Raw genomic sequence first — 286,835 nt, forward strand, 5'->3', positions numbered from 1 at the left:
ATCTGCTACTGTTTTAATCAGTATTATTGCGCAGTGTCTGTAGGCTGTTTATCTGTGGCTCACTGAGTCTACCCACAGCTTAGCTCAGCGAAGCGCATCCAACATGTTGACCTCACTCCTTCTCGTCTTAAACTAACCCTCAGTGAGCGTTCCCCTGATTAGACACGGCTCTCAACATACGTGTCTTTGCTTCACTAGGTGGGAAGAGGCAAATCAATTGTGTGTGTGTGTGTGTTTGTGTGTGTGCTTGTGTGCATGTGTGTGTGTGTGTGGTTCAGCTGCCATCCTTTTTCCTCAAAATACAGTACGAGCGGGAGAATGCATGAGCCAGCTTTACTTTCGTTTTGTTAGCATTTTTCACAGAGACAAATATTGATAAAAGAATTAAAACACGTTTCCTTCCTCACCCCAGCTCACACGGTATCTTCCACTCTTTTCCCAAAACAGTTCATTAAAAAAAGTACAAAAGAGGAAGCCAGCAATCTCTTCAACCAAACCGAGCGGTTCTGAAATCCTCGCTATTTATTTTAATGCCTGTGCTGTATGCACCGGCTTACTTTTGCTGGACTTCTGCTCTGCTGCGAGATGAATTGATTAGGAATATCTACAATGTATTATTAATGAGACGTATACCGAGGACTGTTCGTATCTGAGGTCACGAAGCTCAAGAAGTGGTTTGACAAATCATCACGCGACAGATTTAAATATGTCAGTTGACTTCTCCTGCAGTATGCAGAGGGGATGTGCTCTAGTGGATACGGGAATAACCACTTCCTGCTGGAGTCAATTTAGTAAGATGCATAAAATGAGACAAAAGAACATCACACAGATGCACATTATACAACATGAGTGTATCATTTTCTGGTCCATATTGCCTTATAACTGGCTCTAACTGGCTGAAGGTCAGAGTTTACACACCATTTTACAGCCCCTGCATCACTTGGAAAAGATAGATGTGTGAATATCAGGGCGCTGTCTGTGAACTGCTGTGGACTTGGCCACAGAGAAGGGACTCGGGACATATTGCTTTGGTTAATGACTGGTGACACTTGCAAGATTTGTGATCTTTGAAGGTCGCGCCCCTGCCGAAGTCACACAAGGAGGGGAATAAGTCGTGGGCTGATCTCTGCTGAAAGCTGCAGGAATGGACATCATCGTGATTCATCTCTGTCTCATCGCCCCTGCTGCTGGGAGCTTCCATGAACGGCCGCTCTCTGTGACACTTTCTTCGCCGGCCAGCTCTCAGCCAGTGACAGGAGCCGTGTGCTAACATGTAGGCAAGTGTTGCTGTAAATTGAGGCACTCAGTCTTTCTCTGCACAGCTCAGACAAATGCTTTGCAGCGAATGGTCAAGCATGAAAGCAATTTCTTGGGCTTATTTTTGTAGTTTCGGGCCATCATTGCTATTAGTAATAAGAAGTGTCCTTAAAAGATAAACCTGATCTTTTATATTTTTCTTCTGGGTCAACAAATCCTACGAAAAAATGAAAACCAATAAACAAGTATTGAATTTATAGCCAACGCCTGATTTATTCTCTGTGCCATAGACCCCCATTACAGTTCAACCTAATGCCCACAAATGCATTACTCCTTGTTGCGTAATCTTTGCTAGTTTTGATGAAGTATACAATACAGTGTATTTGGGACACATTTTTCAAATATATGTTATTTAAATATGTACGGTTTTATAATGAACCATTGGGCTTTGTGAAAGTGAGAAGTATCGTGGAATAAACAAACTCATTGTTGGGTTTGGTCATTTCAGGAGATTTGTCGACTAAAAAAGAAAATACAGAACAAAGCCAACCCTGTAATTGGTTGAATACCAACGATTCAGGTCACTTTAGGTTTTTACCTCCAAATAGTAGTTTAGAAGAGATAAAGGCACTCAACTGTTTCTTTTCTTTCTTTTTACAGCTCCACTTACTGGCTGGCGTTTCATGCACCATCTGGCGTCATGTTCCCGGATCTCATCCGTTACTTTGTTCACGAGTACCGTGTTATTATGACCGATTAAAAGACTACGACAATATTACCAAATATTAACTGGAATCTTTAATCCTGCTGGAAAGACAGCACAGAGTAGAAATCCTGATCGATGAGTTACAGACAGTCCTCTGCCGTTTTCCCCCACAGATAAAAATCTCGATCTTTTACAATACTCGCTTATCCCCTGCACAGTGAATATGCTCATTTCAACATCCAATCTCACGTGTGCTTTGTCTTCATTAACCCAAAGATCAATATGTCATTGGCTCAATTTACAGCAGACATTGATGACATTGAGCCCATCATTCTATTTGTTCCGAGTCACTTCATCTCACCCTTAACCCCGTGGTGGGCCACTCACACACTGGCTCCGGCGTCTGCATCTCCCACTGTCTTGTGTCATGCGCCCTACAAGACCATTTTCACAATAGTGTTTGTGCAGTAAACAGAGCTTGTTATTATTGTGTGCAAAGCTCATGCCCATGCCCCATGGGAAAGGGGTTAGCTCATAGATGTTGAAGTATGGCGAAAGGAATACCATAATATTAGGTAGAGGAATGCTTCTGCTGGCAGCTTGATGTTATGCTAATAAAAAGCCAATGTGTTTTTATGCAAGCAATATATAACGGACACACCCAAGGTCTTTCAGTTCGAAAACTTATTAGTGATAGAACTGTAAGGACTCGATGAAGAGTACCCCTTTAGCAAAGACAGTTACAATAAAGGTCACACTCAAGGCTGCAAAAGATGTATTTCATGACAATGTTGTGTATTCCAAAGTTTTTTTGTGATTGTGTTTCTGTCACTGTCGCGTCCACTTCAGCCCAGTTCCATAAAGAACCATTTCTAAAGAGCTTTACGTTACCCCATTACGTTGTTCAATTTCCCCATACACAAAGCGGGGACAGAAAGGCTCTCTGATGTCGGATCACAAAAGTGCGAAATACTGGCTCTGGCTCTTCTGCACTCGTCCAGTACGTTTCCCGAATCTGCTCTTCATCCGAGGGCCGGCGACACGAGCTCAGGTCAGCCGAGCCGCTCGTTTCCTGGTCAGAGCCGAGAGGAGCAGGTGTCACGAAGCCGTGTTTAATAGGATCTCCACAAGCTTCTTAGACATATTCCATGACTCCAGAGCTGTGTCCCACTTTCTGGATGATATTACTCCTCATATCTTTGGCCTGTTGGGTTTGTTGCCACTGTGTGTGATGAACCAGCTAGTCAGTTGCAGTAAACTGCCATATCTGCTCCTTCCATATTTGCTCTTATTACCTTTGGGTATTGCTTTTAATTGGCATATTGAGGAATACTTGACTGTTATGTTATATGTTCCAAGCAGAGAGGTCAGGTGTCTGCAGCAAAAAAGCAACGAGCTTTTCGAACACTTATTTTCGGTTCTGTTTAACAGGGATTTATTCAGTAACTGCTTTATGTTTTTGATAGATATTTAATTAAAGGTCTCACTTTTCAAGGCAAACACTTCCCACTCGCGCCTGCTGACCTGCTTTTCATTTTGAAAAACAAGAAGGGGAGGGCGAGTGTACCAGACTGACGTTCATAAACAACAACAAATGATGGACGTGCTTTCCCAGGGCTCGACCTGAAGTGACTCTCAAACATACACAAAGACACATATGGCTGCACAGCTCGTAACCTGCACAGATAGCCTGGCACACCGAAACGTCTGTGGATTGTGTGGTCAGCTGCCCATTACAAAGCCTCTTGACAGCTTTTGTCTTTATTTAGTTCTCTCACCTAGCTGGCCGCGGGACAGCTCTGGCTTGCAAAGGGGCTTATTTCCTTACTTAGGCTGGCGCAGCTTACATCCCTGGAGAGACAAAGGCCGCCGTAGACTTTCTGTCTTCATCACTCACCAGGCTGCCCGCCGCGTCTGGGAGCTTTGGATGCTTTGTTTGTGGTGGTGGTGGTGGTGAGACGGAGATCAAGGTTTGGCTGTGGTTAAATTTAGATTTCAAAAGGCTCTGTGCTTTTTTCAAAGCGCTTCACAAGACCAGAGTGGACACTACAAAGCAATTAAATATCTTCAAAATGCACCAGCAGGATTTGTGAGCTGCTCCAGTAGTGGTCATGGCCTGTGCTCAGTCCCTTACAAGAGTCAGTGTGTAACTGCCATGTTTAGTGTCAGCTGTGCTGAAATAAAAGCCATTGTTAACCCATTAGCAAAATAAAATGTGCAACAGGTTACATTTGGGGAAAATACAACTCATACATATATTCATATTGTGTTTTTTCTGGACTTTGACATTGTCAAGCATTAACATGTTTTCAAGTACTCTTACTCTTACATTATTGATGTCAGAGAATATTTAAGTTTCTTCTAATACAAAACCGAGCGGGAATTTTTAGTGTCGGCTGAGTCGACACGATGGCTTGAAAATAATTATAAGAAATACTTAACTTCACTCATATACTACTAACATATGTAGCTATGTTATATATTTAATTAAATTAAATAAATATTCAGCATTAATTAATTTAGATAAGATAACAAAAAACAACTTTAAAAAGAAAACAACCTTTTTTGTATATATATTTGTTTTCCTTTTCTGTGTACTATCATAAACAAATATACCATTAACACACATATGAATTTATGATCTATGTATACAAGGTTTTTCTGTATGTTATAGTTTTTTTAACTTATTCAAATAGACCTTAGGGTTGAGGAGATATTCAGTATTTAGTTGAATGCAAACCATTTGCAATTGTTGCCATTAAATTGGCTGGGCCTATGAAGGTTTTAAGCTAAGCTCTAGCTCCATTAAAGCTCAGACCGGAATCAAACTTTCCTCTCATTTTCCTTCAGAAAGTGAAACATATTGATCAAAAAGTAAAACTTTAATTTAAAACTTTTTCTCGAGATTTACATTTTTATGGATTCCTCAACATTCACATTTATAGGACTGAAGTAATCTCAGCTTCACACTACTCTGCCCTCCTCTCCGGTATGTAAGTATAATGGTATGGTATGCAGTAATTAACTCAGGATGGACATATGGGATACACACACACACACACACACACACACACACACACACACACACACACACATATATATATATCTACAGTAGGGATGTAACATCATTGTTGCACAACCCTGAGTAGCTACATACAGCACTTAGTGTAGAAGTGCGCTGACCTGTGCATTAACCCTTGCTCTGCCACCACTGATGCAAGCAAGATAGATATTTTCAAGGCAAACACAATTAAACCTGTGGGCTGGAATATATCACGAGAGGCGATGTGAGGGAGATGCAAGCATCTGTATCCTGACATGTTGTGTAGCTTCCAGCCTCCTCTCACATAATGCTACACATTTGTCACCCCCGCTCACGCCCACAAGCTCTGCCGCTGACGTGCAGGAGAGTTCCTGCTCTTTGGAGTGGCCGCCTCACATTTATAGCAACAAGGTGGCGCGGGGCAGACACGCTCACCGGTGGACGTATTAATTATTCAATAAACGCTTTACATATTCCCGGTTATGAAAGCACAACTCGGTCTGGGTGTGATTTTACTGCGCACTCCCGGCTATCGGGGGAGGTATACTCGGCATATGAAGATCAATAGAAGGAGGTTTAGAAAATTCTGTCACTTCTTTTAAAAATAAATATAAAGTTTTGGCTGCTTGAAAATTAATGTTAGACTGAAGCACAGACAATTTTAAATTACACTGATGCTGATTTGACAATCTTTGACCCATGTTTTGCACATTAAACCAGGAATACTGAGACCAGAGCATCTTCAAAAGTAATGCATGTTGCATCTTTGACACTATGATTGCCTGTAAAGGAACCTTACTGAAAGTGCTGTAGTGTGAAATAGAGGGCGGGGTAAAGGTAAAGGTTCGGCTTGTAATGTTGAAGGTGAGGGGTCAAGGAATTAATATCCAGCCGTAGACAGGTACACCGTACAGAACATCCTACACAGGGTGTTTGTGTGTATACATGTGCTTTGGTATGTGTTTTGAATGCGTGCGTCTGTGTCTGTTTCTGCAACGATGAGCTATATTGAAAAGATAATCTGTGTTTTTGTGCCATTCCTGCCAAAAACAGTAGACTGATAACCTGATTTGTCGGTAACCTTACACTTGGGGGACTGTGATGACAAATATCTTCCTGTGAGGCCTTGGCAGCTGCAGCCCATATATTACTGAGGGGTCACCTTGGCCCAGTCCCCATCTCATCACAGAATAGCTTTCAGTACCTTCTCACTGCGGACAAGGCCATACTTCATGCTGCCATATATCTTACCTGCCGGAGCATCTCTGGGTGTATCAGTATAAATAGTAGAGAGCTGATAAACTCAGTGTGGATCCTTGTGGTGTTCTGCAAAAACAATAATATTTTCCAGAGCGGTCCAGAGATAAAAACTGCCTGCTCTCTGTTTCACGTGAAGGATTGGACTCGGTCGACTCCGCCCGCAAATGCAGACACACACTTTGTGCATGGAGCCAGGCATTCAAACAGACCTGAAAACGGTTGTGCAGAGTATCATTGAAGACAAGTATAATGAAAGATTAAGTATTGATGTGTCGCAGCATCATAGCCCAAGGTATGAAACTGTATCTGCAGTGCGTTACAGTAACTACAAAAGACAGTATACCAAATGTGGAGCATGCCTTGTAGCAATTGTGGGATGCAGCGTCTTAAGGCGTGCAAAAAAAGTAAAAAGTACAAGAAAAAAATAGTAGAGGGGGTTGATAAATGTCGGTTACCTAGCAACAAGCAGCTTAGAGGGAACTCGAACAATAGCTATAACCCGTGTTCTGCGGGCAAGTGTCATATCATTTGTCACGATTAAGCATCGGGAGGCAAGTCAAATTCAGGGACAAACAATCATGGCGGTGTTAATGGCCCGGCCGCTTCTGCCAAAACATTAGCGGAAGCTAAAACTGGAGCTATTGTTTTGTGGGGCCGTTTTCCAGCGGTGGTAGGTGTGTTTGTGAGTGTTAAAATGTAGCCTCTGGCAATAGATGTCAGTTTCCGAGTGTGGATCTAATGAATAGATATTCTGTCTGATTAGTCTAACACTGATGCATATCGGCTGCTCTGGTGCTGTACATATAGGTGTGTGAGTGTGCTGTTGAGTAGGAAGAAAAGTTTGTGGACTTGAATACCAATCAGAGTGCGAGCATAAACACTTTTTACGAGTAAAGTTTAGTGTGTGTGTGTGTGTGTGTGTGTGTGTGTGTGTGTGTGCGTGTGCGTGTGGGTGTGTGCGTGTAGAATCCGATAGGTGCTCCCTTTCTCCTCAGTGTTTCACCGATCAATGCCCTCCCGCAGGAGTTCTCATGACTTCACTCACAAAGAGATTCTGTTACCTTTTTCCCCCTTTGTCTAGGAAACAAGACCCTCCTCAAACCAAAGAGCTTCTTTTTCAACCATTTTCTTCTTTTGGAGAGCCTCTATGTAATTATCTAGTTGTTTGTAATGGAGGCGTATCTGGTTGAAAGGCCCTTTTAATATGTACATACACACAGAAAAGGCACAAACAGGAAGTAATAAATAATTAATGATGAAAGATGCACTTGTCTCCTACTTATTGATTACCATCCAAACTGTCTGCTGAAGCATTTTGGGGCGAACCTAAATTTTATTCTGAAATATGTGACGTTTAGTCATAACAGTATGTTTACTGTATGCTATACGATACGTAGTGCGTTTGGTTGATCAGGTTTGTCTAGTAGAAGTTAAATTGCCTTCCAGTTTCCTAATTTCAGTAAATGACGTAAATTTGCATTGACATTACCTTTGATCATTAATAAATAACAGCAGCTCTGACACTTCCAAAACCATGTGCATAAAATATGAAAACATGACGCTCTATGTACCCCTTCAGCGCTAGTTGTATACGTGGCAGGGACGGCCTGTGCTACTTGTTAAATGCATCGTGTCTTTTCAAAATGCACTTTTGTCTTAAGGGAAGGTTGGGTTTAGGTCACAAAAGCACTTAGTTAGGTTAGAGAGCGGAGCGCGGTGGAAATGAACTTGACTGACTAACCTCTCGCGTCACTATCGTGTGTCTAGCAAGTGACAAACGAGTCTCACTCTCAATGCGTCAAATACCGACGGTTGGTCAGTGAGAGTTTGAGTAGAGTTTGATATCAACGTATAGAGCATCTCTATAGCGTCCATCAGAGAAATACGGGGCTTTCAATTTACTCCAATGCAAACCTGTCTACATGGATATTAGATGTTCAGAACAACGTAGTAGGTCGTTGGTCGCTAGTTACGTAAGTAGTGACTAATGTGAAAAAATGTCCACTTAACTCTCAGTTACCGTAAAAGTCAGGTTATACAACCCGTTACTACTTTTGGTGGGTGTCACCGCTAGCTCCCCACTGTAGCCAGCTAGCGCTACTTCTAGTTTCCCTCTAGCTGTCCAATAGCTTTTCACTAGCTCCTGCTAGTTACCCTGACCAGCCCCGGCTCAACGCCCAGTTTGGGAAGCGAGGACGCGGTAGCAGCAGCAGCAGCAGCAGCAGCAGCGGGGAGATAGCAGCAGCGCTAGCTTGCTACTGCAGGGATACCCACCGAAGGTAATAGCGACCTTTACGTATGCGCGGGACACAAGCAGCAGTCTATTTGTCACAAGCCCTGTGTTTACTAGTCGGTAGTAAGACTGTGGTAGCGGCTTCTCTCTAGGCGGAGTACCCAGTTACAAAAAGGAAAAACTTTTGGATATGTTTGGAAAGTTTGTTCCCAGGCTCTTTCTAAGATTCCCAGTTTGTGAATGTTAAAGCCGTGACAACAGTGTATGTAACAACTGTGCTGAACAGTATGCAAAAGCGAGAAACTTGGAGTAGTAGAATAGCATAGTTAAAGTAGAGAGATTGTTTTTTTTTTCAGACAGAATAGAGTAGCAGGTTGGAGGCCTTTGTTTTACCCTTTTAGAGACATATTCAAGCTGACTCTGAAAACTATTGTTCAACAAGTTTGTGCTTACGGTGGCATTTTAGGGGACGCCTCAAAGTGGTTGCCGAATCATGCAGAAGGAGCAGGTTGACAGAATGATGATTCTCAGCCTTTCTGTGCTGAGGAAATACAGATGGTATACAGTGTGTGGATGGAGGCTTAAGGATGGAGAGAAAAGAGTGGCGAAGAGATGCAATGAGACGTGTTCATCCAAATTGAGACAGCGAGCAGAGCCGAATGACAACAGTGTGTCGGAATTAAAGGGGAAGATAATGGAAGAGAGAGAGAGATGAAGAGCAGCAATTGAGGTGAGAGCGAGAGAACACAAGGAAGATACAGTAAATGTGCAGAGAGTGGGCCGAGCTGAGAGAAAGAGCTGTTTACCGGAGAGAGGAAGGCAGCGAACGAGAGAGAGAGAGACTGCAACAGAAGACGTATAGATAATCGACGTGGGTGAGAGGGAATGAGAGAGGGGGCGGTCGAGAGTGAAACAGACAGTGACAGAGTGCACAACGGGTAGAGAATGAGATAAAGGTAAGCGGGGGGCGAAGGTTGTGAAGGAGAGATTTCCAACAAATGGGCGACAGTTGTATAAAAAAAAAAAAGAGAAAGGAGAGAAGAGTCCCTTTTGTTCCTCCTGGACCAAGTCCTCCACAGGGCCGCCAGGACGGATGCGACCCTGGCCGGGGCTGTGGAGGGCATCGGGCGGGACGAGCACTTGCAACGGGGACATTAACAAAGCGTGAAATTAAAGCTGCCATGCTGCAGGGACCCTGGGCCCAACACGCCATCATGATCATCGCCCCTCCGAGGCCCACTCGGAGGCTGGAGGGAGGCGGTGGCTGTGGGGCAGTGACAGGGAGCTGGGTAATAGAGCAGGCTCTGTATTACCGTAATGATGTGTGGAGAAAGGACAGAGGAGGGAGATTATAAAAGGAGGCTCTAATCACTCCTGCGTGACAGCACGGCTCTATCTGGTACCACAGGCGGTACCGCTGCCTCACGCAGGAGCTGTGTCGTGTGAATTAAGGACTGCTGACGAGGCTTGAGTGTGTGTGAGTGTGTGTGTGTGTGTGTGTGTGTGTGTTTATGCACGCGTGTTTTCCAATTTGAACAACTGTGCAGCTTGTCACTCGCTGTCGTGCACCTGCATGTTTGTTTTCCCAAGTGGAGTTCAGCTGACATGATGAGGTGACATCCTGGTAAACACACTTTTCAGCGTTTCCATTTATGGCGGACATCACGACGTGAAGTGTTAGTGGACATAACCACAGGTTTCAATAGAGGTGGCAGTTTTTTTTTGTTTACTGCATGGACCTGAACTGACTGAGTCACCCTTATGCAGTCAGAGCTTTTCCTCTAAACTTCATTGTTACTATTTCATCGCTGCAACATCTGTTGAAAAGGAATCAAATTATAGGATAAGTCTATTAACCACTTTGTCAATGAAGAATAATGAGAACATTGCTGAAGCCTTAAAGGACCATATCAGTTATTCTACAATTTATATTTTCTTGAAATCACAGACGCTACGCATTTGTGAACTATATTGCTGTGTTTTAGCAACTGTAATGGATGTTTCCTGCCATTCTTGGCTTCCATTGACTCCCATTAATTCATGTTGTATTATAATCAGTTAGCATTCACACTAGTATTAGCTATTGACTGAACTATTGGCAATCATTTTTGTCAGACTCGCAATTATCACTATGAGATACGTTCATAGCTTTATATATTAGTAAGACTTATTGATTTATTACCTTAAACAGCATATATGATTTACAAAGAAACCTAAACTAAACACAGAGGCTGCTTCTTTAAGTAATTGACGAGACAAGTGCTTCACATTCACAAGCTATTTCACAGGCATTGTTCACAATCTTCTTACATTTTATAGACAAAACAACGTATCAACAAAAGATGAAAGATTGCATTGTTGATGCAAATTTGAATTCTCTTTCCGACTACACTAAAAAGAACATAACGTTTTCCCCTCCACTGATATGTGCACCTAATTAGAGCTTTTTGGATCACTTTAGAAAACGATTGAGCAGTTTAAGGTCCTTTTTTAAAAGAATCGCAGCACATAACATAACAGGTGCAATATTATGCACAGCACCAAATGGCATTGAGTGTAAATGCACTGTTGAATTGAGTCCTTTGTCCTTGTGTCTGTAGTCACTTCAAAAAGTGTAATTGATGAATGTCCTCCGGATTTCCTTTTTTTTTTAACTTCCTTTGAATCTAAAACGCCATCGTTCCTCTCCTCCTTCCTCTGCTCTCGCCCACACACTGCGAGGAGAATGGAAGGACTGGAGGACAGTGTAACATTTTCTCCTCGTACGTGTCACTGTCAGGGGAGCGCTGGTGCTCGGCGGCACTGGCGGCCAGTTAATAACCCTGGTGTGAGGTCTAGTGACGGGGCATCATCAGCCGGCTCCGTGCCGCTGTCAGGAGCCATTTACCCCAAGCAGCTCCTCGCCTAATGGAACATCTGAGTCAATAAAAGCAATCATCACTGCCAATCCTACTGAAAGCCAGGAAATTATTTTAGGTGGTCAAGAGAAAACATGGCGGAGGTGTTTGACGCTATCTGCCCAGGGAGGAGCTTGATGTGCACTTAGCCAGTCAACCTATTAAAGTCTTCTGTCTTTCGTGAATACATTGATGATGGCAGCAGGGCTTTTCTTCAGCGACCGCAGCCTCGCAATGAACCGGCCTTTGTTTAAGCATGCAGATCCCACATTTTGATCTCTCTTGGTGGGCCCGAGTAGCTGCTTGGTGGGAAACAGAAATCTATGTCTGTCTGTGTCCGATCGGGTACACACCTTATGAACAACCATGTTTTTACTCCCACCACGGCTTAATGAACCGCTCTCTGCATCCACTCAATATCCCCTCAGTGAGGACCTCCATTGTGCTTTCGAAAAGGTCAATAGCTGGACAGTGTGTCTTTGAGAGGATTTCTGCCTTAGTCTAAGACTCTTAATGGTGTTCAATGGAGAGACCCACACAACATTCCCAAGGGGCCGTTCCCAGATATCCGCCCGTGATACCTAATCCGGGCCCATTAGCTCTCCTTCCAGCCATGAAAGAGAGCGGCTCCCTTGCATCTCAGGAATTAAAAATTAACCAGCTAATATCCATTTGTCTGATGGGATGCTCTGCGCGGTTGAAACAGCAGATTCCCCGAGCGATGATCGGTGAGGGATGACTTTTGGAACCCAATCTGCTGGAGGGAAAACGCTGACAGAGATGGGAGGAAGAAACAGAGGGATAATGCCTGTCCATCACATCCATCACGACTGACTCACGTCTGAACAGCTGGCTACCGCGAGATGACCCTCTCCATAAAACTAGAGTCGACTCCTGCGCTGTCACAGAGCACACATTAATCTACGCCCGTGCGACGCCACATCGTGGCTTTGCGGTTATTGTCCTTACTTGTGCAATATTACGAGTGTCCTGCGGTATATATCTAACATTTCATGAATAATTAGTGCGTCATCACACAAGATGCCATGTTTGTTGTGCTCGGAAGTGCTGCACTGCAAAAGGGAAATACAGCTTCTTTTTTTTCTTCTTTCCTGCAAAAGTAGCTCAGCAAAACCCTCCGCATTGCATAATAAAAAAACTATTTGTGCTTTGTCGCCTCCTATTCCTTTTTAGATCCTTGTGCTCAAGGGCATAGCCGACCTGCTGGCTACCATGCATCTCTCCTCTATTGCTGAGTGGCTAACTACTCTAACCGCAGTCGGGGGAAAAAGAAAAAGAAAAAAACAAACAAAGAAGAGTAGCACAGGCTTGTTTCTCTGCCCCCATCCCTCTGCAGGATTTCTCTGCCTTTGATTTCTTCTTTTTTCAATAACCAAGGGCTCTTTTCACTGTTGCCAACTCAACGAGAGCTTATGCGTCCTTCATCCAATTCCAACCCACCACTCTCTTACACTCTCTTACTCTCTCTCTTCCTCTTGCATCGCTGCTGTCTCTTCCTCTTCGTTTCTCTGCTTTCAAATATAGCCTCTGTGAAAAATGCTGCTATGTGTTTCTTGTGGCTCCAGTCTTTGAAGAAGCAGAGTATTTCAGATAATTCATGTCTCTCTCTCTCTCTCTCTCTCTCTCTCTCTCTCTCTCTCTCTCTCTCTCTCTCTCGTGGTTTAAGAGGTTGCGTGTGATGCAGTAAAATGCTGTTTAGTTGATCACGTTCTTTTATCTACAATTAGACTGAAAGGGAATTTTTCTTGAATCTTTGCATGATAAATTGCTACTATAGATATCCGACATGAATAGCTTGTGAAGTCAGAGAGAAGACAAACTCTAATCTCCCTTGTCGAAAAGAGACAAAACCTAATGCCCTCCACTGATAATGAAACATTTGAAAGATTTTTTTACTCAGTGATTGTCATAGCGTTCATATTCAAAAAGCCTCATCATTGATATTGTTATCTATATTATTGGCAGCTGCGCTAAAGAATACAAATGTCCCCAACAGCACCATGTCACTGTCTCTGTGGTTTACTGGCAATAAAGGGGATCCAGGGTTTCATCCATTTCCAATAGTTATCTGTGACTTGCTGTGAAAGAAATGATTGAAGGAACTGAGTGAAAGCATACAGTCGGCACAATTGTAACATTTCATCTGCTGAGCAACGTCACCCTTTTTAAATTGCAGACTATTCCCGAAAGATATATGTTCATCTCACTCAGTACATAATGCTTATTAATGTGTCATCGCTCCTGCAGCAACTCACACAGGCGTTATATTAATAAAATTGAGACTAGACCCCAAGTTATCATGACCTGTCATTATCACAGTGCCGAGTGTAACTTCATTCTGACCCATTTCCTCTCGAGAAATGCAGCAAGGTGCTTCAGTGCTGCTTCAAATTGGGTCTTCCTTTTGTCCAGCCGCTGCGATGGAAACCGCAATCATTACCATGTTTGACTGCGTGTTGGTTAATGATACAAAGAGCTCTGTGTGTTCTCGTCATTAACTTCCATTAACTGTTTTCCTGCCTCATTGAATCCTGCGTTAATTGCGCAACAGTTATACGATGAAAGCATCCTGCTCTGGAGTCCGTGTGAGGTCCCCTGATCATTATGTATCAACTCTATTTGATGTATATGCCGTTAGCCTCTAGGGCAAAACACCTTTCTGTAAGCTTTAATTATCAAGAAATTTAATTTGTTCAGTATGATAAGGTAGTAAAGTGTATTTGAATATCAAAGTGATCCAAGCGATAAACAAGGCAGCACAGAATCACAAGTGTGTGAAAAGTAGATTTTCAAACAAGTGTTGCAGATATCAAAAACAGAATAAATATATGAATTGAAATGAAAGCGGTGCGCCGTGTTTACTGGTATTTTCTACCCGTTGTGCACTCTGTCAATGTGCCTTTGTAATTTCTATGGGAGGGGATGAGAGTTCATGGAGGGGGTGGGGGCTTGTTGATGAGGTCAGTTGCAGATGGGGAGAAATTGTTTTTGTGGCGTGAGGTTTTGTTTCGGTCCTGATGGACCGCATCTCCTGCCAGAGGGGAGTGATTCAAAGAGTTTGTGTGCAGGGCGGGAGGGGTCGACCACAATCTTTCCTGCCCGCCTCAGGGTCCTGGAGGCGTGCAGGTCCTGGAGGGACGGCAGATTGCAGCCAATCGCCCTCTCAGCGGAGCGAATGATACGCTGCAGTCTGCCCTGGTCTTTGGCTTTGGAGGCAGCGTACCAGGTGGTGGCGGAGGAGGGGAGGACGGACTCAATGATGGTCGCGTAAGAGTGTACCATCATCATCATCTTTGGCAGGTTGGACCTCTTTAGTTGCAGCAGGAAGTGCTGGTGATCAGCTCCCACTTAGGGTCCCAGGTGATCCACAATTACACGGGTTGTTCCAAGGTTTTTATTTGTTTTTGTGTGACAGGGCTGCACAAGTAAATTTAGATTGTCGTCCCAATTTGCTACATAGGAAAGAAAACAAACAATCAATTCGGAAAAAAAACCTGTAAAGTCACACAAAGGGATGGGGACGGGTGGCGCTGCACACTCTCTGCAGTTATAATAAGTGCCAGTGTGTTATTGGTAAACCATTTTCTCTGTGAATGAAATCAATTAGTGCTACTTTTTTATCATTACATAATTGTTTTTATTTTGACTGAAAGCAAGCTGACAAAAATAGGGTAAGACTTTTACTGCAAGCTGAGGCTGAGAATGAATTGATTACAATAAAACGGGAACATCTCATGTTTTTTGATGATATGACGGGCTGTAATACGCTAACAGGCTTATCTGTCGTCAGACTGCTCGCCGATGGGTTGCGAGATTGAGGGGAGAATAAATGAGGGGAATTGTACAGCCTCTGTTTTTAACTCTGCAGGGAGAAACAAATGACATATTATAATATCAGTTGGTTTTTAACATGTTTTCCATTTTCGTGAACGTAATATCTCAGGAACACCTCAAGTGAATGTCTTCAAATTTGGCACAAGCGTCCACTCGGAGTCCCGGATGAACTGATTTGATTTTGGTGGTCAGAGTTCACTGTTTCTTTTTTACCATAACTCAATAATAAATACGCGCAACAGGAAAAAATGAGGAAGTGATGACATTTTAAACAGATATAGATGTAATTTGCAGTATGACCGCTTTTAGGAAGCCTGCGATTGTTCTTGCCATTAATACTAGTTTCTAAATGATGGACATGTGAAAACCACTGCTGCATCTCCGTTTGACAGAGAATACGTTGTAGTTCCTCCCTTTATAGAGTAAGACACATTTTCTATGTTGTTATCCATACTGGGACCATAATAGATAGATCGATAGATAGATCGATACATAGATAGATAGATAGATAGATAGATAGATAGATAGATAGATAGATAGATGGATAGATAGATGCTTTATTAATCCCCAAGGGGAAATTACTTGTCATCATAGAAGTGCCCAACACTTTACATTCACCAAATGGAATAAACTAAATAAATTAAACACACTAAATAAAATATAAGAACAGGGATGACAGATATATACAAAATAAAAAAAATAAAAAAAATATATATATAGAATGCTCAAGCAGCATAATGTGCCACAGGCATCGGTACTAAGGGGTTTAGTTAGTATCTCCAACAACACTGTCATGAAGTGGAATAATAAATATATGCTGATGACATTGTTCATGTATGTTTAATCTGTTCTTTTGCGAAAACTGGGAGCATTCAAGCATGCAACTGAGGGTTAACTGTCAATTGCAATTGAAAATAAGCATGCTATATTCAATTGCATCCTTAACATTTGCATTCAAGCATGCAATTATCCCTGAGTACTTCTGGTTGTGTATCTTTTCAATGTTTTTTCTCACAGGGTAGTATATACACTGTTATACTGTTATTAACACACGAGAGGAAATACAGACTAGAAAATTTCGCAAGAAATTTTGAAAGTGTGGCTACTACTGCCGTAAGACGTCGCAATATATAGCTTTTGTTTCTGACGCCCGTCTCTCCTCCAAAGCACTTGAGTTGGTTTGTGTGTTAAACTGATTGGCTGATATGAAGCACCTGTGTGCTGCCGTCGTCATGGTGACCAAGTGAGCGCCAGCAGACTGATTAGAGGCAGACTGGACTGTGGACTTAAGGAAATAAACTACTGAACGTCCTGAACACACACAAACGTATATGAAATATCATATGACCTTATTAATGATCACAGTGTTGACAACTACACAATATAAAACACACGTAAACGTCTTTGTGTGTGTGTGTGTATGTGTGTCTGTGTATGTGTGTCTGTGTGTGTGAGACAAACAGACAGAGAGACAGAAGTCATCTGTGTTGTGTGTGTGTGTGTACGTGTTTGTTTTTTTGTGTGTGTGTATGTGTTTGTTTGTTTGTGTGTGTGTATGTGTGTCTGTGTGTCTGTGTGTGTGAGACAAACAGACAGAGAGACAGAAGTCATCTGTGTTGTGTGTGCGTGTGTAAGTGTCTGTGTGTCTGTTAAACTGCCCTAACGAGAACACCTGTGGGTTGCTAGAGCAAAGGTTGCCATGGTGATGACTTCAAAGGGACTTCCTTACGCTGAGCTTAATAGACCTAAATGCTGTGGAACTCCTTTCAAACTATTTTAAAAAAAATGGTACTTTAAAAGCCACTATTGCTTCGATATCGCATATTGAGCGTTAGGAAGACCTGATGAACAGATACTGTGACTGGCGAGTCTGTACGATAAAACATGTGTCTGTACGGGCGATTTACAAATCAGGTACGAGCTTCAGGGGAGACGTGGCTTTGGAGGGAGATTTAACATGGCGGCGGATGGAAGAGCGAGGTGGACTTGCTCTCACATTCAGTCCGATTTCAAGACGTCTGAGTCCGTTGGATTCCTATCGACCGCAGTTTATGACAGAAGACAAGATTTCCAACGTTTCTATCCAACAATGGTGTATGAAGAGTGAACATTGTGGGAGTAAAGACAAAATACGTTTTATTTTTTTAGCAGTTTCTGTCGCTTCTTCTCACTCTGTTAATTGGTGCGCCACCCTCTACGAACATTTCGTGAAATTTTTTTGACAGTTTTTGACGTTTTTTGCATTTTTCGGGAAAACGGCCGGGCGAATCTCTTAGAAAAGTCATACCTCACGATTCCCGCGCAAACCGCACGTTTCGATGTATTTTTTACGCATGTGCTGGCAACGCTCTGGGAGGAGTAGTGGTTTGACTATAAGAAGAATAATAATAACTAGAAAATTTCGCAAGAAATTTTGAAAGTGTGGCTACTACTGCCGTAAGACCTCGCAATATATAGCTTTTGTTTCTGACGCCCGTCTCTCCTCCAAAGCACTTGAGTTGGTTTGTGTGTTAAACTGATTGGCTGATATGAAGCACCTGTGTGCTGCCGTCGTCATGGTGACCAAGTGAGCGCCAGCAGACTGATTAGAGGCAGACTGGACTGTGGACTTAAGGAAATAAACTACTGAACGTCCTGAACACACACAAACGTATATGAAATATCATATGACCTTATTAATGATCAGTGTTGACAACTACACAATATAAAACACACGTAAACGTCTGTGTGTGTCTGTGTGTGTGTATGTGTCTGTTTGTGTGTGTGTGTTTGTGTGTCTGTTTGTGTGTGTGTGTGTGTTTGTTTGTTTGTTTGTGTATGTGTTTGTTTGTTTGTGTGTGTGTCTGTGTGTCTGTGTGTGTGAGACAAACAGACAGAGAGACAGAAGTCATCTGTGTTGTGTGTGCGTGTGTAAGTGTCTGCGTGTCTGTTAAACTGCCCTAACGAGAACACCTGTGGGTCGTTAGATCAAAGGTTGCCATGGTGATGACTTCAAAGGGACTTCCTTACGCTGAGCTTAATAGACCTAAATACTGTGGAACTCCTTTCAAACTATTTAAAAAAAATGGTACTTTAAAAGCCACTATTGCTTCGATATCGCATATTGAGCGTTAGGAAGACCTGATGAACAGATACTGTGACTGGCGAGTCTGTACGATAAAACATGTGTCTGTACGGGCGATTTACAAATCAGGTACGAGCTTCAGGGGAGACGTGGCTTTGGAGGGAGATTTAACATGGCGGCGGATGGCAGAGCGAGGTGGACTTGCTCTCACATTCAGTCCGATTTCAAGACGTCTGAGTCTGTTGGATTCCTATCGACCGCAGTTTATGACAGAAGACAAGATTTCCAACGTTTCTATCCAACAATGGTGTATGAAGAGTGAACATTGTGGGAGTAAAGACAAAATACGTTTTATTTTTTTAACAGTTTCTGTCGCTTCTTCTCACTCTGTTAATTGGCGCGCCACCCTCTACGAACGTTTCGTGAAATTTTTTTTATGTTTTTTGCATTTTTCGGGAAAACGTACGGGCGAATCTCTTAGAAAAGTCATACCTCACGATTCCCGCGCAAACCGCACGTTTCGATGTAATTTTTGCGCATGTGCTGGCAACGCTCTGGGAGGAGTAGTGGTTTGACTATAAGAATAATAATAATAACTAGAAAATTTCGCAAGAAATTTTGAAAGTGTGGCTACTACTGCCGTAAGACGTCGCAATATATAGCTTTTGTTTCTGACGCCCGTCTCTCTTCCAAAGCACTTGAGTTGGTTTGTGTGTTAAACTGATTGGCTGATATGAAGCACCTGTGTGCTGCCGTCGTCATGGTGACCAAGTTAGCGCCAGCAGACTGATTAGAGGCAGACTGGACTGTGGACTTAAGGAAATAAACTACTGAACGTCCTGAACACACACAAACGTATATGAAATATCATATGACCTTATTAATGATCACAGTGTTGACAACTACACAATATAAAACACACGTAAATGTCTTTGTGTGTGTGTGTTTGTGTGTGTGTGTTTGTGTGTCTGTGTGTGTTTGTGTATGTGTTTGTTTGTTTGTGTGTGTGTATGTGTGTCTGTGTGTCTGTGTGTGTGAGACAAACAGACAGAGAGACAGAAGTCATCTGTGTTGTGTGTGCGTGTGTAAGTGTCTGCGTGTCTGTTAAACTGCCCTAACGAGAACACCTGTGGGTCGCTAGAGCAAAGGTTGCCATGGTGATGACTTCAAAGGGACTTCCTTACGCTGAGCTTAATAGACCTAAATACTGTGGAACTCCTTTCAAACTATTTAAAAAAAATGGTACTTTAAAAGCCACTATTGCTTCGATATCGCATATTGAGCGTTAGGAAGACCTGATGAACAGATACTGTGACTGGCGAGTCTGTACGATAAAACATGTGTCTGTACGGGCGATTTACAAATCAGGTACGAGCTTCAGGGGAGACGTGGTTTTGGAGGGAGATTTAACATGGCGGCGGATGGCAGAGCGAGGTGGACTTTCTCTCACATTCAGTCCGATTTCAAGACGTCTGAGTCTGTTGGATTCCTATCGACCGCAGTTTATGACAGAAGACAATATTTCCAACGTTTCTATCCAACAATGGTGTATGAAGAGTGAACATTGTGGGAGTAAAGACAAAATAAGTTTTATTTTTTTAACAGTTTCTGTCGCTTCTTCTCACTCTGTTAATTGGCGCGCCACCCTCTACGAACGTTTCGTGAAATTTTTTTTATGTTTTTTGCATTTTTCGGGAAAACGTACGGGCGAATCTCTTAGAAAAGTCATAGCTCACGATTCCCGCGCAAACCGCACGTTTCGATGTAATTTTTGCGCATGTGCTGGCAACGCTCTGGGAGGAGTAGTGGTTTGACTATAAGAAGAATAATAATAATAACTAGAAAATTTCGCAAGAAATTTTGAAAGTGTGGCTACTACTGCCGTAAGACGTCGCAATATATAGCTTTTGTTTCTGACGCCCGTCTCTCCTCCAAAGCACTTGAGTTGGTTTGTGTGTTAAACTGATTGGCTGATATGAAGCACCTGTGTGCTGCCGTCGTCATGGTGACCAAGTGAGCGCCAGCAGACTGATTAGAGGCAGACTGGACTGTGGACTTAAGGAAATAAACTACTGAACGTCCTGAACACACACAAACGTATATGAAATATCATATGACCTTATTAATGATCACAGTGTTGACAACTACACAATATAAAACACACGTAAACGTCTTTGTGTGTGTCTGTGTGTGTGTGTGTGTGTGTGTATGTGTCTGTTTGTGTGTGTGTGTTTGTCTGTCTGTTTGTGTGTGTGTGTGTGTGTGTTTGTGTATGTGTTTGTTTGTTTGTGTGTGTGTATGTGTGTCTGTGTGTCTGTGTGTGTGAGACAAACAGACAGAGAGACAGAAGTCATCTGTGTTGTGTGTGCGTGTGTAAGTGTCTGTGTGTCTGTTAAACTGCCCTAACGAGAACACCTGTGGGTCGTTAGAGCAAAGGTTGCCATGGTGATGACTTCAAAGGGACTTCCTTACGCTGAGCTTAATAGACCTAAATACTGTGGAACTCCTTTCAAACTATTTAAAAAAAATGGTACTTTAAAAGCTCCTATTGCTTCGATATCGCATATTGAGCGTTAGGAAGACCTGATGAACAGATACTGTGACTGGCGAGTCTGTACGATAAAACATGTGTCTGTACGGGCGATTTACAAATCAGGTACGAGCTTCAGGGGAGACGTGGCTTTGGAGGGAGATTTAACATGGCGGCGGATGGCAGAGCGAGGTGGACTTGCTCTCACATTCAGTCCGATTTCAAGACGTCTGAATCTGTTGGATTCCTATCGACCGCAGTTTATGACAGAAGACAAGATTTCCAACGTTTCTATCCAACAATGGTGTATGAAGAGTGAACATTGTGGGAGTAAAGACAAAATACGTTTTATTTTTTTAACAGTTTCTGTCGCTTCTTCTCACTCTGTTAATTGGCGCGCCACCCTCTACGAACGTTTCGTGAAATTTTTTTAATGTTTTTTGCATTTTTCGGGAAAACGTACGGGCGAATCTCTTAGAAAAGTCATACCTCACGATTCCCGCGCAAACCGCACGTTTCGACGTATTTTTTGCGCATGTGCTGGCAACGCTCTGGGAGGAGTAGTGGTTTGACTATAAGAAGAATAATAATAATAATAATAAGCCCGCAGGAGAACATGAAGTGTGCTTCCAGCATGGGGTCTATGACCCCATGCGGCTGAAGCCACACTTAATAATAAGCCCGCAGGAGAACATGAAGTGTGCTTCCAGCATGGGGTCTATGACCCCATGCGGCTGAAGCCACACTTAATAATAATAAGCCCGCAGGAGAACATGAAGTGTGCTTCCAGCATGGGGTCTCTGACCCCATGCGGCTGAAGCCACACTTAATAAGCCCGCAGGAGAACATGAAGTGTGCTTGCAGCATGGGGTCTATGACCCCATGCGGCTGAAGCCACACTTAAAAATGGCTAGAATTATTTTCTACAAATCACCATTTCCATTTCGGTCCCACAAAAGTTTATTTTTGGAATATAGAGTTACTGTTTTCTAGTATACTTATGATCTGTATTGTATTATTGTTTTATTATTATAATTCATGCAGTGTGTATGATGCACAGAAAAGTGAATGCACTTGTATTGAATCAGGCTTCACATTATCAAGTGCCAACTGAGGGCACTCCTGATAAAAATTAATCACCACAAGTAATTTTTCCCAATTAATTTCCCCAAAGAGAAAGAAATTAATACGGAGGTGATAGAAGGGACTATGTATGAAGCTTCATTCCAGGAGTGTTATGGTTCAGGCCTGATATGGTAGCTCATCCCCTTTTTGATTTGCAGTAATTCAGCCAACCATTTATTCCAAATTGCAGCAATAATTAAGAGGTTGTTTAGAGTGGGAGTTATGTTCTAATACTGTGATGGATATAAGTTGTTTAATTGACTGGGTTTAAGATCCTAAATGCTGCTACATAATTAATACAACATTAATGTGAAGAAAAGCTGCATATTTTCAACGTTATGTTCTGTTAAAATCTAGTTTTGTGAAACCTGATTGGCTGGCAATAAGTTAATTATGTATGTTTCACCATCAATAGGACCAGGATCACGGCATCAACTTGCTCAGCAAACGTTTGGTGCTCAGGGTACAATAATTGTTATTTGGTGATTGTTTTTATTAAATCTGGCAAGCATGACACCATAGCCCCACAGCTGCAAAAGCCAAACCAAACAACCAGCTCGAGACCTTTTATTTGACCTTCACAGGCAGAGCCTGTTTATAGGTCTGCTCCACTGTCTACACTGAAAAACAGGCCTGGTGTTGGCCACCAGGAATAAAGCATTATTGAGCGCAGGCACCAGCTTCTCTGTCTGGCACCTACATATTGATGGCCGTTCTCAAAACAATTTCCGTCCTCTGCTTGCTACGGCGGTGACTGGTCTTATTAGTCTGACAGGATCCTATACCTTGAACAGCGTGCGCTGTCCAATGTAATCATTTATAACCTAAAAGGAAAAAATATTTCATATACAGGTCAATAAAAGCTCATTTTGGAACATAAAGTCCATGTTATCCCTGTTTGTGTGTGTGTGTGCGTGTGTGCAATTACATGCGCGTGGTGAATGGAGGACCTACCTGATAACCCAGGACATTTATGGCATGGTAAAACTTGTGTAAACGTCATTTGCAGCAGCCATTAGGAAGGTGTGGTGGATAGCCGGGCTGCAGTTCAGCGGGAGTTGCGCCAAGCTAACGATTGATCATGTTAAGGTTAGAAGGCGGAGTAGATGAGATGTCAGTATCCTAAAGATATGCAGGTCCTCATTACTGGGGGTCACAGCATCCATGCCCCGCACGTTCAACCGAGTCGCTTGAGTGCTCATGCACTAACAGCCGGGCTGCACTGTAAGCAGAGTGCTCTCTCTGTGTCCATTACATTGTTTCTCCTATGGTTTCTGCAGTTTGCCAAATCTGTCCTTTTTTTGACAGTTTAATTTGGAAATACCAAATGTTGGTTTTAGGTAATTACAGAGTTTTTATTAACACATTTCTTAATATTCATAGTCGCAAGTTGCAAAACCACCAATTATTCCTATTCCAGACAGATTGTTACCATACCTGTGGTAACAATCTGTCTGAACCATGTGTGTGTGTCTATGTGTGTGTGTGTGTGTGTGTGTGTGTGTGTGTGTGTGTGTGTGAGTGTGTGAGTGTGAGGAGGGGGGGGGGGAGGATATTTTTTCTGAAATCCTCTTCCGAAGGCTGTGTCAAAAAACAATTTCAACTACTGGTGAAGGAGCCAGAAAGTTGGCCAGCACCTATAAATTATGAAATACAGTCTTGTCCTGAGTCTTCACAAGGTGAGAGCAAGGATGAGGAAGGGGAATGAGGTTTGTTTGTGTGCATTGTATTTGCTCTCGGAAATGAGGATATTAGGGCAGTATTTATACATTTTCTATTCTCACGGGGGATTCATGACACATTATGCTGGCTCCCAAAGTGAGGCCTGGGGACCACCTGAACTAGCTGGAGCCCTCTCCCCCCTTCAGGGACACGAGGAACAGTTTAATTCCACTGTTGTAATGAGGCAAATGTATTAAAAAGTCTGAATTTGCCCTGCCTGCTGCCATATCGCTCATTGTGGCAATTACAGGTCCGCAGTGTCCTTTTTTTTTTAGCTGGTGCTTAAAGATAATACAAGGCCAGGTATATGAGACCCCTCGTGTCCTCGTGTCTAGCTGTCGAGTGCATGTGTTCAGAGGCTGCGGGACTGGCAGTAATGAATGGACACAGCAACGAGTGTAGCCGAGTGGATCCGAAGATCCTGCTGACCGACCTGTATGTGTTCTCTCCACAGAGGCAGAAAGAAGCGTGACTGTGCAGTGAGAGACGTAAAAAAAAAAAAAAAAAAAAAAAAAATCCCTACCTTCCACAGCTCATTCTTGGGAGTGGGGTGGGGGGAGAGAAGCTGTGCGCGGACTTGCGCTCGCGAAATAACTTGCAAAAGAAGAGCAAATGTACTTGCAAACAGGGGAAGACATAACATTTCGGTCTCGCCTTCTCGCGCACGCAGGCGGCGACACTCAACACTTGAGCGGAGCTGACGTGAACCCGCGAGCAGCGAGCCGCCACGAATAGATCCAGTCTGCACGAGCCCGGCCGGCCGACCGGGATAGGACCTCGTGCTCCTCTGGCAGCGGACTCGTATCTTTCCCACCTCTTCGTTGCGTTCCCTCTCCGGCTGGTTGGCGCTAACTCGTGTGTTTTTTGCGCATGTTAATAACGTGAAGTGGATTTTTTTTGTGTGTGTGTGTGTGTGTTGTTGCTACGAACTGAAGACGGGACTAAACGGAGTGTGTTCAGAGCAGGAGAGACATGCCAACGGCGGTGACAAAGAGGAGATTCAGTAAGTGCACCGTTATCTTTCTTTCTTCTTCTTCCACGGAACTTGAGACCAACTTGCTGCTGGTGAACTCTTCCGAAACGTCCTTCATGTGTGTGTCTGTTTGTTCGGCGTGTTTTTTGGAGCCTGAACCACTTTGAAAAGGCTTTTTTCTTCTTCTTCTGAAGGTGTAACGTGAACGGTTCAGGCGGCTCGCGCAGGCTCAACCGGTCACCAGCTAACGTCAGACAGCCACACACACAGCGTGTTGCTGTTTAGTATTTATTTACGCGAACTCTGACTGTATTAACTAACAACTACTTTTTAATTTCACGAGCGAAGCAAATGATAATTAGTCCGCGTGAATAAATCTCGGAATTATCCGGTCCTTCTTTCACCTATGCAAAAAAAAAAAAAAAAAACAACATAAAAAAATGAAGCTGAAACGGGAAAGAAGCAGACTACTTTTTGTCTTTATGACTTATAAAGTGATATTCCCTCGACCAAGAAACCTGCGCAGAGTTTGCAAAACAACTGCGTGCAGGAGCTTTTCAGTGAGCAAATGCTCTTTGCAGGGACGACAGCTCCAGTCGAGACCCGCTAATGAAATCATAAACAGGAGCAATGGTGGTTTGTGGCGCGTGAGCCTGTCCCCCTGTTTGTTTTATCTGACTGAAATGTTAGGATTTAAGGATTTGATGCCATAGCTCTCAGCCCCCCCCCCCCCCCCCCCCTCATGTGTTGCGCGTGCATGAGTGCGTGACGAAGTCAGTCAGCAGCGCCTGAGCGCCTCCGGCAGCTGAAATCTTTGCTCCTTTTTTCTTTATCATCGCCAGAGACAGGTATTGGAGTTCTTGTATGGCAATCTGCTCAAAACGCTCTTGTCTTGTATGTGTCATTCATCTGCCCTTTAAAACGACTATTGCTGCAGCAATAGTGGTTGGATGTCAAGAATGTTCTCCTTGCGGCTGAGGCAAGAAAAAAAAGAAGAGCAAAGGATACATTTAAGCAGTCACCCATTATTGTAAAACCATTTTTTGGGGTGTGTGACAGCTTTTGTGTGCGCACTACACAGCTATTAGCCTAAAGCCCTCTTCAGGTCTTGAACAGATCTGAAAGAGAGGGAGTGTTCATCTGGGTGGATAATGAAAGATGCTCAGCATTGCATCCAGCCCGCAGCACTGGTTTATTTCTCTGAAGAAAGGATTGGAAGCAAGAGTGACGTGCTGAAGTATCCTCATGGCCATCCTTTATCAATACGTGAATCCGATTATCGCTGTCACAGACGCAATGAAGAGACAGTGCCATGAGCCAAACTGTAACAGGATGATACAGGGTGGGTTCGTTTCTTGCAATTGCATCAGAGGCTCTCTGCAACTGGATCCGAGGCCCGCTGCATGTTTGGGTGTCTAACCTTCAGCTTCTGTCGACTGAAAAGACAGTGACATGGTGTATTTCTACACTAGATTCGATATAATTGGATAGTTAAGGTTGTAGCCTGCGCGACAGAGGCCTCAGTGGGAAAGCCATGTTAAGATATCATGGCTTTTGTGACACTGAAGAATACACGCGGGGTCTCACTGTAAATTATTTTAGAATATAAGTGACTGTTTCTGGTATTGTTTGGATGTAGCATCCACAGGTAGCTTTTGTTATACAATACATGTTATCATGTAAACCTGTGTTGACAGCGCACTTAGGTGCCATGCTGCTGTAGCATTATTGTTTTCTTCAATCATGTTGACTGGATGTTGAGAAGTTGCAGGGTTTCTTCATTGTGTTTATCCTGATTTTTCCATTCGGTCTTTGTGTAGGCTTTGAAAGCCAGTACACAATCAATTAACTTTTTTTTTTTTTTTACATTTTCTGTACAATATGTATGTTCTGCCGTCGTAGGTGTTTATTTACTGAATACTGACACATTCCCACCATAGCAAGTAGCAGACAAACAGGCCTTTGTACTCCAACCATTTCTCAAAGGATTCATGAGAAGACATATTTATTATTTGACTTAATCTTTGTGACGCCTTAGAGATCACAGGGTGGCCCCCAATGGATCATCACAGTGCTTTCTTCTTTTGTTTCCTGCCAGACGAGAGAACAGTTAATTTGATGTCTGTTGGGATTTTTCTGAATCAGTGTCTCCGAATGAAAATAACCTCGGCCTGTATTTGGTGACGTCATCCGCTCGGCTTACACATCGGCACAAGCTAGGCTCCATAGAAACAATTGGCAAACGTGAGCTAGCAGACATTGCAGCAATCTAAACCGCAATGTTTATGTTGCGGTTTAAATAATGGCTAAAAGAACAGAAACCCAATGGAATTCCAGATTGTATTTGAGTGCAAGTCAAATAACCAATACTGATGTAAATAAACACAACCAGAAAACAATAACGTCTTAGTTCCAGTTGTTTTTTGGTATTAGTCCTTTCATGAATGATCCGTTAATTACACAGGAGGGAAACCAGGGACCAGTGTTGCATTTTGAACATTTGTGGCAGGTTCACCTCTTTTAAAACATGATTTTCTGCACTCAAATGAGTTTCCTCGCGTTATTAATGCTGTCTCTGCTGTGTTTGTTGTTCCCGGGTAAATCTCTGGCCTGTGTGAGCATTTCTATGTTGTTGTGTGGGGTTTCTTCTAGCAGTCCTGGTCTGGGGCTAGTCGCCAGAGCATCTGCCTTTGCTTCCTCATATGCCGGTGCTCCCTGGAAGGGGCTGAGCTGAATGGCACTGTTCAAGAAAAGCAGCTCTTCTGTGGCCACACGCTGGAAAACCACTCGGCACAAACCTCTCCCGACTGACGCTTTCTCATGCTTTTCATATGGGGGAAATCTCAGTAATTTCAGGGCCGTGGAGTTATAATGAGAGGTTTTGCCCATGGTGTGTTGGTCTGTGGTGGGCGGGGTCAGCATTTCTCCAGTTTATAGGGGATTATAACTGCTCTGCGATCCCTCACTGGCCTACTGTCAGGGCGTTGGCACAGAGGAACCGAGAACTCTTTTAAATTTGGCAAACTGGTTCAAACTGGTTGTGATGGCTCTTTTTTGACTTAGTCGTTACAGGATCCGGACTATAACCCAAAGGTAAAGGCTGCAAGACAGGCTAGTAACTGTAGGTTTCAAGATTCAGATTCAGCTCCAGATATGAAGTGTGCGTTTTCAGGATGTTTTTCCTTTCTGGAGTCTAAAGGACACCGCAAGTAACCACCATTGTCCTGCTTAGTATCCCATCCCCACGTAGAGACAGGCTCTTAGCGGCACGCTTGGTGGATTTTGAACAATGCTTGTTCCTTAACGTCAGCAGCATAAAGGCAAAGAGTGATTTACTACTCTGTCTGCAAGGGTAATGTTGGAGCAATTTGACTGCTGATTGAAACCAGGTCTCCCATTTCAGAGTCCACTGGTGGCATTATAAACCATTTACACCGATGTTTTACAGGGCATCCCTGCAAAGGGGAAAGTGGAAACAGACACACAGCCTAAAAATGGCCTGCGCTACCATTAGAGACCTATTTTTATCCATCCCGTGTGTTTTTGTGATGTTTTCTTCAAGGTATGTTAGTGCAGCTGAGTGACGTAGTGAATATGGATGACATTGAAAGGTCAAATGGTAATCAGTCCTGTTTTTCTTTTAATCAGAAAGACCCTCCCAGATATATTGGGTCCGTCTGCTTTGGATTATGCAGTTTTTTCTGTTTGCGGTCCGGCTTTTTTCTCAAGCCATTACGTGTGAATCAGAACTGCAATCCTAAATTTTTGGAAAATTGTCTCGGGCAATTTGCTGTGTCGAGGCCTTATTACTTATCTGCACTTGTTTGGTATTAACATATGTTAGAAGGTAGCCATTACTAAATGAACCAAGCGGGCTTAATTACATTTTCACCACCTAAGCCTTAAAAAAAACACACAACTCATTACAAAGTCAAATTGCCGCTGAAGAGTAAGAGAAGAGAAAGAGCAAACACTAAGGAGAGAAAGATGGTGACATTTGATTTCTGGAGCTGTTGCCTCGGTTAATGACGAAAGCTCAACATTTGCATCAGTTGCTTGACAGTAACAACTTCCTAGCAAAGATAATTGCATCTGGCTTTATTGTGAAGAAGCTCCTGTCTGTGTTCAGGTACAGTCACTACCTTCATTTTATCAGGTTTCAAAAAAGGTAAAAGATCTAAATTTGCATTTGGATATTTTTCCTTTTTTGTTTACAGATCACCTTTGTGAGGATGCCAGCACCGACATAACCAAAGTTGCCATTTAAGCTGCTTGATCATTTCAAATTTGTTTAATTAAATCATATTTTTTTCATGCAAACTCACAATTTAAATGACAGATAAAAAGTAGGTCAAGGCCTCAGTTTATTACCAGCTGGCAGCACAAACATACCACGACTCTTTTTGCTGTTGAGATATTTTTCTGATGTGAGAAATTCAACTTTTACTTTCAAACTGTGCAGTTAGCCGTCTATTGGTGAGCATATCAAAGTCTCCAGTGAGCTATAGGAACTGTTGCTAATCATCTGCTGTCCCTGTGATCTCAGATGGTCACAGATGGCTTTGCATCCTCACCACACATGCCATCTAATTAAAAGGGTTAACCACCACGCACATAAAAGTGGGTGGTGTACAGGTGTTGTAATTGTTCAAGCATGTAAGGACGCTTGCTTATCTGGCCGCTTATTTTGCTGCCCTCCACTGACATTCAAGAGTAATTATGTGAAACATTTCATTTTGTGGAGAAAGCTCACTGCACCTGTAAAAGGCTGAGATGTTGATAAGATACAAAAAGTTAACATTGTTTATTTACACAGTGTGTTTACCAAACTTGTCTTGACGTCATTGGCATCGCCAGTCCGACCACGTGTCCAGTGGTCGTATTTACAGGTGTGTGTGTGTGTGTGAGAGAGTGGGTGTGTGTGTCTGTGTGTGTAAGTTTATCCGTGCCTTTCAAGGATGTGCCTGCTGGTATTGTGTATAAAACATTTCATCAAGGTAGTACAGTAAAGCATGTGTGCCAGTATCTGCAGTGCTGTTTTTGTGATGAGAGGAAAACATTCTAGGTCTGAAGTAATTAGCCCTTCCATTATTAGAATAATTATTAAACAAATATATATATATATATATATATATATATATATATATATATATATATATATATATATATATATATATATATGCTATTAATTTGCCGGTTTTCAGAGTATAAATTAATTTGAAACATTTCTGAGTTTTAGACTGTTGTTTGGACAAAACAATGGCCCTCTGTAAATGGTACCAATGGTCTGCGTCAACTGAGATAAGATGAGATCTTAGGGTATTGCACCATTTAGTGTGCCTGACCTGATACACGGGATGAATCAAAGTTGACAGTGCAGTTTACTCTATATCCATCAAACAACACAGTGGTGTGGTTGTTCAGCTCAAGTGATGTCCCTCGTTTTGACACCACATGTGGTGGTTTTCATTGCATTGTAAAGCGGTGCTTTTGTTTTGTGTCATCCTGCTGAGAAACCACTCGAAATGGGCCAAAACTCACTCTCGTTTTGCGCTCTCAAATATTATACTTTTATACTTTCATAAAGTTGAGTGCCATAGTAAATTGAAATATAAGACTCGTTCTCAGGCAGTCATTATTGTCGCAGCGTTAAAGATATATAAAATGGTGATGCCACTGTAATACATCAAATCCAACTGTGAATTTTATGAATCATTAGAGCCCAAATAGCTTTGTGTCCTACAGTTGCCACTTGTGGGATATTACACCTTCTGTTTGAGACCTTAGCACGGATTCTGTATGGATGCTCATCTTGGGTTATGGCACAGTTGACAGTTTTATCACATCTTGTGTATTGGTAAATGCACAAAGGGGTGACGGATACATGTGACACACGTGTAAGACCATGGTGCCTTGGCCGTGCCGAGTCAGCAGAAGTGCACACTCTTTCATTTCAGACAAAACGCTCGATGCAGACAAATGGAGCAACGGCTCACCGGCGGGCGTCATTCATTTTGCTTGTCATTGTCAAATTGTCACCCTATCCTTTTCAGGTTCTCATCTAATTAGAGCACACACAGACCTCCCTTCCCCCCAACACACACACACACACACACACACACACACACACACACACACACACACACACACACAAACACACTGGCTGAACCAGAATTGATGCTGAACATTACGTGAAGGTCAAACAGTCAGCCGTCTTATCAGGCTGGACTTAAATGGCACATAACTCAGCGCTTCAAAAATGGATGCAGCGTGAAAAATTCACATAGTTTATGTAGATTGAACGTTGAATGCAATGAGCAGTGGGCAAGGGCATAAGTTTGCATATGGACGGTATGGACATACTAATATACCAGTATTTTTGGGAGGACAGAATTGTCCCCATCGAGAATTGAGCAAACCGCTCACGTAACGTTTGCATTATCTTCTTTCGCGCATGTACAGAAAGAGGAGCTGACTGAAGAGCAGAATCGCTCGTTGACCGAGGCGGAGAATGCGCTACAGGCCATAGACTCCTGTGAGGTCACTGAGGTCCGGACCTCGGTTATTATTACGTAAAAAGCCCACCGTCTTTTTTGTACTGATTAAATATTGAGCGGAATAAGATTTAAGATTTGAGGGATAGAGCAATGTCCTTCTGGTCTTGCATTTACTTTATTATTCCGTATTGATACTTAACGTACTGTCACACTGTTGCATAAGTCATGATGTGTCATTTGATAGTAATAAAGCATTTATGTTTTTAGAAAAGCCATCTTGACTTTTCGTCTTTTGGCTTGCACTCTTTTTTTCATTTCAATGGAAGGATGTCAGCACATCATAGCTTTCCCCATTTTTTTCTTCTTCTCTAAAAGCTTCTTCCCTCAAGGGAATGTGTATTCGAGCCATTACCAGTTTTGGTGAGAATACAGTTATACAAGCACATGGACAGTCAGAGATTTTCTGTGCACTTTCAGGTGCAAAAATCATGCTGACTCTTCGAAAAAAAAGGATTAGAAATCAGTACTGGGACATTTTTTTCAGGCCACTCCACCAGGTTGCTTTTTGCTTATGGCGGGGAGTAAAGATAGTTCATGATTGGAAGCTGGAACCATAACACTTTTAGAAGGCTTACTTAATGGCAAGTGTCGCAAGACAAACCAAAAGCATTTTTTATTTGCTTACAGAAACAAAAGAAAATGGTAGCTGACCACGTGTTGATTGTAGACGTTGACACCGGAACCCTTATTGCCACTAGCTGGGCATGCGAAACCACAACAGTGAATGGCGGAAAAGTGCATGCCTTGCATTGCGAGTGCCCCGCTAATATGGCAGATGGATTAGATTTTAAGAAGTGGGGGCGGGACACTTTGGCACTGAGGGACAGAGATGACAGCTCTTTGTCCGTGGAGGGCTACCAATGGCCTTGGCTCTGAGCGCCTAGTGTGTCCTCCTGACAGAGCCTTGATGCCATCGTACACCATTAGTGTTGACAGCGTGTCACCATGTCACACCAGAGCTCATGGTCAAGTAATGCAGAAGTAAAAACAAAAAAATAAAGAAGGCACACTTAAATAATAGGGTTTCACTGATGCCAGTTTGAAGATGTCTTCCCTCTTGTCTACATCACGTTTACATTAAATCTCTACAGAGTTTACACATTAGCTGTACAGATGATGCCTCTTGTGCAATATTTCCCCCGCTGTCCAAACATTGTCTTGGCTTGTGGCTTTTGCTTCAAGCAGAGACTGAGAGCCTTCAAAGTGTTGGAGATGTTTCTCGAAGCTGTGACTTGCTGAAACCCAAATACACGACATTGAAGTGAAGACAAGTGATTCTGATAAAGCCATGTAATGCAATAATTTAGTGGTTTAAGTGAATTAAGTTCTGGGCAAGGCGAATAAGAGTGCTGTTCTCACAACGAGAAACATGTTAAGACTTAAGTAGGAGGCTTGTGACTAAATAATTTACTCTCAGCACTCTAGCTTTTGCTTTTCAAATGCTGAAATATACGTTTTGTATGGTCAGACTGTTAAGAAGCCCATCATATATCTTTAAGGTCTGTGCAGTTAACAAGTGATACATATTTAATTGTCTGCGTATGAGTGTTTGTGATGTACTCTATTATACTTGATAACATACTGTATATGAATGAATAAACATATTGGCGAGCTTTCCAACATTATAAGGGTTTTAATAAAGTGAAATAGTAAAACATTCTACTTAAGGCGATGCACATTTTGAATAGTTAGGTAAGGATTTTTAAATAATGGTGCAATCTTTATCAATATTTTGTCCACTTGGACCATTCATATTTGCATAACCAATTGCATGCAACACTTTATTTATTTTAATTTTTTACAATGTATCTTTTCGTTACGTTACCATACTCCAATGCTTGTTAGATACGCCAACTAGTGTCATAGCACTTCCATTAATTATATACTATTTCAAGATCAGAAGATTGCCAACAAATAAGGCAGAAACACGTAAGACTTCCCATCACAGAAACAGTGTTACTTCTCCACTCTCATATCTATGCACAAGTACATGAAGGGAATGAAGAATCACTGAGACTTTTGAACTTGCTTTTAATGCAATATCCGTGCAGTGACCGGAATGACAAGTAGTGCACTGCATCCTGTTTGTATATAAATATGGACTATGATTATAAATGACCAAATACGGGGTTGCACATTACCAGCATTCATCCGACTCACAATAAGAATGTTTCAAGGTTACACAGTGTCATGCAGTGCTCTCGACTTTCCCTAACTGCAGTCAGAAAGTAATGTAATATCACAGCATGAGGTTACAGACTGGTTGAGGTGGTGGAGGGAGGGGAACTAATTTAGCTCTGTCTGTAATACATGGAATTTATTCATGTTTATGGACACTAGATAAAAGGCTGTTTTCCATTCCAACAAGGTCTACAGGTTATGTTCTACTGCAGCACACCCATGGGCGTGGTAGATCCTTTATATGAATAAATAGGTTTATGTTTATGTTCAAAGGGACAGATATACAAGCAAAACACATTCCCTAAAACCTCCAATACCACATATCAAAGCATTTACAGCCTAAGCTAATTTGCAATGTTTATTGCAGGATGGTGCTGTATTCGTAGAAAAACAGTGCCATACAGAATACATATGCCATTACACAATACACAAACATAAATATTAAACACTAATTAAAAAAACGTGCCATAAAAGTACATAAAACCCTAAGGGAGGACACCTGGTCATCCATAACTACGCGGCTGATTAGATTCAGAGACTTAGATTGAAAGTGGTCCTGGTTTTGATCCATTGCAAGTTGTGTGGGTAAGAGGAAGGTGGAAAGCCTGTACGAAGGAGATTTCAGGAAACAACATTTTACAATTCCCCATACCTCAACCGGGGTTGTGAGCCAGAAATATTTAAATGTGTCTCTGAACACCTTAGAGTTGCTCATGTAAGTTTGCATTTATTTAAATAATGATATTGTTTAAACCTAAAATATATTTAGACCATGGAATTTGCAAGATTTAACCCACTCCCATGGTTATATATCATCTAAGACGTTTTTGGCAAAAAAGTAGTTACCAAAATCAATATTTGAGAGCCATGTATTGGCCATTGTTATTTTTAATAACGTAAAACACAACATGAATATTCCTTCAGATTTGACAATGATTTGTAAAAAGCAGGACATTTTAGTTGAAAACATACCATTGCTCTTTTGTATACAAATTATGAAACTAAACATAATAAATATATCTTTCACATTGTGTTTGTAAAAATTCTTGTTACTGGCCAAAATATACAGTTATATTTCTATAACAACTAATCCGATGACCTGTCTGTGAGATCATTCCATCAACAAAAGAGGGCATCATTTTTGCCGTCTGCAATGTGTGATTAGGTAATGTCAATAATTCATCAATTTATGGGATGTTGTGCTATTGTCATCCCATAACTTGATGAATTTTACTTGCTCAGTAGAGTAACGAGAAATAAAGTACTTATCATTTAGGTATTTGGCAATATTGTACTTTTACCCAGCAGACTACAAATAATTTACTGGAGAGGTGCACTGCCAACTTCATCTTTTTGTCCCGATAATTACGTCGCCGTGCTTCATAACTGGATTTTTAGGACACTTTGGTCACAGTTTAAATGTTTCCCTTTACCCGCCACCCTTTGTTTCTGCCTACCAGGAAGATTTCAGAGAACCCTGTGGACAGAGCAAGGTGAGATCCATGCTGCAGCTCCTATAAAAGGGGCAGTGATTCATGAAGCTGGCTTTCCTGTCCCTAAGGGCTGGGAGGAATAGCTGGCATTATCTTCTGCAAATGGGTTTGAAAATGCTCTTGGCCAGGTTGACCAGGGCACTGATTTATAGATCAAGCTGCGCTGAACGGGTAGGCTCTCTTTTCCAACATAGGTATATAAGCCCCCAGCACCAGCACCACTGCATGCAAGATCACGCACACACACCCGCATGCATACGCACATCTCCTCACTTTTGGTCACAATCTGTGTTCCTTCAGTTTAAGTTGACTCTGGCCATGTATTTAGAAGAGAACTAAATTTATGACACCAAAGTTGTGGAGTGAAAGAAGTAGCCTATTGTTCTCAGCATGTCAAGCTCAAAGATAAGCAGTTTTTCCACCATTATCTTTCTTTGTCAAGGCCTATATACAGATATAAACCTTATCCATGGCATGAAGTAGGAACAACTGTCAGAGAAATAGAAATTGCCTCCTGAAAATTGTTTCTTTTAATCTTGAATCTTGAGATAAAACTGTTCTCTCTGAAAGTATGAAATAGTGCGGTTAAGTCTTTCTGGATAGTTGAGTCTTAAGAAAAGCTGCTGATGGCTTTGTGTGTCTTCCTGCCTAATAAGCTTTACATCCATGTCTGAGCTTTGGAGCCTGCCAACACTTGTGAATTTCTACTTTCAGACAGGTATTGTTGCCCACAATATTTGACATAATTAATTGAAAGTGCAGACAAAAGCTTGAGCCACTTGAAATGGTGCAGATTTATTTCAGGCTTCCAATTGTGAAAAAGCAATTAAAATGGCAAACAACTTCCCTGAGACTCTCAGAAGGGCTATGAATGGTCTAGGCCTTTATAAGCCATCCTGTCTGATTCCCACACCGGTTTCGCTGCATCAGAGGGAGATTGCTTCACGTGCAAGCAAGCATTAGTCTCATTATGAAGCCAAGAAGGATTACTATTTCAGAGTGATAGTCATAGTGATGGTCATAATGGAGTAACGAGTATGTTTTCACATCAGGCGTGTCCTTTTCTTGGATTGTGTCTAGTCTGTTCTCATCAGAATAGCAAGGCCTGGCAGAACCAGAGGGCGGCAAAGTCTGACTGCGAACAAGACTTGCACAAACCGGATTTGACTTACCTTGTGAAGCGTTTGAAATGCGAACTGACAGGGAATGTTTTAGCCAACATCACCTGCTTCTAGTCGCAGTCCGCCCCATTAGAACATTCCCAGTCGTGTCTCACCATTGTTACATAAGAGCCACATAAAGACAGAGAGGGAGCTCACTTCTCTTCCCTTCAAGGAATCACTAGAACTCTCTGGAGGATCAGCAGCAGTTGCTTTGGGATTTAATGAGTGACATCCAAAGTGTGTATGTCTCAGAGGTCTCCACATGGTGTCTGTCCAAGCTGTCATCCATCTTCTAAACCTCCAATCAGAAAATCACCTTCTCCAAGCCGGATGCTAATGTTTCTAAATGGTATCCTTGCAAGTGGATTATTTAAAAGCCTACGTGTCAAACAGATCTTTATCTGGCGGCCTGGCAGCTTGACTCGGACTCACTCGGCTTCCTGTCTCTGCATGTTGATTAGCTTGTTTTTCTCTCCTTTACTTGCTTTGCTGTGTAGTATTCTTTGCCACCTCACCTCTTGTGGGTCAAGTTAGAGTACTGGGAGTACTGGCAGGGTTAATCCTTTTATTGTCCTTTTCTTGTTTCGTATGAAAGTGAACAAGCACAGGGAAGACTAGCCACATGATTTGTGCATTATATTGAGAATACAATGATTATTTCCATTCTGGATATTGTGCTTATCTTCCATTTCATTCAAACAAGGATTTTGATCACTTTTAACCTTTTTACCAGCTTACTGTTGCTTGCCAAAACATTGTCGGCAACTTCACCCCTTGCGTATGGCCCTTTGGAGATAAGGCAAGAAGTTAATATTTAAAAGCATTTATTTAGCTGTAATCAGGTATTAAAATGCAGCAGGGATTTCATACCAAGGTTAGAAACCTCCAAATGAAACATCATGCAACATTTTGGTGTGTTTTTAGTGAACATTTGTAAATCACAGGAAAAAGAGTATTGTTCCATGATTGCTTTTCAGATCGTAACTGTCCGGAGGAAAACCTTGTGAATCCCAAACAAAAACCTGTTAATTAAATAATTGAACAGTTGGATTTGTGTGTTTTTTATCTGATGAGATACGTTTATAGTCATTATAATATGTATATTATACCACAGTCAAGCTTAAGTGAAGTCACAAGGGTTTTTCAACAGTGAATGTCCACGTACATGGTTTGTCTGTCATTGATTAGAACTTCCACATCCAAGACAATAGGTGTTTGGCATTATGTTAGCTAGCTAGTTTTGCTAGTTTCACCAAAGGCTTTCCTATGTGATCCCAATGTGAACATCAGAGCAGCGCTCTTTCTCCCTGCACTGAGTTTATGGCCCCGGAAAGTGGTGAATTGCGGTGATATTGTGATATTGTGCGGTGATTTTGTCCTACTATGTTGAAGGCATAACTCATTGTACTCTATCTCTGATTGGCTTACCTGATATTAGTACCTAAACCAATGTAACTCTTCATGTTTATACTAACCAATCCAGCCAACGAAGGCAACGAGTACTAGCCAATCAGAGGCAGAGTAGGGCAAGTCACGACTTCTCCCTAGCAGAATCGTAATGGTTCGATATGGTGCGGGTCCTGGAAAGTGTCCGTGTGGCAAGAGATGCTGGAGAGCACCACTTCCACCCCGGGGTTTTCTAAGCCAACCTAAAGGGAGAGGTCTCACAATGGGACCCTCCCGCACTAAGTGGCCATCCCTTATCTGACTTGAATCCCTCAGACAGACTGCTGTTGAGAAGTGTCAAACTATTTTTAGTTCATTATGAAACTGTGGCTAAAACAGCCTCATATGATGACAGACAGAATGCTGCAGTATGTCCAAATAAAGTTGTGTTCACATCTACTCGCTCTAAGTCTTATCTATGTTTTTTTCTTTCTGCACAAAGCAGTCGGACACTTTGATCGTACCTGAAAATAATGTGCAGGCACACTTTATCTGGTGCTTTATAAGGAAGCGCCACGACCAAACAAACAAACATCAAAGTGAAGTCTAACGAGGCAGGAAATATGTAAGATAATTTTAATTGACAAATTAATTGGAGTTAAAATGTTCCTGGGTTGAACCTTTGGATGGTATCGCTTAGCAAGGAGCAAACACTGTTTAAAGAGTAAGTGTTATTTTGGGGTTATTTTTGAATAGGACATAAAATAACAACCTCTGAACTGCTTGTCCACAGAGGTCCACAGAAAAGTAGTTATTTAATAGGGTTGGAAGTTTTGATGACAGATGATGGAGGGTTATGCTCAGACTTGCAACTTTCTTTTTTAACAATCCTCTTTGTCCTTTGATGTTGGGTTGAATCTAATCTGACTTATAGAATGTCAGATATTACAGCGCCAGAGTGCACACACAACTTAAAGGTTGTTACGCCACAGATGTTAATAATTAAAAAAATTAAATACAAAATGAATGTATGAAACAAATATATAAATAACATTTGTTTTTCATAATCCGGGTAACAGAAAACTAGCTACTGTTGCTAGCATGAACAAAATAATATTATTATTACTTATATAGCAGAGAAACCCCCTAAACTGCTATTCCTAATGAATATCAATAAGTATCTGTGCATTGGGTGATGGTTGCGATGGAGAGCATGAGCAATGCTGTTTTAATGGCAAGCAATTGGACGTTCTTGACAGCTAGTGTCCTAGCTGTTGGCAAGTGGAGCAAGAAAAGGTTTGGAAATGGATAGTTTGTTTTATAGCAAACATACATTGAGCAAAAAAAAACTGATTGGCCCTGATCCTGGTTCAGGACATTCATCTAAGCATACAGGAAATTCTGAACCTAATTGCGCTACAACTACTATGTTTGTAGCTGTTCACTTGTGATTACATCACCCAGGCAAAATATAGAACAAGGTTATAGACACAGGGACTTTCCATGCCTCTGGGTTAATTGAAGTAAGGTCCTTGGTTTCGGTTGAGAATCAACAATCTTGAGACCTCCGAAAGGCCAACAAACAGAAAATGATTTATGAGATGAGCAAAAATAATTTGTGGTCGTCTGCATATTCATTGCTGACTTGTCCCATTATTCGGAGGCTCATTTACATTTTAAGAAGCATGGTCAAGGACTGTGTGTACTTCCTCGCAGACGCCTCTGGAGCATTCCAATGAGTCTCTTTGAGAGAAGAGATGAAGCTATTGATTAGAGCCCGCCTGACCTGTGGAGGTAGCAGATGAACAGTCACTCAGTTTTAAAGCTTCAAAGGGACACGCAGCAGTGACTGACCTTGCTCAAACAAAAAGAAGACAACACAAAACGTTGGTGTTTATTTTAAACTCATCATTTAATATGCATTGATATATTAATTGGGTTTGTCAAATCAATGGGTTTATTTTACTGTGACATTGGTTTAACATGTGGTGACTTGTTAAAATTCCTGTATCTCAAAAACTTTATGTTTTCAGGGCTACATACAAGCTGATATGTTTGAGATCTGTTGGACATGCGGGCGCTCAACTGATAAATTATCCACAGAGAAATTGGAAAATGTAATTACCAGCCTATTATTTTTCCAATAATGGAATTTCAGCAGGTAATAATTAAAACCAATACTAGATGTTGGACTGTTGAATTGGATATTGTGTTTTTTCTACATATGTTGAGCAATTACCAAGATTGGAGAAACACTTAGTGTTTTTCATTGGGACGTGCAGAAGCGAATATATTGTTTCTGTGAGTGCGCCCTGTTTTATGCTGCTAGGCACCCTAGGCTACAGAATGATGAATTTAATGTTGCTTCATCTTCACTGGTGCATCTTTTATAACAATGTTCAAAGACCACACTGGTGTTTTTTCATGTTTTAGAAATGAAAGTCTGAAATGTGCCGTGCTATGGAGCCGCTCTGTAGCAGCTGGACTTAGTTTCATTCAACAGTGTGTGTGGGGGCTGACTCTGATGGTATGTGGTGCATTGATGTGCTCTCGGGGAACTCCAACACTTGATACTTTGGGAAACTTTTGTTGCTGTCAACCAAATTCACCATCATCTAGCAAAGCATTCAATATGAGTTAGCCTGCTGTACGCCTTCCATGCATTGGATTTATGTTAATAGTACTTTACATTATGAAAATAAGATAAAATAAATGTATTTGTCCAAACAGCAGATTATGTTTTTAGTAATTTTCAGTCTGAACTGAATGTGTTATGGCTGTGGAATGATCCATGCTAAACAGTTGATCTGCATTGCTAGTTTTTAGAAGAGTATACCCAAGCTAAGTTATAGTGTATTTTCTGTGCAAAAAAAAAAATAGTAATGGCTTTAGACAAAGAAAATGTCAGCTGTGCACCGTACTTATTAATGTGTATTTCTACAATTCTAGACTAAGGCTACAGTACCAACAGTAATCTGTTTACCAAATCAGAACTGTGTGGTTGGATTTTTGGCTAGTGCATGCTGCAATTCATCTTAATATATCCAAATATGAACTGAATGTAAATCACGTAAAGCCTGACGAGTACCAGACAAATCACCCATGTCCAAATCAGAGACGAAAAACTGTGAAATTGAACAGTTCCTCTGCTGCGCGATACATTTCAAGGTTATCGCCGTAATTAAACGACGGGAGACACTGACACTTTGAGTTTACACCGGATCTTAAAGACCGGCGTGGCAACCACAGGACCAGAGCTCAGTAGGTGTCTGTCCTGAGGCACTTCTCCCTTCTGGCGCACGGCTCGGATGTGAGCATGTGCTTCTTCACATTAGCAAGAGCAACAGTGCAGCTGCCATTTGACTGAGCTGTTAAACGCGTGTGATGCTGTCACAGGAGGAGCAGCGAGAGCCTGTGCGGAGGACTGGATGTCAATAAACAGCCAGGAAGATGAGGATTATATTGCATGTGTCAATCAAGATAGACAGGAGAGGTAAATGGCAGTTTTTCATGAGATGCAATACAATGCGGTATCTTGGCCACTGTATGTGTAATTCATCTTCATAATAAGGATTAGAACCACTCGCAGGGTTTGGCAATAACAATTGTCCTGTCGCTCGGGGCCAGTTGGTATAAAAGCAGTTTTGGTCTAATATTTGCCCAAAGATAAGTCTGTTATCTTTGCTTCTCTGCTCTGTCCACTCTTTTTTCTTCTTCTTTTCTTAGCAGTGATATTGCACACAAGATTCATTTTAGTGTGCTACCTTAAAAATCTGACGACTGGCTGCAATGAGTTTTTGCATGAGGAAATCGCCTGCTGATGAAAAGCATTTTTGTCTCTCGAGTTCCACAAACATATTGTTTGATATTGCTTACAAAATGCGACAACAATACTTAATGTTCTGCACACATTTTTATTTTTATTTATTTGACAATACATGCTTATTTTGTTACTGAAAAATGTTTATTCCACTTACTTTTGCCATTTGTAACTTTTTGGCGGCCGAAGTCAAAAGAGACAATTGTCATGATCCCCATGAAAATCTTCGCTCCCCATCCTCATCCTTTTCTTCCTTGTGTAAAAAAGAAGTTCAAATAGACTAGTGTAATTTTTGGTGGGAAAGATACATAAGGGCTATAATTTGTTGTGGATGCAGATTTTAGTTGAACCCGATGCCTTTCTTACATATTTGAAAATGAAGTGATCTAGCTAAGAATGATCCCATCTGTCTTTGGTCACTCACTGAAATAATGTTGTATTCCCTTTGGTTTCAATGATACATATTCATTATTAAATACATATTTTTAATTATAGTTCTCTTATCAAAGCACTTTCACACTGACCTACTTTTAAAGTAAAAGAAAAAGAAAAAAGAAAAACCAATTGAAACTTAATTATTCCTTAAGTTTAATAAATAATTACTCTTATGAATGATAGGATATGCAATTCCATATTAAGAGCCATGATGATTGCATAATCAAAAAGGTTTTTAGGCTTAGTGGCTTAGTTATCAATTAAATGATAATATAAGAAGGCACAAACGATGTCTTGATGAAATTAAAGATGTTTTTATTTTGTGGATGAACCCAAGCAAGCTGCTTTGTACTTTGTGCCCTTAATTAAAGCGAGATACAATGAATGTTTAACATGTTTTAAATAGAGTTCATTTATACATCCTGTCTTTCAATGTTCGTTTTCTGGAAGGTTTTGACTTGATAGTCTGGTACATTTTGCCTTTCCTGAAGCAGAATCTAAATATCTTATTACTTGGAGGAACAGGCTGTAAGATTGCAAGAGAACGAATAGGGAGCAGAGTGCACATGAACAAAAACTACATTTCTAATGTATTCTGGGAGTTGGTTTAATTAGTTTGACTTTTTTTCATATTAGACTCAAATATGAATATAAAAATGTAATTTAGCAACTTTGACAAAAAGAAACCATGCTGTTTGTTTCATTGTGTAACCACGAGCAAGGTGGAGAATGATGGACAGCATGCCGTGTGGAGGCGGTTACTGTTTGTGGCAGAAGTATCTAGCTGACTTTTTCAGAAATAATTGCTGCAAACACAGACTAAATGGTCATCCTGCAGCACCCAGTCTGTATGTTGGCATTGCTTCGATCTCACACTCCCACATCAGTTCGTTAATGTCGTGGCAAAACGGATGTAGAGACTAAATCGACTCATGAATAACCATCCTCTGTGATATTTTTTTTTGTGTTGATTACATTTACAGAAAAGCTTCTATCTGTTAGGTAAGAGAGCTTACTCATAAATACTACATCTGCAGCAACGGCCAATTAATATTATGGAGTTGTTAAAAATGATATATTTTAAATTATTCAAAGTCAGTTAAAGGAGCACAACGGGATTTTCCCAAAGATTTTCCCTAAAGGCTCTGACTTACCATGTAAAATAGCAAGTAAAACGCAGCATCATAATTCATGAAAAGAGTAATCTTGTTAGTCAGAAATTATTAACTTGGTTTATTGCCTGTCCAACAAAACACGGAAAAGTGAAGCTTCAATCGAAAGTCATTAGAGCTGTCCATCTTGAAAATGCCACACAAATGCTTTTCCTACTTTTTTGTGCAAGTTTAATGTTGTTGTTTTTTGCTTCTTGTTGTCCTTTGAGGCCTAACTTATTCAGACTCACCTCGTTGGTCAAACAGGTTCTGCCATGAAGCTTTTTCAAGCTCGCAAGTAGCTGAGATAATTTAGCCGAAATTCCTCATCCGAAATGTCAAATGTTGGCCGACTGAAAAATAAATAAAATCATCATCGACATCATATGTGGTCAACTGGACAAAAAAATATAAACAAAAATTCAAAATGTTATCCTTATTTTGTTATTGTTAAAACACACAATTAAAATGATTTCATTTTGGCATTAGTAGTTTTAATTAGAATTTTTGTATTGTAAGCTGCTTGGAGCCAGTGTTAGGAAGATACACAGGTCATAATTCCCTCTCTAATATCTATTCTACATAGCACTGAAAACATTTCCTTCAAATAACGTTATTTCTTCAAGTTTCTTTGCAGACTACTCATTTTTACTGAGTGTGAACACATCATATTGTAACTCAATGCAACCTCTGTATGTGAGCTGTTTGTGGCATTTTTTAGACACCGGCTGCCCACCGGCTGCTCACATCTAATGTAACCAGCTCTCATGCTGCCAATTTCAGCTCAGATTTATTGTTCACAGTATAACTTTATCCGTGATAGGCGACTAGAAAGTGTAAAAGCAGATCTCCAGTTTCCATAAATAAGATAACAGTCGGCGGCATCCCTAATAAAGCATGTATTTTTTACTTTCCCAATCAAACAACTGTACGAGGCATTCCTCCTGCTTGAACGCAGAGTTTACTTTTCCCTATAACGAGAAAAATAGAACAGCGATCTCTCTTTCTTAAGCTTATTTTGTTCCCTGTTGCTCTATTTTGCATTCATCTCAAATTGTTTCTGCATCGTTATTAGAGAATGAGAATGTTTTGCAGCATTAAACACAAGAAAATGAGTCTGATTCGCTGGGGACAAAGTCAACTGAAACTCATGACACAACCTAATGGGCTTCTTATGGTTGAATAGCAAAAATACCATCAGAAATACAATATCCAAACAAATGCACACCGTGCACATAGTAGGGTTAAAGGCATGTTTTTAAGTGCTGTATGACATCAGAGATGGTTTACGGTATGTTCGTCCTGACATGGGACGCCTCGTGAATCGCCACAAGATTTGTCTCATCAATCTGCTATGAGAGAGCGGTCGTCTTCACACGCTATCTGCCATTCTTTTATTCTGGCCCCGTTGGGACTGGTGATTGGATCCCAGTCAACCAGCTATAGATGGATTGGCCCTCGACCAGAATGATTGAGTGGCGCTGTTGTCTGCACGTGTACATAGCTTTGTGTGTCGTGGTGCGTGGTTGCGCTGGCTTACCCCGTTTGCATGCTGCTTTCTCCGAACAACAGCACATCTGCGTCCCTCCATCTCCTCTCTCTCATTCAAATTTGGAGTTCTCTTAATCATCTTCAGCGCTGCTGTCCTCTGTGCCCGGCTCGTGGGCCAGAAAGTGGGGCGGTATTCCTGTGAACAAGTATTCTTGACTTTGAATTATTATCAAGGCACAGCTGAACGTAATCCCAGGAAAAAATGAGCATTCAGTATTGACACTAGAAGAGCATCTGCAGTGTAAGATGAGGATGTGTAAGACGAAGATGCCTACAAGATGGGGAATAGCACGCAAACTCTGTTTCATATTCATCTCAGTAAGAGCTATTTCAATGCAAATGTTAGTATGTTGAAATAATCAGAATGTTATGTAAATTAAATCTATGACATATCGTTGGAACTAAAAATATTAAGAGTTCCACACAGTCGTAACATTTTCATTTCTCAAAGATTCACACAGGCTGATGTCAAGGCACGCCACTCATAATTGTGTGCACCTGGTCGTATTAGTCTATTCCTTTTTCTAATGACTTGGTAATTGCTTTGTTTCAGGTTATTGAGATGACTGCCATGCGCTATTACACCCGTTTAATGGCGTGTAACTATTCCTCTTAACACAACCATCAATCACAGGTGTTTCTATGGTTATAGCATTAGCCATTATGCAGACGTTGTAATTAAATGTATGTCACACCTAGTGAGGTGATACAAGTACCGCATTCTACTTCCAGTACCCGAAGAAGTCAGGCTTTACAAGTTATATCCTCTAAATGTTCTCCTTTTTGTGGATGCTATATATAGTTTAATTGAAAGGAGCCTCAGATTTGTCGCCTGTTTTTTTCTCTCTCCATGCTTGAGCTGTGCTTTATGAAAATTTGCACGGCCTGCGGAACAATAGGCAGAAATTCAATCATCTGTTTTTGTATAGAAGGGCCAAGTCATTACAATCAGAGCTGCTTAAACCCTCAACTGGTTCCCTTTGCTCCATTCAAGTTGTTTGATCGTTTGGCACATTTTTACATCCTAACCTGTGTTGCCTATTTTGGCCTTGAAGGTGCAGCACATGAAAAGCAACATGGCAATGCAGAAGACAAAGTGTATCTGCCTTCTAGGCGCGTAATGATGATTTTTTTCAGTCTCTATGTGACAAACTCGGAACACCTATTTATTTATGCTCAACCTGGACTTAAAGCAATGTGTGGTACTGACCCAAAGGTGTGTTTCTGCTACACGAGAGTTGTTCATGATGTTTTATTTAAGAGTTAAACTTGGTTTCTTACCATGTGAGCAGAAATGTGTGTAAAACAATAGTGTAAAGCAATATTCCTAGCGTTAAATTATGGTTATGATGGTCATAAGGCTTCAGGGGGTCTGAAACGGAACGGCAACATTCAAGGGAAGATTAAAATTTAAACAATCTAAATTCCAAAGATCTCGGGATGGCATCCCTTTAAACTTGCCTTTACCAGGGTTGGAGCCATGTTCCTTCACATTGTATTATTCTGCCTGTCCTGTATAAACGAGTAATCCGGCTCTTGGCGCTCCCCACCATCGAATGGATCTCCGGTTCTACTTAATCGTGTAAAACATGTAAATTACACTGTTGGCTTGAAGTGACATTAACTATAAACCCACTACACACCACTGTTTAATCTAAAAATGATTGGGAAATGCCCATTTATTCCACTAATTTCACGGGCAACCTGCCCCCTATGGAACAAGTGTGTTTGATATGGCTTTGGGACAGTCTTGCCTATGCTCCACGTAGCTCCCAGCCCCGCAATCTTTGACCTCTTCATTACAAAAATAGGGCCGTCTATTCTCTGGCCTTTGCTCGTTATGCACAGCCTCTGGCTGTTTCCGATGCCCACCGTGAGAAATGTTGGGACAAAAGCTACCCCTTCGTTTGCTTTCTCAGAGTTTCCTCCATTTTCTTTCTGCCTTGTTTACCTCTCTCAAAAACTGAGCATTGCAGGATATCATGTGTCTGTGAATGGTCCGCAGATATAACAATGGCTGGGACATAACAGATGCTGATTTTTCCCACTCATCGTGTTGTTTTTCAGGAGGAAGTGAAATTGATCGGTCACACTTTGCACCAGGACTGTGGCAATACATCCCCCTATGGCAACAAGGCAGTACTAGATGCAATTTCCCTTCCACATATCTTCATGCATTCCTGTTTGGATTTAGATTAGATGAGATACATTATTTGGCATGTCAAGTCAATGCACCAAGATTAGCTCCTCAGCTGACGTTCCACACCACATCCTGTACACGTCTTTGCCGTTTGGCCTCTTATGAGTTTTGTTTCAAGTATTACTGAAAGTGCAACTGCTAACTGGGAGGATGACTAATTCTGAGGCTGGAAGAGAGGAACTAAAAGGACAAGCTGTGCGCTGCATCATTCACCATGTTGGGAAGCTTAGTTGTTTCTCTTTTTTTTTGATTGGATGCACTTAAGGTGCAGTGAGTAGCTGTTCGTAATGGTCAAGAGGTTGGTTATAAGTGGTGGCCTTTCATTAGAAGTGGCTCATCATCACACAAAGTCACTGGGATAAACTTTCAAGCACCACGAGGGATTTTCACTAATGACACTTTTACTACATTTCGTCCCATTTTCACATGACAGTCCAGCAGGTGGGGGTAATACAACACTTATGGATGACAACCGCCATACATCTCAACAGAAGAAGAAGACAATGCGACAAGGTCAGATGTACGCGTTCATGGCGGAAGATGTCATGTATTCTTTTCGGGAACACGGCGGGCGAGGAGCTGCTTCTGTGCAGTGCTAATGTTCTTGTCATGTATTTTGTTTTCAACATGTTTGCGAGGCAAGTCAGATCTATCACCAAAGCATTGCCGTTAATCCTGAACTGTCAACAAGTCGCAGATTCACATACGGGTCCTGTAATTGGTTGACTCGCTCCTCGTGAAAACGTCTTTTGTCAGACCGATGTGATTCCTTCAGTGCTTGACCCTGCAGTGTTACTGCTTCCATTCACAACACATCCATACTGGCATTTTCCTCTAAATGTTATTAGGTTTTGAGGTGGCAAATTGGCGGTACACATTTCCCTGAACATCGATCCATGCTCCCATTTACACATGACCCCATGCTGTAAATGTTCCTGAACATTTCAGGGATGGGCTGCTTGTGCAAGAGGGACTTTAGAGAGCACTATCGTAGAAAAAAAGCTTTCCACAGCTTTCAGACTGTCGAGCTGAAGCTTCATTTTCAGTATATTCTGGCCTTTAACAGAAAAGAATGAAAGAAATACACACAGCCATACCTAATTTATTTAGAAAGTTTGAATCTGCAGTAGGAAACATATTCTAAATTGATACTGTTGAGTTGCTGAAATGACACGGAAACCGATAACCTAGGCCTGTCTGTTATGATGTGCCTGAAAGCTAAGCAAAAAAACATTTAATCAGCACTTCTGTCTCCTTAATGTTTGCGCACTTGTACAGGCAGCCAGGCAATCCATCAGCAAGCAAATATAGTATGTGTCACTGAGAAAAGTACTCCAACAGCAGAGTCAGTGCCACACACATCCACATTTGTAAAGTATGTGTGTGATGTCGGGTCTGCTTGGCTTGACATTCAAAACCCTGGGTCTTCTCCCAAGCATAGCATAGCTTTTTACGCTACAAAGCATTTCACTGTTACTTCATGCATTTTTAATAAAAAGGACAAAATAAAAAGGTTTTATGGAAATGTAAACCAAAGCATACCTATTATGATACATGAGGCCATAATTGCTAATTGCTTCCAGGATTCTATTTTCTCTGGAATGTGTCGCATATTTCACAGCAGGATGAGAATATACAGGGGGTGGCATCTAAAAAGGAACTAAAAAAAAACAACCTGAATTGATTTTTTCCCCGTATTCAACCATCTTCACTAAAATGGCACATTACCAAATGAGGCTTATGCATATTGTTAGATTAGAAGTGCTTTCTGAAAGAATGTCTCTGCCCTCCTCCTTTGCAGCTCATTTGGTGCAGAGCAGGCTGACAGTTTTGAAAGAACAGGCCTCAGGGAATGCAGTGCACACGTCTGATGTCGTCGTATCTCCTTGGTCCAGCACTTGTTCTTTTGGAGCTCTGCTGAACCAATCCCGCGCCTCGTACTTACCAGACCCTCAGGCCCCACTTTGATCTCCCTTAACAACCAGGACAGCAGTTCAAGCATCTTGTTATATTTGACTGTTTAATCCATCAAATGTGTTTGTCTCAGCAATAGACTAATGAACATCTCTATTTAGGCCCTGCCGCGGTTGAATAACTTGTGATAACAATTTTACGTAGGATAGACTTGTGTGAAATTTTAAAAGGGTAATTGCTTGTTTCTGCAAATTGCTAGTGTCCTTGTATTGTTCAGTTTGATGCTTATTTTCCACACCTTCCCTAAAATACCATGACTTTGCATGAAGGATAGAAAATTACACTTTTAGAAAATCACATTTAGCATGGAATTCTAATACTGTGCTCTCTGCTTTTGGTTGTTTGGCAATGCCTTACACCATTTTAGTAGAGCACAGGATTTTGACTCCTGAATCAGCCTTTTACATTGTCTAGTTCTACGAGCATGTCCAATACAATCTACTGTATCAGCCCCCCTGTGGCTAAAATGCCAAGCCACTAAGCAAAATGTCTCAACTAATTAGGAGCTTTAGAGCAAAGCTGTAGAACTGCATCATATGACTAACTTGTTCTTTTCCTTTCTTTTATTCAGACCCACTGCATTGGTCTTATATTTACATTGGTGTTTTTTCACATAAAAACCAAGCCAATTAACAGTCAGACTGACTGACAGCTGATCTAAGTTAAGCCTTTAATTCTTTAATTCTTGCATCCTAATTGAACTTCAATCCCTAAAGCTTTTCATGACTTTTATGCTATAGGAAACTACCTTAATTGGAGGATGTTGATCCACATATTGTGTGTGGATCAAACGTGATTTTAAATGAGTGTTGCCTTTGTACCTTTTGTTAAATGATTGACATCTATCTCGAAAAAAAAAGGCTTTTAACTGAAATGCGGCTGGGATTTAGAATGAAAAATGTTGGAATATCCGCAGGAGGTGACACATCTGGAATTATTGTTGGAAAACAGGTAATATATAAGCTAATATTCCACATATTTGCCCAAACATATTCTTTTATTTAATTTTGTATATCTCAAATGATCTGCTATTTTAACTGCACAAATGTATGTTTCCCCTGACACAAACTGTTACTAATAACAAAGACTTTTTAAATGATAAAAACAAAGTTTTTTAAACTCCCATCACATGGATGAATTATTATAATTTTTTTACCTTTGTGGTGAAAAATGTGATCATTGGTACAGTTGCATTTGAAGCGCATCCTTGTTCTTTCCCGCACTTGTGTTATAATATCCCTACGGTAGCCACATTGTTGCAACTGATACAATTTCTACACTCGTTTAGGTCTGTTTCAACTCCTGACAGACATTTTACTGGTTCACGTTCTCAGTGCTGCTGCTCCCAAATGCTCAGTACATCTGATTTGTATTTCATAGCCGTTTACACTGCACACTCACTGTCACTTCATGTTCTTTTTTTTTTCACATTTTGCAAAAAGCCTTCAATTAACTCCAAACTATTTTTATATCTTTGGGGTGGTGCTCCTTTCGTCTCGGCAATGTATTCTGCAGCGGAAAACAAAGCCACCTGGATTCTGTGTAAAATCCATCGGGGGTGGACAGAGTAGACAAGGCTGGATCCTCTTCATGAGTACGTATGGGCGATCACAAGGATTGTCAGTTCCCATTTGTTTATCTCACGGCAAGCTGTAGCGACGCAAACTGACTGGCTCTCCTTGAGAGTATCTTGTTCATGTCAGTCTGTATTATTAATACGGTGAACCATGTAGAAAGGGTAGGCCTCAAGGAAGGCTCATTTGACCCTGTTTTAACCTTTCTGAAACCATTGAAGATTCCCTGGGAATTTTCCCACTTTTACAGCAAATTCCCATATGTAGAAAGTTTTACAAGACATCTCTTGGTTTGGAACTGGGTGGGATCATTCTCTTAACATGAGGCTTTGACTACCAACTCTTAACAACTAAATATCAGTGAAGACGATTGTACACCCTAATTATTTTTGGGCCTGTGCAAATTTCAGGGCAGCAGCTAGCAATTCTTACTGCTGATTATTCTTTCTTTCTGATTGGTCCAAAGTCCAAAGAGTTTCAATCTGCAATGATATAAATAAGCGATATGGGTCACAGTGTTTGGAATGAAAGAAGTTTGAGATAGCAAATTTTGGTATTTGTCCTTGTTAAGTCATTTTAATGTTTACAGTATTGAATAGAGAGTGATCGTGTATGACATCCAGTAGCATCAGGACCTGGAATCACAGTTCTCCACTGCTGACCTGTGATCACTTCAGCCTAAACGAAGAAATTGGCGGGTAAAATCCTTTTTTCCTTTGCCGCAGACTTTCCCAGCTGGCGTTTAAGCCAGGCTTGGCTAATGCCGCCTTTCTAATATACAGCATATATTACCACCGTTAGCAGCTTTCGCTGTGTGTCAAGTGCCTATTAAATTTAGTGCTGACACTAAGCTTGCTGACGCTGGTTTGCATGCATATAATGTTGCTACTTATAATTTTAAAGTGGACGGCTTGTATCTTACGCTTCACACTGTCTTAAAATAATGTTAACATAAGGAAACGAGATCCGAGCAAGGTGAGCTTGCATACTTTGATGCACTGGATTTCCTGCACCTTAAGTGAAGACATCTCTATACCTCCGTAGGCTCCTTGGACGACTCTGGCGGTTTGCATAGAGGTTTGATAAACCTGACACCAGGAGATGGATTTCCCAGCCAACCGAGCTCTAAAGTAATGGGAATCCAGAGCGTAACAAATGGTGGTGCCAGTGCAGAGCTGGCTCTCTGGGTGTACAGGTGGTCCCCTATTCCCCTTGTCAACCCCCCCTCCAACCTCCTCCCTCACTGCTCCTCCAAAGTGGCCATGGAGACTTAGGCAAGATTATTTGGGAGTTCAGGTTACTGACCGGCTCTTTTACTATCCATTCGTCACACTCCAATTTCTGCGATGGGAATTTTTTCCGCTGTCCCCTTGCATTTTGTAAATGTACACACATCCTTTCCCCCCCAGATTTGAAAGGTCACAGCATGTTTCTGTAGTTTCTTGTCTGCTCTGATTATTTTCATCTCAACTGGGGTGCTGTGCCGGTTGAAAGCTGATGTCATTTATGCTTTGTGTTCGGAAATTATAGTGTGGTCTCCTTTTTGCCGTGAATGATGACGCAAAGGTTTGAAGTAGAGTTTCAAGTTAAGGAGTCCTAAAGGATTTCCCCTTAGACTGGATCTCGGTTTTCTTACAAATCCTGGCCCTTGCTGAGACAATAACGTGTATTAATTGGATTTTACTGGCGTGTTTGCACATGCAAATGGAAGTCTGTATGTTTTTATTTATCGAGAAAAGGCTCAGGTTTAGTGTCTGTCAGCATATCAAGAAAGCAGACTGTGAGTTCTTTTAAGTCACTAAGCTATATACGAGTAAAATATATCCAAATAAGACTGAACAATTATTAATACAGTATAATACTGTATGCTATCAAATAGTAGACTGAAGGAGATAAAATAAGCTAACTCTTTAAATAAGTGTGTTGAGCTAATGTGACACCCCAGACACTCTTAATTGTTAAGATTTGATGTGGCTGACCAACTTGCTACTTAGAATTTTAGTCATATTTAGCCCCAGAGACTGTTCTCATTCCCCCACTTGTATTATTTAGCTAATGTTTAGCTACTTGATTTAAATTGCCAATTTAGTTTAGGGCATGGGACATGTAGACTAATTTGCATAGTCACTTAAGGGACACAGGGTTACTTTAATTCAGCAGTGAACATATTTTGCTGCCATGGTGGCTTGTCCGCCCACAAGTATTGGCCATCTGGTGACAACAATCTCTAAACCTCTCCTCAGGAAAATCAGGGTTTCCAGAAGAGTTATTTTCCCCAGGATCACATGGTAAACGCTACATTAATGTACAGAGGTTGGATATAATAACACAACTGTACAGTGTCATGGAATCTAATACTGTAGCCTTACAGTAAATATTGTCTATTTGAAGATTGTAATGTTTCACTTTAGTTGTGGTTCACATGGATGAATGTTTGGTGATTTATTTTACATTTTACACACAAGGATAATTTTATCCTTGTGTGTATTTATGGGGGCTGGATAAAGCAGAGCACAATGCTGGCGCTTTTATTGCAGAGATAAAGTATTTGGTTGCATTATGCCATTATATAGTTAGGAGAGACATTTAGAAACTTTTAAATGTTCAACCCCTACTTTAACATAATAATATTTTACCTTCTGCGCCCTCAAGCAGAAAATCTAGCCTGGAAGTACATACAATTCAATACTTGAAGCATAAATCATGCTGTTTGAAAAATGAGACCAAAATAAGAATACCTATTTATTTACGGTCTTCCTGTTGTGGAAACTTTGTTTGCCGATTGGCCTTTTGTACTGAAATCTTCATCGCTTGGTCTTACAAGAGGGTTTGTTCCAAACAATCAAAATTGCAAAACTGTCAGATGTGGCTTGGCTCGCTCCGAAAAAGCGGACATAATTTGGGCTACAGTTTCAACGTTGCAAGTATTGTATCAAGAGTATCTTGTAAAAAGACTGAGTCCCTCAAATGTGGAACCGTCAGCATTGGTGAGATGTTTTTTGTTTTTTTTCACCTTTGCCACATTCAAACACAAAGGTCACATTGCAAAGACAAGTGCAACCCTGGACACACAGTGACAGAGAGGTGGCATTTGTCCACTCGAGTACTATTCTTAATATTGTCAGAGATAGAACCGAAGTGGCAAAACTCATTTCAGAGATCAGAAGTGATCGGAACATTTTCCCAGCGGGAAGCTTCTCTATGGGCGAACGAACACCAGGCGAAGCGCCATCAGAGACGCTGGAGGAAATTACATCACGGTTCACGTCCCATTCGAGTTTGGGGCCGTCCGATGGGATCAGCTGCATGGTTGCAGAGAGATGGACTTGTGGAATCAGTAGGAGCCATAGCTTTTTTGACAGTCTACCATTAAACCGTGCAGCACCTCTTGAAGTCCGACCTGTGATCATGATGGCATGCTGTGTTTACTGGGTAGAAATACCCACGGCGTGACCTTCCGCATGGCTTTGACCTCGGCCTGAAATATTTGATTACTGCAGGAAGTGGAGATTGTTCCAGAGAGTTGCCCACATGGCAGCCCTGTTAACGCCATGCTGGTGGGTCAGACAGTAGGGAGCCTAATGGAATTTAGTAACTCAAGGAATGTTTATCCCTTCGCCGCACCCACTGCAAACACTTGCTGTTGCGAAACCCATGACAAAAACAAATCTATTAAATGTAATTTTAGAATAAGTATTTTAACTTGAGCCGAATAAAATGGGGTCTTTTGTTTTGCACTTGAATTTACATTTTAGTCCTCAGGAGTTAGCGTTGTAAGAACTCTTGATTCTAAGTGACTGATTCATTCAAATAACTTAGCAACGAATGTTTTTTTTGCCAATACTACAAACTGCATTACACTTTGAGTTAAAAGATGCCTGTGTAACTAACGGCTTGGTTTTTACCTCACACTACCAATGGTGTCTGAGAGCGAGCTGACAGTTGGCCTGACTTGACTGTCAGAGTGCCAGAGGCTTTAAGAATAGACTTTGTGTTCTCGGCAGTAGAAGGCAAAAATACAAGGAAGGCATTCTGAGTAGACATTTTTTCAGATCTTAAATAATTATGAATTGTTCAACAGAATTATAGGAAAGATATCAAATATTATAGAATGATGGGTGGTTGAAATTTGTATTGGTGTCTTAAGTAAGGTTGAGACGTGTGGATAATTCCCCCAAAATAGGTATCTGTTCGTGAGGTACATTTAAAAAAAAAAAAATGTTACCCTCTCAAAGAGCACTGCACTATGGTGGTTCTACATTTGGCGAAACCTCCCCACCAAGACGAAAAAACAAAACAGAGGACTGTGGGCTGTTTGAGAAATTGTACTTTCCCCCGTGAGCACTTAAACTCAGACCTTTGCCATTATTAACTTGCTCCCTTAGCCTCAGATTCCTCTTTTATTACAATAGAGGCCGATGCTCTGGACCCAGTTTGGCCAATCGGCCATGCAGCAGAAATCCCAGAGATATGAAATAGAAGGTGTACATCTTAAAAGACTAAATGAAGGGGAATGAGAGGAAAGAGAAAGGACTGGCTTTCTTCCCCATTAGCACTCAAATTAATGCACTCATTTATTCTCTATAAATTTATGAGGCACTGATGCTATAATAAGAAGTTTTATGTTGAATTTTTAATTTCCTTAATTATTTTTGGGCTAGCTCTCTCGTCAGCGAGCTAGAAGTCCATTTGTTACTCCCGACTGTGAATGGCTAATGAAGGGAACTTCACTGAGATTTCCTGTAAAAATGGTAATAAACTCAGATTAATGTTGGTTTGGTCAGTTATTTAGTTATTGATTAAGTGGAATCAAAAACACAGTGTGTTCTCCTGCTGCACAATTATCACCTCACGCTTGTGATATCTGATGGCTCTTAAACATAGAGGTCAAGAAAATGAAATAGCAATTAAAAGCACTTTTAAAATCACAAATCTTTGTTTGACTCAGTCATTTTTGTAATTTGTATAACCGTGGATACTAAATGCCTATTTCCATAAAACGTCACACCATTTCAGCTTGTTTTTGCTTTTGTGTGTTCACTGATTTGGTCAACAGAGGGCCCTTATCTCTCCCTGTCAGTCAAGCCATTGTTGGAGAGGAGGACCCTGAAAATGCTAAATGGCACAAGTGATGGATTACTCTTTTATTTGGCAGGCTTTTCATCTGTGGAAAATGGTGTGTGTGTGTGTGTGTGTGTGTGTGGGGGTGTGTGTATGTGTGTGTGTGTGTGTGTGTGTGTGTGTGTGTGTGTGTGTGTGTGTTTTAGGGCCTTATTTTATTTGCGCCGTGTTTTTAGTCTTGTTCTACACATTTGGAAGAACAAGACTGAGACTGTTTCTCCGGAAAGTCTAAATTCATCTTAATTTTAAATAAGATGAGTTTCATATTCAAACATAATTTTGAATTTCAACATGCTATTTACATATTTTTTCAAGCTATTAAACTATGTCTTCGCTAAGCTTAAGCCATAGGTACTTAGACTATTATCAGTTCATCATGCAAGAAGCTAACTCCTAATTTGTGGTTTAATTCCTTTTAGCAGTGGAAGCATCCTTCTGCAACAGAGGGAGTCATCCCCTCTCCTCCCTCCTTTTGATACCAGCAAAGTGATGCACTCTGCTGCAGTCTCGGAGATATTTCCTAATGAGAGCTGTTAACGACACTGAAATTGACTTGTTGTTTTTGAATGCATTCCGTTGTGTCCAAGTGGTTTTTCTTGCGTGCTAATGGTAAATTATTGGCCAAATAAAATGTTTAGTAGGACGTCACTGGTTTGTTTCTCTGGATAGCGATGCCAGAGAAACCTGACAGGCCCGACATAGATTCATACGTGGTGCTTTTTTTGTGTGCGGTTGAACATATTGACTTTGAACATTCGTGAAGTGCGGAGTGTATTTGAAAAGCATCTGACACTTTTCACTGTAGCCAGTCAGGCTACTTGTCTTCTTGTGTGCCAGCACCTTCTCCTCTGTGTGAAGTAGACATTTATTATGGGACGGCATGTGGAAGGCTGTCTTGTCAGAGACAAAGTGTAGCCTCCTCAGGTTGGGAGCGACTGCTCTGTGGGGCTTTTATGACGAACCTCTTGCTGAAAGTTCTTTAGATTCATCAAAGTCTCCTTACACAACAGGCCCACTCCATCTGAGGTACTGCAGAATGTGGCCCCTGTTTGGATCGTATCCTCGCCTTTTTCTTTTATACATCGCACGCTTGGGTGCAAGTTTTGTGCTTGTTTGTTGTTGATGCTGGTTACTACGGCAGATCTCCCTTTATTCTCTCAATGGAAACGTCTAGCTCAGACAGAAAATGCGCCCTGAAAAATAATTTCATATTGTTCTATTAACCTCTGAAGCTTACACATTTCACTGGTTGGTAGTGGTTAACCTCATCCTCTTAAGATGACTCGAGAGAATGTACACAAGATACTTCTTTTTACAAACTGCCGGGCGACAATGACGAAGACGAGGTTTGGAAACATTCAGGGAGAAACGCACTATAAAAGAAGCAAAGATGTCAGTGTCTCCCACCGACAATAACATCACAAAACAGGAGGCATTGTAGAAACAGCTTGCATCTTCGCTTGTCTGTTGACGATAGCTTGTGAAATGTAACACTGCTGAACAGCTGGCCGCGGCACACCACAGCATTTCTCTTTCTCCACGCTGACTTTTTCTTGATTAGGGGAACGATTGAGGGAGGCTGATCCCGCTGTCCACCTACATACAAGGTGAGACATCTTACGATGTCCTGGTCCTGTGACCTTTTAATATACTTTTAAGGGACCTGCAGTGCTGATGTGGCTATCTGTTCCAAAAATGCACCTGACTGTAATCTCAGCGGAATGATCATTGATCAAAAAGACAAATAGAGGTCTGAAATTGGATGGGGAAGACATATTCGGGTGAGAAAAGAAGTGAATTGAAGCGTGCAGGCTTTAGAGGAGGATGTGGATGACAGTGAAGGTCACCCGCTAGGATGCATTTGGACAAATGGAGCCGACATCCATGTCATTGATTGCCAACTTACCCTTTGAAGTTGCACAGAGTTGTCTGGCACACTGTTCTTGACCCCTCTATATGCCTTTCTGCCCATTTGGCAAATAAATTACAATAAAAACAAAGCTACATCAGTTGGGCTCGTCCTCGCCTCCCACAAACACACCGTAACACCTCCTGCAGTGCCGTTTTCTCCTCAAAGCGACTTTTTCTGAGCCACCCGCTCCTTTGCTGTCGTTGCCACCCTCGTACCCATCTCTGAGCGCAGCATACCAGAAGTCTGTCTCTGGAGAGGTTGAGCGCAGGCGGGGCCAGAGGGTGGAGAGGGGGCACTGCTGTAAAGTGCCTCAATGACGCTTCATTTCCCCATTTTAATTGGGCTATCTAAATGCACCCCCAGTTTGTCAATACCCGCCAGGGTCCCAGATAAAAATGATTTGTCTCATGCATTCGCCGGCATGCTCTGCTGTTCCCTTTAGAGAGCATCCCCGCCAGTTGTCGGAAGCAGAGTGTAATGGGAGAAGGCTCGTTGTTTTTGAATTCTCCAAGAGGAGCAGGGAAATATGTGCCTTCGTCTTTATTCCGTGCTCTTATTCCGTTGGTAACTAACAGGTCGATGTCGGCATTAAGCCACATGCAGCCACCTCTGTGGACACAGACACAGAGTCACAAGGACACGTGCACCATTTCACATGCTCCCCACACACACACACACACACACACCCACGCCCACACACACACACACGCACACACACAGGGGCTCACTGAAGGTCAGCACCGAGAAGCCAATCTTATCTCTGTTTTCGTGTGCTCCGTTTCCCACTGTCCTTCTTTTCACACCTCCTGACGCCATGTGCCACCACCTTCCCCCTCAGCGCTGGAGCCAGTGTGTTATCTGCAGACAGTCATGAGAAAAACTCAGGGCCAAAAGTGTGCCCTTGGGGCTTGGCCTGTACTGCAGAAGTATATTGCTCACACGATGTTTGACTTTTTCAATCCTTTTAGTTTTCGCTTAGAGATAGATTACGTCGTATCGTAAAGATACACACTTTGCGCTTAACTATCTACTCTGTGCAAATGCTGCTCGTTTATTCTCTTAACTGATGGGAGATAAAGATAGTGTGGCGGCTTGCGTGAAGAACATGACATGGAGTTTGATTAGAGGAATAGCTTTCACGTGCTTCCCGTGTAGCTTGTCTGGTCCTCGATCACAGGCGGAGGAAATCTCCCGTTGATTAACTACCCTTAACCCATCTTTGCAAATTATGATATGATCCATGTATGTGACACACAATCTGGGGGTAAATTAGCGAACGAACGGACAACGACAGGAGCCAAGCCTTGGTAAATTGTAAATTGGACTGGGAATTCGAAGCTAACAGGTGTTGCCCAGCTGTGCTTTCGGTCATAATAACACAGGACCAGTCTTAAGAGCCCATCAGCTGCAGCCTGCTGACTTTCACAGCTCAGTGTTTACAACACAGGTCAGCATTTCTTCACTGGCAAGCGGCCAGAATTGTGTTCGTCAGTGACCCTGCTGAATGGGGATATAAAGCACATTTATTTGGAGGCAATTAAAAAGGATTTTTATTTTGAACAGTTATTACTTTAGATGATAAATGATAATATGCTGAGATACGGTTTAAAAATGCAGTCGATACAGCATAATCTCGTCAAGATTCTTATCATTCATTCGCTCAATGACCAGCCGGAGAAACTTATTTTCTTACCTTGAAGCTGAACCTTGTTAAAATGTTTGGCAGACTTGTTAGATGGTGCAGACAGCGATATTGATAGAGCCCACGGCCGATGTGATTCATCCCCTGCTGCAGCAGCCAGCAGTACAACAGAGGAGCTGAGGTGTCTGGCTTGATCCAGGTGCTCTTCACCTGCAGATAACCCTGGAGCTGCACAACACATTTTGTACATACAATAACTCACAAAATAAAGCCTGAACAGCCCAAAATATTGATCTTACAAAAGCAATTGTTCACTCAAATCCATTAAAGGCCAGTGTTTGCAGACAGGCTTAAATCTGGGAGAGGTCGGCTCTTTCAGATTGAAGAGGTTGTCAATCTTTTTTTCAGTCTAATGAAATTAGAGGGGGATGGGTGGTTGTCACAATAATATAAATTCTCTGACTTGGTAGGGGGTGTTTCCAATTCTATTCAAGCTCTTTGGGGGGGCGGGGGAGTGGGACAAAAGATAAGTCCTAAAACTGCCTAAGCTACAAAAACTCACTTGAGACAATGTTTTTTTTATCTTGCGGAGAGGGTTACTGCTGCTGTCCATCTGTGTTTTCAGTTTTCCTTTGCGCTAAAATTAAATAAGCCCACACCGGAGAATAAAATGGCTCATGTTGTGGAACTGACACACTACACTACATTAGCTCACAATTCATTTTCTCTCCCACTATGCTGTTCAGACCACCAACCAATAATCTTTACATCTACCTTCTACCACTGTGATTTGTTCAGCAATTTGATCTCTGTTGAATGTGACATTTCAGTTGGCGCAGACTCTTTACACCCACAAAAATACTTTTTCTTTTCTCCTCAGGGGGTGTGTGGGTGTAATAATTATTCTCCAGACGGTTCTCTCAAACTCTCATGTGTTTCAAAGGGATAAGAGGCCTCCAACAAATCCAGATTGGTTGTTCTCATTTTTGCAGAAAGTTGTGATTTAAATTTGAGGACGCCTTTTGTAAATGGTGCATGCTTGCAATCCCTTTCCTATTTTTTTTTTTTTCGTGAGATTGAATATATTTATAGTGTATGTAAGGCCGAACAAATTGAATTACTGTGAAATCACATGGCCCACATCCCATTTGTCTTCAACGAGAAGAAAGTTAAAGATAAAACAATTCTTTCTCTCGCTGAAAAGTCAGTTGCATGCAGAGATCTACAGCCTCCAGTAAAATAAGACTGTCTCCCATTGTTAACAACAAAGAGAAATGTGGAACACATTGCGAGTCGCCATTTCCTTCAGCAGAGTTTAAGCATAGAAGACATTCAACATCGCTGCTTTTTGTGGAAACCCTCATAAGTGTGTTTTAGAATCGCACTTTGAATATGCATTGTTATATTTCTTTTAAGGACTGTACTGTATCAGCAGCAGTACTGCCCTGTGTATTTTTATAGGAAATACACGAGCCAACAGTATGGAAGTTCTTCAAGTTCATTTTCCCCTCTTAGAAATTATTAACAAATGATGATGTAGTTGTTATGTATAATTGAATTATTAATGCAACACATTACACAAGACTTCATCTGAGAACATTTGTCCCGGACTAGGTCACAGCTTGCAGCGTCAGCAATGCCACTGATATACAGCGAAACCTATCATCATGTCGAGGGTCGAAACATTGGTGACGCAATGCTGGATGAGTCAAATTACAGTCCACACGGTACTATTGGGATAGATGAGCAAACTTCTCCCCAAGGTCCCGCGGCGCTGTGATCTATTAAGGCGCTGTCGTCTCGGATGGTGCATCTCAGAGAGCGAGGGAATTTTTGGGGAAGAGAACGGTTGTGCTGACATCCTCTCTTAGTGCAATCCCATGTCCTTGTAGGACGGAAGAGAAAAACAGCACCAGAGGCTGACTTGGCTGTTCCTCTGAGCTGTCATAAATCCAACTGAACATTTCTGAACATCTGTTGTGGATGATTAGCTCCACGGCTAGCAGAGTTTGACCGGAGGGAGTGAGAACCAGCGTGTTTGGGGGTTGTGCGTGCGTGTGTGTGTGTGTGTGTGTGTGTGTGTGTGTGTGTTGTGTGTGTGTATGTGCGTGTCTGTGTGTGTGTATGTGCGTGTCTGTGTGTGTGTGTGTGTGTTTGTTTGTGTGTACACAACGCCTTGCTGATTTAAAAATTGGGATTTTACATATTTATTGCCTTCCAAAGACTGAAAGAGAAGGGAAAAAATACATTTTCAAACAAGTCACCGGACATGTTACATTGGCACAGTCCCGTGGGAATGCTTGTATGTTTCAATGTCACACTTTGGATGACCCCTAAGTTTCAGTGATAATTGCATTGCAAAATGATTTTGTTCTCTCCCTGGAAGCTGGTCAATAGATAAGTCGTAATGGAGTCTCTCAGCGGCAAGAATACATAACATCACGTGTATCACGTCCATTTCTTTCTACGTGCAGGTGCACTACAAAATAGTTTCTCATTGGACAAGGTTTAAAAAGGTAAGGCCCCACAGCCTCCTCCCTCTTCACACTGAAATCTGACACCAATGACATCACATGGTGGGTTTGGCTTCTCCCAGGCAGTCCCTGCACACCCGCTCTCAGTGTGTGAACAAGCGCTGCCTCAGAAGGATCTCTCCCCCTCGCCACATTGCTCTGTAGCCACAGCTGGAAACGTATTGCTGTGTAGCCAAAAGACAGTTACTCTGGTTTAATGAAACGCTGTGAATGGAATAACTGAGCAGGAACTGGAGACTACTTTTGCTCACACACTTTTTCACAAGACAGGGATCATCTATCGTGGATACCGCTGGATTTTCTTTTCTAGGATTTGGGTACTCTCGTTCTCTCCGTCTCTCTCGCTCTCTCTCTCTCTGGAATAAGGAATACAATAATTTACTTTTAAGTGGATCTAATTGAGATGTATTGGTAAGTGTGAATGTGAGAACCAAAGTTACAACTTGTTATAGACAGACGAGGCACAGGTGCATTTTTTTAAACTGGCTGGGCTGTCCTAGACTCTGAACTTTGTTTGTCTATTTATCCCTGTTCCACCGTGTGCTTTTTTTTTTTTTTTCCACCTCAGCATTTACCTTTTACAAGTTGCCTCTTCCAATAAAGTAACAAAATAAGTTGATGTGTTACACTTCAATGGTAAGGTATTTCCTTACTATTCTTTTGTCCCCTTTTCTTTTGTCCATGCTCACTCTTGCTTGTTAAGCCAAAACAATAGTTTAACCTCGTCTTGGCTTAGCTCTATTGGCTAGCTCTCTGGCAAATTGCCCTGTCTGGTGCGAGCCCTCCCCTACGTATTCAGTAGACTTTGAATAGAAGGGCCATAGAATGTCCCCTAGCTACCGCTGCTAAGGTGAGGCACCCTGACGTTCTACCGCATTAGGCCTACACTGAGGCCAAACAACCTGTTTTTCCAGTTGTCTTTATCTCCCTTGGCAATCTGGAGGGTAAAGTTTCAGAAACAAGAATCCCATTTAGAAGGAGACACTGAAACGCTTTGAAATTCAAGATAATTGTAGAGGAGAACTTTTGGAGGTTACAAATTGCGCTATTTGGAAAATAGTTGGCCTCACGTTCAACAAATGTAACCTGTAATACATTTAAAGGTTTAAAGTGTGTTCTTCTCTTTCCGAGATGATTAGCTATACTTATTCTTTCATACACATTCTTTGTCCAAAGTTGTTTCTGGGAAAGACATTTCAACTAAGAAATCGAAAGAAACCGCTGTAATAGCCTCACTCATCTGTAATTATGTCTTAGATATTTGGTTTCTTTTTTAAGGACAACATAAAACTTTTATACACTTGTATAAGAAATATTTGGACAGAGTTTATATTTTCTTGGTCACAATAAAAGCAATAAAAGCAGTTGTTGCACAATGAATGTGTTGCTCAATAAGGAGCCTGGTGTCAGTGGGAAATGTATCCTATTTGCTTGTTGCTCTTTTCTATCAATGCTGTCTTGTGCTTCTGAAGAACAGAGTGTAGACAACATGTCTGTCGCATTTTGTTTGGCCTTTGAAACAACGAGACTTCCCCATGGGTCTGTTTCACTGCAGTGGGAACTTGTAAATGGGTTTTCTTTATTAGTTGTGAGTTAGCTTTAAAAAAAAGTTAATGACTAAGGACTAGTTAATGACTTGGGACTGCAATCCAAACTCGTCAACTCAGCCCCGTTCGTCTTGCTTCGAAGTGATAACCCAGACTTGATAAAAGAATTACCTTGAGGCGAAACTGAAGATGGACACTTTGTCGAAAGGTCTCTTCAGCTGCTCCGTAACATAAACAGACAAGACAAAAAAACTGTCAGCCGTGGTGATCTGTTCAAACAAAGCCAATCTCCGTCCACACCGGATGACCTGGAGGTCGTCCTCCTTCACCTCCTCCATGCAGGCCACTGACCCTTCATTCCACTTTTACGACTTTGCTCCAGTCGCTTTGTCACCAGCAATGTTTCAGAGAAACATTATGGGATGACTAGCAAGTGACCCCAGGAAACAACTCAGGCCATTTGTCTACCTCTGTTCCTGATCCCCTGACTAAACATGCAAAATATCCTTCATTTAAATGACCGCCTCAGCTGAAGCTGAAGTCATTCCTTGTGAATAAATGTCTCTATGTGGAACAGTCAATCATTCAACCTCTCTCCCCATCACATTCCTCAAAAGTAATTATGGGCTGAGCATATGGATTTTTCCATAGAACTTGATTTCTAATCATCGTTGAATTGGGAAACCTGTAATGGCCCGTTGACGCATGATGGATCTGCTTAATCACCCTAGTCCCAGTTGGGGCATGAAAGAGGTTGCTTACAATCACAGATCAATGTCTGTGAAGGCGATTGTGTCACTGGAGCCAGACATTTGTCTATGACACACACAAAATGGACAGAAAACCTTTTGTTGGGTTATTAAAGTTCATAGTTTTGATGTTGTACCTAAAGTGTCGACCTATTTATGATCAGGTCTCAGACTTCACAATGCCAGCAGAGAGGACTTTTTTTGATTTGTTTTTGTCAAGAATTGTTGCCTGTTCTTGACAAGGTGGTGAGAAGTTGTTCTATGATGACAAGCCCTAATTGCCAATCTTCTGTTCTGTGCTAAATAACATGTATATGCAGCTACGGGTGAGTGTGCCAGATATGTCTTGCATAGTGTGCAATGTCAATTAGAGGCCACCGGCTGAGTGATGTGTTAGCTGTTCTGATAGCCACTTTTTGTCTCAGTTGTGACACTTACTCCTTTCAGACAGCCGCTCATTGATTGTGACAGGTGTTGAGAAGAAGGTTTAGAAAGAAGGGCTTCTTTACCTCTAAAATCAGCAGTGTTTTGACAAGAACGCTTTTACTAAGTTGCCCCAAGCAGAGAACTCATTTGATTGAAGTTAGGTCTATGTCTATTCTTTGACATCTACATAATGTTAAGGTTTTGACACGAGATCATACCCAAATAGGCAGACAGGTTTATTTTAGAGAAGGCAATGTTATTTTTGTTGCCAATTAGTGACGAATAGAAATTGTCCCGTAAAAACGTAATGCATCTGTGGGAGTTTAGCTTGAGCCCATTGTCTCTTTAAAGTAGATTACAGTGGGTCATAATGCTCAGCTGAGATGATCTTTTCTTACCTTCTGTGCTTTTCTGTTCTCTTTACATGATATATTCTATTCAGCATTGTGAATGTATCCGTCTACATTCATGCCCAGGTTTAGCAAGCCACCAGAGGTCTGTTTTGCGCTCATAGCTTTGAACCTAGCTTTATACATTACAGCCATGGGTTTCTCAATGGGAACACACATTTGCTTTGTCAAAGAGGACATTTCCCTCCCTGCACAAAACTCATTTCAATTCCATCATATAATGTATCCACATTGATTGAAGCAGCCTCCATTTTCAGGGGTCAGCTGCAGTTTTTGTACTCACCAGTATATATGACAAGGCCAAAGCTTATGGTTTAGTATGTGAAATTGCATTGCAAGTTGGAGACATGCAATGGCCATGACAAATTTACAATTGTGCGTTATTGCATGATACTTTGTTGTTATTTAATGGTATTACTGTATGATATGTTGCAAATATTGTATTAGTTTGCTTTTGGACCTGCGTTAAAGATAATTAAAGGTCGCAGCTTTCCCTTGCTCCTGGGTATGAAGGGATAACCGATGCTAAACTGCAGTAAAGCTAATACAATTGAATGCAGGTTTGATTTATTTCGGTGCTTGGTTCTGGTACTGTAGTCATGGGGCTGATTTATCCCTCTGTCTCCACCACCGCTCCTGTTTGCTCAGCCTCCCAATTTCTACAAATGCCTGGCTTGGACTCAACATTCTTCTTGATTACTTTATCAGCCGTCCTGCCACTTCCCCTAAAGTTATGACTTGTCTTTCAACAATCCTCTGCTGCTGATCCCAAATAGCCGCAAGTAGGACCGGCCTTTCTCTATCAACACGTTATCATATAATAGAATCATATGTCTTTTCAGTTTTGCCGACCCATACTCATACTACTAGCAACTGAGAGTTTGGCAGGTGTGTTGCGTGTTTCTCAGTGGGATGTATTCAGACTCAGTGTATTGTTTGGCTTTTGTTCATCTTGTGACTCGTCCTCAAACACAGGCAATGGCTCTTCTTCCTGCACAACGTTGAGGATCCTGGCTTGTTTTGGGAAGATGGATGGAGATTCATTTGGTTTCATTATAATGCCTGACTTATTTATAGCCTGCCTGTGCAGCAGCGCCTGTTGGCCCACTGTGGCCCTGTAAGGATGATGGGGGCTGAGGTGTTGATGAAACATTCCTGTGTCCAGGGGGTATTCTCTGAGGAGAACACTGTTTGTTTAAGGGAGGGCAGCAGGGTGACAATGCAAGAACCATGGGCAAGGCCAGTGAAATCCAATTCCACAAGCCCTGCCTAGCTACAGCATTCCTCTTTGAGAGCATTCCCTTATCAAAAGTCTGTTATGCTATGACACCAAATAGCCATGGAAGAAAGAAACTATACACTGCTATATTAGGTGATCTGGTCCTCTAAAAGTGGTGACCACAAAAACAGGAAAGGGGGAATAGGCACCTGGAAACACACTTTCATATTTCATTTGTGCACCGTTTGGAGTTAGGAGTTCCACAGCACCAATCCCAAACTTTTATCTGGATCTCCCCCTTCAGCCTCTGAGATTACCGCTTCACAACCCTGGAGCAGGGACGCTGTCTGCCTGGTAATTTGATGGCTAATCCCCTGCCTCTTCCCTACAAATCTCTTCCCTGATAAAGGGGTTGCTTCTACATTAGTAAACATGGGAGACTTGGCTGCCGAGGCTGACATGCAGACGAGCGGACTGGTTGAGGAAAGGGGAAGTAGAGGGATAACCAGTTTCCATTATAGTTCATAGGAAAGCCCCTTTGCAATTCATGGCTGGAAACTCACTTTAAGATGAACGGTTAAACCATGGAAATGCCTTTAGCATCACTGGTAAGGCAATCTAATTTTACGTACCAGTTAAATAATAGTACATTTTGCACCATAGTCAATGCATGACAAAAAAAAAATCCCCTTTGGCCAGTATCTGATGAGGATAATGGTTTTAATGGTTTGATGGGGCGATGGAAATGTGTTTTACTCTACCATACAGTCCATTGTTAATGCACATTCATTACCCTTTTGACCCGATTATGTTATCCTAATGATCACCGCGCGCTGCTGCCACGGCTAGACACGATGGCTCACTTAAAAGGAATTCAATTCCTCAGATCTTTCTTCACAGGCTTACACTGGGGCTGTGTGGACTGACTACGTGACCGAGCATCGCTGGATGGCAGGCTGTGATCCTCATAAGAGTTGTATTAGAACAAGTTAGCCTATGCCCCCGACAGGATTTCTGTTTTTCTCCCTGTGTCAACAAAGCACGAAGCCCGGTAATCAAAACTGACGCGTTGAGCCCAAACATGCGCAACAAAGTTAAACAAGACCTGGCAACATAGTCTTTAACCAGTATATGGAATGACTTCAGCTTGATGACGGCAACATTGGCCGTGATGGCTTTTCATTTGCTGACCTGACAGAGGCACTTTAGGTGTCAGGCTGGATCTGGTGCGGTGAGTGACAGGTCCTGTCCCTTCATGTCTTTGTGTTTGTGTAATGGCCCGGTGTTCACTCCAATCGTTGTCTGAGAGTGAGATGACATGTCAGGAAGTATTTGGGGAGATTCCTGTTTTCAGTATATCGCAGACCAGTCAAACATCACAACTAGGCTAATGGATTGCACTGTAAGGGCCCCACGTTTTGTCTTGTTTGTGCTTTTTTTTTTTAAAACTCTGTGATCGTTTGCAAAGGCAAGCAGAGTGCCTTGTAGTCATACTATGTAAGTAAGTATCACCATAGTATGTTTCGGGATACTGTATTGATTCTCAGCAACATTGTTTTTATTAAAATGATCAGTTAGGGTTATTTAGATTGTATTAAATGCAAACACAGATCCCACTGTTCTGATCTCATGAAAAAGTAAAAAGAAATGCCCAAGGTGATGTGCTCTTTACACTTCAACCATTCTCTGAAATTTGATCGAAATATATATACATATTTTATTTAATCAGGCTATTGTTATGCAATCATAATTGTCAGATTCTTGCTAATACACAGCCCGAATATATTATTTAGTTATAGCACAAGCTTTGCTGTTATTTATGGATCTAGATTCGTGTTTTGAACATGTGATAGTTCCTGAAGTGACCTAATTCTCAAGTTTCACTGATTTTGTTTCATAGATGGTGGGTAATTCTCTGAAGATAACATCTCTGGCATCTTCACAAATGATTTCTTCTATTATTTCAAGAACACTTGATCTAAATACTAGTTGGCTGGATTTGATTTATCTTTTGTCTGGAACTTTTTATGAACTGGATTTGATGGCTAATTCCCTGATGTACTATTTGACTATGTGTGTGTGTGTGTGTGTGTGTGTGTGTGTGTGTGTGTGTGCGCACTGTGTGCATGTTTTGTGTGTGTATGCCTTGTTAGCCAAGCTGCAGAACAGTGACTCTACACTGGTGGTAATTGATAGTCTGGAGGCTGCCTCAGCTGCAGGTGAACACTATCTGCAGCTCTACTGTGAGGAAGACGGGAGAGCGTATAAATAAGTCCTGCGAGGACTAAGGATTTCAGAATAACTAGAGAGTATGTTGGCGGGAAAGACGAAGAGAGCAGATAGCGTAGCTGAAAGACAGGGTGATAGTGGGAGAACTGTTTAATATGGCAGAGGTTTTACCCTTAGAGACAGTTTGAAATTTCATTAAGATTGCACAAGCTTAAATGTACATTTATGCTGCATTTTTCTTGAGAACATTGCTCTGAAGAACAGTGTATTACCCCATGTCATCTTTGTTCTGTATCCTCCGCTTGCCTAGCACATGACGCTAAGTGCGGAGGCTTAAGTGGAGCTTTTGCCTCTTTTAAAACGTTTCCATCAGATTGAGTGAAATTCAGGCCCATGCTTTGCTCGGGGAGATGTACTGTAGAAATAACTCAAGGGAGAGCAAAAAGGGAAAGAGAGATTGGTCCCAGTGAGATGTTCATAGGTAGTAATGAGGGCGTTGGTGGACTGCAAGTCGTCGTGTTGTGTCTCCGGCCTGTCAGTATAATGGACCTTGCTAGTCAGCTGGCAATCGATTTTACTGCTCCCGCCCTCTTCTGCCTGTTGTTCCTCACTCTTCCTGTCTGTCAACCTGCCACCCAGAGATGGACGACGAAGGAGAATCTTCTCCCAGACGACAGATACAGTGTCCAGATACTTTCTCATTACCTGAAAGGTGCCGTGGGGTGAGGAGGGAAGTCAGGTCAGACATCGTATTTTAGTCCAATGTAACGCACAGTGAAAGCCTCAGGAGAACTTCTACTATATGTATTCCTGTTGGTTTTGGGCTGATAATCAGCCATTAGTTGGTTTAATAAATTATGATCTTATATCATATTTATAATCTACTAAAATCATAGTTGATTAGTAAAATCTTTGCAGATACATTTTTTGTCCACAAATCTGCAAATGTAATAATTGTTCCAGCTCTCATGAAAAAAAAAAAGTTTGTTTTGTTTGTTGGTGAATGGTGTAGATTAATTTTCGAAATCTGTCAAAACAAGTACATTTGTTGGCGTCTACCTTTGTTACCAATGGATTTTTTTCTCTTTGCTCAGTACAAAATGTTGGATTAAACACTCAGTAGGGACAGACATACCAGCTTTTTGGTGTGTTTAGAACATTTTACTGTACAGCTTTTGCTGTAGAGCAATACAATACAAAGTTGTAGCCTCTGAAGAACATGGGATACACTGAAAGTCCCTACTTCTCTCGCCCTTTATCGACTCGGCCCTGCATATTCCGCACTCATCTCTTTTACATTTTAAATCCCCATGCCTCCGGAGAACGATGGGGATATATGGTTCCATCTGCTCCAACAGACTGGCTCGTGGCTAAGAGAGAGAGAGAGAGAGAGAGAGAGAGAGAGAGAGAGAGAGAGAGAGAGAGAGACTATAGCTGTCTGGAATATAAAGCACGAAAGAAGTTGGATTAGGATTTGGGGATCTTCTTTTCTCCTCATTTGCAATGGCAACTAACCCATGTCAAATCTGTTGGGTCTTAACTGTTTCAGGTAGACCAGGAGTCTTGGGTTTCCTTTTTGTTTCTCAGAATAACATTTGTTATATCTGCCTTTGGATTCCTGCAAACATTTCTTATTTTTTCTTTTTATTCCTCGAAGAACCTTGTGCTTTGCCGCTGACACCAAGGTTTCTGTTCCCTGCAAAAAATGCTTAGTTATATGGGAAGTGCTTTCCCCATCCTTCTTCGAGTTAGTCTAACCCTTCCCTGTGTAAACACTGGGTTTGTTACTCTGTACCTTGGACCACAGAGGCGTGTTTTTTCTGTGTATTTTACATGCTCTGTTGTCGGGTGAAATAATAAAACCATTGTGTCAATATACAGTTTCATCCGTGTTTTTAGATCTGAAGCCAAACAAACCCCAAAGCATGCAGCATGCAGTATGAAATGAAAAGACAGTGTGTGTTATAAAGTGAATGTAGGCAACGGTTGTGTGTCCTCACCTCCGTGCTTAGTGGATGTCGTTGCTGACATAATGGTTCCTCAATTAGATTTGCATAAAAATGATATATAGAGATAAACGGCTGCTCTCATGCACCGTTGGACGAGCACAGAACATCCACCCAGGACCCATGAGCCACTGAATGGACACTTTTTTGACTACTAGCCAATGTAGTGTGTAATTTGAATTTTTCTGGTATGAGTAGGCAAATCTTAATCACTGTGAAACTGTAAGCGTGTGTACAAAGTTGGCACGTGCAATATGGGTAAACTCCTAGATAAAACAACCACTATGAATCTTTGTTTTTGCTAATCTGCTGAATTAAATGTCAGACGAATCAAAGTATTTAACAATTGGTGAAGAAATCCCAAAAATCCAGTATTGCTTTAAAGCTGTCCTGCCCACTGATTTGCACCATATTCTCCGATGACCAGACATACCAAAGAGATGGAAAGGGCACAGCGGATTCTTTGCTAGTGTCACAGTATACATCCTCTCATAGGCCAACCTTAGTACAAAGTATTGTTGCAAACAATTACCAGAGTTGCTGCTCTGTCACTGAGCACTGAGGCCACAGCGTGGTTCTCATGCAGGCCTCTGGAGGGTCCCTGTTGGCCAAAGGGCTTCGCTCCTAGCCCGTTACAGTCACTAATCTGGCCTGACACCAAGCTGATTTACAATACCCCCCTACCCTAAGCACTGACTCACCAGAGGTAATTGATTTAGAACTGTGTAGACACCTGCTGAATAGTATGAACCCCTCAAAAGCCCCCTCCTACCCTCATGTACAAGTTTGGCCCAATATCCTGGCCAAAATGCCACCTGTTGAAAATGAATACACTTATACACAAAGAGAAAGTGATGGTTTGTCGAGTAATACTAGTGAGAAGCCGCGCTTGTACCGTCTGTTTTGTATTCCCTAGCCTCCCATGTCCTACTGTAGTTCTGCAACGCTTCATTTTTATAATATGCCTGCTCCTTTTTTGCGTTGCTAAAGAGCCAACCATGATGGATCCCTGGTTGGAGCTGAGCTTTAACAAGTGCATCTGTTTGGTCATCTATTGATTTACGGAGCTTTGCGTTTGCTCGTCTTTTCTGCTCACTAGGCTTCACTCTGTTTGTCTTTTACTGGCGGAGACGAGGCTTTCTGCCCAGGGGGTGGTGGGGGTGGGGAAGTTGAAGTCGGGGTGTTAAGAAGGGGAGGAGAGGGAGGGGGGGGGGCCTCCGTGCCTTCTGTGCTGCCTGCCTAGTCATTTTATGACACCATCTGTCTGCAAGCAAACCATCAAGTGGTGACGTCTTTCCCATCCTTCTTGCTTGACAGTGTGAATTTTCTTTTGATATATATATATGCACATCTGCCTTTGAGAACGTGCCTCAGTTTCTATTGCTAATTTAATGTTTGGCCATAGCACAGAATCATTCTTAATTGTGCAGTAATTCATTTGTAGAACTCTCTACATTGTAAACACAACAATATTTAAACTTTTTTCAGTCTTTGCACTCGGGCAACTAGGGCTGTGATCATTTTAGAGACCCTGAGTTGAATACAAAGCATTGTCATTTCATCAGTCTCCATTATTGAGTTTTTTAAAACAATGACAACATTTTTAAGACGGAGATAAAAAAAAAAGCAAAATGTATTTCAATAAGTGAAAGGTAAACAGTAATAATTTAGAAACATTATTATAGTTTAATAGCAATTATATTAAATACAATTTTAAAAACAAAGGGGATAAAATGAAGTAACAATTAATACAAGTTTTCCATTCAAAAGTCTGCAGCGTAAAAGCTTTAACAGGATGATGCAGAAAAGCGATTCCACTCTATTGCTCCAGGTATGCAGAGCATTGCTGTTATTTGATGAATGTCTGTTTTACATTGAGCATGCTTTTTGATTTATTGCGGGTCCTTTGCCCAGCACTTTGTAGTGCAAGCCATTTTCTTCTTGCTCTGCCGCTCGACAACGCCAATAATCACTCTCCAATAAATTCAAATGGAAGTGGCACTCTGGTATGTCTCTTCTACTCCGTGTAATACATATCAGTGTAATACATATCACCTTTCATTCCAAGATTGATTTGCAGCTGAAAAGATTGGTAGCCCCCCAGAGGTGATTGTAAATCCCCGCTTCAGTGGCAATTTATGGAGGTGCTTGAGTTTTGTTAAATGTTCACTCAACCAGACTAAATGCCAATCGACATTGTATCAAATGGGTGAAGCCAATGCGCTATGGTCTCTGCATTCTGTTGAGAGGTAAGTTAGTCCATCAGGCGCCCGGTGCATTAAGTCCAGCACTCGTGCGTCACGGATTACGTCATAGTGCGTCACAGAAACGCTGTGTCATGTGTTGTAAATGTCTGCATACATTTCACTTGAATGTAGTATTATCACATGTGAATATTGAGGTGTCTGTAATTAACTACGTGATGGATCACCCTCACAAGCAGACAAGTAACTGTGTGATTTATTACACAAGTGCTTTCATTCTAGGTCAGCATAATAAGTGATCTTTACTTTCTATTGCTCAACTTAAGGAAGTGCATTTCAGTCTTCTTCTCGGCAGTAAGGTGTTAACAATTAACTCGGTGAAATCAGCTTGTAAACAAAAGCGCTGTAAAACTTGATAGGTCACAGGACATTAGTCTTTGTGAGGTGAATTTCAATGCAGGGCCTTGTCCTAGCCCTGTAAAAAAAGACATGCACCATCAAGTCTGTGTATACAGAAAGGCTTTCAGAGTTGGAGGGAATACCTCATTTTGTAACTTTGCACTTTCATTTTACAATACGAGACTCATTGGCTTGCAGTAATTCTCTCGGGGTCTTGTGGTGAGGTAAAAAAAGAAGCACAGACTTGTGTGGGTTTGCGTTCTCGGGCATGGAAAACTAATCAGGGGCCAAAACACTGCTGTCGAAATTCACCTTGTAAGTGTGTTTATGGAGCCGTTGCGGGCTGCGCCAACACAAACCCCTCTGGTCTGGGTTTATCACCTCCAGAGACGGCCGTGATTAGCTCCCCACACGGCTAGCCATATATCTCAGCTGCCCCCACCCCCAGAATAGAGATGAAGAAAAAGAGAGAACATGAGTAGGCGGGATGGAAACGATGGAGAGCAGAGATGCTACCTGTAGTTAGTTTAATAGTAGTGTTTACTCAGCTTCTGCGCTCTCTCTGCGCAGCTGCGCCGAGTTTAGTCTCGTCAATGTCTGCTTGTAGACAACCAGTTCTGTATGGGTGGCCACACCCTTGACACACACAGAAACACACACACACACACACACACACACACACTGGGGGTAATGACTTGAATGACAGGCACCTGATGTGAGTGGCAAGCAAGAGAACAGGATATGAGTTTATTCCCTTCACTCCAAAACTCTTTTGTCCTCCACAGTTTACAGTTTAAGATGCTCATGACCCATTGTTCTCTTGTTAATTACTAAACCTCTTAGTGGTCTGCCTTTATTGGAGGGTGTGTATATATGCGGTATATGTTACGCACTGCATTACTGAGAACTCCTCAGATACTCAACACTCCAGAGCCTCTTCCTAAATGACTTAAACGAGTGGATGCCCTGACGAGTGGCTAATCGGTGAGAGTTATTTCAACTTCTGTGTCAGTAACCTCCTGTTCTCTTTCATGGTTTCTGTGTGTTTAGATGCAAGAGGGCCTCTGTAAAATTGGCTTTCTCTATATAGGATACATGATGTTAACGTCTTGGATCAAAACCCAATGCTGCGTTGTAAATTGTGTTTAGCCCGAATCACAATCTACATTTTAGTGTTTCACAACATCGGTTCCTAAACAGTCGCTCATCATGAGCTGTGGAAGCTTTAAGCTTGGATTTAATAAACACAGCCTTTTTGTGTCTTTAATGGGTTATGAGTGATAATGAGCTGGAGGGAACTAACACGGCTTTGACTTTGTCTTGTCTATTGTTTCCGTCATTGAAGTGAACCAAACTCTGTCCTCCATAAACCCGCCTAATTGTGCGAACTGATTGTTGAGGACAAACTCAAGTCCCATAAAATGACTCACAAGAAGGCAACAAAAGAGTTAAACAAACAAGAGTTTCTGGAGTTTTGACAACCTCAGATTTCTCCCCACCTCTGTTGTGCCTGAAACCGAGGAGGCACTGTCGGACAGGCTACATAGTACATTGTACAGTAATACTTATTTTTTCGCTTAGATTTGCAATCTAACAAATATGTGAAACTTCAGTACATTGTGGCATACTGGTTTATGTAGCATTCATTGTGTTTGTGCACTGCAATTTCAAACTGTATTCATTTTGAAAACCTACTCTAGCCGTCAAACAATTACGCTCCTGAATTCATCCCGACTAATTATTGTGATTATTAATTAGGACGTCAATTTCTGGTGAAATAGTCTGCATTATCATTTTAGCCGCAATTATACAGAACTGACTATTCCTCTGTCATACACACTTTCCTCTCTTACTCATCCTCGAACCAGGCTTCAGAATGAAATCGTGAACAGAAGGATTCACATACAAGCTCACAGCCATCCACCCCTCCATGTTCTTATTGTTTTTCTCTCGCTCTCCCACATAGTTGCAAACAATGTTTCCTGTGTGCTGAGCCACTTGCTCAGATTTCTGATCACACTGCATCATTTCCGCGTCGGTGCCCTGTCCCTCTCGCAGCAGCACTACCGCCACAGCACAAATGCACATTGTGGCAAGTGTTTCCCCATAGTGTTTGCGTGCAGCTGTAAGGCACCAAGCTGCACTGGGATAAATAAGCAGCTATATAAATAAAGAATAAACCTCGCTCTAGGAATTTGTCTCATTGAAGATGAAAAGCATCTGCCTCTCCCTGGCATCTGCTGTAAAAGATATCCCTCCACCGCCAAGGGTTTGGAGCACGGCGAGTAGCCAACTCTATCAGACTCACTCACTCTCTCTCTCCCCACCAACATGAACCAACGCGACACTGGCGTGCATCAAAATTAGTACCAAAACAAATTTCTCAGCCAACAAACTTGATATGAGTTACACTCATTTTGCAAAGTTAACTTGGGGTATTAAGTTAAAATAGAAATGAGGCCTAAATGCCTTTAATCCTGGTTACAGAGTTGGGGTGGGATCCAGCTCTTTGGCACCCGGAGTAATTGTATTTGTATCTTTTTCTTCTCCCAACAGTCACAGCTTAACACACCAACAACGAGCTGCATGCTTTCCATTAGCAGTGAAGGTGAAGACACAAAGGAATCTCTTTTTTTTTATTTCTTGTGGGTATTTTTCGAAAAATCAACTTGCCGGGAGAAGTATGATACAGCTTGATACAATCACAGCTTGAACTTCGACTGACGATAGATGGTGTTGACTGCACGCAGTGTTTGGAAATTCTTTCCATGCAAGGTGTGTTGCATCAGAAATCAGTTGAATAGACGTCAATGCCCAGAGGCACATTCCTGTGAGTGACAAACGGTGAGGGAAAGCTGGCCGTCGATGATACCTGTCTGCAACCGTGCCCAGATGAGGCACCTGCACCGTGACTCACACCTAGCATTCCTTCACATCATTTTACTTCGCCAGGTCTGTCTTTTCCTTCACCAAATGACGTCGAAAGAAGTAAAGAAACCCATTGAAATTCAGCTTTCCTAAGATCTTTGCCACGTAGTGTTTTCTTTGGTTTTGTTTTACAAAGACGGTGGTCAAAGAGTTGCCAGACGTGAGCGTTTTTCCTGTGTTTCCTCACGCATTGAAATAGCCACATGAGTAATGCCCTGCTCAACACCTCTACAGGCTTAAGAACAGACTTTTTTTACCACACAATACCGCAGGCATTGTGTACCTGACACTCAAACTTATTTAGCTGATCTGAATAGAAGAAAAGCTGGCTGGCCACCCGGCAAGCCTCTAGATATTCTACATTGTGAGCGTCTCTCTTTCTCTTTTCGCAAATATCAGCAATCAGTATTGTTCAGTCGCCGCTATAAACTTGACAGTGAGACTGAGCCGACGAGCTGAGGAAGTTTTCAATTCAATTCCAATAGGCCTCTTGTAAAAGCTTTATACAGAATCATTGTCAAGGAGCCCTTGAAGACAAATGTAGGCTTACGAACTTCAAAACTTTTCTCATTTTAGTTAATTTTTCTGAAGTCTTCTGGAGATACTGCTTTAATGCCATCAAAAGAGAGATATCTATCCTTACCATATTGTGGTCTGCTTTACAGCGTTATGATTACTCATCACAGATGGCCATGGGCAAGAGTGTAGGGATAAGAAATTTAGTTAGCTCAATTTATGGGGATCCACAGTTACTTTGTTTATAATAGCATTAGACATTGAAACTGCAGGCTATAACAGACTTAAGGTCATGCATCCAAATCATATCAACTGGCTAAGTCATTTCCTACACAAAATCTAATCCTAAAAAGACAAATAATCAATGCTGTTGCAGTTTAATTTAAGGGACAGCCTTTGTTTTTATGTCTCCACCCACTACTTAAGGCAATTGAGCAATGCTTTCTGTTTTATTGCTTCGTTAATTTTGGTTAATTTGTGGTACACCTGCTGCTGTTTCATTGACCAACCATGTCCCCCTTGGGGTGGGTTGTCTGTGAATGTTTATGCATGTGTATACATGTTGTCATATTATGAGATCATGGCACTTAGTGTGATTTGAACCCATCTGGATGACACAGTTTTCAATTTCTTGATGGCGAACTATTAAGTGGGCGTCAGCCCTTAGGGAGTAGTGTTCAGGAGGTCCTCTGGGTTTTGACTGATCCCCCATTGTGAGAGGATAGCTGAGGAGCTTAATACTGAGCTTTGTCCTCCCCTTTTGTTCCTGCTCTTCCTTCCCATGATTTCTCTCTGTTGCACTGTACCACATTTGTTTCAGAACCCTTCTGCTGATGCAGTTTGCGTGTTACATCTGCTTCACTTGTATTTTCATCTGCCCCGAGCAGGATTTTTGTTGTGGGTATTGGGAGCCTTGTTGATCGCGACCAAAGACAGTGTTGTTGTCTTACAAGCGTAGGGTTAGGGTTTCTTACAAATAGGCAACATTTCCAACTCCTTCGTTCCTGCTCTGTGGCTTGTGTTTGATATCTCCGCTTTACTGTGCTATTATGCTCATTCAAATATATGCAAATATATAGTGGGTTTGAATACTAATGTTTCTGTGCTCCTGTTCTCCTTGTGTTTTCTCTCCCAGGTGTTAGTCTTTGATCCTGTCAGAGTGGGACGTGTCTAGCAGGGGACTGAGGAGGGAGCAGTGCCAAGTTGGAACATGGGGCCTAATCGTCACCTGGCAGTGCCCCTCCTGCCCAGAGAGGCGTTGCCGTTCCTGCTTCTACTCAGCTGCATGGTGTTCTCCTCGCAGGCAGACAGTAAGTAGCCTCACTCACCCGTGAAGACCGGCTTTGCTTCCTGCACAACCTGACTTATATTTTAAGAACATTTAAGGCCCTCATTTAGCCCCACGCAAGGTGAAAAATCCAACACAATGGGAGGGTAAAAAGCACTTTCTTTGAGACTACTTTCCAGTTTATTAGATTACCGAGTGATCAGTTGAACACATGTAGTCCTTTTGTCGACGTACCCCTCTTTAAAGAGACTCACTGTAGTATGTTGAGTTGAATATAACCCAGTACATTGTTGCACATTAATTGAATGGAGGGACACTCATAGAGAACACGATTTCATGCTCTGCAGTTCATTTTAAATAGAATACAGATTCAATTTACATTTGGTGTCTTCGGTGGGTTCCAACCAACAGAAATAGCAGCGCGTCTAATGCATGTCTCGATGTATAGAGAGAGTTGCATTTGCGCTAAAAATAAGCGTGCAATGCACAAAATGATGCTCCATCAGCCACTGTGTCTGTCTGTCAGTCGGAATGGCTGGAAGAAGTTGCTCAGAAAGATGCGTCACTACTCTGCCTTGGGGTCTTGGGAGCAACCAAGAGGCAATGCCCTGCCGAAGACGAGGTCAGGGCACAGATTTAATTCAGCACATGACTTCACCTATAGTGCTGTCACAGGGTCACTGTTATTCAATTATATCCCAACCCCTCCCATTCCCCCAACTGAAGACGCCAACGGCCCTGTGCTCTCATACATAGGTCCAGTAGAATGTATTTTTCTTTACCCTTTGCCTTGTCTCACTCAGCCCTGCGTTGTCATCTTTGTCTCTTGCGGTGTGTCTAGAGTTTTCCACTGTTTCAGTGTGAACCTGACCTTGTAGAAAAGTTTTGCCTCTCCTCTCTTTTTTCCTCTTCTTGTGGTCTGGCAAGTCTTTGCTCAGCCTGAAATGTGATCGGACCAAATCAAGTCAGATTTAATAGATGTGAACCACTGCACAGAATCCATCCCCAGATTTAAACACAATGAAATGTGTTTGAACCCAGTCTACTAGTGCTGTGTTTCCTATGCACCCAAAACAATTGCATTATGTTGCAATATGTCTGGTTCCTCCATTGTATCTTGATATCAAATAAAAAACTTGGAATAACAGCAGCTGCTTAAGAATTAAAATAAAGTCGGATTTGTTGATATTTTTCTCGAGGAAATACATTAAATAACTGTGAGACTATTCTTAGACCGTGGATTATTGCCATAGCACTCATCTTTACAAAGCAAGATTTGCAGTGTCACAAATTTATTTATTGCTTGTTTATCGTCATGATATATTGTGTAACTGTGCTCCTCTTTTCTTACATTTTAATTGCCACCAAGGGGTTGCTGAGAATTGATTTTAATGCATATGCTCTGAAGAGATCATAAAGGAAAAACAAGTAATGCCAGAAGCATCAAAGGTGCCAAGATAATAATTAGATACTGTATAATTTGTCACCTGTTTGTTTAACAAAAAGCAACATTTATAACAATGGCTTGTGGCTTTTCGAGTTTGGATGAGCCGGTGATTATTAAGCTGCAATTGTTATGTTTTTGATGTATATTGTGCTACAAGCCATTATAAATAGTTTAGAACATAATTTGTATTTTTCTACAATATGTTATGCCTAAATTTATATTGGCCATCTTCAGTAGCCAAACAATACAGGCGAATATTACAGAATTGCACACAGCTAGAAACAGCTGGCGTGCTTGCATTTCACTGTTAATTTTTGTGAACGATGGGTTGATTTGGACAATGTTCTACTTTACTTTTGTAAATACAGAGTCTTTTTTGCTCTCCCTCTCCATGAGAGCAAGATTGCACGAGTCTCAAATGAAGGTAATCATATAATTTACTGATACAAAGCCAGAGCCAGGCATTTTAATTAAGAGACAAAGATACTCTCCTGTGACAAGCGGGCACAAGCGTTTTTATCAACAATTCACCCAAACGCACATGCATAAATACTATAACACAAACTCATAGCTTCATAGAGAAAGCCTGGCTCTAGTCCGAGGTTAACCTGTGGTTGTAGTTTAATGTAAGCACACACGGGGAAATGCTGAGACCTGCTATTACCCAGACTGTAAAGCAAACAGACATAGAATTAAAATAAGACAGTTGGGGGGCAAAAATAACACCTACCACTAATGGCAGGGTTGGATGCATCTGATCTAGCCTGTCATTTTTATTCAACTTAATTATGTGAACTTGATAGTTCTGGTTTGGATTTCCTGTATTACAGGGCAGACACCAGACAGATATTATGGGCTTGGCGAGATTCTGATTACATGGGTTCAGTCTGGTGTCCTTGTCTCCTCCTTGACAAAGTTCAGCAGGCAATGCAACCACAGGCAGCAAGCAGTTAGGCCTCGCGTAAAAGCTGTAGGTTATTCCATTCACAGTGCATTGTTTGTTGATGTAGGGTGGCTGCATTTCAAAGGTTGCTGTTGTCTGTATATTGTTTGTTTTATAACACTCAAGATGGTCACAATTCATCATGATTTAGAAGCACAAATAAGTTCAAGAAATCCTCCCACCAGCAATATCAATGCGCGAGCCCTGAAACATCATTCATCTTCTATCGTCATTGAGTAGGCATGCACTACAGGGTGATTACTCTGAGTACTGATCGCAGACGTCTCATCGATCCCTGGGGAGCTCAGCCTAATCAACCACCTCTCTATACGGCCTCCTGGTACACACTATGCCACCGGGCCCCAAGGTCAGCCTCAAAGTCATACATAGCTACCACATAAATGTAATGGTGCTATTTTTGTAGTGCTGTCATCGTGAGTTATTTCATTGGCTTTAATAAGCGTTTGATGTATGTGTCTCTTCCTCGTGGCTCTCGTGTTATAATCTTGGGTGGCTTTTAATGTGACGCACGGCAGGACCACCAAGTCCTTTGTTTTCAAGCCGACTCTTTTCACTCCTAGTGGCAGCAGGATTACGTTGGGACCGTAATTAACTTAATACGTTTAAAGGAGTTTTTACATCAAACCACATGCCACAACCTTTTAGTGTCTTATTTATGTCCACCCACATAGTAGATTCATTGTAGTTTGTTAGTTTTACGGACAATTTTGTTGTTAAGCTATTGTGTTTCTTTATTGTCCAATGGATAAACATAAATATCCAGGTAATACCCTAACATAGATATATTTGATCTTTTATGTTAAAAGCATAACCAGCAAGATAGATTTGACAATGTATAAAGTTCCTACAATGGACTAATGTGATTGAAGTGTCAAAGTGGTTCGGAGAGGAGTGGCCAGATGGGGGGCTGGGCGGCTGGAAATTGGATTGTATTTTTTAGTGTCCATATGGTCACCCAGTTCCAAAACTGACAGGGATAGAAATTGATTCTTTTTTAATTAAAAGTAACCATATCCACCTTGGAGAGCCACTTGGAGAGTAATGTAGTTAGCACACAGCTGTGCTCCACACACATCAGACACATTGAGTGAGGATACAGTGGAGGGAGAACTAAACAACAGAAAATGAACTCCAAGAAAGAAGTGTAGGTGAAAAACACCTGCAAGATAAAGAACACGATCTAGAGGTTGGGAAGATTTGTTGGAAAGTTGTTTTCATAAGCCGGTGCGGCAATGTCAGAAGGAATTTAGGAAAGGGTCATCGGGGGTTAATGATGTGAGATTAATGGTTTAATTAGGCAGCTCAATAGCAGAGCCAGAAGCAGTCACCCAAGCCCTCTGCTGTGTCCTGGATGCGGCAGGACGAGAACCTCCAGTGTCCTTCCGAAAAATGGAAAAAAGACACGTAAACTCCTACCTACTGCTTAGCTACTTCAAGTTGAAATGACCCAATACTACCAGAGCATTTGAAGGGTTGATAAGGATTTGATTGGTGCCCATACAGCTGTTGTGTTACATTCTTGGTTGGACTTGGTTGCCATTGAGAAAATTCAAAATGACAGGCATTAAATAGGCCATACTTTAGTAGTATATGCACGTTGCCATAAACCCAAGTATTGTTTACTGTTGGAACATCCTCTAAGATGTATAAAGACAACTCAACCCAATCAGCCATTGGACATGTTGCGGCATAACGTACGGGCGGATCTCAGTGACAACTATTCCACGGGTAAATGTTCATTGTAGCTTTTCAGAGATGCCAAATCATAAGGGAAGCAACAAAGAGCCTGCTGGAGTACAGCCAGATTGTTTTTGTTGACATAATTTAATTTCTCTCTCAATTTTTTTTGTGGAGAGTTGAATTACTTAAGACCTCAGAGAAGATGAGTACAATGGTCGGGGCTTTTTGTGGTCTCTGAGGGAGGGCTAATCTAGAGGAGGCAAATTAATGAGGTTAGTGGGGTCGCACAGGGTTGCGTGGTGATGGATGATGAGCTAACCCCAAAATGGGAGAAATTCAGATCCATCTCAGCGACGAACCCCCCAACTCGCCCCCTCCTGGGACCAGTTAACACACTTAACATTTTCTCCACACCGGTCTATTAATTTCAGGGTCCGAGCCAAGGTGACCATTGGACTTTACCCAGCTACATTAACAAAGCCCCCCAATTGTTTGCCCTGAATCTACTTTCATATTCCCACAGCAACTTTACAGAGTAGTTTGGATTTCCATTACAAAGATGTCATGCTATATGCTTTATTACATATTCAAGCTGCTTTCAAAATGTCCTTTTCCTTCTTTGTATTGTGTTACCCACCCACACATGCCTCCGAATGCAACAGTCAAGTCAGTCCTTCACAGTTCCCGAATGGAAAGACACTTAGGTTCATAACAGGGCAAATGACAATATTTCATCAAGTGAATGAAATGAACATCGGTGACGATGTAGCCCCAGGGCTATGCAGAGGAGTTGTGCAGTTCAGCCGAGACGTTAGCGGGCTTGTCTTGTACGTTAGGGCCACATACTTCATTAAGATCCTGATCATTGGAGACGAGGAATTTAACATTTTACATTTGCATTGCCACGTCGATGTGAAGAGGTACTGCAAAACATAAAAGTATAGTTTGCCCTTATTGTATAACGATCATATGCAGTAAAATAGCACATTTTTCCTTATGCTATAGTGCAGCAAAATGAGTGTAATCTTACAACGGTAGGATCTATCTAAGGCTCCATCTGATGTCTGTTAAAATCCTATTTCAGTGAAAAATATACAATCTTTGTAAATGTAATCATAAATCATCAGGTCCCCTTGCATAGATAAAGGATGCACGAAAAAAAGCGCCATTTTGTGAGTTTTATTACATAATTCCTGTATTTTTTAAATCACTCTCTATTTTTCACTTCTCTGCCATGAAAAGGAGCAAGACAGTTTTTCTCATATTCACAATCATCCCAATAATGAATATTCACCAGAATCAACTTATTGCGAAGGTTCTTTCTTTTTTGCGAACAGCGATGTAATGCAATATGGTTCCATCTATAACCCCAGGTAATATAACACAAGATTCTCAACAAAAAACACCCAACTGCTCACCATCAAAAAGTACACACTGAAGCATTTATCATCACATGTCTTTCAAACAGCTGTTTTTAAAAACCCACTCCAGGAATTGGTCACCAATGCACTTTTTTTTTGTTCTTTCTTCAAATGTCATATATTGATTGACAGATGAGAAGAGAGAGAGCAGACTTTAGCTCTGCCTCCCTCGTTCATAATCGGCTTGAGAAGATGAAAGCCATTACATTAATGTTGCTCACACTGGGAAGAGGGGAGTGAAGGGTAATTGCACTTAGAGTTCTTGTTCTTCTCTGCCGTCTTGAATAATTCACTGAACGCTGGAAGACCTGATAGAAAGCCTTCGGTCCACGAGGGTATTGAAAGCTTGATGTTTTTCTTTCCCCCCTTCTCTTCTATAGGTTTAGATATTTTGTCTTAAGTACAGTATCTCAGGGATGATGAATGGCGTTGCTCTTGCAATTCCACTGAAGTTCTGATAAAGCTTTAAAAGCTCCATCAATCTTCCGCCACGACGCTATCATCCTCCACGACGTTATCATCCTCCAAAAATAAAAGAATAGATATTTTTTGGTTTCTGTGTTATGATGAGTGAGCAGTGTGAACTGACTGTCAATGAGTGGGAGTGTATAGTGCAACAACACTGGGCTATCCAGTAAAAACCTGTTTAAACATGTAGGGCAAATAGGAAACCACCCATACAGGTCCTAGTTTGAAACCAGGATGTTCACATGTGAGGGGTACGTAAGAATCTTTGTGTCTCTAAAAGTTTATGCTCAATTTAGGCCTTAATTATCTAAGCTAAAAGCATCATCACTCACCTTAATCTGTATGTTTGTCTCGTCCATTGTGAGTGAAACTGTACGGTGTGATTGACACTGCAAGAACAAGTGGAGGAGCTGGTGAACTGCTGAACTGTGCATTGCACAATATCAGCTGCTTTGCTATCTCTGATGTGAACTCAATTTGACAGATTAGAGATAACATTTTAAATTGAGATAATACAAATAAATCAAGCTGACCTTAGATACATAGACCAAGGGGAGGGTGACCCTGCATCACATAATTCAGTCTGACGGACCATCAACATAAATTCCCTCACGTGCTGTGTACAGCGGTCATTTAGGGGTGAAATAACACAATGCTCTATACTAGGTGTTCAACCGTAAAACAGAAGTGCAGATAGCAAATATGATGTTTATTAGTTTAAACAAACAGCCTGAAGTGCAGTTGACTTTATTGGGGTAAATAACCTGCAGGGTAGGCAGCTTCATATGGAATTAATTGCATACAAGTTGCCTGCTAATGGCCCGAAAAGGCCTTAATGGAAGTGTTCCATTAATACAACCAGTACTGATAGCATCAGACAAATTTCCACTAAGTGTTGCCTCGTGAAAATGATAACTTGCTAATCCATTATTAATAAGAATTAATGGTTTTCCCTCTGCTGCGTGTGTATCGATCCCAGATACTCTACACCACTGAGTAATTCTCATTGGGCACTCTGGCAGGCTTGGGAATACGCTAATTGTTAGCCACACAAGTGCCATTTACGCAGGGCTCCCTGGTGTCTCTGCATTTATTACAAGCTTTGCGCTGAGGCTCCTGACAAGGATAAAAGAGAAAATGGTAAACTATGCTCAGGAAATATACCATGGTACTGTGAATCGGTCAAAACAGAAAAAACACCACTTTTATTGTATCCAGTGTCTTATGCTGAAATATGACCCATGTTAGTTTATTCATCCAACACAATGTGTTGTCCTTGAGAAGGTTGTCTGCTGTACACGTACAGGTGTTTCAGAATACCCTTCCCAAAATCTTCAGATCTATCTCGTGAAAATTAAAACACCTGTGGCAATACTTGAGTTTGGGAACCCCCCATACCCTTTTTATCTCTCTAATGACCTCACAAAGAGTGCTGCAGGCATTATGTTTACTGAGAGAAGCTGTTTAATCCCTCTGCACAGAGCAATCAGCACTCAGTACAGTCTCAAGCAGACATCTATGCAGATAGTGTCAATAGCCGGCCCTCATTTTTATATTATAAGTCATTCGAGCACAGATATGCACGGTTATGATTAAAAGTGAGAATACACCTGGTTTGTGTACACACGACAGCACAATTGCTAAACCCTACAGTGTATTGCTAACAACTAGTGCGAGACTAAGCTTGCACTTTGTATGACATTTTTTGAACATTAGGCGTTAAAAGGGTTTGCATTAATTTCCCTAATATGATTTCTTTGATAATAATGTCTGTGTGTGTGTGTGTGTGTGTGTGTGTGTGTGTGTGTGTGTGTGTGTGTGTGTGTGTGTGTGTGTGTGTGAGTGAATGTGTGGTAGCATACAAGAAACACCTTATTAGTGGCATAAAACAAGGTTTTTTCCACTGTGAAATATTTTTTGCTTTGATTAACTTATTCCATTCATTAGTAGTAACATGAAAGCCTTTTTTCTCCACTAACAACCCCCCCCCCCCCCATTACACCAGCCATACTGCTGTTGTGTACAGCAACACTGTTTTGCATGTGGATCACTTTTTGATCTTTTTGATGCATTAATTTGTTAATTATAACTAAAATATTGAATGATTGACAGATATGTTTATCTACTTTGACTTTTCTAACCCAGTTTAGGTGTTTACATGATCGCCTGAGTAATTAGAGCAGTGCATTATTCTTGTTAGCGCAAGAAAACTAAATGTGGTAAATAGGAAGTATTCATGAGTCGATAACCTCAACCCTGAAATTCTGGCACCTTGCAACCAAGAATGACAGTTGTGGCAGCACTTCCTACACATGCCAGCGAGACGAGAGCATGCGTTAAGGCCTTGAGTGTCAAGATAGAAGTTTTGAATGTGATGTATCAAAGCAGAGAAAAAGTGCAGCTCAAAGCTTCTTGTCACTGGCTGAGAGAAGGATTTGCATAGGTAGGTTTATGTGTTTTCCACCTCGTCCCTGCAATTGTTCTCATGCGACAACTGCTTGACAGCCAGGAAAATGGGACCCAGGCGGAGAAAAAAAGGGTCGAGCCTGGATTTTGTTTCTCTAAGAAAAGAACTGACAAACCCAGAAGTTTGATATCCTCACCCGCCAGTAGTGGCAGAGTGATGGAGGAACTGGGCTTAGTCCAAAAATAAATGCTTGTGCCCTTTTGAGAGTGTTAGGACCACTGTTTAACCCTGCCTGTAAGGCCAGGGTATAGGGTCATCATTTGAGATTGCGTGGTGAGATCTGGATTAATGATGGACAGCTTCAAATGTTTCATGGTTCTGCCTTTTAGTGAAAGGTTAACTATCGCAAATCAGGGGAAGCGTTTTTAAGAAGCTTATAACAGGGAAAGCCCAGCGAGGGCCAGTTTTTACCTTTTCTTCCACTTATCCCTAAAACTGCCCTTATGATTTCTCTGATCTAGTGGTTCCTCACTTAAATGTTTTGTGACAATACATGAGCTTATATAGTTTTCTTTTTGGGGCATTGGTCGAAAACTGTATAATGCGTCCTGATCTTCCATCTCGGCAACGGCGTGGAAAACCCTCACAACTCAAATGGGACCGCTATGGACAGAAAGCAGGAACTCTTGAAAGTCAGAATGGTGATAATCAGGCTTCCAATTGACCACGCACGCATGCACAGGTGCACGCTCATGCATACACTCTTAAAAGCTTATCACGTTTGAATCATTAGCACAACTCTCCCGCTGCTGCCTGCGTGTGTCACCGTCACATTCTGACGCTATTGAAAACGGTTTAGTGCTGCGCTGTTGCAGTCTCAGTCTCCAAAATACCATTCAAATGTCAGGTGGGTTTAGCTACTATGAAGGGGTCACAGGTCACATATGGATGTGTGCTTGTGTTGGATTACGGTGTATCGCCAAGCACACACGGCTGCCTCCTCACCCACTACTCTCCCCGCACTACAGCACACTTCAGCCTATCGGTGTTACGTAAAAGGCTGTGGATTGGATTGTGTGTTTTTGTCATCGTTGGCTTATCCTGATGGTTATCTTTAATCTCTTTTGCTAATGTGACAGATATTTGACAGTGATTTGCTCTGGTCATAAAATGTATTATTTCCAGAGTAAATAACATTTAGAGAGATTCCTGCAAATAAGCGCTGATGAAGCGGTTTCTCTCCCATGTGAAGTGGAGAGAGCAGTTTTAAGGTATTGACTTCTGTTTGACTGATATATGAATGTCTACTACTGCACTGCCATTATCTCTAGTAGGCCATCTTAAATCCCTCGTGACACCTAACCTTGTCAGATAGTACAAGCGTTGAGACAGCTGCTCGTACCTCTATCCATTCGCATTTGAATGTGTAAAATCGTATCACATAAACATGTGTGTGTACGCACACTTCTCTCTATATATTTTATTGCATACTGCAGTATGGCTTGAAGAAAGCGCCACCACCTCCCTTTCTCTCTGGCCAAGTCAGGGCCATGGTACTCGATACAACAGGTAGACCTACAGAATATGCTCAGCGAAGGCCATATCCATACCAGAAAGATTCAATGTCATGTTAATGTTACATGTTATGTCCCCCCTCACCTCCCCACCTCCCACCAACTTTATATTAGGACACATAAAACCGATAGGAATGGTGGCAGCCACTGCTTGATGTTCCCCAGCGTGTGCTCAGAGGGAGAAGGCTGCCGTCTCCTCTGTGTATGCAGCATAATGATTCACCCCATTGTGCCCGTCTCCGTGGGGCGGTCTGCTCGTCACCACTGCGGTTTAGGTGTTCCCCACCTCCCTCTTTAATGACTCGGGAGATGAAACACGAGCTGATGGAGCTGGTAATGAGGACGGGCTCGTATTATGCACGTCTGAGGCCGCAAATAAAGCATGAGGCATGGCAGCGATAGCGTGGAGCTACGGTGCACTCTTTGTGGCGTCATGTCAGCTTCGACAGGCCGTCACTGACACACACACTCCATTGTCCTGCGCACAATGACGTTGGGTGCGGTGCTTGCTAAAAAACACCCTGAAGGCAAACGGGGGGAAGTCAATACGTGTTCAGCGAGGTAGTCAACCGTGTTGTTGTAAACACACGTTATCTAGGAAGTCACACTTCAGAATCACAACATAGTAGTAGCCTGGTTTGGACTTTAAGACATGGAGACCAGTTTTTTTTTGTGTACGTGTGGAGGAGTTAATCCGCTTATCTTGTTTTATCCATCGGGTTTCATGCAATCCCTCGTGTTCAAGAGCTAGAACTGCAGCTTCATTGTTTTTGGTCGACAAACTTTCCAGTTTCAAATGGCGTGTCAACGCAGAGGTGAGAAACTGAACACGATAGCGTGACAGGCAGGCAGGCACACAAAGATTGGATGCTTCTCCTGTGACTGAGCTGCAGGTGTTCGTGGCAACAGTGTTGGTTTATGTCATTTTAGCCGAGAAAATTATACCCATAAATAAGCATAAGTTTCACATGGAAATGTGACTGGCACTAACATCTCTCCCCCTCCCTTCTGCTTCTCCCTTGCCTCTCTTCCTCCCTTCCTCTTTTTTTGGTATCACTTTCCGTCTCCCTCTTTGCTCTGGCTTCCTCAGCCTTGCCAAGTTTCGTCAAATCCCCGGAGGACCAGACGGGCATCTCGGGAGGAGTTGCATCGTTTGTGTGCCAGGCCACCGGGGAGCCCAAGCCCAGAATCACCTGGATGAAGAAAGGCAAGAAAGTCAGCTCCCAGCGCTTTGAGGTGAGCACTCATGCGTGACTCTCAGATCCTGGAACACTCACAAACACACCCACATGTGTACACTCACAAATACATCATCAGGCACAAACACAACACACATGACAAAACATTGCAGGCGTGGGCTTTTTGACTGCCTTTTCCAAACCTCTCCTCATTAACACACGCACACACGCACAGCGTTTACACAAAGCACACTCTCGCTCTGCAAACACAATCAATTGCCCTATTATTGAGCATCACACCAACTCTTCTCTTTTCCAAGCGAGACCAGACAGGCCTCCCTTCTCTTTAATCTCCTTCCATCCATGATTTATATAGTCTTCTTCATCTCTTTCAGTCCTTTTACACCCTCATCCTTCCCCTCCTGTTCCTCAGCGCCACCGCTGCTAGCCCTACACCCCCTTGATGTATTACTTGATGTATTTCCCTCCCTTGCTTGAACTTATGTGAACAGGAGGAGGTGTCGTAGGTGGGAACTCACACTGTTTCTGACCAGTTTTTCCTCTGTAGCACAATGGGGTTGTTGGAGCCGGGGGTACTATTGCACCCCTGCTCTATTATACCTTGATATGAAACCTGTTGTGATGCTGCTTTACACCACACTGTATTATCTTTTAATAATACCATTCTCTCTGAACATCATAGTGGATTCTTATTTGTATTTAAGAGGAAAGTTTGGGCTTTTTTCTTCTTCTAAAAAAGTCTCAATTTTGTGCCAGGACATTAACATATGCTTTTTAGAAACTGATAATGCTAAAAAATGGTAAATGTAAAACACACACACGCACGCACGCACATACACATACTGTGTTACAATAAAGTGATATCCTTGGTCCCTAAAAATCAAATCCCTGCCCTTTGGCTCTGCTCCGGCTCTCCAAGGTGATTGAGTTTGATGACGGCTCGGGCTCCGTACTGCGGATCCAGCCACTGCGCACACACAGAGACGAAGCCATTTACGAGTGCACAGCCTCCAACAGCGCTGGCGAGATCAACACCAGCGCCAAGCTTACAGTGCTTGAAGGTAAGATAAGTCTTTTTTTTTCGCTTGGTTTCTTTCTCCATCTTACTTTTTTGCTCTAACTCCCTTCCTCTCACCCCTCCTCCCTTTTCTGCTGCTTCTGCTGCTTTTTTTTTTTAAAGCTTTCATTCCAATACATCCCAAAGCAAATATGAGTGTTTACCTTTAATAATTCATACATAAACGTTTGCAAACGCTGAGGATTCCTGGTATTGGTGTCACGGAGGATCAGATCTATCCTAAAGTAAACTCCACATTGTCAGAAAAAGAAATGCAAGGAATGCGTTTTTAAATAAGATGGCGTACAGTTCAGCAATTCAGCAATTGTGTGACCTTGAATCAAGTTATACCGTAAGAAATATTTGCCATTTATTGGTGACAATACTTGTCACCAATTTCATTTCTCCATAATCAATAAATTTAAAAAAAAAAGCCAAATATAAAGCCTTATGGTGCAAAATAACTGGCTAAAACATCTGACTAAAATAGATGTGTACATGCCACTGTTTCCCTGCTTATCCAAATAACTTTAAGACAATACATGTTCGCTTGTTTACACATAAAGAGATACAGCCTACAGGCTACTTTGACCTCCATGAACCTCTTTCGCCTCCTCGCCCACTCAGAGTTATGTATGTGATGTAAGTGAACAGAGGATCTGCATCTCCCCCTGCGCAGCCTTCCCCATCACTGAGCTGTCAGCGTGAATTTCCACCTTAATTGATTGTAATTTTGTCATGTGGGTGCGAGTCACAGCAGGAGTTGATTTTATTAGTAACTTTCTCAAGAAGAAAAGCTCCAGCAGGAAGATTCAGGCCGTTCATCCCCATTACACTGGCATTAAAGTGTTATTCCAACACAGCCTTTCCATCCCCCTCCTGTTTGAATCCCATCTTCCCTTTTTTTTTCTTTCCCTCGGTCCACGCTGATTTGATGATATCGTCGGCTGTGCTTGCGTAATCTTCCCGAAGGGATTTTTCTCCTCCGCAAAGAAAGTGTTTTCTTTTTACCTCTCCTTTTGCATTCCTTTTGTGAGGAATGCTGCACAAACAAACTGCACTAACATGACGTGAATGAAATGAGATTATGATGACGGGGGGGGGACAGAAAAACGGCAACAGTCTTACTCAACGTTGAGCAACTCTTCTCACCAGCAGACGTGCTTTGCATGAAGTCATCTTCTCTCTGTGATGAGTATTGTAGCTGCCCGCCCCCAGAGTCAAGTGCGATTCAGACACGTAGCTTGTGATGGATGCTTTTATCTATTGGGCTTTACTCGCACCATGGCAGCATCATCACCAGTGTGTGTTTTGGCTTGAATCACACATGAAAGTAGGTTCATCACACAATCTTTAAAGTCAGAGCCGGTTGACGGGTTATACTTTTTGAACGCTTGCTTACTTTTTTGATACACACCAAAATATAGCAGTATTAATCAGTATTATTTTTGATAATATTATATCGATTGACGTCATGAGAAGCGGTGTTAACGATTCCACTAATTATCAACTCCTTAATGTTCGCCTCTACACAGTGAGCCCGCTGTACGCGCATTGTTTTGGTCTGACGAACCAAAACAATGGAGGTTCATGAAAACTGTGGACAGCTGCTCTCGGCCTACAAGCTCGAGCAAGCCGCTTCTACGCTCCGTGTTCAGAGTGAAGTGGCAGACAGCCAAAGTAAACCAATGGCTGGTGAAACTGAAGCTTTCAGAGAACATTCAGCAAGGTGAAGAGAGACATCTATTTATTTCCAAACGAGGAATTTATTGAACGTTGCCAACATTTCGCATCTGCTGGAAGTAGCTGAAGCAATCTAGTCCCAAACTGATAATGATAAACACATGCGCTTATGTATACAAAATATCATCATACAGATTTTTCTGTAAATAATTTGAATTCATGTAATGAGATTCATCGGTTAGACGTATAGTTTACTTTATAGTCTAATTATTGATGTATTAAAATACATTGAATTAGAAATGGAGGAAAATCTTTTGATTGAAGTAAAGAAATATATTCCTTAAATAAGTGGTTCTGCTTTTGTAAAATGAGTTAAAACCACTCAAGTAGTTTCATGTTTTCACAGAGGCTGGTGGAGAACACAACCACACATCATATTGAATCAAAATAACCGCTCCACTCGTCCAGCACCCTGAGGATGTGCTGGCGTCTCTCAGCTAGTTCATACATGCACACAAGCATAGAAACGTACAGCCACACACACAGAATCATGCATATTCACTTACACAAGCACACTCGGTACTAAGACATATACTTACGGAGCAATGTTGTCAGCTCGGCTCTATTTTTAGACTATTGTTTGGAGCCTAGCGATACATCAAGTTCATATCAGCAGCAGTACACAAGGAAACACTGGGGCAGCACCAAACAGACGGAGACTGATGATCCTCCTCCCTAATGGAGCGCTGGTAGCCTGGAGGTTGTAGAAGTTGGTGTCACGTAAGAACGTTTCTGTTTTGAATCAATTGCAAAAAATCTGGAGACGGCGACAAAGAAACCAGCTTTTGTAAACTTTCAATGATTTAATTAAAGTCGTTGCGGTGCCCCTGAGCAAGGCACAGAAGCAGTAAAGCTGCCCACTGACCTATAAGAGAAGAGTGCAGCTGTCCTGGGCAGCTCTCCGAGAAAACTGAAGTTCAACATTGCTTAAAAACATGTCGACCTGCCCGAAGTAAAGGCTGAAAAACTGACTTCACACGCATAAACTTCCTGTTTTTGCCTTCCAAAAGAAAAAGCCTCACACTTTCCACATGACTTAAAGTTCATGTGACTTTGCATCCACATGAAGTTGTCATAATACATTGAGCACCCTCATCCAGAGAGGCAGTGAGAATGGGGAAGTCATTATACCACTAAGTCGATCTGGATTATAGGTTTTAGCAGAGCAAAGGAAGGTCGAGCATTAATTATGATTCTTTCATATACTGGCTCTTTATTTTTTTCTGCCAATCCTGCAAAATATGGATTATGACAGTCATATCGGTGCAGCTTTGCACGTGCTTTCACTTTGCTCAAAGGTAGGCTGTATTATTTAAATACCGCGGGTTCAGAAGTGCATTATAGTGTCTGGATCACTTGTTTGGGATTTTTTTTGGGGGCCAAATACAATATTATGTCAGTACTGTCAACTTCTTACTGAAGGTAACACCAGCAGTCTTCACAAATTCCCTTCGAGGGATTTCTTTTTGCGTAGAAACACATAGAAGTGTGTTCAATTATTTTTCACTCAACATTTTAAGTCGGCTTCACTGGCAGTTAATTCACTCTCTGAGTCAGTGACTGGGTCAAAGGCTGTCAAATGTTGACAAAGATGAATGTTACCAGTTGTATAGAAATGGAAATGCATTCGCTTTTTGGAATTCCGTCCACAGGGGACGTTACAACTCGAGTCCAATGGCCCCTTTTATTGTTTCTTAACCTGAGCTGACGAGGGGAGTCGTGCTGTGGCTGTGGCTGTGGCTGTATAGTTTAACGTGCCACTCACCTGTTGGGAGTTGCAACGGCATGTTTCCACGCCGCAGCCGAGTTAGGCTTTAGCACTTTTGCAGTCATGAGTCCCGAGTCACTCAGTAATTCTGTCACGCTGTAACAGCCCAGCTCTTTGTTCGTGGAGGTTCTCACGCCCCCCCCTGCCCGAGAGGTCACACCACTGAGACTTACATATGGGCCCAAAGTCAGCTCTGCCATCCTTCATTGTGTGTGTGTGTATGAGAGAGAGAGACGCACGCATACATACATACAGCGGGAGAAACTGGGTTGTATTCTTTTATTGTTGTTACAAAATCTGAGGATCCTTGGCTGTAATCACCTTTTTCTCACTGTGGTGATTTGAATAATGGCCGACATGCTCAATTACTTTACCAAAGTACGATCCTGCCGAGACGGTGAGCGCGGAAGAGAGATCAAGTCATGTGCAGGTCTGGCTTGTATGGATAAATAATAACGATGCAGACAATGCTGAGACAAGAGGGAGAGGCTGTGTTCGAGAAATATTATCGCTGTCAGTCTCTCAATCCCAACTCTCGTCCCCGCTCTCATTTTGGTTTCTGCCTTATTGTAATTTATTTGTATCTTTGTTCCATGTCTTTATCCCCCCTCTTTCTCTCAGTATAATATTGTGGACAGTGTGGCTTTGCCGTGGTGGGGCAATTTAAAGAGATGACCAGAGGGAACAATGACTCATTACTTGGGTAACGATGCCGAATATTTTGACCTTGAGCGCCCCTCTTGAATTGAACCGCCTCAGTAAACGTTCAGGTAAATGGTGCTTGTCTCAGTGATGTATGAAATAAACTACTGCCGGCCAGAAAAGACATCTCAGCTCCCAACATCAGTCTTAAATGTAGTGTGCTGCCACTTCTTCATGTCGAGGCAATATTTCATATTTTCCTCGCCGTTAACATTTGATGAGCATGTAAAAAGTAAAATGCAATGAGTCAGATCAGGAAATGACAAAGGTGGTGTCAAAGCCGTGTCATGTCGCTAATGGTGATGATAAAACTGATGAGGCTCTGTGGGGCAATGAATAGAGTGACTGTTTTCAAAATTGAACCCTTTTTTTTCCAAAAGCAGAGCCAAATTCTTGAGCAAAATCCTTAAAGGTACAACATGTTTTAATCAGCTTCTATTAGCTACCAGGGAACTGCAACGTTGGCAAGTCGTAGGAAAGGCTTCCAGCGACCGACTTGTAACTTATACATAATAATGCATATTTTACAAATGAAAACAAATCAGCAAAGGACTTGGTAAGACCGTTCAACACAAACATCCAACAGCAGGTCACATCTCACAGAGGAAAAATACTGTCAAAACACGAACGCTGCCCTTATTTCCGTTCATGGTGTGGGAATGAACTGGCTCTGTTTGCTCTGCATTAGTTCTGTGTTTCCATAACAAGCTTTAAAGCTGGAACTCTTATCTCCAGCCAAAGTGGTTGTATTCATTTGTATTAATCAAATGTCCTATCAAGCCCTGGGAAAGTGGACATTTGAACCCTTATGTGCTCACCCTCAAATTTTAAGTAGTTCCTGCAAAATTCCTGGCTTAAGTAAAAAGTTAAAACCAGCATTAAAATGTCAAGCGGGTATCTGCAGAGCCGCTTGCGAGTCGAGAACACCTTAAGTGTGAGCAGCAATGTAGTGCAGAAGTACATTCTGTGACTTTTCTGCTGCGCTGGAGAACACTCTGGTGTCCTTTGGGAGACAGCGGACCTGTCTCCGGGGGGAAAAAAAGAGCGTTATCTAACGGTACCAGATCAAAAGTCCCATCATTACCGGAAAACTCCGCTGTCAGAGCGAGAATTAGAAAGGTTGTCCTTCAGACCAGCTGCACACCTTTTTTTTGAAGTTTCCCGGCAGAGCGTTTCTTACACAAAATGTCGCGAAAATAAATGTTTTGGAAAGGTCAAATGAGAAATATGCAAGCATTCAAAGCCTCTCCAGTGGAGAAGAAATTGCTGCTTGCGTGGTTATAACATGTCAAACATCTAACTCTGCATGCAGTTCCTTGTAATATTAATAGAGCTCTGCCTACATGTCATGCCTCTCTAATTTTAAGTTTGGGAAAGAGGCCATAATTATACAGCAGTGTTAAAAACCCATCAGCTTCCGCACGCAGTTCAAAACGTCTCAAAATGGAATCCAGTACAGTGTCCCGGCTTTACTGTGTTGAATGTATTTAGCGTCCCTGTGTTTGGTGACAGTAAACAAATTACTGCCTCACTGGTTAGAGAGGCCTTTATTTGCTTGGCATGCATTATAGTCCCCTGTGCAGAGGCAAAAAAAATGACTGCGACACAATGCCAGTAATAAATATCTCAGGAGCCAAGTAAGTGCGGACAACAAACCTGACTGGATGAACAGCATAGAAATCGCATTGCGCCTCTTCCCAGGCTAGATAAATACAGAAGCTATATCGGAATGATTTAATACCGAGCCCCGCTTCTCCGACAACTTAATCCTTTCCTTCTCGCTATTCAAATCATCCACAATGACTGAAATAAGGTCTGTTGTGTAACCGCTATTTCCATTACTTTTTCCCTCTCTCTCTCTGATTCTCTTTTTGAATGCTGGCTGGTTTCTGTAATGTTCAAGCTGCAGTTTTAATAGCCGCTCCCTCGTGTCGTTGAAGAAAGTAAGCGGTCAGTTCGGGTTTCCCGTTTCGTGCAAATGATGCAGGGTGTGAAAGTTTGCGTTTGCTTTTCAAGTGGAACAGGTTCGACTTGTGTCTTTGGGGCAGGGCTGTTATTTGTCATAACATGCTGTTTGAATACAGAAGCACAAACTCGCACGCACTCTAAGCCATTCAGAGACCCACACACACAGGTACACACTAAACTACAGGTGTACCCCCCCCACACCCTTCCCTCCCGCTCCTCTCCCGCCTCCCAACTGTATTTCTGAGCTCCATTGTGTCGGTCTGTGTCACAGATTTAATTTCTCCCACCATCTGCTGGCTGGAGGCCTAGCGCCGTAGATCATATCCAGCCTGACAGATACAAACTGCATCTGTCTATGCATGCTTCTCCCAAGGACTCACACAATATGGCGGAGTGGAATCACCCTCCTGGCCACCCAATCTGCATCCTCACATCCTTACTTTCAAGGACTCGGGCATCTGAAAGGGGACGGATAGCTTCTGGGGCTTCGTCAGGGCTGTAGCCGTGTATTTTGTCCCCGTTTACCACAAGACCAGATACATGAACTTGTTTTCAGCTGTAAAAACCGAATGAATACTATTAAGATTCCTTTCAAAAAGATATTGTGGTTTTACTGCTTGACTTTTACTGTTATCTAATAGCTGACCCGCCCAATGCTGACGCTGATGGATACGATGAACTTTTTAACAAATTGAGCATTTGTTTTATGCAGCGGAGACTTTGCTGAGATTTTGGGGTGAAACGCGGCTTTAATTAGCAGCAGCCATCTTGCCGGAGTGTCCTTGAGCAGGACACTAACTCTATAATCTCTGCCAGCTTGTTGTATATCTGACCTTCAGCTAATCGTTCTGTGTGTGATCAATACATGATCCTAAAAAAAATTAAAAATAAAAACAACCGGGAAGCAGAATTCTAAAAAGATTGTATAAATAGATGAATTGTTTAATATCATTGTTAGACATTATCTTCTGTTTTAACTTGCGTTACTTCATATGAGTGGGGTATGATCTATAGACTAACTAACTGACTTGATCTATCCCGGGAGATTTGTTTGACGACAGACTCAAATTTCTGTTTTACATGTCGCCTAGACATCTGGATGGAGTCGTTCTTGCTTTAAAGGCAAAACATTTCATCATCTGTACATGTCCATCAGTTGCTCCATGCTTGTGACAAGCTGTATCTGTAAAGACCGCAGCGTCTGGTTTGTCTGCGCCGCCAGTGCTGATCATGTCTATTGCCTAAAGGGAGAGAGCGATACAGAGAGAGAGGGAGGGAGAGACAGAGAAGTCATTTAAGAGGTTAAAATATCATTTAAAAAGTGGTTGATAGAACCAAGAGAGCCAGGCCTTTAATTCTATAGAGATAACTTAAAAATGTAAGAGTCTATGTATTTTTGTGTTGTTGTTTTTTTTCCACTGGTGCTGAATTAGAGCGGCTCTTTAAAAGCCACTTGATCATTTGCCTGCTTTGCACCACTTTCTGAATTGTTGAAAGCATGTAATTTGATATTAAAACCTCAAAACACATTTGCAGCCTGTCCTGATGAGTCGCGGAGCGGATTTACATTTCTCTAATTTATCCCCTAACTTCAACCACTTTGGGGAAACTCAACATCCTGAAAGGTGTTCAGGAAATGCTGGGACGTATTTATCCTTTTTGAAGTGGGCCAGCGGCGTTCAAAGAATGTTTTAAAGCGTCGCAGCTTTTCACTCCAGCGCAAAGAACGTAGTTGCTTAATGAATGGATATGAAATTCGTCCCAACTATCATCCGCTGCTTTGATGATGATGTCAACGCCAGTCTTTTGGGGGAAGACATCAAAGCCAGTCAAAGATGAATTAATTGTGTTCAGTTAAAGTTATCTTTGTTGTCTCTCGTGTAAAGTCACACACACATGGTGGGTGGCCATAATAATAGTAACACCTGCTGTTTACCCACAGTGCTTTTGTGTGTGTGCAAAGATCACAGTGGCGAATAAAACCCGCAACAGCTCACTTAGTATTGCATGGTTGTTCCGGTTGATGTGTCCATTTTTTGCTTCTGCTGTCATACATTTATTGAGAGCAGAGCTGCAGCCTGTCACTGTTTTAAAATGGGAAGTTATTGCCTCTGTTGATTGTCAGGACATATTGAACTCCTTATCTGGATTTTGTCTCTGGGCTTCAGAAGATATTGGGGATGTGACAAGACAAGCACATCCTTTGATATCTGCGCATCGTCTCCAACAGACAGGGATATCCGTGAATTGACAACTGCTGTTAGATATCTACCACAAGCGGCTGCAGCAGGCTTTTATTATTCAATTACAGATTGGACTGAACACTTGTTTATGAGAGCATGACCGAAGTGATTATCGATAGTGTATATAACCATGCGTGAATTGCGTACAGAGTGACACACCGCTTCCTCCATTAGAGCGTCGGGGTCAGTTTTGCCTGAGATTGATTCATTTTGTGTTCGTCTCTACTTGCTCTGTGATTATCGGTGGGGTAGCATTTTTTTTTTATCGGTTTCACTGTGAACCAGAAAAGAGGCGAGCGGGGAGAGATCGTCAAGCATCTAACTGTGAAGATCCAATATTATTTCCCCCTAGAAATGTATGCAGCCTCAGTGAATGAACACACAGGGAGATGGAAACTGTCCATCACAAATGTGCTCCTGAATCAAATAGATCGGAGGGTCAAATGCAAGTCAAGCGCTTACAGTTACAGTGTAATTGTGTAGCAAATCAATTTTTTCATTGCTTCACGCTGTTTTTTTGGCTTTGACTAAACGTGTGTTATGCTCAGCCGCGGTTCAACAACTCCCCACCTTTTTTTAGATGTTCTGCATTTTTTGTAATCCAACAGTCGTTAATAGGTCTATCACATTTAATTCCCTCTTCACGGAACAGGAAAACCATAAGTGCCCTGAAATGACTCATTTCAATAAAAAATGTGCAGAACTCAGAAGAAGAAATTACTTTTGTTGAAGACCCAAGAGTAAAATAACTTTTGATTTAATAGATTTCAGATTATTAGCCCTGGCGCATGGTGTATTGCATATTCTTTTGGTTGGTTTCTACAGATAATTCTAATGAATCATGCAAAAAATGTATGATTAGCCAACATTCCAGGAAAAGCAGAAATCCTGGAAGACAATTAATCTAAATAAATTAGAAAAGCCCTGCAAATTGATTTACAACAACGGTCCTTTTAGTCCACATTAGTTGGTGTTGTGTTGAATGAAGCTCATTCATAATTAATATTGTTTAATGTTTTCACCACCACAGTACCAAACATCATCTCAAAAAGGACCACGGCAGCGACACATCGCTGATACAATCGCAGCGAAAAATGTGACATAAAACAATTTCTTGTTGGACCTTTTATTACATTGTGCCTGCCGCATCGTATTGTGCAGACGTTTCTATTTCTAGACACAAATAATAAAGTAAAAACAACACCCGGTGTTGAAAAGAAAAGCACCGCCTGACATTCCTTTATTTGTTAACAATGACGGGCTGGGCCTAAACCCCCAGCAGGTAAAGAGCAAGGTCCACCTAAAGCTCTGCAGGCCAGTGAGTCAACGGCTCCCCGGGCCCTGGCTGGCTGTGGATGGATGGGCCCGCTGCATGTCAGGGGGGTTCTAATACCTACACTCAATGAGCTGGCTAATGGGAGTCCTTTCACCCTGACCCATTTTCCTCATACATTTACACACCAGGCCCTCTTGGCTTACCCACTGGGCCATAGAAGGCTGTGGAGAACAGCTTGTCTCACTATCAGCCTTATAGCTTGGCCTTAAGCTTGACATTTTCCTCATGTTTAAGAGGCATAGTCCCATTTTCTCTAAGCTGCAAAGCTGTGTTTTTACTTCTTTTTTTCCCCCCCAAGGTTGTAGTTGATCGGTTTGCTTACAGCTGTCAAAGGCACTGTTGAATTTGAATGCATTACATCAGCATCAATATTTTTAACCTTTTTTTTTTTTTTGCAAGGGGAGGTTGACTGAGCAGGCATCCTCATATTCAGAAGTGCCCTGCTTAACTCTCACAGTGTCAGGGCATGTTTGAAGCACTTACTTATTCCTGTCATATTTTATGAAACTGTGGTTAGTACTAAGATTGAACCTATAGAAATAAAATGGTCGGTGAACTGGAAGCCTTAGGATTGACTTTAAACCTGTTCATATGTAGATCACCTAAATCAGCCGAAGCTGCAAGCTCATTCCCTATAACTGTAGAATCGTACCAGCCATCAAAGTCCTTGCTCCTGTTGGCCAGCACAGAGGAAATGATTGCCTTTGCCTCTTTTGAGTTGAGCAGTTAATAGGTCATGCCACAGTGTGATATTTCTGAACACCAATCACTTCTGCAAACCACAACAAAGTTGATCTTTGTTATTTATTTGTTGACGTTGACTCTCAGACTCTGTGTATTATTCATCATCTCAGACCGAGAGAATAAGTAAAGGCTGTCACAGGAGGCCAGTCAGTGAGGATTTAATTAACAGAACCTGCCACATTCCACTACATCCACTGCCTCTCTCAGAACTCATAAAAGCCATCCCTATCTGCTGTAATTACACTAAACATGTCACAATAAAGCTCTGCTGATGATTAATTTGAGTTGTGGAGGGGATCAATTAATTCATTTATTTGCAAACCGCCGCTCTGCTTCCTTTCGTGGACCGATTTCATTAACCGTCACGCTTCCCGATTTTTGGTCCTGCCCTTGTTCGTTTTTTTTTCTCCCCGAGACACCTGGAGGAATAGCCTGTCTTATTAACCACATCGTATTACCACGGAAATTTGCCTTGAATTCTTGGGTTTTCCATTTCAGGGGCAGCGTCATTAAAATGCGTAGTAAAGCACACTCCGTGTACTCCCTAATGCTATAATCTCAAGGGTCTTCAATCAAACTCCTGTTGGTGTGACCACAAGGCAAGAAGTAGAGCTGTAATCTCAAAAGGAAGGCTTACAGCTGTGCTACCCGTACAGCGTAGTTAATGGAGGATGTGATTCTGTGCAGCGGTGCTTGTCCCACAAGGTGACTTGGTCAGCATAACCATGTGAATACAGAAGACCACCCTCGGGTTGCAGTAATGGTCGGAGGCCACGGTTGTGTACTAACTGGTGCGCCGCAGCATAAATAACAGGCGTAGGGCATCTGGCAGAGGCTGTAGATCATACTGACAACAGTGGAAGTATGATATCAGATCGGAGAAAAGGGGAGAAGTGGAGATGAATAGGAACGTGGAGAGGGGGAGATGATAAAAGGAGGAGGGAAGGAAGGAAAGAAAGGAGTTGATGCTGGGGGGGGGGTGGAGGAGGGAATTAGATGACTGTTATTGATTATCTGCCTGTAGGCGAGGAAGTAGGGCCAAATGTTCTGCTCTGCCAGACAAAAAAGTGTATTATTTCAAAGGTCGTGGCATGCATTAGAGTCTTTTTACTCCAAGTACACTTGGATAAACCGCAGGATAACAGCGTGGTGATGCAACCGCCAGCATGTAGCACTGAGAGGACTAACAGCGGCATTAACAGGGCTTTTGTTGTGACTGTGTCTCTGTCACGGTCCGTTGCGTGCAGGTGTGTCTGTGCGTGCAGTTCATCTACCCCGAACAGTGTTTGTTTGATGCACTACTATCTCCATAGCAACTGCCATAACACCTGGTATAAGCGATAGCGTGCCAGAGACAAGGCGTGACAAGATGTTCAGACGTATTTCAATGCTCATTTGAGTGAACATTGCACATTTGCCTGCAGTTCCGTAGAGATTTTTTTTTATTATTATTTTCTTTTTTACCATTTTCATACCATTACAACACTATTACATCAATGGCCTCCTTGCCGGGGCTTTGATGTCGGGGTGTGCCGTGTTGTCCCTTCTGAGGAGACCTCTGCAGAGAGCTCTGCCAACTAGTATTCCTCTGAAGAGCAGGAGGGTCCTGCTCCCATGCCTCTCGTGGCAGAACATGTGAGGAAAAACTCCTGGCCCGCCGATGTTTTGCAAGTCAAAAGCGGAGAGGCAGTTACATGAATACCAGTCGAGTCTGTCTGCCTGCCGTATTCCGTGGGCCTTATTAGTCGTTGCCTGAATGTCACAGGATTTTAGAGAGAAACACCTGCAAGTCCCTCTATACTTATCAAACACACACAAGGTGAGAGTTGACTGAACCACAGAGAATGTTAATTAGCAATAGCTGAAACAAAGCATTCTCACGGCAAATGGAAATGCTGCCCTTATCACTGCCTAGAGTATGATACCTCCACCACCACCACCTTTTGTGTTGCTCATAAAGCCATCAATCACCCTTTTTTTTTTTAAGGGTCGCAGGACGCAGTCTCAGCTGACATTGGGGCAAGAGGTGGGGTACAGTCTGAACAGGTTGCCAGTCAATCACAGGGCTGACACATACAGACAGACACAGCTTCCAGACCGTAGGCGTGTCTCGTAATTTGGGAAGGGTGGGGAAGGAGGGGTCGGAGGGGCAAACTAGGAGAAGCCCACACAGGCATGGAGGAACATGCAGACTCCACACAGAAAGCATGTCGACAGGTCTGAACCCAGAAACCTGCGGTGAGACGACAGTGCGCCACTGTGCAGCCGGTCATAAATCCTTTGCACTTGTCACATTTTCCAAATGAACCTCCTGAATGGTTTGAGCCCCATCAGCGATTCAACTGTTCACAGAGCTCTTTCAGTTGAACTCTCGGCTCTCCGTTTTTCACCTCCTGCCGCCGCCGACACGCCTCACACACTTCTGTGTCTCCGGCAAATGCAAATGTCTGTCTCCACGTTGTTCTTGGCTCCAAACAGCCGCGGGCCGTGTGCTTTGTTTCTGCACCAGACTCGTCTGCTTTCCACTGCCATATTGACTCGAGACCAGCTGAGACGCAGACAACACTTATTGTACTATATTTAGTTTTTCCCACAGGTTGGGCTCACAGGAAGGGGGAATAATAAAGGCTTTATTGAATATACACAGAAAACACTGAGACTGTAATCTTAGTAGTTTTCCAACAACTATAATCTCTTTCAAACATGTACAGTTGCTAACAGTGAAGAGCTTAATGCTTCTCCTTCCCACACGCAGGCCATTGAAAGACCCAACCGGCCTACATAGAAGTGCATAAACCCCCTATTTTTCTGCCTATGAAGACAGTGCACTGATGTATGTTTAAAGGGGTAGATTTCAGAGCAGTAATATTTCATGAGACAAGTGGCTGTGTTGCTGTCACTGTGGTCCTTTGGTTCGCGCTATCAAAGGAGACATCACCTTTAATTGTTGTCATCCATCACTTGGCAAAAGGCACACGTGGAGATCATAAGGCCTTTTATTTCTTGCTGGAGTTGAGATCAGCTCAGATGTATCAGCGGAGGAACTTAAGAAAGGCCCACCGTGTCACCTTCAGTTTTGATGGCGCACGTTTGGTGCTGGATTAGATTAACGATTGATACAGAATGAAGCAAGATGGTGTGGGCAGCTTGCAAGTATGCACACACAACTCCTGTTCATGTCGTAGCAATGTTTCCGCATGAATATTCCTCGCCATATGTTTCATGACTGCATGTCCTCTGAAGGGACTTTAGTCTCGTGTAACTCTCACTGGAAACATGCATAGCAGCACATGAGGGTATAAGTGGGAAGGAGACACAAGGACATACTGAAGAGGAAACGAGGCAGGCGCTTTATTTATGCAAAACTGTTGTACCCGGTGCCTCTGTGTCAGGGCTCCCCTGTTAAGGAGGAACTGGGGTGTCTTGAGTGTTTTCCCCCATTGAGATGAGTATGTTTTGGTTGAGGGGAAAACGCGAGCTGATGTTAGTGTGGGATTGAGCTCCAGCAGCTCCCAGTGGGACAGGAGGACAGGGACGGGTCTCTTTCAGCAGGGCTCTGATTAGACCCATCGCCCTAGCTGCCACGCTCCACTCACACTGGTAATTGGAGCTGGCAGGAGGTTGGCATGCACCCCTCCCCCCTGCCCTCTCCACTTCTCTCCTGTCCCTCTCTCCTCTTTACTTTTTTTCCCCTCCCTCCTCTCTCATCTGAAGCTTACCTCACCTGCCAGCAGAGGCACACCTCCTCGACACAGTAGTTCATGATTACTGTATCATGTTTTCTTAATTTAACTAATTACCGTCATTTCCTCTTTACAAATGGTATCGCTAATGGTTCCCAGTGTCTTTTTGTGTATAGTCAAGGCTCCCACTGCTAGCCTTATTGAGTATACGACGGAAAACCACATAACGCCGTCCGCTCCTGCCCTCTTTTCCAGCGTACTGCTACAACCACTGTAAACAAGCTCATCTGCTAAGCTGCTCGTTTTGCAGTGTGACTCTGTGTGAGATAAACAGCTGTGGAAGAAACAATGCTCCTTGTTTTTCACATCGTGACAGAACCAGTTCATGCGTACCTGGAGTTACATCTGACGCACATCAGCCTCTGGCCTTACTCATCTGCAATTCCAGGGCGTTTCTACTACTTTTTGTTCCAACAACTGTTTCACCGAAGCGCTTTACAAACACGTCCTAATTGAAACTGCTGCTCTAAAACAGATTGGATTGCGACATCTGCGACAGTGTATCATATCAGCAGCAGTACAGCGATTTGGATAACAGCGGTTTGGGTGTTTTTCATCAATGTATGGGAAAGACTGCATCATTTTTGACTGTTAAGTTTGCAAACAAGCAGAATGAATAATGGAGCGCCACACATGACAGGACATTGGGATTCGTATGCCTCCCTGAAGGCATTATGTTGCCCGCCGTCCGTCTGTATGTTCGTCCGTCCGTCCTTTCGTCCCGTTCTTGTTAACGCGATGTGTCAAGAACACCTGGAGGGAATTTCTTCATATTTGGCACAAACATCCACTTGAGCTCAAGGATGGACTGATTAGAATGTGGTGGTCAAAGTTCACTGTGACCTCACAACAACTTTTTTTTTTTTGGCCATAACTCAAGAATGCAAATGCTAACGAAGACACAACGTAATTTGACACAAATGTTTATGAGGATAAAAGGATGACATGATGACATTTTGGACAGACATGGATTAACTGCAACATGGCTGGTTGGCAGACTAAGACGCACCAGCATTAATATAAATGTGCATGCAGCTATAAATCAACCTTAATGGATCGCCTGCAGGACATTATCGCATTATCTTTGCCTTGCGTGTGTTTTCTTGCCAGGACCTTTTTTTATTAAAAATGTCCTCTTGACAAACATCAACCTGCATTAATTTATTGGATTCTCTCCATATCCCCCCTCCTTTCAAATTAAAAAGGGCTGAACAAAAGGTATGTCTTTGTCCTCCATGGATGACACGGCAGGCACAGGAATTGAAATAGAAGGAAAAAAACAGCCAGAGTTCAAATCTTTCAAGATACTTCATAAGTATGTGTATCGATAAAACTTTCAATTATTATTGTTTTTTTTTGTATTCCTAAAGACAACTTTAATAAGCTATATTAGAAATACATTATGAAAAAAAAAGTACCTTTTTGTACCGATCACTATGTTAACAACTATAATAAATTAACTGAGTTAACTAAGTCTTCCATGACATTTAAAAATACAATGCTATAATGTATCATCGTATGGTTTATGAATTAATGTGCCTTTTTAAGACTAGAATCAGAAGAATAGGCTCCTGAGGCAGGGTGTTAAAGATCTGAGTGCATGTCAGAGACTCAATCAGCTTCAGTCTGCAGCACATGGAGCAGATAGCTTGAAGTGCAGCAAATGAAGTGAAGCTTTACATCTCTCTCTTTAGTGGCACAACATTTTCTGCTCCTGCTCAATTCTAAATATTACAGACATGTACTATATTTTCTTTTCACATGGTTTAAACAAGCCATGATTGTGTTGTCCTTTGTGTTTACAGTTTAAATTGGCTGGGTATTGTGTGTTTTCTCTGTATTCTATCTGGTTACTCTTCTCCAAGAAGGAGCTGGGATATCTCCTGCTCCCATGACAGTACACACTATGGAAACAACATGGAAGTTAAGCACTGCTCTGCCTCCTACATACTGTACCTGTAGCATGTACTGTACATGCAGCCTGGCCAGCCTCGCTAAACAATTTCCCGTGTTAAAAGTGACACTCCAAGTGAAGCCACTCTGTGTTCTCCATTTCTCTGATGTACTATGAAAGGAATATCTGCCAGTTGTATAACTGATCACCTGCAATACATAGGGGATAGATTCATGTCTAACTTTGCAGCAGCACTCATCCTTTTAAAGTGTTCCCTATTTGTGCTTCCTGATCGGACAATGCCGATCAGCATTTTACAACCCAGTAGCCTTCGCCAATAATCTTAATCATAAATATTCTACAGGAATCTATGCAAGAGCGTTTGGTGGGAAATATCCAATGATGATACTGGTATTCATGTTTCTTCAGTGAAAAGCGTGATTCCAGAAAGCACTATAGTATAAATAGTTTTACTCACTGGTAAGGCAAGACACGTCTTTCTGTGGGAAATTTCACGAATCTTGAAATTTGCTTAAAACCAATCATAGGAACTTTACCTCACAGTATAGTATGACAGACTTCTCACTCCTCCTCAGTACTGTCACTGCTCGGTGTGATTGAAAGGACCAGTGTCATTCCTCAGTGTTTATTGATTGTTTTCCACCATATAGTAACGTTGTACCAGACCTGGAGGGAAGCTTCATAATTTCCTGGCCGAAAGGTGCAGTGATTTGGTGGGGAGGAGGAGGGGCGTGGAGAGAGGGGGGGGGGGGGCTTACCACGTGTTACATGAACAATATGAACACGTGAACACTTGAAATCAGTAGATTGAAGACAGTACATCGTCACGCTTCATTAAAGATCAACCTAAAATCTATTGAGACGATTAATACGTTAGCACACAACTTCTCTAAATAAATACATTTTCAAATCTACCTCAGGATTTTGAATTCAATGTTGTAGCTAACAGGCAACCACTGTACGAAGGACAGTAGCAAAGTAATATTATTTTGTTCATCTTGGGCCACCGAACTGTCCATTTTAAGCTTCAACATTATGGTGTGTACGTATATACAAGTTGCATCCCTCTCTTTCTCTTTGAAGGTTAGAGAGAGCAAACCACAAAGGAACACAGGGTGCTCCTGTTACCGTTATTCATACAATGACAAATTGTTCAGTATTATTTCAGTGGCCTGTAGTTGTCTGTTTTGTAGAGGTCTGAAAACAAATCCTGTATCGTTAGACAGGAAGTAAGCCTCGCCACACAGAGCTGAGGCCATGCAGAGATCTGTCAACTACATCTGAATTTGAGACGATCCAGGCTTCAGGCCAAACACAAGGGTGAAAGAAGGAACAACTGCTCTACTGGGGATCAGAACAAAGTACAACACCCACACACCTATTCATGCTCGGGCAATATAAGTTTACATATAGATTTTTGATTCAGACAAGCCAAGTGAAGTGGAAAGGTCCTATACAGTGCCTCCCTTCAGCTCTATCTTAAGGCGGACAGCCTTCTGGCTGATGTAATCTTCGAGACAATCAAATCAAAACATAGTCCACGTTATGAATGTGCTTAAGATGGTCGACCAATTCCACCAACAACACTTTGAGTGGAGTGAATGGAGTTCAAAGGTGCATTTGGAGAATCACTTCTTGCTGATAGTTTGGGTAGTCCTCCGTAGAGAGATCGTACTGCACATTGTTCTTGTCACAGCTGATGACTGATATGAGACGACCTTGTGTCTCTTGTCACACAGCTCACAGTGGACAGTGTAACAGAAGATATTTGTTTTGTGTCACAGTATAGAGTGAACAACAAAATGCTCATGTCTTAATTAATTAGGGAAGTCTGCAGAGAACGCTCTCTCTCTCTCTCTCTCTCTCTCTCTCTCTCTCTCTCTCTCTCTCTCTCTCTCTCTCTCTCTCTCTCTCTCTCTCCCACAGTGTTGCAATCACAGTCGTACATGGTTGACCAGTCCAGGGCGGTAGTTAGAGATTAAATACCGTGCACCAAGACACCTTGTTTTTGTTCTTTGTTGTTTAGTGGACCATTCAGTTTCACTTCTGGGACACGGTAATCCTGTTCTGGACACTATGTCTTCAACTTCCCTTTAAAGCCAAATCTCTTGACTAGTATTAATTTCCGTCCCCGCAGACCAACTATCGTTTGCTTAGTATTAACCTGCAGTTAGGTTTCTTCTCATGGTGAACCAAAGACAGGAGTAACAATCATTAGCGCTGTGCGAAGGATTCCATTTCAGCACTTTGGCCCCGGGGACACATCTACATATGAGGGAAAAAGATAAAAGAGATTACAAGTTTAAGAGCGAGCTGATAATAAGACCTCTCGAGGGCTATTGTGTTTCCTCTTTATTAACGCTGTCCAGAGGTTAAATTAGGGTTTATTAGGAGGGCAGGTGGGAAGTGGTCTGATTCAGGATATGCAGCACAATTAGGCTATGTCAGTGACAGTGACAATTTAATCAAAGAATGTGAATCTTAAAACCATTACAAAACAGTTCAATAATGTGGGTCATTTCATTTTAATATACTAATGCTGTTACTGTGTATCCACCTACAAATGTCTTAAAAAGTCAACATGGTGGGACATTGCATCGTTTAATCTGCATAACAGAGAAGACATCGAGGTAAACAATCGCCCATATGTTCCTTGGTAGTTTACCTTTGTAACATATGACCAGAGTATACGTTTTGCACAATTGAAACACATGCACATAAATGTTACATTTCAATGGTAGACACTGTATACTGGGATGTACCACTTGTGGATGATAATTGGAATCCGATGTGTCAAGGCTCAGCCCAAAAAAGCCCAGGACTACATATTGTTCTGATTTAGTTAATCTTGTGATGAGATGTCAGTATATATTTGAGAACAGCCTTTCACCTGAGAAGAACACAATTTTGCTTTAAGGATTTTACTTTAGGTGTTGTCATGGATATGCTTTTACATTCATTATGATGAGTTGGATTATTCAAATAGGTTTGTTTAGCTTGCTAAGCCTAAGGCGGATCATTTATGCATGGGTGCCCAGAGACAGATTGCAATCCTTCCTCTGTCTAAACCTAAGACTCCCTGTGCTGGATAAGAAGCCTGCTATGATAATCAATCAGAGCTATTTCTATTCAACCAAATTTGAAATCCAAATCATACCAGATTTTTTAATTAAGCTGTTGTACATTCTGCAATTGCACAAATGTTGTGTGTGTGTGTGTGTTTGTGTGCATGCTTGCTGATTACTGTTTGGCCTGTTACACCTGAATTGTATTTGCACTTTTTCATCCTCTTCTCTGCCCTTTCCAGCTCAACAGCTTTGATGCACTCAATGCCTCTCACAGCAATTGGGGAGCCTAGACTCTGTCAGAAACGGGTTTTTTTGTTCTCCCTCTTGTTGTTTTTTTCACACCTAATTGATTGCTCTGTGTGTGTGTGTGTGTATACTAACAATTTGCATCTGCAAATTTCCAGAGAACCAGGTCCCCCATGGCTTTCCCACCATCGATATGGGTCCCCAGCTGAAGGTGGTTGAAAAGACCAGAACTGCCACCATGCTGTGTGCTGCCAGCGGAAACCCGGACCCCGAGATAACATGGTTCAAGGACATGCTTCCTGTGGACATCAGCAGCAGTAACGGGCGCATTAAACAGCTTCGTTCAGGTACAATTTGATTTTGTCTGATTTCATTTCTTCAAGGTGTTAGTCTCCATGACATACTGATAATGTAAATATATTAACGGCAAGTTGCAAAGTACATCAACTACCAACAACCACGAGACATGCAAGACATGAGGAGGGTGTGAAAACACTAAAAGCCTTTGGTGTCATGTATGACCTCGTGTATTCTCTTTCAGCACAAAGGACATGAACGTTTGACTCCTTGATTGGTTAGTTGAGTTCTAATTGAATGTTATTCCTCACAGCTGTAGCCAATTATAAAGTTACACAGAAGTTGGAATGGAGTTCCTGCAATTTCTGACAGTGATGCATGAGCTTCTAACCATCCAAAGTTCAGAAAGAGAATTTTCACTGTATTAAATAATCCTTAATCCCCCTTTAAACATGCAGCTGGGTGACAACGAGGCCAGCCGAGGATGCATTAGCTTGGATTCAAACTTGCAAAAGAGAAAATATGTTTGCGGTGCTCTTTGTTCACAGTAGCAGTCCACTAGATAAATAAACAGTGCTCGCCTGACCTGGATCAGATGGAAAAGGTGCAAGGTGGAAAGATTAGTGGCTTTCGACCAGATTTGTGGCTCCTTACTAAATCTGCCTGGCCGTACAGTGTCGGGCCAGGCTGCAGGTCTGAGGCTCCAAAGATTAAAGATGAGAGCTACTCCAGGAACAGCCTGGCGCTCGAGCTGCCCAGTGGAGGCCGAATAGAGGTCACTGGAGCGTGTTCACTTGGGCTGTGCATGTTCTTGAAATATTAAAATGCGGCCCTCCAAAAAGCACAACCTAAATTAGATCCAGATTTCTCACAAATTAAATTATAACACAGCTCCTTAACGGTTTGATAATGTTTTTTATAACCGCATAAAAACATGAATTTTTTACATTGATTTATTTATTACTTCTAGCAACAAACTTTTAATTGGTTTTCTTTCTCACAAATAAATATAGTGCCTGGAAATATGGGGATATGTAATGCCCTGAGACCAATGATTCTTTTTATCCACCATCCTTTTCTTGACATCTGCTGCCGTATCAGGATTTACATTTACTGCACATGACCTGAAATGAGGCCAATTTTGCGATGGTGGAAAAAAAAGCACATTCATTTTCTGCCACAGTTTAACAGAAAAGGCAGAGACTCAGTTCCTCCTATTGCATTACACTTGCACAATTCCTAGTGAGCACACAGACACATTTGGTCTATCTATTTCCACCATCCAAATCATTCACTCTAGTCTGTAGAGATACTAACTTATTTTTTATTTAATACCTCTGACCTGAATACGTTTGGCAGTGCATCATTCTATTTTTTATGTATGACTTTCATAACATTTATCTTTCTACTAACTGCTTTCTGCACAAATGCAGTCTTTACAAAGAGTAATGCCATCTTAAATTAGAATGCTTAATACAAGAATATGCTTAAATTGCATAGTATTTCAATGTTACAAAAATGTGGCTGTAGCTGTTGTTTGCAAATACAAAAGTAGCAGAATTATATTTCAGTGGCGGTGGTCATTTACAGACAACAAGTACAGTCCACAATGTATACTTGCTTCAGAGCATTGATTAAGTACATTGAACTTCAGCACATTGCATCTAAGTGGCTTCTACTCTGTATCCTTTTTTTTGTTCGTTTATTATCTGCACCCTGTTAGAAGCCTTTTTTTTTCTGTCCCACTATAATAAGTGGATTACTAACTGATCTCTCAACCCTGTTTGCATCAAAATTACTCCCACCTAGGTGGTACACCAATTAGAGGTAAGGATGATGAAGTGTGTTGGAAAATGTCACGTCCACACCATTCCCTCACATTCACATCAGATCCCTGCATTTCCCCTAAAATGCCACATCACCAGGTTCATCCGTGGTGTTGGAGCCAACCCACCATCTTCCACTTCCCCCCTCGTCTTTTCCCAACATGTCCCCGTCTGCTGTCTGCTGCCGAACAAACAAACGATCACCAACCCACATGTCTGGAGAACGGAAATGCAAAAGCCAGTCCAAGGTGTTATCTTGTAAATTGGCTTTTTTCAAGAGTCCTTCTAGACTGTTAGAAATGAGCCACTTTTATGAACACTCAACACATACACAAACACACACACACACACACTGACACAGAAACATATTTTGGCTTCAGTCTCTCTTCTGGCTTTTTAGCGAGGGGAGCTGACGAGTTGCATTTTAAACTAAAGGCCACTGCGGCCGCAAGAGGATCTACCTGCCTCCTCTATGCGGCCTCAACGTAAACTGAAATTGCCGCATTTGCATACAGCCTATGCAGCATTGCCCCCCAGCATAGGAACAGAAGGCCTGGTTGAGATTGTTAAGGTAGATGCTTCAACCCCTTTTTATGGTAATCACATGCTTTTCCCCGGCGTGAAAACATGATTTCCGTTCAACAACAGTGGGGTAAATGCTGGACGTCTGGGGCAAGCCTATATACATTTGCATTTACCAGCTGCCTGTCTTAATGTCTGTGCGTCCTTGGCTCCTAATACAACCCATATTCAATTAGGCGTTATACTCTTTCGGAATTAAGGCGGCCTCACGCCTGCCGCTGTGGCCCCTTATGTAATTTCTGCACTTGTAAACAGTGAAATGAGCTTGCAGAAGATCCACCAGTGTTTGCGTAGTTGGAAGTAATTGAAGGGGTTTAGTGCTGCAGCTCTGACAACCGCCATAGCAGTAACCTTCTACAATCCTGTAGTAGTCACACTGCTTCCTCCCATGGGAGGATGGGCAGATTGACAGATTGGTGACACCAGCATTAGTATGCAGGTGCATGTCAGTGCTGAATCAGGCGGCGATGAGCTCAGCGTGCACTGCAAAACACCTTGGAGAGATATGTTGTCATGAAATCTGAGGTGATATTATTACATGTTACTGCCCCGCCCTGTTTCACTTCTCTGTTTTTGGCCTCGTCTCGATCCGAGTCCCCTTAGGTTGGTGGTGAACCTGTTTGTTGCTTTCATCTCATACTGCATGATGTGAAAATAAAATGTATCAGCTTATGCTGAGTATTTTTGTCAGTTTCAAACTGCATGGTGGCTGGCTGCCTTTCATGCTAGTACCATGCTGTTTCGGAGACATGATAAATGTTATCACTCACTTGTGACATGCATATGTACTGCTGACAGAAGTAGTTTTGTTTTGAAACATGTCATTTTTGTACTTTGTGGGGAAGCAGGTAAGTTTGTGCTGTTAGAATTACAACTTGTCTCATCTGTCAGCCATTTGCAAGGACATGGGTTGTCAAAATGACCACACAAAGACAGGTGTCCTGGGCTTTCATGCTTTGTTAGATCAACATGTTGGCCTTATTTCTGATGACTACAGCTTCTTGGGATTGTGAATGCTAATCTGAGCCATCTGGCAGAGGAGTGTTTCCCTCGAGGGCTGCGGGGAGACATGGTGAAATAGTTGGTAATGAAAGAACACAATTATGACCTTACAGCTCAATGCGTACTCAACTCAGATTGAAGAAAAGTTACTGGCAGTTGCTTTGCAGCAAATTTGTACGCTATTAAGAAAATAATGGCTTAGTTTACCTTTTACTCACTCATTTCGGTTATATCTGGTTGCATTAAAAAATAATGTCCTCTAAAAGCTTTACATTATTTCTCAAAACTTTAACCAAATCCTTTGGTTAAAATTATATATATATATATATATATATATATATATATATATATATATATATATATATATATATATATATATATATATATATATAGGTTAGCCTAGCCTCAACCTAAAATCTGTAGATATTAAATTAAGTTAAGTCAAATTATTTCCAGAAGCAGAAGGCCTTATCAGACTTGGATGGTTGTGACATGTTATTTAGATGTTTAATTGACCCTCAGCCATGCTTTTTTTTTTTCTACTTAACACGACGAGGCAAATATTCTGTTAGCAGTTTCATTAAAATTGGCAAATCAGCTCAATGCTTATGTTGTTGTAAGCATTTTCCTGACAAAGCTGCACCCATGTCTGAGGCACTTAATTACACATGAACTGGGCTAGACGAGTTGACTACAGGCTCTCCAGCGAGTCACTGTACAGATATCTGCTGTGGGTTCATGCCAAATTACACTGTCAAGGCGGCTAAATTTGTTAATCCTCTACGCAGGCGCTCTGCAAATTGAGAACAGCGAGGAATCGGACCAAGGGAAATATGAATGCGTTGCCATGAACAGTGCCGGGACCCGTTACTCCGCCCCTGCCAATCTCTACGTACGAGGTAAAGTCAAACGTCTCTCTCAATTCTTGAAATTCATGTCTTTTCTGTTGTCTCAAGCATTTGCTTGCTTCACAAACGGCTGTGAACACCTCTAAACACTGTTTGATTGTGAATGTTCACCCACTCGTGACCATGGATCTTTATGTCTTTATATTTCTGTCTGTCCGTTCCCCAACACCATGTATATAATGGTAGAGTCACACAGGGGATTTCAGTTATTGTGCATGATTAGAAATCCTCTCAAGAGAGTGTAGGAGGGTGCAAGTGATGAGCATCTCTTTTCACTCTCCTATCAGCTCGGTTGCACCTGTCACGGTGGTATAAATCACACCTATTCTGAAATTATTATTGATGCATGAAATCATTTTCAGCATACTCTGTCCACCTTTACCCTGAGCAGAGTTCTAATTAGCGGGATAAGTGAAAACACCTGTTGGAAACATCTTTAATTATCGTGTAATTTCCACATTTGATGGCCACATTTGAACCACTATTTCTATATTTGTATTTTCTTCAACCGCTTCTCTCACCATTATCCTTGCCTTGCTATTCCTCCCATAGCAATGAATTAACCTCAACCTCCTGTTTGGCTGCGAATCCGACCAGGTGCAGCTTCTGTGAAAACAGCTGCATTGAAACCATTTCCTCTGGTGGCTTTGAAAGCCACGCCAGACCTCCTTTCTTTTTTATTTTGACTGTATCGAAAGGCTCCATTATTCCCCCCGCACAGCCCAGAGCTCCGAAAGGCATGGACCGGTCTGGAGTTTCAGGGTTTGTTTTTGTTGTGGTGTCTCTGTGAGCAGACTAATGCAGGGCGAGGGCAGCATTGTGTCCATCCTGGAAAGAGCGGGTATAGGAGAGAGAGGCGTCTAGGTCGGCCCCTGCGGATAACACCACCATGTCTGATGTACATGAAACAGAATATCTGCTCCAGTTGTTAGTGTGGGTGGAAGAGGGAGGGAGGGAGGGAAGGAGAGAAAGTGTCAGGGTTAGCAAGAGACACGCTTCTTAATTGTGTTAAAAGCATATACAGTAGTGGATCATACAGGCTGTTCTATGAGTGATTGATTCCATTGTCTCTTCATCCATCAAGGTAAAATAAGTAAGTTATTCTTTCTCTTCTATTAAAGGCAAAGCGAATTACAAAACCACTGCTCGGGAAGGTGTTAAATTGAAATTAGAGTACTATTTTCGAAAGAAGAAATGATCTCATTAAGATGTGAAGATAATGTTGAGAATCAGAAATCCACGAAAAATGTTTTTTTCCCAACAGACAGAATTTCCTCCTGGATTACAGGAATCACTTGTAAAACCATCCTCAAGGAGCACAGCGGCATCAAATGTACGGATTAAATAAGCCCTGTGGGCTTCAGAAGGTTTAGATCTTATAGTAAATCCTGACAGGGGGAGGGTGTCAGCCAAACAGCAAAGGCGAGGAAGAGACCCAAGTCTCGTCTATTAATCAGGGCATGTCTGTCTCGAGTGCAAACGCAGCTTTTTTTCCCCCCACAGAGGTAATTACAGTCGTTGTGTGGCGCCAGCAGGGGCCCGGGGCCCAGCTTGTCTGTAACACCACCCAGGTAGCTGTCAACCCGTTGGCCTCGACACTAACTTTTCCGCCAGCCTCGCGACACCAGTGAGGAGATAGAAATCAAACCAACCGTAACCTTTTAAAAGTGTACTTGTCTGGAATGGAGAACAAAAGCTCTCGCCATGTTTTCACTCCGTCTTTGTTACCGCAGCAGGAATGAGGAGACGCGACCCCGGGCGGTGCTATCACAGGGCTGCTTGATTGGGTTTAGACCTTGAGGGACTCGAGACATGTGGCCTTTGACACGCCTCTCTTCCTTTCCTGTCGTTATATGTTTGTTTCTTTCATTTACAAACACCGGCGGGAGATTGAGGGGCTTACAACACACTTATAAGAACATGTAAACGTAAGAAGCTTTGGGAGCCAAACTGTCATTTGACGATGTGAAGCAGGAGGCTGTAAAAAAGGTGGTTGATTCCAAACTTCCAGCACAAAAACAAAATGATACTTTGAATAAGCTTTTGAGTAAATAATAACAATTGATCAGGTGATTAACTTTAACAGCCTGCTAAGAATTTAAGCCTCTCTTGTTCGAAGAGTCATGTCTCGCCTTGAAATGTCACTAACATAATAACCACTATTTGTAGGTGACAGGAAAAGATTACCAAGGGAGAATGATTTGTGGCGTTATTCTCGATGAACCCCCTCTGACACCCGTCCACATACATACATACGCACACACACACACACACACACACATACACACACACACACACACACACGCCTGTCAGACTCGCATGAAATGGCTTGTCACGGGTTAGTTTTTAGCTTTTTAGTCTTTTGTGTCTGCGAATGTGTTCCTGTTTTTTTTTCTTCCACACACTGTAGCTACCTGATCCAGTTCATGTCTGCAGGTACACAAACATACTGCCAGCACCACCGTCAACTCCCTTGTTTTGACATTTTAGAGCCAAAAGAGAACAGTGTCCTCATATTTCTCCCTGGGGGAGCAGGGTTCAGACTGAAGGTGGAGCAGGGCGGGGGTCTGCTCATGGATGTTTTTTCCTTTCCTGTCTGTGCATCTATTTATGTCTGTCCACTTACCATCAAGTAAGTGGACAGTTCTGGTGTGCACCTTGTTTGCTGTGGGTCCTTTTTTGTGACCCTCCTCTAAAGGTGGACTCCATCAACGTGGGCAGAATCACAAGCGTCCTGTGATTGTGCACGAGCGCTCGTTTGTCAAGTGTTTATCCCACAATGGAGGAGGGATGTCAGCTCCTGTCTGCCGGCACTCCTTCATATATCCATGTGAAACGTCAATATGTCACACAGGATAAAGTGCTGCAGTCTGGCTTTTCTCTAAGCAAAATATCTTCATACTGTTCAATGTGTGTGTGTGTGTGTGTGTGTGTGTGTGTGTGTGTGTGTGTGTGTGTGTGTGTGTGTGTGTGTGCGTGTGTGTGTGTGTGTGTCACGGAGAGTACCTTACAAAACGATCAATTCAGGTCAATTTTCTGAAGAAAAAGAGTGGGGACAGGAGCACTTCCAATGTATTTTACTTCAGCAAAGTACTGTGCTTTCAGTCTATCATTAATATAATACAAAATCAAATAGATTTGACTTCAAAATAATGTAACACTAAAGTGTGCAAAACCAAAGTCATATTTCATTGAAATGTTTTACAGCTAATCTGTTTGAGTTTGATTTACAATAATAGATTTGACAATGTCATTTGATAAATGCTGAAGATACTGAATCCTTTGTAAGAGTTACCCTCCATGTTCCTGTGTGTATGCATTACTTTGCCTCTCTGTACCATGTCACTAACCTCCACTGTGTCTACGGAAACACTGTTCTGTTTCACTGTGTTGTCTTCCTCTCCACTTTGCATCTTTTCATTCCATCGCTCACCTCCATCAAATCACTTCATCCGCAAACAGATCAGCGTGAAGGTTGGTCATTTTCACTTTTAATCCCCTCCCTTCAATTTGATACCGATTTGAGGGGAGGTAAACCATCCTTTCCAGGCCCTCTGATGAAGACACCCATAACCCTTCCCTGAAAACCCCAAATATTAATTATAGCTCTCCGTAATCCGTGCATTGTAAATGTGTCGTTTTGTCTCCTCGACTGCATGAATCCCTGAATAGTTCTTGCATGACTTCCAGTGCCACTCCCCCAAACCGTGTTTTAATTAGCCTTGCCAAGACACACAAGGAGTCCCTGTGAAGTTTGCTTTAGTCATTATTAGATCTCTGTCTTGTAATGTAGCGGCCATTCTTCCCAACTGCACTCGTATTGTTAATGTCAACCCCATCCACTAAAAATTATAGCTCCTTTCACCTTCAGACTTTTCTATCCGCCTCTGTAGGCCCATTAGAGGTGTGTGATGGATTACACCGGTATTCAGGTGGCAACCGGATTTGTCAGGTATTTAGGTAGCAGCACCCCCTCCTCCTCAACTGAGGGACATGGGTATCAGAGCTGACAAATTCATTCTCAGGGGATTATGTCTATTTTACAGCCATGGGCATCCTCTCCCCAGAGACTGAAGGGTGTGATAGGAGGAACACATTCGCCTAATGAGAAGACAGACTTCCAGCTCTTCTTCGTGTGGTATTGTAGAAGGAGGCCCCGCAGCAAACAAGTTATTAATACGTTTATTCTGTTGTCCACACATTTATAGACTGAACCTCTGATTTAGAGTTAATGGATGATGACAGTGGCGTTGTCCAAGAGAGAGGAGGTAATGTTTTGGAAATTATCTCTTCGCTTGTACCATCTGCAATGCATTGCCGCTCAAAGAGCTGACCTATAGAATATGTAAGAATGAGCTGGCAGTGTGCTGACAGGAGGGATGATCAGCCATTATGGAAGCAGCAGAGCCCAGTGCTGCTGCCAGGAAACCCGGGAGCCCGCTGACTCTGTGCCAGTTTGCTCAGATATTGATTGACTGGACAGGTTCTGCTATCCTTGGGCACTTTGTCAAGGCAGTTAAATTTATAGGTATCCAGCAAGCAGGCATGCAGAGTGGAGACAGGGCTTATTTTGTGGTTTTGATAGAGTCCCGGAGCCCGTCTCTCCACGCCGCTCTCAACAGGAGAGAGGCTTCAGGGGAATCGATAACAATTACCTGCCCTCGAGTCATTTTGTTCCACAGCACCTCTCCAAACTCAACCGCACGCCATGAATTATTCACAACATTAAGTGTTCAATATACACAGGCCCCATTGACTGACTGCTCTTAGCACGGTTTAGTCTATGGAATCATGAAAGAATAACAGATACTTTGAGCTTAATGGTCTTACATTAGGACGGCTGCTCTCATGTGTTTTCTTTTTAGACGCATAGCTCAAGAGAATGTTACAGTTGTGTGAGAAGACACAAGTGGTGGCCAACATGAGTGGAATACTCACACTTTTTTCTCTAAATACTATAACTTAGGTCTGTTGTGCATTAGTCATACTGGAAATCAGATGTTCAGTCAAAATATATGAGGAAATTGGACCAAGTCCTTCCTTTATCTTCCTCTCCGAGTGTACTCAGGCTTGTGATCCCGTCCCGTATCTTTCCTCAGCTCCCGCGCATGCTTTGCTTGAGAATGTCGTCCCTGTCCTGTTCCCAGGCCAGAAACACTCCTCAGCCTGTCCCGTGTTTTCTGTTAAAAAATCGTCCACATGCTCATGAACCCTCAGAAAGCAGATGTCACGGCTGATGCAAATCTTTCGTCATATGTGTCCCTTTTTTCCTGCATGAAACCTTCCTTCATAATGTAGAAGCTCACTAAAGCAGTGTCTTCATGTGTATTGAGTCATTGTGTAAACTTCACCTGATTGTTAATATGAAAGGGTCATCATTACTCTGTCCTCGATCATTACTGACCTCTTAACTGTTCCTTGTGTTGAATTGATTTGTTGTTGTTTGCCACACACCTTCTGAAAAGGTTATTTCTTATGAAACAAACTGCAATGTTTTGATGTATCTTGAAATGAAACAAAAACAAACAAGAATTGGGATATTATTATTTTATGGGTAGTAGTTCAAGCCCACATGATTGTGTGTGTGTATATATATATATATATATATATATATATATATATATATATATATATATATATATATATATATATATATATAAAATAAATAAATAAAAATGGCAGCAGGTACGATACTTCAATTATTTTGGGAAAATTCAAATAAGTCAGAACCAGGTTCCCCTTATTATGGTGCAGTCCGAAGAACCAGCCTTCTCCTGACTGGAATCTCAAAAAGTGCTTTTGTGTTTTTTTTTTCCCATTTCACCGTATAATGAGGGGAATAACAAGCATAGCTATAACAAAGTTCTGGTTCAAATTAGATTGGGAGAAGGAGTGGGGGGGGGGGGTGCTGAAGGATTGGGGGAATGGGAAAAAAGGCTCACATTTGAAAATCCATTTTCATGGAGACCGGTGCAAAAGAGCAATTACAGTCAAGGTTCTTTTTTTTTCGCAGTGAGACACAGAGATGTTGTAGTCCATTAGGAGAAACAGGCGGTATAAATTCTGCAGGGACAGTTTCATGCTGTAGTATTTTGAATACATGCGACCAGCAGTCATGGGATAGCAATAATTGGTCCTCACGAGGGAGTTGAGTGTTTGGCTTGGCTTCATTTTCTCCATAATCAAGGTTGAAGAAGTCCCCGCTCCTCCTTCCTACTTTCAGCACTTAGTATGCGACTGTTCAGCATCTCGTAACTTTAACAGGTCTGACACTGATGTATGTTTACAGAACACTGTGAAGTTAAGTTTTCTTTGCCATGTCAAGCGGACAAGTTTGTTACGGTTGCCAAAGTTTACCAGAAAAAGATCTGAAGGGTGTAAATACGGCGAGCATTTCTTGTGTGTCTTTATTTAGACAGAAAACAAGTCATATGTAAATGCTGGCTGCCTGTTTATTCTGGGCCAGCTTTTCAGCTTTGCATGGAGATGCTGCATCGGTGTTTGCCTTGTCCCTGGCGACGTCAACGGGCCCTTCTAGTCTCCATGGGAACCCTTTTTAATGTCAGCCTATCTGCATATCAGAACTGCACAAAGAGAGGGAGAAAGACAGGCTGAGCAGAAGGAGCCAGAGAGAAGGAGCGGGAGGAGAAATCAAACAATGCCATCTCCACGGGGTCTCTCAATGATGCAACTCTCGCTGCCATTTGACACTCTGACAAAAGAGGGCCAGACATCGTCTCGGGGCTATTTTTTGATTATACCCCCTTTTGTAGGCTCGAGGATAAAACACCCCCTCAAAGTTTTATTGTGAATTTTCAGAGCCATTTCGTAACAGGCCTATTATCCCCATTGTGCTTGCTTGCACATGACGACAAAAGCGATCAGCCCATTTGATTAGCTTTCCTGAGTTAGCTTTTAGCCTTGTCATGGGGCAAGACCATTCATTAAATAACAGAAAACTATCATATTCATCTGACATTCTCTTACATATTCACCATTGTCTGCCTCTCTTCGACCCTTTAGTGCGAAGAGTCCCACCCAGATTCTCAATTCCTCCCACCAATCAAGAGGTGATGCCGGGCGGCAGCGTCAACCTGACATGCGTGGCAGTGGGCTCGCCGATGCCCTACGTTAAGTGGACGATGGGTCAGGTGGAGCTGACGAAGGAGGAAGAGATGCCTTTGGGACGCAACGTGCTGGAGGTCACCAACATCCGCGAGTCAGCCAACTACACCTGTGTGGCCATCTCCTCTCTGGGCATGATAGAAGCCACTGCTCAGGTCACTGTCAAAGGTAAGGACCGTTGATCAGACCAGTTCAGACCAGTGGTTCTGTCTGCTGCTGTATCTATGTGGGAGGTTGTTGATGTGACAAACTGTGCTGCTTTTGCTGTTTATTTGAGACACTGATTTGACAATGAAATATTTTGAAATATAAGAAACAACTTTCCAAAGGCCTCCGAAACCTTTGCACGTAGTCATTCCTGCCTTTGTTGATCCTGTGAGGTCCAAATTAAAGTCTGTTGCAGTCTAATGACCGTTAATTTCAGGGCTGACATGTTTCTTTCTTTGTGTTTGTTGAATTCTTTTTTTCTGTATCTAAGTGTTTGCGTAAGTGTGGCTTTACCCACCTGTGTGTATACCTACCTGTTGCAGCCGCTCTTATCATTAGTTCCTCGTATTGATCCCAATTTCCACTCAACTGATCGATACGCAGTCACTTAGAAAGACCACAGCAATACAAACCCCCTTCTTCAAGGAAGACTCTGTTTGTATTTGTCATCCAGTCACAGCAGGAACCACATGCAATTTTCCTGAATTATCAGTCGTGACCGGTTATAAAACACAAAATTGGGATTTCAGTCTTGCTTTTCTATTCATTTGTGGATAATGGCTGCTGACAGCACTATAAGGATTAGCTTACGAAACTATCATTTCAGTGCTATGAGTTACAGAACAGAGAATTACATGACAAGCCATGCTTCTTTTTTTCTTTTAATCAGAGCTGATTTTAGCTGTATTGTGCCTACATTTGAAGACTCATTGTGTCAAATGTGTCAGACATCCAATTTCTCTCAAATTAGCCGCACGTCGTAAAAGTCCATACTTGATATAAAAGCTAACACCCCACTTCTCCTTCCTCAGCCTTGCCAAAGCCCCCCACCTCCCTCATTGTGACTGAGACCACAGCTACCAGTGTGACTCTTACCTGGGACTCTGGAAACCCAGAACCCGTCTCCTACTACATGATCCAGTACAGAGCCAAGTCCTCAGACAATGGCTTCCAGGAAGTGGAAGGAGTGGCCACTACGCGATACAGCATTGGTGGCCTTAGCCCCTACTCTGAGTATGAGTTCCGTGTCATGGCTGTCAACAACATTGGCCGCGGGCCGCACAGCGACCCTGTGGAGACGCGCACCGGTGAACAGGCCCCCTCCTCGCCACCTCTGCACGTCCAAGCGCGCATGCTGAGTGCCAGCACAATGCTGGTACAGTGGGAACCGCCCGAGGAACCCAACGGCCAAATCAGAGGCTACCGGGTCTACTACAGCTCAGACATGACGGCGCCGCTCAGCGCGTGGCAGAAACACAACACCGATGACAGCAGTCTGACTACCATCTCAGGCCTGACTCCTGATATCACCTACAGCCTCAGGGTGCTAGGCTTCACTTCGGTAGGTGACGGGCCACCTTCTGACATCCTGCAAGTCAAAACCCAGCAGGGAGGTGAGCAGTCAACCACTACTCTGTGTTCATTAACGTGTATATGTTCATGTGCATGTGTACAATGGGCCAGTCGTGTTACCACCAACAAGTATGCTAACATGTGATATTAGACAAGGAAGCAGTTTAAGTCTATATATATCTATAGTTAGCTTACGTATTTTATTTGACCAATGTTGACAGAGAAAAATTGTGATTTCTGGCTCAAGACAGACAAGTAGAAACTCAAGAAAGAATACTTGAGGACAAACCGGTCAATTTAGATCCCCATCACACTTTTTATGGCCTCTATCTTCTATCTTACTTCTAATTCTATAAAAAGAAAAGAGTGATACCAAAGAGTTTTATTGATGGGAGTGGTTAGCATTTTGCGCCAGTGACATTGGACCCCTGGGCAGAAGTCTATAAAACCACAAAGACCACGCAGGCTTCCAGCAACTATTGGAAGAAAAGAGACTTTGAAAAGACTCTCTGAATTGACCAAAGTCTGTTAAAAGCTTCCACAACAAAGGGTTGAGGAGAGGATAAGCATCTACCCAAAAAATTTGAATTAATATGAAATTGCTTCACAATTATCCCTGGTGCTTCTTATTAAACTCTGAGATGTTGAACGGTGCAAATAATATATTAATACCTGGTTGCGACGTTGTATTCAGTTTCCCCATTTATTCATTTATTTGTCCTTACTTTTGTGGTTTAGTAGTTCAATACACATGTAATAAAGAACGTGATAATGTGGTTTGTGTGTGTATGAAATATTGCAGTCCACTGGGTAAAGAACTCCAGACCAACCTCCATAATTAAGACTAGATTGAATTAAATTTGCTTTGCCTTTTTTTCCAACATCGTAAAATGTATTAATTACGATTGCAATAACGCTGCATGTCTGCACCTACAGCTCTGCAAACGCCTTCCCAGACACTTGTATTTTTGGTTATTGCTGCTGACACTGTGGAGAAGATTAAGCTTTAGTAATGTGCCTTTTTTTTAAATTTAATTCTTCGACCTCTGTGCTCTCATCCCTGTGTACCCAGTTCCTGCCCAGCCGTCCAGCTTTGAGGCCGAAGCCGAGCTGGACAGCCGCATTATGCTAACGTGGCTGTGGCCCGTACAGGACCCCATCACTAAGTATGAGCTGCAGTACTGGGAGACGGACTCGGAGAACAAGGTTAGAAAAACAACGTGAAGTTATAACTATTGTATGACCTAGTTTTCTCTCTTTATGATGCAATTCTTCTGAATGGGAAGCCTTGGCTGAAGCAATGTTGTTGTAGTAATGCAACTCCTCAGCCATGAGGAAGATCTACTATAGTAACAGACAGCACAGTTGTTCTGCTCTGTCTCTCTGTGTTGCGGCCCTTCATTCACCTCTGCTGGACTACTGCACCAGTTGTAAAGAGGACAATTTGTTTTTGGATCAAGTTGCTCTTAAATTTGGCTGCATTCTTTATTTTGTAGGCATGTAGGAAGGAGAGACAACAGTCTAGGCTCAACACATGAAAAGACTTGTGTAACTGACTTTGACTTTAATTGAGTGGCTTCTTTCTGTTTGATATGTAACCCTCCAGATACATGTGACCTTCAACCCAGCTGGTTCCTATGCTGTTGAAGGTCTAAAGCCTGACACCTTGTACCGCTTCTCGCTGGCGGCCCGTTCTGAGATGGGTTTAGGCGTCTATACTCAGCCCGTCGAGGCTCGCACCGCCCAGTCCAGTAAGTCCATGATTTCTCTCCGTTGTCTGACCTCCTTGTTGTCCACTAACCAACGATTTTGCAAAGCAACGGTCACCAACAGCCGGCTGAAGCAGGTTAGACAGGGGAAAGTTGAGTTTTATAGAGCTAAAATCAGGCTGCATTGGCAACTTGAATGTCAAGTCAATTTCAGCACAACATAAAATGCTGACAGTGCAGCCAACCCGGCCAGCCTCACGCTTCCACAACCTCCCCCCTGTCACCAACACTAACCCTCCTGTCCATCTATCTGAGGACAGGCCCTGAGTTCAGTGTCAAAGGTACGTTAAATGTGTCTTGTTCCCACATTTGTGAGCTGTGCTGTCATTTTTTGCCTCATATCATTATGTGCATTACTAGTGCCAGCACTAAAAATGTCACTCTCTGCCAGCTGATTTTTGCTGTGGTGACACTATACGTGTACCACCTCACACACATATGCAGTGAAATTGTACCTTGCACTGCACAGAACTGCATTTAATTGAAAACAAAAGGTTAACATGGTTGTAATGATGGTTCATTTTTAAGTTGTATCTATGAAATAAATTAAGTTTAACTTTAAATGAAGTGAATCACGAAACTGATATGACCTGATCTACTAGAGAGAAGACGTATCACTCTGTTTGAGTTGTTGGAACTACAGAAACACTGCGGTTGTTCAGAGGTGGAACAGAGTGGAGCTTCTGTCCTCACAAAAGATCTTTTAGGAGTCTATAGTACAGACACTAGCTAGCAGAGAGCACACACATCCTACAACAGACATGTTTAGTTTTAGTCTGTATTCATGTTTCTCATGGAATTAATGTTAATTAGTCACGGCTGATTTCCCACACTCACATATGCTACAAAATGCTGCACTTTAGAGCTTTGCAACACTATCTGGCTGTTGTAGACAAAAACAACTGTGTAGAACAATAAAGGAAGTTCAGATTCTGACTTCATTTGAGCAGCAATAAACTTGAAAAGAAAAGACTTCAACAGACTGCAGAATGTAATGATATGTCCTTGTGAAATCTTCCCATATAAGAACAGAGACAATCATTGAGGAGCTCACACCTCTGACAAGCACAGAGTTATATAACTGTCAATTGAGATCACGAGTGGTGATGAGTCTGTCCTTGGGCCTCTTGACAGCAGGAGTCACAAGGACACATAATTTGGAGAACAGAATTTGGATTTCATGCGGCAGGAGGCTGGTGTGCATGAAATAAGCAGCAGCCTTCAGAGGGTTCTGAGGCAAATGGCAGAGGAAAAGTGTGACATTTTCTAGTGCTGCATTTAAATGGTTAGTATAATTTTTTTTTTAAGATTCAGAGCAATGAACATAACTCAGCTGTTTAAATATATGATGAAACATTTCAACTCAGCTACTCAGCTGAGGACATGTGAAAGTCGCATGATGCTCGCATGTCGCATGAAAATTAAAACGCAATAGTTCAAAGTGCAATACATAATCAGATTTTCAAACAAAAGGTTATCTCCAACGGCAAAAATCAGACACGGGATGAAAACTAAAGACAGCAGTGAAAATATTTGATATTGAGCTTCTTCATTTGGAGGAAGCAGAGGTAGAGTGTTTTTTTGCGTTCATCTATAATTCAATCTCTATTTAGCCCAACTCTTTGTCTTGCTTTGAAGTCATGTAATTCCTTTGGTGTTGTTCTCACCTCATCCAATTTGACTTTAATTTTGCATAATTTTCCTCAGGACCTCAATATCGCAATTTATTCTGCGAAACATTATCATTACTTTGATTCCGTCTGTCACCTTCGTTGTAGTACACGCAGCGTTGTTGGGTCCGTGTGGCTTCCTGTCCACTCCCTCGTTGATCAGGGACCGCCTGAGGAGACTCAGCCCTCTTCTGTTCTGCGTCAATGCTTTAGAAAGTTTTGCCATTAGTTTATTGGATTCATATTGAAGGGAAACTGTTCATTGCTCTGCTTATTAAAAATAAGTAAATGTCATGGGCATGCAACACCTTGGTTTGAATTTCTTTTTCTTGAACAAGTCTGTGATTGAGTTAGATGCACGAAATGTTTGAATGCTATTGTGTTTGGTTTCATTGTTTATTGTCCTTTTTTTCAAATAGTATATTGTTTTTTGTTTTGTTTTTACCTCTGGACTTGTGAGCTTACATATATTCAAGGCTGTGGCTGTTGTAAATAGACGTAGTTATTAATCTTATTATTATAGAACAAATTTTAACTCATTTTTACACATACAGAGACGGGCCTGTGCTATGTTTTATAGTGATTATAAAACAAAGCAGGGTGATGTGGACCAAATACAATTGAATCTGACATTAAATAACACATTGATGTCCTTTTAGACAGTTTTTTTAAAACCAAAATCGTATCGCTACAACAGGGCTACATGGTTTGTTTGCAGTCATTGAAATCCAAAAGGTTAATGACGCAGCAGAAATCATATCAATAGTGATTTCCATTGTAATGGCTACCAACCAGATGTTGACAAGAGCCAAGATGTTCATGAAATGATAGCTTTATGTATGACTTTGTTGACAGCCCAGTGTGTCTCAGCTGCAGCACTGAGCAGTGTCTCACAAACACTTTGAAGCCCAAAGCTTCGGCATCGATGTGTGAACACCAGTCAACACTGTCAAGCACTTGTTCACACACTCGCACATCTCTGGCCAGTTTATTGCTCCCTCTGCATGCTGCGAGAGGCAGCAGAGAGGGCAGTTTGGGACAAATTACGTCTTTACAAAAACATAACCTTGTACAAATTTGGCACATTTTATATTCGGTTCAACCCACCCTGTAGTTTCATGGCCTCTCACGTAAATGCAGTTCCAAACACAGCTTCAGCAGTCGCCTGGTAATGTGTTTTTGCAGCCAATCTCTCAGTCCGGAGGCAGCATCCTGTTTAGTATGGAAGTTTTTTTTGTTTTTTAGTATAATACAAAATAAAAATGTAACATTCAAACTTGTAATAAAAGTACCGCCGACATTTTGAGGGACAATTATTTGTGATTCCACCCGCTCAGAAATAGACTTTCATTACAATGACATATACAAAACATGTAATCAGTTGGCTGGACCCTGTTATCAGGAAACGATATCAGGGTCCACTGTCACTTTTTCATGCAAAATATAGATGGTGAAACTCAAATATAGTACACTTTGAATGTTACATTGTAATTATCTTTTGTACAAAAAGCTTCCATAGTTTTTGCCTTGTGTGTGCTTGTGTTTTTTTTTTTGTTTGCTTGATCCGTGCCCCCGTCCATGTAGTTGTGCTCCCCTCCCCTACAGCCCCATCCGCCCCCCCTCAGGATGTACATCTGGTCAGCCTGAGCTCCACCAGCCTCAAGGTGAGTTGGGTGGCCCCGCCCGCGGCTAGCCGCCACGGCGCCATCGTGCGCTACACAGTCAGCTACCAAGCCCTGGCCGGGGAGGACACGGAGCGGCATGATGTGATGGGCATCGGTGCCGACGCCACCAGCTATTTGCTGGAGGGCCTGGAGAAGTGGACTGAGTATCAGGTGTGGGTGAGGGCACACACTGATGTGGGCCCGGGCCCTGAGAGTGCCCCAGTGAGGATGAGGACCAAAGAGGATGGTAGGTTGTCACCTCCCCTTTAGCAGAGTGCTCTCTTTTGCTTGGGGCTGCCTGTCTCTATTTCCCTTCACTTCTTCTTCAACCTCTTGTGCACATTTCACTCTGCCTTGTTGATCATGTTGCGGTAATGAGACAATAGTGGTACAAGAGTGGGCCACCTTCTCTTTCAAGATGTTTACATCTACGGCAGGTTAAGGCGCATCACCCATGGGCCCAAGCTCTTCCTGTGTTTTCACTGTTTAAATTCCTTCTTGTTTTCTTGTCTTCTGGTGGAGGAATAGAAGTGGAGCAGAACTCCCTCTCTCCATTCAGTAGCTGTTGCCTCTTTTTCTCACTTGTTCCTCGGTTTGTTTGCAGTGTGATATAGAGTGGCTTTTCCTAAGAGAGTCCTCTATAATTAATGTGGTTGAAGTATGTTGCAACACAGCTAATTTCATACCAAAATGAAGGGCATTACAGACACTAGAGCACATGCAGTCCGCCGTCGGGTGTTTTGGGGACATGGTAGTTATCGACGGTCAATTGATTCTTGACCAAATCTAGTATCACTTCCTTCCACGGAGCGCTCAAGTCGATACAAAATCACTCAGAAGTCGTTATTGTGATAGCTTTTGGCTCCACACCACAAAACACAGTCAAGTGCGGAAAATCACCGACTCAGCATATTCTGACTCTTGCCCCGTCCTGTCTCTCTCTCTTTCTGTCTTACTCTTGCAACCCCCACCTCCCACCCCTTCCTCCTGATGTCCAGTGCCTGGAGCCCCACCCAGGAAGCTGGAGGTTGAGGCCATAAACTCCACGGCAATCCGGGTTACCTGGAAGCCGCCCATGCAGGGGAAGCAGCACGGCCAAATCCGAGGCTACCAAGTCATTTTCTCTCGGCTTGAAAACGGCGAACCGAGAGGCCAGCCTAACATCATGGACGTTGCTTTGCCAGAGGCACAGGTACTGGGAGATGTCTTACTCTTGTTCAGTCACTCTCTGTCTCCCTTCCACTGTCGATAGCTGTCTTATGTTCATTTCCCATTATTTTCATTCTCCACCGCTCCCGTTTTTCCCTTCCATTCTCTGAGTTCACACTTCATTTCCCCCACACCGGGTGACACACTTGGAATTTTCTTTCTGTCGACTGCAGTATCCCCCCACCCCTCCTCTCTTTTTCATCTTTTTCCACATGTGACATTTAACTCTAAATTGGTACCCCGCTCCCAGAGCTTTGGATTAGCTGTCGTAACAAGATCCATTCTAATTCTACAGTAATAGCTATTAAATATTTTATATGTGTTACATCAGGATGGGGCTTAGTGGAATCAATGCACCTCTCTTTGCGGGTTTTAGCAGTAATACATATGCACTGCCTTGTTACCATGTTTATAAATTAGAGTTATTTTCCTGACACCGCCCTGAACACATTAATGCTGGCTGCTCCGAATCGCCCAAAGCTATGTGACACCATGAGATGAATGAGAGATTGTAATCCTTAAGAGGGATTCAGAGATTCATGAATATTTTAAAACCAAAACCCCAGTCTTACTTCTTCCCTCTCTTCGGGAGAGGAGAGACCAGCTTAAGAGCCTCCTTCTGATTGTTTGCCGGGAGTAACATTTGCACGAACACGCATTCACTCGCACCCCTGATGGCCTAACACATGAACATCTCATTTGAACAAGTAAGCGCTCCCAGGCAGCAGGAACACCACAAAAAAAAAATCAGGTCTCGGAGTCTCTGAGCAGCATTTGCCAATAAATGCTTTGCAGCCGTACTTAGGGAGACCAACAGGTTGCTGGTTTAGTTCCCAGGCAGAGCACACTGCGATTCCCTTGAGTGGAGTATTAACCCTCATTTGCTTTGGCAAACACTCCGCCGTCTTCAGTCTTATCATTACAGAAGAGGAAGCACTGTCAAAGTCACCTTGAAATGACATGTCAGATGTGCTACATGCCAAGTGAGGCTAAGTAGGAGCTCGTTGATCCCAGTAGTGTAACCGGGCCTTCAGTGATAAATACATAATGTGGTTGTCAAACGACCCCAAGCACATCTGTCATGCAGCTTTATAATATAGAATTTACATTAAGGTCAATTTGGCCAGATAGAGCTGAGAATGAGTGCGCAAGTGAGGCTCTGGCTGAACATTTCTCTACATCTGGCTAAATGGTCCACCTTCTACTCCCAAACACATCCCAACACCTTTGTTTCACAGCAGTACCTTCTTGCAGCTGCTACTGACAGGTCACTTATATGTGACTGTGAACTTGAGTTCTTGACAGCCAGAGACGCATCGTTTGATCTGAAAGAAGACAAAAACACGGTGGCTTCTCGTCTTCCTGGAAGTGTTTTGGACATGGGTAGCGTGACTTTGTTTTGCGTTATGAAAACTGAACTGAACACGACCCTACTTGTTGTGCAAACAATGCTCCCTGCCATGTCTCATTTGTGCCAGGTTCACACAATAAACACTAAGACACGCTGCAATTTGGCGCTCAGGGTAGCTCTCATGTTCCAGTTTGATCTCCAGGACACCTCTTTAAACTCACCTTTCCCTCCCTGGCAGAAACCTGAACGTATCCACCCTCCTCCTATTGTTTCCTTTCTCCCCTCCCTTTCTCTCCGTGGCCTCCTTTTGCACCCTTCCTGCCTGAGAAGCCGGTTGTTAAATTACCAGAGGCTTGCGTGCAGGTTGGTTACCCTTGATTGAGTCATCTCAACGGATTGTTTTCTATGAGACAGCGTCGAGTAGCCAACCTGCAAGGACCTGCCCAGACGTCCTTAAAGACCACACAGTCAGCCGACGCTCCCTTGTCCACGTCCGCTCAACAGGTTTTAGAACAATCCCTCCTTTTTCTCACATATCTTTTCATTCCCATAAACCAACAACAAGTGGGGGAAAAAAACAGATAACATGAGCAGACATGCTCATTGTTAGATCAACCTTGCAGGAGGTGTTCCAGCTGGCTGAGAAGAGTTCATGACTCATCCTAGACTCATGCAAATCCCACAAATGCTCACCTGTAATTGATGATGAATAACAGGAAAAAAACAATTTTCTTCTAGTGTTTCTCTCAAGAATTTACCAAATGTGTTGTGAAATCAGTTCCATATCCTCCCCTTCACCTGCATTGACTGCACAGTAAGCCTGTGAGGAGGGACAAAACAACGTTTTCCAGCGCTCTCACAACATAGCACAACCTCACCTTAGGCTTCAATCACAAATCTAAGCGGATTTCTTTGGATTGCAGATTCTGTCAAAATCGCGGTGACCTCTCATCTTGTCTTTGTCTCTCTGTTTCTGGCTCCTTCTCTCCTCTTCACCCTCTTTCAGGGTTAGCTGAAACGCTGGGAGGAGAACGAGGAGAGCCTGCGTGTGCGTGGGCAGTTAAAGCGCCTCTTTTCTTTTCAAGCCGGAGCCCACACAGCGCCCTCATTTCCCTGCTAAATTTAAACCACAGGTCATGTTAACAGTGTGATGTTATCAACCCCTTTTTAACCATGTTTCTATCGGAAAGGTGGCCTGAACCTGAGTGGGCAACTCCACACCACATAGAGTGCTCCATCATGGTGCACTCACAGCAACCTATAGGCCTATGTCTTTTATATAGCCATTTGTAATATATATATATATATATATATATATATATATATATATATATATATATATATATATATATATATATTGATTGATTGATTGATTTTAAAGCCATTAGCCACTGTCTGTGTTTCTATAATTTGTTTTGCACAAGTTTGCCTTTATTCAGCACTACTTTTCCAGGTCCATTTTGTTTGACCACTCATGCGTTTTTGTGTTGTGTGTGTGCGTCTGTGTGTGGGAGCGAGCGAGGCAATGCCTCACCGCGTCTACGGCCTTCACTGCCTCAGATTGAAGTTGAATGTGAATCTGAAAAAAAAAGAGAAAAGAAGCACCTCAGCCCGTTTCACTCCATCAATCATGACAGCTCCTTCTCTTCCACATCACTCGTTCCCCCCCCCCTCGTTCCCATTTTTATAGCCACACATCTCAGCCCATGTCATCACATTTGCATTCATTCGCCTGCAAATTATACCGCTCCGTTTTCACAAACGACGCTTATCAGCAATGATGTGTTTTCAGCTTGCGTTAGCATTCGAAATAAAAATGGGGGATAATTTATAATTCTCCCATGGATTTAAGCAGAAAGCAAAAGCAGTTGCGATAGAAAGGGATTAAGCCCAAGATGAGATAGGAACTCTTGCGAACCTTAATGTGTTCGCTGCTCTGTTGACATACTGAGTGGAGTCGACGGTAAACAAATTAAGCAATTAGGCACGCCGCAAACCGTTGTTCATGGAGTTAAGTAGCAGCTGTTCTTAAATGGTCCTCTTTAGTGCCCCACTACATCAGGGGAGCATGAGGCAGCATTTTTTGATGTGTCTCGACCAGTCGCAACTGGGACCATACAAAGGTTCTGCTTACGCTTCAGTGAGCAGGTTGTTGATGGAGACCCATATGCAGGGAAGCGGGCGGGGAACTTTGGTCTTTTGTCTTTTCATATGCCAACAGTCAATGGAGGATGATGAACACGTCTCTCCAGTGCACAATGAATCAGTGGTGTGTGAGGCTCACTCCTTTTGTTTTGAGAGAGGCAACAAGGGAAAGATGGGCAGGCAGGAAGGCAAGCAACTCTGCTGACTTTTGCCCTGAAATCTTTATTCTAATGTATAAAAATACAATTACTAAATAGACACTTTCACATTTGTAATGGTGTCTTGATGCCAGCTAAAACATATATATATATATATATATATATATATATATATATATATATATATATATATATATATATATATATATATATATATATATATATATATATATATATATATGGTTTTATTTAAAACATGTCTGCCTCAATAGCTAAACAATATATCTCAATGCAATTTTGCTTGCCAATATTGTGAGTGAGATTTAATTGTCCAGGCCTTTACTGGTGGTCTACAATAAACTAAGGCACATTGGCACAATAACATTTCTCCAAGAAAACATGCAATACATTTGTTGTTAAGGGCGTCCCAGGGTCCCTTTTCTTTTGAAGCATTCAGCTGCAGAACAGACAACTTACCAGTTAATGTAGCGGACAGCTGGTTAGTCTGATCTTTACTGTTTTGATATTTGAATAAGGACTCCTAATGTTGTCTTCCGTTAACTTCATAGACTGAAAGGGTGCATAGCTGTAGATTGCAGTGTGCAAAACCAATGAAAATCCATTCACTTTCATGGTATTGTATCGGGGCAACCTATGAAACTCTCAAACATGGAGCTCTGCACAGATTGATACCAATATATTTTGTAATTTAGGTGAACCAAACCTTTAAATACATATCTCGATGGTTCATTTGACTCCAAACTCCCTCATGTTCCATCACTTTTTGTCAGTCTCCTCCATCTTTCCCAGGGTCCCCAGCGCCTCCAGCAGCTCTTGTTGCAGTTACGCACCAGAATGTTCAGATGTAATTAATTGCTTGCTGCCACCACCCTCACCCACCTCTCTTCCTCATCCCAGCTTCCTCTCCATTTTGTCCCACGCTAGTGTCACCAGTGTCATCCTTCCTTCCCCTTTGTCAGCCAAACCCACCCATTAGTGCACTCCTCTGCAGGAGCTGAACTGTGTTGCGAGTTGCTGGTAAACACCAGCGGTTGCGTTCTGCATCGATGGGGTTTGATGTCACAGGGCTAGCATAGCAGCACTGGTAATAGGATTTCACGCTCGGCACCGAAGAAGCCCCGCGGCACAAAATGGGCTTTCACTTCCCTCGGGAATCACTTGGCCAAGCACAGTGAGCAAGGAGAACATTTTGAAAACATATTGAAATATAATGAATAAAAGGCCCTACCTCCATTTCTGAAAAGAGGAAATGCTTCAGAGACTCTGCATATTTTATGCTTCACATCCACCGTGAGATAGTTATCATACTGAATAGATTTTTCTGTGATTAAGGAAGCGAGCATTTTTTTTATTTTTTATTATTAGATTCAGAGGCAAATGAGAAACAAGGCAGTGCATCATGAACAATAATGAATTTCACAACCATTGCTCAACTTGGCTTCACAATTTGTTTCATGCCACTCAACTTGTCTTCATTTCTTTTTCTTTCACCCCTTCACTTCCATCACAATCGCTCCCTCTGTGTTTTTTCTCCTGCATGTTGACACCAACAAATCATCAGTCTTTGAGCGAAAAAAAGACAAGTGCTTTTTTTCCTGTTGTGTTGTCTCTGACTCATTTCTCTCCCCATCCTGTGTCCCGTGTTTTCTCTCCCATCAGTGGAATATTGAGGAGTCCACGGAGCATGTGAGTAACCCTCATGTGTGCTGCTGGGTTGTCTTGCAGGGCAGGCTCTTCTACCCTCCGCAATTTGGGGGTGCTGTGTGTGCTTGGTGTGTGTTTCGATTATGAGTTCTGTGTGTTTATTTCTGTGCGATGCTTATAATCCACTCTGTGTGAATCCTCCTGGAAAGATCATAACCCCATCATAACCACAGCAAGAGATGCGTGTCCGAATGGTTCCTGGTTTATATATTCATAAAGGGGGATGTTCTCCAACCACACAGCGCGAGGATTATGTCCATTGATTTGAGTGAAGACGTCTTATATTCAACATTTTAGCTGAGGACAAACTCATAGGAACAGCTGGGCATTCACACGGATCCGAAGCACTTACTGCAGTGAGCATGCAGCTCTTTCCTCCCGCCTCTGAGTGTACAGTGCAGTCAAAGGCTGTGTGTCACTATCCCGGTGTGACGCTGACATTAATCAGGCTCGCCTAACCTGCTGTCTCCCCTACTGTTCCAGATGACATGTATATCTGAGTAGAGGAGCTGTGTGTTTTATCAGCGCCACACATCTGCAAGATTGCCACCAGCCTTTCATGTTCTTTTCATTTTCCTGGATGGCAGCTCAGTGTTCCATGGCTGTCACGCAGCCCTTTGTTATGGCTTATTACCACCTGGATGTTGTATCGCACGAGCAGAAATGCAGAACCACTTACTGTTCCAAGTCAGGACTTCAATAAAAACCTACCAGAATAACACATAATGTAGTCAGCATTCAAGCAAGGGCAAGAAGTTTTAAAAAAAAAGTGATTGTTTTTAAACAATTAAGTTGCGGTTCTAGTTCCCTCTCTCACAGAAAACTGGTTAATCAATCCAGTGACCACCTGCAATGCTGACGGATGCTGAGTTGTTTTGGGTCACCTGTTTATGCATAAACACTGGATGTTTTCTTTCTTGACAAAAGCGGGATGCGAGCAGATCATTTTATTTATTTTGTAACAGCCTGTTAAACCAAAATCTCTTTGCACAGCACACATGGCCAGATTCCATCAGCAACACCCACATGGCATGAGTCAGGCTTCCTCCTCCTAATGTGTTGATTAGCACCTGACAGACACAGAGCTAGACGCTGTCAGAGGAAGACATCTGCTCATACATCTTTATTTTTCTTGAGCAGCCATGTTTTGGCGACAGCAGTCTGTGCGCCAGGTAACTAATGTACTGTGACTCGCCACAGACAGATGTCAACAGCAAAAACATTAGCATTTCTTATTGACCCATGGCATGTTCACACAGAGTAGGATTTCAGATATTTATGCACAAAACAAAACAAACAAAAATGTCAGAAGCATATATATTTGCTTAAATAATGCTGCCCAAGTGAAGATAACAGTCCCAGAATCCATTTCTATAACTAGTAGACTTGATAATCTCTGTAATGCCCTTTGGTGCTGCTCTAAGCATTCGCTCTGAAGGAAACTTTAAAGCCTTGCTTTTTCTGTTTCTGCTGAGTTTTAAAAGTGTTACTAGACCTGATTTGACCTTGCCAGAAGAAGGAAAAAGATTTCTTCGGCTGCCACTGCTGAGACTCTTAAAGCCATTTTGTATGATTAAAGTAATGGGACTTCTTCCATAAAGTTAAAATGGTTTTATGATGCAGTAATTTAGCATTCCCCCCCTGTCTCTCTTTAAAGGCGAGTATGGGAGCACCAAATGTCCCTTAAAGAGAGGGGCAGTAAAACGCATTGTCTATGAGAGCTGGCTTATACACACTATTGAAGGTTCTTCTATGGTTAGGAAATTAAAACTTCATTAGTTAGAGAAACAGCATAAGGGCAAAGCCGTATAATAATTCCGAGTATGAGAAGTGTGCAGGAAGGCTTGTAGGCATTGGTGTAATCGTCCTCTCAGTGGCCCCCGTCACAAACAGACATCTCCAGAATGTTTCTTCAAGCCGCAAGCACTAATTTGTTCTTGGTATCGAGTGTGTGCGCGTGTCTCCGTTTACCATTGTTTGGGTGAACATTCATGTTTTTTTTCGTCCGTGCATGCAGACGTCAGTGTGTGTTTTATATACAGTGTGTATGCATCGGTGAGTATGTGAATTCACACACGTCTGTTTCCATACGGGCTTTGTTCAAGCTCAGAGTGTTTAATTCCAGCGTGTGTGGGTGTGTTTTTTTATTCGGACGGATGCAGTCTGGTGAAGTGAGTGCCAGCACTGCAGCAGGTTTACCAATAACAGTGTGTTGCTTGTTGTGTGATTTTTTTATTTTTTATTTACTACTATCCGTTTGTTCCTTGCCGTTGAGTTATTGATTTGTTTGACCACCTTAGTGTGTCTGTGTTCTTGAGACTGTTCAACCCAGAGGACGATAATAACCAAGAATGTAACTTAATGAATAAGAAAATTAAACACGTAACATCTGTCTGATGTCTGGTCATCTTTCAGATTTATTACACGTTTTTACAATATTTCCCACAGTCAGGAGAGTGCAATTTGTGGGTTTTTTAATAGTCTGCAGTGTAGTGACGATCCCAAGCTCCTCTGGGTATAATGTCATGCTTATCAACGCAGCAGACATGAACACTAATACACTGGTGATGTTCACTTGGTTGGTTGGTTGGTTGGTTTTGGGATTCAGAGTGTGCCTTACGATCGGGCCCGGGAGTTTTTCTTGACTAAGAAAAGCTCCTGGTCCTGTTGGTGTGCCTTCAAAACCTTTCTCTGTGAATTGCTCACATTTTGTTCCATGTTATAGGCAAATTGTTCAAGAAACTACAAGTGGCACAGCAGAGGGTTCAATCTCATATTGGTTTATTTTGGTGAGATCTGTGAAGGGATAGGAGCTTGTGTGAGAGGGGTTTTGTTTTGGTTTTAATTTTGTTTTGCCATTGAGGCGGTCCCGCTCAGACTCGCTGATTCCTTTTAAACTCTGACCTTGTAATTTTCCATTTTGCAGGAGGCCATTATTGGTGGACTGCACTCTGAAACCACCTACTCTGTCACTGTAGCCGCCTACACCACCAAGGGAGACGGAGCTCGTAGCAAAGCTAAAGTCATCACCACTACTGGTGCAGGTCAGAGTTGATTTTATCAAGGTTACGATGTAGAAAAAAGGATATGTGTTTACAGAGAATACTCTGCTATTATCGTCAAGGCTCACAACTTATAACCTCTGTACCGTTGTTGTGTAATCAGAAGACGTGACGGGCATTTAGTATGTTAGCTTCAACACACAGACTAGTTATTTACCATAACTAGCTGCTGTTGAAGGGGTATGCACAAGGCTTGTAACCTTCATTTTTAGTTAATTGCTGCTGGTTGCCAGATTTTGTTTTGTTTTAATGGAGCCAAAATAGCTGTTTCCAGTTTCAGTGGCAAACTAAGCTAACCTGCTGCTGGCTCTAGCTTTATATTTAACAGACAGATATGTGAATAATATCCATTTTGTCATCTAACTCTTCGCCATGATGCATTTACGCGGGTTTCCCAAAATGTTGAACTAATCAAATTTAATGTGAGGGTTGTTTAAAATATTTTCTTCTTACTTCAATCTCCTCTTTTAGTGCCAGGCAAGCCCACTATGATGATCAGCACCACCATGGGCAACACAGCGCTGATCCAATGGCAACCCCCTAAGGAAATGGTGGGTGAGCTGATGGGCTACCAGTTGCAGTACAAGCGCACTGACGAGGAAAACTTCACTCCACGCGAGCTAAGAAAGACCGACGACCACTACACTGTCACCGGGCTGCACAAAGGCGCCACCTACATCTTCCGTCTCAGCGCCCGTAACCGCGCAGGCAGCGGCGAGCCCTACGTGAAGGAGATCAGCACCACTGAAGACGTGCCCTCGGGCTTCCCGTTCAACCTTCAAGTCACAGGACTGACCCAGTCCAGCACCCAGCTGACATGGGAGCCCCCGCTGATAGCCGAGAGGAACGGGAAGATCGTTTACTACGTGGTGGTGTACAGGGACATCAACAGTCAGCAGAACAGCACAAACCGCACGGCCGACACGCGCATGACTATCCATGGCCTCAATCCTGACACCACCTATGACATCCGGGTCCAGGCGTTTACCAATAAGGGCGGAGGACCCCTCAGCCCCAGCATTCAGAGCAGGACCATGTCCAATGGTATGACACGTGGCTGAAATAACTACATAAACATGCCAGAGATGTTTGATTTGAAAACAGAATCATGGTTTAATACAGGAGCACATAATCAGGACACTTTGAACACTATAGCTGGCTCCTTTCCTCTCTTTATCAGTGTCCCATCTTTCTCATCTACCACTCAGTACAGTACAGCACTGTGTTTATTGATTTATAGGGTACTAATCTCATTACACGCTACAGCCACATTACCATGTCTCCTCATCCTCTCATCCATTAGACACAAATCTGTTGCATATCCAGCGCGCACCTTCTCATGCATTTTATAATCGGCTAAATGTAAGATTTCTCATTTATAACCTGAGTTGTGAGAGATGTCTAATTTAAGACACATGTTGCAACTCCAACTGCCCTATACTGTCTACTGGTTGGTGATCACAAAGATCTCTGCCGGTTGCGCATGTCTGTTTGTGAACAGGGTGTAATAAAGGAAATAGGCTTAGGGAGATGAAGGCTATTTTTGTGTGATGTATAACTAAGCGTGAATGAGATTGTTGATGTTCTTTCTACCCCCTGTGGCTTGTCAAGTTTGGTCATAAGGTATTGCCGTGAAATATGCTGTACAGTAGTGTGAAATTCTATTAATCACAGAGATTATAATCTGTGGTGTACAGGATGTTTTACTTGAGATTTTAATCAAAGAACTTTCCCACTCTAGATTTTCCCACCCTGAATTTTGGTGTCAAAGCAGTCATGAAAACTTCTGTCCTTCTCACCTGGGATTTGCCATCAAATTACAAATCCCAAGTGCCTTTCAAGGTTAGTACCCAGATTTCAGCAATCCTAATTTCCATCTACTCAAGGACAGGTACAACAGTTCAGCCTTGTTCACAATTTGCGAGGACATAAACTTGACCTTAATGAAGACATTGAAATGATTGCGTTAACTATGACATGTAAAATTGTAAAATTGTTATTTTTCAAACACCAAAATACAAGACAACAATAACAGGATTTTGTTAATTGGAAACATATTACTGTAATTATAACACAAGGTGTAAAATGCACTTCACATATAACTTGTGACATTAATTGATTACATCAACACACTGTTCGCTGCTAAAATTTTCACCAGGGTGTGATCCATTAACTTTGCACTGAATAATCTGAAAAGCCAGATTCATTTTAAAAGGTGTAATAATCTGTCAGAATTATATACTATCAATTCCTACCCCAGGGTAATGGAGCAAAAACAATTTGATGTGTAAAGAACTATTGGGTATGCACTAATGAGCATGAGTGACACCGGCACACATGAGATGAGGTGTCAGATGAGACGGGTGCCTCCCTTTGGACGATACTGCTTTTATCCATGTGTGCGTCTCTGTGTGTTCGAGGGAGTTAGAATAGAGTACTACATTTGTTTGGAGAATAAACTGTTTGTGAATTGAATGTTAACCGTTAACCATAACCCCAAGTTTCCCCTTGTGTGCTTGCAGATCTTGTACAACCAGCAAAGCGTGGAAGTGCAGGGAAACCTAAAGAGGAAGCTGATCGCACAGCTTCAGCCAGACACAGACTACTCGTTTGTGCTGACAAGCAGGGGCAACATTGCTGGGGGTCTGCAGCAGCAGGTGTCCATCCGCACTGCCCCAGACCTGATCAAGTCTAAGCCCAGCCCACATCAGGCTCAGGGTGGCCAGATGACCATCAACCTGCCCAAGGTCCAGACCACTACACGTGTCAGGTCAGAACACTTGGAACTGTGCGCACGGGCTAGCTCCGACTTTGTGAATACATTCACCACTAGAGGATGGCCAGGAGGCTCAGTATTAGCATAAGCGATAGCTTAAGTTTGATTCTTGGCTCATACAAGCAAGCTTTCCATCAGGGATCAGTTAAGGGTCTTGTAAAACCCTTTAAGGGACCCATACATTACTGACAGATAATTGAGCAAATAGTGGTATTAAAATTAGGCAACACTGTTTTGATAGTCATTAGTACAAATATGCTAAACAACAATCATGCAGTAGTTAAATCACTGATTAATGTCATTGTTGATTAAAAAAAGTGTGTTTACAATTGCATTTTCTAAAAAGTTCAAATATATAAACACTACTAAAACAAGACGACTAAAACAAGAATAAATCAAAATCTGAATTTGAATGTGAATAATTCCGGGGCTTGTTTGTGACCATGGGCCGCTAAACGGACACTTTTGGGCGCTAATTCAATTGCAACACTTAACAACCTTACTTGCAGCACAAGTGGCACACTTGTATCTAATCAATACTAAACCTATTTTGAAACTTAAAACTTCAACTTTTAATCCGAGCCAACTTCATGACACGGCGGCTGATGATAATCGAGGCTTTTAACGTCAGGTGGAGCTGTATTATCTTTTGACTCAAATTGTTGAGAGCAGAATTGTGCCTGACCCCAACGAGTATAGTCTTTCCTCCAGACACACACTTACAGACACATGTGAGTAGAGGAGTGCACAGGGTTGATTGGTAAAAAGATTACTGGGCTGTCAGGGCTGGCCAAGCTCCAGCTCGGATTGACAGGCAAAGAGCACACGCGATTGGGGATGGGAGAGTGGAGGTCTGTGTGTGGAGGTGAGAGAGGGCGGTTGAGGAGTCTTGTTATACATGTCTTCTCAAACTCCCAGACTTGACTGGCTGTTGAATCACAGAGTCAAGGCCTGGAGGGAAGGGGAAAGCAGCAGCTGCCTGCTTTTCCTGTCAGCAGCAGCGGATTTTACAAGTGGTTGAATGCCGCAGTGGGGGGAAAACTTTGAGCTGAGAGAAAAGTCACTGGGGGAGAACACGAGAGAGAGAGAGAGAGCCAGCACACAAATAAACACAAACACAGATGCTTGTACATTGTGTACCCTCAAGCACATTCCTTCATTAGTTACCTTACTCCTGAGTTTGACCCTCACCTCCTAAATATCTGACTGATGTCTTTCTCCTCCTTCTATTTTTGGTCTTTTTATGATAGCAGTAAAATAACACACACAAGTTGTCACATAGCTGGTCCTATTAACCTAGACAATCCTAAGGGGATCGCTGTAAGCTGAAGGCTCGTCTCACTGGAATAGTGTTTGTTCCCGTCTACATGGCAGATGTTCTTAGTGATTAGCCATTAATTGGAGAATGCAGTGCCAATCTGCTGGTGTTCGACCTTGGTGGGACCTGCTTGTGTACCACTCAAGTTTTGAATTGAGCCCAGCAAGCCTCACAGTGAAAGTATGTCTACTAAATGTTTTGACTGTGTTATTAATGCGCTTGGCCCGCTTTCATCTCAGCGTGTATGTGCTTCAGTCAGTCTCTCTTTACACAAGCTTTATTTTTCTTGGCAGGTGGTACTACATCGTGGTGGTGCCGGTGTCTCAGTCAACTCCGCGGTGGAAAAATCCAGACGAGATGGACCTGGACGAGGTGAGTGCCAGCCGGTGGCTGATATGCTAATGTGCTAGGTCACGGGGTCACCAATAGCATCTCCCGTTCCAACTGGGTAGGAAGTCACTGGTTGTAGCTAATTAGCGCGACGCTCCTGCTCAGGGAGGGGTGGCCGGGCAGAGAGATTTTTAAACAATGACTCACTCGGGCAGGTGGGGAATATAGTGTTTGGACGCCAGGTCTGTTACTAGCCATCTGCTGAATCCTGAAGTGCACAGAAACAAATAGAATAATCTTAATCTTATTTAATCTTATTCATAATGTAAATGTTAAGCGAGTAGCACATTTTAAAACAGTAATTGTGAATAACGTTTGGTTTGGTTTGGTTACTTCATTGGCACCCGAGGGTAAACTTGGCTTGCAGGAATACAAACAGTAGAAAAACAGTAGAAGAACAACAAGGCATCCATCTTGACGTACATTTACACAGACAACAAGACAAACATGATAAAAGTACTCATAACTGCTCTACATACATTTTTCTCTCTAGTCCTAATAGTCAGGGTTTGGCAACGGCAAACAACGTTTTACACAAGGTATTCAAATGAGGATACAGATTTATGAGTGCTTTATTATTCTATTGAATAAAGGTCTTCCTTGTCCCCAAGAGAATAGAAGCTAAATGACATGCCTAAGTATTAATAGCACCATTTTTAAATAAACTGCAAGGCTCGTTGGTTTGGATTGCTATTGTTCAAGCTCCCTGAAGAAATAGCAGAAAAGACCAAGAGAGGGAGAGAGATGGGACTCCCTGAGTCATTAAACATTAAGCAGGCCATTGTCTCCTCCCTCCGACATAATGATTTAATAAAGCTACATCTGGATTTGCACATGAGACATCACTGACAGAAAACAAAATGCTGCTGAAAACACAATGCCCCAGTCATGTGTGCTCCTGCTCATTTATTCAGCAGGCTGGCAGTCAAGCTGAGATTGTGTGCTGGAGCAAGCGCTAATTGCTCACTTCGTAACTTGGCTGCATTGTTTGCAAAGTTATATCACTGAGCAAAGGGCATTTCCTTGTGGATTCATTATATCTTATTTGGGAGCATACTAAGAACCATACCTGGATATATAGTGTGAATGTCTGGTAGTTTGCTAGTGCGCTAGTGCCTTTACTTATCATTTTTACTCATAAAGGAGATCAGAAGTCGGGGTCCTCCTCACTTTGACTCTTTGTTGCCAAACATGAGCCTAACCTTTGCTCTCTATGTTCTATCAGCTGCTCAAGTTAAGCGAAGGCCCTGCCCTGAGGCGCCGACGTCACCTGGATTCCTCCAAGCCTTACATTGCTGCCAAGCTGGCCTCACTGCCGACCACCTTTACCGTGGGGGATGAGAAGAGGTACACCGGCTTCTACAACAAGCCGCTCACCAGTTTGCAGGAGTACCTCTGCTTTGTCCTGGCTGTGCTCCGATACGAAGGAACAGACAGCACTGCGAATTATGTAAGAGACACACGCATACATGCATTAATATTTCCATTTACTGATTAAGGATTGACATAACTCTTGGTTGAGGTTTTGAAATTGAGTTTTCCTGTTCTGTATATGTGTATATGTGTTAATTACCTTCCTCTGCCCCCAAAATGTTTCCAAAATGGCAGAGGCAAGCCAAACTATTGTTGTTTATACTACCACGCCCTATAATACGGATGAAAACTCATTGCAGCTTGTCTTGACAACTCAGTCGACAATGACATCAGAGATCCAGCTTTGTCATTTCGGCAGCCAGCAGGGCCTCACACAAATTTCTTAACAATGCTTATACAAGACTTTGGGCTCTTTGAGTGGAGGCCCCATGCAGTTGTCAAACAGCACTAACGCGGAGGCCTTGCTCTCCATGGGATGGTCTGGGGCAAACTTCACTGCAGGAAGGATGAGAGTCTGCAATTGCTCTGGGCTCCTCCACTTCCCGGGACATGCATATTCAGTAGCTGGGCCATGGGCAACCGCAGAGGGAGGGAGTGCGAGCGATGTCCGAAACCAAATCCCAGACTTTTCACCTATTTATTTCTCTCTTCTCTCTCAGCTCTTTTTCTTCAGTGCACTCTCTGTGTCTCTCTCCCTCTCCCTATCTTTCTTGACCGTGAAGAGAGCAGAGGAGATTGATTAGTGTGGCTGGAGTTAAGAGGGAGACGAAAGCCCAGTCACATGGCCTAGGGAGTCTCTAAAGCAGGCCTGATTCCCTTGAAATGCTGCTTTAAATGTCCCTAAAGCCCCCCACCCCCCGGTAATCCCCCACTCCGCTCTGGGAAGGGGAGGGGGTGCAAAGGAAGCTACAGTGGGCAGCCATGATACAGTTGACTTCAAAGGAAATGCTTAAACCCCATCGCTGCACAACACTCACTGCACCTGCCAGACACACCAGCTTGGATCAGTGGCGCTCAAGATTTGTCTTTTTCTGTGTACTCCCCCTCCTTAAACTGTGTAGCACCCTCCCACCTTTAAACTAAATCGCTTGGATTAATCAGGCTTCACTCACACGGTGAGTCAATCAGCGCTTACCCTCGCTTCAGTAACCTGGTTATTGAGACCTTTCTGCAATAATCTCATTTTTGAAACTTCATGCAAACCAGACATCTGAATTCCTTCCTTCCCTTACCCGAGGTAAAGGTGCACAGGAAGTTCAGGGCTACGTTGCTTTTGAGAAACCTTTTATTGACCATGTATGAACTCCTACAGGGTCCTAATGTGCACATGAGCATGATGAAGACTTTCTCTCGTCAGAGATGGTGTCAGTCTGAAAGGGATTCAAAAAGAGATAATTACTCACTGCAGTGCATCCTTGTACCCACAATATTTGACTGAAAAAATATGTCTGAATTAGTAGCTGAAGAGTAAAAAAAATCCGACGTGCGCACATAGAAAGGAAAAACTTTCTTCACTCCAAAAAGAAGCCATCCTTGATTAAATACAGTAGGGGATAGGAATGAAATCCAATAACTGACCTGATGCATATAGTAGGCACAAGATTTACAGTAACAAGATCACTGCACTGTGTGGGAACCTCATTTCTCCCTGTAACCTGCTTTCTCGTCTAAATGAAAACGTACTGAATTCTGAGAAAAGGACAAAAAGCAGACTGTCATTGATCGCCGCACAAATCCCCTAACCGCACTGTTTGGGATACTCAGATACCACCTCAGATACCACAGCAGTGTTTGTTTTTGTCACCCCCAATGCGGCACTTGCAAACGTTTATTACCAAACACAAATGGCTACAGAAGGTAAAGCGCGCAGCGAGAGCGAGCAGTTGGCAGAAGCTGCCTCAAGCAGGATCTTCACCAGACCCAGGAGAATAAGACAACAAGTACTGAAGTAAATGACTTGTGTCTTTACTACACTTCCTCGCTGCCACCCAAACTCCCTCAGCGTAGATCAAACAGGACCGCCAGGGCTTAATAAGCCCTCGTATATCAATGGCCACGAGCAGCCAGCAGTGGTTGCAGGGAAGAAGAGAAGGAAGGAAGGCAAAGGGGGGATGAGAGAGAGGAAGAAGAAGAGAGTGTGCCTTCATGTCTCCCCAGCACCCAAGGCAGATAAACAAGCCGGGGGAAGTGTGAAATGGGATGATAGATGCTGGGTGTGTATAAACAGTATCATTTAATTCAAGAAGAGAGTGTGGGGGGGTGGGTAGCATGAAATACTGTGTGATGGAAGACAGGGAGGAGTGGTGGCGTTTGAGAGAGGAAAAGAGGAAAGCATTTTTGTCCTGTGTCCCGTCCAGCCTGGAGAGAGAGATAGGGGGGGGGGGGGGAACTGGAGGAAGAGGAGGAGATTGTGCTAATGTGTGCTTTTCTTTTGATAAGCAAGAGGTGAGCTTATAGCGTGGAAAGAATGGAGTGTTCAAATGTGTTTACCACAGTTTTCTGTTTGCAGTGTTATTCAGGCATTTATATTCTACTCACTCAACAAGAATTGGCTTTGTAGCACTAATTCTGTTGGTGCTCTGGGCTCAAAACACCCTTAACATGGAACACTGGATTCTTTCAAAATGTAAAAAGCTTTTGACGAACAGTATCAAAGAAGAATTACGGAAACAAGATTTTATTTTTATTTTTTCAGCAGAAAGTTCAAGCACATTCAAGCCCAAGTTTTCTCCAAGTGTCGTAGGAATGTAGACAACATTGATGGGATTCTCAGTTCAACTGTGCTCTGTCACTTACGCTCCTCGAGGCGCCTCCCTCGAGCGATCCCTCTTGATATCTGGATGTTTGGAATTCAGCTAGAGAGGGGAAAAGAGCAGTTTCTGGTGCCGAAAGAGGGCATGTGAGGGGAGATGGAGTGGAGGAAAAAAATAGGAGGGGAGAACTACAGTACAAAGGAGGAGAGTCATGGTACAGGGCAGGCTAGGCCCTGCAGCCGCATTCCCACTCCTTCATAGATAAAGGCATACCCACACCTACTCTTTCCCGCTCACTTTTTGCGCCTCCATTTTTTAGTTTTCTTTCTCTTGCCCTCCTTCTGCCCTATCTCGCTGTCATTCCCCGTGTCATGCAACGAGGAGGAGAGTGTGGGCTCCTCGGCCTCCCCGGGGTGTCGGAGAGCGGAGCAAACAAATAATGGCGTCTTTGCATGTTTGTTTGTTTGTTTGTTTGTTTGTCTGGTGCTCGCCCCTGCGGCTTATTTAAGCCACTTTTGGAAAGACATGGAGCTTGCAGGGTCAACGACGAGTTGAAATAGATGTGGCTGTGCCGCGCTCAGGGGATGGCGGAGCAGCGCCTGACTGCGGAAGCTGTGCAGCCCACGGGCCAGATAGCTGACTCAATATACTGCTACAACATAACACCTCTGTCTCAGTCTCTCCCCGTCTCATCTCTCTTGTTCTCTTACTCCGTCTCAGGCAAACACTTACAATCATACATACACTCTCTCTGCGGTTGCTCCCTTGACAAACACGCACTCTCGTGGAAGCTCAGGGGATCTTGGGAAAAAAACACACACACCGCTTTTACACACATTTGTTGACAGTCTTTGCACACAATCAAACACGTTCGCTTTCTCTCCCTGGTAGATGCACACGTGTACCGTCACCAGCAAATACATTCATTCACTCATAACGCTTCCAGTTGTAGACTGTGTGCAGTATTGGCAATACAGTAATGCTCAATCACAGTCATTTTTCTGCTCAGTCGGGAAGGGGTGAAATGAAATGTAAAAATTCAACATCTTATTCACTTTGTGAATTTGATCATGAAATCTATTTAGGTTTGGCTCTCAACATTTGAACGCGGCTTAAGTTATACAGAACTAAAAAGATCCATTGAGATCTGACAGAGCTTGAGTTTTGAGTGGCAGATTACAAATGAGAGGGGCGTTTCTACGTCTACTTATCTTCAGCTGCTATACAGACACCAGCTTAAGCAGAAAAAAGCCAAAACGTGTCCCATTGGCCGTAATGCAAGCGTCTCATGTAATTGGGGTTAAGTAGTTAATTAATTGTCGTCTGAGGTTAAAAATTCAAAGTCTGCCACCTGAATATTATCTACGTTGGTACTTTATCAACATGGAGCAGACCCTACCTCTTACACGCCCGTTCTGTGCACACACATATTCACTGAGTGGAAAGACACACACTCATTCAGTGTCTTTTATGTCTCTCACTGTCTCTGACTCACTCACTCTCAGGCTCACACATTCCTTCACCGCACCATCGCTCTATTGTGATAGCACTCTGCGAGGCATTAGGAGCTGCGTGACTGAGCTTTTATCAGATATTAGGTCCGTTCAAATGGATGATCCCAGTACTTCGCCGTGACCAACAGACAAAAAGCCCTCTCTTTTTGTTCATCCCTCTCCTCTCGCTCTTCCTCCCTTATCCTTCACTGAAAGCACAGCTGCAATCATTTGTTACACTACGGGGGGAAAAAAAGTTTTTTCCCAGGATTCCCTGCAGGGCCACATCCTACCGCCTTTTTTTGAGCCCTCCCAAAGGAACAGGAAGCCGTGTGGCGTTGTCACATCAGCAGTGTCCCAGTGCTGTGTCGTTCCTCTTTGTAGATAATAGGTTCCTCTCAAAGGCACACAGAACCGGAGAGAACCGGGCCCATGTGCCTGTTGTGGGTATCGGTGTGGATGAAGGTGAAGACAAAAACAAATTAACAACATGGACATTGCAATGCATTTATGTGAATCTTCTTTCTTTTCCACTGGAGTTATCTTGAACCCCTGCCTAATATTAGTGCGCGCTGGTTTGCACGCACACGACTGAGACATGCTGTAACACTCGCACACTCCGGCTGTATATTTTTCCGGCAGTTGCCCCAGAGTATGAGAGATAACGGAACTATATGACAGAAAGCAAGACTCTTTGAGCTCAACTCGGCTTATCTTTCCAATTAATATCTGCCTGGGCGCCGAAGAGCAGGCTGCTGTGCTGCTAATGATCCGGATTACTGCTGCCTGCCGCCCCGCCACTCCCTCTGCATGCTGGGAGCCCAATTCCTTTCAAGGGCTGCGATCTGTCACCCATGCCCCCTCCGCACACTCCCCCTCCAAGACCTGCATCTCCCATCGTCATTCAATAGGAGGCACGCTGAGCATTAATGACAGATGTTTGGCTCCTCCCTCTTTCTCATCTGTCACCTTGCTCTTGTGCACTTGGCCCCCCCCCCCTCCTCTTTTGGACACTTTTTTAAACACCGTACTGCGTCACCATGCACCCACTCCTCAGAGGCAGACTCGCACACACAAACACACACACACACACACACCTCCACCCATCTCTTCACCCCTCCCCTCCTTCATTTGAAGACGAAGGGGCATGGAGATGTCTCATTTACAACCAAGGTGGAAACGCACCCTCACCGTCACCTCCTCCTCCCTCTCTTCCGTCACGGTGTGAACACTAATGAAGAAGAGATGAGTCCTCTCCCGTGCCCCCATTTATCTCAGCGGCCAGGGGACATGCACACTCATCCCCGCCTTTCTGTCTCTGCCTCTCTCACTCTCCTGCCTCACACTTGCTCTGTCATCTGTAACGTGATGCAATGCTTTAATGGAAACAACACTTCGTTAGCCAAGATGGTTATTGTTTTTGTGAGTGTTTTTTGAGTTAGGTTGATTGCTTTATGTTTTTTTCTGCTTCATCCTTGAACTGTGAGCTATTACTAGCATCAAATGACGTGGTTCTCAAGGCACCAGAAAGCAAAAGAATCTGCAGTCAAATATTATAATTCGCTTTCCTTATCAAAGTAAACATAGTTATATTTTTATTATGCAATGTTTGATAGCTTCCATTACTGTTAATTAGCTACAGAAAATACTCAATAAGAAGTCTGTTATTTTCATTGTTTAATGATTTCTTTTATTTGTTTCTTAATTTAAGAATATAATAGGCTGCCTGTTAGCTTTGAGTTTGCCACTCAAATGTATGAAAGGGAAATGCTTTTGTAATGTAAGCATCTAAATGAAAAAAAACAAGAATTATTACCTCGAGAGTCTGTGTTGAAGGTTTGTTATGGAAGAATAAACACCCACAGTTCTTCACCTAGCTAGGATACCTTTTGACAGCCAACTCAAAAAAAAATGTTTTAATTCAAAAGCAGTTTGAGACAAACTGCATACATATCATCTGAGACTCTATAATAAAAAACTCTACTATTGAATTTACTTTGACATCACGCTAACATGGTTATTTTAATAAAATGTTCCCGGACTGTTTTGGGCTTTTAAGGAAGTCGTAACCCCCCCACCCCCTTCTCCACCCCATCCCTTGTCTTTAAACCTTGCATGCATCTTGTAGGTCTGAAGTGACTTGACACTCATGCAGCTGCACTTTCTCTTTTTTTTTCTCTTACAGATGACATTTTCAGCCAGTCCCTACTCAGACCCAATCAAGGTCACAACAACTATGCCTCAGTTGATAGAGCAACCTGAAATGTTGTGGGTTATGGGCCCAGTGCTGGCCGTGGTCCTCATCATCATCATCGTCATCGCCATCCTGCTCTTTAAGAAGTAAGAGGCTGTTCTCAGTTATTCTCCACTCTGTTTGTGTCAGGTTATACTGCAGGGACACTTGTGGTTGTAGGTTTCTTTTGGTTGCATCAGGAATGGTAATGAGACATGCTCTCCTCTGCCACTTGCACCATGCTGCTCACACTCCAAACTGTAACATTCAATTTCCTTACCATAATATACAGTGTGACCAGATAGGAACCAATGGTGGATTGATTTGTCTTTCAGAAAATCCTCATTTCTCCCAAAAAGCGTTTTGCCCAGTTGGTCGTTTTTTAACAGCACTATGTGAAGTGTCAGTTGAAATGGCAGCTGACATTGCCTCCCTAATGAAAAGCACAGCTTGGTTGTCAAAAATCCTTAGTTAGGAGTGAGAAATGTGTTTTGGCCAACATGATTGGTCATTTCAAATAAGAAACAGAAGGCAACAGAAGGCTTAACTAAAAGCTCAGTCAATATCTCTTAAAAGCTTTTCACTGTGTGGATACACGCAGGGCAATAAGGTGCCGGGGAGGTACGGGAAAATGAATAATGATAGAACTAGAACCAAAACGATTTGTTTATTCATTTTATTCATCAAATAAAAACATACAGCCAAACTTCTACTACTACTAAACTGGGAGTATTGGCTACTTTTCTGCTTTATGTATCTCTGAATACTTAATAGCTTTGGGTTTTGGACTTTTGCTCAGCTCTTAAAAAAAGTGATGGTTATTTTGTTTTTATTTTATTTTTATATTTATTCAAAAATAATTAGAAAACTATGAAAAATGTCCGTCGCAGTATCATAGAGCTCAAAGGTGATTACATCAAATGTCTTGTGATTATAGAAAAAAGCAAGAGTGTTACGATAATGGAAGGACCAAGAAAAGCAGCAAACTCCTGGAACTTTTAAGAACTAATTGTTACAGCTTTGCAAAAAAGTCATTAGCCACAGCCCTTGTCATGCTTCTCTGGTAGCGACACATACATGTACAGAGAAAATTGCCCAATCATTTTCCAACGTAATGTATCACAGCAATGTTAGCTGCTGCTAGTTTCCAATGCCCGTCCCTAGTCTTTAGATGATTTAGTATTCAACAACTGAGGAGACAATAGGAACAACAATGTGGTTTAGACACTCTAGAAATACCATCAAAATGGGAATTAATTACTTGACTAATTGAGTCCAACCTCCCTATCTTCTCGTGATGGCTCCATTACAGATTCTCCCTTTCACATCATACAGCACCTATTCTCCAACTTGCCATCCGCTGCCTTGCAGACTGCTCTGTGGCCGCCATCTCTGCCAGACTTACAAAGGGACTGGTTAATAATAGGCCTTGAGACAGCTCACTGCTGAGTAGCACATCCTCTGTCTGGAAGCTCTTTCTCCATGTAGACACATATCGACAGGAGGGACTGTGGGGAGGTGGCTGTGTGCCCTTTTCACTGAGGACTGGCAGTAAATGTGCAAAGGAATAATCACACTCGAGCTTAGGTTGTTATTGCTACCTGCATATTTGCCAAGACCAATACGAGCAGTGAACAAGGCTGAGGTTATTCTCAAAAGTCATCCTGCGAGTGTTGGGACAACTCTTTGCGCTGTGCTCTCAAGATGTCTTGTACAGAATACATTTAGATAAAGAAAGGTCCATATTGATGCCAATTACATATTAATATTCCCCTCTCTCTTTTTGCTCTCTGTGAAAGCAGCAAACAGGAAAGGTGGGTACTGTCATGTTACAGCAGACACAACCTCATCATTCACCGCCCAAGTCCCTTTCATTTGTGTTGTGCAATTGGTGGCATTCATCAGCATTTGAGGGTTGCAGGGTCAGCTTCCTCTCAGCTCTGGCGTTGCAACAAAAAAAATCCACTCAATTAGAAATCAAAGGAAACGTATTCAATCTGATTTGTTCCATTTTGCAAGACATGAGGAGCAGCTGACTCTGCAACCCTTCATAACTGGGGTCACAGGAACCCCCAGGTCACCTCTGTGTGCCGGTGCATGCTCCACGTCTAGTGCCAGTGTTCCTCCTTAGATCAGGCTGTCTGCCCTGGTTTGTCTCCGTGCTGCGTTTCATTATCCAGCCAGTGTCCGCGCGCCCCTTCAGGAGTGGCCTCATCTGAATATGCCAAGGCATCACCTGCTGCTGAATGGGCCATTGTGAAGGAAATGCCAGATGGGGAAACTGCTGAAAAAGAAATGTTCCCATCTTTTAAGCTGACATTTTCCACCGAGACCCATTCCTCCACTTTTAGCCCTTTTCCCCCTCTCCCTGCCTCTTCGTGGCAGGAGTCTTGACAAATGGTCCTGTTCTACCCTCATTAAGTGCACCCTGTACTGCACACACACACACACACACACACACACACACACACACACACACACACACACACACACACACACACACACACTGTGTGTGTGTACTTACATTCTCACACGTCTTAACTCTCACTTTTAGTCTAAGATGAATAACCCCATTGAGTTTGCTGCCATGTTTACTTTAGCTCAGAACCCAAGTGTGATGTAGATTGGCATCTGATTTGGTCAGAGGGAGAGATGAGGGATGTGGAGAACAGATTTGCAGATGCCCAACTCTTCCACCCCTCCCCGAGTCCAGCCCAGCACCAGCAGTGGTGTCTGGGAAAACCGGATACGGTCTGGCTCAGCTCCTGGCTGGAGAGGAAAAGATGCTTGTCATAGATTAGCCGTCACGCTGCTAACATTAGCTTAAGCCCCCGCAGCATAAGATAACAGGTGGCGGTGGGGCCCGAGCCCCAGCGGCCGAGGTGGACCGGGTTAAGACTGTGTGTGCACCACCAGCTTTATGTATTCCCTCCACGCCTGGCTTCAACAGAAGGCCCTGCTCCTGCCTAAAACCCACGCTCACCACTTACAAATGGAGTGCAATGAGATGTGAAATTTCCACAGGGCGCCCTGATGCTTCCTTCCGCCCATTTCCATTTGCAGTCAGAAGGGTTGTGACTCTGCAGCTGTATCTCTGTGTGTGGTGTGTGTGTGTGTGTGTGTGTGTGTGTGTGTGTGTGTGTGCGTGTGTGTGTGTGTGTGTAGTTGTGAAAGAGAGGTGGGAAAGCATACATCTGTGCGCCTGTTTGTGTGTGTATGTCAACAGATGCTGGCTGTCTGAACATTAGAATACAGGCAGGCTGCGTTTTCTGTTCCTCTCTCCGCCTGATGGACAAAGCCACGGTCGACTGAGCTGAGCGAGTTTGAGCGGTGCTGTGCTGTTCTGCGCTGTGCTAGACTCCGCTAGACCGGGCCTGGCAGTGCAGGTGCTGCAGAACTGGTCTAATTACCCAGTGTTGTGCCACCCAGCTGATGAGCTAATTACAGCATCCGCCTGTTTTCCTCTCAATCTGGAAAGCCAGTAAACACAATGTGTTGTTAGCACACACACACAGCAGCAAAAATCACACATTCAAATCTTTGCTACACTCAAACACAAGCTCATGTGCATATTCCCACACAGCAGCTGTCACCTATCCAGCAGCAAACAAACCCAACCTAGCCCACTCCAGGAAAATAATGGCATTTCTTCAAACACATTACAATCCAGTTGGCAAACTAATGAGGGTAATGCCCTGGTACCTAGTGTCTCTTGAATTACTGGTCCTCAGAACTAGTTTCGAGAACCATTAACTATGCCATTAACCTCATCAAGGGTGCCACACAGTGACAATAAGTGTTTCCTTCAGTCCTTTGTTTTTAAACATATAGAGGAAACGTTTATGTCATTCTTGATCATCTTGTCATTGTCACTTGCAGTTAGATTTAACGGTTGTTGACTAAAAGTCGCATCTCCTGCCCGAAGCATGTAGGTGGTGTTGGTATGATGTGGTTGACACCATACCGTCTGTTTTTTCCACCTCAGGAAGCGGGCATCGCCCCTACCCAAAGATGACCACTCCGGTGGGGTGAAAGACTCACTGCTGGCCAACTCCTCTGACCCCGTGGAGATGAGAAGACTCAACTACCAGACCCCAGGTAATAAGCGACTGTCTTTGCTCTGCTTTCCCTCAGCAACTGCCCTGAAAAGAACATCTGGGCTCATGTCGACAACTTGTTAGTTGTGAGGAATTTGATACGGTGAAATTACTATCATATCGTATTCATCGTAATTACGACTTGGATCTTGGCGTAAACGCTATTTAATAGTCAGAAACTTTGGAAAATTCGGGAAAAAAACTCTGCACTGTGTAAATGGCTGTAGAGAACTAATCAGGTGTGCAGGTTCAGTCAATGTTGTTCTCACAAAAAGTTAGTAAAAATATGTATTCTGCCTGAAAGGTCTTCATTTCAAAATAAAAAATCCTCCCTGAAATTCCTCAATCTTCTACGCTGAAAGAAAATATCTTAAGGGGACTCAAACCTTTAATAGTGTTTCTTAATAGTGTGTATTTTCATGTTTTTTTTCCTCACATGGTGGATATTGCATTTTGGAATGATTTTTCTTTTTTCAGCTAATACTTCTACTTGTGCAACGAAAGCCTGCCTTCCTGCTCTTTTGATGGATCTCTTGTTTATTGGGGCTTTGTGGCACAAGTTGCCATTTGAAATTCATGTGTCTTGCTTATTTTGTTATTGATCCTGAGGCTTTAAATCAGACGAGTTCTCAAAAAAAAAAAAGACAAAATGGTCAGTAAAAACAAATCATGCTCACCATCATATCCAGCTCTGGACGAGTGAATTCACATTCCATCCACGCCCAGTGGAGTGGGGGTGTATAGAGGGGTGTCAGGGTGCCAGCCTTCTTCCTTTTTCTTACTGATCTCCTCCTTCCTCCCCCGGTCCTCGCTCCTCCTCCCTCCACAAGCTCCTTTCATTCTCCCTAGCTGGTAATGAGTCCTGCTGCCTCTGATGTCAAGGTGAGCCAGGCGGAGGGAACAATGGAGCTGAGAGAAAATGTCAACCCCGGTGCACGCGCATTTGTGCTCGTTTCTGTGTTTTTTTCTGTGTGTGTGTGTGTGTGTGTGTGTGTGTGTGTGTGTGTGTGTGTGTGTGTGTGTATCCCTTCTCACGGGTTATTAAAGATCCCATTTGCCGTACACACAGATACACACACACACAGCCCCTTTGAACCCCTGCAGAGGAATTAAGCAGTGCTGCCGCTCTGAATGAGCCCTGTTCTCCCGTCCTCCCACTCCACCTCTTTTCTCTTTTGTCTTCCATTTCCCCTGTAGAGTAATCCCTCTTTTTCTACCTCTTTCTCCTCTTCGCTCTCTCTCTCTCTCTCTACGTCCAAAATGTCTCTCCTTTCTTTTTTTCCCTTTCCACCTCTCTGTTTTGCTTCAAGAGTGATGATTATCAAAAATCACCACGGCCGCGTCTAGCTCGTGAAAACGTGTGTGACTCCAAGGTTGAGCTGAGCGAATATTGAACAGTCCTTTCCTCTGTCCTCTAGCTCTCTCTTGCTTTGATTCACCCACAGAAGGTGAACATTCCTGCTCTGATTCTGATTGTTGTAAAGTGCTCTAGATTGCAGCTCATGTCTCCAGCATGTTGGTTTGTTAGACTGACTTCGGCGACACCTTTTGGCACTTAAGCAGCAGGCGTGCAGTTCTATTGAAACTGACCCGCTTTACCCTCAGCAGACCTGGTTCAGATAGTATTTGCAACTACCAATTGAGAGCCCTTGTGTTCAACACCTCCGATAAAGCATGTAGTGCCGTTTAAAGAGGAGATTTCACCAACATTTTGCTTGGTGACCTCACTTTTCATGAACCTCCAAATAAAGTGGAGACGGCCATCTTTTCAAGCTTGTTTTCATGCTATCAGTTGTAGCTTCATAGACATGATGGCCAAAACAATGAAAGCACACGCAAGTTCTAATGTAGTGAGGGCCCTGTACAGGGGAGTGCTTCAAAGTCGGGCTTTGTATGCACTTCTGTTTAACAGCCTAAACTACACTACTTTAATTGTCCTGAGAGAGCAAACACCACCCGCTGCACAATCCAACCAGCTTGAAAGGTTATTTGCAGATACTGTTTGGCCCTGGTCTGATCCTGAGCCATCCCCATTGATTGAGTGTTCTTCTTCCTCCCTCCTTCACTCTCCTCTCTCCACAGGTCCCAGCTCTCATCGCTGCCCCAACACTCCAAGTTAGTCTGCTCTCTCACCTACTGTGTATTTCCCACACATGCAGTCTCTCTTCCTCTCTCACTCGCTCCTGATTCCATTCCCCCGTTTCAATCCTGACAGACATCACAAGCCCACAAGCTTGTAGCCTCTGGCGCTCCAAGGATGCAGCGATGTCCTCACTTTGGCTGTGAACCTCCCGCAACACCATTTTGGTGCGGAAACAGAGGACTAGATGGTTTCATGGGTAGTTGAGCAGTGCGGACGGTTACTCTTGCTTTGCATTAGCCTCGTTAACTCTGGCTTCACTCCATTTACCCAACAACATGGCTGTAAAAGACCTGGGTGAACACGCACAAACACATACACACCAATGTTAATGTGATCATGGGTCTCTCAGTGCTACAGTATTAAATTAGTGTAATTGATCAGGTCTCCTCTCATGCAGTAGCCATAGTTACCAGCCATTAGCATTAAAGCAAAAATTAGCATGCAGTGGTCTTTCATTTGAAAGCATGACCCATGACCTTACAGATGCACTCATCCAAAGGTGCCGATGTCAATATGTATACTTTAAGCGTGTGACGAGAAAGTATATATGTACGGTTAATGATGCTCCGTTTATAACTTAAGAGCCTCGTCATGCGTCAGATACAGTTAACTTTTAAACACATGAGGCAAGTTCCCAGCAATCCGTTTAAGCACAGAGCCTTGCCAAGTTCAGAGGCACAGGGGGAATTTGTGTCGGTAGATTAGCAATAAATCATCCAATAACTCTGCAATGAGAAATCTAGAGAGAGGCAGGGGGGTTGGTTGAAATTAATCCAGCTCAAGCGCTCCCGGCTAGGCCGAAAGATAGTCTATTGTAAGGAAAGAGATTTTCAAAGAAATGAGTTTTGGCTGGTGACCAGTCAGTTTTTTTTCTCCCCCTTCTCCGGGAAGCGACAGTGTGACTGATTTGTAGAGACTTGTGGGTTCTTGCTCTGATCCCACCTCTGCCATGCCACCAAATGAGCGTTGTGGAGTCGGAGCGATGTCTGCCTCCTGCTTCCCTCCAGGAGCATGCTCACCCAGTCACTCATGTGCATCACCGTGCCAGCTCCACCTCTGTGCTCCTCACTCAGCATGACGATATCACCAAATGTCACCAGCCCGTTTTAACTTGTGCTCTCTCTCTTTCTCTCTCTCTCTCTCTCTCTCTCTCTCTCTCTCTCTCTCTCTCTCTCTCTCTCTCTCTCTCTCTCTCTCTTTCTCTCTCTCTCTTTCACTCCCGCTCTTCATGCATTGTTGAACAAAGTGCACTCGACTCACGGTTACACAGCCACCTCATGGTCCCACTGGCAGCCTCACTCACCCTGTGGTCCAACCAGTGTTTGTCTGAGTCCATGTGCATGTTTGATGTAGGACCAGCTAGATCTCACTCTTTTCTTTGTTTTTTTTCCCCCTCTTCCTCTTCTTCCTCTCGCAGGGATGAGGGAGCACCCTCCCATTCCAGTCATGGAACTGGCTGACCACATAGAGCGACTGAAGGCCAACGACGGCCTCCGCTTTTCCCAGGAGTACGAGGTAAGAGCCATGCACTTACGCTGTATCAGTGTCTCCCTCTCTTTTGCGCTTGTAAATGCGCTTCTTTGTTATCATGTCTGGGAGGAAGTTTTGTGTTTATGCCTCTTTGATCCTATATGCATGTATTCTAAAAGGATTATGGACTACTTCTTTTACAGACATTCTTCAGTCATTTTTACAACTCTATTACCAATCCCAACAGGAAACCAACACTTACATCGAATGCCGCGAGATGCTTTTTCACAAAACTAGCAGGTGGCGAGTTGCTTAAGCAATCTGTGTGCATCTTGATGTTTTCCCCGAAGAATGTTATTTTGCAGGCGGTCTCCTCAATGCAACTTGGTGAGGGATTATCTCTGTCAGTGTTCTTCCTAAAAAAAAAAAAGGAGCAAATTTGCATTTAAAGTGGCACAGAGTGGGTTTGGGGATGAAGCAAGGCCAGATGAAGAGAGAACGCATCCTTGAATACAGAAAAACAAGAGCCTTCTTTTATTTATTTGTTCTGATTGTTCGATTTGTTTTGTCTAATCAGCTCTATTCCTCACAGTGATGGATCCATTAGGGTTCTCTTTTTTTTTTTTACCTAAAAAGGGATGTGATCTCCTCTGTCATATACCCAAGAAAACTGATTTTGGTGAACTCATGGCCTTTCCCTGATCATCACCACAAGGCCAAACTGCGTTTGTTTGGCAAGGTTTAACTGAGAAATAGCATTTTATATACCTACACTTCCATCTACCCAGTGGCAAACCATATGATGCTTACATTTACACACACTGTGTATTTTGTCCAACATGAGTCAGTTATAACATGAGTTTTTCAAAACTTCATTAAAATCAATGCATTCTCATCGAACAACCATGTAATCAATCCTCCCCATAATAACAATATACACACATAATATGATATAAATGTATTCAAAAATATATATATTATTCACCATGAAATAAACAGCTAACTGGGGAGATAATTAGGCCTTGGTAAGAATCTTTCCTATGTTGCTCAGTGCCTCTCCAGCACATCACCCTCCCGGCCTGTTGAGTTAGTGTAAACGAATCAAGCCAGGGAAGTGGCTTGTATGACTGCAGGCAACCAGCCCGGCCCCAATTCCTCTCCACCCCAGTCATTCCAAGCCAGGGAAGACCCCCTCCATGGCCCGGCAGATGGCCGACCGTCTCTGTGCCAGCCGAGGCGCTGTGGCAGAGATCACGGCGCTTTGTCACAGTCACGTTCGCCGACTGTTCCCGTTGCTCCTTACCCCAAGGCACAGAATTTGTAGAAGCTTCACCACTTTCTCCCCCGGATGTTTTAGGCGGCCTGACACTTTACCACCAACGCCAGTCCACATCACACTGAGCAATGAGCACACTGGGTAATGAGCAGAATTTGACAATCAGGCATGCTGCAGCTCCCCCTGACAGTCTTTTCTTATCGCAGGAGGCATTATTACGCCGCTGCCGTCATGGCATCATTATGTTCATTTGAAAGCATTTCCAGTGTGTCAGCGAGAAAACCTTGGGCGTTTTCCTTCTCACCTCGCTTTACCATCTCTACCTAACCGGTTTGCTAGTTGTCATCAATCTTGTGTGCCTGCTGTGTTCACTGAGCTCTCAAATGGATATGACATGTTTTGACTGCAAATTAAATCTTTCTCTTCGTAATGGTGGGCATGGACAGAGAAATTGGCAGTGCTGAGCTCATCAGCAGCAACAGGCCTCTACCCACATGACTCTTGGTACTGGGCAATTCGGAGCTGTGGTGGAAGACTCCTTGCATTATGAGCACGCCACATTTTTCATACCTTTTGCAGAAGCAAATAACACAATCATGGTTTTCTCTGCGGAAAAAAATGTTTTAATTAATAATAGGTTGTATATCACCTTTATGCCATAGTTCTAACCTACGGAGGTGCCACTTTACGCCATAGGAAAACAAAATGAGAGCGAGAATCTTACTGTGTGGAGAGCATGTTTTACAATTTACAAATTAAATGACGTGTATTTATTGTGACGGTAAGGCAAACCACACCTGTAGCTTAGGACTCTATACACCAGAACATCACTGTGTGGCCCAGGATCCTAATATCCACACTCACCAGGCCTCACCTTGTGCCCTTTGGTTTATCCATTATCCAATAATAATTATTATTAGGTTCGAGATGTCATGTTTTGACACTAGATCACCCCTATTAATAAATTAGCACGACAGCCATGTTAAGTAAGTCCAGGTATCTCGAAGGTGTCGACTCTTGCTGGATTTGCAAGGCGAAAGGTCTGAGGAATTAGTGGACATGGTTTCAGGGGATCGATTCGGCATAACAAGAGCCTCTGTGACATTATCGAGCCAAGGGATGGGAGGCCGTCACATATCTCCACAGATCAATATGTATGCAGTCTGTTGTCGTCTTAGCCCGGGAGACAAATGACGTAAGTAGGGTTGGAAAAAGACAGGATAAAAGAAAGAGGGTGAAACAGAAATGAAAGATAGGAAAGGGCAACAGAAATAGAAGATGAGAAAAGACAGAAAGAGGGAGGATGGGAAGAACCATGGTGACCGTAAGAAGTCATGCATGTGACTTCTCAGAATTAGGTAATTTAATAGGACCATCCTAAAGGGAGAGGATGAGTGTTTGTGGTTGTAGTTGCCAGCAAGCTTCAATTTAACTATTACTGATTCGCCAGCTAAAAATTACCATTTTCATCGTGTTGGGTTCAGAAATAGGAGGAATATGCTTGCTCTGTTGGCTCCATCCATGGACGATGGGTTTGTTTGTTGTTGTGGTTGTTGATTTAAATCACCAAAACGCTTGCCTTTTTATTTCTGCTTCATTAGCATTTAAGGCGTTACATGTCATGCACATTGTCATATTAATGCAGCATCAGCAGATGCAGTGGAGCCAGCCACATGGTACTTTGTCAACTGATAGCTTGGATCGGCACAATCTCCTTCACAGTATAAAAGCACTCGCCTGTAGCACTCCACTATGGCTTTTGTAGGGACATGGCGTGTCTTCTCCATTTTATCCATTCAAAACTCATTTTGTGCTTCTATTTTCTTTTCTGTCCTTCTCCTTGTGTATCTCTGTCCACTCTCTTTCTCCCTCTGTCTTCTGTTTCTTTTCTTTCCTGCCCTCACTCACAGTCCATTGATCCAGGCCAGCAGTTTACCTGGGAGAACTCCAACATGGAGGTCAACAAGCCAAAGAATCGCTACGCAAACGTCATTGCCTATGACCACTCCAGAGTGGTGCTCACCTCTGTTGATGGTAAGAGCTCATGTTTCCACTCAACCCCTCAGACAGCCATTGACAGAGGCTGCCATCGATCGAGACCTCTTTCACAAGTACCCGGGACATTGTGTATGCCTGCAGCTGCTGCTTTAGAAATGCCCTGTTTAACCACAAAACACATGTACCCGTTTTGCTTTAATATAGACTGTCAGTCATAATAATACATTGGAAAATACCATGCACCTTAAGTGATTTGTCACGTGTTTTGATGAAAAGGATTCTGATGATAAGCTTAGCTCTGTTTCCGAGCAAGCTTATTAGATAAAAGATAAACCCCACCGTGTAATGTGTCGGTTACACCCCTACTTCTTGTCGTTCTTAAAGCCGTTCCAGGCAGTGACTACATCAACACCAACTACATTGACGGCTATAGGAAGCAGAATGCCTACATTGCCACACAGGGGCCATTGCCGGAGACACTGAGCGACTTCTGGAGGATGGTGTGGGAGCAACGATCCAACACCATCGTCATGATGACCAGACTGGAGGAAAAGTCACGGGTAAGCAGAGACGATGTCTGTTACTATATAACGCTGACAATTCGCTATGATATATTCATTTACTGACTTCAATATTTAATCACATTCATTGTATAAGCTTTGATCATGAACAACATATGGTCTCAATCACTACAAATGATTTAATTATAAATAATAAGTCATAAATAATGAGTACCTCACACAAATATGAGCGATACATTCGTAAATAAAGAAGCCAGAAATACATTTTATTAGCAGGGAGCAGATTATGAATTAATGTCACTTTTTCATGGGTCCAACATGTGGCCTCCATGAATGGGTTGTTACACTTGGCCCTCACTTGAGCCATCGCAGTCAACAGTATCAGACGTATCCGACAGTCAGTGTTTGAAAATTGAACTTTGGCCAGAAATGGAGTTTCCTGACATATATATGTATATATTTATGTAGCTCAACTCTGGGGACGTAACGTTACACCCAACAAAGCCTGAAGGCATATAGACACCCGGTCTTACTCTCAAGCAGGATTTGTCAGTCTGATCAAAGTCACAAGCACTTCAAAGGATATTTTGGTTGTCTTTGGCCTGGATCGCTTCGTGTTGCTTCTCTTCAGTAAGCTCCAAAAACTTCTCCGTCTAGTCCATCTAAATCTGTTTGTGAAGTAAAATTGCACAGATTTAACTTTTCCTCGCTGTCTGTTTGCCACTTATGATGACGTTACCCTGGCAACTTTGCATATGTTATCAACATGTGCTTACCCTCACTGAAATATGAACATGTATGTGTAGTTATATTTAGATTTTCACAATCATGCAAATACTTGTTATTTTGAAACCGCTCAGAGAGTGCAATACTTGATTGCTACATATTTATTTTTGCATCACCACGCCGCGGTTTCATAGACATCGAGTGCCTCATTTGTGTTTGCACTTTCTGAGTCTGGCTCTTAGAAGCCTCAGCTGTAATGAAAACTCTGAAGTTGAAGTTAAGAGGATTGTCACCCAACAACACCTGTGTATTCCTATAAATATTCAAGCTAATAAAATCAAAAAGAAGGAGTACATATGCAACTTGAGATTCAATTGGGATGGGTTTATTTAATTACGGTCACAAAATCATGCTCATGAATTCCATGGGGGAGTTAAATCAGTGTGGAGCCCTGCCCGGTCTGTGGTCGCTTTATAAGTGTGTGCACTCGGTGCCTTAATGAAAGAGAGTCCCCAGACTGAGAAGTGGAAGTAACAGGGATTGTAAATGAAAGAGTTCATTTCCAAAATCCTTAACTTACATTTTTTTGAGTGGTGGCTGGAAAATCATTACAGGAAGTTATGTTCAATATTATAGTTAGTCTATTAAAAAAAGCTACAGTTTTGTCAAGTAAAGACTTTAATTACTTAACATTCTTCAAAACATACCATCATCTGTTTTCATTTTGAGCTATCGATGCAATCAATCATTTAGGCAAATTGTGGGCTGACTATGTCTTTTTGGAGCAAAGCTCATTTATTTGTACCTTGGAGAATATCTGCTGATATGGTGTGCTTGATAAGATGATTTTTATTACACTTTCAGTATATACAAATGTCTTTCCATATGTTTAGTGCATCTGAGTGGCAATTTCCGAGCTCTGTGATGATGGAGGAACACGCTCATGCTGCTTTGATCTTAAGCTCACTGCCACACATGCACAAAATCATCACACCGCAACATACAGAGCTGAGAGAGAAATGAAAGCCTGTCCCAGTCTCACACGTCTGAAAATCAATTGACTTGCCAACACTATGGAAAGCAATGTAGAGAATCAAACCTGCCTTTCCCCAATACGCGTGGAAACGTGTTTGGTCAGGATGGCTTTGAATCTTTGGAATAACTTCATCAAACGGGTCCAAGCAGGAATTCACAAACCAGAAGAGGGTGTTTAATTTCACTTTTACCAGCTACAAAGAGCATATAGATGTGTTATCTGCATTGCTGACATTAATAATATTACCATTTACAGGATAATATGAATATGTTAAGAGCGCAAAAAACATGTTTCTGTTTAATTACTCAATCAAAATTACAACCTCTGATTAATTTTGTTAGTGACATTTTAAGTTAAATTAGAATTAGCAGCATGTCTGTGACACCAACGTCTGTCACAATTTGACTTTAACTTTTTACAATATGAGACGTCTAACTGTGAATTGAATTAATGCAAGTGTTTCTGCGTCCTTGCTGAAAATTACATTTCTTTAATACATGGATCTGTCCTGATAAATCAAATGAGACTGCAGAGCGCGTCCGACAAACAGTAGCAAGTTGATAATGACTTTTAATAACACCCTGAAAGAACATTAGACACATGCTATGCTACGTTTTTGGAAACGTCTGTTACATCGTTTACATAAATTCACATCCTCTATTTGTCTATTTTTCCCTCACATACGTACACGGAGATGATGAGTGAGTAACCTCCACCGCCCAGCCAGACGTCTCATGCCAAACAGAGCTGGAGCTTGACATAAATGATGAGATACGGCAGCAGGAACATTTCAGCTTCCTTTAGCACTATCATTACCAGTTAGTAAAACCCTAAAAGGTCAGGATTTGAAGTGAGACCAGAGGAATTACTCACCGTGTGTGTGTGTGTGTGTGTGTGTGTGTGTGTGTGTGTGTGTGTGTGTGTGTGTGTGTGTGTGTGTGTGTGTGTGTGTGTGTGTGTGTGTGTGTGTCTGTGTCGAGATAAGAGGTTTGTATCCTTGCAAAAGGCCAGGCGACGACATATGAGAAGCGAGGTTCAAAGCGGAAGCAGATGATAGTGAAACCTGCGGTGTGTGTGTGTGTGTGTGTGTTTGTGCGTGAGGGAAAATATGCCATCCAGCCTCGAACAGCACAGAGATATTCATTATGCGGTGACTGCTAATCCATATGTTTGTACTGCAAGCGGTTCCCCATCACTCAATTGAGTTTCTCCTGCAAGGTCTACCACTGCCTCTGAATGGAAGATGTCACCAGGGGAGGTGAATTGTGAGGGGGTGAATTTGAACGCATTTTGTTTGTCGATTTGTACCAGCTCGCTGAGACAGCCAAGGTGCTTCCAAATGTCAACTCGGTACTGTGGTATCAATATGATTAGCTTAGCTGCACCAAATCTCTTCCTCTAATGTTACCCGAATCAATAGCAGCGCGTCATTGTCCCTGCAATTCTGACAGTTCGCTCCGTTTCTATATTTAAAGAAGGAGTTTGTGATTCCGTGAAATGACTAACTTTGCCCACACACTTTAGTCCATGCTATTGTTCAGAAGGCCTGTGACTGATTGAAGATGGCTTCAGCTTATCATTTAGGAAGCGTAGTAGGTGGAGCACATTGTTATGGACGTTTTTTCCAAACAACGCTTTTGTCTTGAAAACGTCCACGGAGAATCAGCTGAGCCCAGGAGCTAGAAGCAAGACCAATCAGTGGGCAGAGTGTTTTGATAATGATGTGACTCATCGGCTCCAGACATATTACAATAATTCAGAAGTAGTTAAGGACATACTTTCCAAACATTTAATGAACAGACGCCTTATTGTTGTTGTTTCAAAACCAGAGCTAAGTGCCCGTGACAGCCAGTAGTCATTAGCAATCTCACAAGGAAGAGTTCATATAAAAGTTGAATGAAGAAGAGGTCAACAATTGTAAGTCCTTTTTTAGTCCAGTCTAATGGGCAATTGATCCTGGCCAAAGAGAGGTAGAAAGGTTCAAATTGTGTGTCATTTCCAAGCCGCTCAGTGCCATTGTTTAAAGGATCTTAAGCCTCATTCAAGTAGCAGCCTCATTCACAGAACTAACTTCAGTGGTTAAGTTAGTTCTGTGCACATATGCATCATATCCAGTTGAACAGACCTGCTGTCTTTCCACTACAAGCAAGAACAGGCTTTTAGGAGCGTGTCCCTCCACAATGCAGTGCCCAATCATCCCGAATGCGGCAAAAGCATACATGAAAAGGGTTGCAAGCCACCCGACAATAAGCTAATTGAAAATGATCACAGGCTGATAAAAGACAAAGTGGGCTTTTTAATGCTCTTTTAAAGCCTGCTTCAAATGCTGACACACATGGATGCGCATGCACGCGCCCAATTCACTTGACTTTTTAGCAGATACAGGAGCTGACTGTGAGTATTCGGTTTTTAATTAGACAGTGGACAAAGCCTTTGATCTGACCTCTCTAATGTTCCCTCCGTGTTAATCAGTGTGATCCTACAAGCCTCTCACGAGCCTTGTGGAGGATGTTAGCGGCAGTTCAGTCCTGACAGTGTGCCCTCTCTCCCGCTCTGCCAGGTGAAGTGTGACCAGTACTGGCCGTCGCGAGGCACAGAGACCTATGGAATGATCCAGGTCACCATGCTGGACACTGTGGAGTTGGCCACTTACAGCGTCCGTACTTTCGCCCTCTACAAGGTACAGTTCTGCCTTGTCATTTGCACTCAACCACGTACCGTACAAAAAGACAGCTGATGGTGTCTATCAGATTGTTACTTTAAATAATGAGGTGATTGATATGAATGTCTTTGTGTTTTCCAAGAAGACAATCTGTCCTTAACAGCATGGCGAGAAACTCTAATGCTGATTTTCTTTTGAAGAAAGGAAAACATTATTATAATATTTGTATGGTTATATGCATTTGTATCTTTATATTCATGTAGTGTGCACATCTTTCTTTATATGCATATCTAAGAAAGTCAATAAAAATGTTATAAGAAAGAAAGGATAACATTTATCAGAAGTGTTTTATAAGCAGTTGATTATGAATTTATGTATATATATATATATATATATATATATATATATATATATATATATATATATATATATATATATATATATATATATATATGTATTATATATGCATGCAAGTTCATTTAGTTAGATTTTAAAATGTGTACAATGATTAAATCACTTTTGTTTTCCAGTTTTTTGTTTATCAAGTGTTTTTGATTATTATTATTATTATCCCAAGCATGACAAGTTTCTCTTTAAAAAGCAGCCAATAACATGCAAGTCAGGATGTCGTCACAAACTTCCACCTTTCTATGTTACTGACTGCTCTGACTCCTCCAGAATGGCTCCAGTGAGAAGAGGGAGGTGAGACAGTTCCAGTTCATGGCGTGGCCAGACCACGGGGTGCCAGAGTACCCCACCCCCATCCTGGCCTTCCTACGGAGGGTAAAAGCCTGCAATCCTCCAGATGCAGGGCCCATGGTTGTCCACTGCAGGTAAGTGTAGACCGGAAAACAAAACTGTGTGCCTCCAGTAAATGAACTGCTAATGAAAACGATTGTCCAAGACAGGGTTGTGTTGTTCAATCAAAGATGAGTGTCAACACGCTGCGAAGGACACAACGTGTAACAGAGATGCTGAAATATGTTTTTTGGGGTCAACACCTTTCCCCTGGAATTTGACTCAATAATTCTGGGTTGGATATGTTGCGTGCAGTCAAAAAGTCTCTCGTCAGTGCTTCTACAATCACAAACGTGCACAAACTGCGGCAACATTGTCATTATGGTCCCACGCATGAATCATCAAAATGTCTAGAGAGAACGTACATGACACATTTTCAATGCGTCTCGACTCATCTCGATATATAATATTTGGATCTCCAAACCCTTTTCAACCACATTGACATGAACATTTGTCACGCATAGAAGCTCGTATGATGTGACGTAGTACTTTGATACACAGGCATTTAGTAAGGTATAGACAGCAGAAGAGTTCACAATCTCATAATAAAGAGCTCATTTATATCATGTACATGAACATTCTTGGGGGACATATTAACTCCGCATGGTTGTGCTTTGGACTTCCAGCTCAACACTAATAACCTTGAACTTTAGTTGCTGTTTTGTCTCTTTTTTTAAATTATCTGTGAAATAAAGTGTTTCATCCGTCCTCACTCCATCAGTGCGGGCGTGGGCAGGACTGGCTGCTTCATCGTGATCGATGCCATGCTGGAGCGCATGAAGCACGAGAAGTCTGTAGACATCTACGGACATGTGACTTGCATGCGTGCCCAGAGGAACTACATGGTCCAGACCGAGGACCAGTACATCTTTATCCACGAAGCACTGCTGGAGGCCGCCACCTGCGGCAACACTGAGGTTCCAGCACGCAACCTGTACGCCCACATCCAGAAACTCACCCAGCCACCGCCCGGCGAGACGGTTACTGCCATGGAGTTGGAGTTCAAGGTGATTGATAAGCACACCCCTCAGACAAGTATTACTTAAGGCACTATTTGATGACTTTTTTAGTGTGCAAAGAAATACTCCTGCAGGATGTAATGAAGCATTTCACTTAAGAAAAGGCATTTCAAAACAGCTTTTTATGATTTATAGGGCACTGGATAGTTTGCAGGGGTGACATTGTAACACTGTACAGGAAGTGAGTTTTTGTTAATTATTAACAGAAATTAGAGACATTTTCAATCCACTCTCATCTAGAAGCACCAGACAGCTCTCGCACTTTTATTGTATAACGACTTGAAAAGGACATCCTGCTGCATTTGTGAGTTCTGACCTTCTGGGTGTCGCTATTGTACCGCTGTGATCACATGAATTCATTAATTCAACAAATTAGCCAATGCTCAGGAATGTCTCTCTGTGACATGCTGGGACATCTCAACAGTTACAGTAGCATCAGTACATACGAACACACATGTTTCGGGGACAACTGGACAAGAACAAACACACAAACACCACCGCACACCTCCACATGGAGAATTACGAAATGGACTGACCCTCGCCCAAACACACACAGCTGGTGTTCAAGGTGACTCGCAGTCACACGCACACGCACACCTTCTGTCAATAGCCATCGACTGTGATGTTATTACACACTTTCCTCCCAGCGCGGCTCTGCCATTAGCCCTCTTATGACCATGATCCATTCTGTTTGAAGTGATAATAGCATCTCCACTCCTGCCAACAACGGAGAATGAAAGAGTGAGAGAATGATTGCGGCGTATGTGGGGGCCACAGCCTCCATGCCCGCGCAGTCTGGCCACAACGTACACACACAAATTCTCCTCGAGTACCGTGACTGTCCATACACACTCCTGTGCTGTCCATCTGTGCTCTGTCGATTGCCAGCACTGAGCTTGTCACGCCCACAGTCCTCCAAGCTCTCGGACGCTATGGGAGACAAGTCCACTGCACTTAGTTATACCTAGCAGCAGCATTCCTTTTTTATCTTGACAGGAAACTTGAAGTCTAAGTCTAAATAGAGACTTGACAGGGAAGCGTTTCAGACTTCCATGTTTGTTTGCTGCAGGTCATAGGTCACGATTGTTTTTCCTCCATCTCTCTCCCTGTCTAATATCTTCCCACCTTCTATCAAACAGAGACTGGCCAACTCCAAAGCGCACACGTCACGCTTCATCAGCGCCAACTTACCTTGCAACAAGTTCAAGAACCGCCTGGTCAACATCATGCCTTTTGAGTCCACCCGCGTCTGCCTGCAGCCCATCCGTGGGGTCGAGGGCTCTGACTACATCAACGCCAGCTGCATCGACGGCTACAGGTCAGCAAAGAACTTCGGTCTCAACATTTGAACCGAATACAATGACAATGAGTCAGCTTAAAATGCTGACTTTGACCTTTAAAGGACAGGACTGCATTGTTCTATATCTATCTAATTAACAAACGCCATAAAAAAAATTAAAGCCAGCAATGCATTAGTCCTCTCTCTCTCTCTCTCTCGCTCTCTCTCTCTCTCTCTCTCACTCTCTCTCTTTATTTCTCTCTGTATTCTCTCTCTTTGTTGTGATTCAAACACATGTCGTTTTAAATGCAACAGGATGGTATGAGGCTTTGCCATGTCCACCAGTGATCCAGTGAAACAGTGATCGGTGTATGCAAAGCAATCAACAATCTTTTTTATGGCCCCATGGTAAAATAGTCACCTGTCAATCAAAGATAGGCCTAAAAATAGGCCTGGTTTAGCATTCAGGGTGGGGAAACAATTGTCTGCTGATGTAATGAGTCATTAACGTCAAGGCGGACATGTAAGCATTACTTACAAACAAATATTACGGTCTATGTTCCTTTTACAATAACTTCCTGTCATCTGGGATAGGGCTACAATCAAATATGGTTCCTCTGATGTGGATCTAAACATCTTGACATTTAATGTGAGAGTCGACACTGTCACCTTACAGTCATCGTGTCATTTCAAATCCAATGTACCGGAGTACAGAGCCAGCACAACAAAAATTGCCTCACGAACACAGCAGATATTCACAGTGGACTAGATGAAAATGCATGGGAGGGGACTGAAGATGAGTCCGCAGTGTGCAGTATCCAGTTGCAAGTATTACTCGCGGCTCTGTCAATGTGGCTCTCGTCTGCTGAGCCACTACCACTTTCATATTGAAGCTACTGCATGTTCTTGTCTGCTCCAAGTCCAAATTGCTTCCTAGAGGGAGGAAGATGAAAAGGCAGCTCTCTGTTTTATATCTATATAAGTACCACCGAAGAGACAAAAAACTGACTCTTCTGTCGTTGAAGTGTACAGCGAGGGGATGGATTTAGTGAGCCTGAAATGCCATTCAGTCAATATGGGGTTGTGCTTCGTACCGGGCCATGAAGGAGACAACACGCCTCACCCCAACCCCCTCCTCTTTTTCCAGTTCTGCTGTTAATGAGACGGCGCTCCGCAGAGGCCGACCCTCTATTGTTGCTGTGTAAATAGCATAATTGCAGCAGGAGAGTAGTGTAATGAAGTGTGTTTCCAAACCCCTGCCTCCCCTTTCTTTTTTTCTTATCCATGTTCTCTGCTTTTTTCTCTTTTTCCTTTCCTTCCCTTTTCTTATTTTTACCCGTCTCTCACTATTCTCTGCCTTAATCTGTCTCCTCCACACCTCTTTTTCGCACTCTGTCTCCTCCCACCCTCTTCTCTCTCTCTCTCACCATCTTAATTTTCCATCCAAACATCATGGCAGACACAGACGTATCCGGGTGGGGACCTGTTGTGTGCACCGGCGGCACTGTGTGATTAAGCCACTTTTAAAGCCCGGCCATAAATAAAAACTAAACAGGGGCCTCCAATGCCCTTCGCCCCAGCGTCTTCAAGAAAAGCCAATAATATGCTAAGCTAATGAGAGGCGAACCATTGATTCCAGCTATGAGCCTTGGATATGCTCCGATGCAGGCTGGAGTTTTAGCATTGTAATGAGGTTGAAATGAAACGCTATGTCCTCAAGCGCTGCAGTCATGTGGGATGATGCAGAGAGTGCTTTGTGCTGTTTGGCAGCGCGCTCATCAGGACACTGTGTGCAGAGAAGTCACTTTTGTGTGCTGCGGTTAGAATTGTTTTTGTTTTGGCTAGGGGCTGTATTATGGGGAGGTTAGAGGGGTCCACCCTATCAATTTGAAATTTAGCATTCATCCCCTGCTTAGCTTTGCTTTCCTTCTCTGCCCTTCCCTTTCTTCCGCCTCTGCTCAGAACCCCTTCCTACATTCTAATCTCCTCTCTTCTCTTTTTCTCTCCTCTCATCTCCTCTCCTCTCTTTTTCTCTCCTCTCCTCCTCAGCAGTCAGTTTTTGCACTCCTTTGACCAGCTGGAGAGGGCAGTGCTCACTCTTTCCGTCTCCTCTCTACATCCTCTCCCTCTACTTTGTACACCTCCTCTCTTTATTTTGCATTCCTCTTTCCTTCGTTTTCATCTTTTTAATTTGATTCCTCACTCTATTGCCTTTCCCTCCTCGTGTGCCATCTCCTCTCCTCTCCACCAATCTGTTGTTTCTTTATATGTGCGGGTGAGGCCCTGGGCATATTCTAATCTCCCGGTTCCACATTAGTGCCTCGCCTGCAGCCCCTTCATTAGTTGTTCAGCCGTGGCTGAGCCGTGGTTGCGTGTCTGAATATACATGCGGAACTGCTGCACGCGTATAAACGTACACCTGAATACAAACTTACATGTGCTGCAAACGTGTGTGTGTGTGTGTGTCTGTGTGCGTGTGCGTGCGATCATGCGTGTGTTTGGTGTTGGAGCTTCCTCTCATGATCGGTGCGCTGCTGCCACCTGCTGTTTGACAGAGAAACTACTCAGCTGAAGCAAAGTCACGTAGGACACCAGCATCGCTTTGGCTCAGTGGATGAGCTCATCTCTAGTTTTGTGAGCATCTCTCTCTCTCTCTCTCTCTCTCTCTCTCTCTCTCTCTCTCTCTCTCTCTCTCTCTCTCTCTCTCATTCTGTGGTGCTTTACAGAGGAGAAAGAAGGGAAGATGTAGAGGATCTATACAGGCTTAAATAGCTCAATGATGGTTATAGTTGCCAGGGATTATTTGCTATGTTCATTAAAAGTGGAGGAATTTATCTTGTTGGCGTTAGGGTAGAGGACATTTTTACAAGCAGTGCAAGGACAACAGTACATTACATTTGCTGCTAAATGCTTTTAAGCAGCAGGGCCTTGTGGGCTTTGATTCCCTTTCCTACAACTGGTACATAAATGTCCACTAAATGGTGTGTCTGGCATTCACAGAAGAAAAAAAGCCAGCCTTTGAATTTTCTTTGAATACATTTGAGTCTGAATGTTTTTTGAGCAGCTTATTTGACACCAGTTTTGTTGCATTTAAATCTTGTCTGTTATTAAATCTTTGAGGTGGTTTAACTGTCTCTGTAACAACAGCACACGTTATCACTAAATCCATTTACTGGTTTTTGCTTTGCGATGTGCTTTATATAATACCAGCTGTAATGCATTTCTTCATTAATATGTGTTGTTTGTTATCTCCGTCCACAGACAGCAGAAGGCCTACCTGGCAACACAGGGCCCTCTGGCAGAGACCACCGAGGACTTCTGGAGGATGCTGTGGGAGCACAACTCCACCATCGTCGTCATGCTCACCAAGCTACGAGAGATGGGACGGGTAATACACAAACACAAACTCTACATGAATGTGTCCAGCACTTTTAAGGTCATCGGACCATTTCAGGGAATGAGTATAATGTTTTGGAGTTCAGTCGCTTCAGCTAAGCTATCGCTCGAAGATGAATTAATTCATACCCTGAGCAATAACTTTGGTTTAAAGTTAACTTTCTTACCACCGTGACTGAAGTGCATCTGCTACGGGGTCAGATTTGTCAATATTTGGATGCATTCCAAGCATAATGATACTTTCCCTACCGCTTGACTGCATCACACTTGAAAAAATGGAATCTGTTTTTTGGCACACAAAAAATGCTGAATAGTATTTTTTTTTAAGCAGACCATCTAAAGACACACACTTCTAGGTTTGAGCTAACACCCCTACTACATAAGATCTCGAGGTAGAAAAGGAACTCAGGAAACTTTAGTGTTAATTTTCAAAATAGGGACTTTAAAGAAAATGTGGGGATCTGGGGAGGGGTCATAAGACAGGGAATCTTAAATATCCACATTTCTGGAAACGCATGTATTTGTTTCCTTGCTAATAGTTAGATGATAAATCAACAGCACTCTCACATCTGATCTTCATGTTCAAGGAACAGATAAGGGTCGTATCAATCATCTCACCTAATTCTCAGCAAAAAAAAACAACCAACTTATCTCTTAAAACTTCAAACTAATTCTTTAAAGAATATAATCATCGCCTTCATTTTTTGTGATTATGCATGCCATTCCAACAGCACTCAACTCTATTTCATAGCTTTTATCACCCTCTCATCCATAATCACAGTTTATGAACAAAGGCGCTCATGCACATCATCGCTGTAGTTGAGAACATAAACAAATGATGTAAATATTTCATCGCCGTGAATGAATCAGGCAATATTTCAAAACCACAGATTAATCTCTCCTTTTCTGAGCTGAGACCTTTTCATCACTTAAAATACTAATAACTGACAGAAGATGAAAAAATGGTATACTGATGATATGCACTGTACACCAGGAAGTCGATATGTTTGTATATTTCCCGTGTGTATGGAAACACAGAGCTTTAAAACGTCGCCTCCGCTTTCTTTTGTAGGAGAAGTGCCATCAGTACTGGCCGGCAGAGCGATCAGCCAGGTACCAGTACTTTGTGGTGGATCCGATGGCTGAGTACAACATGCCCCAGTACATCCTCCGAGAGTTCAAAGTCACAGATGCCAGGGTATGTTGGTCCCACTCCGTGTGTGTGTGTGTGTGTGTGTGTGTGCATGTGTGTGTGGACTGATTGTCATTTTCTACAAATATAACCATCCAACTCAAATCACTCTTAATTTGAGTTTTTCTTATAAACTGCTGACAGTCTCGCTAAATGTTAAGAATTATGCTCGATGTGATTTCAAGGTAGAGATGATCAGAACGCACCCCGTGTTATTTCTCCTGACAAGCTGACAGCTGACATCAAGTGAATGCACCATCAAACATGTTTATCCGGATTTAGTAACAGTGTACTTTGTGTGTGCGTGTGTGTGTGTGTGTGTGTGTGTGTGTGTGTCCGTGTGTCAAGATCACTGTGAAAATACATGAAAAGCATAGCCTTCAATCCCCAATTGCCAGTACTGCAACTCCCTGTGATGCAGTATTTTCAATGGGCTATAAATATACTTTACTGTCATGAGAAGGCCTGCAGCGCTGCACTGCACTCTAATCCCACACCCACTCCTTCTTCCACATATACATCTATATATACAGTATGTGCACAGAAAGGCAGATAGATTCAGAAATACATCCCTTATATGCACGAAAAACATTTCATTTACACATGCTGACATCACAGTGCCGTTAAACACAGGACTCCGGCTCGCAGTAGGTGTCTGTCAGTTCATGTCCTGAAGTGCCAAAGTCCTGCTGGTTTTCTCTCCAGCCAGGTCGTCCGCTTTATTCATATTGCATCCCGAGTGTAAATTAGATGATTTTATGACTGCGGCTGAAACTCGCATGGTTACGGTAGTCAACTGAGAAGCTGAGCTGTGGGTTTTTTTGCGGTTATCGAGTGCATGTTAGAGCCAAGGCTGCGGAGAAGGAAGTGTGGATGAGAAACCGCAAAGGACAGAAGACTGTCATTTGCTCGTAGCGACAAATTAAATCAAGGACGAAAGCCTAGCTGAATTATGCACACAATATACGTCACCTACATTGTGGTTTGTCTCATAAATGTACGTATTTGCCGCCCCGCAGGACGGCCAGTCCAGAACGATCCGCCAATTCCAGTTCACTGACTGGCCCGAGCAAGGAGTGCCAAAAACTGGAGAAGGCTTCATTGATTTCATTGGACAAGTGCACAAAACCAAGGAACAGTTTGGACAGGACGGACCAATCACTGTACACTGCAGGTGAAGAAGATCATGCATTCATTTAAGAACTTTAGAATCAGAAAATGAAGAGAAATCCGTCGACATGTAGTGTAGCTGCTACTTCAGAGCCCTCTGGAGGCGTGAATAATGACGCGGCAGCAGAGTTCCTCAATTATATCACCTTTGTTCCACATGCACAAAGTGCATGCAGCTGCGATATTGACAGAAATGCATAGCACATTTCTGAATTTTGGTGATTGTCTGCACTTTAATCCTTAAAAACTTGAAACCTCACCCTGTTTACATTCATCACATTTAAATGGTGTTTCACATTTTTGAACGATTTTCAAAAACTGTCCTTCAGTTTCCAGTGTATTAGGTGCACTTGGCTAAAAGTAATGCGTTGAATGTTTGAGGTGTGCAGTAAGTCTGACCTTCATGAAGCATATGTTTCTCTCTTTATCTGTTGACTGTATTATGTTATACTGAGAGGGGTTTTAGTATTTAGTCGTTATTGACAAAGCACTTCTACTTTTGTCCAAATGCTGATTGAGGCAGTAAGTGAAATAAGATGTAACGCACACACACAGGGCATTGCAGTTCAGGTGTGCATGCTTACAGTTCAGGCTCTCCTAACAGAACACATTCTTTATAAAATCACCTTCCAAGTTGGCTTTGTTATTCAGAAAAACTTAAAAAGCTATAAAGAGTTGTGGCGCCTCGGGCAGGAAATGTTTTAAAGGCTCCTGTGTGTCCTTCAGTGCCGGAGTTGGCAGGACCGGAGTCTTCATCACCCTCAGCATCGTGCTGGAGAGGATGAGGTACGAAGGAGTGGTCGACCTCTTCCAGACAGTGAAGACACTTCGCACCCAGCGGCCCGCCATGGTGCAGACCGAGGTAAGAGCAGAGGCTCAGACTCCGTATCTCACAGTGACAGGAAGGGATTGCTAAGTCACTATTGAATATTTTTACCGTGTAAACTTGATGTTATCTAGTGAGTGTCCTTTCTTGACTTACTGACTATTTTTTTCTTTAATAGAGGTTTTAGAGGTGCTTCAGAAGTCCTCAGGCGCTATCGCATAGAGCCAGTGGCACATTTCTCCCAAATTAAGCGTCGATAAATACGTTCTATCACAAACAGACGAGCATCTTAAGAAGCAAATTAAAGAGGACGGTCATGGAGTTCATACACGTTTGATGGTAAAGAGATGAGGTTTGATTTGATCAAATATGGTTGACTCAGTTATTAGTTATCATGATGAAGTACTTTCTCTACAGTGAAAGAGAAGAGTCACTTTATTACTCCTGTTTTTTCGGGGGGAGTTTTTCCTGAACTGATGGGAGGGTCCCGGGTCAGAGGATGTGTAGAGGTTGTAAAGCCCTCTGAGGCAAATGTTGGCCAAAACTAAATCAATAATTTACCATTACATAATGTTTGTTAATCTCACCACACATTAGTCCATTATTTATTTAACAAGCAAAATCCATCAGTGAGCTTCAGTTTGTCTTCGGTGACAGAAGAGCGTGACCAGCTCTTTGCTGTGCGTTGCCGTGTCACCTGAACACTTTGAAGCTCAATATGAAAATGTGCACATTGTATTGGTTATCTATCCAACATGTAGCCACAAGCACAAGAAGTCTAATCAAGTTGATTATATTTACAAAGCCCAATATCACAAGTTACAAATGTGCCTTACAATCTGTAACAATCCTCCACCTCTATTCTTAGAGAGATGAGGTAACTCCTCCTCAAAAGCCTTCAAAAGGGTTAAAGTAGAGACTATCTTGCCGCGACGGGGCTTACAAGCTGCTTCCGACTTCCACAGCCGTCTTCTAACTTAATTTCTGACCTCAACTACGCACCTGTAAAGTTTTGTGACTGCATTGCAGCTCGTAAGAAAAGAATGGAGGAAACTTCAGGAAGAGCATAGAGGAGGAAGCCCTGTCCCAGGACAGACAGACACACAATAGATGCTTTGTGTAGACCAGAATATTACAATTACAGGCGATATTACAGACATTGGAGATTTTTTTTTCACGGCGTTGTCATCCTTTTAATCCTCTTCCTCCTCCTCTTCCTCCTCCTCTCCAGGACCAGTACCAGTTGTGCTACCGGGCGGCATTGGAGTACCTGGGGAGCTTTGACCACTATGCAACATAACCACTCCCATCGAGCAGCCTCCCTGGTCAAACCTCTCAGGAGTGTGCCAAGTGACCCATCTCAGCCACCATCCACTCACTTGAACCTCCCAAAAAAAACCCGACCCCTCGCAGCTACCAGAGGGGAGGAGAAAAGGGACACGCTCGCAGACCCGGCGACGGGGTTCAACCAATCACAGAGATCCACGCCGACTTAACCAACCACATGAGATTTTGCTTTAAAAATAATAACAGAAACATTACAATGACTATGACAAATATGACAACTCTTGTACAGATGCGACAGCGCAGACCGGCAGCTCGCCTCTCTGCTCTGTCGAAGCCAAACCTCCCTGATTGTCAAAGGCTACTGGTAGCACTAAGAGAGCACTCTCTCTGTTTTGTTTTGTTAAATTTATTGTCAATATTATGATTCATTTTGTCAAATGTTATTGTTTAGTATATTTGTTGTTTTAATAATCATTTTAACATCAGACATGTCTTCTGTCTTAAACTGCCCAACCTAGGGCGTGCATTATTTTCATAGTCGGTACTTTTTTTTTGTTTTTATTCTTATTTTAGGGTACTTTAGCACAAGGGACATGTATTTTTAACACGTTCCTAGATACTAATACAGGAGGACCACTGTTCTCTGAGCTGCTGTCAGATTTCTTTTGTCACCTGACATTATTGTTTTATTCATTGTATGCGTCATAAATATTGTGTTTGGTCTTACTCAGTTCAATAACTCAAAAAATTGCCTTTTCACTTGCCGTTTTGGATATAGAGACAAAAAAAAAATCAACTTTGAGAAAATTGATTTCAGAGCACACACTTGTGAAAGTTTGGCCTGTAAACGTGGTAGCTACTTATAAAACAAGGCGTGAATTACCTAACGAGAGACTAAATCAGAGGTGTACAGAAATGGAAAGCACATGATTTCTACGTGTTTTTGTTGTTTTGTTTTTCATCAGAAGCCTATGGCATTGAGGCCTTCATACTCCACAGCGGAGAACCTACCTGAGGAAAACAAACTTTTGTACCCAGAGGGTAATTGACAGAAAATAATCTCCCCGATTTCTGAATAAAGTTGCTCTTCAAGTCCCTCCCATCTCCTCGCTGCCCATTAGTCTGGCCGGTCTGCTGAAGTCGAGCCACACAGACCGAAAGGAGCGGAAGTGGTTCACATGGGCTGCGGAGTGGAGCCAACTGCGCTGGCACCTGTACAGAATCAACCATTCCTACCAGAGGGAGAGAGACTCGGCCCTTTGGACTGACACCTGATATTATTTTATACAGAAATAGAACTATAAATAAAAAATATATATATATATATATAATTATGATTGATTATATATATGTACAATTACACATAGATATATACACATCTTCACAGGTATATTGTTAAAAAGGATTAATTCCGCTGATCTACCGACCCTGGAGACACTGCAGAGAGCCTGCTGTCCTCGAGTGTGTATTAAAGGAAAAACTGTTGTATCTATTGTACTACCATAGTAATCTTCGACAGCTGGTTGTCCGTCTGAGTGAGGAGAAACAGCACAACCCCACCCCCTCCCCACCCCGCCCATTAAAATGGACTACTCCTCACCCAATCGCACCACTCAAGCACACATCTTCTCCCACTCGAGCCGCAGGAGGGAGCATCTAATCGCCAGAGGCCTAAACGTTGTGGTGGTGGTGGTGGTGGTGGTGGTGGTGGTGGTGGAGGGAGGGAGGGGGACTTGAAAATGCTGGCGATAAAAACTAAAATGTCCATTTTTACCTTGTGAATGCTTAGTGCTGTAGGGGTTCGATCTGTTGTACACACAGTCTGTTTTCTATTTGTTGATAAAGAACTGGAATTTAAAAAGAAACTGTTGATGAAAATGAAAAAACATTGATGTTAATAAAGTTAAATAATTGGGTTTTTGTACAAATCTTGGTTTGTGACGCATCTGTCCTGTTAACAAAAATGTTGTTATTGTCTTATTGTTCTTAACCGATAAAGCCTTCGTAGTTTGCTCTTTTGCCCTCAAGGAAATAAGGGAACTGTCTGCTTTGCCTCTGTTTCCAGGAGTGTTGACCTTTATTCTGCCCAAAAGGTTGTCCTGATGTATGACCACAGTATCCTTTGTGATGTGACCTTACAGCCGGGACGGTTCTCCAGAATCCAATATCCCAGAAACACCTGGAGCAAAAGTTATTCCATGTGGCACAAACATCCACTTGTGCTCGAGGGATGAGCTGATTTGAGGTCCACGGTCAAAGACCACCGCAACCTCACAAAACATATTTAGGGCCGCGAATTCATATGCTAATTATGGCAAGATCACACACATCTGATAGGATCAAAATAATTAAGGGATGACATTTTGGACGACATAGATGTGAACTGCAACTGAAACTCTAGAGAGCAATTTGTGCTCACGGGGGTGAATTCCCTAAATGTATACGTTTGCAGTTGTTACACGCAGCCTCCATTTACTCCATTTTTTCTAAGTATCTTTATTCTTCATACGTTGTGGAATTATGGCAGAAAAGACACGTTTTCTACAAGAATTTAAGGTAACACAGAGTGATATATAAATGGTCATTTTTGAGGGTTATGTATTTTTTTTTAAAGTCATGTGTTTGTATCCGTAATCAGATCAAACGACACACTCAGTCCTGATGGAGCAGATGTGTTGTTTTGTTTAATTCTGAAGCTGATCATATCTACATATGATGTATCTGTATATCCATGCAGGTGTTTGTCTCAAAGGCTTCAGTCTCAACAACAACTGGCTCAGTTTTCTTCTCACCAGCGGCGCTCCCGGCCTGTCAAAGGCACTTAACGATAAGGGAAAAGAAAAGTAGGAATTACTCATTCTGTGGAAAAGCATGCAACGGTTTGGGTTTGTATATTTATCCAAAGTGTAATGATTGTAACGTATGCAAAAGATGTTATTTACGCCATGGAAACCAACGGCTAACAGATGGATGTGTTGCAGTAAGACGCTGAAGAAGACGACCAAAGCACACACATTCAGGGATAATAACTGAAGATGATTCTACTTTCCTGCTTCTGTATGTTGTGTATTTGGGAAACCAGCAATATCATTTTATTTTGATTTAATTCAACTGAACCAAGTTGAAGAAACTCACGCCTTTAATGACGTTCTTTGCTCTTTTGTGTTGTGATAATAATACTAATACATTGCTGATACTATTCATATATTAAAAGGTAATAGTTTGAGACAGTGTTTCCCTTTTTAACATGTTTGGAATTTGTTTTGAGTTATTATTAGTGACAGTATGAGGATAGCCGTGTGAATGTGGAATTTAGCTTGTAGCATTTTACAAAATGTTGTTTTGAATCCCACAGAACCAACTGACGTGTTGTTGCCATATGAACTCTGTCCAGGTGCAATCGCTCCACATTTGCTGGTAACTGTGTCGCGCCTGCTGCGTCTCGTCTTTGCTGCACAGCTCAGTGACCTGCTATCACTATCCTTTGGAGATACCATGACTAATCCAATTGCGTAAGGAAACAAGAAAACATATGGTTGGTTAATCTACAATGCAGTACATCATGATGCTCAGTTGTGTGTTGTCTTGTAGAGACGAAGAAGAACGTGAAGGTGAGTCGCTCTGCGTGAAGATCAGAGCCCAGTTGGAGGATTTGCTGTCCGACAGCCACCTGGCAGAGGACGGCTTCCTGCTGAAGCATGTGCAGAAGACCAAGCACGGCTACGTCAGCCTCAAGCTCCTCACTTGTTTGAAAAAGGTAAAAAAAAAAAAAAAAAAAATCACATTCTGGCTCCAACCATAGCAAGATTGTGTGTGTTTGTGTGTTTACTGTGGTGGTGTTTACACTCCATCAGTTTGAGTAAAAATAATCCAGTAAAATGCAAAGAACGCTGAGGTTGCTGCTGTTTGTCACAGATAAAGGTCCTGACCACCGACTGGCAGGTGACGCTGGCAGCAGCACAGTCCTCAGAACTCCTGGAGGTGAACGACGAATCCACCAAAGTGAGGCGGAGAGAGCCGCTTCCTCAGTGGCTCCTGTGTTCCCCCACCAGCAAGCTCCTCCTCGCCTCCAACATTGTCATGAAGAAAACCACTGAAGAAGACGCAGCGCCTCGAGGCCCGGAGGAACCTTCCCTCTCAGGGAGTATCCTCCGGAAGTTTAGCCCTCATGGCAGCGTCACTTCGGTCTGTATCCTGTATCCTCATAAGGAGCTCCCCAACGAACTGAAGTGCTACGCCAAGCATCACAAAGAGCTCAGACAACAGTTGTGTGCAGTCGTGAAGTTCGATCATTTGTACGAAGTCCGTAAGGCTTACGACGCCCTGAAAGCAGAGGAGACCGAGTCAAACAGCGAGGGCATGCGTGTTGTACCTTTAGGATTCCACTCAAAGCATCCCACCACCAAGGAGGAACCATCAGAGGAAAACCATGAGGACCAACCTGAGGACGCACCTACCCAGGAAAATCCACTTGAAACCTCAGTGGATTCAGTCCAGGAGGAAGCCTTTAAAGTTTCTGACACGTGTCGGCAGCAAAGGTGGTTGGATAATTCCAGGCAAAAGACCTTCAAGCAGCTCTCCACCGGCTTTAATCGCCGGTCCTTCTCTGGTTTGAGGAGCTGGTGCTCTGGAGATGGTGATAAAAATGATTCTCAGAGCCCCTGGGTGCTGAGCCGCAAATTTGCAGCCAGTGCATTAAACCCCAAGGTGGCTCAGCACAGGAATACTACGCCTTACTTGATGCAAAAAGTGCTGCGTCAGCCCTACGGCCCCGACGGCACCAAGGGCTTTCACAGCAGAGGGAAGCCGCTTGCACCATGAAGGGCTCCAGCTCTCCGTTGGAAGCGGTAACACCACCTGGGCTGAACACCAGGGGCAACAAGATCTTATAATATGAAGAAGGGAAATAAAATGTTTTTTTTTGCATCACACAAAAAAAAAAAAAATAATATTACGTGTTTGCTGTTGGTGTTAGATTGTTTATTCTGTGGGGACATGTAGTTGTAAACATCTGACAGATGGGGGCAGCATTTAGCTGTATCCACAGCTGTGTTATTTTAAACACTCACGTTGTCAAGCTGGAGTTGCGTAGGAGGTAAATACACTGCAAAGCATGTAAATAGAGTACAACACATATTAACTTAAGGTACAAATTGTTACACAAACTGAGGCGTTTAAGTGCTGAAGTAAGCGTGGCTCCGGATCCACACGGGCCCTTTTATTTCAGAGCCGCCAGTGGCCTCTGCACTCCTGGCTAAGCTCTTCTGGTCACAACTGCAAATTGCAATGTATATTTGTTCTCGGGCCAGGATGGATTTACCTTGTTACCACTTTCTCTGAGAAAGAGGTGTTTCCTTTCAACATGAAACGTTGAGGGGAAAAAAAGCCTTCATTGTCTCACTGCATCTTTTTCACAAATGCCTGTTTAGATTTTGGTTCTCTAAAAAGTAGTTTTCCATTCTCTGGGATGACATTTGGCTCAAGGCTACTCGTCCAATCATCAAACCACATCTTGTGCAAGACTAGCGTAGTAGCCACATTTGTGCCTTATTTCCAGCCTTTCTAATGACACCTCGACTGGAATGGTGTGTTTATAGTGTAACTGATTGAGGGCTTCCTTAAAATCTTGCCCAAACCTAAACAAAATGTGTTTCTTCAGTCATCCACACCCAGTGGAAAAGATTCAATCCGATGTGTAAAGGATCCTATCGTATTGAAATTGGAAACATACTCAGCTGTTTTCTTTTCTCTTGTATATTCTAAATGTCAGACGGTCTTCGTGACTAATGCAATCCTCGCTGTCGAGTGAGACTTTGCGTGGTACACGGATGGGATAACGTGTTTCACACTTATTGCCTCTGACTTGGTTTAGCAATTAACAGCTGTTGGACTTTTATTGGCGTGGAGGCTGGTCTATGAACACTTAACACATCTGTGAACAATATGTATAGAGTAGAAGTGTTCCTGCCCCATGTCAGGGAATGTTTCTGTGCCGATAGTCTCTTTTCAAGGCTAGAAAAGCACGATATCCCTCGCGAACTGGAGGTCATTATGCTTTCATACCGTCTCCTATAGCCACTAATTGAGGAGTATGTCAAACAAGTTAATTGCAATAATTCTCATGTTTTCTTCGTTTTTTTTTTAGGACGGGATGTGGATGGATTTGCACCTGCTGACCGCACTGGTCCCAATGTGAAGAGGAGAATAAAGGTTCCTGTTAGGTGTGGCAGTGCTACCCTTCAACGATGAAGGGTTTAGGTGAAGAGGGGCGGTGGCGTTGGCTTCCCTTCAAACTTTACATGAAATCTACACTTTAAGTCACTAAAATAACAACCATAGAATCTCCATCAATACACATTTTTTTGTTATGAGACAAAGCTTGGGTAAAGTTTCCTTTGGACTTTCCCTTTTTCTCTCGATCAACAATGGGGGAGATTTAAGTCCTAGAAAGTTAGTGCTTGGCCACATCTCCGCCTCGCTAGTGGAACTTTGCAAAGCGTTTGTGTATAATTTGGCCCGAGGACATCAGAGTGACTCATGGCATTAGAATGGAACGTTTGTTAGAAAATTATTTGCTTCCTGTTGTGATGCTGACTTCCTGCTTTATTTCAACATCTTTTGGCTGCGGACACAATTCTGAAAGCATCAATTTCTGTTTAAATCAACATTGTAACCTGTAGATTTATTGCGCTGGCGGGCGCTCCCAGGAAGCACACGCATCTCCCTCGTTCTCCCTCCCTCGTACAGCGCTTCACGTTTCTCTCTCTGGCTGGCCTTTGTTTATACATGTCTGACCCCACACACCTGACGCATTTCCCCCACGGATGGGGTATTTATTTAGATTGCAGTCTGAAGGGCCTGATACCTTCCAGAAGTACAGCCATCTGCTCCTCATTTGCCGCTCAAGGCTCAACGGCTAAAATGCTAGTTTATATTGGAGGCGACGTGAACGTGAGAATCTCAACAACAACATCCCTGGTTTTATCTCAATCCGGCTGTACTATACAACTCTGCTGTGATAATTCTATTATACTGGATTTAGTGTTGTCTTAGCACCATTTAAACCAATTGTGAACTTTCTTAATTCCTGCTAAAAGATTGGAAAACACTTGCTTCAGCAGACCCTTCTGATCTTCCCAATTGAGGCTATTACCAATCGCCCACTTAAGATGGCAGACTCTCCTGCGGCAGAAGGTAAATGTAAGCCATTGCTCAGGCCAAAGCATCCTTTAGTGCTCCTGGAGCCAGAGCCAGGGAGATTATCATGTCAGGAGTAATCCGACTCGGCCCGCGAGCACAACTATGGAGGAGGAGGAGCAACAGTTGAGGAGGGGAGGCAGGAGGCAGAGGCATCAGAGAAGCTCTCTGCTCCACTTACCATAACCACGCTCTCCCTCCTCACCCTCACCCATCTTCTCAACCCACAGAGTTTCCCTCCCTGGAGCGCAAGAGGAGACCTGCTGCTGGAAATGGGGTAAGGAGATGTGCATTATCTTTCCAACAGTTCTGTGGTATGGACATAAAACGATCTCAAGTGGAAGGAGTTTCACAGCAGATGGATTAAGAGTTAAGGCTCCAGTGAAATCTGAACATCACACTGTTCTGTGTGCTGATCTGGTCTGTTTCAGGTTGAGCTCTGTGCAAAAAGGGCGACAAGAAGTTTTGTATGGAGAAGAATGATGACAGGGGTTTTCTGAAGTGAAGCCGATGCCGAGTGCGGGACTTCTCTAAACACTCTCCTCTTTCTGAATGGATCAACCTGAGTGCCATGAAGCTCATGCCTACATCCAGAGGAATGTTGATCTCGATCTTTGCAACCTGAAAGCGTTCTGTAGAAATGCAAAGATGACAAAAGAATAGTACAGTCTGGACCGGATTCAAGCCAGGACACCTCCCCTACTTGCAGGCACAGGGAGTTGTGATGGGTTTCTTGGGAACAAGCAGGAGTCCTGCCCTCGCTTCTCGCCTGTGATGATGATGATGATGATGGACTTACCCAGCTAGCACTTTGCCTGTGGAGGTCAGCTGAAGACGACTCCACGCAGCTAAGTCTGGATTAGTCGGCCGAACGGTAAGGACACCACATCTTCTTTTGTTAGTTTAAGCCTGCGGCTTATAGGCAAGGCGACAGGGATGCCTCACCAAGTGCTTGAGTGGCAGAAAACACACGTTGGATAATCTGTGTCAACAAGCGGCCCTCGCTGGAGCCGCATGTCAATAGTGGCACTGTCACAAGATGTTTGTAGAGCGGTTACATTTGATCTGCAGGTTCATGACACGACGGTGGAAAAGCAACATGAAGAAATTATTATTGTAATTTAGCAATTACAAATGAGTTTGGTCAAGGAGGAATATTTTCTTATCCTGCCACTTATCCCACATGGGGGCTTACCTCATCCATGCGTTATTGCTCCTCTAATACGCTCTGACTTTTTTCTTCCCCCATGAAGTTGGAGCACTACTTTGACGGATTGTGAAATCGTGATTTCCAAATAATCATTATTCTCTGCGTGGATCATTTTAGAGATCAACTCTTCTTGCAGAGCTGCGCCTTTAATCGTTTAAATAATTAAGAGGAGCCGTATCAAATTGCTGGACTTGTGATCTGAAAATATAATACTCTGAGTACTCGCTATGGGCATTTTGCTGAAGTGATGATCCCCTTCTCACTAAGCCCATATCATACTTAGAGATTATACTGTATCCAGCGGAGCCCCGAGAGGCCGGTTAGGGGTTAAGCCTGAAGTCAATTGAGCCGTTCAACTGTCATAACCTGCCAAAGGTGATCATAACTCCAGGAAAGTGGACGGGAAGCTGAACTCCTGCACCACTCCTTGTAGTCTCATCAGCAATTTCTTTGTCAGATCTTTGCCAAAATATGCATCGTGCATGCAAATAATTAGTATGTTCATAGTTTGAGGAGAGCACAGGCTTATAAACACGTAAAATGTCCTCATATTTCAGATGTTTGTACTTGCTTGTGCACGCTCGCGTGGGTCATATTTAAACGTGGTATTCAGCATTTGCCAGTTGGCAGTCAACCTTTTGTAACAGTAACATCGACGTGTTGAACATGGGTTTAGAGGCGACGCTGTTGTGTTAATAGAGGCTCTGGCATGGACAGATTAGCAGCCAGAATAGCGGCTTATGGACTCTTCTTTAGAAAGTAGCCAAGACAACAATCATCAATCTAAAATGATGAGGCAAGTTGACGTCTTCCTGCCAAGCCTTGCGTAACCTCTTTGTCTGTTAGAAGAGGCTATTTAAACGCATGTCAGAACTATACCTTGACTCAACTCTTCCCGGAATAGCAAAGGGCAGACAAATTGGGACCGGTGTCAAGTGTGCATCAGTAAGTGCATCTTCCCCTCACACCTCATTAACGCCACTCCAGAAAGCAACAGGCTCCAGTTGTGAGATTTCGTGCTCGGCTGTTGGGTCACTGGATTAATCCATATAAAAGCGTGGAATGTGATAGTAATTGAATCTTTTCACCACTCATCCGGTAGATTAAAAGGACGCAGGCATCTTGTTGAGAATTTATAGATTGTGTGTAAAAATGATCACAGTTTTTCTGGCATTACCCACAGATTTTCCTCTTTCTTTCTTCTCAATAATGAACAGCAGCTTTCTCACTAACAAGCAACAGGCTTGTTTTAATTATCCTCCGGTTACTGAGTGACAGAACCAAGCCTTTTTCAGTTGCATTAGAACCCAGGCTGGATTTAGAACAGCCAATCCTGGCTCAGAACATCCACTTTATTTTACAGCCTGTTTGGCCCACCCTGGTGCCAACACAACAGTTCTAACTAACCGAACCCGTCACTTTTCCACCTCATCATTCTGATTGAAAGCAGGACAGATTTCCAAGGTGGATTTTTTTCGAAGTAAAAGAAGGAGAAGCGCCTGCTGGTCCTGGGCCCTGCATGCTGGCCTAATCCCTGAGTTAGAGGTGTCTGATGGATTAACACGGACGCACATACACATATAGCAAGGCCCGTGCTCCGCCACCAACACTGCAGCCAGGTGTTAACCCACGTGACTGCAGATAAAGCCGGCAGGCATTAGTGCTAATCCCGCCCTGATCTTTGGAATATGTCCCTATTACCTCCCCAAGCACTCTCTAGCTGTCCCCATGCCTCCTGATGCTCACTTAAGAGGGAAAAGACAAGACAAGGCCTCTCTAGGACTCCCTAATGCATATTGTTTTCTTGGAACAACACAGTAGGTGCCTTTCCCGCTGTTTGTTGTGATTTTTTTTTTCAGTACAGGTATTTATGGGGTGTGTTCAGAGTAGCGCAGAGACAGCCGGTCACATGGGTGGAGCTGAGCTAAAACACAGCGTGGTGATAATGTTCTGCAGCTAGAGGCGTCGGGTTGTGCAGAGGCAAATACACACTGGTTAGACGTGTGGACATTTCTAGATGTCAAAAAGCAGTGTCGTTATGAAAACTGGATTGTCTAGTGTTATATGATGCTGCTGCTGCTGGGAGTGTGTTTGTGCGTGTGTGTGTGTGTGTGTGTGTGTGTGTGTGTGTGTGTGTGTGTGTGTGTGTGTGTGTGTGTGTGTGTGTGTGTGTGTGTCCTGGAGGTGAAGTGGTGGTCTGGACCACAATGGAAGGTTAGACTTTGTATCGATTTCTACACAGGCCCGTGGCATGTGATTTGGGAAAAGTGAAACCACGGAAGTGCTGCTGGTGTGTGTTTATGGTATGTGTGAGTCACAGCGAGGGAGAGTGGGAGGGACAGAACAGGCTGTATTGAGGGAATGTATAGTCACAAATTCTACAGACTGGTGAGACATAAAGTTCTGCTTTTTCTTTTTCCAGCACAAAGACGCTTTTCATTCATTCCTTTTCTCTGTGATCTCCTCTCGCTGCCATCATGTCCCGCTGGTCCAGATCCAAGCGAGCGGACAAGAAGGCCCCCCCTGTCCGTGGACTTCATTCAAAAGTGTTAACCGCAGACGCCCCTTACCCCCCACTCATCGTTCTCAGGCTGTGGCATTCTGTTGAGCGTCTCCTTCTGGCATGGGAGGGATGGGAGGACACAAGTGCCATGCTGCTGTAATTACATTACAACCAGCTTAGCAATGCCATCGCCACTGACCCAATTATTCCTTCGGAAACATCAATTTTATTGTGTCATTTGAAATAATGCGATCTTTGAGTCACAACAAGAGCTTGCTTGAGGATCGAGTTGCAACCGTACGATGCATGCGCTGGAGAATACATAATGTCTCAGGAATGGCTTTGAGGAATTCTTGGCTAAGCAGTTCCCCTTTCATGGTTTGCCTCAAACATCTTAATGATCCTCTGGGACTCTTTTCACTCTGCTGGAGCTTCCTCAGGTGACATAAGGCCGATAGTAAACATCAGGTGTAGGCCGACTGCCTCTTAAATACCTCCCACTCTCACTAAAAACACACAATGTGAATGAAAACGTCCATGCCTGCGAGCTTTGTTTGTCTTTTCTCGTTCTTCTTTTCCGTTTCTTTTGGGCCTCACGCCTTGGCGCGGCCTTATCTCGCCACACACAGGAGTGAGCATGGGCACATCGACGCTGATGCTTGAGAAGGCCAGACATGTTTGGCCTGTGTAGGAGCAGTTTTAGTTGTCCTTGCGACTCATCTGCACTTTTATGTCTCAGTTTGAGGATGGGTTTTCCTTCTGCCGGAGAGTCCTCTGGGGGTCCATTATATCCTCGGCGTTGTTGCTCTGTTTGCTGGAATACAGCAGCATTTGTCCTTTCAGGAAGTGGACTACTCATTCATGTCTTTCCGTTGCTCTCCTAAGAAAACACTCGTGCCCCTTCCCCCCAGCAATATCAGTATATTTATGTCCATGACAGTGGAGGGCCAGTGGTAGATATTAAATGTCTCTACTGATTAATCATCCTCGACCATCTGCGCGAGCTACACAATGCTCCTTGTCACTTTTATTGCCGGCAATCGACTGCAGATGGGACTAATGTGTTTCTGAGTGGAGTAATTATGACAATCAAAGAGTCTTCGGGACATGAGATGGATGTTTGATGAGCAGGCTTTGTCCAGTGTTTGAGGGACTGACACATCGGAGGACTTATCTCTTCTTTACGAGCTAATTGTCTTCTCAAGATGAGCAACAGCGCTAACAGGCCACAGACGTTGATTTATCACCCCCGTGTGAAACTATTACCTCCATGGATGAGTAATTGTCCCAAACTGACCCATTCTAATTACATAAGAAAACAATGATCTCTTTCTCGGCCATCTATCACAACAAACTGGCTCATTTTCAATTGAAACGTTGTGAAATGAAGAGCAGGAGCAGCAAGTTTTCCGGTGTTAAGAGTTGGTGTTGAACCAACAGAAACAAAATGAGACTTTCCGTAGAGGCGTCTATCTATCATGTCGGCCGATTACATACAACAGTGAGAAAGGAGCATCAGGCGTATTGTATAGCCGGGCACCGGGTGACCGCCGCGGCTCCACATTGACTGCTTCAAATGAGGTTGTGAGCTGAAATGTTTGACTTTCAAACGAATAACATTCTACCCCTTCATTGTGCGCAGGCCGCTTACCACGTCAAACCCATATGGCGTTATGAGTGATAGGACTGGTTATACCTGTTTATACGCTGTTTATTCCACTGCAACTCATCCGTGGAACGTCTTTGAATTTTCCCCTCTGCGGTATCCAAAACACTCAGACACTCTCGATTTGCATATAGTTCTTCGTTTTTGTTTTACTTACTTGACTGCAAAAGGTTAAGTTTAAAGCAGAAAAAAACAACATTTGCATTAACGTTTGTTATTTCTTTGTTTCTACGCTGAACTCCACTAAGATATGTGACATTGTGTCCCATTGTAAACACAGCCTGTATATGTACACTACAGATCCCGGTCTGGCAAAACACTTTGCGAGGTCTGGATTTGCTGTTAGTCGCTGCCAGTATACCGTTTCCGGCTCTGGGGAAATGTTTTTGCTCACCGGTGACATGATATGAAAAATACAAAGAAGTGAGGTTGTAAAAGTTCTGAAAAACCTGAGAGAGAAAACATAAGATAGAAGTCCTGCATGTTGAGTTTTTGTGGCTGCTGTGGCGCCGTGTCTTGAAATTGATGTCCAAACACATGTTCACTCTCATCATACACAGCATTGTAAATAGGTGTGGTTCCTGTAAAGGAAGGCGTGGATTTCCCTTCTCTAAAGGGATGATTCAGGAACATTTACCTCTACAAGAAAAAGAGATTTTCTTCAGAAATGCCGAGAAGACGTTTATATTCACATTAGGTATTTTTGAAAGGATACACAAACCTTTAAAAGGTTTCACGGGCCAAGGGGTTGCAAAACTAATCCATCCAGCCTTCGGTTCGAATAAGAAGTTGCATTTGTGTTTTTTCCTCTTCAGGCGGCCCTGATTAAACACACACTGCATTCTCATATGTCAGCGAGAGATGTCAAGCTTGCGGATCATGAACCCACTTAGAGTGAAAATGAGCTGACAGCAGAATCAGAAAAAGTAAACTGATGGTAAAATAAAAAAGCCCTGGTGAGAGAAGCGGATCCACGGGAAGGTCAAAGGAAGGCGACGGCACGAAAGATAACGCGCTTCGCTTTGTCCTCTCTGCTTTAATGTGACAAGTTGAGAAGATTGTTTGCATGATTCAAGGTGTGACTGTTTCAACGTGTCTGACATTTGTCTGTTTCGCCTCCCCCCCGCAGAGTTTCAATGCTCCTCCACGTTCTAAGATGAAGTTATGGAAAGGTGCTACTTTTGCCTTCATGCTCTGTGGCGCCGCCCTGTCCATCCTCCTCGTTAAAAACGCGGCCACTCTCGGACAGTTCAAACCCAGGACAAAATACACCTACGCATCTTCATCCTCATCGAGACCGACGTCATCCTCGCGCTCATCGCCCAAGACCTCGACGCCGTCGGCCGAATTGACGACGTTGTCCCGGCAGATGGGTGGTCCTCATCGGAGAGCTCGCTCGGCAGACGAGATGAACTCTCTCCTCTCGGAGTGTAAGATAAACTGTTATTGTCTCCCCTCCTTGTCTGGTCTGAGATAAGGTGCCGTGTGAAAGGCCGCCCGGGGTTAAGACACGCTACTTAGTACCTGACAGAGCAGGTTGCAATGTCTCACAATAACCTTCAGTCAGTTAGCACCTCATCGTTTACCGGCTCTGAACCATTCTGACCTCAAGCAGAGGATGATGGGAACGTCTAACGTTCCCTTTGGTTTCACCTCATTGAGTAGCAGGGAATTCTACTCCTGATTGCTGCTGATAGTGACCAGACGAGTCTGTGACTGTCATGATGTTCGAAATACTGAACGGCTGTTTTCAACCACGCAAACTATCACGAATGATTAATGTCAGAACGTCAGATAATCCCTGTCTCACCTCTCTGTTTGCCTCCTCTCTGCCAGTTTCCTCGATGTTCCAGAGCTTCACGGAGGGCGAGCTTCAGCATGTGGTCGAAACCTTGCTCGACAGGAAGAGAAGGAAGCGCCTGGGGGACAACCAGGCCCGAAGGACTAAAAGAGCCCGGAGGCCTAAGCCCTGCTCGCTGAGGGAGCTGGAGCTGACCGTGAGTGAACTGGGTCTCGGCTACGAGAGCGACGAGACGGTGCTGCTGCGCTACTGCAGCGGCAAATGCACGGCCCACCGGCACAACTACGACATCACCATGGAGCACATGATGCGGACTGGCTTCAAGAAGAAGGGTCGCAAGGACAAGGTAAGCAACAAACCCTGCTGCCGACCCGTCGCTTTCGAAAAGGACTTTTCCTTCCTGGACAACAGGAGCCGCTACCACACGATACAAAACGTCTCGGCGAAGAACTGCGGCTGCGTATGACCCAGAGGAATGGACTTGTTCAGGCCGCTCTCTGCTGGAAGAGTTGAACATGAGTGCTGGTGAAAGACAAACTCTGGAATATATACTTAAGAGAGAGAGAGAGAGAGAAGAGGATGGGAATATGTTTCTGGCGGCTCCACAGCGGCCTTTTTGTGACCGGCAGACTTGACTCATTTCAGCCGCCTGTCAACGCAAATTGGAGCCGAATCCCATGTGAGCGCTGTGTGTGTGAAGAGACACAGAACACGACTGTTCATATGAAACACCTTTTTGTTATCTTTTCTATCTGTCTAGTAACACTGTAAACTGTGGTGCAACAACAATGTAGCAACGTTATGTGTGTGATATTACATTTGAGTCGTGGTAGGCTACATGCGATAGATGAGCCATGAGGGACTAGACTATTGCTGTTACTACACTTTGTATCCATGCAATTTCACTTCAGGAAGTCCAATTCCCGGAGATTACATGATGAGAATGGTGACAGTATATCACCTTCCAAGCAAAAATATGTGTTTAAAAAGACAATTCAAAGCCATAAATAAACCTAAATGCATATAATTCATCTATGTTTACTTTAGGTTCTGTCAGACGATTGGACCGTTGACCCTAAAGTGATATCTGGTGATCGGCTGTCTCCAGAGAGTGTGTTGACTTAAAGGTGTGTTGTTATCAGGGGTCATGACCCTGTGACCTGTCTCCGGGCTTGTATTGCGGTTACTGATTGCAGTGTTATTACACAGGTAAAAGAGTAAGTGTCATTGATAAGACTTTGACGAGGAAAGAAAATCCTTTTCTATAGCTCCAGGTTTGACACCTACTTTTAATTATTGTGTATATTGGTGTTGAGTTGATTAATGATGAGGTTTGAAAACACATAAATACTTTGTCACTTAAGTAATAGAACATGAAAATGGATCCCGTCTGCTCTGCAAAGAATAACTTATCACACGCAAGGAAATTGTCATTAAGAGTCTTTTTTTTACTTTCCCCCAAATAACCCATTATTGTAATTACCCATAATCCTCTGGAATTATGTTCCTTAAAGATATGCCAAAACACACGGAGTCAATTCAACACACATGACCACATCTCAAACTTTTCATATACATCTAATGTCTCAAGTTCCAGGTGATATAACCGCTTTAAAACTGTCTCTGGGTGTAATTTATGAACGTTTACACTTTTAGCTAATTTGAGGCTCCAGTGTGAAAGAGAAAAATGGTTTTAGTGATCTGTAGTGGCATGTTTTTTTCTCGCTGACAATGACGTAGAGTCTAGATCTGGAAATGTGTTTGCGCCCATCCATGAAACCTACAATCAAAAGCCCACAGTACATACAGCCTTCTATTGGCCCGTCGAATGCCTCCTCGTTGTTTTGCCTGCTAGAGTTTTAGGGGAAAATAAGCTGTTTGAGTGAATTATGAAGCATCGTTTTCACCTTTGACCATCTTTATGTGGTTGAACCCATTGAAACTGTTTGCCTGAAGTACAATAAAGTATGTTTTTGTTTTGTTTTTCCTGAGGAGGTGCCGTGTGGGGCGTGGATGCGGTGCATCTTTATTGTAGTATATATTGTATTTATTTGGGAAGTAAATTATGGTCTTGCATATTTATTTAGATTACCACACAGAAACGGGACAGCTTATTATCATTAAGCAACTGTGCCAAATAATGTTGTATCTAACATTCTATATTGACTGCTGAATAAACATAATTTCAGAGGTATGGATGTTCATCTTTTCTCCTAACTATCAATCTTTGAGTGTCAAATTGTCTGTACTTCCAATAAATGAATTCATAAATACAATTGTAAAACTCCTAAAACGCGAGATGCCGTTAATAAGGAAATACACGACTTTAATAAGGGGATCCCTGTGAGGAAAGTTCACGATCAAATTACAAATGTGTCAGATAATCAATAACACAACACCTTTGTGAGGCTAATATCTAAAACTGTCTTAACGCCGGTGCCCGAGGTGAGGTCCTGACATCATGTATTATAAAGCAGCTCAGCGGCTCGTGTGCTGAACAGCAGTGATGACGTAATCTTATACAACCCGGCGGTTTGATCCCTCTGGCAGGCCGCAGACATCAGCAGGGATGTGACCGATGTGACAGCTCTTGTCTCAAGCGTGTGGTAATCTGCAGCTGACACTAGTCCCCAACAAATTGACTATTTTTGTGTTTTTATATGGTGCTTTCAAGGAAATTCAGATTAACAATAATATTTCCTCACCTCACCCTGTATATAGCCATACAGACATTTTTGGATTTGTCTGATTTTTTCATATCTGCCACCTTAATTTCTGCCCATCGTACCAAAACTACGGAGGTGATTTTGATGTTTGTGCCTGTTGGCATTGGAAGTTACAGTTAAATGAATCACCAGGAAATTGTCTTTTTTTTTTAGAAACAATGTCCCCAAAACATGTCAAGTGTTATCATGGGAACAATTTTAGTTTAAATGTCACTACTTAAGGATCAAACTGAGTTGATTTTTCACTTTTGCTTCATTCTTCAGTGTAATTATTCAGGCTGTTTTCACAAGAATGTACTCTCAACTGTTCCATTCTTCCTGCCAAGTTCATTTTCACTCATTATGTTCAATGTGACCGTGATAGATGATCCTTTTCTGTCACCTTTATTCAAGCTGTGGCACAGGAGGGAGGTGTCCTCAATTGTCCCACCTTCTCACCTGTGATTGGCTTGGTAGGTTTTCCAACCGGGGAAACGTCTTTCAGCCTCGCCTCTGAGCACGAGAGCAGAGTGAGTTGAACCTCTGAAAGAATCGGATCAGAGGGCTGAATGTTCCTGGTCTGAAAGACTTGGATCAGAGGTGGAAAAGATGAATCGAGACTCGTAAACAAAATAGTTTAGTATTGACATTCAAACGTCATGCCGATGAATTGTACTCCACTAATGGACAAATTAGTGGAGCAGGAGCTAACACAGCCGCAATAAATCTTGCATCTGTCAGAAGGGAATAACGTTTGACTTGATTCCAAGGATGAACTCGTTTGGCATGTCATAGCAGGTAAAGCACTTCAGTAGTTGATATCATTAATTGCCGCTGCATTCCTCTCTCGTATCTGATCCAGGGCCCATTCATACTGACTCAATGGCATGGCTTACTTAGATACCTAAAAGGAATAAAGGCAACATGTACCTTATTATTATATTCAGTTAAACCTGTGATTTTCCTCTCAAAACTCAAAATGTCTGCCGTGAAACAGCTCTGTTGTTGCTGTTACTATTGAAATGCACTCATGGATATCTAACTGGCAGGAGGAGAAGGCGGGTTTAGGGCATGTGGTTCATGCAGACACGCTAACAGCAACAATTCATGACAACTCTTCGATACATTCTTAATAATTCACAACAGGGTTTGAGTATCTGAGCAGGAACTTTGCAAGTCAGAACTTTACGTACAGCAAAAGGGGAGTCAGCAAGTTCTCACGTGATGGCAGCAATACATACAGTATTGTATTTGGGAAAAAAGCTCTTCATGTAGAGGTAATGCAAGAACAATAATTGTTTGAGGTGCATGCTGGTCCTACAGATGCTTGGATCTGAAGTCAATTCTAGTGAAAAGGAACGGTTTGGTGGAGGGTTTGCTCTCTGGCCCACCCACTGGATTCAACTTGAGATGTATGTTATCTTAAGTTGAATATGTTATTATCATATTTCATCTCCTGAGTAGCAGTTATATTAGGCAGGCATAATTAAAGCGCTTGTGTTTGCATGAAGACTAAGTGCTTGTTAACAAAAATTTCAAGAGAAGGCCAGACGACACGACTTACGCAACTTCCTACACAGTTGCAATGAGTCAACAGCACCTCTTGAGTTTACACTGTGGCTGCAGGCTTGAAGAGGCAACACAGAAGTCAGCGCGACTTATCCTAGTTTAGAGTCCATCGGAGGCAGGTCACACAGAAGTATGTGGCTGACGGATGGTCCGGGGGGACTGTTGTATTTTTGTGAGTGAAAAAAATAATCTTTTTCCCTTTTGGGTTTTAAATTGCCAAGTGGAGCACATGTTTTAGTTTGACTGTGACTTACTGTATTTACTACAGCTGTGGAGAGACATTACTTCAACAGTTTGTATTTCGAGCAATTCCTATTCTGAAGCCAACTGCAGGAACACCAGAGGTACATGACCCTCACATCATAAGGCCCTCAAGCCTTTACGATCCAATCTATGGAAGAATTTCCTCAATAGTGACAATTACAAGAGCAAAGAGAAAGATTTGGAGAGCGTTTCCAAACACATTGTATTTATATCGTCATTTCTCTGTTTTTTTTTTTTTTTTATACCCAGAGAGCACAAAATATGCCAAAAATGTTTACAACAGCAATAAAAGTGGAACCACTTTACATCTAATCTAAACAGATATTTCCGCTACTTGCCACTGCAGTAAATGGCCTCCAACCATAACGTCTACACCCCCTCAGCAAAGAACTGTGGGACCTAAGGGAAGGAAAAACGGTTAATGAAAGCAACACCAGCGAGAATAAAACAGCATAATAACACATGGCATCCATTTTGATCACAAAATGTGATTCATCTACAGGAATGTGTACCACTCGTGGACTGTGGTTTGACATTTTCAAAGAAAAAATCGTTACAGCTATTTGTTTTTGATGACATATTTTTCACGGGGTAATAATGACAGGTTCGGCCTTAAGCCAGCAGGAGGGATGAATGTCTTTGCCAGCTCGGGGCTTAAACTGAACAGAGCTGCTGTTTAACAAGAATAAAGTAACTCGCTTCACCTATTATCCCCTCCTTATCCTATCTGCTCTAATTTACAATCATATGTGTTTGCAGACTTAAAGGAAACCCCTCAACATTCATGTCAACATTGAAGCATGTTGGAGGATAATAGTGTTGTTGTATACAAGACATCTGTTATTGAGAACAGCACTGACAAGATCTACAATAAACATGCCAAAGTATTAACAACCTCCTCCCATGTCCAGCTGCAGCATGCTGGTGGGTTCATCTTTAGATAGCAGGACGGAGGATGCAGCGGTGACTCTGGAGGACCCGAACAGCCTGAACAACTGCTGCGAGCAGGTGTTTCTGCTCCTCCTGAGCAACTCTGGACTCTCGAAAGAGTAATTAACGCCATCCATTTGGGCTCTATATTATTTATTTTTGAAACAATGAGATGATCACTTTAAGACATTTGGGCGTTACCTTTTTTAATTGCGTCTCAAGATGTATTCGAGATTGCTTTGAGGGACAAAATGTGAGCTCACGGATGGATCATTTTATAATACAGCTGGACTATTGACTCCTTGTATTCATTCATAATTCATGTGCATTTCGCATTCATGAATATTTAAAACCTTTAAACCTAAATAAGCATTAATAATTCACTGATCAACTATAACTGCTGATTGAAAAAGAGGAAATTGCATGAATACAGGTTGTGTTACAGAAAGTGACTATTCATTGGCCGGTTTTGACAAATGCTCGATGTAAACTGTGTTCAAACATAGTCTGGTGGTCCAGAGGGGCTGCTGCTGCTGCGCTGCTGTAGCTTTCTGATTGGCTGGTTGGAGCTTGAGGGGGCGGGACCGGAGGAGCAAAGGCTGCTCACTTTGGCAGCGTTGTCTTCAAATAGATCTTGAGTGGCACCGTCTCTGCAGTTGAGGATGAGGATGGCCATTCTGTGAGCAAGAGGGCGTGCGTTTGGCGAAACAGAGCCTTGTGTGTTCGATGCCCTGACGGCCCGGCTCTTTGCAAACAGTCTCACTTGGCTCCTCTTGAGGTCAATGTGTGTGTCGAGATGCTGCTGATAGCTGCCACTGTGGAGAGCTGCTTGGGCATTTTGCAGATTTAATTAACAACAATAATGTTATTGATGGGACGCAGCGATGGGTCAGGCCTTTGTAGTAAAGTCAACACATTCATCTTGGCCTTGAGATGTCCCTTTCTTTCTGTGTGCTACTCATTGTCTCGCTTTTGTTAAATGTGTTTTGCCATTATGTCATTGGTTCCCAAGTGAATCATTTTAGGCTCCACACCTTGGAACTTTTGACCTACTCCCTTCTCTTTGCCTTTCTTTATATTAGGGCTCCACAGTTTAAACACAGAAGGGTGCGATTTTAAGTCAAATGCTTTTGATTTGAGTCAGATATAAAAAATGTCTGTGCATGTCCGGATGTTTATTTTTCAGTGTTGGTGGGTGTGTGAGTGTTTTTAGTATCCATGAGTGTTTTACAGGGGTTTTGGGGTGGGGTAATGATTGGGAGTGGCAGGATTTGATGGAACGGGGGGATTAGAGGGTGGGGAGGGAGAAGTGGGGCAAGGTGTATAGAGCTGGAAGCAATGATTCTCAGAAAAATGAACTCGCTCCAACATGAAACTTCTGCCCCCTATTCCACCAGATGCACTTAATTATTGAATGCTTATGTTGAATCTGAGTGTACACATCCTTCCTGTCGCCATAATCTAGTGTCATCGACACGGATCCCCATTTTGTTTGCATGCCGTGTCACAAATAACCCTGATGAGCTCGCTGATTTAGCTTTTAATTATAATTTTAAAACAAAAATACTGGTTTATTTAAATGTGGTTTATGTAATAGCCGAGTAGTGATTTACGTGTGCTGTGTGAATGGAATCAGAGAGGAGAGTCGAAGGAGTGACGGGGCTGATGATTTATTTGTCCCCTCCTCTCTTATTTGTCTTGTCTGCTGGTCGACAGTAAAGTGTGTGTATTAGGACACTGAGGGTTGAGATGTGGCGGAAATCCTTTTAGTCCTCATACAATGAAAGATTTATGGCACAAATGATCCCCTGGAGCTGCATAGCGTCGTAATGAACGAGAGTTCACTAACTGCCGTGCTGTTTAGCTGCAGGTACTCTGGAATTTATAGATTGATCGGCATGTTTTCTCGGTATTTAAAGATTTATTTTTTCACATGACAGCTCCCCCTTGTGGAATAACAGCAGAATGACAACAACACAACATTTCAACCTATTTGGGGTTACTGTAGGCCATATTCAAATGTAATGGATGAATATGTACAACGTACAGAAATAAAATGAGAACTAATGAGACAATAAACCAATCAATTGCATTTGTTATGTTTGTATTACATCTCAGACCATTTTATATACTGACTGTGAGTCATGAAAGAATCATATCCAGATCCTTCACTTGAATGAAACTAGCTAGATCACAATATAATATCAAAATATTTTTTAAAAATGCATTTGACATATTGCTCAAGAAAAAGTACAGAAATACAGACAGCAAATTAAACTTGCTCAGCATGGCAGAATTGCTGTGTGTTTGTTGTAGTATATTATTATTATTACTGATGTATTAATGATGTCTAAATTCAAATAAGCATAATTTTCTTGTTGCAGCTGATCGAGGTTGTGTGGTTCTGTGTGTCATATTTTAAAAGCGAGACAAGTGAAACATCTCCTCCCACTCTCCTCCGCCTGCCTCCAGAACTGTATCTGTGTATGTCATATGGAAGTTTAAATTAATTAATGGCAGCTTTAGTAGTTTAATATTGGTTTACTGCACTAATTAAATGTCAGTAGTTATAAAGTTATGATATCTTCTAATGTTCACACAGTAATCATGTTTATGAAATTGCCTTTGTTGGATTATTAGTTTTTGACATCAGGAATTATTATAGATTAATATCCATTGTTATCCTTTTGTTTTTGTTAGAATACTCACAACCACTACTATGAATAAAGACTTGTCTTAAACTTCTGCCTTTGCTTCTCTGTCCTCGCGCACACGCCTTGGAGTTGATAACAATCCTGGAACCACACTCATCTTAAACTATATTCCTTCAAATAATATATTCAATACAGTTTGTAAATTGATGTATTTATTTGATCTTCAAAGTAAATGGTAAGTATAGCTTTCAAATACATGTATTTGAGGAAAATTAACAATATGTGCTATTCATATGTAGCGGAAGTGGCGCTAAGGATCATTTTAGTTGACGACTGCAGAAGACTTGCCCTAAAATATCAAACCAGCGGACCGACAATGAATATGTGCACTTCGGGTCCCATGGAAGTCGAGCATCCTCTTGCTTTGACGAATTGGAAAGAGTAATATCTGAGTTTAGGAATGCACTGTAGTCACAGCACAATCTGAAATCAAACAAAAATTGGAAAGAAAAGACGAGAAGTCTTATTCCAAACTTCACATAAAGCTTTCTACAACAGTGAAAGCAGTAATAATGCAGCAGATACAACATTACATAGTAATTTAATATACATGACATCTGATTTTTGTCTTTCTGTGCATTTTACTTTGACCCATTGTCTTCAGTCAAAACTGTCCGGGCCATAAGTGTAGATAAGAAAATGATTCGTTCTTGTCTCCATCTGTTCAGCGTTCCTAGACTGCGGCGACGGTGTGGTACCATATCTGTTCGTTGAGTCATTTATTTATAAGATGAGGCTTCTAAATTCCACATCATGCGAACCCATTCCTGTTAGTAATCTTTACTTTATTTACACAACATTCCCTTCCTGGAAAAGGATTCATGTGAATGGCTCATAGCAGAAATGCTGCAGTGATTCTGATTTCCCCGGCTCTCTTTTCAACATCTTCACACCTTGTAAAGAGATGGATGGCACAAATAAAGAATCCTACTCATGGGAGATCATATAGATGTTACTGTCGTTTTGATGCTTTTCTTTATGTGGCACCTGGGTATCCAAGCCAATCAGAGTGGAGAACATAATATGGCATTGATGGTTATTTACCTCTGTTGCTGAGAGCTGCATGACTACTATACAGATCTGCCTTTTGTAAGCGTGCTTCAGCTCCCTGGTGATAACAGTTTTTCAAATTGCGACATCTGAGGCGGCAATTTGACTTTTGCTCTCTTTTAAACCTCAAAGTTAACACCACAGCTGACTGTGTGAAGAAAAGGAATGTGGCTAGTGTGAACAGGTGTTATTTGTTCTTCGTGAGGAATTCTTAAAAGGAGCTGTTTGAGTAAAGACAAGGTTAATACCTGGGCTTTGACATGTTTAACAAAGCATATTAGGTGCTTTTTATTCTGACATCATGACATGTATAGGCTTGACAGTTGTCCAAGTCTACTGAAACGCTGTAACTGAAGCGTATCGCTTTACAACGGCTTCCTCCTGCTCTGAAGTTCAAGTTCGTTGAATACAAAACCAATGCAAATGAATTCTGTGCCGATGAAGAGGAATTCATTTGGGTAACTGCAAGATTTTTTTTTTGTCATTCCCTAGTTAACAAGAAAGATCGCCTGTGGAGTTTTAGACCACAAGCGGGGCTATACAGCAATATTTTATAGCTATAAATGTTAAATAAGAAATCAAATGCAATAAAGACGTAGTGTTGTTTAGTAAATTTTGAATACTTCCAGATCATAGTTTCTAAAAGTGCGGCCTGCGGACCAACAAAAACTTGGCTGCGTCAAATTGCACTCGCCCCCCTAGCGAGTGTCTATCAGGTTAAATATGAGAACTTGTCATGAAAGGTATGTTAAAGTATTGTATATTATGTCATGGAAATGTCAAAAAAAAAAGTGTTAAATGTAAAGCCATTGTATAGTATGTCAAAAAATAATGTCACAAAGTACAGTATTTTGAAACAAGTCTTGCAAAAGTAATTTTATTTTGTCAAAAGAAAGTCGCCGCACAATATGTCAAAAAGATATAATCATAAAACAAGTATAGCTTGTAAAAACAGTCATGAAATATAATCAGAATCAGAATCACCTTTAATTTGACTCTACTAAAGCAGCTTCACACATGTTTCACGTAGCTCTCGTCGTACATATATAATATCATATACCATAAACAAGATGAATTAAAAAAAAGACAACAGAGTTAAAGACAACAGAGTAGTGCAGATGGAGTCTGATTAATTGTTCATCAGAGTGACGGCCAGTAGGAAGACGCTGTTCCTGTGTCTGGTGGTTTTGGCGTGCAGTGCTCGATAGCGCCTACCAGAGGGGAGGAGTTGGAACAGCTTGTGTCCTGCAGGGTGTAAGGGGTCGCAGTGGTCTTTCCAGCCCGCTTCCTGACTCTGAAGGTGTACAAGTCCAGGACGGAGGGCAGGCTGGAACCAGTAGTTCTCTCCGCAGACCTGACTATGCACTGTAGTCTGTCTCTTTCATGTTTGGTGGCCGATTGAAACCACACAGTGATGGAAGGCCCAGTAGAGGTTGTGTTTCCTGAGTCGGCGCAGGAAGTACAGCCTCTGCTGGGTCTTTTTGCAGATGCTCTTGATGTTGGAGGCCCACTTCAGGTCCCGGGAGATTGTGCATCCCAGAGACCTAAAGGTCTCCACCGCAGACACAGCTGTTGTGTAAGGTGGTGGGGAGGGGGGGGGGGGGTTGTGTCGGGCGGCTCTTCCTGAAGTCCACTGTCACCTCCACAGTTTTGGGCTTGTTGTTCTGACCACACCAGAGGACCAGCCGTTCAACCTCCCGCCTGCATGCAGACTGGTCACCGTTCCTGACGAGGCCGATGACCGTTGTGTCGTCTGCGATTTTCAGGAGTTTAACAGTCGGGTCCCCTGAGGTGCGGCCGTTGGTGTGTAGAGGGAGAAGAGCAGTGGGGAGAGCACACATCCCAGTGCTTATGGTCGGGGTGAGTCTTGCGATGAACCAGGTATATTGGTGTCGTATGTGCAGAAGGTTTTAATTGGCACACACAAAAACTGATGTATGATGTCACAGTGTCGGTGAGCTCATCCAGCTCTGGAGCAGCAGCCTCAAAAACACTCCAATCACTGGAGGCAAAGCAGGACTGGAGCTCCAGCTTGGCCTCATTAGTCCATCTCTTCAATCTTCACCACAAGCTTTGCAGATACTAATTTCTGCCTGTAGGATGGGATAAGATGTGGGGAAAAGTCATAGTATAGTATTTCTAAGAAAGTTATTTATAAAAGACAGTATATCTAAGAAAGTCATAGTATAGTATGTTGGAAAAAATCGTTGTAAAGCATATCGAAGTCATAAATAATTCACAGTATAGTATGTTTAAAAAGAATTCATAGCATATTATGTTGAAATAAATTATAAAGACTCATTGTATAGTATGTTGAGAAAAAGTCACAATAATGTCTGAAGAAGGCGTGAAAGATATATATATATATATATATATATATATATATATATATATATATATATATATATATATATATATATATATATATATATTATGATAGTATATATCATAAGTATAGATGATATATACTGTATTCTATCTAAGTCTATCTATCAAGACTATTGCAAATACTCTATATACTATGATACCTTCACACCTTCTTTAGACACTATTGTGACTTTTTAACAAATGCATTAACAAATGCATGGACTCATTTTTCTGCAGCGTTTCGATATAGGGTGTGCATGATGTTTGCAATGTTAACATTTGTTTTAGAGTTTAAGGAAACATAAAAGATAACCAAGTTTCTGCATGGCGGTGCAGGAGGCCGGGCATTGCTGTCTAGAGGAACAATATTACTAGATCATATTTTTGTAGGTGTTCAGGGCAAAGTAAAATAACTTTTGTCTGAGTTTATGATCAGGAAGTTGAAGGTCATCCAGGTTTCTATAACATAAACAAAGTAGTTTTGCAAAATTAATTAAAAAGTTATACTATATAATGTAATAGAAAAATTAATACATCATAAAAATGCCATAGTGTAGTATGTCATATAAAAGGTCATAGTATGACGTAACAACTATTATTGAAGTTTTAACGTCAAAGAAAGTTATGCTATGCTTTGTTATGAAAATGATAGTATACATCATTATGAATGTCATGAAAAAAGTAATTAGACAAGTCATAGTATGCATGTGTAATATAAAAAAAAAATAGATAAGGATTGCAAAATAGTCATGAAAAACATGGTATTGTATGCCATGAAAAAAGTAAAATAAGAAATTTAAATATAACTTAAAAAGCAATAGTATCTTACTTTTGAAAAGACATTGCATAGTATATAACAAAATAATATAGTATGCGATAAATGAATGTCATAACAAGTCAAAGTATAGTACCATATAATACCATAAAAACTTTGAGCATTTAAGAAAAGATGAATTGTCATAGTATAGTATGCCATTAAAAGTTACAATATAGCATTTCATTAAAATGACAAGAATGCAAATTAAGTCAACAATTCTGTAAGTATGTGAAATCACACAGTGGTGTGAAAATGAATTCTAAGGGTTGAAGAGAAAATATGACGTAAACGTCAACATTTAAGGTCAGAAATGTTTTTGTGACTTTCTTGCCACCGTCCTTCATGGGGCCTATCAATAACACGAGTGACCACAGAAACAAAGATAAGGAGTTTGGGGGTAGCAGCGGTTCTGTTCCTAGTTTGGATGTATATGATTAAGTTGAATTTTGCCGTTATAAACACATGGATCAAATAATCATGACCATCACGAGCCAGTGTTGATGGTATTCCTGCCTCGTAGACCAGATCAAACACAGAAATACAACAGATGAACCACCCTTCATTCCTTCTGTTTTTCTTAAATACATCTGAGTTTACATGTTAAGTTTACCATTCTACTGATGTTGTGCGCTGAAATTTTGATTTAAGTTTGGATCTTTCAAAGTTCCATGTTTGAGAAGGAAAAACCCCAAATGTCAGTCCAAAATGGTTTATTTTGTAAAGGGGGTAGTTGGAGATGAGAAAACATGGTGCGCTACTAAATGATATATTAAAATGTACATGACATTCAAAGGGTATTAGAGTTATCACTCAGATTTTCCACACATGAACTTAAGTCTTCATTCCAAATGACAGTGGATAAAAAGTTTGTATATCTTCAAAATAAAAAAACACAGTAAACCCTTGGGATGCTGAAAAAAAAAAATCTAAAATAAATAACAGTTACATGCAAAATGTAGACTGAAGCCAATTGTCTTAATTTTGAAAAAAAAAAAACATTTTAAAAAACCACAAGGTGAATGCCTAACATTAATTTAGAGATAGTGAGGTGATCTTCAGCTGTTTTGCCCTTACATCATTAACTCACAATAGCAGAAACTGCACTGTTTCAGACTTTTATTCTGTATAATATAGGTCAATAGGAAATATAAGAAACTGCTTTTAATGACAACTTGAGTGGTCTTAGCTAGCCATTACAAACAGCACATATGTGTTGAGATGTCTGATGAAAATGACAATCCAAAATAAATTACATTTGCCAAAACCTAACGCACAGACTGGTAGGGATGGGATGGGCGGGAAACAGGAGGATGGCTGGACTTGATGTAGGAACAACTGACTGATGACTAGTCAAATACACTGTGAATGAAGCTCCTCTGGATGTGTGCCGTCCAGAGGTACGGCTGTAGAGTGAGTAAAAAGGTCCCAAAGTAGAAACTGCAGTCTTAACATGTGCCATACCTTAAAATGTAGAGGAAAACACCCTTACACTCATCAATATGATGAGCAGAAAAGTCCCAAACCAAAGCTTTGAAGTCTTTATTTTTGCTATCGGGAAGAGGAAAAAAATACTCGAAAACAAAAATAAAACACAAAACAGGAGAGGGAGGGAAGAAACGACTCCAGATATTACGCTGAATGCAGAGAAGATGAACTGCACGAGTTGGGTGAGACACTCCGGCACAAGGGGTTATTTCCTGGAGCTAGACTTCTAATATCCAAAAGTACTGGTCTGGAGGACCCATGTTGGTCAAAGGGTGTCCAAAGAGATGCCTACAGCAAAATGCCTCAATGGCAGCATGTTTGCAGGCTGTCCAAGAGTGACGCTATGTGCTTCCTGCTGCCTGGCTCTCTCCTCCCTCTGAATTACCTGCAGAAAAGGAAGGGAGAGCAGGTTGACAAAATATTGTCACCAAATAAACTGCTTCTATGGTACAGATGAACAAAAGGCAGCAATCAAACCCATTCCAAATCATGACATTGAATTGGTTCCAGAGCAAGTAAACCGTGGAGTGTTGAAACATGCACACTAACAATAATAAAAATCACTGACTTGTAGCAGGAGTGGAGGCTGAAGCTGAGGCCGAGGCATTGTCTTCCTCGTCGCTGTCATCCTCGTTGGACTGTGGTACCTCGGCATCGGGGATGGTTGTTGTGGGGGTCTCAGGCTCCTGGTCCGCCCGGCTCTTTAGGGCTAAGATACGATGATGTAACGCTGCAGCCAGCTGACCTACGTCCTTAGAGCTACCCTACAGAGTAGAGACACACAGGGAGAGGCTACTCAGCACAACTGAGAGAAAGAAGCACAACATCCATACTCAGACTTGTTTGAGATTAGCCATTCCTGCGCAATTGGTCACTGGCAAACGCCACACAATGGATGCCGGTTTGATTTGTGTTTGACTTGATCCGACATCATGCACACATGGGCAACACCACAAGATCTGAGGGCCTGAATTTAATTATATTCTTTAACACTAGATTGTTGGCTGTTAGTCCCTTATTGTGTAATGAAGGTTTAATGTCAAAACAAATCCTGTGTGCTGGTAATAATAAAGCTTATTGATGTACCACATATCAAAATGAAAAGTTGAGTGTATTATAATGCAGACATAAGATCAAAGAATAGAATACAATGCCGGATACACACATTTCCACAAAAATATACAAATAAAAATAAATAAGTCTGAACTTGAGCTGCAAACTACGAGTAGCCCACAGATGGGCTCTAACAGGATGAAACTACAACTGTGACTTCCTGTCTATTCTTTAAAGGAAGTTGGAAACTGTCTGACTTGATCTAAGCCTATATAACGCCCTCCTTGCTGCTGTTGCTGGATCTCGTCTTCTTTCCAGGAGATCTCATCTCAAACGAGCCTGTTACACTACAGCTAGGACCTGAGGCTATTCCACTACCAAGCCTACTCCTGGCTAATGTCGGTCACAGGAAAATAAGATGGATATATGTACAGGAGGTGGGACTCTTGCATTTCTATCAGTGATAGCAAATTTGTAATGTTAAGATCCCAGTCATTAGCTGCTTGTGCAATGGTTTCTATTGCTGCTATGGAAAAACATTCCTCATGCAAATAATTCTTGTCAAGCATTCTCTTGTGTAGCATACATGGACTAGGCTACAACTACATTTTTTGAGCGGCGTTGTGTTGCAGAATTACAATAAATTAACCTTGAAAGAGGGAAATATGTATCTGTGGGTCTGTCTTTAAATCAAGCTATAACAACGAAAGGGTTACTTCCACTCAAAAGGGCATGACAACTATCTAGGTAAACCTCTTGAGTCACAACAGTCCAATAAAATGCCAGTGATGCAATCTCTGTTTTTTACAACCAATGTTGCTACGGTGCGCTACACAGAAGGCCAAAAGTGTCTGTGGTCCAGCCCTCTCCGAGAGGGGGTTGGACAAACGGTGGCGAAAGTGTTGATGTCAAATGTGATGTAAATGATAATCCAAGCTCATTCGGGTAAGGAGCATTAACCACGTTTTCATATTAAATATGATTGCCCCTGCTCTTCGCTCAGCTTTCACATTCTAGTTAGTCTATTTGGAGGAAAAAAAAGAAAAAAAATATTGCTTAACTCTAGTATACATACCGATATTAGGAAGACCTTGACCCCCTGGTCCTCTGTGTCCATGGCAGTGATTCGTACACTCTTCTCACTAGCTTTGTCCACCTGCATCTGGGCCCAAAGTTTAGTGTTGAGGATCAACCGGAGGCTGCCCTGGGTCCTCATCACTACAAGAATGTGAAAAACGAACAAACAAAACACACAAAAGCATTGAAGAACAGATTCAAGTGTGTTTTTGTCTCCACCTGACTATGTAGTGCTGTGAGTTCTTGTTATGAAAGAAACGTTTTCCTTTCAAAAGTAACTTGAGAATGTTGTAATAGTGTCTTGTTAATCTGCATAAACAGGATCAGAAAAATACCATGAATTCAGAAATGTTGAACCTATCGTCTAAAAGTGTTTTTTTCTATCTATTCTTAATTCTTATTTTTTCTGTTAAAGCATTTTCCAAATTGTGACATTTTAAAAAATAAAACAAAAATGCTTCTGGTGTGTCGGCATGAAAATGTCTTTTGTCTCCCATTATATATGTATTTCATTGATGAGAAAACAATCTTACTCCTTATTCCACCATCACACATTGTGAGTGCAGCCCTCATCCATGCACATGTACATCACAGGAAGGGGCTCCCCCTTGTGTTCAATGTGAGGTATTGTAATACTTATCAAGATGAAAACCACAACTAAGAACCATTTGTATTTTACTGAGTGTGTTATCTCCAGGTCATATGCATCTGCCACAAATAATCAACTCACGATCAAAACATTAACATTCAATATTACAATTAAACCGCAGCCTGATCATTGAACCAGAAACAACTGGAGCTGTGCACATTCTTAACAGTTAGACGTTTATTTACTCTTTGAACTCTGAAGACGCTTCCGAAGGCGCTTACCTAGACGAGACTGTAGCGTGCCGTCCTCTGTTGATGCCATGTCGTTGAGCCTCAGCAAACCTCGACCTCTCTCTATCCACGACTGAGCAGTTTTCTCAAAAACATATAACTTGCACTGCATCTGAAGTAAGAGAGTAACAAAAACAGGAATTATATTGCTTCCTGACACATTTATTCACTGCATGTGTTGAATCAATCTTCTACCTGTAAAACGTTGCTTTCTGATTCCTCTCCAGTTTTGACGTCGACTTTCTCTAAGACGCACTTCTTGGCTGTGGCTTTGGTGTAAGCTGCTGCAGACTCCTCCAAAGACTCTGACACGCTATTCACGGCTGAGATGAAATACAACAGTGAGAAATCTTTTGGAGCTCTTGTTTGCTTTCCAAGATATTTTATTAAAAAAAGATGCGTTGCAACTCCTATATCATCTTGCGGTGACACAAGGACAACATTCTGCAAAGTTTTGGACCATCTAGTGCTGACGAGTGATAATGAAAGGCGGCCTGGCACTCTGTCACGTAACACTGCAGCTGAACCGCTCACTTAAGATCACATGCAAAGAGTAATTTCAGCTCTCAGCTCATACTAATGATATGCGAGCTATAACATGCTGAATGTCTTCTGAATGTCTTCTCTGACAAAAAGAATAGTCACTGCAACATACTCTCAAACCAACAAAATGTATCTGCAGTATTATGTCACTAGGTAATAACTGACTACTGTCAATTTGTGTAACTGCATTGACCTTGGTTGTAAAGTAAAAGTCCACGATTGAAACCAAACAACAAAAATACTACTCTAAAAAAATAAAATAAAGCAGTGTATAGCTATAGCCTCCATTGTCATCAAACCAAGTCATGCAATATTCAATCTTGAAGTAGAGTGCCAATCAAAACACTAGCCTCAAAATACATTTGATAAAAATTCAACTTTACATAAAACATGTTAATTAAATAGACATGATTTCTATGAAGATTTATAGTATTGATTTCTTTTTGAATGTCACATTTCTGTTGAACTGCATATTTGATAGCCTCAGGTCTTACTTCTGTTGTTATCACTTTAGTGCAGCCAAGCGTCTTTCTTAAATATATTAGTAACAAGTTAAACAAACATTTTCCTGATAATGAGTGAGGTTTGTTTTTACCCTTCTCTGGGGTCGTTTCCTGTGATGAGGGCTCTGAAGCAGGGGGCGCTGAAACTTCTTTATTTTCCTCATTTGAGGACTCGCCCTTCGGGGGACTCTGAAAGCACAACAAAGCTGATCATTGGAATTTGTTCAAAACTCAAAAATCACCACAGGTTTTTCAATATGACCGACGTACTATACAACAGCTTGCACCAACTCACCAGAACTCGTTCAGACATGTTCTGTCCAAAAACAAATTTTGCCCCACTGTCTGTACTGTTTGTGGCATTTTTTGAACTGAAAGGACAGAAAAGAAGAAGAAGAAAAAAGAGAGTTGATGGAAGTTAAATATAGATGACGAGAAGTTGCTAAAAATACTCAAAGGAGGACACATTTTTATTACCTTGGGGTAGAGCTGTACTGTAAGAAATAATTAGTGGCCTCTGAGTCCAGTGGCACGCCATCCTTTGACTTGCCTTCTTTACTGTTCTCTTCCAACTAGAGAAAAAAAAAGTTACATTTAGAGTTATGCTTAAAGAAATGACGCAGTCTGTGACAAAGACCAAAGATTTACACAAATCCACATAAATACAATTTTTGACTAACTTGCATCCTGGCAAGCAAATTACCATTTCTAAAATCTTGTCAAAATATTCCTGCCGCAACAGCTCCAGACAGACCACAAAATGATAACGGGCATTGTTTAAAGCACCACAGGAAATGCACCCATTATCAGCAGAGGAACTGACACCCTTGACGTGAAGTATAGAAATGCTTGAAGGACCTGTCTGAAGGACTTACGGGCAAAAATAAACAAATGTGCTTTCATTTGTGTATTATCACGTTGCTCGTTGCTATGGCGTCCACCATGGCTGACATGTTTGAATGGTCCTCCAGACAATAACCTATGTTTTTTTTGTTTTTAAACATTTTAAATATAGTTATCTTAAATATAGATATGCATCTATTATGTATAGATATTGATATTTGTTTATCCTAAATATAGCATGTTGCGCACGTAAAACTGCGATATGGCAGTTAAATGCACTTCTCGAGATCGAAAAAGCTCATCTTGAGCTCACTTATAGCTCAACAGACTTTGGTTTTTGGATACGCTGAGACCCTGACAAACACAGCTGGGAAGGACCAACATAGTTTGTGCAATACTGTTGTATCTTTTTTTTATTACCTTAAGTTTATTGTAATTCTGTGTTAGGACCGAGCAATATAAGGTTTTCGTTGTATAGAATATAGAATAGTCTGTCATCTGTGCATACGACAGTAAAAACATCTTGAATTAACCAAGAAACTATGCTTTTTGAGCACAAAAAAAATACAAGCAAGATTTTAAATTGCATAAGAGCGAAACTCCAACTATGTATTGCACAGATTGCCACAAGTTTGAGAGTGAGTCTGATAAAATGGTGTCGTTTTGCTGAAGCATGTCAAGTTCCAGAAAAACATCGCAAGAGTGCCATAACGAACGTCAACAACGTGTATAAGCTCAAGTCAGAATGTACTTTAGGAAAGTCAATGTCTGAGCCACAAGTAAAAACAAAAACATTAAGATTAAACATACACTGGTCCTTTAGAAGTCACAAATATAAACATAAAATGTTGACTACAACAAGGCAACTCATTATTTGAAGTTTTTACCCTCCTGTGTCTGCCACATTTGAATTTACAAATCTGTTTTTGTTCATCACAGTTTCATCTCCGTTTGCACGCTCACTGTATGTTAAACAGATGTAAGAAAAGTGGGAAAAACAACCCACCTTTGCTCTGTCTTTGATATTCTGACCAAACACAAAAGATATTGCTACATCCGTCTCCTTCTTCTCTCTTTCGTCTTTGTTACCACTTGCCCCATCTTCCTCATTTTCATGTTTCTGAAATGGAAACAAATAAAGAAAAAATACCAGTCAATATCATATTTGTCTGTATTTCTTTTTATACAATGCCAATCCTAAAACAATGCAACATTGTTCCGAGTAGAAGAAAATATTTTTTTACTGACACATTTAGCATCTTTTAATAGCTAATATTTGCATAACTTAAATGAAGAGTAATTAAGAAACCAACAGTGTAATGGTTTTCCCCCCCTTTCTTTTCAGTGCCTTTAACAAACTTGTACATAACTACATAACTATTTATCAATAACCTCTTGATTATGAAAGGGAGCTTTAGCCCCTTCTCACCTGTGACCTGCCCAGGGAGGCTGAGTGCTCTGTGTTGTTCAAGAAGAGTGACTGTGCCCCAGTTTCCCCATCTGACGACTTTTTCACACCGTTAGTTCCACAACTGGAATCTAAACAAACAGACAGAAAGGACAAAGATAATTCACTTTTCTTTTCTTATTACTTTCCAAAAAGGATATTTGGCCTGTAAGGCACATGCCAAAAACACAGTATGCACTTGCACTATGCAAGTTATCAATATTCAAAGTTTAATGAATCAAAGAAGATTTTAATGATATTTGAGAATGGTTTATCAACTAATGAGTGCAGGTGACTCCAAGCTGCACTCACTGGACTCTATATGTGATTTAGAGGGCGGTGCCTGAAGAACTGCAGGGCGGAGGACACTGCGTTGCTGCTCCTTGGGTTTCTGACTTGGGACGCCTGCAACAGAGCCAACTTGTCTCATACTTTTTGAACACAATGAGAACTTCTGGGTCTACATGTTCAAGTCTAGATCTACCATTTCCATTTCTAAGAGGGGTCATATAAAAGGGTGCAAGTATGGGTTCAAGTTCTTTTCCATTTCCAATAAGTCAGTGTGAGAAATGCTAAATGATGAAGACTCAAAACCTCAAACACCAACCTGAACTTGGTGCCTGTCCATGTATGAGAGTTGGTGGCTTTAAACGAAATCCCACAGGCTTCTCCTCTGAATAGACGGAGTACAGGAGAAGGAAGACATTTAAAAAATCTTATACAATTTATTAACTCTATAGTTTTTCTGTTTGTGCAACTTTCTAACCTCAGGGTCTGTTACCACAAAGGTCCTTGTAAAACCTTGAGTTGTGTTGCAATCAATTCCTGTGCGGTAACATGGCGGGCTCTCGGATTTCTGATCTAATTCTATGCATCTCCGTGGCTTTATTTGTTTGACATAACTTGGCTCTTATCGCTGTTAAAGCAGAAAGCATTTGCAAAAACAACATCCTCTTTTTCCCCAACATTTACGAGTTCAGTGAACATCAACTTTATTTTACTTTTTTACAATCCGGGCCTTGTTATACATTTACTAACCAAGATCATTTTTAGAACATGGAGGTGCACCAGAGACAGCGATGCAATGGACTATGGCAACATAAAAAAGTCCAATTTATTAAAATTTGCAAAGCAACTTGTACAGTACGGTGGACCTGCCGTACTTTGTGTAAACTACTTACATAGAGAACTACACAATCAGTCAGTGTTTCCTTTGTATTAATCTTTTCTTTCAGATAGTTTCAGTTAGTAGTTGCAATATTCTAAAAACGCGTATTACGGATACACCGTCCCCTCTGTAAAGCTGAGTTATCTGGTGACATCGTCCCTGCCAACTAAACACTTGGTAGCCGGTGATTAGAATCAAACAAAGCAAAATTGTGTAAGACATTACTATTAACAGAAAATGTACCCCTACTAAATAATGCACATCACCACTGCTGTCATAATTACAGAAATAGTCTGACTTAGACATTTCATGTTGTTGTGTTGCTCCTGCTGACACGTAATTGAGGAGATCGATCGACAGTCTGAACAAACCCAGGTATTTTATGTATTTCTGGTATGTGTGCTCAAACTTGGCTAATGAAGCTGAACCTGCTCAAGAGTGTGATATTAGCTTCGTATTACTCCCTCCAATGAAAAGCACATTGTGAACTATAACAACCATTATGTCAGAGATGTAAATAGCACGCTACCAACAGCAATCTGATAAAGACTGCATGTTTGCACTTCCGCAAATGTTCTGCAAAAGCATGGACCTGAGACCTGAACATGTATATTTACCTTAAGCTGCCTTTGATATGTCTTTTAAAGACAAGAAAGCCTTTCTCTCAAATACAAATAATTAATCTGAGGAAAGCCATTATATATGTAAGATCGATACAGAATAAGGCGCATTAGCACCTAACACACATGTCTTGTATTTCCTTGTAAGACATTCCACCGACAAGTTCAGTGGCACAACACAAACCGAAGCCAATTTCCAGCTCATGACACTATGACTATAATAATAAACCCTGTGTCGTTAGCAATATCAAGCTCAACTTTTTTTCTGATATTGGGGGTCCTCATTTGTGCTTAAGCTGACAAATGCTTTAAAGCTTTCGCCAATGGCCCCTCATACTGTCACAAGAGAAAGCTGTACATCTGACTGATATCTGTTTCTCTTACAGACTGAGTAAATAGTTCTGAGGAGAAGGGAGGAGGGGTTTCTCTCCTTCCCTTTCTTTTCAGGATAGCCCTAGTACCAGCATGGTGATAGGTCTTTAGAGGACATAATGGTCCCACAATACACAAGCGTCTGCTGAATTGCAGGGGATTGGGAGAAGCCTCTTTATAGTAGCAAGTTCTATTCCAGGTCATACTGCTAAGAAGTTTACTAGAAAAATTCAACAAATAGGCTTCACCTCCCCTTGCTGGACATTGCATGTTATTTTTGGAACACATGAGACCAACTGACACAAACCTTGTGTGCAGCTATAGACAAAAAGGATGGAGGACCAAATTATTGCAAAAATAACAAAACTTCAACCAGATGCTAAAGGCAACGGCTTGAACTGCTATAAAGGTGTCTAACATGACTACACTGATCTGGCACATTAAGTTTCATCTATTTTAGTAATTCTATAAAGATAAATACTACATGTAAGAGGCCATTGAGAGCAAATGTCTAGTTCTACGTTCACTTATTTAAAATCATTCCTGAAAAGACAGACGTATTCCTGTGGAATGTGGCTGCCTATGGAAGTCGGGCTTTGCATTCTTCAACTGGATGTTTTCCTCAATCCATGAATAAGATCAGACCTACACAGCAGCTATTTGAAGGGATCACTCTAAAATTGCCGCAAGATAACTGGAGTTGTTCAGTGTGAATGGAGTGTATTTGCAGGCAGGGAATACACACAACTTCATTGACATCTAATTTACAACTGTTGATGTCACAATGTTAGAAAATATAAACACATCGTCAAATAGTATTTCTGGCATAGCAGCAGTTATTGTTTAGCAATGAATGTATTGTGTTTTTAGCCCCAAACTGTTAAACAAAAATACATGCCTAACTTCCGAAACTAAGATTTCTACTGCAAGGGGGCTTTAAGCTGTGAAGAGAAACTAATGGTGGTCCAGATGCCTCACCTGGCTCAGAGTCAGAGTTCCCAGTTGGAGACTGGCAGAAACTTGAGGGCATGAATACATTGTTCTTGGGAACTGCAAAGTAGCGAACAAGCATTGCACTCAGCATACAAATCAATGTGTACACCACAAGCAAAAAACAAGAAAAAACGAATGCTCTGCTTCGTCACCACGTGCTCTTACCAGAATGTGGGGGTGGGAACGATGACGTCCTTTCCCTTTTCACAGGGGGGCAATAGCTTCCCTGGTCTTTATCTGAATCTGAAAATAACAAAATATTAATATTATTGCAATTTTTTGTAAAGAATACGAGAAAGATAATATTAACAAAGATAGAGGCCAGTTTGGACATTAGATTTACCTTCCCCATCCTCTGCACTTGAGCCCTCTGCAGATCGCTGTAAGAGAAATGAAAGATTTACACTCAACAACTCTGCATTGTCTGTTTTACAACAATGCCATGCATCCGAATGTTGGTATTTAAATTAGGTCCACACTTATATTAAATATGGCTTCAACTTCAATAGATACTTGAACAACATAGAGACACTTACCTTCTGTGCTTTATCTTTTTGGAAAACAAACACAGGTGGCGCTATGGCAGGCTTGTCTGTTAAGAGAAGATATAGGCTAGTCATCCAAGCACTAATGTAAACAACCCTGTCTGTTTGATTCTTCTTCATGGTATAACACAATAGATAATGCTATGGCCTACTTCTTCTCTGCCTTGATTTTCCTCTTAGAAGCAGTGACAACAAGAGTGTTGATGAAGCTAGAAGGTTGTGTGCATTGGTACTAATCAGCATAATCATCTAGGACTAAATCAAACACCAAAATTCAATGCACAGCAATACATACCAAATTGATGCACATATACAATACCAAAAGCTGGAGAGGTGCAGTTATACATCCTATTTAATTCACAGACTAAAAGTTATGGTTCACAAACTTACAGTGCCTGCCTTATACTTCTGGTGAAGAGTGGTAAAACACAACTGTTCACAGTTTATTTGTGTCAGATTTCACCGGATCATAAAAAAATGTTTTAAGAGGACGTGACTAAGGTGGCTGGAAAAAAACCAATTCTATAATGCTGAACAATGTCAAATTTCAGTCAATGTCAGCTTGTCAAAAGAAAGTAACTGGCATTAAATCACACTATACAGTTAGTCATACAATCCTGTAAAGGTTAGGTCTACCAGTAAGAATAAATCACATTACATCGACATAAACTAATCAATTATTAAATACCAAACAATATCAACCAATAACATAAATACCAATGTATTACAAAGTCATCAGTCATTTCACAAGGCCAAACAGCAACTGTAGCTACTTTTTTAAAAAAGGAGATTTCATTCAGCTCACTGCCAACGACTTTGTTGCTGCTATAAGCCATCATCATATCTAACCAAGAATAGCAATGGAATAATCTGATGCCACCTCAGGCCACTTAATAAGTCTACCTTCACACTGTAACCTTTGTAAGATGTCTAATCCTATAACGTTAGCAGACAAAGGTTTTCCTCTGTCTGTCTGGGTTGGGCCTATAACACTGATCAGGTGTAGCATCGTTTTGAGCCTTGTCGGGGTATAAATGCATGCGGTAATAGCCATATAACCCACAGCACATTGCCAGGATTGTCTACCGGTCCAGCATTCACCATCACAAACACAACCAATCATGGCTAATACTATCCGTTTACATATGAAACACGTTTAATCGCAAACAACCAAAAAAATGACACCTCCATCAAAATCCAGCTTTGTATCCGGCTGCGGATTCCAGTCAGCTAACGTTATCTTTGTTTATGAATGCAATAATTCAGTCATGCATCACTGATATTCCAAGTAGAATCGTAAGAAGCCGGGCTTGTGTTAACCAGCTAGCGTTTACACTGTCCGACTCGTCCCAGCAAATAGTCGGCGCCACCGGTTGTTTCCTAAAGCCCCGAGCGCAGCATAGCTTACTGGCTATTAGTTATTAGCTTGCTTATGCGCTCCATCCCGCATGAGTCATCTCGTCTGACAACCAAAGTCACCAAGAAGATCACTGAATTAGCCCAACAGACCGACACAATGAAGAGCAGATCTAAACAGAATAAATGAGAATATAAAAGGAAGCACAACGATCGCGCCAAAGCATCTTAGCTCACGTTTTTCTATCTCCGCGCCTAAATGAACGCAAAGCAGTCCTACAATTGTGCGCTAACTGCGTTAAACAAGGAGAATGTCGCAACGCTGAGCGTCAGTATCAAGAGAAAAATCACTGTTTAGCTTTAGCCTATCACGCTTTGATTCATTTCCACATTGGATGTTTTAAGCTCACCACAAATGGCAAACACACTGCCTATAAATAGCCGGGTGCTAGCGTGAGGAGGTGAGCCAGCTCGTTGCAGGCATCATTCGAGGGCGTTTCGAGGCATTCCAGGTATTACCCGAAGCCCGGCCGTTAGCATTGTTAGCCTGCATGCTAACGTTGTAGTCTTGTAAACGTCGCTAAGCTATAATTCACCAGAACTCACGAATAACACGCGGCCGAGCAGCGTCATTTCAGTTATCAAATATGCAAACAATGTATGGGCATCGTTTGTGGCGGCACGGTAGCTGTATTGTTTTTCTCATACTGCCACTTACTCACCTTCGTTTGCCAAGTCCGCCATTTTACTTCGACGCTCACACACCCACAACCCACCGCGCAGATAATACAAGTTGAAGCAGAAATGTTTTCACTCGAAAAGAGCACGTTGAGCGCGACCCCCTGCCTCTGCTCCTCTGCCTCTGCTCCCCTGCCCTCTCCTGTGCCCGTCCGTAAAATAAACTCACTGTCCATAACTGTCACTATGTTTATGTGAATGGAGCACATTTAAATCAACCATTAAAAACCACTTAACGTTTGCTTAAATAGTTTAATCTAACAGGAACTCCTCAGACCCCTAAAAGAATAGTTTAGTTTACCATGTTGTGATAACACAAATGAAAAAGGTGTTTCCCATGAACCCTAAATCAAAAACCTAGTAAAGAGCATGGCTAGTTTGACAGAAAAAAAATAACACAAACATAGGGGCCACATTTTATGATCTTCACCAGTGGATGGAGTTAATTGAGTTGTCATTAAGGGGCATCAACATTTTTGTCACAATGATTGAAAAAAGATAGAGCGCCAAGGCCTTGACTGATAACAAAGGGGGAGGAATTGCTGGACAGCTCGGACACTTTTGCACTCAGTGCACAACAAGAAGCCACTTCATAATAGGATGAAAGATGTTCGGAGTCAACTAGCCAAAAACTTAAAGCTTCTGCAGATACAAACCTTTGGTCAGATGTGGGAGGGTGAGTCAGAAGGTGAGTCTTAACGACTGTGGAGGAATGGTTTCCTTTTAAACCTTTCCCACATTGAGTTTTTTTTCTTAACACATTTACCTTTTCAGTTTCAGTGAAAGCTTGTCTACAGCCTTTATCGGAAGTGTTGTACAGATGTACAAGTGTGGTCGTATCTACGATGACAGCCAATAATATGAAGGTAAACAAACAAGCCATAGTTCACATTTCATGGACTCAGATTATGTCTCATCATGTTGACATATATTCCCACGGTGCTCCATCACATTGAGAAAGTGAATGGGTTTGTATCAATCAGAGAGCATTCCTTTCTTTTACATTGTCCGACAATGATAAAAACAACAACAGACTTGATGATTATATTTATTATGAAAATAAAGGAAAGGAATTGAAATCAAAACTAAAATCATAAATGTCTTGGATAGGCGTTGGAAAATTTTAAGAATGAGAAGAAGAAAAAACATTAATTACAATTTTGACCCCTCTCAGTTCATCTTTATTCAATATTATTGCAGGACATTTTTCTCTTAATGAATATTTACAGGTTGTTGTTGTGTACAGATTACCTGTGATGTTGCTTTGCATGTGACTTTTTTCATTTTCTAGCCAAGGCAGTTCACCTCATCTGCCTCCAGAGGGCAACAGCACTTTATACACAGAGTTAACACTCTGATCACCCCAGTGAAACTACACAACGTTCACCCTCATCGAACCCAATGCTTTTAAAGTGGTCCTATTACATGAAATGGAAATATTCTAAATATGTTGCGAATCATTTTATACATATTTTCCCCACCGAGCAGAACAGAACAGACAATTGCATGGGCTTGCTATTCTTGAGCAGGTTTTAATAAATCATTAAAACAGAATATTTTACTTTATCCAACAAGTGTCATTACATCAATGGCAATGAAAGTGCAATCGTAGATAAACATGTTTTTCCCTTCAGTAATCTAAGATTGATTCGCAAAGTTTTTTCAGGACGTCACTATGTTCCTAACTTGGGAGTATATCGCATGACATTTGTAAATCAAGACATATAGTCTCTTTCACTCAAACAAAAGTTGCTCTCTGTTAAAGAAAAGCTCCCTCTCCTTCATACTGGACTTCACAGCAGTTTGTTTGCTGCATTAAAAGAGCCGAAGCGACAGCTCCGATACAAACACATGAAATGTTTAAGTGATAAAGAAGCGACAAGTTCACTGGTCAAATACAGCACAGACAAAAACCCCTGTTAGCATTGTTAGTGTAATTATGGCTAAGGAACATTGAATACAGCTCATTTCATAAGAGCGTTTATTGCACAATACCAACCAAAAGTTTTCAGCAACAATCATACTTCATATTTCCCTTCAGGCACAACTCAAACAAGCCACTGCATGTGTTTATGCTGTGTGCCACAAAAGCCCTCATCTGTCAGGGGAGCTTGGCTTGTGCTTCGAGCCATAACAGTTTCGTTTCTTCTCTTATCCATCAGCGTGAAGCCGTTGTCCAATGTCCACTGCAAGTCAGCCAGTCAACATTTTTATTGGTTGCAGGCCAGGGAGCTTAACTCCCACTAAACTCTAATTATACTCTAAATGTTTGTGCTTGTTTGTGGTGGCTGACAAAATTGTCTACGTTCTCATCCAGTTTTCATAACAGGCTACATTGTTATAATAGTAAAAGTGGCTCCATCAGAGACTGGAAAAGCTGATATCCAGTCCTTCTGATGAGTATTATGTGTGTACAAAGTCCAGTAAGACAGACACACTGCTACATTACAGACATATTTCCTTCCCCAGATGATTGTTACTAACACCTGAAGAGAAAACTCGGGGGAATTTCACTGGGGAATAAAACAAGGGAAATTATGACACAAACATTCTTTTACAAAACCCAAAACCATCTCAATTTTTGAGTGGTGTAATATTTGATTTTATCTTCTCGGCAGTGTCATCTGAAGAGCATCGCTTCGGGTATAGAGCCAAGCAATGAATTCAATAGAATATAACAAGAACGCTTGGAAACTGCACTCGCAACTGTGCAGCGGAGCAGCACAATTTTGTCAACCTGTAGGACTTTTCACGAGAAACAAAACAGAAAGAATGTTCAAATGAGTTGCTTGTTCAAAATCCCAGATTGTGTTTGTTAACGTCCAGCGCTAGCGTTTTTAAAATAACGTCTATCTGCAATATCTGCGCATGGCAACTATGGTTGAGGTTGAAAGGTTCTTTGATATTAATCATATGTTAAATTGACATTGGTGGTGTTCCTCAATGACATATCACAAATAGACAAATCTATACCAAAGTACGTTTTTGGAATTGCTTTGAAAAGTATCTTTTTAAGATAATAAGCTCGCTATTCTATTAAATGTCTAATGAAATGGAGAATACACCTTATCTTTAATGGTGACCTTGTGCCATACATACTGGGTGTAACCAAAAATGTCCTAAACTTAACATCCTGTCACAAAAGGCCAAACATCCTATTGCAGATGTATTTACATCATCTCATGGCCCTTTGCCGATGCTGGGATGGCCTTTGCTGGTTGTTTCTTTCTCTGTTGTTTTGTTGGTGGTATCTGAAAACTAAAGGCAAAATTGTGATAAATTGTTGGTGCTTATCTTCACCTAAAACAATTATCCTTTGGACATTAACATAAATATTTGCAAGTTTGTGCTACCCGCATGAGAAAAACTACTCCTTTTTCATTTTCTTGCACATGCAGTTTACAAATGGATGGTTGCAAAAGAAGTAAATGTTCAATCAGTGTCATTATTCTGTGTACAGCATGTGAGACCACTTTGTCTTCAGTTCTAATGTAGTTTGTTTGTACAGCGAGCCAAAGTTAAGCTTCTCAGGCAATGATAAATGTCTTCTCGGCGATGAATTATTTCATGTGCATGCAAACAGACGGCAATGGTGGAAGGAATATAACAACATCTCACATTGTCTGACAATGCTGGAGACAACACACTGTATTATGACACGGGCTGAGTCCAAATGCCTCGGGCAGTGGACCATCAACTCCTGACAAATATCCAATTCCATTAATCTATCAGGATATCTTAAATACGCAATTGCAAGGGTGGAATAGAGAGCCAACTCTTTAGTGTATTTTTTTTCTCTCTCATTGAAGTTGCAAACGAACATTCAGATCTTTTTCATTTTTGTACTGGCATCGAACTTACATGCCCAGCAGGGAGCAAGACCAGAATCGCACAAAAAGACCGAGGCAATTTGTGAATACATCACAGCAAAACAAATTTATATTGCTTTGATGATCGGGTGGCAACCGGCGTGGAAATAAAGAATTCTAAGATGTTTTCTGAGTGACACATTGCACAATGCCGTGTGTTGTGGAGCAGAAATGTAGTAAACAACTAAAGTGAGCACTAGTATCCTGCAGGCCAAGGAAAAGAAAAGGGCAGTTTCATGAAACATCTCATTGGGCTTTAGCAGTGTGTTTGGATGTGAGTGAGTATAAACAGTGAACAGAGCTATCCGATGTCCACTCAGGCATTTAAAGCTCATTAATATCTGTCACAAAGCGTTCGAGAAAAAAAAAAATCTGTATATCAAACACTAGAGTGTGTGTTCAGGACTTAACAGGAAAGGCTTTGGGTGGATATGCGATATGGCAATGCTGACATGTGTTTTTAATGCAATGCTTTTTACCTGTCAGATCACAATATGACTAAAGGAAGAAGATTGCTCCATATCTGATTCCGGACAACTGATGTTTCATACATCAGAGTCAAGTCTTTTTGAGAATACTGATAAGCATGACTGAGCGAGTCAACAGGTTTGTATTTAGTTTAATCCCACATTTTGTGTGGTTTAAGTACGGACAGCACACATGTATAATGGATTCATTGTCAAACGGTAATCGAGTCAATATAATTGTGTATAGTTTTGAAATTGTCATGCAATAGTGACATTATACTAATAAATGTGAGGCATATCGGCAATTCATTTTAGGTGTTGCCAAAATTAATTACTTTAAGATTAAGTGACTAATAACTTGTTACTTCCTCTTTCCGGTCAGCTGCAACAGGCATGTCTTTCTTAATTTTTAACCGTCATTTAAGGTGAACTTTATTGATTCTGCGATGCAACCTTTATGGTCTGATAAGATGCACTGCATGGGAACTTCCACTCACAATAAATTAGCTGCAGCAACACTTTCACCTTTACACTCTCCATCAAATACTGTTCTGCAAATGATATGCAGTGTATATGTTTTGAACTTTAAAAAGCTAACAAGAGACCATATCTCAGCATGAACAGTAATACATGAGAGATACATAATAACTAATAAATAGCAGTATGACCTCTATGTGTACGTGGCAGTCATATCATCAAAATTATGCTTCGAAATGATTTCACAGGACATTTACATGCTGAACGTGTGATGCCATCAGAGATGCATTTATAGTTGTTTTTTTGGACAACAAATATTGTATTGTAGAATGTCTATAACAACAACATTAAATAGGATTGCCCTGAAAAAGCTAGAAAATCAAAGTGGGTTTTTTATCTTCAATTTAAAAGTGTTATGTTTTTAACATCACATGTAAACTAGTATTGTTTGACAGATATATTCCATTCAGGGAGTCATGGTCTGAGATTCCTAATATGGGAATCACATGGTAACTGTACCTTATTTAAAAATAGTGAAAACAGTGGTTGAACTACATTAAAATGGCTTTCCCCAGCTTGACCTGTGAGAAAAAGAGGACTACCATGTGCAAAGACGTCTTCATGCAAAAGTCTTTGAAGTAATATCAAATGTTGCACCTAATACTCTAAAACCAGCTGTGGAGGCATGCGTTTGGTTGTTCTGTTATTTGTTTGTGGCTGAGACTAGATGTCTGAAGACGGACCAGGCGTTTGTTTGTGCATTTAGGTGTATGAATGGAATTAATTGAAATGTTTGTGCATGTGCATATTTTACATGGCAAATATTCATATTCATATACGTAGTGCATATGTTGTATTGTTTTACTTGTTATTTTACTATGAACATAGATTTAGTGTTTCTTCCTTAATATCTATCTAGTTTGAGCAAAACATATCAGTGTAAACATCACAACTGATATATGTGTAAGCTTGTATTCAAAAGGAAACATGTCATTACAAGATGAAGATTAAAATATCTGATCTATTACCACACTTGAAACTATACAAGGCCAAGGATTTGGGCAGGATTGGCTTTCACAGTGGCATCTTAGCACAACAAAATGATGTTATTCCGTTCTTTGTGTTAAACGCTGTTCTTAAGTGCAAGGATTTACTCTGCAGACTTTATTGGCTAAGGCTTGAGATGAAGTTATGTAAAAATCATGTCACTTAACGCCTTCATTCAACAGCCTTTGATAAAGGCTGAGCAGTTCTTAAAATGTTTGCATCAGTTATAATCCTTAAGAGTTTAAAAAGACAGACTCCAATTAGCAACATCCACATGCAATATAGGAGTGAAGTCTATGCTAAGATACGTTTCCTATTTCTAAATCTTAAACTATGACTAAAAAAAATGTCATTCATAAGAACAACAACCTTGCACCGCAACATACATACAGGCTGAGAATTTCCAACTTCCCGAGATGTCGTGAAATTGTGAAAACGTAACTTTCTGGTTGTGAATGCACTTGTTTGACTTAATCCTTAAGTATCACAGTTATCTTTCTACCAAAACACTATGTTAGGTAAAGTGCACATGGTAAGATTAGCATTTGGATTTAGCATCATAAACATCACAAACTCATTGCGGGGAAAAGCTTAATAAAAAAAAGCCTTTCAATATTGGTTCGGAAAAAAAAGAAGAGAAAAAAAAAGAAAGCTGAGACGAAGTGCAAAGGTGAGGTGTGTTTATGGAAATATGATACCTGGCAGTCCTTTATAAGAGTGCCTCTCCTTGCCTGCACAGACACAAGAAGGCAGCAACAAAATACATCTGGAGCTTTAAGGTGAGTAGTCATCTTTATATAGAAAAAGACTCAGCTCTGTTTTATTTTGGAGTTTCCTTTAGATTTCGTAATGAATGAATATTCTATCAAATACAATTCAGTAAGATTTATAGATTTTTTTTAAATTTTATTTGGGTTATTCTTACTTTGAGAAGTAAAAGCACATCTCAAAACAATGTAAATATGTCAGATTCATCAGCATATTAAAACCAATAACATTACATTTTGTGCCTTCTCAAAAGATGAGCCATTCAACCATAAAAAAGCCAAAAATAAATAAATAGATCAAATATTTGCGGCCATCAAAAACAAATGGGTTAGTGTTATAGAGTAACTTTATTCAATGGGTGTCAACATTTCCTGTAATGTGTTGAGCAACGAAGACTTGTAAAGATTAAAAAGAAGTCAAATTAATACGTCCACATGTACACAAAGGGAGCCGATATGAATTTGTTAAAGGTCCAAAGTTTCAAATGTGAACAGAAAAGGCGTGGGAGGAGCTCAGGTGCAATAATCACACTGTGATAAGGCTGATTGCAGTTCAACATTGCAATTCTTGACATCCTTCTGGTTTCTTCCAGTGCTGCAACGACAGACCACACCATGCGGTTCAACACGATGTTCTTCCTGATGGTCCTATCTTGTCTCTGTGTTGCGCTGGCACAAAGTAAGAGACCGTAAAAGAGCAGCTGGTTTCTGACATTCGTGTCATATATAATGACATTTAATACACCGCAAAGATAAAAAAAAAGGCCAATGAGACAGGTTTATTGCCACAGTAACAGTGTTGGCAGATGTGACCTCACTGTTTTCTTATTGCTGCGTTCAGGACCTTTAGTATTACCTGTCGATTGATTTATGTGCCTATGTTGTACAAATAGTATGATACTGTGGTGACACTGTCTTTCTGACTTCTGAACTGAATTTCTTCTACTTCAGCAACCTATGAAGACTGCTGTTTTAAGTATGTGAATGAAATGAAACCGCGCACTCAAAGACACGCAGTGGAGTACAGAGTGCAGATGTTGGATGGAGGCTGCAACATCCCTGCGATAATGTAAGTACACATGCACAGAGGATGAGAACATCACACGTAAAACAGCCTAAACTGTAATTGTCTCTTTTTAACAGAGGTTTTCTCTCAAAATCAACATCTTATCAACTCTTTATTTATATTTAATTTATATTTACACATGTCTTTCACTCGTTGTGTACATGACAGTCCTGTCTATTATTTAACTTTACCTGTGTGTCGAGAGAGATGCGGAGAAACCAGAGTCGAATTCCTTGAAAGTAAGCCAGCATATTCTGATTATTAACTATCCTCTAGCTTCACCATGAGGAAGGGGCGTGAGCTGTGCACAGACCCCAGAGAGAGATGGGTAAGAACCCTAATGAAGAAGATTGACAAAAGGCAAGCCTCTCTCAAGAAAGACACGAAGGTGGGTGATTACTGAAGTGTTTGCTCTGTAAAACTGTCCATGAAATCCAGTCATGTAAATCCATATTTAATCCTTTACAACATATCCTGAAAAGCACAGCCAGTACTTTATGTATATTACCAGTTTCCTATAGATACCATCATTTTTAATTTGTTGTAATAATATTCAAATGGAGGTCTTTGTTCTTCACAGCAACGACGGCTGTAGAGAAGCTGAGGGAGATCCGCCTGCTCCAAAGGCCCCGGCCATCTTTCATCCATCTGCTAAATCTTATTATTGAGCAATGCACAGTTTTATAGAGGTTTTATGGTGTCTTACTGGAAGGCAGTCGAGGTGGTTGACCAAGAAAATCTTGTAGCATTACTTTTGCTTTCACTCTTCATTAAGGTATAAAGGTTAAAGCTCGAGTAGAAATACAGCGGTACTCTGTTGTACAGGAATAAACTGCTGATGTCAACTTGCCACCACATAAATACTTAAATGCCTTCCAAAGGCTTCTTCAATTACAATATTTGTGACTGTTTTTCTTGCCTTTTAAAACACACGGTAATAAATAAGCTGTTTAATTAACAATGATAGAATGTAAACGATAATATTAGATATATATATATTCAGAGTTATATCTTGCATGATGCTCTAAATGTTCATCAAATATTGTTTATTTTCAGGCACAAATTGTTCAATATAAAGGTATTCTGATATGTGTGTCATAGAAAGAGAGAATTCTTATCTTAATTTGTTCTAAACATTTTAAATGTCTGTCTTTTCATACATTTTTGGTATAGGTTTTATTATGTGTTCCCATAAATGCATTATAACAATAAACTTTCTTATTGCTTTCCACTATTTTTCTCTTGGACCACTTTTGCATTTTTACACTAAATCTACTTAAACAAGGGAACATTGTGTCAAAAAAGAGGAAAAGGGGAGGCCCCATTCCTGTTCTTGCTCAAACAAGTTTGAATAATATGAGGAAAAAACTCCTGAAAATGAAATGGTGGAGGCAAAGTTCAAGAATATGTACAGTATGTTGTACGAACACGAGGCACACAGCTTAAAATAATCTAATAGTGTACCTTCAGGCACAAGCTCCCTAAATTTAAACATATATTATTTGAAGTTTATTTATGAGGCTAAAGTATAATTCTCCTCATCTCGTAATGTAGTCATTATAAATGTACTTTATGCTGACATTGCAACGCAACTGACAACACAATTTTAATATGACGCAGTAACTACATATATATATATACTATGTACAATTCTGAAGTCACTCTTGACGTGTAGGCAGCCAAAGTGACTTATTCATCATTATACATGTAGTAATGTTCCACTCGCTGTATATAAATTGCTTCATCAACCGATAATCTGAATGTGAGATGTTTATAAAATGTCGTTGAGCTGCAACAATAATTTCCCACACTGATCACCTTAAAGATGCATACAATGTTATATACTTTGATGCTCCTCATTTTCATGTTTTTCTTTTCTATCTAAGTTACATTTCACAGCTTCACAGCTCAACTGCAGGACTTTGCCTGCAGTTGATTTGCTCTGCATAAGATGCACAGGCAATAAGGTCAAACAATTAACAAACTAAGATGGTAAAATTCTCAGATTTAAGTATTCTGATTGCAACTGCAGTGCAAACATATCTGCGGAACAAAATCCGACACACATGGAGCCTCAATGAGGGTAAGTATAAATGTGATGTGCTGATTTACGACCTGCAGTTTCTGATCTGACATGGTGCTGGATTCCCTCATTGATCTTCGTGTGTTATTTTCTCATCATCCATAAGAATTGTTGGGACATGCAGCTGATAAAATTTCAGTATGAGCAGTGTGTTTGACTGATTTATGACTTCCACATAGTTCACCTTTCTCGCAGTGGCTTCATCTTACGAACTGCATTATCAGACAGGACAGGCCTGTGCACTACAGTGTATTCATTATCTGATGTTTGTTAATTAAAAGGAAGGTGTGAACAAATCATCTCAACTAATGAACACATGATAGAGAGGTGAGAGGGATAACAAGTTTTTAAGTCGTGCAATCTACAAAAACCATAAAATCCTCCACACGTTGAGGCTTTCTGTTTGAATAGGCTGCCAACATTGCCTCAAGGTCACAGTGATAGGTAACCTGACAAATATATAATAATTATCACAACATTAATAGGGTATCAAATATTGATGGGCATTTACTATTGCATGATGATGCATCTCTTCCAGAGGGCAAAGAATTGGGTTTCAGCATGTAAAGGATTTTGGTGCTGAGGCTTTCGTTTCTTCTTGTTTATATTTCAACAATGCTGACAGTGGTGCTGCATGCTGAGGCAGAAAGAATTGGCTGGTTGTCACCGTGCTCAGAAATGTTGGCTTTCTTTTCGTCAAGGGGAAATGATAAGACAAGGAAACAATATGTGGATGAATTACTTTAACAAATGGATTACAGGAAATAGGATGATGAAGAACAGATGGGCCAGAAAGCAGAAATAAATTCAGATTTTGTTTCCAAATGTTGTGTGAAGATAAGACATCTCCGTCCTCTCCTCATCAGCGGGTGAGTTGTCCTGATCAGAAGACAGCTCCTCTTCATTCTCCTCAATGTCTGAAGCTACTGATGGTAGACAGGGAACAGAGTCAGGTTGGGTTGCCCCGTGGGTGCAGAGCCCTTGGAGGGCTGGTCAGGGTGGCAGCGGTGAAATTCCCTGATGAGAGGGGCATCCAGAATGTGTTGAGCGGGAACCCAGGATCTTTCCTCTGAATCGTAGCCCTCCCAGTCGACCAGGTAGACCTCTACCTCGGCGGCGGGAACCAAGCAGGTGGCGAACCGTGTAGGTAAGACCTCCATTGATGAAACGCGGTGGCGGCGGGGGCTGTACTGTGGAACCAGTAGCCACTCCTGAATCATCTTCACCTTGAACACGGGGAATGACCCCGTGACCACCCGCATGGTCCAGGGCAGCTTGAGCCTCACCTCTGCAGGATTGATGACCTTCAGGATATCAAATGGTCCAATGAAGATGCCAACTTCTTAGATTGTACCCGCAAGGGTATAGGTCCTGGGTCATTAGCCACACCTTCTGGCCAACCTGGTAGATGGGGGCTTTGGAGCGGCGCCGGTTGGCCACTGCAGAGTAACGGTTGGCTGAACGGAAGAGCGCCACTCTGGCTTCGGCCCAGGCCCAGCGACAGATGAAAGCCAGGGCCAAAGGGTCGGAACCCTCCTTCTCCAGGGCCGAAACCAGTGGAGCTTGAAACCCGTATAGGCACACTGGAACGGGAACATTCCAGTGGCAGAGCTGGTCAGGGTGTTGTGGGCATACTCCAGCCACAGGAGCCGCTGGGACCAGAACGATGGATTCTTGGAGACCAAACACCGCAGAGCCGTCTACAGCTCCTGGTTCTTGCGCTCAGTCTGGACGTTCGACAGTGGGTGGAATCCAGATGACAGGCTAGCTTTGCAGAGCTCCCTTCAGAACACTGACGTAAACTGAGATCCTCACCGGAGACCACGTCTGTGGGGAGACCATGAAGTCGGAAGAGATGCAGCAGAACCAGCTTAGCAGTCTCCTTGGCTGAGTGGATCATGGGCAAGGGCACAAAGGGGGCCATCTTTCTGAACCAATTTACCTGTCAGGAACTTATTATTAACAGTGTATTAATATTTATATTGCACAGGTTGAAGTCTTTGAAGTGTTTTTTGTGGTCTACTTCAAGCTCAGCTGGCTGTGCAGCCTGACAGCAGCAGGAAGGAAGAACTTGCACTACCTCACTTTCACACACTGTGAGGATGAATCAGCTGCCAGAGTGTCCTGCATAGGGTGGAAGGTGTTGTTCATCAGGGATGAGAGCTGTTGATAAATGTAAAGAGGACCTGACCTGCTTAGAACCCAGCCTCTGGAGGACCTTCATAGACAGAATCCTAGGGGACTTTTCACCAACTCTGTTGTCACCCTCGACTCTGCAGAGCTTTTTTCCGCTCAATGTTTCCCCTTCTGCAATTTTTCGGTTTTGGCTCACTCTCACACTTGTGCATCATGTGAACTTTTTTTTTTTTTTTTTATCTCTAAAGCTCTGATGGACCCTCTGCACAATGTGCTGTGAAACCCTAAACAGCAGGAGCTGGTATGGAGACCAAACACACAGTGTTAAGAAAAACAAGACCAAAAGGGCCCAATTCCACCTTCCTTTATGTAAAAATAAAAACATAATCCTTCATCATTACTTACCCCTCCACTATACATTATATACTGCTTTATCTGTGGTACTTTACAGAAGGTGCTCTCTGGTCAAACAAGAACAGCAGGAGCGTAACAGTCACATGGTGGTTTACCAAAGGAGACGGCGCCATCTTGCGGCCTCCTGCTGCTACTGCACGGAGAGGGTGGAGCTCCAAAACCAGGACTCGGTCTGAACTTGTCCCCGCTGGTGGTTTGTTCATCTCGGGAAGTGGAGGCCGACATGGTCCGCGAGGAGCTGGTTGTCCGCCTCAACGACCGGGAGTATAAGAACTGGCTAAAAGCCGGACGGTGTCTGCTCATCCTGAAGGATGGCCTGCACCCCTTCATCACCCAGCACGCGCGCGCGTTCCACGGAGACCTGCTCAACCAAAACTCTCTGCTGCGGAAACCGTGTGAGACGGCTTTGTGCAAACCGAGAGGGAATCAGGTCAGTCCGTAAACTCTTCTGTGTTAGTCTGTTTTAGTTTGCTCACTTCATCATGTTTCTGCCACTGTGTGTGTGTGCGTGTGTGTACGCGCGCGCGCGTGTGGCCACAAATTCAGGCTATTCCGAGGCAGATTGGGATATCTTAGTTTAGTAATATTAGTCATTTAGACAAAGATGACATGTCTGTATTGTTTAAAGAGTGCAGTTTGTGATGCTGCAAAGGATTATAAGGTTGTGTATCAAAGACAGAGCGTGTGTGTGTGTGTGTGTGTGAGTATGTGCGTGTGTGTCTTTGTGTGTGTTAATAAGTCAGACTCACTTTTCCCTTTCACAGACTTTATTAAAGATCATTTTTGAGATTGTATAATTCTCAAGTGTGTGTGTGTGTGTGTGTGTGTGTGTGTGTGTGTGTGTGTTAATAAGTCAGACTCACTTTTCCCTTTCACAGACTTTATTAAAGTTCATTTTTGACATGGTGTGTGTGTGTGTGTGCGTGCGTGTGTAGCTTTCCTCAGCATGCAGGGCGTGTGCACAGTGGCAGGCGGTGATCCTGAGACACCGCAGGCAGCCAGAGGCCACACTGAACTGGGACAACTGTTCCCCTCCCAACTGGAGAACAGACCACTGGGAGCTGGCCAAGGTACTCATCCCGCCGGTCAACACCTTTGAACTGAATCTGCAGTGACTGGCATTTAATATCATTATCCTTTATGCCCTTTTTAATGTTTGATACTGGGGAGTAGTTTTTCCATTAACAACGGAACACTTTCTTTCTTGATGTTGCGCCTGGAAGCAGATGGGTTTTTGGGAAACGTAGTCCTAATTTTGCCAAACAGTATTATCGCTGGCCAATAGTTTCCTATATTGGCCAATAGTTTCCTATATTAAATGTAGTGGAGTGTATTTAGTTAGAGCTGCAACTTTATTTCCTTTTTTCTCAATTGTTTTGTCTATAAAAATGTCAGAATCTAGAAGGGGAAAGCCTGTTCATATATCCCACAGCACGAGGGGAGCTATATTAAGGTTGCCTGTTTTATCGGACTGGCAGTCCAGAACGGGAAAATATATAGTTTACTTTCGGATGGATGTCAAAGGAGTGTATTCAATCCTGACAACCTGACTCAGTTGAAAGTGCGTTGAAAGTCAACATATAGCTCAAATTCACAGATTAATGGTCTGCCGCTGCTGGAGATTGTTAAAAGTGTTAAACACCATCCAGTTTATTGCTGGTGGAGCTCATCCTCCAGAACTGTGGGCTTACAAAAGATAAAGCAAAAGGTTGGAACCACAGGTTTAGAGTAACTAAACCATCTTTTAATATGACATTTCATACTCTAAACAATTGATCAAGTAGTAGAGGTAATAATCAGCAGACTATTCATTAATGAATGTCTTTCTCTCTTTTATGTTGTTTTTTTTTATCTATGTCTGTCTGTCTGTCTGTCTATAGGCCTTCATGCCCCGTGGTCAGGGGAAAGTGAAGGGGGCAGAGCAATGTGATGCCTCTGCTCTGCTCAACCTGATCATCCACTGTGATTGTTTCCACTTTGTGGACCCAAAATTTGTGAGAGAGGTAAACGGTCACATTGTTTACAGTGGAAAGGCTGTTCGATCAGTCATAGTCACGTTGTTAGCTCAAGCCTCAGACACCAGGGGGCAGATGCATCAAATTTTGTGGGTTCAAGATTAAAATTCTGTGGACACAGGTTGAAAGTTGTGCATGCTCTTTTTTAGAAGTATAAAGCATGGTTCTGTATCTCCCCAACAAAATACTCACACGGTGAACATGATATGTCTGTCTGCCCTATTGTTGCATTGTTTTTACCTCTCGTCCTTTTCAAATAAACGGGACGGGATTGCTCTTTTTTCTTGTGCTTCCAGGTGATCCGTTTCAGGAACGAGTTGATGCATTCCTGTGAGTTGCGTGTGGAGGATGAATGGATGAGACACTACCAGACCAGTGTAAGAAAGCTTGTGCGGCAGCTCGGCCACATACCACACATGGCAACAGCTGGAAAGCAGATCGAGGAGGTGAGCGCGTGCACGTTCTGGGGTCTCCGGCCTGCTCTAAGAAAATCGAGCCGAATCGATGGTTCCAGGTATAATAAAAATGATTCATATAAAAAGTATAGCAAACACAATTCCAGATTTAAAGTACAACAAAGAATATTCCGCGTCCAAATTACCGTTGTCTAGAGTCTGTTCGATAGTCCGCTAGAAAAGCTGTCGGTCCTCAGGATGTCTCAAGTTTGATAGACAGGTTAGAAGCCCTCCTCTTCCTGCTCCTCTTCAGACGGTCCTCACATGTCCAGTTTCATTCTGAATCCCGCTCTTTATTGCACCTCACATTCCTGAGTTTATCCTCTACGTTCTACCTCACTTTCAGTCATTCCTTCAAATAATCTATCTGCTAAGATCGCCGGGGAGCGAGTGTGTAAAACCGGAAACTAAGATGACTATGCGTCGGGCCTATCAACACCCTTGAACTGCACATTATTGATGATACAGTACTGCCTCGAGTACCTTATTGCTTAAATATACTTGCATAATACGTCCAGTGTTACTTCTTTTATATAGTTGCATACATTCAGTGTTATTTCATTAATATACATACATAATACATTCAGTTTATTCTCTGGCTTGACCTTTAACCTGTAAACTCAGTGTAATACGTAATAGCTACCACTAGGAGTGCTATTTAAACCTAGTTTTCTTTCAGCGCGTTGCATCATGTTGTTTTGCATCACAGTTTTTCTTGCGCATGTGCGTTCCGTTTGTCCAGATGCTGAGCGTTGATCTGTCGATATGTGTCTCTGGCTTGGACCGAATGGATTCCGCTGCCCTGGAGGAAGTAGAGAGTGATTCTGTCAGCCAATGGGAGACCAGCGCCGACTTGATCAGCCAATGGGAGGCTGAGTTGCTGCAAGAGAGGCTGCAGGAGTTACTGCAAGCTGCTGACGATGACGCAAAGACGCAGGTGCGAAGAACCGATATGTCCCTGGGCACTTGTTCACTTAGACATGATGCATATAAAGAACGATGTCACATGACCTTGACCGGCTTCCTCTTCTTTTTCCTTTAGGACACACAGCAGCTGAAGAGGCTGGGCGGTTTCCTGCAGGCCAACAGAGATCTGGGCGAGAGGTTTTCTTTAGAGCTCAAAGCCATCAACCAATTGGAGGCCAGAGGATAAAATGGAGGAAGGGGAGAAAGAGAGAATGAGGAGAATGCTGTGCACTATGTTTTTATGTTTACGCCTTGAAATATGGTGAGGTCAAACTTCAAGCAGTTGAAGGGATTTGTGACAGATTGTATGTGCGTGTAAAGGATGTTATTGAAAAGGTGAATAAAAAAGTTGACAAAACCCATTGACTTGTTCCGGATTGACCGGATGATCGATCTTTCACTTAAAATAATGATCCAAATCAAATTTAACCAGGTGCTAACACGGCTACAATGTAAAGAATCCCCCAAAGGAAAGATTAGTAATCAGGGAAAAAGGTGGAGGCTGACATCCTCCCTTCTCTCGAATCAAAAGGATTTAACTTTTCAAACAAACTCTAGTCTAGACAATAAGTAAATGTTAATTATACATAAACCCATTCCTGAGTCAGTAGGGGAGGCTTGTGAGGCTTTCATAAAATCATGTAAATAAGCCGTGTCGGTGTCAGACTATACTTATCGTGGGCTCATAGACTGTATATAAGAAGCAGGGGCGACTGCTGGGTGCATTCATGTGAAGGCAGCGTTCAACAGTAACCAATGAAGCTACTTTTACCTGCTTTGTATTTTGTGTCGCTTTGTCTACAAAGCACCACATTTAATGAGCTGATTACATTTATGTATTATTTATTTTACATCAAATATTCATCTGCAGAGTAACTATTACATACGCATATAAAGGAAATACTCTACTTAAGCACCTGCAAATTGTAAACAAGTACAGTATTTGGGTAAATGTACAACAAGCACACAGCAAGTGATTTATTTTTATTTTGTAAAGAATATAAAGCTTACAAGCAGCTTGTTGTTGGTGCATTACATGTATTGTTTTGAGGATACAAGCTCAGCAGTTGCCCAAAAGGGAAAATATAGTGGTTTGTGGATCATTTGGTCCACATAGTGAATCCGTTTCGACGGAGAGCAGAGTTCTACAACAATCTGTGAATCCGCAGAAGACCTCCATGATAATAGACATAACTTTTACATAATGCGTTATGGCCTGCCTTCACTTCCTGGTTGGCTGAGGCTCATGGCGGCAGTCTTACTTATCTTCCTCACACAGGACTTTACTCCAGCGCCAGTGCGCATGAAAAGCTTTCTGGAGTTCGACAAAGAACCAACACAGAATTGCCCCGCCTTCAGCAGCCGCTAAGCTTTTCATCGATGAAGAAATCGGGATTTCCTACCAAAAACTGCGCGTTGAATGCGGCGCCAACCTGTGAGAGAAGAATTTCAATTTTAATGACGGGAAACCACCAGACCGCCGTGCGTAACTGATGGCTTATAACCTGAGATAAGACTGTTTCTTACTATATAGTACAACATCGTGACATGTGTGACGGGGCTCGAGTTCAAAGCCCAGTAAGAAAAGAGCAGATACATTAAAAGTAGAAAAAGGTACCTATGTACGGTGTGGACGGAATCATCCAATTATGCAACGAAAACGCAACCTGAAGTGAAACGAAAAGCCAAATAACCATCGACTATAGTTGTAACACCATGAAAAGGTATCATGTTTGAAATGTCATGAATGAAATGCGCTAATAGTTGTCATTTTGTTGTATTCTCAATTCTTGCACTTGTCTTTGAAGTGGAAACGGCATGGTGTGGTTTGGATCACCGCATGAGTCCGTCGTTGAGACGCGTACATTACATTACTATTGTGATTTTGAGTTATTTCACTTCTTCATCAGCACTAAATGCAGCTCATGGATGTATAATTAGTATAGCCAGGTCAAAAACAAAACTGTAATGAATTAGAAAACTGTAATAAAAAAAAAATGTCTTAACACATTTTCACAGTAATCCATCTAATAGTTTTCACTGAAAAAACTAAGCAAAAGTTCCCCACTACGGGTTTATCAAACATTTAGTTGTTTCTGGTGTTATTGGTGGGTCGACCTACACCAGCAAGTAAAGACATAGATTTTCCTTTCAAACTTTTGAATTACAGATCGTCTGCTCTGCTTTGTTCCTCTCTTTCCAGATGATCGACTGAAGGTGGATATTTTTGGTAAGACACACAAAACACACCTCTGCTGGGCTGTCTAATTCCAATATGCTTTCTTTTCAAACGTGCTCACTCTGTTGACACAATATATGTTAATATTGTATGTTAAAATATTGTTTTTAACGATGGCTCCTTATCAGCCATGGTTCTCTGTGTGTGTGTGTAATGTTTATTGCACACAGGGATCGAGCAGGAAACGTAGTCACGGGTAATGCTAACGGTGTGCACTGCTAGATATGTCACACCAAAGCCAGATCTCTTATTTAATTTTAACTTTTAAAGAGTAATTTACTCTGTCCGTGTCATCATTGCTTGGGATACACAAAGCTCATATTGTCTTTCAAGTGACTGTCAGTAAATGTGTACGTCATGATTAATATTCTTTCATTACAGGATTTTAAAATGTAAGAATTGTGATATCATAAAACAATACATTTTGCATCTTGACAGAGCGAGCGGATGGCGACACTTATTGAAGTCTTCCTCGGAACTCTGGAGGATTTAGGAGACAAGGAATTTAAAAGATTCAAGTGGTGGCTGCAGCATGAGGATGTCCTAGAAGGCTTCCCAGCAATCCGAGTGAGTGAGCTGGAGAATGCAGACCGGGAGGACACTGTGGATCGGATGGTCAAGAGCTACAGCAAAAACACTATAAAAGTGATCCGGATAGTTTTAAAGAAGATAAATAGGAACGATTTAGTGGATAAATTACCAAAAAACATCTCAGAACCTGAAGGTAAGTCATGGTGTAAAGTTCAATGTGGCATATTACAAAGACTTCAACAGACATCAGCAAAACACAAAATGTCTCAATTTGATCACACAGACAATCCTGTTTTTGTTGCCACTTTAGGGTTTTCAAGCTTTTATAACAGAATTCCCTTTATTTGACGCTCCTTTTTTAAAAACCTCAGTCACATTTAGCTGTGTGTCATCTCATTGTGTATATCCCCTGAACGTCCCTCGTTCAGTCGGTGTCATGCTTGAGAACTGAACAGCCTTTTATTGAGAAGTGCTCGTGAAATAAAAACCAACCTCCTGCTCTTCCACCTAGTGTCTTCATTCAAGACCTTGGAAAAAAAGATGCACTTGTTTACTCAGACATGATGCATATAAAGATGAACACATTAACTTACACTTTTTTTTAAAAATCATTTTTCAACTCTGGCTCCTTATCAGCCTTGGTTCTGTGTATGTGTATAATGTTTATTGCACACAGGGATCAGGCAGAAAACATAAATACAGTTAATACTGCAGGTGTGCACTGCCAGATGTGTCACACCAAACCAGATCTTTTATTTCACAGTTTAACTTTTAAAGAGTAAATTACTCTGTCAGTGTTGTTGTTGCTCGGGACACACAAAGCTTGAATGAACCAAACTTCCTGATCTTAACACAGTTGTGGATGGACACTCTTAATCAAGCAGCTTAAAGCGCATTTGTGTCTGTGTGTGTGAATGCATTGTGCTCTTTGACCGTAGGCTGTTCAAAGGAGGAAGCTGAACATCATCTCACCAGGATGAAGCTGGAGGAGTTGGAGAGACAACTTGCTCAACGGGCACAAGATAACTCTTCTTTGATGAGATTTAAAGGACAGGTCCATTGTTTTTTCTACTTTGTTTAAGACAATACTCACATGCCCATCACGTACTTTTAATGAATTTAGAGGGTTATTTTGAAAATGTATGAATTGATCGAGTCCTCCTCTCTTCTTGATCTCGTAACCATTTACTCAAACACAAATGTCCTCCATTCATTTAGTAAAACATTCATGTTTGTATTTTGTCTCTGTGGCTGCTTGTTCCCCTTAGGAAGACTACTATGATCTATATCATCAACCACGTGGTTTGTGTGTGGTCATCAATAACGAGGACTTCCAGGGAATAATGCTTCGCAACCGAAGAGGGACTCAGGAGGATGAGAGTACGTCTCCCTGTTATTGATCAAACATGTGATCTGATGTGTTTGTGTAGCGTTTAAATATGAGTTACCGAGTAGCCGTCAAGGTTGAGGTCCTTATAGTTGATGCTTATCACAGTTGACACGATGATATGTAAACAGTCCAGTGGTATGTTTCAATCTGTCTCTTTTATGTGACACAGAGACTCTGCGCACAGTGTTCACCCGCCTTGGCTTCACTGTGTTGGTGCACAACAACTTGACTGCAGAAGCCATACGACAAGTGCTACAGGAACTGGGCTCACGGAACTTTTCGGACGAAGATGCGTTGGTGAGCAGTGTCGCACATCTTCAGCGCTGTAATACCAGTGACTACTGGATGAACTTTATCTCTATTTATTTTGTTTGCTGGTCGTCCGTCCGTCTGGTCCATCCTCATGATTACGATATCCCAGGAATGCTTGGAGGAAATGTCTTGGCGCAAACATCCACACTCAAGGATGAACTGATTGTAAAACGTAGCTGTGATGTCATAATGAGTTTTGGTCATCTACAGATTTAATCTTCAAGAATTCTCATTTAAACAACTGCTCAGAGTTTTAGTCAGCATCACTGTCACTACTGAAAGCTAAACTAGCGAGGAAGCTTATCTTCCCATAATCAGCGAGAAAAGATTTTAGCACGACAGAAAATAACTTAAATTGATGAATCATTTTCAATCAGTTGACCCGTTAATGAACTGGTCAGGTTGTTTTTTTACAGCTGTGAAGTACTGAAACACTTTGCCGATGTAGGGCTATATTGTCCTTTCAAGGTTTTCCCTGCTGCTTTGGTTGATACGATCGGAAAACCAGCATTTCATGAATATTAAAAAGTCTCAAATTTAACTTTGAGAAGCCTGCTATAGCTTCATATTTCCAGAACAGTTGCGAGAGTGGTATCGTTGCATTCCGCTAACTTTCAGCAAGAAAGTTAATTGTGATTACTTGCATACAAAAACATCTCATGTTTAGCTCTTGATCTTTGCTTTTGCTTTTGTTTCTGATCTTAGGTGGTGTGTGTGCTTTCCCACGGAGAAATGGGATGCGTCTTTGGGACCGATGAGCAGAATGTACACATACAAGAACTGACACGGCCCTTTATCAGCAGGAGAGCACCCACCTTGACCGGCAAGCCCAAACTGTTCTTCATCCAAGCATGTCAAGTAGGCGACTACCAGAGACGATACCTGCCGTGTCCCACGATGCCACGACAGCAGGAGGTGGTCAGAAAGAGCCCATTGGAGGATGATGCTAGAGGTGGGAGCTTTGAAATGGAGTATTGGGATGCCGACTTCCTGCTGGGCATGGCCACCGTGCCACATTCCAGGACATTTCGCAACGTTCGAACGGGCTCCATCTATATCCAGGAGCTATGCAAGCAGCTGACGAGGTCAGCAGAAAGGTGAGTGAAAAAGCTTCCTTTTTCCCCGGAAAAAAATAAACAAAATATTCTTTTTTTCCCAGATTAGGAACCATACTTCTGCTGGTGTGCTTTTAGTGTTTTCAGATAAATCTGCTGTGCTGCTGCTGCTGCTGCTGCTGCTGCGAGATGTCTTGATAATTTTGTGTTAAAAATATACCCACAATTTATACAGTTAATTATTTGTGACACGTTTCCTCTGTTCTCTCTGCAGCTCGAAGGAGGATGATATACTCACTGTGCTGACACGCGTGAACAGGGAGGTCAGCAAAGGAGAATATTTATGTCACAAACAAATACCAGAGCCCAAATACACACTCACCAAGAAGCTCGTCCTTAAATATGTGTGTGCTGACCCAGACCAAGCGCAAAGCTGAAAATGTGCCAAATTCCCAGAAACCTAAATGTTTTACTGTGTGTATGATTGTGGTCATGTAATACAAATAAAGTGAACATAATAGTTCTCGACATTGAGTTCCCTTGAAGTAGGAATCACTTTAGTTGGTATTGGTGGATGCATGGATTCAGAAGGGATTGAAAAACAAAATACGTCAAAGTAGCAATAGCTAAACGTAAAAGTCCTTTGATCACATTCATCTATGCAATATCTTCACCCTCTTATCCTTTGCAGTATTATGGTCTACTCAATATTTAATTTAAACAAAGCTACATATTGAATAAATTGTACGAAGATGTAAAATTGACATGCATAGCTTTTATGTTGTAGCTCGTCCAGGTAATGAACTACTTTATCATCGTGTTGGGCTCATCTTTGTATGGAAGCCCAAAGGGACATTTATTGAAATGATCATGTAAACTTGAAAATGTAAATGTAGTTTACAATAAAAAAAAAAAAAAGCATCAATTTAAGACCAAATTAAATGTATTTTCACATATGTGTTTGGTTGTTTGGGGATCATGTACAGTGAAAAAGTCTAGCTTTCCATTTATGCAAGTATTATTTAAGTCACAATTTAAATGTAAATGAAATTTTCTAACCATATGAAAATGAAAGCAGCATTTGAAGTTTCATTTTCAAAGACCTAAAGGGATAGTAGAATGTTTTGAAGGAGGATTGAATGAGGTAGACCTCCTTAGTCATTGCATCAAAGCCTGTTCCTACTTTTACGTTGAATCTAAACACTCTTTTCTTTTCGCCATTGTGATCGCACGTGAAACAGTAAGCAGGGTAATCTCTATGAACAGATTCAGACCGATAGCGGTGGGTTCCTAGATTGTCAGATGGATACAGCTGTAAGAGGAGGGATTAAGTGTCCCATCAGCACGGTACCGTTCATGGTCGTCTGCTTCACCGTTAGTGGGTAGACAGGATGTCATGGTCCATAAGGACTCCCAAAGAGACCTCATCTGAGCGCTGACTGGTGTTTGCATGACCCTGCGGGTCGGACTGCGGTTTTGGAGATTGCATTGAAATAAAGATAGTACAGCTCCAACCTGTGCACTGTTTGTTGTGTGACTTGTTACATCTATTCTTATTTTGTTCACCCTGTAAACTATGTTTCCTTTTATTATAGGAGGCTTATAGTCTTTAATAGGTTGAATTGTGATCTGTCACATAATAGATGGTCACAGTAAAAAACTATATATATATCTATATCTATATATCTATATATATATATATATATATATATGTATATATATATATATATATATATATATATATATATATATATATACATGTATATATATATATATATATATATATATATATATATATATATATATATATATATATATATATATATATATATATATATAGACGTCGGGGTATGTAAGAATTATAATATCATAAAACAATATATTTTGTATCTTGACAGAGCAAGCGGATGGCGACACCTATCGCGTCGCCGGATGGCGGACACGATAGCGGATGGCGAAGAAGAGTCTTCCTCCTAACTCTGGAGGATTTAGGAGCTGAGGAGTTTGACATATTCAAGTGGTTCCTGGCGCAGAATGCCCCTAAAGGCTTCTCAGCAATCCCCAAGCATTGACTGGAGAATGCAGATCGCATGGAAATTGTGGATTGGATGGTCAAGAGCTACAGCATAAACACTTTAAAAGTGATCCGGATAGTTTTAAAGAAGATGAATAGGATTGATTTAGTGGATAAATTACCAAAAAACATCTCAGAACCTGAAGGTAGGTCGTGGTATAAAGTGGAAAGTGGCATATTACAAAGACTACAACAAACATCAGCAAAGCACAAATTGTCTCAATTTGATCAGACAGACAATCCTGTTTTTAATGCCATTTTAGGGTTTTCAAGCTTTTGTAACAGATTTCCCTTTATTTGATGCTCATTTTTCAAAACCTGAGCCACATTTAGCTGTGTGACTTCTCATTGTGTATATCCCCTGAAGTTTGATGATCACTGGTGGCTTCATGTTTTAATAAAGGTTGGGTTTCCCTTTCGCCGGTATTGTCCTGTCTGCTCCCATAATAAGAGTGAAAGGCTCTTATTGGACCACCTTGTATAAATGAAGGTTGACTAAATGAATTCATTTGAAATGAGCAGTCCATATTTTTTTGTGTCACTGAACTTTATTTCACACCCCAAGAAGCACGATAGATCTACGTTTAACTACCAGCCAACCAGCAAGTTTTGGCAAAACGTGTGTATTTCTTCAAAACTCAGCCATGAACATGTCCCCTTTGTTTAAATTAAAAACAAAACAACCAAAAAATCACAAGCTGTTCACCCCAAGCAGAGCAAAAACGATGCTTTTTCATAACATCTTTTCAGGCTTTTGCTACGTGTCCTCCACCTCTGTGATCTCCTCCACAGGCTCAGCTGACGCAGCAGGATGGAAGCGCTGGAGACAATGCCCGACACACACACAAAAAACATTGGCACCATTTGAACACATGTGTTTTTGGTTGGGTGAGTGGTAAACTGTGTGACGTCAGCGGGTGTGACCAGTATGGGTGTGTACTTACATTGAATGTGTCACTTTTCTCCAGGAAAGCTTTGTACTTTAATGGGGGACGAGGAATCGAAGGAAACAGAACCTCAGCCACCCTGAAAAACACACAAAATGAGCCGTAAGCACAAATATTTCAAACTCATTCCGCTGCCATTTGCGTTGGCTAAAATAACAATTATTTTAGTTTTCTTTGGGCTTTTTTATAAGTGTTTGTGGGTATTTCTCTCTGAACCTTACAGAAGTTTAGGATGGATGATTTGCATGAGCTTTTCAGAGAAAAGGACTCTACCGCTTCCCCTCTTACTTCTCCTTTCATTTATTTATGGGTCTTCTCACTTAACTCCACCCACTCCTGTTGACATCTGAGTCACTTTTGTCGTTTCGTCTGACACAATTGCACATTCAAAAGAGAGAGGAGCTGTGGTGCATGTGTGAATCGGAGACAGAAACATGTACCTCTGATGGCGCAACAGCAGCAGCACAGCCAGGAGGATCATGGGTATTCCAAGCGACATTGAGATGATTACCAGAGGGCTGAGTTTGTAAACTGATTGTTCCACCACTACAGACAGACAGACACATAAAGAAATATATATATAGTTGTATGTATTCAGACTTCCAGACATCAATCAATCAACATCAAAAGTCACCATCGACGTGACTTAAACACACAGTACTCACTGACGACGGGGCTCCAGTCGCTCCATTGGGAAGATCCCAGACACATATTCGTCCTAATCCTCATCCTCATCCTCACGCTGTAGGTGCGGTGGGGGTCTACGTTGGGCTCCATGTAAGACAGCTGGTCGATCAGGTTTTTGGGTCCGCTCTGTTTTTGTGAAATGACAAATATTCGCCGGGAAAAAACACTGAGTGGGTTCACCTCGTCTCGAATGTTCTTGTTTATGTGCACCGGAAGATAAATTATCAAAGAGTACCGTATGTATCGTTTATGGAATAATCAACATCCATATCCATACGCACATGGCATACCTGGTCATCCATGTCCAGCTGGTATTCCAAGCACACAGGGTTCTTTTCTTCTCGACTCTGGGGCAGATCCCACGTCACCAACAGGCCTCCATCTCTGACTGATGCAGAGATGTTTTGGGGTGGAGGCAGAACCTCTGTGGCACAAAATAAATCACACAGATTCAGTCTGATACCTACAGTCTAAACCCAACCTAAACATTCAGTTTACCAAATTTATGCATGCACTGATTTTGGCATGCTCTGGTCTGTTAATGGTTAGTATGTAGGCTCTATGTTACTGTGCTATCTTTACTTCAGTCAGTGTGTCGCTCCATAGATTTTGGCATTGTATTGTTTACTTATGTTTTCCTGAACTGCCAGCAAGAGATAAAGAATGGTAAGACATTTCGAACCTTTCTTCCTCATTTAAACAAAATAATCAATATTACTATGTTGCCATTTATCTTCCATTGTGTTAGTTAGTTGTTATTGTTTTTTTAAGCAATGGTTAGACCACCCGGGGTTCACTTCCATGACCGCCTAGGTGACTTAAAATGTGTCAATAGTTAGGTCACTGGGTTCGTGCTTTATTTATCATGCCACTAACCTGAATAAAGACTAGGCTTGAGGCTCATGTTGGGTCGGCGGTTAGTCATGGGGATGGCGCTCATCTAAAGAAACCCGGCACACTGTCGTTGAGGTGTGAACGGGCTAGAATTGTTGGAATTTGCGCAACAAAATAACGTTTCTCCCTCTGTAGTTACCAGGGTTAAGAGCAGACACTTGCCATTAAGAAGCTCAATGCCTTCTACGGGCGATGTCTTCTCTGCTGTGTCTCTTTGTCATTTCTGGCTTCTTTCTCTCTTAAATTGCTTCCTAGGTATCAAGGTTGCTGACAGGGTGTCCTCGAAGGTCAAGATGTGAGACTGCCTGCAGGTTGTACAGACATGCACAGATTCACAATAATACACCTGTGTGTATTTGATTGTGACCCTCAGTTGCATTGATTGTTTTGGGTATTGGGGTGGTACCTGCGAGCTTTGGTTGCATATTTGGGGATCCTGGTGAGGACCCCGTCTCAAAGGGACGGGGTGTTTCTAATGACCCTCTATGGATGCCATGGTATACCATCTGTAGTAGGACAATTTGCAGATACTCAATGACGGCATTTGTCTTGGAGCATTACCGAGCATGTCCATGTCATAGGTTGAGTTGTAGACTGTCCACGCGTCGTGCAGGGTTACGTTAAAGTAGAGGATTACATACAGCTCCGTGTGCTCGTGCAGAGTCAAAGACCTTGATCCAACTTTCTCCTCAGACGAAATGTTGGGATAGTGAACCGCTCTGTCGTCATCACAGATACTGGGTTAATAGACAGAGAAAGGAATACACACGCAAAACTATTGATACATGCCTGTTTTGTGAAATATACATTCATATTCAAACAGAGTCATCAAAGCTATGCCATATGGGTCAGGATTAATTTAAAACAATAATAAATACCTGATATGGACAAAGAGATGAGCATCCTTCTGTAAATTGTGGAAGGACCAGGAGCAGTTGAGTATATCCGTTGGGTAAAAGAGGCAGCGAAAGTTATCATCCACCTTATCCTCCTCGACATTATGTTTCTGCCCCAAAGCGCTCTGTGGAGACAGCTGGAACAGTTCCGCAGACTTAAAGGACAGAATATAGAAATGAAACACGAATGCATCTGTATTTAAAGCAGCACGTTATTTATTGTGCTTCAGTGGAGGTGAAAAGGACATTTTGATTCTCACGCTGCCCGGAGTCTTTTCATCCTTACAGACATCTGGAGTGTTGGACTCCGTCTCTGTTAAAAGAGGACACATATTATCGAGTTAACGAAAACTCAATAAAAAGCCTCGGATCGTCCTTGAATATGCGCAGTACAGTGTGCATACTCAAAATTTAAATTAAAATACATTCTCTCTTCTGCAGTACACCTTGCACTCTTTAACATTTTGAAGCGTTTGTCTTAAATCCGGGTGGTGAAGGATTTCCTTGGCGACTGAGCAGAAGTAAATCAGAAATTGCAACACCACCCTGATAAAAGCAAGGTAGCCAAAATGTTTGCTGAATCAAACATGGTGTACTAATGAAGAGCTTTGGGAAATGTTTTAACATAAATATCCATGGAGTACCCACCAGATACGGTGGCACACAAAACCAGCAGACTGGACCAAAGTATCGGATGGACAGGAAGCAGCTTCATAGCCAACCTAAGGGTTTTACACCCACACAAAGACACAGAAACCGACATAAATCCAGACCACTGAGGATAGAGAAGCTGTTGTATCGCTTACAGCCAAGTCATTTCCTGGCAGTTCATACTTCCCCTTTTTAAATGCTTAAATTTAGTGACTGACATCTTTAAGGACATCTCACTAGAAAACGATCAAAAACAAACAGTTTTCTGCGTATAATCTTGATTCTCCTCATGATAAATTTCAATTGTGAGTTTTTCCAACGTACAGATTTCTACCGCCTACAAAAGAAAAATTTGCTATTTTTGTTTACACGCTTCGCTATACCACTTTAAAAAATGAGAAATGTATAAACCCATGATTAGGTATAAGCTTTCTTTTGAATACAATCTGACACAAAATCCTCTAACAGTATATATTACAGTACCATTATTGTAAAAAGCATTACCAAGAAGCCGTTACCTCCTACTGTCCTTCCTCTCTGTCGTTGCCTGTCAGTGCTCTCAGGGACTGAAGACAGAAACACATTTCTGAAGAAAGATGAACCACAATGTCATGTAATGTACAACGCATCCGGAAACAATGTGTTTCTTCCTGTTTCTTTATTCATATTTTCTCATTCACACACCTCATGATCAAAAGATTTCATACACCATAGACTTCTGGTTGCATTGAAAGCAAATGTCTTGATGGTAAATACATTAAAAAAATTACATTTTTTCAAAATAGGTCCTATAGGTCTCTATGTTTGCCCTGTGATGAACTGGCGACCTGTCCAGGGTGAACCCTGCCTTCGCCCTTTGACAGCTGGGATCGGCTCCAGCGCCCCGCGACCCTAATGAGGATAAGCGGTTAAGATAATGGATGGATGGAAAATAGGTCCTTGAATTTTTTGTCAAATTCAACATTTTAAACATTGCATATATATTCTTCCTGTTAATAAAATGGGTAACTTTTTTTTAAACATTATTATAGTGAACATTTTCTAAAAGTGGGAGAATCCTTAACAGTTTGTTAATAATAATGTTACAAACAATAAAAATAAATTAAGAATGTTATTTTTATTATCTTTTAAAGGCTTCGAAAAAGCATTTTATTGTCCGTTTTAGGAAATATAATTTACTGAAAAAAACACATTTTAAACCCACACAGTGAAACAACTTTTGGAGACTTTCTATTTGGTATGTGGTCCAAATTATTTGTGTGATGGCGTGAAGGTATTTCTAAAATCTTTATAACATTACATCTGTTGAACTAGACATTATGACTTTCATTCAGCCAAACCTGTAGCACAACCTAAACTTAAAAGGTATATTATTTGTTTATTTCTCTATTTTTCGTATGACATCTGATCTTGACTAGGCATAAACACCACTAGCGCACAAGTTGTTACCACAAGTTGTTACCACAAGTTGTTACCACAAGTTGTTACCACAAGTTGTTACCACAAGTTGTTACCTTATAGTAACAAATTACAACAAAATGGAATACAATTCCACAAATACTTTCCCTAAAAAGTGACCAACTAAACATGTTTGATTGGTGTGAACGCGATGTTACAATTGGCTTATTTTCTAAACATAGCTTTATAACAATATAATATTTAATCAAGCGTCACGGGACAAAACGCAGTTCCCTGACCGGGAATCGAACCCGGGCCGCGGCGGTGAGAGCGCCGAATCCTAACCACTAGACCACCAGGGAGACTTGTAAATCGCGCCGTACAGTTTTGAAAATGTCGTCACCACAACGTTCACTAATTGAAGCTGTATGACAAATTTTTCATTCACTTGCCAAGCTTCAAGTCCAACCTTTAAGTCCTAAAATCTATTTTAAGCGTAAACTTCACCTTTGCGTCGCTGTTCTGGGCACGTCAACCAGCTATTACGGAAGGCTCATTGTTGCACCCTGTGGCCAATGGTAGAAAGAAAAGACACCACTGGCGGGACTGTTTTCCCTTATCTGCACAAAGGCATCGATGAGCCCCAATAAAATACTTTCTCCTACTCGTTCCTCCTCGACAGTCAAAGTTCTACTTCTACACGAAGCGGTACGCGATCCCCGACTGCACCCTCCATTGTTGCTACTTACTTACTGTTGCTTGCACATGGTACATGCAACCGGAGCGTTTGAAATGCATAATTGAATAGCCTGTTTTATATTCAACAGAGGGGCTACCGAGCGTTGAAAGCGAAAGCAGCTGGGCACGAGGACAGTTCAGGAGGAAGTGGAGGAAATAACTCCGTGACGGTAAGTGAACAAAGCTCAAAGTATTTAACGATGTATTGTTGGAACTGCGTTATTGTTTCGAAGTACTTTCGAAGCAATCTTGGACGTAGGTTCAGTTCAGCCATGTTCAACTCTGATTTCCAACTGTAACTCGTTGAACTCACTAATTACAGAGTGAACGCTCGCTGTTTATATTGTCAGAAATGCCACACTCGAGTACACGATGATTAATTGTAATGTATAGCATATATGTGCCGTACATGTGTTACAAACATAGCCCCTCCCGAGTATTGACTGGTGTACTTAAATGTACTTTAATGCTTTTTTCTTCTCTCTTTCTCAGACATGGAAGCCACAGACACGCTGAGACGCAACAAGACCGCTATTCATGGGATTTTGTGCGGCGACTACACGTTCATCCTCAACAAAGTCCACGAGCGGAACCTGATAACTCAGCGTGATTACAACAACCTGAAGAGCATCAACAAAGAGGACGTCGAGGGCCACGTCGTCAGGCTCGTGGACAAGCTCATGGACAAGGGAGAGGACCACTGCAAAGACTTCGTGGACCTCCTGCAAAGTGATGATGTTCAACAGACTTACCCTGCGTTGAAGAGGATACAGTTGAGTGACACCTGCTTCTTGCGTCAGCCTGTCCAAGCTTGTTCAGCTAACAGTGGTACGTATAATATATGATGGTAATAGTTGTGGTATTGAAATGACTCATATGCAGCCCACATATCCGCCAGCTGCTGTGTTTTGGAGGAGTAATTCTGTTCCCCTCTGATTCCCTCAGGTGTCCCGCCTCCAGAGAGCAAGAGGCAAGAGGCGGTGAGGTTTTAACCTGATTTTGAAACAGTATATAGTACTTGCGCCAAACAAAAAGTCATTCTTTGTTAGAAAGATACATGACATGCTTATTATCCAGTTTTAACACAAAACTTGCTTTGGTGAAAGTATCAAATATTGAAAAGAGGATTTCTTTATACTGCGTTTGTGTCACACGTCGTGTCCGGTTCCATTGTTTTCAGGACTTGCAGTATGAGTTGAACAGCCAGCCCACCGGCCTCTGCGTGATCATAAACAACAAGAAATTTGCAGACGGCTCTGAGAGACGTGGAACCGACAAAGATGCTGGTATGATACACAGTGGACCGATTTACACAACTGTCCTGTTTGATGGTGGTTGAAGCTTCATTCAGTTTTTTTCTTTTTTTGAATGAAATGTCCTGCGCAGAAAGTTTGGCAAAGGTGTTCAGCTGGCTGGGCTTCAGAGCGCTGATGTGTAGAGACCAAACCAAGGACCAGATGGAGCGAGCGCTGAAATGCTTCTCTTCTCCGAGCGACCTCGCTCAGCTGCGGGAGTTCAACGTAGAGGAGTGGTCTGGCAACGCGTTCACCGCTCTCCAAAAGGCTCCTCGGCACGGAGATGCCTTCATCTGCTGCATTCTCAGTCACGGAGACAAGGGTGTCGTTTCGGGCGTTGACTACCAGCCCCTTTCTCTCAAAAAAATAACTAGAACATTCAAGCTGACCGGTCACTCGGCCCTCGACGGCAAGCCCAAAGTGTTCCTGATCCAGGCCTGTCAGGGACCAAAGATCCAGCGTGGAGTGTTATCAGATGATCTGCAGGCAGATGACTCATGCTCGCCATCCGACCCTGAGGATGCTGATGTTCTGCTTGCCATTGCCACTGTTGAAGATCATAAAGCATTGAGAGATCCCACAAAGGGGAGCTGGTTCATCCAAACCGTGTGTGAGCAGTTAAAGGAGGGATGTCAGAGGTAAGACAAACCCTAGAAATGCATAAATAGTTAGTGAAGTATCCACATAATGTTGTAGATCTGATGATATAATTGATTAAATCAAGTGTGTACTGTACACTTGGCTTAATCATAATGTACCTTAGGGATAATAATGTTTGTGTATTTTTTCCCATATTGTTTTAGGAGTGAAGATGTTTCCAAAATCCTCTACCGCGTGAACAATGAAGTGGGCCAGAAAGAGGGCAGCAGTCGACCTGGGGCAGTAAAGCAGATGCCTGAATTTAGGGTTACCCTTAGGAAGAGACTTGTGTTGTCTCCATGTTGCGATTGAAACTTCAACGCCAAAAATCATGCTCAACTCAATATACTTGATGTCTACCGATCTATAATCAACTCACGGGAAAGGGCATTTTTTTTAAATGTACTCAATCTTTTGTATCGTTCAAAATCTTATATTTTTGACCACATTGAACATACTTTTATATCAACACAGCTTTGTGTCATGTTGTATTTTGGCTCAAAGTGTGATGACCACTGTTGGGTTCATGTTTTAATAAAATGTACTCAATCTTTTGTATCATTCAAAATCTTTGATTTTTGACCACATTGAACATATGATCACAGGTTTGTGTCTTTTTTTTAATTTTTGCACAAAGTTGCAAAAATTGGTGGGTTCATGCTTTTTTAATGAGGTTGGATTAACATATTGCTTCATGGAGGTTTTTTTTTTTCTTCAAACAAAAGTGCTGAATGCAGAATACTGGCGGCCTGTGCATCTAATGTACAGCATTTAGATTGACTCTGAACACAAAAGATCTAAACGTGTCAAACACAACCAGAACAGCTTTAGTACATTTTTATCATAATGTAAACTGTTGACAGGTAGGCTTATACCTTCTGCCTACCTGCACAGCGGAATCTTAATTCTTAGGGATGAACGGACGTTCAGGCGTTTGTCTCTTCAGCCATCAATGCACGGCATTGTTTATTTTAGGACAAGCTGCTCTTCCGTGAGAGTCAGGTAAGACCGAGAGAAGAAGAGAGCGAACATCTCCCTTATAAGGTAGTGGTGTCACGTGACTTCATGCCATATGAGGCGCAACAGCGCCTCCCCTTGAACAATTGTAATTACATGCATCCATACATTTATCAACTCTTAACACTCCCACTTATGAATGACATGTATAATGTACAACTTTTACATCATAAACAAAACAAACAAAAAAGCATATTCAGAAGTCAACATTTTTACACACCAAACATAAATCCTGCAAAGTTCTTCAGCTTAAGTCTGGATGCGGGCTTTGTCATAACATCAGCGACCATGTCGTCTGTGGGACAGTAGGCAAGTGACATCTTATCTTCCCTTATGGTAGACCTAATGAAGTGATATTTAATGTCCACATGCTTACATCTTTGTCTACATACAGGGTTTCTGGCAAGCGCAATTGTCCCCTGGTTGTCCTCATAAACGACCGTTTTCTTGTACACATAGGTATCTATACCTCCCAGTAATTGCTCCAAATAAATACACTCCTGTATTGTTAGAGCTAGGGCCATGTACTCGGCTTCGCATGTGGATAATGCTACCGTGGGTTGCTTCTTGGTTTTCCAAGAGACTAAGGAGCTGTCTTTACCCATACACACACAATACCCTGTGGTACTGCGTCTGTCGCTAGCGTCCGCAGCCCAGTCTGCGTCACTATAAGCCTGTAAACCTAGACCCTCTCTGCTCTTTCTGAAACAAAGCTGTTTGTCTGCAGTACCCTTGAGATAACGCAAAACATGTTTCACCGTAACCCAATGTTCATCTGTAGGGTCGGCAAAATGCTGTGATAACTTGCTCACCACAAAACATATGTCAGGACGTGTACAGGTTGTTAAGTAAATGAGACTGCCAACAGCCTCTCTGTACTTCTTCACATCAGACATTTTAGACGCGTCTTCAGAGTAGTCTAACTTTGGGTCGCATGGTGTTTCTCTAGTTCTGCAGTCCTGCATGTCGAAACGTTTCAGTATCTTTTCAACATATCTTTGTTGCGACATTTTTACACAGCCATCGGACTGGCTGAAGTCAATGCCCAGAAAATACTTCAACCTACCCAGGTCCTTCATTTTAAATCTGGTAGACAACATGTTCTTCACTTTCTCAAGACTCTCTGTATTGCTGGCTGCAATGATAAGATCATCCACCCATATAACTACCATTACCTTTCCTGCCTCTGTAGACTCTTTTGTGTAGACGCACTGGTCAGTCAGATTCTGAGTGAAGTCGTCATCTACAAGACATGTGTGGAGCATCTCATTCCAATTACGCCCCGACTGCTTCAGGCCGTAAATTGATTTCTCTAGTTTACACACTAGCTTCTCTCCCTCTTTTTCGTAACCTTCAGGTTGTTCCATGTAGATATCTCGATCAATGGGTGCGTGCAGATAGGCTGTTTTCACGTCCATTTGATGCAGGATCAAATCGTCTTGAGCTGCCTTCTGCATCACTACCCGTATACTTGTAAGATTTGCTGTTGGTGAGAATGTCTCGCCATAATCTATTCCCGCTCTCTGACTGTACCCTTTCGCTACAAACCTAGCTTTGTACTGGTCGTGTCCGTCAATGTCCTCCTTAATCGAGTATACCCACCTTCCTCCCACTGTCTTCCTGCCCTCTGGTAACTTAGTCAGGGTAAAGGTCTGGTTGTCCTCTAGGGACTTCATCTCCTCGTCCATCGCTTCCTTCCACTTTCCCGACTCAGTTGATGTCATGGCCTCTTTAAAGGTCAGAGGTACACCACAAACGGCTCGGTAGCAATAATCTACACTAATGAGTGTACTGTCGTCATCAGTACCATCCGTAGTGTAATCTCTCAGATACCCCGGGGCTTTACGCTCTCTGACGGGATATCTCCCACTGTCTGAGGCATGTGGCGTCATCCTAGGTTGCTTTTCGCCATCATCCTCTGACGTTGACTGTGGACTATCAGCCCGTACCTCTGTGCTCAGTACACTAGGCTGTGAAACATCTATGCTCTTGTCACAACCTGCTTTGGGGTTCAGTTCTAGCTCCTCTGTCTGAGTCTCGTTTTCACATGTTGTCTTGGTGACAAACTTTACCAGTCTGTGCTTCTGCACTTTTCCTTTATCGGGGTAGTAAACTAGATAGGCAGGACTGCTCTTGTCATGGCCGACAAAGAGTCCTTTCTCACATCTAGAATCTAGCTTCCCTCTGTCTTGCTGGTAGGCATAGCACACTGAACCAAACTTATGTACCTCGGCTAGATTGCATCTTTTACCTGTCATTGCTGTATATGGAGTAGTGCCAGTGTGTTTGTTAAAGCACCGGTTCCTAGTATAGGCTGCTTCCTGGATGGCGTAATGCCAGAGACTCTTCGGTAGATCACTGTCAATAAGCTTACATCTGGCCATCTCGAAAAGAGTGCGCCCTTCCCTTTCCGCTGTCCCGTTCTGGTGCGGGGAGTAAGGACAGGAAGTCTCGTGTCTGATTTTGTGCTTTCTCAGTAGCGTCTGAAACCCTCTGTTAGTGAACTCCGTCCCGTTATCTGATCTAATGCATTTCACAGTGCCATAAGGCGCTACATCTGCCAGGTATTTCTCAGTGGCCTGAATTGTATCACTTTTTGCTTTCAGGAAGTAAACAAGCACTGCCCCCGTAAACACATCTGTAAAAGACTGCATGTACTTAAAACCATCTATGGACTCATTGTTTACTGGACCAGTTAGGTCTGTGTTCACCAGCTCAAGTGGTGTCTTTACCTTGTCAGTCGGATATCTGTTTCTCGTTTGAGTAAATTTTCCCTCTATGCACACTGCACATTCTTTAACAGGCCTACGCTTTTCACCTCTGATGTGCATGCCTTCTGTGACATCCTGCAGTTTCAAAATATCTTCGTAATTGCAGTGACCCATTATTTCATGCCATGTCTGCATATCATAGCTGACATGACATACATCGTCTACATCACACTCGGTTTGCAAGTAGTACATTCTTTGATATACATGAATATTATACCTTGTGCCACCCGGCATCACTATGACATCATTACCTTCTTCGAAGAGTACTTTGGCACCGTGAGAGGTAGCAGACTTCACTGAGAAGAGTTCTTGAGGATACGAGGGAATGTAGAGCGCGTTCTTTAAAGTCACTGTACATCGGCGGCCATCGCTGTCTATGAGGCATACCTGTGCGTCTCCCCTGCCTTGCGCCACCCCGGCGGTACGCTTCCCGTCTGCCAGTTCCATGCTGTGCCTCTCTGGCTTGAAGGTGCTGTCGAAGCTCTTGAACTTGCTCCTGTCGTTGATGATGTGGGACGACGCACCCGTGTCCACGATCAGCCCCTTTCTCTGGGTCCGCAGCTGTTGGCCTGAGAGGCTAACATCTTCGGTGTGTGCCCTGAAGGTGCGGTCTCCTCCCGCAGCTCCCCGGGCGCCATCTTGTTCACGACCCGCTCTACAGCCACCGCCGTCGCCGCCATCTTGGACACACGCACACCTGGTGCTCTGTTCACGCTCCTTCTTTGAGCATGCCTTGTCTGTGTGTCCCTTGCTTTTGCAAAAGCTACACCAAACTTTCTCTGTGCAGTCGTTCCTTCTGTGGCCCTTTTCTCCGCATCGCCAACACACTATCTCCACTGGCACGGTCTTTTTCCTTGGCGCAGCTTGGGCCCTCAGCACCCTTTCTCCCGCCTCTTCCGTGACAGGGTCTAAGTCTTCTGAAGCCTCGAAATTTCTCAACTTTGCCTTGAACTCTCCCAGCGTCATGTCTGCTGAACCATGTGTCACCATCAGTGTGAATGGCTTGTACTTCTCCGGTAACCCCCTCATGACCATCGCCATCATCAGTCCCTCACTCGGTGCTTCACCTGCACCCCTGAGTGCCGTAATGATCTGCTCAGCTCGGATAATATATTCAGTTACAGTCTCGTTGTCAGCTTTCTTCAGAGCAGTCATTGTTATATACAGGGAGACAATCCGGGGTCTACCTTTTCCGATGTAATGTTCTTTTAACACTTTGAGACTCTCTCTGCCCTTGTCCTTCGTGTCTCTGAATATTAGTCCCAAGCTCGTATTGTCAAGTAGCGGCGCCAATGCACAATAGGCGTCAGCATTCAGTTTATCATCCTCAGCCTGTTCTTCAACCGTCAGTGGTCCTTGGGGCTCTGTGAGGATCGTGCGTTTCAGCCCCGCTCCATGCATGCAGCATAGCATCCTTTCTTCCCAGAGCTCATACTCCTCTGCTCTCCCGTCAAACGTGGGCCACTTGCTCTTGCCTCTGTTTGTCATGACTTTTTCTGTTTGTAGCTCAGTTTAGCTCCTTTTCAGCCTAGCTTTAGCTTCCCGGCACTCCCGGCGCTAAACTAGCTCTTTGCTTCTGTCTGCTAGCGTAGTCTTGCTAGCAATCCGCGCACGTGTCCGTCAAAATTTTAGAATCATTCTCCGTTAGCTGGGCCCATAACCTGTTGACAGGTAGGCTTATACCTTCTGCCTACCTGCACAGCGGAATCTTAATTCTTAGGGATGAACGGACGTTCAGGCGTTTGTCTCTTCAGCCATCAATGCACGGCATTGTTTATTTTAGGACAAGCTGCTCTTCCGTGAGAGTCAGGTAAGACCGAGAGAAGAAGAGAGCGAACATCTCCCTTATAAGGTAGTGGTGTCACGTGACTTCATGCCATATGAGGCGCAACAGCGCCTCCCCTTGAACAATTGTAATTACATGCATCCATACATTTATCAACTCTTAACATAAACAATGATTGCACTTGTTTTTAAAATTGTGTGTTTCATCCTTAACAATAGCTGAACCACTTGGACTCAACCAACACGCATTATGAAAGCACAGGAGTTTGTCTGAGTGCTCTTGCTTTGGTGGGAATTCGGTTGCGCAGATACATCCACCTTTACGGCATTATATGGCGTCGTTGCCACGACAACTCACACTTGTTCGTCCTCACTTCCGTATTGTACAGAAGCCCGCAAATAGATGTAACATCCAAAGCGCTCACCAACAATCCGTCGCAACACACAAAAAGAGTGTCGTGTCGTAAAGCTGATTAGTACCGGGAGAATCGCGACAATCAAGCCAAAGCAGCGCGACTGATGGAGGACGAGAGCCCTGCCGCAGCCGTGGCCGGGATCCAGGGACTCGACCCCGCAGTGGAGTGCGAAGCGTCCGACGAGGCGCTTGCGTTCATGTGCGGCATTGGTGAGTTGTTAGCAGGAGACAAAAAGCGACGTGGCGTGCGCACCATCTGGTTGTGGCACTTCTCCGGTGGCCTTAGTGGCTACTGCTATTGACAATTAGGCTATTTCGTTGCAGCGGTGTGCCCAAAAAGAGAAAAGAAAATAAACTCTTGGGAAAGTTTGTTTGGCTCATGGCGCAAACTTTAAAACTAATAATAATACATGCTATCATAGCACTGTAATCAAACTATGAACCAGTTCCCATGTGTCAATACAATCTGCATGAGCTGCATACATTAAGTGGACCTGTGATGAAAGTGACTGAAAACACTAAACTGGACATGTTTGTTTGGTACAATCTTGGCATGGCCAACTGGTTTTGAATTTTTCAATTACGAAGCTTTGTTGATTTAAAAATAAAACACAATTTTTCTTATATAGCAGGTACATTTAATAGTTAACATTTCCAGGACAATTTCCAAGTAGTGTTATTAATAATTCTTAGTGAGCAAACCACTGTTAACAAACAAAAACAGATCACTTGGTCGCTGATTGTTTGGAGAGAGTTAAAACAATTTAACTATTAACTAAATATCTGACTTTTTACTCAGAGGAAAGTGAACTAAGTGAATAGGTAAAAACAGAAGGAATAGCAATAGACATAATAGAGATTACAGCACTCACCCTCCATCTCCCTCAGAGCCTGCAGAGCTGCTGAAGTGCGTGTTTCCAGACTCTCTGGTGACTCTGTCAGAGAGCGGCCGAGACCTGGGGAAGTTTACCGTGACGGTGGAGATTGCTCGTCGAGTCCAGCAGCCCTGCATGCTCCTGCACGCTCAGAGCCAGGGAGTCATCGATGACTCTCCCTGTGGAACCACAGTCACAGGTAAGGGAAGGAAGGAGTTGTAAAGACAGGGCCACCCCTCCAACAGCCCCTAGTGCTGTTTATTCCCAGATGTGTGTCACCTACACCTTTTCTTCCTGTCCTTTATCCGTGTCCATTTAAGCCTACCTGACCACGGACCTGGAGGTGCTGGAGGAAGATTACCACGAGTACGTCAAGGTAAGTCTTATTTTGACACGCAAGGAAGTGAAAAATGTCGTATACCTCATGCCGGCCTAGCCTTACATTCTTCCAGCCACATCTGTCTCTATTTTAGTTGTGTGGTCACCTTTTCAGCTCGAGGGCCACAGTTTGGACAGGAGGTGTCATATGGTGCAGCATGACGGGCAGATGCTGATTGATAAAGTTACCACTGTGGGAGAGGTGAGAGAAGAGACTACAAAGTGGGCTGCATGTGCATCAACTGTCTCACCTTGATACAACAACATTCAGCCCCATGCAGGCCCTCTCAACATTTTGATGTGACAGATGCTATAATATGATGCTTGTTGCCATGGTTAAAAACCTGACATGGAGTGTGTGTGTGTGTGTGTTTGTACAGGAGACGACAATGGAGAGCGTTTCTCATCCGATGTCTGTCCTAAACGGGCTTGTTACCGAGGGGTCCAGCTTGCTGCTGATGCGTCTGGTCGCTCTTAGGAAGAAGGTGCCGGAACACATGACCTTTAGCTCATTGGACCAGGGATTGCGCATCATCCGCACCACTTTTGTAAGTAGGCCGGTGAGACCTCTCGGCCATTCTGTGTCCTGTTTGAATGGTGAACTCTGATCCCCTCTCTCCCCTTCATTTTCTCTGTGGTAAGAGCGAGCTGGGGCCAAAGCAGCTGGAGGTTGGGGATGAGACTGTGGAGGTATTTGGAGTGGAGAGGATTGTTCACTCCGTGGAGGAGAGCCCCACTACCTGGCAGTGCTACTTCCTGGCTGATGGGTAAGCTCGACGACTATACATTTTCGGGTTGGACGGTCTCCCTGCCCAACGATGTGGATCACTGTGTTTCAAGCTCCTTAAGAGAACATACCTGTATCATTTCTGCGCTTCTGTTTTTGTTGTTTGTTTGTCTTTTGCGTGTGCACGTGTGCATACTGTTTAGCCACCCGTAAAATACACCTGCATACTGTTAATTTGAGTTACAGTTTTTAAGCAGTTATTGTTCTCTGATCAGGCGCATGGCCAGCAGGGTGCAGGTTGGATCACCGGTCACCATGAGGCTTCTGGAGCTGCAATCACAGCAAGAAGAAGGTAACCAGTGTCACACACACACACGCACGCACGCACACATTTCAATGAAACATAGTCAATCATGTTATCCGTGCGTTAGGTTTTGAGAAGATCCCTCTGGTTTGGGAAAAAGACATGCAGATGCGCTCCAAATTTTTGGACAGAAAGGTGACTAACAATGTTCTCTTATTGAAGTGATTAATTCAGACTGTTTAAAGAATAAGGTTTCCTTCTTATCCGATATGCATCCCATCGTCATCTTACTGTGTGTCTGTGTGTGTGCGTGTGTCTCGTTGGGGCAGGAGGAGCTGAAGGCGGACAATGTCTTGTACCTGAGACAGCATCCAGAGATCCGTGCACTCATATCTGACTTTCTGCAGTTTTTGCTGTTGAGAAAACCAAACGATGTCTTCCAGTTTGCCAGAGAGTACTTCCTCCCTTTTGCCTCCCGCCGTCCAACAGAACTAAGCCTGAAAACAACCTCACCCTAAAGGCTCACCCCATGTTGAAAACAGCCTTTTTATAGCTTTCTGTTTATTTGTCCTTTCAACTTGAGATTTCATTTTTAAATGTGCATTTGGTTATGTTATATTGTGTCTCTTTTTCCTGTGTGACAGTTGACTAGTGGGCTTGTAAAAGGAAACGTCAGGGAGACACAAACTCAAGACTTCCCCTTAGCAGTGGGATCTTGCTCAAAAAAACTTCAGTGATGTGAAATTAATAAAGTGGTTTGTTTCAAACGTTGTTTGTAGTTTCAGAAGCTGGTCTGCTCAACGTATTCAAGGCATGTCTGGGCAATGGGTTTAAGAAACGTCAAAACCGGTAAAAGCTTTAAAGTCTTCAAAATAAAAGTGGAAAGTTCAAAAGAAAGAACGTAGTTAAATAATAAAAAGGGTGATACAACCTTCTCCAAATAGATTAAATTCGAGCTGCAGCTCAGTTTTGTAGACTGGCATTGGACCATTTCACGGAGGCTAATCAAAAGTGGAGAACAATAAAACAGTTGCATCTTAAGTCACCGTAAACAAACCTTTATTTTGAAAGTTCCGTCGGAAGCGGCTATTATAAAACAATTCCAGCTGGCACCTTGTTCCTCTGAAAGTGAAACCACCAAAGTGCGGCGTACGATTACAAGTACTGTGTCTACCAAGTTTAGGTAGTAGTATTTGTGAATCTTTCAGCGGCGAAAAGTTTTTTTTCTCTCTCAGTGAATTACAGAAGACGCGCCTCTTCGCTTCTTGGACGTAAACTGGGTAAGTTTGAACGTGTCAATGTTCTCACCTGGTGGACTTGAAGCTCACGCTTCCAGCCTGGACCCCGAGCCTGAAAGTTTCAGCCCATCGAGGAACCTGAAGGGCTCAAACTGTCATTACTGTTGTGTCACTCGGCCTGGAGTTGAGACTCTTTCAACTTCAAAATGTTCATTTCGTGAAGTAAGACAAACATCAGGACTGATGGTGGGGTTTTTTTGTTTTTTTTAACCCTTGAAGTCCACCCGGTAAAAACCTAAATGACCATCCTGTCTGAAAGATTACTATAGTAATACTAGTACATGATATTTAAACAGTACGAGATGACAAAGTAATTACACAAAGGCAAATGTAATCAAAACAGGAACAAGGAAGTAATCAGTAGAGATTCAAATCAAGAACTACAAAAGGAAAAGAGGATTCATTAATAAACTACCGCACAAATACACACACGAATATGGTAACCACCTGAAATACATTTTCGTATTATACATAGCCACAGTATTTACACTTTTAGAGTAAAGTGCTTTAAAAGTATAGATTCCTCTTACAATATGTCAACAGTGATCTTTCTGATATGTTTATCAATAATGGCACAAATTCCTATTTTTAAAGTATTCAGCCACAACAAGTGTCGAGGTGGTATTTGGCCAGTCATTCAAACATGTGTTGGGTTTCACTTTTCTTGCATTAGCTTCCCCAACACATGCCCACTCTTCCTTTTGAACCCGCTGCTTGTCTCCAATGTCTCTCTGATAGCATCGGCCTGTGGAGCGCAGGGAGCTAAGGACCAGGCCTTTGTTGGTGGGAGAGGGTCTGTGATGGACCGGCTGACGCTGTCTCGCATAGACGAGGAGCTGGAGTCCTCTGAGGTGGCGTCTCTCTGCTTCTTGTGTCGAGATGTTGTCAACAGGAAACGTCTGGAGGGGGTGAGTATTTCTACAATATTCTGTTATCTTTGCACTTGTCTGAGGGAAGAAAATGACTCATGACTATGGACAGTGTTTGTTGAGTTATTATTACCTAGCAAATAACCTATATATCTCATACTGGTGTTGTATGATAAATATGTAAGTAAATAAGTTTTTAACCCAAAATGCAGTTATTGCAACGTCACGTTCACATTCCAAGTAAATGCGGCATAAATTATAACATCACTGATTACCGGCCACTAATAATGCTTGTTCACTGAGAAAAAAATCCTTTTTTTATTTTACTGAATTCTGCTCGCTAAATTTGCCGTCATGTTTCACTGATATTTGAATTAATAAATCGGTCATGAGATTGTGTAAACGGCCTTGTTAAGTTAGACTAGCATTATCATCATCATCAACACGTCATGTTCGCTGACTGAGTTGGCGTCTGTTTATGAGACGTAAGAAATCATAAATGATCTTTCAGAGGGGAGTGGATGTTTGCTGGTAATCTTGGCTCTGTTAAATTTAACAGTATGTTAAAAGAGGTTTTCATCCGACAGTAGGAAACAGTTTCGGGTGTCGGGTCCAATATTGTGTTCATATTCTCATACTCGTATAACTACTGGTGTCAACCTCTCTTCAGTTGAGCCTCATAAGATGCCCGTAGCTTCGATATTAATGCCTACTGCCACGAGCTATATGCTCCGTTTGTTTCAAGGAAGCACAATGTTAAATGTTAAAATGTTAGCCCAAAAGAAGTAATATATATTTTATGGGTTAGGGTTATAGGTTTATGGGTCTCCTAACACTTTATGACATCATTATGATCTCGGGAGAAAGATTGGATGAGGGGTAAAAAGATCGTAATTGAACACTAAGCCCTGTAATGTGAATGTAGCCTCATAGACCACATTTCTCTTCCGTCACTCATATTCTCAGCTGGTGCATCTTGCTCCAGTTTGTCTTCTCAAAATTTTATGTGTTTCCTGGTTGTTCCCGTACAGATCAGGAATGCGAAAATGCTGTTCTTGAGACTGGAAGAAAAAGGTCTGCTGGAGAACGACTTGTTCCTCTCTCAGCTCCTCAGAACTATCCGTCGAACCGATCTCCTCAACCTCCTGGAGACGGACAGCCGGCCGCCAGAGGAGGTCGACGCAAACCCCATTTTGTCAGAATACAGGTATAGGCAGAGGCAGAAGCAATTTACTGTACGCATGGTTTACAATACAACGTTATTCCCAGGTGTCGTCAGGTGTCTGTGGTTTTTCTCCTCTTTCTCTTTTTTCATGCTTCTGCTCTTTCTTTCAGGGTGATGCTGTATGAAGTGTATGAGGACATGACTCAGGAAAATCTTGAAAAGATGAAGTTTCTTTTGAGCAACATGTTGGGCAGAAGACAAATGGAGACCTGCAATGTGAGAACACACCCACAGTAATATATAAATTATAGCATGTAGAGTTCACTTTCTTCTGAGTAAAAAGTCAGATATACAGTTAATAATAAAAACATGTAACTCTCTCCAAATAATCAGCAGACCAAGTTATCTTTTTTTTTTCTTAACAGGGGTATGCTAACTAAAATTTATTAATAACACTACTTGGAAATTGTCCCGGAAACGTTAACTGTTTAATTTACCTGCAACTTCAGTTAAATTGTGTTTTATTTTTAAATCAACAAAGCTTCATAATTGGAAAATTCAAAACGAGATGGCCGTGCCAAGATGGTACTAATAAACATGTCTCGTTTAGTGTTTTCAGTTACTTTCATCACAGGTTGATTGCAATGACGCTAATGGAGATTGTATTAACAAATGGGAACTGGGTTATAGTTTGATTACATAAGTAATAAGTTAGAGTACAAGTCACTGATCTGAGTTAGATGCCCTTCGGTGCTCATTTTGACATTCCAAGTAACCCATCAGCTATTGTTGACTGATTAAGGGCCTTTATTTCTGGGGTTCCGGGGTGGCTAGCAGATCTTTTTCTATGCACCGCTCATTGTTTACAGTCCAATAAGCAACTTAAGATGCTGAAACAGGTGCTGAAGTTGGAAGAAGACGTGTGCTATTGCTATATTTAGACTTAATATTATATAAAACACAGAAACAACCAGATGGGCACACAGCAACACCGCTATTCCTGCATCAGAAGGGATTTCTGGTTGTGAGCCTCCACACAGACACAAATAAGACACTTCTCCTCTGTTAATTACAGACGGCACTGGATGTGTTTGCTGAAATGGAAAAGAATGGTTCGCTGTCGAACACGAATCTTGATGAGTTGCATACAGTGTCGCTGGAATTGGATCAACAACTGGCATCGAAAATACAGCACCACATGGAAGGTATGATATGCACTCACACACAAGCACACACATTCATATGTTGTAGAACTATCAAACTCATGAAATGATTTTCTTGTTAGGGTTAACCCGGCGGCCTCAAACCAGAGAAGCTCATGTCAGCATGGATTATCAGGTGTGTGTGTGTGTGTGTGTATGAATGTATTTGTCTGCAGTTAACACTATAATGAGCCAGTTTAATAAAAACTGTAACTGTTGTATTCCTGTAGATGGGCAACAACACCCTTCAGTCACCTGAAGCTAATTTTGTGTCCATATCTGAAACTCAGTCCAGCTGTAAGTCCCTCTTTTTTTCTGACTTAATTTGGGCCCATTAATTTGGGCCCACCAACAGTAAATCATTTCCATTAGTGATTAGCCTCACTGCTCTGGTTTGTAATGATGCATAGACCTCTGCTTTTGTTCTTCAGCTGGAGGAACAAGCATTTGCTCCGATGCAGAACAAATGACGGAGTCCCGCCCTCTTTCTGATCACGTAACCATTCACTCCAACACAAATACCGCTCGTTCATTTATTAAAACAAAAATGTTTATATTGTGTCTCTGTGGCTGCTTGTGCCCCTTAGGAAGACTACTACGCTCTGACTCATAAACCACGTGGTTTGTGTGTGGTCATCAATAACGAGGACTTCCGGGGAACAGCCCTTGGCAACCGAAGAGGGACTCAGGAGGATGAGAGTATGTCTCCCTGTTATTAATCAAACATGTGATCAGATTTGTTTATGTAGCGTTTAAATACGAGTTACCGAGCAGCAGTCGAGGTTGAGGTCCTTATCACACATGATTTGATTAAATAAAAACAATCTGTCTCTTTTATGTGACACAGAGGCTCTGCGCACAGTGTTCACCAGCCTTGGCTTCACTGTGTTGGTGCACAACAACTTGACTGCAGGAGCCATACGACAAGAGCTACAGGAACTGGGCTTACGGAACTTTTTGGATGAAGATGCGTTGGTGAGCAGTGTCGCACACCTTCAGGGCTGTATCATCAGTGACTACTGGATAAACTTCATCTCTATTCATTTTGTTTGCTGGTCGTCCGTCCGTCTGGTCCAGATATCAGTGACAACACTTTAATCGCTCTTTAAAGTAATCCGGGGGTTAAATGAAAAAGATCAATACTACTCTCATGTCTGAACGGAAAACATGAGGCCACAGCCGGCGGCAAGAAATAGTCCGGCACATGAAATCAGAACTTGTCATTTTTACACTTGGATTCTTGGAGATTAAAAAAAAAAAACGAGATATAACATTAATTAGTGAGTTTAAGAAGTCCTTTGGCTAGCACTAGGTTAGAGGTTTTCCCGTTCCCATTATTTATGCTAACAATACAGTAATACAATATATTGAAATAACAAAAGTTGCAGGCTGTCGGAAGATATTAAACACCTATAAACTAAAACAGGGATGGTGATCACAGAATTAGTTTTTGTGTGTTTTTTGAGGTCATGTCAATTGAATATAATATATCGATAATAATGACATATACTATTGGAATGTACTGAAAAAAATGTGCCATATAATAATGTATAAATAATGCTGGGCTATATTGTTCTCCGGAAATGTAGCACAATTTAACAGGAAACATGTCTGATCTTAGGTGGTGTGCTTGCTTTCCCACGGAGAAATGGGATGCGTCTTTGGGACCGATGAGAAGAAGGTAGACATACAAGAACTGAAACAGCCCTTCACCAGCAAGAGAGCACCCACCTTGGCCAGGAAGCCCAAACTGTTCTTCATCCAAGCGTGTCAGGGAAGCGATTACCAAGGAGGATCCCTGCCGTGTCCCCCGAGGCCACCGCAGGAGCAGGGGGATAAACAGAGTCGCCTGGAGGCAGACGCCGGTCCTGTGAAGGGCGAGACTGTTCCCTGGGAGGCCGACTTCCTGCTGGGCATGCCCACCGTGCAAAAGTGCAAGTCGTTTCGAAACACCTCCACGGGCTCCATCTACATCCAGGAGCTGTGCACGCAGCTGATTAAATCTGCAGAAAGGTGAGCTCAAAAGTAGGATTTACATACAGGGTCACTGATAGATTGTCGAGCGTCAAACGTGTTTAGTAGACCCAACTGTCTGACGTATCCATAACCTTTTAGGAACACAATTATAACATTTGCTCTTCCTAGAAAAAAACTGAATATGCATCTTTTCTCAGATTAGGGACTATAATTCGTTCATTTGTCGTTGTTTGTGTGCTCAGACAAACCTGCTGTCCCGCTGATGTGATACGTCTTCATGATGTTGTATGAAAATATAGCCACAATTTTGAGCAAGGTTTCTGATTTGTGACGTGTTTTCTGTTCTCTCTGCAGCTCACAAAAGGATGATATACTCACTGTGCTGACACGTGTGAACAACAAAGTCAGCAAAGGAGAATATTTATGTCACAAACAAATGCCAGAAATCATGTCCACCCTCACCAAGAAGCTCGTCCTTACATATGTGTGAGCTGACCCGGACTAAGTGCAAAGCTGAATATGTGCCAAATTTGACTTGACTGGTTTACTGTGTGTATGAATGTGGTGTTATGTGTGTTTAAGGTTTTTTTTTTTTTTTATCTCACTGTTCAACTGAAACAGCTGGTTTGATGAATTTGAATGTTAGCATCTGTGTAGTTATCTTGAGAATCGTATATCTCTTAATCAAAAAATATGGCATATTTCAAGAGACTCAGAAACATGTCCGTTTTTGCGTTGTTGAATGTTTATGATTCTTCCTAAAATGATTTACGACAGGAACATTGTGGGGTTTTGAGAAAAGTGTCATTTTAAGTGGAAATTTGTATGAATTCAGAAATATATTTAAAAAATAAAGTAGTAAACTGCTGAAATACTGTTACAGGTACAAGTAGTCTTTACAGCCACCAATCCATTATCCATTTAACGTTTATTGCAACAAGTGAATGTCAAAATGAATGCAGGATAATTGAAAACTACATTTCTACAATGTATGATTCAACTGAATGGAAAGGATCAACTACAATCAAGTATTTAAGTTAGTGTACGTAGTATTTAGTTGTACTTAATTCAGTAACATGAGAAGTGCCTGCTAATATAGTATGAGTCAGCTAAACCTTTCAGGCCTTGTTGCATACACAAGCCTTTTTGCGCGTGCACGCACACACGCCCGAACACGCGCGCGCCTGTATGACGGACTCCTCCCGGTTACAGGAAGACATGTTCCTTGTTGCCGCTTCACATCTGCTGCTGCTGCTGCTCAACCCTACGGCGGGAGGAGGACGGACCTCACAGCAGACGGACAACTTCACGGTAACACGTTCACGGGATCTTCTTCAGCGCTCCAGAGTCAACAGAGGGCGTGGCCCACACCGGAAACACCAGAAAACCTTTCAGTTTTCCTCGGTTTCGCCGTTGGGAACGTAACGCTACGACCAGACCGTTTTCTCTTCCTGTCGTCTTGTATTCGGTAAGTAAGAGCTACACGCGTGTGTTCATGTTTGTCCTGTTTCCACGACGGCTCAATGAGCCCGAAACCCACCCTGTTTAGAGTTTAGTCTGTTGCTCGTGCGTGTTACGTGAACCGTGTATGTGTGTGTGTGTGTGTGTAACACAAGGAGCGTCACACAGGCTGTAACCTCGTCACCTGAAAGGGCTCCTTGTGCGCGAGGTGGGGTCCAGTGGGTGTTGTCCGGGTGACATGTCACCCTCCGCTCAGTCAAGGAAACTTCCACTTTTAAAGTGTAATTTAGCCTCAGGATGAACTGAGGAATACTACAGACTGCTGCTGTCTGTCTGTCGACTTGGGTCGAGATATGAAATGTGGGAAACTGATAGTTCATATTTTCTGTTTGCCTTTACCAATGGAAACTACACACATCTCGTTTACGTGTCCACAAATGATTGTTTGTTTACGGCATCGCCTCCAGCTGCAGCACCAGATAAAGTTACAGATACAGCATTCATACTCTCAGGGCCCAGTTACACTAATACATAGAACTGGCTTCAACCACATAATGCAACGTTTCGACTTATATTTAGTTCAAGCAAGATTAGCTCTTATGGAAATAAAAATAAATTCAAGAGAAATCATCCTAATTGTATTAAGTAAATCAAGCCACATTTCTATTTTACAATAATTTGAGGCATATTTCTAAAAGTTTTGCTTAAGAATACTATTGATTTACAACACAACTTGAGTTTCTGTTGTTGTTTTTAAGGTGTATGGCTCCAGTGCTAACTCCTTAAGTGGTCCAGCAGACTCGATTGGGTCCTGTTAAATGGGTCTTTCTTGAGATGGTTGGGCCTTTAGTGGAACTGGAAAGAACCAAGGCAGATGGTCCAGAGCCACCATCACACTCCTCCGTCTCCCTCTTCGCAGTTATACTCGGACAGAGAAAACATACCTACGGTTGACTTGGGATTACCTAAATACATCTTGTTCGGGGAAAAAATCGCTACATTTATTGCCTTCTGAACAAATGCAGATTAATTTAAAGATTTATACTGTGTGTATAGTGTACCAACACTGATTTCGGTAAACAAATGTCTTCCATCTATTTCCCCTCTGTAATCACATTATCCCGTGCAGTGATGGGCGGGTTCCTCTGGGTTCATTCATTCACCCCATCTACACAAACTGATGTCAAAGACGTCTTTGTCATGTCACTATTCATGTCCCTGTCTAAGAAACAAATAATTATTTGTTGTTATCAATTATTTCTCCATTCTGAAAGAGACCAATACAGTTTGATTGATTGCATTAAAATAATCACTAGTAGACCTTTTTATTAATATGAAATCTGTTAAATTGAAACCTGAGAAAACAATTGAGAGTTTTGTCAAACCAGTTTCTGCTCTTATTGTCTCTAAGGTATTTTAAGGATGTTGCGTTGTCCCAAATGACTGGCGTGTCATGACACGAGTCGCACAAGGCCTCACTGCCCATGATGTCACTGATGTGCAAAGAGATATTTGAGGACCAAACAACATTGAGACTTTGTTGTCAAATGGTACACCAGTGACTCAGAAACATGACAAGGATCACTTGGTGTTCCTGGTGAGGATGAAGTACGACAATATAACGTGGGAACTAAATGTCAACCATCAGCTTGAACTCGCTCCACCGCTCACTCATCCAGGAGAGCTACACCCTTCCATTTGAACACCTTCGGCTCCACAGTGTCTCACTGACCGAGCGAGCGATCAGCTCTGTGTTTTCCTCTGTGACTGTCAGAGTGCAGATAGTCTGAAGCACTTTTTTCCGTTCAGTGTTTTGTGGCCTGTTGCTTGGCGCTGTGGGTGTGATGTAATGGCATGTGGTGTAAGCCAGCTCTTGAATTCCTTCACTATGCGTGTTCCCCTAAAAAGGCCCAGTGAGCAAACAAGTGAGCAAAAAGGGAACTCCTTAGAAACACAGGCTCGCTTTTTCAAATATAGAGGCTTAGTTATTGTGATGTTGTACCAGAACTTCTTACAATATTCAATGTAGGAACATGGAATAGTGTGTGTGGTTTATTATTAGAGATTTCCCCCAGAGACGCATGTGGTGGTTCTTGAGCCTGTTGCGTTTTTTGGGGACTACATTGCGAAGCAGAACCACTTGTTCTCTTGAACCTGATACAACCTGGTGGTGGATGAAGAAGTACTTTATCGGATTTAGTGGTCAGAGATCAAGGTCACCTTACAAAACCATAACTCAGGTATTTAAATGCTAATTTTAACAATTACGCACAACTGTCTAAGGAAAAAATGATGACCTGATGACATTACAAATACATACAAATAAAATGTATTTTTATTAAACTGCAAAGCAGTAGCTCTAGTATTTGGCAGACTACTATGTTATACCGTAACTTTCTTAAGACGTATAATAACTTATGACTTTCTTGTAATGTTCTATGGCAGCTATACGATTTATATATTTTGACATACTTCACCATGACTTTTGGCTCCGGAAAATAATTTTAATTTCAACTTTATTATAAAATACTAAACTCTGACACTTTTTTAGACCTACTATACTATAAGCTTTTATAGCCTTTTTGTCAACTAGTTATGACAACAATTTAAACCACAATTTGACTGGATGCATACAGCTGTAAGGCGGTAATTCTAGATTCATCAATTAAAAGTATCTGTATCTGTGATAAGATGAAATGGCGATATGTTTGTCCTTGTTGTTTGTTCCTTACTATTCACTCACCCAGTTGTCTGCCGTTGTACAAAGTAAAATGGGCATTAACAGTATTTTCTTCATATTTTCTCCTTCCAGGCGCAATGTCCAGGTCAGACTACCCGCCAGTGTACGATGAGTCCCGGGGCCCGCTGTACCCACCCCAAGGTGGGAATTACCCACCACCCCCTGCGTACGGCTTCCCTGGCTTTGGGGGTCCCCAGCCTGGCCAGCCCTCTGCTCCGTACTCCACTGGTCCAAATGCCCCTCTGTATCCCGGCCAGCCGAGCGGCTATCCCTCCGCCCCGTACCCAGGACAGCCCCATTATGGTGGGCATCCAGGAGCCGTCTACCCCAATCCCCCTCCCATGCCACCTGTCATGCCGCCTACCATTCCATCGGATATCCTAAGCTCTGGTAAGACGACTGCTTGAGCATTTTAGTTTGTGTCTTCTAATGGGTTTAGACTTTTATTACAAACAAATGTCACATAAGAAATACAGTTTAATACAGTTTGTTGTACCAATTATTAGAAGAAGAAAAAAGCCAACTACATCCAACCAGCAGAATGTAGAAACCGATTAGTTTAAAAAACATTTCCCTTAAATGCATCACAGCCGACCACCAATTACACTCACTAATAAAGCTTCATTTGGTCAAAGAAAGAGCTAAACATTTTGGGAAAGCATGCTTCCTCACTTCATCGTCCAGAGTTAGATGAGAAGGTAGCTATTGCTCACGTCCGTGAGTGTGGTACCAATCTTTTCATCGAGGTCTCTGCGAGAAAATGGAAACAAGAGTGTTTCCTAATTGTGATGTCGCGACGCCTTTGTCTCTTGACACCTAATTGGTGAACGATGGCACGTTACTTGTCGCTCTTTGTGTATTTTTCCTCATATTTCCGTTCTGCCCACCACACAGGGGATGAGTTTGCGGCTAGCGGCAGCGGCTGGGACACCATGAGCATTCGGCATGCCTTCATAAGAAAGGTAAAACACACCTGTTGTCCATACCATAATGCATTGGCCCCCAGTTAGTGTCTGTCATGTACATTAGAAAAGGGGCGGGGTGTAACATCGCTCTTTCACATGTGTCTTCAGGTGTACTTGATTTTGGCGACTCAGCTCCTCGTCACTACAGCCATCGTGGCCGTGTTCACATTTGTGTAAGTATACAGTGTGCCTGTTTCTATTTGCGTGTTTGTGTGTGTGTCATGCTGTTAACTCTGCCTGTGTTGCTTACAGCCAACCTGTCCGGCTTTTCGTACGGAGAAACCAGGCCATCTACTGGGCGTCATAGTAAGTCTCACTTTAAGGGGATGTCAGCGCCTTTTTTAAGTTGTGTTGTCAAGGAATTGGAAACAAAAGCTTGTGAAGGATAATTTATTTTTCCCTGCATTTTGCTGTTTTAGTGCTGTGTACTTTGTCACCCACCTTGTGCTGGTCTGCTGTAAGGGCCCCCGGTGAGTTCCCAGTTTTAGAAAGAATATTAATAGACAAAATATTCATACTGCTTTCCAAATACTAACCTCGCTCTCTTTTTAGGAGGAAGTTCCCATGGAATGTCCTTCTGCTGTCAATCTTTGTAAGTCAGATGACATGAAGCGAACTTGTGAATCAGGAAGGAGAGAGACATAATTACTGTTAGTTTCCTGGACTTGTATGAAGTTTATTCTTGGGCTAAAACACTGTATCGGCCCATGCTCCTATTATCTCAGTGCTGGAAGTTTGATTGTTGATACTAAATCCGTCACCACACTGTGGTGCGTTTTCATAAAGCCTTTGATGTGATGTTTCTGTGTTTTATCAGCTCTGTGCACAAAATGGCTCCATGTATCCCTTCATGGAGCAGAGACTGTTGTTTTTCAGCAAAGTGTTCATAGCACAAGAAAACATGTTAATATTGCAGTAATATATATCGTGTGTCATTATTTATGTAATTAGGCCATCCCTTCTCTTTTGTTGGCTTATAATCAGAGACGTTGTTAGTGATGTAAGCCGGTTCCAAGATTTTGATTATTTTTCAATGGAAAATAACTTTTTTTCTTCTTTTTTTTTTAACAGACCCTGGCTCTGTCCTACATGACTGGATCCATTTCCAGGTAAAACACACCTGAATAGTCTTAAATACACACACACACACACACACACACACACACACACACACACACACACACACACACACACACACACACACACAAACACACAGTTCCCATCTGAACTAACTGTGTGCTTCTCTTTGCTTTTAGCTACTATGACACAAAAGCAGTGTTTCTCGCTCTAGGGATCACTGCCGTCGTCTGCATCGCCGTCACCGTCTTTTGCTTCCAGACGAAGGTGGGAGTGCTTATCAGCTTCAAATGGCCGCAGTGCATGAGTGCGGTCACGCCTATATTGACTTGGCTGTGTGTGGTTCCTCTTTCTAGGTGGACTTCACCAAGTGCCAGGGCCTGTTCTGTGTTCTCGGGATCGTAATGTTTGTGACTGGCATCATCACAACGATTGTGCTGTCATTCAAATATGTGAGTTAAGGCTGACGTGAACAACAAAACGCACTCATAATGCACGTTTTTCAAGTTTCCATCATTGTAATGAATGAATGAATGTTTGTTGTCGCAGATTCCGTGGCTTCACATGCTTTATGCAGCGATGGGGGCCATCGCTTTCACCTTGGTGAGCGTTACGCATTTTCACTTTGGATGGCGGTTTTGTACTGCGTCGTTTATTTTTCGCTTGTTATTCTGAATGGCTCTTGTCTGTCTTGTAGTTCCTGGCGTACCACACACAGTTGCTGATAGGGAACAGGAAGCACTCCATCAGTCCAGAGGAGTATGTGTTCGCAGCGCTCTCCCTCTACGTCGACATCGTCCAGATCTTCCTCTTCCTGCTGCAGATTATCGGTTTCTCGACCAAATGATTGGAAGCAAGGGTACGCGACCATTTTAGAGTCAACCAGCGGCTGCAAAAACCATTCCGTGCTTTTTTCTTATCTATAAACCTTTTGCTTTGTTTTCAGTCAAATCAGAAAACATTGTGATGCACTCCGGTGATTGTTTAAGGGCTGAATTTGAGATGTTGTCATAGGTTCCTCCCAATGCACAACACAAATGTACTACAGCATTACGCAACTTTTCAGTGGTTTGAAAAGAATATTAATACCGCATAAATGCTGCAAATACCTATGCCAGAAATGCCAGCTGCAATATTTATTCACTCTTGCTGGATTTAAGTTAAGGCAAACCGTGTATCAACGTTTTTCTCTGCATGTAGATGTATACGCTATTTATACAAGAACTGGAGCCCGACTGTATGAATGTTGAAGAAATGGGCAAACAGACTCAAATCAAACACAGCGAGGCACCTCCCCACCCCTCCCGATTTAGTTTGTCTGAAGGTAGGAAGTCTGCCTACCGGCACCTCTAAAGCTCTCTTAGACCGTGTTATATATGTTATATGAGTATATATATAAGTATACAAACGTCAGGTTTGCATAATTTTTAGGGTCCAAATCCCAAGGCACAGAGATTATTATTATTATTATTATTTTTCTGCTCCACAATGAAACTTTTTGATGAGCTTGGGATGCACAGAGCAAACACACGCCATGGTTGGGATAAGGGCCTGTTTGTTGCCGCTCAGGTTTTGGTACATGTAGTGTGTATAAAGCATTAATTATGGAGCTTTACAGGTGCAGGTTGCCTTTTGTTACCTTTGGACAGAACCGGACCAATAGCTTTCCCTCTGTTCTAGTCCACTGCCAGCTGGCTGCAGCTTCACAAAGAGCAGTCATTGATCGCCTCGTCTAACTCTTGGAGTGAAAGGGAATCTGAATATTTCTCAAACTGTTGAACTGTTACTTTTAAATCGTATGCATGTTAGAAGGCAAAACAGACTTTAATGGTAAATACCTATTGAAGTACACTCTGCACATGGCAGCATCAAAAATCTGCACCAAGAAAAGTGTTTGTGCTGAAAACGTGATGTTACCCGATGTGACGTTTGGTATTAAGCCTCAAACCACCAGTATGGACACTCAAGCCTACACTTGGTATTAGCAGTACTGAAACATTGGTGATTATGTGGCCACCCCCGAAAAATACAGCTCCGCACACCTAATGACTCCGTTCTGCTGCCAGGCTTTATGTTAACAGACCTGTGCTGCTGGTTTAACGCATGTTGCTCATGAAGTTCTACATCACTACCGTGCCTTCAAAATGACTTTTTTGGGGGGGAATTTCATTTTTCACTTTCAGAACTAAAAGGTTGTACCCACTGGATTTTTATAGCATTGTTATATATTGGGTCAGTTTCTATATTTCCATTATAGTCAAATCTCGGGTCAGATACCGAGTGCCAGCAGTGCAGTTTTTCCACACAGGATAACAACACAGTCATGGTGTTAAAATATTAGTTTCAGCTAAGGTGGCTTTTTCCAAAAGCTCCGAAAGGATCAACGGCATTCATATTCATACGTAGCAGAAACACGTTACATATAGCCCTTGACTAAAAATAACTACATGCGCAGCACAGGTGGGCTGTCTTTGTAAATATACATATCAACGATGAGTTTTTTTGCCTCTTCATTAACAAAAAAAAATTGTTTTCATGTGGTTTTATATGCATTTGTACCAAAAATGATTCTTCATTCTAAATCTACATTTTATTTATATTTATAGATAGCTTAAGAAACATGTGATTGTTCTCAAGATGTATTAGTCAACTTTCGATTTTTCGTCTTTGTTCATGAGCAAGAAAACAAACCGTTCTGATTAAAGGCTTGGCCTCCACCACACTGCTTCTTAGAGTTATTGCATCTGTCTCAGGAAGAAATGGCGCTAAGAGGTTTTGGATGGTTGCAACTGAAGCTCAAAATATTAAAATCCTCTGCATAGTCTCTCTTTTGACTGACTCATCCTCTTTCAACCCTTCTGTCCACTGCTCTCTTTACCAGGATGAAGACATTATTACATATTCATTATTTTACTTTGTGGTCAACACATTAAGTGTCCATTATTGATGTGTGTAGATAATGAATATCGTACAGTACAGAGGGAGCAAATTGGATGGGAAGTATTTCAGCTCTATTCTCTCCGTTTACATCATTGTTGGGCATTAAATTACTGTTTTAGGATTCTGATCATATTTGGCTCTAAGATACATTTTTCTGTGCCTTATGTTTGGATACTACAGGGTATGTTTGTAAACCAAAGTTACAGTACATACTAAGACTCAACAAAACTAAGGCTGACATTTCGACGGTCTTTGTAAACATACATATCATTGATGAGGACATTTTGTTTGCCTTTTAATATAAAAACAAACCATTGCACTTGTGACTTTATGTAGTTTGTATGCATGTGTACCAGTGATGATTCTCGTTCATGTATTCACAAATTTTTAAATATACATTTATTTACTTAATTCTAGCATCACGGCTGATAAACGTGATCGTTCTCCATGAATGTAAAGTTCAACTTTAACAGGACATTCCATCTTTGTTTATGAGCAAGAACAAAACAATTCTGATTAAAGGTTCGGTCTCCAGCACGCTCCTTCATAGAATTCCTGCATCTGTCCTCTAGAAGAAATGACCCCGAAGAGGTTTTGGATGTTTTAAACTCAAGCTATAGGGTTAACATCTCTTCTGTAATCAGTCTTTGGGCCTTTAGTCCAGTGCAGTCACTGTCTCAGTGGAAACATTCACGTCTTATCACTGGTCCAGCTTGACTTCCTCTGTGCCATGGTGGTAGCGACTCCCTACATACTCTCCCTCGTTTGATCGACTCATCCTCTGTCGAACCTTCAGCTGCTTCAGCCGGTTCTTGTCCACTTCTCTCTTGGCCAGGATGAAGCCAATGATACCTGCGGGGAGGCCTATCATCCTGGGGGAGGAGATTGATTGTTATATTGATCAGTTTACTTCATGGGCAACACAGAGTGTATGGGCAGCTAATTCTGACAGATTCCTGTCTCCCCTTAATGATGAGGCTTTCCCTCTACAGGAGTACACCATGTTACTAAACATATACTTTACAGTTAATTAGGCCCAGTGCAGACTGGTGTTACTTGCTGCCACATTTAAACATGTCAAAGCAGAGCGACTCCTAACAAATGTTGTTTTGGTTATTTTTGTGAGACACTAGCTGATGCACAGGATTGAAGAGAAGCGACTCACCAGGCATAGCCGATCACCATCATAGGGTTCTTTGCCTGTTTTTTGGGAATGTACTCAGGACCGTCGTCCTCCTCTTCCCTCCTGTCGTCTGTGCCGGGCGGCTGGCTGCTCCTCTGCGGTTCAATCCTAGAGCTGCACAGGGCGGCTGCGGGAGAGACGTGCAGCCGCACACGCTGACACACTGCCGGGGCTCGGCTCCTCTGCGTCAGGAGCCACCGGTCGGAAACACGGCGTACACCTACAATAAAATGAGGAGCCAGTGTTTTAACTTTTGTCACCTCTACGACGAGGTTTATGTGGGAGGGTTCAGTGTGGTTACACAGTTTAAACAGGGACTTGCACCCGTGTTGTCCAAAAAGCGTTCACAATAACGCCACATGACGTCATTTACAAGAAGGTAAGCGGAGCTGTTTATTTTGATAATAGCATACTGAGTCTTACTTTTTACAGGACGTTAATCGGTTTGTTTTTACCTTTAAGTGCTGTCCTGACTGCCGTCACGTAGGACGCCGCCATGTTTGTTGAATAATGCTTGTTGAGCATGCGCAGTCGCATTTTAATTGGGTTCCGACTTCTGCCACCTGGTGGACAACAATGGAGCTCTTCTCCGAAGAGCAGCAGGAAAACTCCAAGCGGTTTTGTGTTCATTGTCAACATTTTATTTATCAAACCATTAACATTTCATTTTACAAAAAGACATACAGATGACTTGAAACTATGGGAGGTGCGTAAAGCTCAATGTAAGCCTTGAATATACAGTTGCAAACGGTTCCAAAAAAAGTCAGCAAACAACTAGAGGAGAGAGCAGCATATTTACAAAAGTCAGGTTGAGTAACAGATTTTACTTTTTTTTATTTTGTTTTTTTTAATCTCAAATCTTCTGTACAGTACAAGACAAGACAACATCTCAAATGTTACCAATATGTACGCATTACATACAAGCATTCAAAAACAACTTCAACGTCATTGTCGAGGTTTTAATAAATCATCAGGCGTGGAAGCACGAGGAGTTTAGTCCTCCAGCGAGTAGTTGGGGTTGACGACCAGAACAACTTCTTCTTCCTCTGTTGTCGCGGGTTCCGAGCCCTTCAGCCCCGCCGGAGACAACTCGATGAGGATGTGATCCTGGGAGGGAGCGCGCACACACACACACAAACACACACACGGGTTAAGCCACGCCGGCGTAAAATGACCGCCAGTGTCATATCAGTGGTTGCGTTTGTGGAGTGGACTCACATAGTGCACCAGTCGGTGGAGGACCTTCTCTATCAGACCCTTCTTGTTGACGAGCTCCTCCTCGGAGTCAATCTCTGACTCGATCTCCTTCAGGTACCAGTTGACCACCGCGCTTTTCTTCAGCTCCTCCTCCTCCTCAGCTGCAAAACAAAGACAGCGAGGGGGGGAAGGAGTGTTAGGACCGATTACAGAAAGAGAAAAGAAAATACAAGTATAGGGAAATACAAAAATGCTTTTCAGTGACTCGCACCTTCCTCGGCGCGCCGCAGATGCAGGACCAGCAGGTTGGAGATGCGGCGGTACTCGGGGAAAGACAGACGCAGGGCCGGTTTGGCCTGACTGACAGACTCGGAATGCCCGTTCACGCCATCGACGTGGCCGTTGGTTCCATTATTGGTGTGCCCGTTAACGCCATCCACTTGGCCGTTCACTCCATTAGGGACGGCGCTTCCTGTGACGAAAACACGGATTTCAGTGACTGTACAAACTACAGGCCCAGTTTAGATATGCATGTCACGTCTCTGCATGTGCATACCATCCTCATCCTGCTGCTGCTCGTCCTCCTCCAGGTCGTCATCCTGCTCCAGGTTGATGTCGGGCGTCTCCACTCTGATGATGGATTTGTTCAGAAGACGGAAGGCTTCCTTCACATGTTTGGGCTGCACCTGAAGACACAAAGAGGAAAAGCAGCAGTCAATATCCTGTATGTGTGTGGGAGAACTTACAATACATTATTTCAGTAAATTAAACATTTCCCTATGGCCCAAAGTGTTTGGGGGTTATTAAATAATCCTATTGCGAGTATATTACATCTTGTGGTTCGATCACGTTTTGGAAAAAAAAAAGTACACAGCCATTTTCTGGCTCTAAGTTTTGGAACCTGAGCTGCGGCTCTTCGGTTTGAAATCTATACTTGCAGCTTGTTTTCTGCAAAATGGCTGAACAGCAAATGAACAAACTGCTGGACGGTGCCCACCTCATCACAGCAGTGCATGCGCGCCATGCCCTCCGAGAGGCGGATCATGCTCTCTAGCTGCCGCACCGTTATCCTCCAAGCGGACTTGGTCACGCCTCCGGAGCCATCTCGCTGGCGGAGGCGCTTGTACTGCTCGACCATGAACTCTTCCGATTCGCTGGAGATCTACAGGTGGATATGCAACGGTTAAGTACACGCCGTCAACCTGATGTGAACACACACACACACACACACACACACACACACACACAGTGCAGGCTGACCTTGGGTTTGAACTGCCTTGCGAAGAGCAGGTATCTGCGGATCTCGTCCAGCGAGTACAGTCTGTCCACGGACTCGTCTCCGCGGCAGTGCAGGTCCACGATGCGCCTGGCGATGGCGTAGTCCGTCACCTAAGACACACAAGTATCAGCTTAAAACCTCACTCAAACTGTTAATAACACCTGTGGGGAAACTGGAACGTTACCGCATCAGAGCGGAGGGTGCTAAGTAAAAAGTAACAGAATCGACAAATGCTCGGACTGCACTGCACCTCATTACAGTCGTCCACCAGGATGAAGAAAAGGTCGAAGCGGCTCATGATGGGGGCGGTCATGTTGACGTTCTGCTTCAGACTCTTGCTGCGGTCGTAGCGCCCGCCGACCGGGTTGGCGGCAGCCAGGATGGAGGTGCGAGCATTCAGGGTGGCCTGGAGGGAGAGACGGGTTAAAGGCCGGTTATTCTGCGGCAGGGACGGATTAAGAATCAAGCTGGAACCCGTTTTAATTGTATTAATCAAGCAATGAAATGCTGATGCGTCGCCTTTTGCATGCATCGACACGGTTTCCTTTGACCAATTTGTGGTGTAAAATTGACGATAAAAACGCACCAAATGTTTCTTTTTTTTTGGTTCTCCTTTCTAGCTTGACAGACCAGACAGAGTAACAACCTTTAGGAGACACAACCGTGACGGCGTTGTGTAAACACTGGGTTAGCTTCGCCTGCGCTACCTTGACTCCGGCCTTGGTGATGCTGATGGTCTGCTGCTCCATGGCTTCGTGGATGGCCACCTGGTCCTTGACGTCCATCTTGTCGAACTCGTCGATGCAGCACACGCCCTGGAGGGGAAAAACACCGTCATTGTAAGAAACACCGAACACCCCACGCCCCTTCTTCTCTCTCCCGTCCGCAACACTCACGTTGTCAGCCAGCATCAGAGCTCCGGCCTCGATGACAAACTCGCCGGACTCCTCGTCTCTGACCACCGCTGCCGTCAGACCCGCAGCGGTGCTGGCCTTGCCGCTGGTGTACACGGCTCTGGGACTGAACTCCTCCACGTGCCTGCACATACGCACACAAACACGCATTTAAAATGCCACCCAGCCTGAAAGGTCGGTCCTGCCTTTGATGGATCACAATGTCTCAGCAGTTCCTGATGATTTGACCGTAAGCTTCCTCACGTACTTGAGGAACTGGCTCTTGGCAGTACTGGGGTCTCCGACGACACAGACGTTGACATCTCCTCTCAGCGCGATTCCCTCCATGGTCGTCTTGGGAACGCCTCCAAACAGCATCAGCAGGACGCCGCGCTTCACCTCGTCATTGCCTGCAAAGCACGGTGGCCCCACGTCCCCATTTAACTGCAGAGATAACTACAGATTGATAGCGAAGACTTTGACTGGAAATGGAAAACGTCAAACGGCGGGTGCAGCGCTGACCGTGGATGGTGGGGAAGAGGCTGGTGCACAGGTTGTGGTACAAGTTCTTGTCCTGGCTCATCTCGAACACTTTCTCCCACTCCTTCTCGGTCATCTGGCTCTTGATGCTTTCCGCCGTCTGCTCCTCGTCCCGCAGCTCCTTTCCGCCAAACTGCAACAAAAAAAGAACATACTTTTCAATGCCGGCCATGTCTGGAGCGCCATTTGCTTCTCTGACTGAGTGCTATGGAAATGCATTCATTGCTATCGGGTGTGTGTGTGTGTGTCTGTGTGTGTGTCTCTTACTCGTGGGTTGGTCGGGGCCACGTTGCAGGCCAGGAAGGCCAGTCTGTAGGACAGCTCTCGGACTCCCAGAGCTTTCAGTCCTCTCAAACCGTCAGCCTCAAAGCCCTGGGGACCTCCAGCTACGCGGGTGCTCGTCTCTGCTCGCACACCTGGAGACGGGACGGCCATAACGAGAGTCGTTCGGTGGCAAATAAAAAAAATTCCCTATCTGTGACTTGAAGACTAAAAATGTGTTCAATAATCCTACCGGGAGTGCTGAGCTGAGAGACGTCCGGCACCACAATGAGGGTCCCGGTGAAGTCGCAGCGGTCTCCGGCCTGAGCCATTTCCACGGCCTCGGCCCTCAGGACGATCTCCAGGGAGCGTGGGATCGAACCCCGGGGCAGCTCCGCCTGAGTCTCCTGGATACGCACCTAAAAATGTTTTAATAAAAATAAAAAAACAGATGCACACAGACTTAGACTCAGGTTGTAATCAACACACAGAGACGCGCGCACGCACACACACACACAGCCTCGCTTGTAGTTTACCTTCTGGAAGTCGGTGAACTTGGACTTGTGCGTGTCGAGGTGGAAGCGGGAGCGGTTGTTGCAGACGGGGTTCCTGCAGATGGTCGGTGGCGAGTATTTGAACTGCTGAGGGACATCTTTGATCAAGGCCTGGCAGTCCATGCACAGGAAGGTGCCGCTCACCTGGGGAGGCCATCGGAAAAGAACAATTCTATAATAATAATTGAGTTGTACGGAGGGGCACCTCTGGGTGCTACCAAAGGTCCACTCATTATTTGAGTGCATGCATTGACTGAGGGGCATCTCACCAGCTCAGGGTGGACAGGGTGCGTCCTCACCACCTGACCGCTGATCCTCACCAGGGTGCCGATACGCATGGATGACAGCTCGCGGATCCTACAATAAAAACACAGGATTAGGGCTGATGCCGTTCTCTAACGATGTGAAGAAGAAGAAGAAGAAGAACAGCAGCAACTGGTTGGTTTGTGTCCTACTTGTGTCTGGTGGGCAGCTCCTCGAGGGCGACGTAGAACTCTTTGTTGAGGGGAACGTTCCCATGGTCCCGCGCGAAGTTGCGCACTGCCCGACAGAGGAAGGGGTAAACTCTGAAAAGAAGGAAACCCAGAGTCCTTCACGTTAATCCACAGATCTGAGACTAACGTGTTGATGAGGCAATGACCAGGATAAGGAATGGCCATACGGGTCTTAATAGCTCAGTCTAGATTATTAAAAAAACAAGAGACATATTAAAAAATTGTCTAAAAGAGATGGGAGAGTGAAGTATAATGAATGTTATCACAGTGATAAATGCTGGGAAAGTCTTCTGGAAAATGTTGGGCCAACAAGGTTTTTGATTTTAAGTGAAGAAGAAGAACTACTAAGTTCACCTGTAGTACTCCTCTTGGATGGTGGTGGCCAGCTCTTGGTTGAAGCCCTCCAGGTCCGTGAAGCTCACCAGCAGGGTGTTCCTCTCGGGCCGGATCAGCTCCTCGGCCTCCCGGACATACTTCACCTCCCCGTCTCCGGTCTGGTACCTGCACACGGAGCCAGGCAGCGGCGATACATGAGTAAACACACAAACCACTACCAACACGTCATGTGTGACCCTCCATAGATGCCGATGAGGACTATTTTTTAAAACGGGTCTCGGCCGACGAAGACACAATGCGGTCGAAGCCCGCTGCAGCCCGACTTACTCCTCCAAGAAAGCCTGGAACAACTTCTGACATTTCTCAGCCAACTCGTCCTTCACCATCTCCCCGGCATTTTCCGCGGTGGCTGTGGCGACGTCCATGCTGAAACACGCGTCAAGCTGGAGTACAAAGATTCAAAAGAGACGTGCCGTTCCACTCCGGACAGATACACACAGCACGCTACGGTCCCGACAACAGAGCTGCAGTTTCGCGCGAAAAGAGAGACACGTGATCTTTGGCGCGCCGCTTTCGACCAATCGGTGAGGCGCTGCAAACGTTTTGCGCCGAGGAGCCAATCAGGAGGGAAGATGTCTACCGCCGCGCTTCCGGTTTCAAGGCAATAAAGTTCAGACAGGGGGCGGGGCTTAAAATTAGGGAAGGAGACAAGTTTAAAAACGTAAAACGCAAGAGAAGAAGAAGTTTAAAAACGTCTGTCTTCGGCTGTGTGCTTGTCTTCGTCCATTTCAATGTTTCTTTTCTAGTTTGTGCAAAATGCTGCTCACATTTCAATAACAACTGTCATATATGGTCAGATATAGGAGTTTAGACAGCCGCTGCCGGGGCTGCAGCTTCATTCTAGTTTGCCGGGTGAAATGAGAATGAGTTCAGTTCTCTCGTATTTTCGTTTTTGGATTCCGACAAAAAAAACACAACGAAAAACCAGTTGTGGGTCCGTACACGGACCCTTCAGCTGCAGCAGACTCATATCTTTAACTTGTTGAATTTATTACCAACAGATTAAGGCCTTCATGATTAATGTACCATATATGTGTTTTGTGTGGATGATAAATGGTAGTTTCCTTCCCTGTCAGTAGATGGTGGTCTTGTGATATGCAGCGGGGCCCGCAGTTGCTGTCTGTATTTATTTCATAAACAAAGACTTCCAAAGGTTATTTTACTGACAGAAAACAGTAAGAGAAGTTCTGACCTAATTAATGTCATGTCAGTATGTTAATTTAATACTTCTTATCTTTAAAACAACAGATCAGCTGTTTGTTCGGCACATTATTTTCTGAGATTTCTCTTGTTTGTCTGTCAAATGTAATTCAGTTGTCTGAAGCACATTACATTAATTTACTGAAATATTTATTTGTATCCCCTTATTGTTGTCATTACATGTGCAAAGAAGCATGACATAACTCTAACTCTAATACACAATTAGTTCACATGTACCTTACCTTTTGCTGTAATCCTGTTTTACAGTAACAGCTTGACTTTAATGTTGTTACATTATAAGCGCTTTAATGTAGTTGTGCTTCAGTGTTTGATGCTGTAATTGTGTTGACCTTTACAGACAATAAGCTGGTAATAAAGCCAATGCAGTCTCAAAAACATTCAATAACTGACAATTGTACAGTGATCACATTTTTGCAAAATACAAATATTAAATGCACCAAACAAAATTGCATTCACAGCAAATGCATCCAACACATTCAGTAGCAAAAGATTTTCAGTAATTACATTCTTGTCCAAAACAACCAGACCAGAGTCAGTCACTTTTTATGAAACACAATTGATATCATTGTGAAATATGAGCTATTTGTTTATCATAAAAGGATATGCATGCACTATTTTATTCATGAAGAAAGTATTTGCCTTTTTTTTCAGTGGAAACTGAGCAAATACAATCCTCTGAAGAAAGCTATGAGATACCATCAAAAGCTCTTCAAGAAAGTGGATCTTGAATTAAGTTTACTTTTTTTTTTTGTCAAACTGCTATTTCCGAGATCAAGAATAAACTATCAAGCTCAACATGGCTTTGTGCAATTTAAACACATTTAAAATCACATTTAAACCTGCCTGAGGTGTTCATGTCTTCATGTGTGTAGTGTGTATACACAGCTAACAGATGTCTTGTAATAACACACTGTACGGATTTGTTTGTGTGTATTTGTTTGCATTTCATTCACTATGATTATAGTTGCTTTACACGGCGTATCAGTCATTCTTTATCTGCTAACGGATGTTTTATAAGAGGAGTTATAATTGTTTACAAGCACACAGATGAACACTTAAAAATGTATGTGCATGATTTATTAAGTGCTTAGCAGTGATGCAAATTCACACACAAAAGTGTGCAGTCGGTGTTTGCAGGGCTCACGTCTCAGAAGCATTTGTCATTAAAGTCATTAATGTCTATTTCTGCTCCCACTTCATTCTCACGCCTCCACCTGCTGGGATCAACACAAACCTCCTAGCAGGCTATTGGTTTCACCTGTCACATTGTACTAATCCACCAGGAACAAGGCAGGAAGTTGTTGCAGGCCATTTGGATGCAACCCAGTCTTTCTCTGCCTCTTTATTTCTCCTTTTGTCTTGACCTGTGCTTTTCCCACGATTGTTCAACAGCAGGAAACTCAGCTTGTCTGAATATGAGGGAACCTGACCATCTGCACATACATACACACACACACACACACACACACACACACACACAAACGCACACACTAAACCCCTAACAATCTCAGGCATGTGTCACAAGAGCATCAGTGCCATCACGGTTGGCGAGGAGGGCGTTTTATATAATATTTCCTTTTGAAATGTATTGAAGTAGATCTATCTAAGTTGTATGTAAAGTACCTCAATAATGTATTTTAAGGTCAAGTGTATTGCTGACAAGTTTAGTGTAAAAAACTGACAGTATACCAGTACTGCTGCTACTAGTAATGAACACATCCAGAGACACACACACACATGTAACCGGTAAGTATAGCTCAAAACTAGTAGTAATTTTCTGGTGAAATCATGCCGCAGTCCCCAGACAGGAACACAATAGTGGTGTCAGGTTTGTGGCAACAGCAGGTGGAAAACAAAACGATGGGAACAAACAGTTTCAAGAGCAGCAGGATATGAGAGAGAAGAGGGCAGATATGGTTTTAAAGGAGTCATTTCCTGGCGAAAATGTGTTCACATGGTGACACGTGTTCATCCCATTGGTGGCGTACCCCCGGACACTGGACTTTAAATGAAACATAGATTTGGCGTCGAGTTCATGTGCTCATGTATCCACACTGGGAGAAGAGAGCGGGGATTGTCACCCCTTTTGTACACAGACTCCCATCTTTAGAATCATACAGAAGGTTATGCTAACAAACACACACACACACACACACACACACAAACTAATCGTAATATTCCTGACGAGCAAAGTCAGTAAGTGAAGCTATGCATGTGTTTGATGTGTGAATGAGAGCCTGGCTCAGCATCACTAGTGAGGATACATGTGTACTCATGAACTGTCTTTGGTACAGTGCACAAACATGCTCCCGGCTAATGTAAATGAAGCTGTAACATCTGGATTTTCTTCTCCTTTTGTTTTTCTTGAAAAAAAATCATATTTATTAAGACAGCTGCATCTTTAACTAACTTGGATGATGAGTGGTCGGCACCTCTCTGAATGCAGGGCTGATAAAGGTGTGCAAGCAGCTCTGTATTGTTTTCTATTAGTGAGGACACGAGTGTGTCCATATATACACCAGAGTCCATATATTTAGATCATGCACATCACCATGGTCATTCATGAAGTCCTTCCAGCGTCGGCCCTGACGCATGTTGTGAAACTCATTCATTCTGGAGCAGCTCTGTGCTGCTGAGTGCGGAGAGCTGCTCGGCTGTTTGATTGTTTAAGCTGCTTGTTTTTCCTAAAATGAGCTGCAGGAAGTCTTTCCTGTTTTGAACACACTATGAATAGAAGAGAATTGTGTGCATGTGTGTGTGTGTTTGTGTGTGTCTGTGTGTGTGTGTGTGTGTGTGTGTGAATTAGGCAAAATATATGAAAAACTAATAGGTATACTTCTTTCTGCATTGACTGGGAAGGGAAATATTCCAAACGTATTCTGTATGTATATATAAAGCCACATGGATACGGGATGAGATGCACATGATAGGACACAGTTGCAGTGATGCCACACAGTCAAAGCTTCATTGTGGTGCTGTATTCTTCCTTTTCGTCTTTCTCACAACTCTTTTCTTCATCCTCCACCACTCCGCTTCAGGAAACAGGACACGGTAAACTTCCAGCTTCTGTTTCTTTCACTTCCAAGTGGAAGTATGTGTGTGTGTGTGTGTGTGTGTGTGTGTGTGTGTGTGTGTGTGTGTGTGTGTGTGTGTGTGTGTGTGTGTGTGTGTGCGTGTGTGCATTCATGTTCTGGAAAAATGGACCTCCTGACCCCCTCATGCTCCTTTCTTTCTCACGTTGAAGAAGCAAACTGTTTATATCATCAACACAAATGGGCAGCCTCAAAAACAGTGACACAAACACATCCGCATGCGGCCCCACACTAAGACACACATGCGTAACTCAGATACACCTGGGTATCACGCCTAATAATAAAAATAAAAAGCATAGTTTCTTTTTTTTTTCCAAAGAACTACACCGTGTCCGTGCTCCGGATCAGTGGGTTCAGATGGCAGGCGGCTGAGTGTTTATGATTCAATACAAAAGGAGATTAAGATAATAAAGATAAAGACGCGCCAGTCTGCCAACTCAATTTGTCACTTTTTTCAAAGAATCTTTATCTGCATGCAGCCCTGGACACTGCCGGCTGACATGTATGAGATCAATTAGCATTTTTTTCCTGTCCTCTTTTTCAACGTGTTTTCTGTGATGAAGCTGAGATGCCTTCATTGTTTGTGCACTTTGGGCCGTCATGATATTAAATCTCACCCACTCAGAAGGAGACTTGGTGCGGGCGGCATTCGCTGGGGTTGAGTGGTTCCAGTACAAGCCAGACATTCGCAGTTTCACCCAGGAAGCAAGAAAGATATTTCACAAGAGGAGACATTTTCACAAATGTGGGTATTTTGCTTAGTTTATTTCAAACATCTTCAACAGCACACAACAAGCACAGCAACACTGAAAACCAATCTAACTACAGTATTTACAGGAGAAACCGTCGCAGTGAGGGAGAAGACACGTCGTGGGCCAGCAGACGGCTCCTTATATTCTCAGACGCTTTCTGAAATTGTCCTTTAAACACACGTCTATACACACAGTGAACACAAATATGTACAATATAAGCAAACACTAGCTGGAATGCAAACTGGAGGACTCCGACTCCGTGGTCGTGGACGCCCCCGGACGTCTTCGTGGTAAAATCTTTAAACTGGAGGCTCGGCTCAGAGTGAGCGCTCTGCGGGCCGAACTCTTAAACCCGGCCCCCAGGAAGGCGTACAGCAGTGGGTTCAGGCAGCAGTGTGCAAAGGCCATGGGCTCGGCCACCGCCAGCCACACGCCCAGGAAGGCCTCAAGCCTGCAGCCGCGGGGCAGGACCTCCAGGCGCAGCAGAGTGTCCACAGAGATGCCCACTCCGTAGGGCAGCCAGCACACGAAGAAGCAGAGGACCAGCGCGATGGTAGTCCTGACCGCTCGCCGCTTCTGCCGCTGGCCCCCGAGCGGCCCTCGGGTCAGCCTGGTAACAATGACGCAGTAGCACACCAGGAGGACCAGGCCCGGGATCACCAGACCCACCAGGACCAGCTGCAAGTTGAAGACCGCGACCCAAAGAGGAGCGTTGTATTCTGGGTAGAACCGCTGGCACAGAGTGGCCCCGTCGCCTCCTTCCTGAGTGCGGGCAAATATCAAGTCAGGCACCGCCAGGAGGCCAGCAGGCAGCCAGGCGCCTGCAAAGAGAGGGGAAGACAAACAGAAGTAAGGGACCAGGGAAGAAGAGAGAAGAAGAGGAGCGTTTCCAAAGGAAAAAATAAGCATCAACCCGAAAGCAAACCAGTCTTTGACCACTCACCGACATAAACCAGTCTGTGCGCCAGCAGCTGCCTCAGGCCCCCGGTGTTGGTGTCAGTGGCTCGGACCACCGCCAGGTAGCGGTCCAGGCTGATGAATGCCAGGATGAGCACGCTGCCGTACAAGTTGACCGTGTAGATAACGTGCACGCCGACGCAGGCGGCCGCTCCGAAGCGCCAGTCGGACATGGCCGAGTCCACGGCCCAGAAGGGCAGCGCCAGGACGAAGAGGAGATCAGCCGCCGAGAGATGGAGTCGGTAGCGGTCTGTGAGGCTGCACTTTGACCTGTAGACGAAACGCAGGGGGAGGTTAACTACGAAGGCCGTTCCTTGCCGGTACTTGTCGAGGGGGTTCGCCGGATCAACAACCAACCACTTCACCAAGCCCCTGACCTGCGTTGGCAGCCCAGCACTATGACGACGAGGCCGTTTCCGGTGATGCCCAGAGTGAAGATGAGGGCGTAGACCACCGGCAAGAAGACCTGCTGAAGGTTATCGGTCATCACATGCTCCACGTCACATGGCTCCTGCAGATCCGCCGCCAGGTCACCGGAACCAGAACCTGAGCCTGTGTCATTGAGGTCGTAGTCGAAGACGATATGCTGGAGAGATGAGGAGGAGGATTAGAGGCAAGAAGAAAAGGTGAAAATGCAACAAGTGATCACAAACACAGACTTGCGATTCAACACAAAAGCTCCCACATTGGACAACCCTTACCTCGTAGTAAGACATGACGGAGGCAGTCCCTCTCCTTACTCAATGGACTGAAGCTCCTGTCCACGGGGGATTTATAGCCCTGTTCAAGCTCCTCCTCTCGACACTCCAACACATCTGTGTTCCTGCTGAAACGTGTTTCCTGTTTTCCAGGCGTCAGGTGCCGATAGTGGTTCTATCACAGGATGCGGTGTTGTGTGCGCGCACTGCTTGAATTGTTTTGGCCCCAAGACCTCTGGTTCGTGATAATCAAGACCTATTGGCAGTCAGGGAGGCTGCTGATGGGAATCAGAGAATGTGTGTGTGTCTCAAAGCTCCATGCTCTGTTTAAATCAGGACAAGCAGCAGGAGTTTGAGCTCTCACCAGAGTGTGGAAACGTCTTTCATGGATCATCGTGGTGGAGAGGGAGCCACCCAGAGAAGGATTGTGGCATTCTGCAAGTGAATGCGAGATGATTATCGGCTGTGTTCTAGTAACGCTCGCAAGACTTCCTCTGATCTTTCAGCACAAGTGGACCATGAGTGTGTGTTGGTGATACTAGAATGTCGCCGTTCCAAGAACAAAACAACGGTATTTCAACACTAATGCGTTTCTTCCTATGCTTAAGTGTTAACCTGGATTTTTAGTGTTGACTGGAATACTTGATAAATAATAAAAACAGTGATTTTTAAATGCTGTAGAAAAGTCAAATAACAAATGAATAGAAAAAGGAATTTAAAGGAAGATTTATATTTCCTCATTTTAAATTTATTTATGAAAACTTTCACATTTTGCTTAATTTAATTTACTCATGAAGTCTGTCTATCAAATTAAATCTCACACTTTCATTTCCTGTCTATTTCAGAATTTACAGTTTCCAATTCCGGTTGTTTCAAGTTCAAAGGTGTAAACACAGCACAGAGCAGAACAGCTGGGGATCGGGCCAGTGGAGCGTGTTCAGGCGTCTTGGGAACTTTTAGGTGGTGGCACGCAGCACTGCACCTATGAAGTCAACTTATAGTCAATATGGAAACAGTAAAAGGTTAAAGCAAGAAACTAATTAATTGTGAGATGGAATATATTACATTTGAAATGATGAGGTTCCATTTAGAAACTCAATTATTAATCAATTCATTTCATTATAATTGTATTAATTGATGTGGATAAAACTACAATTCACATTAGTCAGC

At 42.4% G+C, this 286,835-nt stretch overlaps 15 protein-coding genes and 1 non-coding gene across 39 annotated transcripts in view; 9 read left to right on the forward strand and 7 right to left on the reverse strand.

Annotated features, from left to right (window-relative positions):
• Positions 1-24,135: 24,135 nt before the first annotated feature.
• On the forward strand, positions 24,136-177,942 carry LOC137781520 (receptor-type tyrosine-protein phosphatase F). 19 transcript variants are annotated; one of them, XM_068570327.1, is made up of 36 exons: positions 24,136-24,695; positions 77,128-77,302; positions 88,332-88,477; positions 89,360-89,501; positions 109,132-109,320; positions 111,080-111,097; positions 113,469-113,579; positions 120,612-120,881; positions 121,733-122,314; positions 123,346-123,479; positions 123,880-124,024; positions 127,318-127,623; positions 128,375-128,568; positions 133,920-133,946; positions 136,891-137,008; positions 137,498-138,070; positions 138,768-138,868; positions 139,549-139,796; positions 141,414-141,492; positions 142,736-142,960; positions 149,316-149,470; positions 151,163-151,177; positions 153,349-153,461; positions 155,543-155,575; positions 157,021-157,118; positions 160,260-160,383; positions 160,732-160,907; positions 165,191-165,310; positions 165,971-166,125; positions 166,812-167,097; positions 168,249-168,427; positions 171,650-171,776; positions 172,857-172,982; positions 173,996-174,150; positions 174,873-175,008; positions 176,204-177,942. In XM_068570327.1, exons 2-36 carry the CDS (start codon positions 77,203-77,205, stop codon positions 176,270-176,272), a joined length of 5,775 nt encoding a protein of 1,924 aa, XP_068426428.1. In that variant the 5' UTR covers positions 24,136-24,695; positions 77,128-77,202; the 3' UTR covers positions 176,273-177,942. The 19 variants fall into 19 exon arrangements, with proteins under 19 accessions (XP_068426428.1, XP_068426479.1, XP_068426444.1 ...); XM_068570335.1 differs by lacking the exon at positions 24,136-24,695 and adding an exon at positions 61,467-61,770; XM_068570378.1 differs by lacking the exon at positions 155,543-155,575.
• A 1,676-nt stretch (positions 177,943-179,618) lies between these two features.
• On the forward strand, positions 179,619-181,210 carry larp6b (La ribonucleoprotein 6, translational regulator b). Its single transcript, XM_068570490.1, has 3 exons — positions 179,619-179,771; positions 179,851-180,016; positions 180,175-181,210. Exons 1-3 carry the CDS (start codon positions 179,755-179,757, stop codon positions 181,078-181,080), a joined length of 1,089 nt encoding a protein of 362 aa, XP_068426591.1. The 5' UTR covers positions 179,619-179,754; the 3' UTR covers positions 181,081-181,210.
• Positions 181,211-189,991: 8,781 nt separating this feature from the next.
• On the forward strand, positions 189,992-191,158 carry LOC137782357 (neurturin-like). Its single transcript, XM_068571614.1, has 2 exons — positions 189,992-190,265; positions 190,672-191,158. The coding sequence occupies exons 1-2, from the start codon at positions 189,992-189,994 to the stop codon at positions 191,100-191,102; spliced, it is 705 nt and encodes a 234-aa protein (XP_068427715.1). The 3' UTR covers positions 191,103-191,158.
• A 13,419-nt stretch (positions 191,159-204,577) lies between these two features.
• Positions 204,578-216,716, reverse strand: LOC137781619 (ran-binding protein 3-like). 2 transcript variants are annotated; one of them, XM_068570511.1, is made up of 17 exons: positions 216,659-216,716; positions 214,572-214,627; positions 214,379-214,415; positions 214,201-214,278; positions 214,021-214,092; positions 211,490-211,555; positions 211,195-211,287; positions 210,865-210,974; positions 210,442-210,555; positions 209,070-209,164; positions 208,888-208,963; positions 208,685-208,781; positions 207,742-207,869; positions 207,538-207,658; positions 206,666-206,808; positions 205,106-205,301; positions 204,578-204,922 (listed from the first exon to the last, which is right to left on the reverse strand). In XM_068570511.1, the coding sequence occupies exons 1-17, from the start codon at positions 216,678-216,680 to the stop codon at positions 204,879-204,881; spliced, it is 1,548 nt and encodes a 515-aa protein (XP_068426612.1). In that variant the 5' UTR covers positions 216,681-216,716; the 3' UTR covers positions 204,578-204,878. The 2 variants fall into 2 exon arrangements, with proteins under 2 accessions (XP_068426612.1, XP_068426603.1); XM_068570502.1 differs by lacking the exon at positions 216,659-216,716 and adding an exon at positions 214,733-214,835.
• A 12,501-nt stretch (positions 216,717-229,217) lies between these two features.
• zgc:153935 (uncharacterized protein LOC777611 homolog) lies at positions 229,218-232,782 on the forward strand. Of its 2 annotated transcripts, XM_068571427.1 has the most exons (6): positions 229,218-229,430; positions 229,936-230,070; positions 230,881-231,003; positions 231,312-231,461; positions 232,213-232,407; positions 232,513-232,782. In XM_068571427.1, exons 1-6 carry the CDS (start codon positions 229,224-229,226, stop codon positions 232,621-232,623), a joined length of 921 nt encoding a protein of 306 aa, XP_068427528.1. In that variant the 5' UTR covers positions 229,218-229,223; the 3' UTR covers positions 232,624-232,782. The 2 variants fall into 2 exon arrangements, with proteins under 2 accessions (XP_068427528.1, XP_068427529.1); XM_068571428.1 differs by lacking the exon at positions 230,881-231,003.
• Positions 232,783-233,684: 902 nt separating this feature from the next.
• On the forward strand, positions 233,685-238,868 carry LOC137782022 (caspase-8-like). Of its 2 annotated transcripts, none has more exons than XM_068571087.1 (8): positions 233,685-234,160; positions 234,640-234,666; positions 235,114-235,399; positions 236,145-236,260; positions 236,475-236,586; positions 236,766-236,893; positions 237,614-238,005; positions 238,238-238,868. In XM_068571087.1, the coding sequence occupies exons 3-8, from the start codon at positions 235,123-235,125 to the stop codon at positions 238,398-238,400; spliced, it is 1,188 nt and encodes a 395-aa protein (XP_068427188.1). In that variant the 5' UTR covers positions 233,685-234,160; positions 234,640-234,666; positions 235,114-235,122; the 3' UTR covers positions 238,401-238,868. The 2 variants fall into 2 exon arrangements, with proteins under 2 accessions (XP_068427188.1, XP_068427189.1); XM_068571088.1 differs by having other exon boundaries at positions 233,685-233,918.
• A 1,735-nt stretch (positions 238,869-240,603) lies between these two features.
• On the reverse strand, positions 240,604-244,655 carry LOC137782273 (interleukin-5 receptor subunit alpha-like). Its single transcript, XM_068571487.1, has 10 exons — positions 244,631-244,655; positions 244,110-244,183; positions 243,722-243,774; positions 243,444-243,598; positions 243,127-243,302; positions 241,962-242,095; positions 241,650-241,797; positions 241,425-241,530; positions 240,982-241,063; positions 240,604-240,857 (listed from the first exon to the last, which is right to left on the reverse strand). The coding sequence occupies exons 2-10, from the start codon at positions 244,174-244,176 to the stop codon at positions 240,795-240,797; spliced, it is 984 nt and encodes a 327-aa protein (XP_068427588.1). The 5' UTR covers positions 244,177-244,183; positions 244,631-244,655; the 3' UTR covers positions 240,604-240,794.
• A 1,145-nt stretch (positions 244,656-245,800) lies between these two features.
• On the reverse strand, positions 245,801-245,872 carry trnae-cuc (transfer RNA glutamic acid (anticodon CUC)). The gene has a single exon. It is a non-coding gene; the product is annotated as a tRNA-Glu (tRNA).
• A 290-nt stretch (positions 245,873-246,162) lies between these two features.
• Positions 246,163-248,618, forward strand: casp20 (caspase 20, apoptosis-related cysteine peptidase). Its single transcript, XM_068571274.1, has 7 exons — positions 246,163-246,218; positions 246,338-246,418; positions 246,741-247,076; positions 247,194-247,228; positions 247,429-247,534; positions 247,635-248,181; positions 248,347-248,618. Exons 3-7 carry the CDS (start codon positions 246,743-246,745, stop codon positions 248,492-248,494), a joined length of 1,170 nt encoding a protein of 389 aa, XP_068427375.1. The 5' UTR covers positions 246,163-246,218; positions 246,338-246,418; positions 246,741-246,742; the 3' UTR covers positions 248,495-248,618.
• A 5,501-nt stretch (positions 248,619-254,119) lies between these two features.
• catip (ciliogenesis associated TTC17 interacting protein) lies at positions 254,120-257,221 on the forward strand. The gene is made up of 9 exons (XM_068570961.1): positions 254,120-254,380; positions 255,059-255,244; positions 255,366-255,421; positions 255,539-255,625; positions 255,804-255,971; positions 256,066-256,190; positions 256,426-256,502; positions 256,582-256,649; positions 256,784-257,221. The coding sequence occupies exons 1-9, from the start codon at positions 254,275-254,277 to the stop codon at positions 256,970-256,972; spliced, it is 1,062 nt and encodes a 353-aa protein (XP_068427062.1). The 5' UTR covers positions 254,120-254,274; the 3' UTR covers positions 256,973-257,221.
• Positions 257,222-257,587: 366 nt separating this feature from the next.
• Positions 257,588-263,825, forward strand: casp8 (caspase 8, apoptosis-related cysteine peptidase). 2 transcript variants are annotated; one of them, XM_068569654.1, is made up of 12 exons: positions 257,588-257,734; positions 258,491-258,660; positions 259,653-259,828; positions 259,957-260,062; positions 260,862-260,991; positions 261,072-261,124; positions 261,219-261,285; positions 261,420-261,484; positions 261,576-261,687; positions 261,836-261,963; positions 262,610-263,001; positions 263,320-263,825. In XM_068569654.1, the coding sequence occupies exons 2-12, from the start codon at positions 258,553-258,555 to the stop codon at positions 263,453-263,455; spliced, it is 1,473 nt and encodes a 490-aa protein (XP_068425755.1). In that variant the 5' UTR covers positions 257,588-257,734; positions 258,491-258,552; the 3' UTR covers positions 263,456-263,825. The 2 variants fall into 2 exon arrangements, with proteins under 2 accessions (XP_068425755.1, XP_068425763.1); XM_068569662.1 differs by lacking the exons at positions 257,588-257,734; positions 259,653-259,828 and having other exon boundaries at positions 258,522-258,660.
• A 344-nt stretch (positions 263,826-264,169) lies between these two features.
• LOC137782069 (protein lifeguard 3-like) lies at positions 264,170-271,930 on the forward strand. Its single transcript, XM_068571164.1, has 12 exons — positions 264,170-264,433; positions 267,239-267,556; positions 268,061-268,128; positions 268,240-268,304; positions 268,384-268,437; positions 268,551-268,601; positions 268,684-268,723; positions 269,203-269,240; positions 269,388-269,475; positions 269,565-269,660; positions 269,758-269,811; positions 269,906-271,930. Exons 2-12 carry the CDS (start codon positions 267,244-267,246, stop codon positions 270,053-270,055), a joined length of 1,017 nt encoding a protein of 338 aa, XP_068427265.1. The 5' UTR covers positions 264,170-264,433; positions 267,239-267,243; the 3' UTR covers positions 270,056-271,930.
• A 456-nt stretch (positions 271,931-272,386) lies between these two features.
• On the reverse strand, positions 272,387-273,830 carry si:ch73-71c20.5 (DUF4748 domain-containing protein). The gene is made up of 3 exons (XM_068571165.1): positions 273,787-273,830; positions 273,314-273,551; positions 272,387-273,020 (listed from the first exon to the last, which is right to left on the reverse strand). The coding sequence occupies exons 1-3, from the start codon at positions 273,827-273,829 to the stop codon at positions 272,849-272,851; spliced, it is 453 nt and encodes a 150-aa protein (XP_068427266.1). The 5' UTR covers position 273,830; the 3' UTR covers positions 272,387-272,848.
• Positions 273,831-273,995: 165 nt separating this feature from the next.
• mcm6 (minichromosome maintenance complex component 6) lies at positions 273,996-279,394 on the reverse strand. The gene is made up of 18 exons (XM_068570962.1): positions 279,213-279,394; positions 278,904-279,050; positions 278,511-278,621; positions 278,325-278,412; positions 278,038-278,199; positions 277,755-277,920; positions 277,508-277,656; positions 277,223-277,373; positions 276,969-277,110; positions 276,704-276,845; positions 276,515-276,622; positions 276,058-276,213; positions 275,789-275,917; positions 275,526-275,690; positions 275,085-275,214; positions 274,800-275,000; positions 274,550-274,689; positions 273,996-274,438 (listed from the first exon to the last, which is right to left on the reverse strand). The coding sequence occupies exons 1-18, from the start codon at positions 279,308-279,310 to the stop codon at positions 274,325-274,327; spliced, it is 2,499 nt and encodes an 832-aa protein (XP_068427063.1). The 5' UTR covers positions 279,311-279,394; the 3' UTR covers positions 273,996-274,324.
• Positions 279,395-284,043: 4,649 nt separating this feature from the next.
• Positions 284,044-285,692, reverse strand: LOC137781367 (C-X-C chemokine receptor type 4-like). The gene is made up of 4 exons (XM_068570095.1): positions 285,669-285,692; positions 285,345-285,553; positions 284,954-285,237; positions 284,044-284,831 (listed from the first exon to the last, which is right to left on the reverse strand). Exons 1-4 carry the CDS (start codon positions 285,681-285,683, stop codon positions 284,236-284,238), a joined length of 1,104 nt encoding a protein of 367 aa, XP_068426196.1. The 5' UTR covers positions 285,684-285,692; the 3' UTR covers positions 284,044-284,235.
• Positions 285,693-286,467: 775 nt separating this feature from the next.
• si:ch211-227n13.3 (uncharacterized) overlaps positions 286,468-286,835 on the reverse strand; it is a 4,299-nt gene continuing 3,931 nt past the window's right edge. For both annotated transcript variants that reach the window (XM_068571094.1, XM_068571095.1), the window contains exon 6: positions 286,468-286,835. This exon is cut by the window's right edge and continues 1,379 nt beyond it. The gene's annotated coding sequence lies outside the window, so the exon portion shown is untranslated.

Source organism: Clinocottus analis, unplaced genomic scaffold (assembly GCF_023055335.1).
Source record: "Clinocottus analis isolate CAN_PGR_092001 unplaced genomic scaffold, fCliAna1.0.p SCAF_11, whole genome shotgun sequence".
Taxonomy (NCBI): domain Eukaryota; kingdom Metazoa; phylum Chordata; class Actinopteri; order Perciformes; family Cottidae; genus Clinocottus; species Clinocottus analis.

Excerpts from the sequence above, each read along its gene's own strand:
- larp6b (XM_068570490.1), top strand. Across the intron at positions 180,017-180,174 it reads TCCTCACTTGTTTGAAAAAG|ATAAAGGTCCTGACCACCGA; the intron begins GTAAAAAAAAAA and ends TGTTTGTCACAG.
- LOC137782357 (XM_068571614.1), top strand. The coding sequence starts at position 189,992 with ATGAAGTTATGGAAAGGTGCTACTTTTGCCTTCATGCTCTGTGGCGCC. Across the intron at positions 190,266-190,671 it reads GAACTCTCTCCTCTCGGAGT|TTTCCTCGATGTTCCAGAGC; the intron begins GTAAGATAAACT and ends CCTCTCTGCCAG.
- mcm6 (XM_068570962.1), bottom strand. The coding sequence starts at position 279,310 with ATGGACGTCGCCACAGCCACCGCGGAAAATGCCGGGGAGATGGTGAAG. Across the intron at positions 277,921-278,037 it reads AGTTCACCGACTTCCAGAAG|GTGCGTATCCAGGAGACTCA; the intron begins GTAAACTACAAG and ends AAACATTTTTAG. Across the intron at positions 277,374-277,507 it reads TGGCCCCGACCAACCCACGA|TTTGGCGGAAAGGAGCTGCG; the intron begins GTAAGAGACACA and ends TTTTTGTTGCAG.
- LOC137781520 (XM_068570327.1), top strand. The coding sequence starts at position 77,203 with ATGGGGCCTAATCGTCACCTGGCAGTGCCCCTCCTGCCCAGAGAGGCG. Across the intron at positions 138,869-139,548 it reads AATCCCAAGTGCCTTTCAAG|ATCTTGTACAACCAGCAAAG; the intron begins GTTAGTACCCAG and ends GTGTGCTTGCAG. Across the intron at positions 166,126-166,811 it reads CCCATGGTTGTCCACTGCAG|TGCGGGCGTGGGCAGGACTG; the intron begins GTAAGTGTAGAC and ends TCACTCCATCAG.
- LOC137781367 (XM_068570095.1), bottom strand. Across the intron at positions 285,238-285,344 it reads GTGCTGGGCTGCCAACGCAG|GTCAAAGTGCAGCCTCACAG; the intron begins GTCAGGGGCTTG and ends TTTCGTCTACAG. Across the intron at positions 284,832-284,953 it reads GCACAGACTGGTTTATGTCG|GCGCCTGGCTGCCTGCTGGC; the intron begins GTGAGTGGTCAA and ends CTCTCTTTGCAG.
- catip (XM_068570961.1), top strand. The coding sequence starts at position 254,275 with ATGGAGGACGAGAGCCCTGCCGCAGCCGTGGCCGGGATCCAGGGACTC. Across the intron at positions 254,381-255,058 it reads TGCGTTCATGTGCGGCATTG|AGCCTGCAGAGCTGCTGAAG; the intron begins GTGAGTTGTTAG and ends CATCTCCCTCAG. Across the intron at positions 255,422-255,538 it reads ATTACCACGAGTACGTCAAG|CTCGAGGGCCACAGTTTGGA; the intron begins GTAAGTCTTATT and ends TCACCTTTTCAG.
- LOC137782273 (XM_068571487.1), bottom strand. The coding sequence starts at position 244,176 with ATGAAGCTGCTTCCTGTCCATCCGATACTTTGGTCCAGTCTGCTGGTT. Across the intron at positions 242,096-243,126 it reads CTATGACATGGACATGCTCG|AGGTTCTGCCTCCACCCCAA; the intron begins GTAATGCTCCAA and ends TTTGTGCCACAG. Across the intron at positions 241,531-241,649 it reads CGACTGGAGCCCCGTCGTCA|TGGTGGAACAATCAGTTTAC; the intron begins GTGAGTACTGTG and ends GTCTGTCTGTAG.
- casp20 (XM_068571274.1), top strand. The coding sequence starts at position 246,743 with ATGGAAGCCACAGACACGCTGAGACGCAACAAGACCGCTATTCATGGG. Across the intron at positions 247,077-247,193 it reads AGCTTGTTCAGCTAACAGTG|GTGTCCCGCCTCCAGAGAGC; the intron begins GTACGTATAATA and ends TGATTCCCTCAG. Across the intron at positions 247,229-247,428 it reads AGAGCAAGAGGCAAGAGGCG|GACTTGCAGTATGAGTTGAA; the intron begins GTGAGGTTTTAA and ends CATTGTTTTCAG.
- si:ch73-71c20.5 (XM_068571165.1), bottom strand. The coding sequence starts at position 273,829 with ATGGCGGCGTCCTACGTGACGGCAGTCAGGACAGCACTTAAAG. Across the intron at positions 273,552-273,786 it reads AGTCAGGACAGCACTTAAAG|GTGTACGCCGTGTTTCCGAC; the intron begins GTAAAAACAAAC and ends ATTTTATTGTAG. Across the intron at positions 273,021-273,313 it reads ATGGTGATCGGCTATGCCTG|GATGATAGGCCTCCCCGCAG; the intron begins GTGAGTCGCTTC and ends CTCCTCCCCCAG.
- LOC137782022 (XM_068571087.1), top strand. The coding sequence starts at position 235,123 with ATGGCGACACTTATTGAAGTCTTCCTCGGAACTCTGGAGGATTTAGGA. Across the intron at positions 236,261-236,474 it reads TGATGAGATTTAAAGGACAG|GAAGACTACTATGATCTATA; the intron begins GTCCATTGTTTT and ends TGTTCCCCTTAG. Across the intron at positions 236,587-236,765 it reads AGGGACTCAGGAGGATGAGA|AGACTCTGCGCACAGTGTTC; the intron begins GTACGTCTCCCT and ends TATGTGACACAG.
- casp8 (XM_068569654.1), top strand. The coding sequence starts at position 258,553 with ATGGACCGGCTGACGCTGTCTCGCATAGACGAGGAGCTGGAGTCCTCT. Across the intron at positions 260,063-260,861 it reads GACAAATGGAGACCTGCAAT|ACGGCACTGGATGTGTTTGC; the intron begins GTGAGAACACAC and ends TGTTAATTACAG. Across the intron at positions 261,688-261,835 it reads AGGGACTCAGGAGGATGAGA|AGGCTCTGCGCACAGTGTTC; the intron begins GTATGTCTCCCT and ends TATGTGACACAG.
- zgc:153935 (XM_068571427.1), top strand. The coding sequence starts at position 229,224 with ATGGTCCGCGAGGAGCTGGTTGTCCGCCTCAACGACCGGGAGTATAAG. Across the intron at positions 229,431-229,935 it reads GCAAACCGAGAGGGAATCAG|CTTTCCTCAGCATGCAGGGC; the intron begins GTCAGTCCGTAA and ends GTGCGTGTGTAG. Across the intron at positions 232,408-232,512 it reads ACGATGACGCAAAGACGCAG|GACACACAGCAGCTGAAGAG; the intron begins GTGCGAAGAACC and ends TTTTTCCTTTAG.
- LOC137782069 (XM_068571164.1), top strand. The coding sequence starts at position 267,244 with ATGTCCAGGTCAGACTACCCGCCAGTGTACGATGAGTCCCGGGGCCCG. Across the intron at positions 267,557-268,060 it reads ATCGGATATCCTAAGCTCTG|GGGATGAGTTTGCGGCTAGC; the intron begins GTAAGACGACTG and ends CCCACCACACAG. Across the intron at positions 269,476-269,564 it reads TCTTTTGCTTCCAGACGAAG|GTGGACTTCACCAAGTGCCA; the intron begins GTGGGAGTGCTT and ends TCCTCTTTCTAG.
- LOC137781619 (XM_068570502.1), bottom strand. The coding sequence starts at position 214,829 with ATGATTATGCTGATTAGTACCAATGCACACAACCTTCTAGCTTCATCA. Across the intron at positions 211,288-211,489 it reads TGGACAGGCACCAAGTTCAG|GCGTCCCAAGTCAGAAACCC; the intron begins GTTGGTGTTTGA and ends GCTCTGTTGCAG. Across the intron at positions 208,782-208,887 it reads ACATGTCTGAACGAGTTCTG|AGTCCCCCGAAGGGCGAGTC; the intron begins GTGAGTTGGTGC and ends TTGTGCTTTCAG.